The 224,784-nt window shown below is 44.9% G+C and overlaps 8 protein-coding genes and 1 long non-coding RNA gene across 19 annotated transcripts; 2 read left to right on the top strand and 7 right to left on the bottom strand.

Annotated features, from left to right (window-relative positions):
• The first annotated feature begins 4,385 nt into the window (after positions 1-4,385).
• Positions 4,386-22,540, top strand: SLC7A9 (solute carrier family 7 member 9). Of its 5 annotated transcripts, none has more exons than XM_081119716.1 (14): positions 4,386-4,917; positions 5,468-5,648; positions 8,147-8,294; positions 8,586-8,828; positions 9,091-9,216; positions 9,450-9,549; positions 10,516-10,560; positions 11,046-11,169; positions 11,965-12,068; positions 16,102-16,198; positions 17,248-17,397; positions 18,313-18,487; positions 20,575-20,687; positions 22,379-22,540. In XM_081119716.1, exons 2-13 carry the CDS (start codon positions 5,562-5,564, stop codon positions 20,637-20,639), a joined length of 1,464 nt encoding a protein of 487 aa, XP_080975842.1. In that variant the 5' UTR covers positions 4,386-4,917; positions 5,468-5,561; the 3' UTR covers positions 20,640-20,687; positions 22,379-22,540. The 5 variants fall into 5 exon arrangements, with proteins under 5 accessions (XP_080975842.1, XP_080975843.1, XP_080975840.1 ...); XM_081119717.1 differs by having other exon boundaries at positions 21,989-22,540; XM_081119718.1 differs by having other exon boundaries at positions 4,826-4,917; positions 5,536-5,648.
• Positions 22,541-23,747: 1,207 nt separating this feature from the next.
• TDRD12 (tudor domain containing 12) lies at positions 23,748-86,817 on the bottom strand (the record flags this gene model as incomplete). Its single annotated transcript, XM_081119695.1, has 31 exons — positions 86,764-86,817; positions 83,494-83,652; positions 80,091-80,227; positions 79,153-79,272; positions 73,164-73,219; positions 71,647-71,732; positions 66,762-66,951; positions 58,630-58,727; positions 57,921-57,997; positions 54,720-54,800; positions 53,020-53,080; positions 52,583-52,690; positions 50,040-50,225; positions 47,866-48,022; positions 47,000-47,127; positions 45,237-45,428; positions 44,870-44,998; positions 40,393-40,510; positions 38,923-39,062; positions 38,584-38,804; positions 35,720-35,819; positions 34,480-34,667; positions 33,537-33,747; positions 31,818-31,910; positions 29,585-29,757; positions 25,659-25,768; positions 24,844-24,904; positions 24,649-24,762; positions 24,409-24,562; positions 24,264-24,330; positions 23,748-23,839 (listed from the first exon to the last, which is right to left on the bottom strand). The coding sequence occupies exons 1-31, from the start codon at positions 86,785-86,787 to the stop codon at positions 23,748-23,750; spliced, it is 3,831 nt and encodes a 1,276-aa protein (XP_080975821.1). The 5' UTR covers positions 86,788-86,817.
• A 7,202-nt stretch (positions 86,818-94,019) lies between these two features.
• On the bottom strand, positions 94,020-101,193 carry NUDT19 (nudix hydrolase 19). The gene is made up of 3 exons (XM_081119388.1): positions 100,255-101,193; positions 95,952-96,159; positions 94,020-95,092 (listed from the first exon to the last, which is right to left on the bottom strand). Exons 1-3 carry the CDS (start codon positions 101,098-101,100, stop codon positions 94,884-94,886), a joined length of 1,263 nt encoding a protein of 420 aa, XP_080975514.1. The 5' UTR covers positions 101,101-101,193; the 3' UTR covers positions 94,020-94,883.
• Positions 101,194-109,227: 8,034 nt separating this feature from the next.
• On the bottom strand, positions 109,228-115,451 carry RGS9BP (regulator of G protein signaling 9 binding protein). Its single transcript, XM_081118928.1, has one exon. The coding sequence runs from the start codon at positions 114,580-114,582 to the stop codon at positions 113,875-113,877; it is 708 nt and encodes a 235-aa protein (XP_080975054.1). The 5' UTR covers positions 114,583-115,451; the 3' UTR covers positions 109,228-113,874.
• A 163-nt stretch (positions 115,452-115,614) lies between these two features.
• ANKRD27 (ankyrin repeat domain 27) lies at positions 115,615-163,580 on the top strand. Of its 7 annotated transcripts, XM_081118922.1 has the most exons (30): positions 115,650-115,779; positions 121,737-121,761; positions 125,155-125,286; positions 130,558-130,668; positions 132,617-132,773; positions 133,512-133,666; positions 134,095-134,154; positions 134,242-134,295; positions 134,394-134,459; positions 134,547-134,623; positions 135,315-135,436; positions 136,700-136,778; positions 137,493-137,625; positions 143,159-143,251; positions 144,486-144,613; positions 145,194-145,276; positions 146,142-146,257; positions 146,658-146,750; positions 147,906-148,103; positions 149,199-149,258; positions 149,357-149,476; positions 150,757-150,801; positions 153,250-153,372; positions 156,278-156,475; positions 157,333-157,452; positions 158,266-158,427; positions 159,413-159,524; positions 160,264-160,342; positions 160,531-160,603; positions 161,899-163,580. In XM_081118922.1, the coding sequence occupies exons 3-30, from the start codon at positions 125,185-125,187 to the stop codon at positions 162,130-162,132; spliced, it is 3,153 nt and encodes a 1,050-aa protein (XP_080975048.1). In that variant the 5' UTR covers positions 115,650-115,779; positions 121,737-121,761; positions 125,155-125,184; the 3' UTR covers positions 162,133-163,580. The 7 variants fall into 7 exon arrangements, with proteins under 7 accessions (XP_080975047.1, XP_080975049.1, XP_080975051.1 ...); XM_081118921.1 differs by lacking the exon at positions 121,737-121,761 and having other exon boundaries at positions 115,615-115,779; XM_081118924.1 differs by lacking the exon at positions 150,757-150,801.
• On the bottom strand, positions 163,064-165,720 carry LOC308547943. The gene is made up of 2 exons (XR_013997572.1): positions 165,519-165,720; positions 163,064-164,625 (listed from the first exon to the last, which is right to left on the bottom strand). It is a non-coding gene; the product is annotated as an uncharacterized lncRNA (long non-coding RNA).
• Positions 165,721-166,042: 322 nt separating this feature from the next.
• On the bottom strand, positions 166,043-173,095 carry PDCD5 (programmed cell death 5). Its single transcript, XM_081118920.1, has 6 exons — positions 172,933-173,095; positions 171,632-171,669; positions 169,474-169,535; positions 168,509-168,600; positions 166,561-166,632; positions 166,043-166,232 (listed from the first exon to the last, which is right to left on the bottom strand). Exons 1-6 carry the CDS (start codon positions 172,996-172,998, stop codon positions 166,182-166,184), a joined length of 381 nt encoding a protein of 126 aa, XP_080975046.1. The 5' UTR covers positions 172,999-173,095; the 3' UTR covers positions 166,043-166,181.
• A 3,844-nt stretch (positions 173,096-176,939) lies between these two features.
• Positions 176,940-180,948, bottom strand: RPL13 (ribosomal protein L13). The gene is made up of 6 exons (XM_081117651.1): positions 180,345-180,948; positions 180,054-180,174; positions 179,606-179,747; positions 179,227-179,400; positions 178,107-178,163; positions 176,940-177,303 (listed from the first exon to the last, which is right to left on the bottom strand). Exons 2-6 carry the CDS (start codon positions 180,155-180,157, stop codon positions 177,145-177,147), a joined length of 636 nt encoding a protein of 211 aa, XP_080973777.1. The 5' UTR covers positions 180,158-180,174; positions 180,345-180,948; the 3' UTR covers positions 176,940-177,144.
• A 3,634-nt stretch (positions 180,949-184,582) lies between these two features.
• On the bottom strand, positions 184,583-216,521 carry SPG7 (SPG7 matrix AAA peptidase subunit, paraplegin). Its single transcript, XM_081119694.1, has 17 exons — positions 216,279-216,521; positions 214,416-214,518; positions 212,892-212,981; positions 208,434-208,675; positions 205,929-206,068; positions 204,518-204,620; positions 202,971-203,096; positions 202,424-202,586; positions 201,873-202,046; positions 195,958-196,082; positions 194,919-195,021; positions 193,357-193,467; positions 191,451-191,566; positions 188,563-188,719; positions 187,553-187,719; positions 186,805-186,882; positions 184,583-184,961 (listed from the first exon to the last, which is right to left on the bottom strand). The coding sequence occupies exons 1-17, from the start codon at positions 216,459-216,461 to the stop codon at positions 184,761-184,763; spliced, it is 2,382 nt and encodes a 793-aa protein (XP_080975820.1). The 5' UTR covers positions 216,462-216,521; the 3' UTR covers positions 184,583-184,760.
• Positions 216,522-224,784: the final 8,263 nt, after the last annotated feature.

Here is a 224,784-nt window from a genome sequence, read left to right as displayed (position 1 = left end):
CCAATCATATAATGTTCAGAACTGCAAAACCAAGCAATGTGTTTGTCTGGTACAACCACATGGAAAAGAAGGGATCGCAAACTGGAAGTGCAGCTCCTGGTCACTCAGGAGGCCTAGGACGGGCCTGCTCCTTGAACTCAGTGGTCAGTGTGTTGAATTTTTTAAAACATATAGACCTCAGCCCGGCCAGCGTGGCTCAGCAGTTGAGCATCAACCTATGATCCCAGAGATTGATTAGATTCTCCGTCAAGGCGCATGCCCAGGTAATGGGCTTGATCACCACAGGGGGCGTGCAGGAGGCAGCCAATCAACGACTCTCTCATCACTGATGTTTCTCTTTCCCTCTCCTGTGCTTGCTCTGAAATCAATAAAGATATATTTTAAAAAACATACAGACATCAGATGATCTCTTATTTTTAAAATTTATTTATTTTTTTAAATTTATCTTTATTGTTGAGAGTATTACAGGTATCCCATTTTTCCCCCCAACTGATCCCCTCCACTTCGCTCCCACCCCCTTCCCAGGCCTTCACCCCGTTATTGACTGTGTCCATGGGTTATGCATATATGCATATAACTTCTTTGGTTAATCTCTTCCCACCCTCCACCCCCTTCCCTCTTTCCTCTGAAATATGATTGTCTGTTGCATGCGTCAATGTCTCTGGATCTCTTTAGTTCGTCAGATTCTTTTGTTCATTAGCTTCTTCTTAAAGAAGACCCTTCAACTTTTCCTGTAGTGCTGGTCTGGTGGTGATGATCTCCTTTAGCTTTTTCTTATCTGTGAAGCTCTTTATCTGACCTTCAATTCTAAATGATAGCTTTGCTGGGTAGAGCAGTCTTGGTTGTAGTTCCATGTTTTTCATCACTTTGAATATTTCTTGCCACTCCCTTCTGGCCTGCAAAGTTTCTGTTGAGAAATCAGCTGACAGTCGTATGGGTGCTCCCTTGTAGATAACCACTTTTCTCTTGCTGCTTTTAAGATTCTCTCTTCGTCTTTAACCTTTGGCACTTTAATTATGATGTGTCTTGCTGTGGGCCTCTTTGGGTTCCTCTTGTTTGGGACCCTCTGTGCTTCCTGGACTTGTAAGTCGATTTCTTTCCCCAGGTAGGGGAAGTTTTCTGTAATTATTTTTTCAAATAGGTTTTCAATTCCTTGGTCTCTTTCTGCCTTTTATGGCACCCCAATAATACGAATGTGGGGCCTCTTGAAGTTGTCCCAGAGTCTCCTTATACTGTTTTCATATTTCTGGATTCTTTTTTTTTTTTTTCTCTCTTCTGGTTGGGTGTTTTTTGTTTCCTCATGTTCCAAATTGTTGATTTGATTCTCAGAGTCCTCTACTCTACTGTTGATTCCCTGTAAATTATTCTTCATTGCAGTTCCTGTAGCCTTCATTTCAAATTGGTACTTTATTATGTTACTGATTTCCTCAGTTATTTCCCTAATAGTTTGCTTAAACATCCTTATAGATAAAATTCTGAACTCTGTATCTGTTAGCTTGCTTGGATCTATTTCATTTAGTTCCTCTTCTAGAGATTTCTTCTGTCCTTTCCTTTGTGACATGTTTCTTTGCCTCCACATTTTGGCTGCTTCCAGGTGTTTGTTTCTATGTATTAGGTAGAGCTGCTATGTCTCCTGGAATTTGTAGAGTGGCTTTGTGTAGTCGGTGTCCTGTAGGGTCCAGTGGCTCAGCCTCCCCAATCACCTTAGCGGGGCCTTCTAGGTGCTCCCCTGTGTGGGCAGTGTACACTGTCCTGTTGTAGTTGAGCCCTGGTTGCTGTTGGCGTCCCTGGGAGGAACTGACCCCCAGGCCAATCAGCTGTGAGGACCAGCTGCAACTACAGCCAGAGAGCTGCTGTGCTGGAGACACCCCTATGGAGCAGGATTTACTTCAGTGGAGCTTTGGTGTTCACCAAGTGTGCCTCCTGAGTGTCACTCGTGGATGTGGCAGGGTTGTAATCCAGCGTGGTCGAGTCTGACCACCAGGTGCACTGTCTCTGGGGCCTCCTGGGAGGTGCAAAGTCAGCCTGTGCCTGTGCCAGTGCCTTGCTCAGGGCCACCCAGCATGAGCTACACAGCAAACCGTAGTTGGCTGCTCCTTGTGCTGGGCTTGGCGGTGTCCAGGAGAAGCCAAGCTATGAGCCAGTGCAGGCTGCCACTAGTGCCAGGCCTGGGGCCGCTTATCAAGCCGTATGGGGCAGCTGCTGCTTGTTGGAAAGATTTTAGGAAAGTCCTAAGCATGAGGCTCGAGAGGCCACTTGCACAGAAAAGCCCCTGGAAATGGCCTGGATGAGCTGCAGGTGGGGAGGGGCGGGGCCTCCAGGAATCACGGGAAGGGGCCAGAAGCGTGAGTGAGGCGCTGGTGACTCAAATATGGCGCCTGCCTGCTGGCTGTGTGTGGGGAGGGCTCCCCAAAGGAGCCATGGCCTCTGCCAGCTCCTCTGCGTCGAAGGAAGCCGCCCTCCACCTCTCGCCCCGACTTCAGGCAGGTTAGTTCCTCCCCGAGTGTCCCGGGTCCTTTCAGGCTGCTCCCCGGCGCTGGGCTCAGAGGGAGCCTCCGAGTGAGTCCATGCCGGGCCCTTAAGAGGAGCTGCTGGGGCTCCCGCAGCCTCCGAGACCCTCAGGGACAGTCCCGCTGGTTTCACAGCCTGGAGTTGTGAGGACGTCTCTTCCCGGCCTGGAGCCCTGGGCTGGGGGCCTGCTGTGGGGCTGGGACCGCTCCCTCCTCCGGGGAAACCTCTGCCCCAAGATTCCCTCCCGGGTTTAACCCGCGGCACCGGGTGTGGGCCCGGCGGCCGAGTCTCTGTAATTCAGCCCCGACCGGCCCGCGTCTCCACCCCTCCTCCCGGTCTCGGTGCTTCTTCAGCTCCCTGGTTGTAGGGCTTCTGTTCAGCCAGGTTTCAGGAGGCTCAGAGTGCTGCTGGTTCTGTATTTTCGTTGTAATTTTGATGTGGTTGCGGGAGGCGGCGGGTGCAGCTGTGACCTACCCGCCATCTTGTTTCTCTGGGAAATGTGTTTTTAAAACAAATCCAGATTATTTTGCATGGAGGGAGGAGCTTATGATAATTGGTTGAGCACTCACTCTGCTAGGGTAAAACAAAAAGAAGGAACAACGGCTTTAAGGGAAGAAATGCCCACGAGGGATCAAAAATTATCTGAAATATATTTCTGACCCTCAACAAAGAATCCCATCCCCAGATGTCCCAAACGCAGGCCTTGGCAGAGGCCCGAGGAGACAGGGGAGCCTCCGAGCTAACAGGGCTGGAATTGAGCGAATCACCTGGAGTCTTCACGGGTCCACGTGGGTGGTGTCCCAGCATCATAGGGATTCAGAGCTTGGCTTGGAGACAGGCTAAGTGGCACTGAAGTCACATGTCTGGTTGGGTAGGAGGGCATTCTCCCCACCACCACACCCTGCCCTCCTCTCTGGGCTTCTGTTAGAATATCAGCGCTCTGGAGGCAACTTTCACCCAGGGATATTCTGCAGGGTTTTGTAAATTTAGAGGGCAGCGTTGGAGTGTTGCTGCGGGGACTCCACCAAGCCTGTGGGCAGCGCCCACCCTGGCTTCTGGCCTCCGTGCTCCTGCTGGAGGACCCCCCGAATGAGCACTCTGCTGGGGGCTCTGGCCCTGGCGAGCAGAGTGGCGGGCACCCTGATGAGCAAGTGTGGCCTCACTAAGGGGGCAGGCGACAAACTTCTAAACCAGGACCCTGACTCTGGGACAGCAAGGGTCCCCACATTCTCCAGATGGCTTTAAGGGAAACCCTGAGAAATCTGTCCTCTCTCAGGTCAGCCTGTCTCAATATGCTCCCTAAGCGATCTCCACTGACTCATTTAGCTCTGTCCTGTAACCTGTGGTCTCATTGGGTATCTGGAATGCTGTTAAGTTTACTCCAATGCCGATGGCTGTGATAACAGCAACAATGCTTCAGGCTGGGCTCTACCCACCCCAGAGAAAGCCCTTATCTGAGATAAGGGATTAGAGCCGCCACTTGAACCACCTCTGGTGGGAAGAGGTGGATCTGCCCCCAGCTGGAGGGACAGCTGGAGCACCTCTGCCCGCTGAGAGAGCCAGACATCCCGGTGAGGGGCCAGAGCTCTGTGGCCTAGATGTGCTTCTTTCCCTCTCAGGGCTTCAGTTTCCCCATTAGGTAAGTGAGAGTATGGAACTGATGATGTTCTGTGCCCCTTTTCCACTCTACAGTGGTGAACATGAGATTGGGCTACTTTAACAGCAGCATCATCAAATTGAACCAGCCAGCTGGTACAGGTGCAGGTGCAGGTGCAGGTGGGGCAGGGACCCGCAAGAGGCTGCACTGCTGAGTCTGCATGTGCCAAACTCTCTTGCAGTTCCAGGTGGTGCCAAAACCCAACCCTGGCAAACATGAGTGGGAAGGACTCACCACCTTCCCATCAGCTTGGTCAGTCCAAGGCTTCTGGGAGGAAATTCCTAGGGCAGGGAAAACACCTGCCCTGAAGGATGAGTTGCAAGCTCAGTGGTTCCTGTTTGTGCTGCCTAATTGCAGTTGTAAATATAGCCTATTAAGTAATAAAAGAGTTGGTTCCAAAGTTTAATTCCTCTGGTTCCAGTCTTTAGAGAGATGTCTTCTTACAGGATGTGGTTGGTTTGGGGGGATCTAGTTAAGGAAAAAAAATTGATCTAGACACCAATGAACAAAACAAAAATGTTTCTGGAGAGAAACTGGCTTGCCTGACGCTCCCCTTTTGGTGTGGTGTATCCAAACTTCATTTCTTTAAAAAAAAAAAAAAAGTGTTTAATTATTACCTTTGCTGACCTCTGTACCTTCTGGCTTCCTCCACTCCTGGGCACAAGACATGGCCATTCCTAGGGCATGACAGTGGAGACACAGGCACTCATTCGCACGGGAAGCTCCCTGGGCTCCGCAGAGTCAAGAAGGTAAGACCACTGGGTGATGGGCAGGCTTGCTGCTGTCGGCCAGGGACTGGGAGGAACTTTATTTAGAGAAAGGGAACAGGATAGGACCATCAGCTAGTGAAGCCTTGAACCGATTTTCCTCAGCAATTTTTTTTCATTCCTCGCATCCTTCAATGCGAAACATCTACATGGTGAATCTTTTATGTGAGAGGTGCCTTCATGGTGGGAAGTAATTATGAGAAAAGCATTCCTTCTTGAACATGGTTCTACTACGTATACCCCATGCTTGCTACTAAATACAATATTTCTTTCTACTTTGGAAAAAAATGAGGTTGGACCATGGAGGTAGAATGACTTTCCAAGTGTGTCATTGCTGAGACCAGGAGCCCAGAAGCGCAGGCGTCTGACAGGGAAGGTTAGAAAACAGCCCAGGAGCTCTGTTCCCAAGGCCTGAATGACAGTCATGAAAAGTTGTTATTTAGGGGACTGAGCAAGTTATCCCTAAGGGGTAGACACCTGTACTTTCCAGAAACAGCAGCCAATAATCTGCTTCTGGCGTCGGTTCCCACAGAGCCCCGGTGAGCTCCCGATTGTGCCCTGTCTGTGCATTTGCTGAGTCAGGCCCACGTCCTCCTGCAGCCTCCTAGAACCGGCAGGAGGGAAAGATGGAGGAGACAAACCTGAGAAAAAGGAGAGAGGATCAGGAGTCCATTCAGAGCAATGAACCCAAGACCACAAGTCTCCAGAAGGAGGTAAGGCGGCCCTTCTGGGTAGGCCCTTCCCAAGCAGGGCAGGGCGTGTAACTGGGGAGCAGGCAGGGAAGTCCCACTGACCTCTGGTTTGTAAAGTACAGATGTACTTTATGCACTATCTCTAAAGGAACATTTTTTTGCACTTAACTTCCCTCTTGCCGGTGAGCTCAGCATATTCTTTGAAGTTAACACGTGTGTGCTTCTGTGCCCTGGGCCAACTTGGAGAAGCTGGTATTTGCTCAGCCCGATGGCCTCTTCAGGGAGGGTCAGAGAGGACCTTGTGATGTTTGAGTCCCCTCTGTAGGGTCTTCACCAAATATCTGTCCTGCTACATCCAGTGGTGAGAAACTCCCGCTTCTGCTAGTGAGTCTGGCCGGGGTGGTGAGTGGCATGGGTCAGCCTTAGGTGAGCCCTCTGAACTAGAATCTAGTAAGGGCTGGACTTGGAGGTGCCTGCAGCCTTGGGGGGCCCAGAGCTCGTGTAAGATGGGCTGGCATAGGAGGGCGGAGGTGTAGAGCCCCAAAGGACCTAGTCCCAGGTGGATGGTAGCTGCAGGGTGAACGGGAAAGAACAAGCTTCAGGCTCATAGGATGAAGACTGAGGGTCCTGAGTAAAATCAGGATGGATTCCAGTGGGCTGAGCACTGGACCGAGGCTCCGGGGGCTCCCACTCCTGGCAGCACAGGGAACAGAGGGAGGAGGGATCTGGGGATTGACAAGAAGGGTGGCTTGGACTGACTGAGGGTTGGCCTGAGATCTTGGGTCCCCAGGAGTTGGCTGATAGGCAGCAGCAGCCTCCGTTTCAGCCATGAAAAGAGCACAACTGAGCTAACCCCAGGCAAGTCCTAAACTCAGGACTTGGGGGGAATGCAGACCTCAGCGGGAGGAGGATTCTGGAGGACCCCAAGGTGTGGGTGAGCTGACCCCACCATTAGAGGAGGAAAGCGGAGACAGAGACTACCCTGGGAGCTCACCCTGGCCCTGAGGCCCAAATGGAAGCTGACACTGCTCCCTGGGACCCCTCCTTCAATTGTGTGTGTCCCTTGGTGGCCAGCTTTGTTCTCTGGGCTCTAATCCTGAGTGTAGCCTCTGCCCAGACAGGCAAATACAAGCACATTCACCTTGGGCTCCAAAAATCCAGCTGGGGGCTTCTGAGGGCTGACATTAAAGGAGGGGCCTGAATCAGACATTTTCTCTCTTTAAAAAAGTGTTTTTCTTACTGGATTCATGTGTAATTAACACACAGTGAAATGTATAGATCTTCAGCGTTCAGTTCAATGAGTTTTGACAAACTGGTCTCTCCCAGAAAGTTCCCTCTTACCCCTTTCCCAAGGGACCCCCAATCCTGAGCTCAATCCTTATGGATTAGTTTAGCCTATTCTGGGACTTCACAGGAATGGAACTGAACGGTGTGTGGCTGAGCTGGGCCTTGTTGGTGGGAAGCACATACCCTACAAAATATCCTCAGAAATTTCATAGCCCCCTAGTGTGTCCCTGGAGGCTCCATTGCTCAACTCTTACCCCTGGCTGGGACCCAGTCCTGATTTACCCATTATCCTGGGAGAGAAGCTTCATTTTGCTCTGCCCAGCTAACAGGCATGTCCCTAGAGCCTTCCTTTTTAAAAAAAATTTGTTAATTACAGTTGACATTCAACATTCTTTTATATCAGTTTCTGGTGTCTAGCATGGTGGTTAGACATTTATGTAATTTATGAAGTGATCCCCACGATAATACAAAGGACATAGTTATTACAATATTATTATTATTATTATTTTTTAATGTTTTCATTGATTTTTTTTACAGAGAGAGGAAGAAAGGGAGAGAGAGAGAAACATCAATGATGAGAGTCCTTGATCAGCTGCCTCCTGCATGCCCTCTACTGGGGATCGAGCCCGCAACCTGGGCATGTGCCCTGATCAGGAATCGAACCAATGGCCTGTTGGTTCATGGGTCATTGCTTAGCCACTGAACCACACCAGCTGGGCTATTACAGTATTATTGACTATATTTCCTATGCAGTACTTTACATCTCTGTGACTATTTTATAACTAACTGTCAATTTGTACTTCTTAGTACCTATAGCCTTTCTTGTTGTGGATTGTTTGCTAAATCAGCCTTTACCATCAGAGCCCCTCTATCCAGGGCAGCGAGGGCAGTGCTGGTGTATGGGACCTGCGCCAGGTCTACCCACACTGGCATGTAACCCTGGGCAAGAATGTAACCTTTCTGTGCCTCCATTTTCTCTCCCGTAAAATGAGTGTGATATGGTATCCTTGACTCATGAGGCTGTTGTGAGGATTAATGGACTTAGTGTGAGCCAAGCCCCAGGAGCAGCACCCTGGTGTTCTCCTGCAACAGCACCTGGTGAAAGTGCCTGGGAAAGGGCTTCACTTGGGGTTGTGCTGGGTGTACCCAAGGAGGGAGAGAAGGGCTGCAGTTGGCCATCTGAGCTGGATCCGGTGCAGCACTAACTCTCCTCTCCTTCCTCCGCACCCAAGGTGGGCCTGCTCAGCGGCATCTGCATTATCGTGGGCACCATCATCGGCTCTGGGATCTTCATTTCTCCCAAGTCTGTGCTCAGCAACACGGAAGCTGTGGGGCCCTGTCTCATCATATGGGCAGCATGTGGGATTCTTGCAACACTGGGTAACAAAGATGCCACCCCCTGGCCGTGTCTCCTATTGAATGTGGGTCCAGGCTCTCTGAGCGTGATCCTATGTCCAGGCCTTGCTGCTGCTGGGCCTCTTTCAGTGCTGGTGCACAATAGGTGTAAATCAGGCTGCGCCGAAATGTCTGCTGGCCAGAACTCAGCATAGTCCGATGAGAGAGCACCGGGGTGGGCCCCTGTGAGCCCCGGGCCCCCAGACAGGAGGGGGGCTCTCTCAACCAGGCCACGCCTCACTGGGGGCCTGGGGTCCCCTCCTCACTGTGTTCTAGGCGCTCTGTGCTTTGCGGAACTTGGTACGATGATCACCAAGTCGGGAGGCGAATACCCTTACCTGATGGAGGCCTTTGGCCCCATCCCTGCCTATCTCTTTTCCTGGACCAGCCTGTTCATCATCAAGCCCTCGTCCTTTGCCATCATCTGCCTCAGCTTTTCTGAGTATGCCTCTGCACCCTTCTACTCTGGCTGCAAGCCTCCTGAAATTGTGGTTAAATGCCTGGCCGCCGCTGCCATCTGTGAGTACCCAAGTCTGAAACCTTGGGCAGGGGTCAGAAAAGACCTGGCACAGATGAGGTGGGGACACTGGTCTCGGCTCCTGAACGTCCAGAAATTGGCCAAGTGGGCCTGGAGGGAGGTGAGAAGTGGGGCAAAAGGCCTGTCACTCTTCATGGGTGGAAGCTGTTGGGAGGAGGTTGGGAGGGTAGAAAGGAGCCCCCTTCCAGGGCCTTAAGAATGGAGATGTTGAGCCCCCGACACAGAATGTTGCCCCCTTCCCAGTGCTCATCACCACGGTGAACGCGCTGAGCGTGCGGCTGGGCAGCTACGTCCAGAACGTGTTCACAGCGGCCAAGCTGGTGATCGTGGCCATCATCATCATCAGCGGACTTGTCCTCCTGGCCCAAGGTGACCTTCAGCAGGAGTGGGGGGAGAGGCCAGAAGCATGGGCCTCCTTTTTGCCTGGAGGTCTTACTGCTGAGCATATCTCTAAGCCAAAAACTCAACAGAATCTTTAGTGTCCCCGCTTTTCAGAGTTTGTGTAATAACCTGAGGCCATAAATCTTCTTTCACGTGGTGAAGATGCAAAGCCCCACGCTGGTCAGCTGACACCCACTGTTTAATGTCTGGTTTAATTACAGGAAATACAAAGAACTTTGAAAATTCTTTTGAGGGCACAAAACTGTCCGTGGGAGCCATCAGTCTGGCATTTTACAATGGACTCTGGGCGTACGACGGATGGTAAGGCACGCAAAGACGGCGCATCCGGATGTGGGTTCCTCAGGCTGCGTTAACCCAAACCGCGTGGAAAGCAATGACTTCCCCTTTCTGGGGTTTCGTGGGACCCTAAAATTCACCTTCACATCTCCCTTTTGTGAAGCATCCCACCCCTCACCCTTCTGTTCTCCTTGGACCCCAGAGACACTGGGACACCTGCCCCCTTCCCAGTCGCTCTTGTGGCCCCAGCCCTTGGCAGAGTGGCCTGTGGGCAGGCAGTGGTGGTGCCTGTGGGCCAGAAGCTTCCACAGAAACACAGGGGCTTAGCCCATTGGGAGGCAGGGCAGCCCAGGCACGTGACGAGGCAAAAGTACTCAGCAGCACTTCTGTTTCTCCCTGGAAAATGCCAGGTTTAGTCAGCGAGATTCTGCTAGGAATCAACTAGAGAAGTGTGGCCATTCGTGTAGCTGGCCTTTCCCTCATGCACAGCACCTGCAGATTTCGTTCTCTTTTCAAAGAATTTTCCATTTTTTCAAAGCACCAATAATTCTTGAAAATTCATGCGATTCCCATGGAGAGGAAAGACTTACCAACTGATGGATGTTCAGACTTTGTAGCCCAGCATCGCCAGGGCTTCCTCTGAAAGATGTTAGCCCAGAATCCCTGCAGGAGAGGTTCCTATGGTGGAGATTCTTATATGTTTTTATTGATTTCAGAGAGAGGAAGGGAGAGGGAGAGAGAGAAAATCAACGACGAGAGTCATTGATCAGCTGCCTCCCGCACACCCGCTGCTGGGGATCGAGCCTAAAACCAGGGCATGTGCCCTGACCAGGAATTGAACCGTGACCTCCAGGTTCATGGGTCAATGCTCAGTCGCTGAGCCACACCAGCCGGGCAATGGTGGAGACTCTTAAACGAGGCCAACATTTATTATTTTGTGTTTCACAATCTTAGCAAATTATGTTACTCATGTTACTTTTCTTTCTCTAGGAATCAACTCAATTATATCACAGAAGAACTTAGAAACCCTTTCAGGTGAGAAATCTGAGTCAGGGCAGGAGACAGTAGGCAGGCAACCATATTTCTCTTCTCCCAAGAAAAGGGGGAGCCCCTTCCTCCAATTATCCCAGACCCCCTTCCAGACACTGAGTGGTCCTACAAGCTCGTTCCCACTCCTTAGAGTTTGGTTTGGTTTGGGTAGTGGAATAGTTGCTGAGAGAAAGGGAGAACTCCATCTTTATCTCTGGCTTATTTTGCTTATAAACAATTCCATTTTGCTGCCTGGGAGTCTTCTTTCTCATTTGAAGATGTCACATGTGTCCTCTGTGCTGTGCTGTTTCACAAGCCCCCTGCTGGGTGGGCCTCTGGAGGGGCAGCTGTGTCCCCAGCCCACCACAGGGAGCAGATGGAGGGCTGGCCAGCAAAGGTGGGAGCAAAGACCAGGTGAAAACAGCAATCTTGTGAGTCTCTCAAGGATGCTCTGGTCTGACCCTGGGTTCCTGGGTCCCTGCCCCTCCTAGGAACCTGCCCCTGGCTATTATCATCGGGATCCCGCTGGTGACAGGGTGCTACATCCTCATGAACGTGTCCTACTTCACTGTGATGACCGCGACGGAGCTCCTGCAGTCACAGGCGGTGGCCGTGGTAAGTGCCCCATCCCTGCAGGAGGGGCGGGCAAGGCAGAAATGCCCAAGCTGAAGACCCCACAGGGGAGAAGGGAAATGACCGGCTAGGAGGCGGGGAGAGTGAACAGGTTAAGACAGCACCGAAGATCCACCTGAGGCTGAAGGCCGCCAGCCAAGCCTGCAGGGTCCCTTTCCCAGCCCACCAGTGGCCTGGGGGCAGGGCTGGAGTTTGGACAGGCAAGTATGAGGAGAGAAAGGGAACAGGAGTCACTGAGGGAGGGAGTTGTAATATGCATTGTGGGCTTTACGCTGGGTAAGGAGGGAAGGGAGGACCAGAGTGAGGGGTGTGGGGCAGTGGAAAAGGCGGGTGGGGTTCATGTGCTGGAGGCCTCTTGGAGTTGGGGTAGGACAGGACGCTAACTAGAAACAGACTGAGATGACAAGGGTGGGTAGCATGGGGAGACGCGGCCTCAGTTATGATGAGTTCACCCAGCTGAGGTCCTTCTGAATGAGGGGGCCAAGGAGGCGAGAGGGCAGGGTGTCCAAATGATACGGAGATGGCTAAGAATTATGACAGGAGAGGTGGAGGAGAGACTTCTGCAACCGCCAACCAATGCTGAGACACACTGAGGAGAGGGGAGACCCAGTTGATTCCCTCCAGCGTGGTTCCCTACTTTTCCTCTCCAGGAGTCAGCAGCTGCACTCACCTTGGGGTTGGGGGCCGAGCCTCTGGGACAGTGCAGCAGCTTTCTGGGACCCATAGCTCTCGGGGGCCATGCAAGACCCTCAGGAGTCATCTCGCTTCTCTCACCAGACGTTCGGTGACCGTGTTCTCTATCCAGCCTCTTGGGTCGTGCCACTCTTTGTGGCATTTTCAACCATCGGTGCTGCTAATGGGACCTGCTTCACAGCGGGCAGGTAGGGGACCCCGATGCGCAACCCCGGGGACAGGGGCATCAGAGCAGATTGCACACTTGAGAAAGACAGCCTCATGGCTAACAGGGCCCTGCAGGCTAAACCCTTGCAGGCTAAACCCCTCATGGCACCAGCAGGAAGGGAGCGAAAGCATGGACAAGCTTGCACACTGGCCCTGGATATGGCTGGCCCATCCAAGAGAGGCAAGGTTCCTCTCTCGGGGTGACAGTGCTGCCGATTCCAGCACCAGGTGGACTCTGGGGCACAGGGTGAGAGGGGCATTGGTTCACACGTATTACCTTTCACCTTGTACCTTTTTTCACCTAATGATATTTCTTGAACATAGTCTTCTGTTATTATATACATAGTCTAGACCAGGGATTGGCAAACTTTCCCTTAAAGGGCCAGACAGTGAATACTTTAGGCTTGCAGGTCATGTAAGTCTGTCACAACTACTCAACTCAGTTTCTGTAGCATGAAAGCAAACAGTGGTTTATTATTTGCATAAACAGCCATCATTTGCTAGCCCAGCCAACCCTCTCGACCCTCCTGGTCAAGAGACAGTTAACAGCTGTGCTGTATTCTACTTTATGATGTAGCATAATTTACCACGGCCTCCATTCATGGGCTAGGTGGTGTTTCAGAAATACCATTAAAAAAATGAGCCCTGGCCAGCGTGGCTCAGTTGGTTGAGCTCTTGCCCTGTACACTGAAAGGTTGCTGGTTGAATTTCTGGTCAAGACACATGCCTGGGTGGTGGGCTCGATCCCCGGTAGGGGGCGTGCAAGAGGCAGCTGATCAATGACTCTCTTATTGATGTTTCTCTCTCTCTCTCTCCCCCTCTCCCTCTCCGTCTCTCTGAAATCAGTAAAAATATATTTTAAAAAAAACACCCACCTAAGTTTTCTTCTAGCATTTTACTGTAGCACTTTGATCAATCTGGAGTATATTTTGATGTGAGGCATAAATCTTACTTCCCCCCAAAACCCCTAAACCTTTACCAGTTGTCCCAGGATTTCTTACTAAATAGTCCACGCTTTCCCCCTGGTTTGAAATGCCACCACTATTATTCCCAGTGTCCTTGGTTCACTTCGCTTCATGGATAGGTCTTTTCCTGTGCTGTTATCACACTTATACATCCCACAGCTTCAGTAATGTGAAATCTGGTAGGACAGCTGCTCCCATGTCAGCCTTCTCCTTGCCTGTTTAGCATTCCAGTCGCACTGACGATTGTTTTGTCCAGTTCCAAAAGTCTTACTTGCATTTTAAGTGTGAGGAATTTATATATTGATTGGTGAGGAACTGATGGAGTTTAAAGAGTGAATCCACAGCAGGTTTGTTGTGTGTTTAATTCTCAACCAAGGATATTTTTCCATTGCTTTTCAGAGAGAGTGGAAGGGAGAGAGGGAGAGAGAGAAACATTGATGTGAGACAGACACATTGATTGGTTGCCTCCAGCACATGCCCGGACCCTGACCAGGCCAGGGATCGAGCCTGAAACTCAGGTACGTGCCCTTGGCCAGAATCAAACCCGGGACTCTTCAGTCTGAGGGCCAATGCTCTAACCACTGAGCAGGCTAGGGCTCAGAGCAGCATCTTGAGTCCGAGTCTTCCCCCTCTACCTAGCAACGCCTTTCCTCCCGCTCTCAATGACTTGTTCTGGGAATCGGCTTAATACCATGTGTATATCTTTTCAAAGTTCAAATATGGGGTTTTAAATAGATGGTCTTGTTTAGCCTTTGTATCCTGGCTTCTAATTTTATTGTATTGTAGTCAGAGGATGTGATTTTTATGCTATCACTTCTCCATAAATTCTAAGACTTCCCTTGTGGCTTACTGAAATTTTTGTAAATGTTTCCTATGGTCTTGAAAATAACATATATTCTATTATCTTCTAGATTTTTAAAAAATCAAGTTTGTACCTTACTGTTGAAATATCCTGCTCTCATGGTGGATTTGTCAAGTTTTGCTTTGAAAAAAAATTGTATATATCTTCTTGGTAGTCTCTTCCCTTTTTCAGAATGAACGCTCCCTCTTTTTGCCTTAAATGCTCTTTTATCTGATACTGATATTGCTCAACGAGCCGCCTTAGGCTGTTATTTCTGGTAACATATCCCATCCCTTTAATTTTCAGCCCCTTAGTGACATAGGGCTGTGGTTTGTGTCTCTTTCAACAAATCCCACCCCGAAGAGTCTCTAGCCGGGCCCCACCGGCGTGGCTCAGAGGTTGAGCATCGACCAAGGACCCAGGAGATCGCGGGTCAATTCCCAATCAGGGCATAAGCTCGATCCCCACCAGGGGGTGTGCAGGAGGCGGCCAATCAATGACTCTCATCATTGATGTTTCTCTCTCTCTCTCCCTCTCCCTTCCTCTCTCTGAAATCAATAAAGACATATTTAAAAAAAAAAAAAAGTCTAGCCAGGCAAAGTGAATCTGATCACATTTAGTGTGATTACGGTACAGCTGGATTAATTCCTAACACATTCCTTTCGGTTTTCTTGGTTTAAAAAAAAATCTCATCCTGATTTATTACCCAACCAAATTACCTTTATTCCTTTTTTCTTCTGCTGGTATATTTCTATCAGCAGTCACCCTTAAAATGTCACAGGAACACCTAATAGAGCCTCAGGATCTCAACCCTCTTTCCTCTTACGAGGGCTCTCCCTTGCGTATCGTCTAGGCATCGGCTACTCCTTGTTTACAAACCTGTCCCTCCAAAAAAGTGCATGACAAAAATTAAAAATCCAATACTTGCATACATATGACATGTTTTACTGGTGTTTCCTTGACATTGCTTCTTCAACCAGTAACCTCTGAGTTCAGTTTCTTTTTAACACTTTCCCATGAGGGTTGAAGAACAGTAAATGTCTCCCAGCTATTGTTTATCTAACAATGCATTTATTTTGTCCAAAGTCTTGAGTGATAGCTTAGCTTTAGAGAATCTTAATCTGAAAATCCATTTCCCTCACCGCGGAAAAAGTGATTTCTCATGAGATGCCTGCTGTTGTTCTGACTGTCCCAATTTTGCAGTTAATCTTTTAAATTCAGTAGCTTAGACTTTTTTCCCCCTTTTTCCTCCCGCTATGTTTATACCTGGGCATGTTTTTCTTCTTCTAAAAGCTCTCTGTTCTTTGAACTCACCTTACCCCAATCCATTATTCGAGCTTCTCCCGCTGTTTCTTCTCTTAACTTCCTGTCCACATTTTCCATTCTCTGTGTTTCATACTTAGATCTGGCTTCTCATTCACTTTTTCACTTGCATCTATCTGCTATTGATTAAATTTTTAAAAAATTTTTTATGGATTTTTAGAGAGTGGGAGAGGGAGAAACAGCAATGTGAGAGCGAAACATCCATTGGCCGCCTCCTGCACGCCCCTTACTGGGGATTGAGCCCACAACCTGGGCATGTGCCCTGACCTGGAATCAAACCAGCGCCCTTTCAGCACACAGGGGGATGCCCAACCAAGCCACAACAGCCAGGGCTGTTGTTAAAATTTTAATTACAGTAAATTTTTTTTTGTTTAGCTCTTCTTTTTTCTAACATGTAACACGGTTTCCGATTACTGGACCATCAGGAGTTCTTGGGTGGAACCAGGACACTTGTTTGCATCTACTGACTTACCCTTAGTTTGCCTGATTTTTTTAAACATGGAAGTTCTGGACTTAAGAAGTGCAAGGCACTTCTGTGTTTGCTCTGTTAGGTGCTCCAAGTACTGGGGTCACCTGGCCCTGGACTTCATTTTACATGTATTTCTTGTGCCACTTTCAGGACTTAGCTCAGTTATCTTCTCTTTGAAAGGGCCTCCCAAGTCACCCCCACCCTTTCCCTGGCTTAGGTGACTCCCCTGCACCAGAATGCAGTTCTTTCACTCACTTCTCCAAAGTCACCCACCTCCAGAGGCCAGACCCTGCATGGACACACTGAGGTCACAACTCAGTCCTTCTCTGTGGCCTCGGTGGTGAAGCTGAGGATACACTTGCCCAGTGATGGTACAGCAGCCTGCACTCTAACCAGCTGACTTCTGTATTTTCCAGACTCGTTTATGTTGCAGGCCGGGAAGGCCACATGCTGAAAGTGCTCTCTTACATCAGCGTCAAGCGCCTGACTCCAGCCCCTGCCATCATATTTTATGTAAGTACAAATTCCGCCACGCAAATATCCCCTTAAAGACAGAGGGTCGGTCCCTCAGTTTGGTTGCTAAGCCCAGTGGTTTTCAAATGACCCAGGCTCCCTTAGTCCTGAACCTGAAACTAGTATATAAAAAAAGCCCAAGGCCCTGGCCAGGTAGTTCAGTGGGTGAGAGCATCATCTCGATAGACCAAGGTTGTGGGCTCAATACCTGGGCAGGGCACGTGCAAGAGTCAGCCAATGAATGCATAAATAAGTGGACCACCACATTGATGTTTCTCTCTCTCCTTTCCTCTCTCAAATTAAAAAATAAACCCAAAAGTCCAAGACAATTATAAGTTTACTCAACCTCCAGCTCCTTGTTCTGAATTTATATACTGTTTGAATGTTCCAAGCTTGTACCCTTTACACGTCTTATATGTACATTTGGGTGCCCTAGGTTCCTGGTAACAAACTACAAACTTCTGGGGATGGAGAGTAGGCATTTTACAAGTTGGCTACTGGCAACAGCTGCTCATTACAGTCCAATAATTTAGAAGTCACGGGATCCTTGTGCAGTAATGGCCCTCTGACATCTTGGTGGAGGACAGTCCCGGGTTGTGTGCATCTGTCTTGGGCACCCCCGGATCGTCACCCAGCCCCAGAGAACCACTGTTCTGTCAACCTACTCCCTTTGAGGAGGAAGGAGACCCAGAATTACAGGGCCCTTGGAATTACAAGGTGCAGATAGTGCAGGTCACAACCAGACCCTGACAGCCAGAGTTTCAGAGCCCAGGGCTTTTCCCACGATGAAAACTCTCTGGAAGGAAAATTCGTAATTAGGAAGCTGGTGCAATATGCACACTTATAGTTTTCCCCTGCTTAAAATCACAGCTTCAGAGAGTCACAAATTTTCCGTCCTTTCTGCCAGGCCTCAGAACACCTATCACAGCCAGTCTGGTTTAACCCAAAGATAATGGGTAATTTCTCCTTCCTGCCAGTGCTTGTTCACAGGGAGGGGAGCAGGATGGTGCTTTATGTGCTGACGACCTAAGAATTCTTCTTTCTACTAGGGCATCATAGCCACTATTTATATCATTCCTGGTGATATAAACTCACTGGTCAACTACTTCAGTTTTGCTGCGTGGATGTTTTATGGCCTGACAGTTCTGGGGCTGATTGTGATGAGGTTCACAAGGAAAGAACTGGAGAGACCTATCAAGGTAGGTTTAGTGCCATGAGTGTCACGAGTGCCCTCGGCTTCTTGAAATGAGTTAGAGAGGTAACTATTTTAGATCCCAGGGCCGCGCTATTTCCAACCAGACCCTGCTCTTCTCTGAATACCATGTTTTAAAGTGGAGTTTGCCCTTCAACTTATTTCACATAGTTTATGATCCAGTTAGCCACCTGATTAATTTGCTATTATCAAGAATGCCTGTGACCTACCTGAGCAAGATGTCCAGTTCTGACCGTTGTATCTCTCAAGCATAGACTTTTCACAGGCTGATGGGGACTTCAGAATTCCAGCCCCAGGCCTAATCCGCACCTCCGCAATCTGTCTGGGCTCCCTCCCACCTCCCTGCATGGCCCAAGGAATCCAGATCTGGTGGATTGAGCTCCTTTCCTGCCCCTGAACCCACTGACGGACCTCAGATTCAGGAGTGGGACAATCAGACATCGGGTGCCTCCTGATGTGATAAAAAAAAAAAAGGAAGTGGCAGCTCCTACTATCAGGTGTTCCTGCCTCCAGATCTAACCACCAGTTTACAGGAAATGAGGGATGAGAGAAGCATGTCACCAGGCAAAGCGAGAATTATAACATTGTGTAGGTAGGATAAATTCCTCCAAGTCCATGACAAGATAAAAAAAAAAAGGGACAAACATGTTCAAAACAAAGTCCTCATCAGAGAATGTACAGCGAATATGTTACAGGTAGAATGATACAAAGTCTGCCATTTATTTATATTCTAGGGGAGAAAAAAGGTAGGTTAAGTAAGACTGGCAAAATTACTTAAATCTTATTGAAATTGGAGTACACAGATCATGAATTTTTGTGTGTCAATGTGGTTTTGAATAAAAAGTTTCCAGAACGAAATGGATGCACCTGGCCAAACCATGACTTGCTGCTCTGCCTGCAGGTGCCCCTTTTCATCCCCATCTTGGTGACTCTCGTATCCGTGTTTCTGGTCTTGGCCCCCATCATCAGCGAACCCGCGTGGGAGTACCTCTACTGTATGCTGTTCATCCTGAGCGGCAGCGTGTTTTACTTCCTTTTTGTCCACTACAAGTTTGGATGGGCTCAGAAAATCTCAAGTGAGTATCACCAGAGGGGCTGGTCTGCTCAGGGAAGCAGATGGGTGCTGCCTTGGCAGCCACCCCCTGCCCTGACTCTCCCGGGACTGTCCCAGGACCCCAGGCAGCCAGCACCTTTCACTCGGCTTTGTGAGGACAAGTGACCCCTAACCCTTAGGGTGATGCCTCTGGCGTCCCCCTGTGGCTTCCTCCTTTGTTTCCATAAATTACGGCAACAAATAGGAAGGGAAAGCACCATTTTTTCAAATTGTAAAATACACATAAACTTTACCATCTTAACCATTTTTTAAAGTTTATTTTTTGAGAGAGGGAGGAGAAACATTCATGAGAAAGAAACAGCAACATGGGTCTGCTGCCTCCTGCTGAGAATCGAGCCAGAAACCTGGGCATGTGCCCTGCCTGGGAATGGAACCAGTGACCTCTTGGTACATGGGTCAACACTCAACCACTGAACCACACTGGCTGGGCCCATCTTAACGATTTTTAAGTACACAGTTCAGTAGTATCAGTCTGTCCCCACTACTGGGCACCCAAAGAACCACTCTCTTTTGCCTGATAACACAGACAGCATCTGAGAGGCTCAGGAGCAACCCAGAAGGTGATAGAGTTGACACAAGGGCTGAGCCTTCAATTTCAGGGCCACAACTCTTGATTTCCACTCAGCAATCCTGGTTCCTCATCTGTTATGACATTTGTTTAAAAGTTTAGCTAAATAGGCACTTTCACGTTGAAAAAGTAGTGGTACCGAAGTACATTAGAGACTGCAGTACACCTGTGTGTATGACATTCACAAGGTGTCATCCTGTCTGGCAGATCCCACTGCAGGAAACTCCATCTATAAAAGCCTTCCTGGTCTCCCTCTCCCTGTACTACGAGTTCCCAGAAGGCAGGAAATCGGCTGGAGCTCTACAACAGCCACTTAATATGTATTGAGTAGATGTGATTAAAAACCTGCCTCTTCCGTTCTCCTTCAGCTTGTCTGAGCAGGGAAGTACAACCCTCTCTTGGACACTCCCATGTGATTACTTACATACGTGCAACTTAGGCTGACACACAAGGTAGGAAAGGGCAAAACCCAACGGGCAGGCAGTGAGGTTGCCCTGAGACTTTATTTAGACTGAGCCAGCAGGGACCAGGGTGCCCTTCTCCAGCTTGGGCAAGTGTCAGGTCCCTTCTCAGCTTCCCTGTCCGCATCTGTGGAATCAGGTACCACCACTTACCTGACAGTGGTGTCATAAGCAAGAGGGGATCTGTTTCATGTTAACAAAGTGAAACCAAAAACAAAATATAGCTTTATTATTGCCACCAAGGACTTTTTTCCTTTCCTGAAACAGCTCACCCCACCCTCTTGACTTTAACCCTAAGCTGAGAGAGGGATTGCACACACACTACTACAGAAAGGAAAACCAATTTATTACTCTGAGAAAAGCAGCTCTTTTCCTCCATGCCTCTGAAAATAAGCTTGGATTTGACCACGCTGACAGAGAACCTAGCCAGGATGACTTAGAACATATAGGTACAAAGTATGTCTTTCCCCCGCCACTGTGCCTTATTTTTTTATTGACTTTATTGGGGTGACCTTGGTTAAGTTATATGTATTGTGTGTTCACCACCCCAAGTCAAGTCCCCTTCCATCACCATTTAGCCCCCCATACCCTCTTCTACCTTGTCCCACAAATGTGTCTTATTTCGAAGCTTTAGAATATTTAGCCAAGCTGCTCCCTACAAAAACTGGTAAGAACTTAGAATTAAGCAAATGAACAATCTAAGTCTTTAGTGACTTCAGACTAATATTCAACTCCTGGTCAGTGGCAAACATACATATATAATTGAGGCATTTGGATTTTCCCTGTAAATTGGTTGGTGGCAATAAACTATTTAGCAGGTTCCTAAAGCTTTATGGGAAATAACTTGTGCCCAAAGTGCCACTGTAGCTGCCAGGATGGTTCTGACTACCTCCTGCCACCGTGTCCCAAGCGTGGGTCTAAGGGACACACTGTGGGGTAAAAGCCATATTGCTGCTCACCAATAAGCATGGCAAAATTAATGTAATTAGTTCCCTAACAGTACTTTTTGCCTCACTCCAGAGCCCATCACCATGCACCTTCAGATGCTGATGGAAGTTGTCCCAGCGGAGGAAGCTCCAGAGTAACGAACTCAGTCTCCTGCGGCAGGTCCAAGCAGTGATGGATTTATTTTTGTAAGCAGTATCTGTAGTTATTTCTTCCTGATGTATTTCTTAAGAAAAAATATGTACTGAGATGTCTATAATACTGGTATTTTTAGATATTCTTAATTCTTGGGGGGGGGGGGCATTCTAGATAGAAGTGATAGGGTATTTGCAAGATGATGTCACCTAACAGAAGGCTGACAGCGAGGGGAGGGCTGAATAAAAAGTACCATTACGGCGCGACTCTTTAACGGGGGGGGGGCACATTACACCCACTTAAATAAAGGGTATTCTTTAAACTCAGTGATCAAAAAAGTATACACATTTTTTATATAAAATTGGAGAAACTTTTGCTTTGATTAAAACAAATTTTTTAAATACCTAGGTACAAATGTTTACTACTTACCCTTCTACCTCCCAAGATCAGTGCCACCCCCATATTTAACCTGGGTGCACATGGCAGGCCTGTCCCAGGCGGAATATCCAGGCCCCACTGCAGTGTGACCACCGGGGCCGGGAGGGTGCTGCAGTCGGTGCTTGGCGTCCCAGCTCCCCCACAGCCTTCACTGGCATTTTAGTCAAACCAGAAAGCAAGGGGAACAAAATTCTATTTTGCATTTGGCACTCTGGGAAAATGCTGTCTAAAAAAAATGTAAAAAGTAACATTCCTGTTGAAAACATTGTGACTTTATTGCTATAACTTCAAAAGACATCACTCAACTCAGTAAGTTTAGAAGCATAAAGACAAAGTACTTTTACCTCGAATTTCAGAAATCTTCCCAAAACTTGGAATCAGTACATAATAACCAATTAGTAACTGTTTACATTTCACTAATCAGTGTCCTATGTCCTACAAAATGTTACTCAGAACGTCAAACAGTAAATATAAATGTCTGAAAAAAGAAATGAAGATTAGTTTAAGGTGTAGCCCCTCTCCTGTATTTTTTTTTTAATCCTCACCTGAGGACATGTTTTGTTTTTTCATTGATTTTAGAGAGAGGAAGGGAGAGAAAGAGAGAGAAACATGGATGTGAGAGAGAACCATCAATCAGATGCCTCCCGTAAGCGCCTTGACGGGAAATCACACCTGCAACCTAGGCACGTGCCCTGACCGGGTATCAAACCCGAAACCTTTTGGTGCATGGGACGAAGCTCCAACCAACTGAGCCACCTGGACAGGGCCTTCCCTGCATTTTCATTTAGCTGTTTGTGAACCACACATCAGAGTGAGTATTCCATCCTCCAGAGCAGGCCCCCCAGCATTTGTACATGGGAAACACGCCTTTGTGCAGCTCCATTACTTGCTATTATTATCTGCTATGTTTCACAAGACAACGGAGCAAAAACCACAGGTGGCCAACAAGCCCAAGGAAAGCCAGTGCAGCTCAGGAAGCCTGGCCGCCAACCCCAAGGCCTCCCCAAGGCCTCCCCCAGCAGGAGCAGAGGCTGTATCTACAGAAACCGACATCTCAAGGACATTGGAAGAGCTCAGCAGTCAAAACCTTTGCCAGCCAAGACACAGAACTTCCTATTTCCTGAAAAGCCTGCCCGATTTAGCTCCAGGAATTGGGGCTGCAGCAGGGATGTGCTCCTGTCCTCCTGCAAAGGGCAGTGGTCTGACCTCCAGCTCGGAGCCACCTCCAACGACAGAGGCCCCCACCAGCAGTGCTCTGGGGCACCTCTGAGAAGGGGCTGTGTGGTGAGCAGGTCTTGTTTTACAGATGAGGAAACTGAGCCAGAGTGTGATCCAAACCTGCTCACGGACAGCCTGGTGACAAGAGTTTACTTCTCTTTCAAACGGTGGCTTCCACCTGGGATATCCATGAACCTGAGCATCTGTGCTTTCTGATGTATAAAAGAATAAAGACCCTGGGGCAAGTCACACAGTCCTGTTCTAGCAACCTGCTTTTCCGCCTCCCGGCAAGGCTAAGACTCACACTGAATGAAGACAGGCACCGTGCTGACATTTCCCAGCTCTCCTTTCCACCTTTTCCAATTAACACACAAAGTCAGGCTCTGGGCATTCCCATTTAAGGGGTAGTGACTACACATTCCTCCTGATTATCTTGTGAACCTGGGTGCCACAGTCCCAGAATGGGGTCATGAATGTTTTCAGGGGTCACCACGTCCAGGTGTCCTGGGGGTTACCTGCAGGCACCCCACAGGTCCTCTTTAGTTTCCACTGAAGGGAAGCCTCTGTCCCTCTGACCCAGGGCTCTGCAGGTCCAGAGGATCCTCAGAAACCTTGGGTCTGGCTGGTATTGCCAAGGCCACCCCATTTTCATCTTGGACTATCTTCATACAAAGGCAACTTGTCGGAGTAGCTATCAGTATCTTAAGAAAACGAGAAGTATTTCTACAGACGGTTATGCTGAATTGCAACTAACTCAGGGCCGAAAGGCTCTGTTAAGTACTCCCGAGTATGGATTTATAGGATGGAATCTTCCATGTATACACACAAGATGTTTTTAGCAATGTACCAAAGGTAGGTTTAAATGAAAAAAACAAAACAGACTAGCTCCAGATAGTCCAGTTCATTATGCGAATTTACCAGGTGCTCTTTGTCACTCAACGGGGGGTTGTCGGGATGGGCTTCCCATGAGGTAATGAGCAGGACAGCCCAGGGAAGTTGGGCCTGTGTTAGACCAGCACTTACTTTCTGTCTCTGCTTCCACCCTCCTTTCACAGTCTCATCTTCAGCCCATTTTTCTTTTTTCTTTTTTATTAATTTTAGAAAGAAATGGGGAAGAAGTGAGAGGGAGGGAGGGAGAGAGGGGGAGAGAGAGAAAGAAACATCGATGTGTTGCTCCACTTATTTATGCATTCATTGGTTGACCCTTGTATGTGCCCTGACCGGGGATTGAACCCACAACCTTGGTGTATCGGGACGATGCTCTAACCAACAGAGCTACCAGGCCAGGGCCTATAGCCCAGTTTTAAATCGATTCAGAATTTCTCACCCTTACTACTCTCAGTGCCACAAGATGACACTTAGTGATAAAAGGTTGAATTATGCTCGTTTTCTTAGCTCTCAGTCACACAGCAGTGTCGTTTCTGTGCACTCTCTGGTCACGCCTCCGATGTACATCCTTACTCACTCTCACTGTCATCACCCTCCGAAGTTTGGTCACTGTTCTCAGTCACCTCTGCCACTTTGCAGCACAGATTTTTAGGATGTATAACTGAAAGAGATATTATTTTAAAATATATGGTAGCTATTGACTAATTAGCAAATCTTTCCCCCTCCCATTATTTTGGTCAGTGCGGAAAAGTCTCTTGGGTTCTACCTCTATCTATTTCATGACGTATTTTATACTTTCATTACTTTGGGGTAAGAAATGAGCAGGTAAAATTTGCCTGCTTATAAATAAAATTTTCTCCTAGGAAAATTACCTGTAGAAGTGTTATGAGAAGGTACGTTTATCACCAAGAGTTGATACCTCCTCAAGCCACAACATTTAGCACCAAGGAAGAAAAGTAATTCTAAGGGCTTTACATTCATGATCTATTTCCACAGAGGCTACATCCCCAAATCGGCTGAGTGGTACGTCCACCCCATGGCGCTTGGGACCTACCCCCTCTCGGGACTGGGGACACCCCTCTTACCCTTGGAGAAGTGGCTCTCCTCTTCACATTCTTCCCAGTGATCAAAATCAAAAGCCACATTAGGATTCTGTCCAACGTAACAGTTCACATTAAGTCAGAGAATAAAATATTCGGGCCAAGACCAGCCACGCTCGTTCCGACTCACCCTCTGTTTGAGCAAGGTGCGCCACGGCTCCCTCCTCTCTTTCCTGAGAGTGATTACGGGCTCGTCACCTTTAATTACGCATCTGCAGTCATCTTTTACGATGCTGGCATGCAGCTCCAAATCAGCCACATAAAATTTTCCTCCTACCCAGGCACTAGGTGTACAAAAAGAAAGAAAGTCAGCTTTTCTAAATGTTAGAAGTTATTTCTAGTTTAATTTGTGAGATTTCCATAAACCTACCTGAAAATGACTCTATCGCTAAAATATTTACATTTGTAATCCTTTACATTCCTGATTCTTATCTTCAGTACGACCACGTCGTCTTTTTGGAACCATTTTATTTGTGGGTGGAAGCTGGGGGGAAAGGAAAAGGCTTAAGTCCTCACCACTCACCAGCTAAGGAAGGAGAGCAGGCCGCGGGGACGGCGGACATACCTTTGCAGGGGCTCTGTAGTTCTGTTCATGGGAGCATCTCCCATGCTTCCAGGTGAAGTTTCTGTACAAAAAGTCAAATTTTCCTGTAGGTTATTTACATGTAACTCCATAATGTACACACATATATGTACCTGTTTGCACTTTATCCAACTTTTAGCTGAGGAAGTTCTAAGCATATAAATTTCATAGAAACCCAAGTACACAGTTGCAAAAAAAATTAGAAAAAATTGTTGATGAAACAATGCAACTAAACTTTTCAATCTAAAATATCTGAAGCTTCCATCCAAAGAATGTCCAAAGCAGCTTGAATAATAAAAAACTGAAAGCAATCTCAACATCTAACAGAACGTGAACTGATAAACTGTGGTATATCCATAGCATAGCATAAACTCAGCAATAAAAACCACTACCACTCCACAATAATCTAGATGAATTTCGCAGACATAGGACTGAATAAAGAAGCCACAGAGTGATGGTGACAGAAGTCAGAACAGTGGTTACTGGAGAAGGTTGCAGACCGGGAAGGTTGCTGGGCTCTGGAAATATTCAGTAACTTGACCTGGTTAATGGACATACACACATGTAAAAGATCTGATGAGCTGTGCCCTTAAGATATATGCATTTTACTGAATGAACATTATACCTCAAATAATAAAAAGGAAAAAGTTACAAAAAAACAAACGCCACTGGAAGCTGAATTGTCAAAAATAGGAAGCTGGGTAATATCAGTTTAAGTCACCTTCTCTATAATTCATCTAAAGGCAAAAAATTTATAAGAATTAATGATTTTGTTAACCATCTTTTAAATAACCAACCATGCTTCTGGTTTTCTGAGTTCATCCCGAAGTCAGCACCTCTTTCTGAAGTCCTGTCCTCCTGCTGTGTGCTCTGCAGACAGGAGGCATCTTCTGATGACGAAGGTACCCTGGACAGAAAAGGTGAGGTTGAGTCTGAGGAGACAGGTAAAACTGGGCTCACTGCAGGGACTTCCCAGCCAGAAGAGAAAGGCAGGCAACAAACAGCCTTGCAGGGCTTACTGCTGCGGGGAAGGGGTGTGCGTGTCTCCAGGGGACCTGACTGGCACTCACGAAGCCTGCAGCGTGGCACTGCCCAGACGGTGGAGGGCAGTGCCCCATGTCTAACCACCAGGACACGGAAGGGACCCTCCTCAGGCCTCGTCCTCTCCCAGGGGTGCAGCAATGGCCCTCCTTCGCTCTCCCTCTTCCTCCACCATGGCTCTGACCGCCTTCATCAGACCCTCACCTATTGGGGTGCCCCTTCCTCCTCACACACTCACCAAGATTTGACTCTCTTCCAACAGCTGAAGAGCAGAGCCTTCTCCCAGTGCTTTCTGGAATTTTAGGCTCATACTTTCAATCACCTTAAACGGAACAGGTCCAAAACCAACTCAGTGTCTCCTCTCCCGCAGGCCAGCTGCTCTGGAAAACATCCTGCAACCGCCAACCATGCCAATATCCTCAGTCATCAGGGCTCAGAGTCATGGAGTCACACTCCTCTATCTGTCCATCACTAAGCCCTGTGGCTTCCAGATCTTCCTGGTCCCAAGTCTGTTCTCTCTCCCCATCTGCTGTAAGAACGGTGCCATTCTCCTCACTCTGACCAGGTTACCAACACAGCGTCCCAGTGCAGCTCCTGAAATGGAGCCCCTTTTCCCAGGGGGCTGCCTCTGCAGACTCCTGCACAACCACAAGTCAGTGTGCACAGGGACCCAGCAGAGTGCTCTGCACGAAGCTGGGCTCATAATGGTTGTGTTTCAGATAAGTGATCCATCCCGGTTTTGATTAAATCTACTAAGCTGTAATGATGTCTTCATTTTTGAAAGAATCTCTTATAAGTATGGAGCAATTTTTGTTTCCTGAAAATGTGTAGAAAGCAACACATATCCTAGTCCCACAGGTACCCAATTTTACCAAGATAGTAAACCCTAAAAACTTAAAGTACAAAGTATTTAAAGTATTTAAAGACTATATTTTCATCTTTGCCATGTTTTATGAAATTGCCCTATTTCTAGGAGCTATTTAGGAATCTTCTAAGGTCACCAATAATCACAAAACTGAATCCACTGGTCAGCTCCCAAGTCCTTATTCACTTGGTTTCTCAGTGGCTCTGGCACAGCCCGTGGCAGTCCCTTTGTCTCCCTCACTGGCCATTCTGGACACTGTTCTCCCAGGCTTCCTTCTCCCCTGTGGGCTGCTCCCTTCCCAGGCTCCTCTCCTCACTAGAGGCCAAGGGCTCAGTCCCTGGACTGTTACTCCTTCAGGGCTGTTGTACGCATCCCAGCTTTCGACGCCCAGGAACTGCTGACAAAGCTCCACGAGACCACACGCTCACTACAAATACATTCAGAAACCAGCTCCTTCTCACCACCTCCACAAAACCACCCCAGTCCAGGCCACTGTCATCCTGCCCACAACTTGGCACAGCCACTGTCCCCCACTCCAGGCTATTCTCAACACGGAAGCCAAGAATCTTTTAAGTTACTTCTCTGCTCCAAACCCTCGCATGGTTCCACCTCCGCACAGTGGAGCCCAATCCCTGCAGCGGCCACAGGACCAACAGGTCTGACCCCAGGGCCACTCCCACCTCCGCTCCTGTACTCTCCCTCGTTTGCTGCTCTAGTCACTGTACAGCCCTCCCTGTTCCTGGAACCGGCCATCCCTCAGTCCTCTCTCCAGTGCCTGCCTGCGTCATGCCTCCCCCGTGTCTCTGCTCACCTTCTTGGCCTCAAGGCTGCCCTACCTTCCTTTCTATGCAAATTTGCTTCCCTTCCCTTATCACCATCTGACCCCCCTGTGTTGGTCACTACTGTACCTCCAGCAGACACTCAATATTTACACTTTAAAATGGCAACTTTAATTAAAAGTATTTGTCTGTTCATTAGGTCAACTGAAACAAAGTTGGACTGAAGAAATATCCCAGCATCTTGCTACCAAAACACACGCAGAGCAAAATGACAAACCAGCAAGCTCCACGTTCCCATCATTTCCCCACAGGAACACGGCAAGAACCTTGGGGAGCCGCCTGACCCCACTGTGAAGGAGCTCCCAAAACAGCCAGAGGCTTACAGCTGCCCATACACGCCCACCAAGAAAGATCCAGCTTCAAAACCGGAGGCAGGGCCAGTGGTGTTTCACTCCCTCTGCCCGGCCCCCTGGCATGGGGTCTGGAGCAGGCAGCACTTGATTCTTGTTGCTCTCAAACTAGAGAGCAGAGCAGGCTCTTCGAGAACCACTGTGCAGGCCACTCTCACCTGTCTGAGGAAGTACCCGAGGGGCTGATGCCACATGCTTGTCTGTTTCACAGACCTTGGCACACAGGCAGGAAAGCAGTGGGCACTGCTTGAAAAAGCTGAAACCACAGATGCCTAGAGGTGGGGGGAGGTTCAGGCATGGAGACACACAACCATTTAACCCAGAGGAGAAGCTGGGGTGAGATTCACTGGGAAATTAGAACATTCAAAAGCAGTACATTGTGGGGGGGGGGGGGGGGGTGCTCAGAAAGCCACGCATGTGCCAAGGCAAGATGCTCAGAAAAGTCCTGAGAAGACCTTAAACTTTACCTCGGGCTGATTTCTAGGTGAGGCTGTGGAGAAAATGGGAATTTTCGTGCACTGCTGGTAGGAATGTAAAATGATGCAGCTGCTGTGGAAAACAGTTTGGCAGTTCAAAAAATCAAACACAGAATTACCACATGACCCAGTAATTCCACTTTTGGGTATACACGAGAACTAAAAGCAGGGACATGAACAAATATTTGTACAGCAACGTTCACAGCAGCATGATTCACAGCAGCATGATTCATACAGCCAAATGTACACTGACACTAACAGATAAACAAAACGTGGTTCATCCAAACAAAGGAATATTTTTCAGCCACAAAAAAGACTGAAATTCTGATACATGCAACAATACGGTGAACCTTGAAAACATTATGCTGAATGGAATAAGCCAGTCACAAGAAAACAAATGTTGTATATAGTCCCAGAATAGGCAAACTAATAGAGACAGAAAGTAGAATGGAGGTTACCGGTGACTGGGGGACAGGAGAACAGGAGTTACTGTTTAATGGGCACAGAGTTTCTGTTTGGGGTGATGGAAAGGTCTAGAGATGGGACACTGTGAATGTGACTAACGCCACTGAATTTTACACTTAAAAAGTTACAATGACAAATTTTTATGTGTATTTTACCACAATTACAAAAAGGAGAAATTGTTATGTATGCATTAACACAATAAAAACACACACATGTAATTTATAAAATTACTGATAATTTTGTTAGATGTAATAATAGCACACTAGTCAAGTTTTTAAAAGCCTTTTGTTCCACATCCTTGCCAACACTTGGTATTTTCCTTTTCTCATTTCTGGTGGGTATGTAGTGACTATTATTATTATTATTATTATTATTATTATTATTATTATTATACGTCTCTTTTGATTTCAGAGACAGGGAGAGGCGAAGAGAGAGAGAAATATCTATGTGAGAGAGAGACATCAATAGGCTGCCTTCTGCATGCATCCCTGGGATTGAGCCCACAACCTGGGCATGTGCCCTGACCAGGAATCAAACTGGCGACTTTTTGGTGCATGGGATGACACCCAACCAATTAAGCCACACCGGCCAGGGCTAAACTATTCTATTTCAAAAAAATGCCTATAACACTTGTGAGTTATATTCCCTCAAAGCAGCTCTTCCAAAAGGGAGACAAAATCCACTTACAGGGTTTGGCTCAGGCTTTCTTCAACAGTTTGTATTTTAGCTCCTTCATACAATTTTTTCAGTTGTTCTGTATGTTCTGAATTATCAATGCCCATTCCCATTGACAAAATTTCAGCTCGAACATTGTAATCAATGACAGAAGTTTTCAAATTTGAAAGTTTTGTAACGTGCACCTTGAATCAAAGAAAAAAATGCAACATTTTCAGGAATCAAACCTTGAACTTTAAATGAATCACAAGCATGCTCACAGGCCTCTGGATCTAGCTCTGTAATGTTGAAGGCACTTGGGCACATGCCACAATATGCTAGGGCCTCCCATTCACATCCGGATCATTTTAAAACCAAGGTCACATCAAAACCTCCCAGAGGCCAGTCCCACATTGCAGAATACAATCAGGTCTGGGCTGGAGTCAAGTTAGAACCCTAGACTAGAACCCCAGACGAGACCAACCTATAATGCTGTAACCACACACACGAGTCCTAGATTTTTCTGATTTTTGCTCCAGTACTTTTACCTCTCTTAACAAGGAAGAGCCTAAAGCTTGGAGTCTCCAGGTGCCCATAAAGGCACCAAAGCCCTGAATCCTGTGTTCTGGACAGTTCCCTCCACTTGTATTCTCTGCAACCCAAACACTCTCACCCATTTCAATTTACACAAAATTAAGTAAAACATCAAAATCTGCAACAGTCCGATTCCTATTGACGGGAGATGTGCGCCCAGGACTAGGCATCCCTTTCTTGGGAGGGGGAAGGTGGGCTAGGCTGGCACTGCGTGAGGCACCATCCTAAGTGAACCCTGGGGATGTGTTCCCATCTGGGACTGGCGAAGAGCCTTTCTCGTCACACCGGGAGCCAGCTGGTCTGGGTGGAGAAGGCAGCAGGCGTGGCCCTGTCTCCCTCCAGCGTGCCATGGACACTGCTACACGCTAGAGCTGCAGAAGCATATTTGCCAGGAGGTGGGTTTTCTTCTTTTTTTTTCCTTCATTCTCTTAGCTATAGTTTTAAAAATTACTTCTTAATAAAGTTTACATTTTTTCTCCAATAAAGAACCACAATATTGACTATTATAGTATCAACCAGTAATCTCCACCTTCTCTTCTAGAAATCATTTCTCCTCTGCCCTGGCTGGTGTGGCTCAGTGATTAGAGTGTCAGCCTGCACACTGAAGGGTCAAGGGTTCGATTCCCCATCAAGGGCACATACCTGGACTGCAAGTTTGATCCCCAGCCCTGATCAGGGCGCGTACAGGAGGCAACCAGTCGATATGTGTCTCTCTCTCCCCACTCTACTCTCTCTAAAACTCAATGGAAGAAATATCCTTGGGTGAGGGTCAACGAAAAAAATAAACAAATAAAGTAACTTCTCCTCTTAATTATTCTTAAATCTCATACCCAGCCCAAATTCTTTTAAAGCATTTCTGATTTTATAAAACTAACTTCCAGCAGAAGTCTTTCCAAACTGAAGTCCTTTAAATCTTATCAATGATCATCACAACTAAGACTTAAGTCTAACAGAGACAAACTTTGAATTGAAAAGTAGAGGTCTTGGGGCACGGACAGGAGACGGTGCCGGCGTCAGAGGGGATGCTCTGAGACCTGTTCATGGTCAGCCGCCCTCCCCCAACCAGCTCCACAAGATAGGAGTCTCTGTTCACAAAAGGAACTCAAGTGCCCCATACAGGTCCTGCCTAGCACACATTAGGTAATCAATATTCGGTGAATGAACAAGACAGAAACTGAGAACCTATTTTTGAAGGCCCAAGGAGTGGAACCCTCAACACTACCAATCACATGCCGGGACTTTAAGCTCATTTACAACTAGACAGATGGCTGCCACTGACCCCAGGGCCCCCACCTGCATGGACAGAGGACTGGGAAACCGATTTAATGGTGCACAACCAACACTTGAAAAATTGGAATAGACAGAACTGTAAACATTAGAGGCTGTCACACACAGTAAGGACAGCTTCATGGAGCTTCTGTCTTGGTTGTGTGTGTGAAAATACACACACACCTGTTAGCACTGGGTTACAAGGTAAAAGATTCCCTTAAACAAAAACCTACAATCAAATTATTGCTCAAATAACATGTAAAAAGCTCCCCCTAACTCAGAGCTCCAGATAAGCCTCCATTTATGTGAGGCAATGCTTATTCAAGCTACAGGTGAGAATAATTTGTACTATTTTAGAGGCTCCTCCAGACACAAATTCTTTGTAAGAAAACGGCATGCTTACCATCGGATCAACCCAAACTGTATTTCCTAAAGCCAATACAACTTTCGCATCGTGCAATTTCCCAATAATTTTATGATGAATGTACCTGGTCACCTGAAAAACACATCAAAGTAATTTATGTGACGCTTGAAGAAAATACCTCATTCTGTTTATGTAGTGTGCAAAAAACTCTTCCATGCATTTCATCAGAGCCTCACAACCAACCACAAGGTGGGTTATGGAGGCCAGCATGACTCTTTCGTCAACAAGAGTGACTAACAGTGGAGCTTAATAAGGACAGATGGGAAAGCTGGGCTCTGTGCCTCTGGATTCCCAACACTGCGTGCTTCCTACCATGGCTACGTGCCCCCACCGCCTCTGTTAACTGTCCACCTGTCTCCAAGGTGTGGATGTTTATTTCCTTGGAAGCTCCAAGGGAGTGAAGTACATGAGCTCCTGCTGCCCCAGGGGAGGGAGGCACAGCACAGAGCTGCCCTGCATCAGGGGCCCTGAACTGAGGGGCCCTGGTCTTGTTCCCTATACTCCTCCCAGTAGGGCCCAGCAGCTGAGGCCTATCTGCACACTGTCAGACACATTTTAACTCCAGTAAAGCAGAACTGGAGGAAGCTGGCCCATTGTGATAGGATTATTTCCACCTCCCTTGAACTCTGTAAGTTAATCTGAAAGCACACACACAGGAGAAGGTCCCTGTTTCTACAGAAGCCTCCTCTTCAAGAAACACTTGTGGTCAATCATGACAGATCAAATGTTTCTTGAGGGCAAGGACCATGACTCTCATGCTAATGGCTACATCCCCAGAACACACACGGCACCAACACACAGTGGACACTCAGAAAATACTTGCCATGAAGAAAAAAGACTGCTATTTAATAAAGGCTACTTGTACTAAACTCACTACAGTAAGGCTGCGCGTTCCCCTGTACTGTGGAAACGTTCACCTATGTATTTCCTGAATAATGTTCAACCTTGTGTATAACCAAACAGTTTTTACTTTGCCAACTCCAGTGGCTTATTTCGTATCCTGTAAATGTAACCTTCCCTGAAAGATCAAAGCATCACTATGAAGGACTCCGTGCTCTGGTGATGAGGACTTTGTGCCGGCCTCTTCCGGGTGGTGAGAGCCACTGAAGCCCACATTGGGCTACCATGTGAGCCCACCCCGGACCACTTTTCTGTGCTCCATGTCTTGGCCCATGTTGTTTACTTGGCCTGCATCAGGGCTACTTGGTGACATCCTAAACACCCATCCAAAAGGGCCCAGAGGAAATGTCCCTTTCTTTAGGAGTCTTTCTAGACTCTTTCCTTCCTTGCCCATCCTCCCAACCCCAAGGGAATTACCTGGCCTCTCCAGAAAGTGGTCATCACCCATGTCCCCCTTTGACAGGGGTCTCCATTGTGTAGGTTCTTACACTGTTTCTTCTCCTTAAGCTGACAACCAGTTTATCTTATCATGATACAAACTTTACACCAATTCTAAGTCTGTGAGTGCTGATGATAAAGATGGCAATCCCCCCGACAAACCAGGGTGCCTGGTCCAGAGCTTGGTCTATGCAGGGTGGCTTTGAGAGCCTCCAGATCCACGTAGACCGTGCTTTCTCTGCTCAGGAACAGGAAGTATTTTACCCAATACTCCAAATTCAAATAAACCTCAATTGAGTGTACATTCTGGGTTAAATATATTCTAAAGTCAACAAACTGTAAATAGCCAAACTAACTCACCTTTGGATTCCACTCAATTTCATTGTCAGCAGGTTTCACTCTACAAACAATAAACTCCACTGCTTGCGGAGGCAGTGTGTAGAAGGTTTCTGGGAGATGCAGAAGCTGATCTCTCGTGACGAGTCCAGTCCTGCCTTCATCTATAAACTTTACAAGGACATTATCTAGGGCCCAAGTGTCTTTTTTTTGGCTCACCTCCAACACCTGAACTCTGGAAAAATAAAGTGGCATCAGTTTAACACAGGGATTCTAAAATAGAAATAATCTTTGCTTTGACTTACCCATTAAATGCTAAATATATATAATAAGATCCTGAACTTCATGGTTTTACTCCATACTAGGAATAAAGTAACTAGAACTGCCAAGAGCACTTAGCAATGATTTAAAGCTCACCTAAGTATAAATAGAGTAAATCCCTTTATTTGACAACACACTAAAAACTGACGTAGTAAATTAAAATTTTATCATCAAGTGCAGCTGGGTGTGGCATTTGAGGATGTAGATGCAAACAAGCATGTGAGTCAGACTGCCTGGGGGCTGGAATACAGTGACATTTATTGAGCTGACCTTAGATGAATTACACAGCCTTGCCAAGGCTTAGTTTGCTTATCTGTAAAATGGGAATAATGCACATCATTTGTGAACATTAAGTGAGTTAAGGATATATGTGTATGTATAGTACATAGTGATGGCTCTGTAACTGTAGGTATATAAATGCTACACTGTCATGCGTGCTCTGTGCTCAGGAGCCTGGGGTCAGACGTGCCCCAGGTATACAACTATACCCAGGGTCTGGGGCCATGACCCTGCCACCACCATCCTGGAAGGAAGCAGGTCTAGCACGCAGTGGGCCCAATGGGCAGAGGTGAAAATGGGGATTCAGCAGCAGCTAAAGTTACCTTGTGCGTCACAACCTTTCAAGATGAAATAACAGACATTCTACCTGTGAAAAAGTGTTTTTTCTGCTAATCCATATAATCCAAATTTCTCCACCTTTTCAATGGTTGTTTTATTACTGGATTCCTCAAAATACTCCTTCATTTCAGCGTTAAGAGTAGAATAAAGATCCACATGTTTATCCACTATACGACCAAAGTAATTTGTTGCATTTAAAATGTAAAACGGTATTATCTGAAACATATAAACATATCCAGAAAATAAAATCAAGCCAAACCCAAGACTTGTCTGCAAAAATCAGCACCTGACCTAAAAGCCCAAAGCACATGAATAGGGATTTAAAAATAAACTAGGAAACTCGCCAAAAAAACCAAAGGAAACAAAATAAAAACATTACCATACCCATAAATACTTAGAGTTTAAATCTAACAGGTTTTTTTGGTAAATCTTATTATTTTCAAACTGCATTATTAGTTATAAGTGTTCCTTTCTTTACTTTTTAACTGCACTTTATAAAAATTTTAAAATAGCATCCCTTTCTCAAGCCCTTTCTGATCTTTGTTCATGGAACAAGCAGTATTTTAGTAAGAGCCTACTGTGCATGAGGCACCCGGGCAACAGGGGCCCTCAGCAACCCACGGGTGGACAGGTACGCCCCAGCTAGAGTGTGCTCAGGAAGACAACTCTTCCTAAGCAAGTGCACGCAGGGCCACTGGTGTGTGAGGGGGATGCTGGCGTGCGTATGTGTTAGCAAGAGTATGCAGAAGGCATTATGGACAGAGGAAGCAAACAGCGGGTATTAGGGCAGGAGCCCTGGCTGCCCAGAGCAGACGTCAGGAGTAAGAACTGGTTACTTGGTGAAAAGGACAACAAACTCAAAAAGTAATAAAAAGGATTCAAAAGAAAATGACAAACTCTTAACTCAGCAATTCTATCGGCATCTCAAGAATTTTCCTCAAAGGAATAATCATGGATGTTCTGGAAAGATTCATGTAGTCACTGCATTATTTTTAATCTCTCCCCCTAAAGCAACTTTCTTTCTAAAAATATAACAAAACAATCCCCAAATTGTTGAAGGGATTTATCCACTTTCCCAATTGATTTTGGCTTTCAACATCAACTGGGGACTTTATAAGGACCAGTGTCTACTGTCAGATTAATGGTGGTAAATTAATACTGACCAATGGAAGTCATAATTATATTCTACTAAGATTCTGCTGCTTTAAAAATATGTTCATTAAAATGACCATTAATCATTCAACAAAACGATCTTCAAGGGAACTCACTTTAATGTATCCAAACATTGGTAAAGCCTGGTTGGGTAATTTTCTTGGCATGTCTATTTCTAGATTAATATGGTGTCGATCAGGACAGATCCTTTTGTCTCTAAAAAAAAGTAAGTGGATTTTAAAACCAGAAATAAATCTATAACTGAAATCAGAGAACTTTTACTTGAAACACTTTAAAAGATAATTATATTAAATACTTCAGATGGTACTAGCGATACATATGTGAAAAAGGATCCTAAAATTTAATGAACACTGAATTAAGGAGTTACTTCATTATTTCTTTAGACATTCTTTTATTTATTTATTTTTAATATATCTTTATTGATTTCAGAGAGAGGAAAGGAGAGGGAGAGAGAGAGAGAGAAACATCAATGATGAGAGAGTCACTGATTGGCTGCCTCCTGCAAGCCACCGACTGGGGATCGAGCCCGCAACCTGGGCATGTGTCCTGACCGGGAATCGAAGCCTGACTGCCAGGATCCTAGGTCGACTCTCAACCACTGAGCCACGCCCAGCTGGGCTCTTTGGACATTCTTAAATGTAATACACAAATGAACAAAATGGACTTCCAAAATATAGCCTGAGCCAGAAACACATTTCCATAACCCACAACAAAGGCTAATTAACCTTTAACCAGAAGTCATTACTTAATCCACTTAGAAATAGAAGCTTCAGTTCCAAAAATCAACATTCTATTTAAAGTCATAGTGTAAACTTCTGACAATAACCTGTTTCATGTAACATAAATTTAAAAAGTAAATGTCAACAGTTACCTTAAAATTACATTCAATCCAATAGATACATTATCAGAAACCTACTACCCAGTCCCAGCCATCCATTTAATGTATCAAGTAATGGCATTATGTCTGGATCGGGGAGAGGGTCCCTATGACTGTTAAGATATCCAGGTTCTCCAAATTGATTTACAGAATCAATGTAGTTGCTATCAAAATTCCAGCAGGGTTTTTGAACTGAAAAACCTGTTCTAAAATGTACGTGGAAATGCAACAGGCTTATAGTAGCCAAAGGAACCTTGAAGAAGAGCAGAAGTGGAAGACACAGACCAGATTCCAAGGCTCTCTATAATATATGCTACAATCCCTAAGAAAATAGACTGGTATAAAGACAGACAAATAGACCAATGGAACAAAAAGAGTCCACAAATGGAACACATATACTATCATCTGGTTTATACTCAAGGAACCAACTCAGTGAGAACACAACGATGTTTTAAATAAACGATGATGATTTAAATGAATGATGCTAGAGTAAGTGATTATCCATTTGGTCAAAAGTAAACTGCAGGGATGGAGGAGGGCGGGTAGGTGGAGGGGGAGAGAGTAACCAAAGAATTTATATGCATATATGCACAACCCAAGGACACGGACAATGGTGGGGAGAGAGACTGGGGAGGGGGAAGGGACGGGGTGGAATGGGTCATTGGGGAGAAAAAGGGACATCTGTAATATTTTAAGCAAAAATAAAATTAAAAAATAATGATAAATTTTTTTAAAAAAATCTGTGCTCAAAAAAAAAAAAAAAGTAAACTGTGCCCTGTATCTCACACTACACACAAAAATTAATTCAATATGAATTATACACCTAAAAATATAAAGCTTTGCCCAGCTGGTGTGGCTCAGTGGCTGAACATTGACCTAGGAACCAAGAGGTCAGGGTTCAATTCCTGGTCAGGGCACATGCCTGGGTTGCGGGCTCAATTCCCAGTAGGGGGAGTGCAGGAGGCAGCCGACTGATGATGTTTCTCGTCAATGTTTCTCTCTCTAAAAGTCAGTAAAAAAATATTTTTATATATATCTGTGTGTATATATATATGTGTATATATATATATACACACACATATATATATAAAGCTTCTAGAGAAAAATATTGAAGACTGTCTTCAGGACCTAGAGACAAATATTTCTTAAATAAGGATACGAAAAGCAATAGCCATAAAATACTTCATCAATATTTAAAATGTTCATCAAAAGAGTATTAAAAGAGTGAAAATGCACACCGCTGACTGGGAGAAGATATTTTCAATGCATATTTCTGACAAAGCACTTATATCAAGAATAAATAAATTAACCCTACAAACTAATAAGAAAAAGATAAACACCCCATTTAAAAAACGGGCAAAAGACTTGAACAGGCACATCACAAAAAGAAGATGGCCTAATGTCCCACAAGCATATGAAAAGACATTCAACATCATTCATTATTAGGGAAACAAAAGAAAATCACAATGTTTTACCACTATATGCCAGAACACTAAAGTGTTGGTGAGGAGAGAAAGCAACTCAAACTTTCTCACACATTACCGATAAAACCGTAAAATGGTCAAGTGCTTTGGAAAAGTTAAACATATGCTTATCCCATGATCCAATAATTCTTCTCCAAAGTATACACCCAAGAGAAATGGATTCATATTTCTACAAAAATGTAGGTACAAGAATGGTCATAGCAGCTTCCCACATAATAGTCCAAACTGGAAACAACCCACAGGTCCATCAAGAAAAGGACGGACATATACACTGTGATATAGTCAAACAACGGAATACTGAGCTAAGTAAACAAATAAAATCCTGCACACACAACATAGGTAAATGCCAGAGATATTAGGTAGAATATGAAGTCAGAAACAAGCAAAATTAATCAATGTTGATAGACATCAGGAGACTGGTGTCTTCTGGAGGAAGAACAAACTGGGAAGGAGCATGAGGGGATCTCCAGGGCACTCCTTCAGAGCTGGCTGGTGGTTTACATGGCTGCATACCCACATAACAAGGCATCAAGCTGTAAACTGACCATCTGTACACTTTACTGATTATCTCCGTTATAAAGAAAGATGGCTGGCTTACTTGCAAAATCCAAAAGCCTTAAGATACGGACAAAGAGGCCTTCTGGCTTTTTTGTCTTCCTTGGCTTCTAGAACGCCTGCGGTGAACTGATACAACTCCGATGGAATCTTGGCATCTGCTCTTTCTAAGTAGCGCAAAACACCAACTGCATGGCACGCACTTCTCTCCGTCAGCAGCAAGACAGATTTGGTTTTTTTATCTCCCTGTTTTGCAGGAGAACCCTTAAAATTGGGGTGAATAAAGGAAGTGGATCATCCATACCAGAATGAACAACAAAACTTTGTGGATTCTGAATTATTACACAGTGGAATATTTAAAGATAATAAAACTTAATCAAACCTGTTCAGTTAAACTCTGAAAATGATCGGACATGCAATATAGGCGTCCACCAAAAATTTTTGGCGAGGAAGGAAAGCTGAAGTGAATCACACACGTGGCATCAGTGATGGCCAAGAGTGGTATGCAGTCATCAGTTAAGGCTAGAGAAAAGGAGATCGACAATTTCTAATGAGGCGAGGGCTTTACTGCACTTTTTCTACCAAGCAATGCCAGCAACCATACTTCAGTACATTTCTTTATTGCATTTTACTTTTTAGATGCAAATAAGCTTCTTTCCCTTTTTCAATTTTTATTTCTTGATTTGAGAGAGAGGGAAGGGGGGGAGAGAAACATCAATTTATTGTTCCACTTCTTTATACATTCATTGATTACTTCTTGTATATGCCCTAACCGGGGATTGAACCTGCAACCTTGGCATATCAGGATGACGTTCTAACCAACTGAACTACACAGCCAGGGCTTTCCCATTTTTTTCAAAATATTTCACAGTCCAGTGATTAAATTCCAGAGAAAAGTGGTCTTTTAGCTTAAAAAAAAAAAAAAAATCATCTTTATTGAAAATCTAAGGCTGCCCACATCTATTTTACAATCATTTTATACATTTTGACTTAAATTTCTAATGTTAAATTTAACAATCATTTATGACATGTTTCATCACAGGCACATGTGTGTGTGTGTGTGTGTGTGTGTGTGTAAATGAGACAGTGAACCTCAAGCTGAAACACTAGGGAGAATGTCTAGACAAAGGAAAGGTTGCTGCCTAATGACCCAAGAGCCCTTAGGGGGCACCTAGATCAACTTCAACATTTAAATCTTTTATTAAAAAATATTTACTATTGATTTTGAGAGAGAGAGGAAGGGAGAGGGGAAGAAAAGAGAAACATCATTGTGAAAGTGAAATATTGACTAGCTACCTCCTTCACACCATGGGCAATACGTCCTAACCAGAAATTGAACCAGCAACCTTTTGGTGCATGGGATGACACCCAACCAACTGACCCACACCAGCCAGGGCAATGTTAAAATTGTAACAGAGAGAGCCCTGGCTGGTGTGCTCAGTGGTTACAGCACTGGACCATGCACTGAAGGGTTGAGAGTTTGATTCCTGGTCAAGGGCATGTACCTGGGTTGCAGGTTCAAACCCTGGCCCCAGTCAGGGCATGTATGGGAGACAACAAATCCATGTGTGTCTTTCACATAGATGTCCCTCCCTCCCCGCCTTCCACTCTCTAAAAAAAAAAAAAAAAATCAATGGAAAAAATATCCTAGGGTGAGGATTAACAACAACAACAAAAAAGGATTAACAAAAAAAACTTTAACAGAGGTTAATTTTCATCTTGAAATTAAGATTATTAATAAATTCTCAATAAATGTGGGAACTGAGAAATCTGGAGATGAGATACATAAATGAAGATACGATTCCTAATAGCTCAGCCTTCTCTAAATATAAGCAGAAATTAAAACACTTACCTAATACAATATGAGAGCCAGAACTTAGCTTCTTCATCCACTGTTCTAATACACTTTTTAAATTAAAAACCATTTCCTTATGCATTTTCAAGCAAAATATTGAATTGCTTTCTACTACCTAAAGATGAAACCAAGAGGCCAGTTCATAATCAAGAACATAAACTTGAATTTAATTATTCTGTCAATAAATCATCAATACAAACCATTTAAAGTGATCTGTAAGGGTATTATCTCACTGATGAAGTAATTCTTATAATGAGATGATAAACTTAAATAAATATATTTCCAAAATTCCTAAAAACTTGCTCAAGTAAAACAAACATTATTTTGCTGAAATTATTTTCCTTCTTTTTCAAATAATGAACACAGGTATATATATCTGTACATGTTTATACACATACATATACAGATATCTGTATATAGAGTAGACCCCTGAACAACATATGGGTTAAGAAGTGCTGACCCCATACACAGTTGAAAATCTACCTATAACTTTGACTCCCCCAAAATGTAACTACTTATAGCCTACTGTTGAACAAAAGCCTTACTGATAACATAGTTAATTAACACACATTTTGTATGTTATATGTATTATATGCTGCATTCTTACAATAAAGCTAGAGAAAAAAATGTTTAAAAAGTCATAAGGAAGAGAAAATACATTTACAGAACTAAATGTAGTCATTGGAGAAAACAATGTATAAGTGCAACCATACAGTTCAAACCTGTGTTGTTCGAGGGTTAACTCTATATGCATAATGTATACACCAAATTTATGACACTATTTTGCCAGGTTTTTTAACTTCACCTGCTAGATCATTATTGCTGAAATGTGATGTACTATTGATTCTTTTATTTTGTACTTGGCCTCATTTCTACATTTTAGCATTAATTTATACACAATTAAGATTAAATAAATCTTTAAGCCAACTTATCTGGCTTTTCTGGCTACATGATGATATACCGGGTATACCCCCAAAAAATGTATACACACTTTAACAGCTGATAGTTCAATTTTGAAAATGTATTTTAATAATCATTGCCTTTATAATTATTCAAACCGTGTGTATACATTTTTTGGGACACCCTATATTTAGTATTAATCTTCTCTATTTTCTTAAATAGGAGGTAGAGAAGATGTTGGCTTTTCTTTGTGAATCACATCCTTTTAATTCTCTGCACCAAGACAAAATACAAAGCCCTGCTCCCCTTGGGGAATGTTCACTTCAGAGGAAAAGGCCAGCCCCACCTACTCAGCTCCTCCTCTTATTGTCAGGCCTCCTGGTATCCTTTTTCACAGCTACCAGGACACTTTGCAGCAAAACCAATTCTGACTGATGTTGAACTTCTAAAATATTATCCCCCTGTCAAATATTTAACTACCTCAGGCTTCTGGTCAAAATGGCAGCATAGGTAAACACAGTATTCACATCCTCCCAAAACCACATCAAAAATACAACTAATCTTCAGAACAACCATCATTCAGAACCACCTGAAATCTAACTGAATAGAAGTCCTACAACTAGGGAATTAAAGAAGCCACATCTAGACTGGAAGGAGAGGCAGAGGCTCAGAATGGACTGGTCCCACACTCATGTGTGGTGTTTTTTAATCAGGAGGTATATCTTGGCTACAGAGGTCCCTCCTGAGGAGGAAGGGATCCCAGCCCCACATGAGACCCTTCAGCCCAGGGTTACACTGCCGGAAAGAGAAGTCTCCATAACTTTGGGCTGTAGAAACAAGTGGGGATTGAGGATGAGAAAGACAGAGGCTGCTCAAATCCCAGGCAGTTCCTCTTAAAGGGCCTATGCATGAACTTACTCAGACTCACTGCCTCTGAACTCCAGTGCTGGGCAGCAGCTTGAAAGGAACCAGAGACACATGGGGAGGAATTAATTTGTCCGACATTAGGGCAACAGGTGAGGGGGGGCAGTTTTCTCCCAGACAGAAGTGCTGGCAGAGGCCACTGTTCCTTTGCTGAGCCCTCCCCACCACAGAGCCAACAGGCAGGCACCCTATCTGAGCCTCTATCATCTTGTTTCACCCTGTTCACTCTGCCCCAGTGACTCCCTGAGACACCACACACCCCAACCTACAGGCTCATCCAAGTCATTTCTAGTGGCTTTTCCACACAACTGACTTCTCTTGCCTCATGCTTTGAACGTTCCTAAAATCTCTCAAACAAGCAGCAGCTGGCCTCAGTATGCTCCATAACTCTTCATAAGTGGCCCCAGGCCAGGCACTAGTGGCACTCCACCTTAGTTCACAGCTTGGTTTATCTTAGGTACCTCCAAACCCAGCACAAGTAGTAGCCATCTGCAGATCACTCAGTTCATGCCAGGTGGCGCACAGGCAGTGGCTGACTTTTCACCTCCTGGGAGGCCCCAGAGCCAGTAAATCTGGTGAACAGCTTCAAACCACACCAAATTACAACCCTACCACATCCATGAGCTACACACTCAAGGGGCAGACTCGGTGAGCAACAAAGCCCCACTGAAGCAAGTCCTGCTTCATAGGGTGATTCCTGCACAGCAGTTCTTCCATTGTAGTCTTAGCTAGTCCTCATAGCCAATTGGCCCAGGGATGAATCCTTACCAGTGACACCAACAGCAATTAAGGCTCAACTACAACAGGACAGTGCACACAGCCCACAAGGGTATGTGCACTAATGTGCCCAGTTCAGGTGACTGGGGAAGCTGAGCCACCGGGATGGGCCTCATAGGACACCTACTACACAAGGCCACTCTACCAAGTCCACGAGACAGAGCAGCTCTACCTAATACATAGAAATAAATACAGGGAAGCAGTCAAAATGTGGAGACAAAGAAACATGTCCCAAGTGAAAGAACAGGAGAAATCTCCAGAAAAAGAACTAAATGAAATGGAAGCAAGCACACTACCAGATACAGAGTTCAAAACACTGGTTATAGGATGCTCAAGGAACTTACTGAGAACTTCAGTAGCATAAAAAAGGGCTTAGGAACCATAAAACAGAACCAATCAGAAATGAAGGATATACTAACTGAAACAAATAATTTACAAGAAATCAACAATAAAGCAGAGGACGCCAAGAATTAAATCAGCAATTCAGTATATGAGGAAGCACAAACACCAATCAAAGGAGCAAAAAGAGAAAAGAATCCAAAAATATGAAGATAGTGTAAGAAGCCTGTAGGACAACTTCAAGTATACCAACATTTGCATCATAGGCAAACTGGACGGAGAACAAAGGGAGCAAGAAATTGAAAACCTATTTGAAATAATGACAGAAAGTTTCCCTTACCTGATTTACCTGATGAAAGGGATAGACATACAAGTCCAGGAAGCACAGGGAGTTCCAAACACGATAAATCCAAAGAGGCCCACAGCAAGACATATCATAATTAGCCCTGGCCAGTGTGGCTCAGTGATTAGAGCACTAGCCAGTGCAGTGAAGGGTAGAGGGTTTGATTCCCAGTTAAGAGGATGTACCTGGGTTGTAGGTTCAATCCCTAGCCCTGGCCGGGGCACATGGGGTAGGCAACCCATCAGTGTGTGTCTCTCACATCAATGTTTCTCTCTCTCTTTCTTTTTCCTTCCCTCCCTTCTCTTCCACTCTATCTAAAATCAATGGAAAAACATCCTCAGGTGAGGATTAACAAAACAAAAAAATGACACATCATCATTAAAATGCCAAAGGTTAAAGACAAAGAGAGAATATTAAAAGTAGCAAGAGAAAAGCAGTTAGCTACCTACAGGGGCGCTCCCGTAAGACTGTCAGCTGATTTCTCAACAGAAACTTTGCAGGCCAGAAGAGAGTGGGAAGAAATATTTAGTGATAAAAAGCAGGGACCTACTCTACTCAGCAAAGCTATCATTTAGAACTGAAGGTCAGATAAAGTGCTTCCCAGACAAGAAAAAGCTAAAGAAGTTCATCACTACCAAATCAGCATTACAAGAAATGTTAAAGGGTTTTAAGAATGAAAAAAAGAGATTAAAAACATGAACAATAAAATGGCAATAAATGCGTATCTATCAACAACTGAATCTAAAAATAAAAATACCCAAACAAGCAGAACAGACACAGACTCATAGCTACAGAGAACATTTTGATGGTTGCCAGATGGGACGGGTATTGGGGGAATGAGTGAAAAAAGTGGAAGAGTGAAAAAAGTGAAAGGATTTAGAAGTACAAATTAGTAGTTATAGTCATGGGAGTGTAAAGTACAGCATAGGGAACACAGTCAATAATATTCTAATAACTAGGTATGGTGTCAGATAGATATGAGATTTTGGGGACGATCACTTAGTATGTTTTATAATGTCTAATCCCTGGGGTGTACACCTAAAATAATATAATACTGTATGGTAACTCTAACTGAAAAATAATAAATGATTTAAAAACATATTTAAACTACCTCAATAATTCTCTGATGACTCCAGATGCAATCACAGTTTAAACAAACAGCAAGAATATTTTATGTATGGAAAGGCTCACCTTACACACTATTTCAGTTTCAGCTACAGAACAGGTGAAGATCAAGGTCTTTTGTGCCTGACTTGGAATGAAGTCAAGAGTCTGGAGTAAAGTAGAGGTTTTTTCACTTTCTAAGCAAAGGTGTACTACCTAGTAATGAAATACAGAAACAATGTGATTTTTTAAATGTTTAAGGCACTCCAGTTCTACTTTTCATAGGTAAGCTATGATTTTAACAGAAAAGAATGTACAGGAAACCAATATAAACTTTTCACAATTATGGATTTGTATATGAAATTAAAGCTATAATATTGTAACATTAATCCATGACACAAAAGTTACTTGCTTATGTTCATTAGCACCCCACCACATCGCCACGACTCATTACCTGTTGGACATTGCCATAGAGAGCAGCCTCTTCCATGGTGGTGATTACAATGTAGGGGTCATTCATGAACTCTTTGATTAAATGTTCTATATGTCTGTTCCAACGAACTCCAACTGCTATAATTTGATGTGGTGCAGACTCCCTTTCTTCAACTTCAATATTTTTTTTAAAGTTATCTAATATAGCAAACACCTAAAAAGTTAGTATAATTTCATTATTTCGAAAGAGAATAATAATTAGTTTGACAGAACATAAAAGGTAAAGGATTGTATATTTTCTGTTTTCAGGTGGGGAAGGCCTTTACAAACATTAAAGAGAGAAAAAAAAGAAAAAATGTTAGGTGTAAACAAAATTAAAACATTAACATCTGGGCAAATATGTGTCGCATATGTAACAAAGGATTAACATCCTTATACAAAAACTTCTACAAACTGATTAGAAAAAAACAATCCCAACCAACAGAAAATAAGTAATAAACAAGCAACTCACAGAAGAATGGGTACAAATGACCAGTATGAATTCATGCTCAACAAGTAATTAAGGAAACACAGATTAAACTAATTAGATGCCATGTGTAATAATAATTAGACGAGAAAAGAAAGCTGGACTGAGGCCTCCTACTGCCGGGGTGCAGGGGGTGTAGCCTGGCGGTGCATTGCCTAAAGGAGTGTAAATTGGGCTATGCTTTCAGAAAGACAACTGTACAATGTAGTATTCCAGATATTAGCTTTGCAAATAGGAACTGAGACTGTAGAAGAGTTCAGAAACCCTGCACAGACCCACAGAGTCAGCAAGTAACAGAGTTTGGTCTTGAACCTGGGGCCATTCACTGCTCCTAAATGAATGCTCTTGGTTATCGTGTTACATTGCTTCCAACAAATACCTTATAAGAATTCAGCCTTTGATTCATTATTACCCTAAGGGAAATGTGCTAAAAAGATGTACTGTGTTCTTTAGCCATACACACACAAAAAAATGATGCTAAAGGTCTAAAAATAAAACAATTATAAAATAAATTATGTTATGTCCATAGGATTCAATACCATATGGCCAACAACAATCACGCTGTAGAATAGTAACACTACAATGCCATTTACTAAAAAATGCAAGTTAAAAATTAGCACAGAAAGGTACTGCTACTGTTAATTACAAGACATAGGGATTACCAAAAAGAACAAACTACTCCAAGATAGTAATAGTGATTACCTCCGAGTGTAAGATTATAGACGTTGTAGTTTTTCAAATGCTCTTCTCTACTTCTTGAATTTTCTAATACAAAAATTGCTTTCAGCCTGGCTAGGTGTGGCTCAGTGGTTGAGCACTGACCTAGGATCCAGGAGATAGCGGTTCAATTCCTGGTCAGGGCACATGCTCGGGTTGTGGGCTTGATCCCAGTCAAGGGCATGCAGAAGGCAGCTGATCAATGACTCTCATCATTGATGTTTCTCTCTCTCTCCCTTCCTCTCTCTGAAATCAATAAAGATATATATTTTTTTAAAATGCTTTCCTAATCAGAAAAAATTTAATTAATTTAGAAAACCTCCACAGGAAAGAAATTTGCTTTTCAAAGAGAACTTTTAACACTGGGAAGAAAATTTCAGATAAACTTTCTCTCTTCTTGATGATAGAAGTTAAAGGGAAAATTTTTTAGATTAACCAACTTCTACCACAAATAGACACTTTTCTGGAATCCTAAAAACAGTGAACACTTTAATTACATATATTTTGAGTAGCAATGTCATCTAAAGGGATGCCATACTTACTTGTTCATTAGCTTCAAAGAATAATACTTCCACCTCATCCAAAATGAGGTGACAGAGCCTAAGAAATAGCAAGCTTTGATATTTGAGAAGTCGCAGGAGGCTGTGTGGTGTTGTAACAATTACATCACCTGTATTTTAAAAGAAAAATCAACATTTTAGATTTTCCACAGGTCTAACATTTCCTTTCCTAAGATTCCACATTCTTTCTAGAAATGCCTTCTAATAAAACAAAAAGTTATTTTTCTTATTCAGGTGAGTGAAGCAAGTTTATCTGCCCAGCCCTAGCCAGTTTGGTTCTGTGGTTAGAGCGTCGGCCTGCAGACCAAAGGGTCGAGGGTTCAAATCCCAGTCAAGAGCACATACCTTGGTTGCAGGTTTGATTCCTGGCCCTGGTCAGGGCTTGTGCAGGAGGCAACCAATCGATGTGTGTGTCTCTCTCTGCCTCCCCCTCCCTTTCACTCTAAAAATCAATGGAAAAATATCCTCCAGTGAGGATTTAAAAAAAAAAAAGTTTACCTGCCCAGCTAACAATCCCTCTCATTACCTGAATGAATACCTGGACTCTCACCAAGTTTTGCACAACTGAAAGACAGGGAGGGTTTTAGTCAACACCAAACAAACAGTAGGTGTTCAGTAGATAGTTGATAAATGAATAAAAATCACGTAGTTTTCTCTTTTTCTTATAGAGATAAGCCAAGATCAAACCTCCATCATCTATACCCATTGGTAACTGGCAGGGTCAGTCTGAACTAGTGACCATCAGTGGCATCTACACAGTCCCGTGACGTATGTAGCTCCCAGGCCTGCCTGGGCAGGGTTCCACTGTGTTCTGCAGGGAGAACCAAATAGCTTGGAAGGATGCTTACACCCCCGTGGAAGCTTCATATTTTTGGCTTCATCTTTGTGGAGTCCAATTGTTAATAACATAGGATGAAGAGGCCTGGAGGACACACTATAGTCTCCCAATAATTCAAAAATAAATTGGGCCTTTTTCCACCCAGGACACACGATAACTGCCAGTGGCTGCAAAGACAAACAAATTCAATTTTAGACAAGTTAGGAATCAAACACAGTATCTGTGAAGCATGCAGAACATCTCTTTGCTCAGAGTAAGTACTAGATAAATTTTTATCATCACATAGGTCAGTAAAGTTAAAATATAACTTCATCAAAAAGGATTTAGACACATTGGCTCAGATTTTCCTAGGGCTTAAACCAAGCACTTCACAACTATTAATTCATTTAGTCCTTAATATACTCATACAGGATAGGACCTATCATTTCTGAGGCACAGAAAGGTGAAGTCAGTTGCCCAGGGTCACACAGCTAATATATGGCAGCAATAGGATTTGAAGCCAAAGTCTGGCTTTAGAGCTCCTGCTCCTAACCTCAAGGGTGAACTGCTTCCTGAAAGGCGCCTTAAAAATGGTTAACTTCTGCCTGGCCGGCATGGCTCAGCAGTTAAGCATCAACCTATGAACCAGGGATCACGGTTCGATTCCCGGTGAGGGCATAAGCCCCGGTTGCGGGCTCCATCCCCAGCAGGGGGCATGCAGGAGGCAACCAATCAATGAGTCTCTCATCATTGATGTTTCTCTCTCTCCCCCTCTCCCTTCCTTTCTGAAATCAATAAAGACATATTGGAAAGGAAAAAAAAGGTTAACTTAGGAGACTGAGTTTCTTATAGCACCACCTGAACCCTGAGCTCCACTATCCCACAGATAACTCCTGAAGGTGCACAGCCTGCCAAACAACTTCCTGCACACCTGCCCTCAATTAACTGAGGACAAGAATGAGTCTCCGATTTCGTGTACACCATGGGTGGGGAATGTTGAACCCACTGGCCAAAATCATTTGGTCTGGCCCTGTCAAGGCAACCGCAGGCAGGATTCGAAATTCAATAAGTCTAGGAGCTTTTTTCATAGCTAATTTTTAAGTTGATAATTTTGTATGGCCCTCGAATGATGTTATAAATATCCAAATGGCCCTTGGCAGAGAAATGGTTCCCCACCTCTGCTTTACACAGACCCAGGTGAGTGCCACCTTCCGGGTCTGAAGCCTAAAAGCAGGCTGACCACAGAGATGTAGAGAAAGCAGAGTGGACACAAGAGACAAGACCTGGACCTCCCTTCCTGGCCCAGCCAGGGTTCTATCTCCACACAAGCTGCATCTCATCAACAGGGTCAGGTACTAACTAACTGAGGGATAGAAATGCATGCATTTATTTTTATTAAATCAATACATAATAACTAGGCCAGTGCAGACTGCCAAAGGAAAATCATTGAACCTAGCATAATTAGAAAAATAAACTAGTATCTTTTCTGAAATGCAATTCTAAGTGTCTTTTTGCACTGCTTTTTTTCACCTTATAATGAGAGGAACTATCTGTAGTGTGTCCTCTGGGATAGGATCTGACACAAGGCCTTATTTGTGTCAGTTCACCTAGCAGCCACACCCAGCAAAGCCAATGTCACCACCCCACCATCATTTGATCCTCATACCCCACTTCTCTCCTTTCCATCATCTTTCTCAGCTATTTTCAAGTTCTGGCACATGGGGAAAATTAAGTAGGTTTATAAAACTGTGTAGGTGGTGCTGTGAAAATATTTGAAAGAACATGAGACAAGATGACAGACAACTTACACTCTAATGTCACTTCTTGTCACACTTGTCAGTGTTAAGGATTTATACCTGCAACTTTCCATGCATTTAATTTTCTCATCTATAATATGGTGAAAAGAATACATGGCCTGACCATCTCACAGGGTTCCCATGACAACTAGATAAATCAGTAAAATACTTTTTATAAACTACATATCTGTCTCTAAAAGCCAGACTCTCTTGACTCAGCAGATGGCCCACAACTGGGGGTCAATGGGGAGAACAGTGTGAGAGAAGCAATGACTGTGGTCAGAAAAGTTCCTCACAGGACAGTTTCTGTCCTGCCAGTTTGTTGAACACCAAATGAGTAAGGTAACCTAAATTTTACCAAAGTCAGGTGTAAATTTTAAAATAAGTATTTCATCCATCTTCAACTTACTCCGTTTCTACTTGGCAATGACTTGTAGCAGCCCCCCGTCTGCAAAATTGTAAGCACTGGTGGAAGGTACAACAAAGGGTCATTTCCACACTGGGAAATGACAACCACGTCACAGCCACGGGCTATGGGAGGCCAAGAGTAAGACTCAGTGTGGCTAGGTCCCAGAAACTGGTTTCTTTGAAGAGCCTACAAAACAACAACCAAAAACCACAATAAAGAAAACTAATAGACCCCATCTCACTGCTCATTTACCCCAACATGTATACATTGTTCAGTCTGGCACTTGCCAAGACCTACTTTGCAAGCCCCACTGAATCTTTTCTAGTGCCAAGTCCTGCTAGAAGATTCTTGCTTTTCTAAGCTCCAAATTAGATCTAACAGGTAGTCCACTGACCAACCAGGTGCTTAAAACTCACCAGACGAAGGACGTGGCTCCTCCTCCTCCTCCTCCACCTGCTGGTGCATCAACTCCACTTGTAAATCTTTTTAAAAACACGCCTTTATTTGCTTCTTTTCTATGTTACTGTCACTAACACCTCCCAAATGTTCCGAATTCTCTCAATTGTATCACAGTGACAATATTTTCCAAAAGGCTGACCCATCAGTCCCACGATCTCCATGAAGTCCTCCTCCCACGCCCTGGACCCCACTGCAATCAGGACCAACTGCGCTCTGCACCTGGAAGATAGCTGTCACCCCAGGACCTCCCAGCACCGCCACCCTTTTGTCTACAACACATGCTGTCTTCTTCCTCGTGTTGGTGGAGAACATATTTCAGCTTTCTGACAAAGGGTGCAGAGGAAGATTTGCGATTTTGTGTGTCTGAAAGTATCTTCTCTCCTCACAGTCTGCTGATAGTTTAAGTACAGACCTCTAGGTTAGAAAGAGTTTATTAGGATTTTGGAGTCAGTGCTCCTCTGGTGTTACTGTGAGTCTGAAGCCATTTTGATTCCTGATCCTGTATGTGGGACCAGTTTCTTCTCTCTGGAACCTTCCGTGGTCTCCAAATCCCTCGTTTAAATGCTTCACCACGTCTACTATCTTGTTTTTCAGTTGTGCTGGGTCTTGGGTAGGTCAACTCCCTCAACTGGGAGTCATAGCCACTGAGTCTAGAAATCGTTCATGTGTTTCTCTTAGAATTTTCTATCCTTTTCCTTCCTCTTTCTAGAAATTCCATTTCAGATATTGGATCTCAAATTGATATCTCGTCCTTCCTATTTTCATCTCTTTTGTTCTACTTTCTGATAGTTAGCTTCTATTTTGTCTTTCAAATCAACTATTGATTTTTATTTCTGTAACATTATGAATTCCCAAGAACCTATTTTTCATTCTGTTCCTTTTCTACAGTGCCATTATTGTCAAATACATACAATATATATTATCTCTGAGGGTGTATGTTTTCTAATGCTTCCTTCTCCCTACACTGTTTTACTTGTTTTGGTCTTTTTTCCCTTGGGTTAGGTGTTTGAGGGCTTTTCTCAAACACCTAACCACCCCTCATGTTCTGTTCACACTGAGGATACTAAAAACTGAAGAGGAGACCTGCAGGCAGGGCAAAGCTCAGCACCACGTGAGAGTCACATCACTGCAGGAGGACGGGGCAGCAAGCAGACATTTTCACTGGGAGAATCCCAAATAGCATCATCTAAAGGTCATTCTCTAGGACCATGCGCTTTCTCCAAAAAGAGCCTCCAATCTCCTTCCTGCGAAGCTGGCTGTGGATGTTCAGGAATAGGGCGGGGAAGTACCTGACCCCCCCACCCACTTCACTCCATCCTCACGCATGTCAGTCACACACTCTGCTGCCCATCTTCCAGAGCCCAAAGCCTGTGGAAAGCTCCTGTCCACTAAAGACTTCGCTCTCATTGTATTCACCCTGGGGGTTTTATCTTTTTAAAAAATATATCTTCAAGCATTTTTTTTTACCAAGAAGGAAATGGAAATAGATAAACATGCATGATCAATTTACTAAGTGCAACTGTGGTCTATGAAGCAATTTTGACGAGAATGCTAAGAAGTCTATCATAACCAGCCTGGTGACTTGCTTCTTCCAAGCCCCTTTCCACAGGCACATTTGAAACTCATTTCAGAAAAGCACTTACAGTTCCACAGTGAAAGAATAAGGCACGTGTAGGAAGTTAACCTGGACTTAAGAATAAATCAGCCTGGCGGGTGTGGCTCAGTGGTCAAGCATCAACCTAAGGATCCAGGAGATCGCAATTTCGATTGCTGGTCAGGGCACATGCTCCGGTTGTGGGCTCAATCACCGGTAGGGGGCGTGCAGGAGGCAGCCGATCAATGACTCTCATCATTGATGTTTCTCTCTCTCTCTCTCTCTCTCTCCCTCTCCCCCCCTTCCTCTCTGAAATCACTAGATATATATTTTTTAAAAAGAGTAAGAAATTAGTAACAAAAGCTTCAGAGAATTTCAAAAGCAAAGAAGGTGTACAAATGCAACTTCAGTAGAAGCGTTTATTAGAAATCCTTCTACATACAGGCCGGTCAGTACTCCTCCTCGAGTCTGGTTTTGGGAGCACTTTTACCTTTTTCAGCTCTGCCGAAAGCGGCGCCATGTCAATGGACAAGCAAGGTTCGATCTTGCTCCCAAGCACTGCCGAGGGCTGCTGCATGCCCGACTGCAACTTCTGCAACTAGAGAAAACACACGTTAGACAACTCTGTCCTGCAGTGTTAGCACAGAGTATCGAGAACTCTCTGGAAACAAAAAGACGAGAGTTTGGTTTCAGTGTAAAAACAAAGGTATATGTCTATTAAAAACCACCAAAACTACCAAAATGAAACAAGATCTTCTATTACCCCTGCTCCCGAAAAGAGCAATTTCTCTAAAGCACTAATTCGCTAGACAATTTCCAAAAGGATGTCTTCAGATAAAGTCTCCAACTGAAGTTTAGAGGAAGGAGAGGGATTTAAAAAGTAAACAGTTGTCTTTCTTTTTTTACTTTTTTTTAGAGTTGTAATACCTGCTGCAGATCAGAGATTCCATCAGCTCTCAAAGGATCTGGGTTTAAGAACTGCAATAATCTGTAAAATAGTTAAAAGGACAATTTGAAGGGGAAAAAAGTGTCTATTTCTTTAAGTTATTATTTTAATTCTTCCTTGACAGAGGTGAAGCGAACTATATATCCCAAGGTGCAGCTATGAAATTCCTGCTTGTTCTGTTTTGCCTGTTCACTGTGATGTAAAGGCCACTGTGGTCATGCCAGTCCCATGCTTCCCCCACCCACCCCTTGGCCTCAGGCTGTGGACACAGAACTGCCTATCCCAGGACCATGTGCTCTGGACAAGGAGAAAGACTGCATGGTCAGCAGGTGATCACAGTTTCTAAAACACCCACTGTCTCCTTCCTTCTTTGCTGTTTAATCTTCAACATTTCCAACCTCCCTGGGACCCACAGTGGACTGAGGTAGTATAATCAGTGGGTTCAAAGTAAAGGGCATTCAGCTAAATAGGAGATAAGACATAACCGTCTAATACAAAATGTAAGGCAATAGGTCATCTCAGGGTTAACTTACTATGTAATACTTTAATGGAATAAAAGAAAGGAGTTACATAGATAATGCAAAGTCTTTTGTTCAAAGGAAAAGAATCACAGTAGCACCACAGCTTTCAGGTGTTAGGGTGGAGGGATGCCCTGGGAGGAGGATGTCAATTTAGGTGCCACCCCAGATCTGTGGGTTCCATGGCAGCCTTCAAAGCTCCTGGCCTTGCAACACTATGAGGAGCTCCTGCTGGATGAGATGACATTACAGGGCCACAGTGTGGCCTCTGGGAAGCTGGAGAGCCTGAAAAACTGCACGGTCAACACCCTCTCCCCAGTAAGCTAATTAGTGAACAGCATGACCATTTCTGAACTATCTTAAACTCTGTCACTCTGGTAGCTTCAGAGCAGCCACGGTACTTGAAATGCAAAAGTTGTTTTTATTTTATTTTCCCCCATTGATTTTAAAGAGAGAGAAGGGAGAGGGGAGAGAGAGAGAGAAACATCAATCAGTCACCTCCTGCACACACCCCAACCAAGGATCAAACCTGCAACCTGGGAATATGCACTGACCGGGAATTGAAACCACGACTTTTTGGTGTACAGGACAATGCTCCAAGCAACTGACCCATACTGGCCAGGGCTGTAAGTGTTTTTATGCTGCTATAGTAAGAAATCTTAAAAGTAGGTATGAAAATATTTATGGGTTAAACAAGAATAAAATGAAGTTATTCCTCTATGTTAGCAACTTATGACTTGTTAGTGAATACTTTGTGAATCTGGCAGAACCAAAAAAAAATATCCCCAAGTTCCACACTGCAAATAATTATTTGAGCAGGTGATAAACCTATTTAATTAACATCACAAAACTAGAAAGAAAGCAAACACCAACTCATATAAAATCAGGAGCCCCCAAAGATCAATTATATCTTATTTCTTCTGTGAAACTGTTCACTTCACTGAGAGAATCAGGAAGGGGAGGCAGAAAATGTCTGTTTACAGTGGAAGAGAACTTTAAACAGAGAAATCTACCCTATGTAAATGGAAAAGAGAAAACTAACTTCAAAGCTTACAGAAGCCAGCGTATGTATATCTTTCAATGGGAATGTGGGTCTGAAATTTACAATAAAATCATATGTAAATCTTTCCCGCTTACAATTAGGCCAAGAAAATAATTCATACTTTACACAGCCATTCTTCTCATTGCATTCTTTCTTCTCAGCCAGCCTAAGTGGTTTCTCATTAGACTTGTGACATAAAGCACTAGAAATAAGTAAATAAATAAATAAATAAATAAATAGATAGATAGATAGATAGATAGATAGACAGACAGACAGACAGACAGACAGACAGAATTTCTAGGCCCATTTACCCCAATCCTGAAAATATCTTTATTTCTTGGGAGCAATTTTTTATTTATTTATTTTTAGTATATCTTTGATTTCAGAGAGAGGAAGGGAGAGCAAGAGATAGAAACATCAATGATGAGAGAGTCATTGATCAGCTGCCTAGTCCGCAACCCAGGCATGTGCCCTGACCAGGAATCAAACCCCGATCGCCTGGATCCTAGGTCGACGCTCAACCGCTGAGCCACACCTGGCCAGGCTCCTGGGAGAAATTTTTAAAAGTACCACTGAGGAACAAGTTGATCTACGTAGGAAAGTTTATATGGGAACTGAAGCTGATCTACTTTGGTGTATAAAGACCATTTTGACAGTGCTGGGCTTGCCAAAAGGGAGTAGGCCCACCACAGCCCCTCTCTCCTACTCACTGCCACTAGGAACTCTGGATAAAGTACAAAACTACAGGGACAAGAAGTCAAAATGTGACAAACAACCAGAATTGTGAAGAGTGTCCTAGGTTTTTACCTTCCAATATAGCTTGGCGCTGAACTGAAGATGGGCAAGACTTGGGATGGTGTAGAGGATACAGACATAAAGATCCCAGAGAAACCCTCTATTTCAAGCCAGAGAGCCAGGAAGAGGAGCCTTCAAGCAGAGTGTGGGGAATCACGACTACTTTTCCTCTTTTTCTCTCCTGGTCCTGCCCCAAACTAGCTCTGATCATAAAGCTGCATGATGCAATGACGACAGCAGTGCAGTCACCTAAAACCCTGAAAGATCTCTCTGCCTCCCTCTAGAGGAACTGGGATACAGGGACCCCCATGGTCTGAAGACTGTGTGAGTATAGGCTCCATCTTTTTTTCTCTCATTTCTATTGCAGTTTTGCTCAATAAGCAGCCCCAATCACACAGAACCACGTAGTAGTTTCTCCAAGAGATATCATCTCCCTGGCCAGAGGAACAGGGAGAAGGGACAGTAAGAAAATGGTGAATGTGAGAAAAATCCTGGAAAAAGACAGAGAGCCAGAGAGGAGGGGGGATCCCCTATTATTGTTTATGATCCAAAACACATCCCAAGCTCACCCCAAGTTGAACATATTCAGAACAGACCAAAGACTTGGGAGAGACTGAGCTAACATTGCAATCACCACCCACAGAAAGCAAGACAGAACTGAGGTCTGAACCTACGGGAGCTGGTGACCTCCTGCTAAAACAAATGAACAAGAAAAACAACAAAATTAATATTCTACAGAGTATTTTAACAGAAACCAGAGCCTCACATGACAAGATTCAAAATTCCAGAATATAATAAAAAATTACTCAGGAAAATCAGGTCGGTTGTCAAGGGAAAAGATAATGAACAGGTGCCAACCTCAAGATGACTCGTAAGTGGGAACTGTCAAGTGGGGATTATAACCATGTTCCGTCAGAAAAGCAAAGGTTAGCACTCTTGAATGGAACAATAAAGTTCTCAGCAAACAAATACAAACTATTAAAAAAATGAAAATTTTAGGACTAAAAAAAATACATAGAATAAAAATTTCACTGGATAGGCCCAACAGAATGAAGATGACCAAGAAAGTCAATTAAGTTAGAAACAGGTAAGTAGAACTATTAACCTGAAGAACAGCAACAATAACAAAAAAGGTTGAACAAATGAACAGAGCGTCGGGGACCTTTTGGACAATATCAAAAGCTCTGACATTTGTCTCATCAGTCAAAAAAGAGAAAGGGATGTGTGCAGAAAAAATATTTGTAGAATAGCTGCTGAATACTCCCCAAATTTGATGTAAGACAGAAACCTACAAATAAAGGAACTCAAGCACAAAAAACATGAGAGAAATGACACCAAGGTATGTAATAATTAAATTGCTCAAACCAGTGATAATGAGAAAATCTTAAAAGCAGTCAGAGGAAAAAGATGACAATATATTTTGCATTGGGAACAATGCAAGGAAGCAGAATGTGGGCAACAGCTTTAAAATATAGGGGATAAAGGACTGTCAACCTAGAATTGTATATCTAGCAAAAATATTTTTTCAAAAAAGAAGCTAAAGTAATCTTTCAGACATACAAAAGTTTAAAAATTTCATCACCAGCAGACCTACAATACAAGAAATAGTAAAGAAAGTCCTTCAGGTAGACAGAAACCTGGATCTACACAAACAGTGAAAAGCATTAATGGTAACTACTTAGGTAAATATTTAAGATTACTTTATTATTTACTTAAATCTCTCTAAAAGATAACCTTTAAATACTTTAAGTAACTTTAAATGACTATAGAGTCTAGTGTTTATAACAAATGTATAAAGTACGTAACAACACTAGCATAAAGTCCAGGCGGAGAGAAATGGAAGTAACTATTTTAAGATCTTCCACTATCCGTGAGGTGGTATAATAGTACATCCTTTCTATGACTTCATTATCATAACTGACAAATATGTTAATGAGGACAGGGTTACAGTCAAAAGTCTTTGATACTCATCTTCATGAAGATAACAAACCATCCTTTGCTTTCCATTTACCAATATTACCACCTGGCCCACTTTTGTCCATCCTTTTTACATCAGGGATGGGGAACCTTTCTTCTGCCAAGGGCCATTTGGATATTTATAACATCATTCGAGGGCCATACAAAATTATCAACTTAAACATTAGCCTGCTATATTTGGTCAAACATTAACTCACCCCTAATGTGATGGCTGAAACTGCTTCTCTTTGTTGAGGCCTTGGCAGGGCCAACAAAATGACAATCCCACCCCCACTTTATATCAAGGCAGCTTCGTTGGACCTGCCTTATCGAAACAAACTTTATCTGAAAAGGTAACAGGAGACTCTAGAGACACTACCAGTTTTTAGTCAGCTGTGCTGCTAACCAGTTATCACATTTTTCTTTTAAATTAATATATGTTTAACCAAAATTTCTGGGGCCAGTCTTTTTTCGAAATTGAATACTTTCCTATCACCAATCTTATACACTATATATAAGACAATATTATACTTAAGTCTCTAGTCAATTACACTGAGTTTTCAAATCCTACCTGGCTGCTGGTGTATCTGGATCAGCATATATCGTTATACCTCTTTTCGTTGGCCAGTACACTGAAGATTCAACACACTGTTGAAAAACATTTTTTTTTTTCAGAAAGAATATGTATGCTAGCAAAATATATATTCTTGATTAATCAAAATTCCATGGGGCTCTGGCCAGTGTGGCTCAGTTGGTTGAGCATTACACCATGCACTGAAAATTCTATAGGAATTGGGCTCATAAACAACCATCCCAGATAATTTTCAGGCAACACAGATATGGAAAGACAAAGAACTGATTATGTCATTGCTATAACCACTAGACTGAAGTGTCCACATAGAAGGGAGCTAGCATTTCAGTATTTAAAATGTCCTGCAATAACTTTCACCTGTCTTGTCAAAGGGACTGGAAGGACAGGTTAATTTTGAACTTCCAACTATGATAGTACCCCATAATCCCAGATTTTCACACCCTTGTTAAAATGAGGAAAAATACGCGATTTTGTAGAGAGGCCACTAATCCAAGAACAAGGGGAGAGCTAGAGTTCTCGTTCTTTTGAAATACAGCAAACATGAAAACTATTATTTTTTCATGAATGGAACTATCATAGTCAAAGGTTTTTTTCTTAACAGAAAACATGTTTTTGGCTCCTAGATTTTAAAGGAGAATATTCAAAAAGTAACATTATATAAAATTTAATAAACATTTATAAATACCACCTTATTTACATCTTTTAAAGAGATGCACTGTTGTTTCTTTTCAGATATTTTTTTAGGTGAACCACTCAAGGAATCCACTTTACATTTCATAGTTTTATCTGAAAAATAAAAAGTGATAAAAGGTGTTATTAATAAATAGGAAATACAACAAAAAGGATAAATAAAAAATATAATCATAAAATCTTAATACATAAAAGTATTATGGAATAGGGTTTTATATTAAATCTTACTTGAGGGAATTAAATTTTAAAATCTTGTTTCAATCCTTATTATTATAAAGTGCTTTAAAAAAATCCTTTACTGGCTTACTAAGAATTAAGCATAATTTATTGTCGTAACTTGGAATACTCTACTTTCCAAAGAGGGCCAAGACATGTCTCCCAACACACATGCTCTTCTTGCAATGTGACTTTGACACTTCTCCCATTGAGAGAAGGGCTCTATATCCCTTTCCCATGAGCCTGGGTGGGCTTGTAAACAACATGGAAGTGGCGTTATGTGACTTCTAAAGGTAGATCACAAAAATGTGATGTACTGTGACTTGCTCTTCTGGGTGCTTACTTCTGAAACCCAGCCACCATGTTATGAGGAAGTCCAAGCAATCACATGAAAAGGCCACTATAGGTATTTCATATGAGAGTCCAAGTTGAAGTCCCAGCCAAAAGCCAGCATCAACTGCCAGACATAGGACTGAATCCAACCATTTAGTAACCACCAGCCTTTAAGTCTTCCCAGCTGAGGCCCCACACACTGTGGAACAGAGATAAAGCCTTCCTGCTGTGCCCACACTGAACTCCCAACCTCAAAATCCAGGAGCATTACCAAATGGTTGTTTTACACCACTAAACACTATAAAGTATTTGTTATATAGCAATCACTGGAATACCAGTTATAACTCAGTTTCAGCAATGGTCTGGGCTCATAACTGTGCATCTCACTTCTTAATGGCATAATGAATATAAAAGGTATTAGAAAACAGGCTGAATCTGAACAGCCAGGAGGTGGCAAATTTCTGAAGAAGACTCTTTCAAATACTTTATCCTCCAGGACTAAATCTGACTTTTGAAAAGTGACAAAATTTGTTAATGAACAGCCAGCAAGCAGGAAATTAGTAAGGATATAGCTGAATTCACCAGCACCATCAATCAACTGGATATAACTGATATCTATAGACTGCTTCATCGAAGAGCAGAATACCCCTTTCTCAAGCTGAAATGGAACTTACACCAAGATAGACCACATTCTGTGCCACAAACTACAACAAATTTAAAATAACAGCCCTGGCTGGATGGCTCAGTTGTTTGGAGCATCATCGCATACACCAAAAGGTTGTGGGCTCAATTCCCAGTAAGAGCACGTACCTAAGTTTCGGGTTCAATTTCCAGTCAGGGTGAGTATGGGAGACAACCAATCAACGTTTCTCTCTCACATCGATTTCTCTGTCTCTCTCTCTCAACATATCCTCAGGTGAGGATTAAAAAAACAAAAACAAATTACTCAACGTATACACTCTCAGACCACAATGGAATTAAACTAACTCAGTAAAAAAATGATAGCTGGAAAAATCTCAAATTACTTGAAGGTTAAATGACACACTTATTATAAATAATACTTGGATCAAGAATCTCAAGAGAAATTTTAAATTATTTTTTTACTTATTTAATTAAGTGAAAATAAAAATACAACTTATCAAAATGTGTGGAATGGAGAGAAAGCAGTGCTTTAGAGGACAATTTGTACCATTAAATGTGCTTATCAGAAAAGATCAAAAATCACTAATACAAGCTTCTGCCCTGGCTGGGTGGCTCAGTTGGCTGGAGCATCGTCTATGTACCAAAGAGGCTGCAGGTTCAATTCCTGGTTAAGGCACATATCTAGGTTGCAGGTTCGATCCCTGGTTGGGGTGCATATAGGAGGCAACCAATTGATGTTTCTCTCTCCCTTTCTGTTTCTCCCTTCCCCTCTCTCTAAAATATGAAGATTCCACCTTAGGAAACTACAAAAAAAAAGAAAAAGTGAATTAAACCTAAAGTTAGTAGAAGAAAATAAATTACAGCAAAGTAAATGAAATTGAAAACAGGAATTTAATTTCAAAAAATCAATAAAACCAAAAGCTGGTTTGTATTAGTCTGCTCAGGTTGCTATAGCAAAATAGAATAAACTAGTGGCTTAAACAACAGAAATTAATTTTCTCACAGTTTGGGAGGGTGGAAAATCCAAGACCAAAGTGCCAGCTTAATTGGTTCCTGGTGAGAGCTATCTTCCTGGCTTGCAGATGGTCACCTTCTCACGTATCCTCATATGGCAAAGAGACAGCTCTGGTATCTCTTCCTTTTCTTGCAAGGGGAACATCTTATTAGATTAGAGCCCAATCCTTATGACCTCATTTAACCTCATTACACCTAAAAGACTCTATCTCCAAATACAATCACACAGGAGGTTAGGGTTTCAACATATGAAATTTAGGGGCATGCAATTCAGTCAATAGCATGGTTCTTTGAAAAGATCAATAAAATCAATAAACCTTTAGCTAGGCTATCTAAGAAAAAGAGATGACACAAATTATTAGTATCAAAAATGGAAGACGAGTCATCACTACAGACCCCATGAACATTAAAAGGATAATAACGGAATACTATGGAAAACTCTATGCCCACAAATCTGCTAACCTACATGAAGTGAACGAATTCCTTGAAAGAAATAATCTGCCAAAACTCACACAAAAGGAAACAAGCTGAATAGGCAGGCCTGTATCTATTAAAGAAACTGAATCAATAATTAACAACCTTACAAAACTGAAAGCACCAAGCCTGCTGGTGAATTCTACCAAACGTTTAAGGAAGAAAGTACACAAATTCTCTACATTATCTTCCAGAAGACAGAAGAAATACTTCCTAACTCATTTTATGAGGCCAGCATAATTCTAATACCAAAAACAAGAGAAAAACATTACAAGAAAAGGAATCTAGAAGCCAATATCCCTCATGAACACAGATGTAAAAATACTCAACAAAATATTAGCAAATTGAATCCAACAATGTATAAAAAGAAATTTATACACCCTTAGCAAGTGCGAGTTATCCCAGATATTAGAAGCTCTTCCCCCTTATCCACAATTCAGTGCTAAAACTGTAAGGAGGGGCAGAGAAAAAGAGTATCTGATTTTCACTGGTGAAGGAGACCCATGGCGACTGACAGCAGGATATCAGACCCAAGCAAAGTAAGGTGAGCACCCACTGGGATGAAGGAGGGAGCAGCTTAGAGCAGTGTTAGAGCCAAGTAGAGTGAGGAGGGAGCATTTGTGAGGGTGAGAGTGGAGGACAACCCAATATAGAAATACAGAATCCAAGTGGGGGTAAATCTAAGCCTAAGTGAAATGAAGAAAGCAGCAACAAGGTCCTGTGTAGGTGAGTGGGGGTGGGAGGATGGTATCAGCCTGAATTGGGTGAGTGATGGGAGTAGAGTGGGGGAAGGTCATGATGATAGAAGACTGGTTACTTACAAAATCAGAGATTGGTTACCTGGCCCTGGCCAGGTAGCTCAGTTGGTTAGAGCATCATCCCAAGGCTGTGGGTTCAATCTCTGCAGAGGGCACATACAAGCAGCAGCAACCAATGACTGCATAAATAAGTGGAACAAGAAGTCGATGCCCCTCCCTCCCTTCCTCTCTCTCCCCCTGCCCCCCTCTCTCTCTCTAAAATCAATTTTTTTAAAAAGGGGTTACTTATATAGGAAGACTGACCCAATAAGTAACTACAGTAAGGATAACAGGAGGTAGGATTCTCACAGTCACAGGAGAGTGTTACAAATTTGGAAAGGTAGAAAATTAGGATAAATCCAGCAGCAAGATCACAATGGGAAGGATTGGTGTGAACTCCTGGTTTTCAAGACAAAGATTACAGGTAGATGTAAAACAGATACAGATCTAAATGTATGCATACACGTGTACACACGTCAATAGCTCTGTTCGCTAGAAGAGCGTGAGAACAGCAATACCCCAAAAGCAAAGAACACACCTTGCTTCTAGATCTTGGCTTCAAAATCCTGTTATCCATTAAAAGGAGCCAGGGCAACTTAGAGAAATGGTTGACTTCAGGGTTGCAAACAGGAATTCACACTATTATGGATTAATGAGTGAATAATAAGGAATGAGATGTTTAAGTTTCACAATAGCAGCCTACAACATATTTACAAGGGTGAAAGTAATTTCCAGTGGAGAAGCCTGGCAGACATGACCTTAACAAAGTAATCAAAGTCCATCAGTAACAGGACAAATCGAAATTTTGTGTCACCTGATGAAATGGAATGAGAACACAGCACCCCTTTTGAGGCATTCCTGCCAAAGATGCATAAAATGGGTCTTATGACAAAAACATCTGTTAAAATTGAAAGACATTCTATCAAATCACTGGTCTACAATTTTCAAAAGAGTCAAAGTGAACTATTCCAGGCTGACGAGACTAGAGAGATGTGACCACTAAACGCAACAAGTGATGCTGAGCTGCATGTTTGCCATAAAGGAATTGTTGGGACAATTGGCAACACCTGAATGGTGTATGAGGGTTAGGTGATCAGAATGTATTAACGTTAATTTTCTGATTTTGGTGAAGGTACTGTGAATATTTTTTAAAGTATTCTATTTCTAGGAAAAATATTCTCAAGTATTGGGGAGAGCTGGGGCATCCAGTTCAGTAACTTATTCTCAAATGGTTTAGGAAGAAAGTTCTTTGTAATGCTCTCCAACTCTTCTGTAAGTTTGTAATTATTCTAAAATTTACAATTTTATTAAAAAAATGGATGTAAACTCCGTAAAAGCGGAGACTTTGTTTCTTTCCCTGATGATCCGTGAAATAGCGCCTGCTACCCAGTAGGCACTTCATGACATTCTGATGACTAAATATTTGTGGATTAGGGGAATGAAAGCTCATCTGTCACAGAAGCAAGACCATGTCTAGAATTGACAAGTCCAGAAAGAGTAGACTAATCAAAATTATTTTAAGATTTGGGGGACAACTGCCAAAATAAATGGCTAAGAAAACAGCCTGGGGTGAGAAGAGACTGGACAAGAGAAAATTACTTTTTATTATAGCCGTTCTGTATTATTTGATTGTTTAACCAAGTATTAAAAAGCATTAAACTTTGCCCAGCCGGACGTGGCTCAGCAGTTGAGCGTTGACCTAGGATCCAGGCAATCGGGGTTCCATTCCCGGTCAGGGCACATGCCCGGGTTGCTGGCTGCAGCCGATCAATGACTCTCACCATTGATGTTTCTATATCTCTCTCTCCCTCTCCTTTCCTCTCTCTGAAATCAATAAAGATATATTAAAAAATAAATAAAATTATTACAAAGTATTAAATTTTGCCCAGCCAGTCAGGGCTAAGCAGTTGAGCATCGACCTAGGATCCAGGAGATTGCGGTTCGATTCCTGGTCAGGGCACATACCTGGGTTGCAAGCTCAATCCCCAGTCAGGAGCGTGCAGGAGGCAGCCAATCAATGACAACTCTCTCATCATTGATGTTTCTATCTCTCTCTTCCTCTCCCTTCCTCTCTCTGAAATCAATAAAGATGTATTTTTAAAAAAGTATTCAACTTCAATTAAAAATATAAGGCACACCCGGCCGGGCGTGGCTCAGTGGTTAAGCGTTGACCTAGGATCCAGGCGATCAGGGTTCGATTCCTGGTCAGGGCACATGCCCAGGTTGTGGGCTGCAGCCGATCAATGACTCTCTCATCACTGATGTTTCTATCTCTCTCTCCCTCTCCTTTCCTCTCCCTGAAGTCAATAAAGATATATTTAAAAAAATAAAAATAAAATAAGGCAACTTCAAAGAGAAGTACCAAAAATTAATTAAAATATAGTTGAAATTGCTTCTCACAATGATTACAAGGAAAAAGAAATTTTTGCTTGGATAAGTAACATTCAATAATTTTGTTTTTTACGACAGTCCAGTAAATTTCACATTAACTTTGTTTTGTTTACCAGCAACTTTCCCTTTTCAAAGATCCGCACAGTTGACTCCAACACTGACTAATAGAGGACAGTAGGAAACAGTGACTGTCCAGCAATCTGGGGCTACGTAAAATAACAATGACACATTCACACAATGGAAAGTTGTGCAATGATTAAACAGAATGTAAATGCCTGGTATTTGTCTTGCTCCAATGAAAATAAAAGAAACACAAATGGAAATAATACATTCCCACCAAAGGCTCCTTTTAGCAGGAATTCTCATCTAGGACCCCTACAGGAGGCAGATGAGAATATGGGGCAGGGCAACAGGCTCTGTGCCACGAGAACTCTGTACATGGATGGCCCACCTAACCAATTCAATGCAACAGGAATAATGCCTCCCATGCCTCCCCATGTCACAGAGGACGCAGTGGGACTGACATCTTGACAGTCTCACATCAGAGACCATACCTTTAAACTCATGTTATACTGGACACATTTGACCTAGAAAGAAGTTCAGCCATCGATTAAGTAAAAAACACTACACAGAGGTATGTATAGCAGGATCCCATTTCTGTAAAATGAAAATTGTATACACACTCTCACATCTGGAAAACTTTGGGGGGGGGGGGGAGACTCTAAAACTTTAATAAGCAGGTATTTAAAATGACAGGTGTTTGAAAATTTGATTATTTGTATTTTTCTATGATGAACTACATACCCAAACTAACTAAAAATAATTTTAAGTATAGGTACTATTTTAGCTGACTAAAGCTTTGATTTAGTTGAGGTTTACTATGGATATATACGAAATATTACACCCATAGGTATACATACACCCAATGCAGTAGCAAAATCATGCAGGAATTACCACAGAGGGTGAGCCAAGCATTGAAGATGCCAGCAGATTTCACCCTTGTCCAACAATTTCAATTCATTTAATATCCTGGAGATATGAAATTAAAGACTGAGTATTTCTGTGCTCATAAAGGTCTCTTTCCTATTTATATGTATCCTATTGTTTAAAATAAAAATCAATCATAGCCCAACTGGTGTGCCTCAGTTGGTTGAGCATTGTCCCATGCACCAGGAGGTTGCCAGTTCAATTCCTGGTCAGGACACATGCCCGGGTTGCTGGCTTGATCCCCAGTACGGGGTGTGCAGGAGACAGCTGACTGATGTTCCACTGTCACATCCATGTTTCTCTCTCTCTCTTTCCCTCTCTGAAATCAAGAAACACATTTTTAAAAAATCAATCATCAATATGTATGTATACGCTGAGGATAAATAATCATCACTGGTCTTTATCTGGGCTGGAATAAATGAGTCCTACATGAACAAGTGCCTGCTATGTTCCTTGCATTACAGTCAAATACTGTATGTGTGGACTGAAAGACAAATTATCTTTGTCAACAAGACATCATAAATTAGTTCCATTAAAATAAGAAAAAAGAGATTCACCATAGCTCTTCTAAACAACCCTTATAATCTTTAGATCATTAAGAATGTTCTTTTATGAAATGAAGCAAATAAAACTTACCCAGGATCGTGGCCGCTGGCCCTGGGTCAGTCACAACACGCTTGGGCCGTGAATGCTGGAGAGACTGTGCCAGAAAAGTTAAACCATGTGACTCTAACAGAAAAAATATATTTCTGGATTAAAGCATGAAATAAAACCCAAAATACAAATGCGAATTCTCCAATAAACTTCTGATCTCGCTTTTACTGTAAGGTTATAGGTGACATTGCTCCTCAGCAGGGAGCAATGTGAAGAACTAAAGAAAACTCAATGTAGAGAGGAATGTGAAGTTGTTTCCACTGCCCATGACTGACTCTCCTCATATTTTCATGCTAATAACTAGCTCTTTGTTTAAGTATCTAAAACTGTCAACAAACAAAACCTTGTTTTCTGAATTATGAACACATGGGCTTCTGAAAACATAACTCCATGTTAATAAGAAAATGAGAATAGTTTTTGCTGTTCTCATAAAAACATACTGTAGCAGCTTTAGGATCACAAACGTCTAACAAACTCACTAGGATTAAAATTAAAATATTAAATTCAGAGTTCAAGTCACTGTATATGAGGAAATGTCTATACAACAACTTATATCTAAACACCACAATTCCTATAAATAAGACAGTTTAAAGGAAACATATATTGGAGAAAAGCTACTCACCTTCCATTCCTTGAGACTCTTTTCCTTGCAAAAACATTGGCCAAAGAGTAAGTGCTGGATTGAGTTTATTGGAAAAGGATGCTGACTTTATACTCAATCTTGATTTCTCTAAAGAATCAAGGTTTTTATTCTCCGTGGGTGATACATAACAAGCGAAGTTCTTTGCAACCAGATCATCATTAACACAAACCTGTATAATTTTAAACATTTCATGAATAATAGGACAAATACTGCCAAATGACTATTCAGAAAATATTCCAAATTTAATGGCAAATTTCAATCTTCAGAAAACTTATTTTATAGAACATAATTTGATAGAAATTGATCTCTTGATTGCTGCACTGGTAATGATGAACTAGATACACTTTCTGATAAGAAAAACAATAAAAATGAGTATGAAATATAAAAAAAATCTTCTTAAAAGCACTGGAGAGCTAACATGACTCTGCAACATAAAGATGGGGAGGGGAGAGACAAAACATAAATCATAAAAGGAAAAACTGATAAATCAGACCTTATCAAAATTTTAAATTTCTGCTCTTCAAAAGATACTGTTTACAACAATCCAAAGATAGGAAGAAAATATTTCTAACCCTGGCTGGTGTGGCTCAGTTAGCTGGGTATTGTTCCATGCACCCAAAGGTTACCAGTTTGATTCCCAGTCAGGGCACATGCCTGAGTTACTGGCTTGATCCCTGGGGGCGGGGGGGTATGCAAGAGGCAGCCGTTTGATGTTTTGCTCTCACACGATGTTTCTCTCTCCAGTTTCCCTTTCTTTCTCCCCAAAATCAATAAAATAAAATTTTAAAATATATATTTCTAAGTAATGTATCCAGATGGATGTGCATCCAGAATATATAAAGAACTCTCAAAACTCAATAAAAAGAAAACAAAACTCATAAAAAAAATGGGTGAATGATAGTAATCAAAGCAGCTTGGAGAAGCACTTTGTGAAGTGTATAACTGTCTGACCGCTGTGCTGTACGTACACCTGTAAGTAACATAAAATAATACTCAATGTAAACTGTAAAACAATTTTTTTTTAAACAACATGGTACTGGCATAAAAACAGACACATAGATCAGTGAAACAAAATAGAGAGCCCAGAAGTAAACCCACACATATAGTCAGTTAATTTATGACAAAGGAGCCAAGAATATACAATAGAGAAAGGCAAGTCTTTCCAGGAAATGGTGTTGGGAAAACTGAAGAGCCATATGCAAAAGAATGAAACTGGACCACTATCTTACGCCATACACAAAAATTAACTCAAAATGGTTTAAGGATGTCAATATAAAACCTGAAACCAGGTGGTAAGCTCTTTGACCTAAACCTTGGTAACTTTTTTGACACCAAAAACAAAAAAAGCAAAAGCAAAAATAAACAAGTGGGACTAAGAAGCTTCTGCACAACAAAGGAAACCATCAACAAAATGAAAAGGCAACCTACTGAATGGGAGAACATATCTGCAAATCATCTCTCTCATAAGGGGCTAATATCCAAAACATATAAAGAACTCATATAACTAAATAGCAAAAAAAAAAAAAAATCAAATAAGTAATGGGCAGAAGATCTGAAGACGTTTTTCCACAGGAGACATACAGATGGCCAACAGGTACATAAAAAAATGCTTAGCATCACTTATCACCAGGGAAATGCAAATTTAAACCACCAAGAGATACCACTAACTCATCTATAAGAATGACCACACAAATATTAAAAATGTGGAGAAAGTGGAACTCACATAAACTGCTGATGAGGTTTAAAATGGTCAGCCACTTAGGAAAACAATTTAGTAGTCTCTTAATACCTACAATACTATCCAGAAATTGGACTCCTAGGTATTTACCCCAGAGAAATGAAAGCATAGGCCCACAGGTCTCATCCATGAATGCTCATAGCAGTTTCAGTTATAATTAACCAACCTGGCCACAACTCAAATGTCCATCAACAAGTGAACAGATAAACACACTGTAGTAGATCCAGACAGTAGAAAGACAAATAAGACGAATGGCATGAATGTATCTTAAAATAACTCTGTCGAGTGGAAGAAGCCAGGCAAAACAAGAGAACACTGTAAGACACATCCCTGTACCTCAGTTGGAGATGGAAGAGGCTTGTTGGCCCCCTTTTTCTTTTTCTGGCAACCATGACTTCATGCACCCACAGTAAGTTCTCTGCTGAGCATGCCTTCAGTACTTCATCACCTTGAAGTTAGAGCAAGTTATCCACATACAACCACATATGGAGAAAAAAAGAAACCTGCTCCTGAAAGCAGGTTAGTAGAGAACTTGTTTAAAAGATGTATTTACAGCCCTGACCACTTTGGCTCAGTGGTTAGAGTGTTGGCCCATGGACAGAAGGGTAGCAGGTTCAATTCCGGTCAAGAGCATGTACTTTGGTTGCAGGTTCGATCCCCAGCCCTGGTCAGGGCATGTGAGAAAGGCAACCAATTGATGTCTCTCTCTCACATCTGTTTTTCTCTCTGTCTCTTCCCCTCCCTTCCACTTTCTCTGAAAAATTATTGGTAAAAATATCCTCAGGTGAGGATTAACAACAAAACAAAAAAGACGTGTTTACAAGACTGGTCCCTTAGCCAACATGTTGGCAATTTTACCAGATAGTAAAGTAAGTAATGAAAAGACATAGGTAAAATCAAAAAGGATGCTGGGGAACCCAAAACGATTGGATTTTTTTTGTACAAATTAATTTTATTAATAACATAATTGCACTGAAGAGGTTAGGGTGAAAAAGAACGAAGTTACTTTGAAAAACAGTGTTTTGGCTGCATTCTGTAAGGCTAAAGACAAATTTATTTTTCATAGGCACGTGGGTCAGCAATTCTGAAATTACCTTATGTGAATACTAAGCGACAGATGTTAAGAATGAGGAAAGAGGCCCTGGTCAGTTTGGCTCAGTTGGTTGGAGCATCGTCCCATGAACCAAAGGGCGGCAGGTTCAATTCCTGGCCAGGGCACATGCCCAGGTTGCAGGTTCCATCCCCAGTTGGGGTACATGCAGGAGGCAAATGATGGATGTTTCTCTCTCTCTCCCTTCTTCTCTCTAAAAATCAATTTTAAAATATTTTTTTAAAAGAATGAGTACAGGGGATTGAAATTAGAGGTACCAGAGCTCTTAACATACATACCGGTAGAGAGATCTAGAAACAAATGTAGATGTATATATATATATACATGTGCACTGGTTAGCATACAGACATGTATTTCCTAACTGCCTGCTAAGTGGCCCTATAATCAATGACACTGCAGTAGCAATAAGCACACCTAGTGCCCTGATCCTGATATCTAAATACCATTTGTCAATAAAAGGAACTTCTTGGAGCAGTGGTTGATTCTAGGCCTGGAACTGGAAAATGACCAAATTAGCTAGGAGGATCTTGTAGTACAGAAAGTAGGGAGTTTTCAACAACGAGGGGGAACATACACCACTTTGAAAAAGTTCCTAATGGACAAATCTGTGATAATTTGAGCAAGCAAATGATAGTAATGGATTATATTGCCCAGAGTAAAATAAATATCCAGGAGTCTATACTAAGATCAACTACTGAATCAATCAATAAACAAGAGGATGAGTAGTTCTTCCTTATAGAACTCCAATCAAAAACGCAGACGGCATGACAGAAACGGGCAAATACCAAGAAGTCAGCTTTGCAGGCAAGAATCATTGTTGGACATTTGCACAGTCTCAAAGTATCCCCCACAAGATGCTCAATCGTTTCAAGAAGAAAAAAATAGTAACTAACTTTAGAAGAAAAACTGAGCAGATACCACCTAATCCAGCTGATCAAGGTTAGCATGACTAGTGATAAGACAGCAACATCATGAACCTTCTCCTATCATGCACTCAGAAGGATACAGTATCACTTCTGCAGCAGTCTTGCTAAAAATTTAGGAACTCAATCTAATGAGAAAACACCAAACAAACCCAAATTGAGTGACATTCTACAAAATAACTAGCCAGTACTCCTCCTAAGTGTCATGGTCCTAAAAGATGAGGAACGGCTGAAAACTGTTTCAACATACTGAGGAGACTAGAAAGACACAACAATCAGGTGCAACGTGGGATCCTTAATCAGATCCTAGTGACAGAGAAAGGAAATTAGTGGAAAAACTGGCAAAATTCAAGTAAGGCCTGTAGGTTTTCTAAAAATAGTATTTTATCAGTGTTAATTTTCTGGTTTTAATCACTGCACCACTGGTTTGTATGCTTAACATCAGGGGAACCCACGTAAAGCATATACAAAGCTCTGCACAATTTTTACATCTTGTCTGTAATTGTAAAATTATTTCAAAATAAAATTTTTAAATAAATCCGTGGTTTAGATGACCTCTGTGGGCCCCAAGCAGCCTATATCAGCACCTCCATCTACCTCCACACAAGGTGCACAGCTACACCCTTTACCGCTCTTCATAAAGGTGACCATACAAATGTTAAGAGCTTATAACTACAGGGGAGGCTCACATGTGATGCCTACTTTCTTTCTACTTATGTTATCTGAATTCTTTACAATGATCACGTATTATACACGATGAGAAAATTATGGTGTGTGGGGGGGAAGGAGTGAACCATACCAAATGTATGTATTTATAAAACTTATGTCCTCTTATAAGAAAATAACATTCCATACTCATCACTGTAGAAATAATTTCTTACCCATTACAAAATAAAATGCTGTCTAAATAAAATACTAAAGTAATTAAAAGAGGAAAACACCATCCTGCTAACTTCTGATCTAAGCCTGACTAGAAAGATTAAGAAAAGTTCTATGTTGTGTGAATAACATTGTTTCGCTTGTTTATTGTTTTATTAAAATAAAAATTTTAAATAATGGTAAAATATTTCAAAATCCAATTATTTCACTTACTTTTTCATTTTTTATAGTTACATAAAGGTAAACCTCAAAAGTATCTTCTTCCACAGCACATAATTTGGCTTCCACCTGAGTAGTTGCTAAAGGGCATAAATGAAAGCATAAATTAGCTGATTTTAAAAGTATACTTGAGCCCGGCCAGACGTGGCTCAGCGGTTGAGTGTCGACCTAGGATCCAGGTAATCGGGGTTCGATTCCCGGTCAGGGCACACGCCCGGGTTGGGGGCTCGATCAATGACTCTCTCATCTTTGATGTTTCCATCTCTCTCTCTCCCTCTCCTTTCCTCTCTCTGAAATCAATAAAGATATATTTTAAAAAAATAAAAAATAAAAAAATTAAAAGTATACTTGAAATAACTTGACTATTTCCCACCTACTAATCTCTGCTAACCACCTCCCATTACCCAGCACCACCATGTCCAATGGCTTCCTCCTGCAGGCGGGCCTTAATGCAGGAGGGCTCTGGGGGTGGGCAAGTCAAGGTGAAGGCTGTCCCGGCATGGAGTCCGCCTTGTATCCCTGTCCCCAACCACAGCATCCTCCTCCTGCCACCCTATGAACACCTCCTTGAGCACAGTGACTCGCAAATCATTTCCAGTCAGTCTTTCATCTGAGTCCACGTTCTAAGTGCCCACGGAGCAGAGCTCTTAACTACTCTCAGAGACTTACTAGTCCAAACAGCAGCTCCATGCATGCATGACTATCAGACACTATGTCAAGTTTTCATTTCACACTTACCATGACCTTTGAGGGTCACTGTACAGGTGAAGAGACCAGGCTGAGAGAAGGCTCCACAGAGGTACCAGGGCAGTATTCAAATCTAAGCACTCTGCCTCTTCCAAACTTCTGTCTCCCAGCATTCCCCAATGGACCAAAACTCCAAGCCCAGCAACACCCACCTCAACCTCCCATTTCCCAAAGCATCTGACTGTTCCTTTACCGGACAGTAGGGGAGCAGGAGAGAGGAACTAGGACCCCAGCAGGTACAGGCAGCACTGCAGGCATTTCACACCCACTCCCCCTCAAAATGGCCCCAGGGTAAAGACAGATACCACAAATGAGACTCTATGCTACAGTCAACAATATAAAGAGAACATACTACCTAGGTGCTCTGAGACATTCTCTACATCTTAGATTAGCAATGATGATTACACAGTAACTTAGGCTTTTCATCAGTTGTTGGCTTGGTGAAATGCATTTAAATTTACCTTGCAGGGCTTCAGCTTCTACACAAACTAAGAAGCAGGCACTGTATTGTGCAAGGGTCCCTTACCCAAACAACCCCTTCCTAACCTCACCTGTCATTACCAATGCCCACATCCACCCCCAAAATTCCAGGGCTGCAGAGTCACTTAACATTGGGGTGGAAGAAGCTCCAGGTAACTTATGAACCCATATGAGGAGGGTCAAATAACTAAGCATGCACATCTCAAACCCTCTCCCCAAGCAAAGGTTAAGCCACACTGGGTGTCAGTTCAAAGCCAGCTGCAGTGATCACATATCTGCCTTACCTTTTAGGATGTTCTGAAAGTACTGAACAGCTGCCGTGTCCCACTTCTTAGCAGGTCTGTAACAGTGAACAGACACAACTTCATTAAGCAAAAACCTGAGGTTAGTGCACTAACATTATTTTGTAAACCATGCACTCGATATTTCTGACAGAGAGCTGGCATATGATACAGGTAATGGGGAGCGTGGCTCTGGCTCTGCTCTGGGTGATGATCCCAGGCGCACCCTCCAACAGGCTCCTCTCACCACTGATGCCTGCACCTGTGCAGAGACTTGCTGAGAATGGGCCTGGCATCGTCTGTCCCAATACCACGTCCCCAGTTACCTTAGACATATCTGCCTCCCCACCCAGAACACAAGCTCCCTGGAGCAGGGATCCTGAGTGTGCAGTGTTCATTTCAGCACAGGCTGGCACTGAGCAAGGGCTCCAAACATGTTGGTCAAACCAACATTCTAAGAGTGGCCACTGCTCCTCACTCAGCAGACACCCCATCAGTGGCCCTTTTTCTATCACCTTGCCCTTTCCTATACTCTGCAAAAATCACAAAAGATTTCCAGTCAAGATGGTGGCCTAGGTAAACACAGTACTCACCTCCTCCCACATCAAAATTACAACTAAACTATGGAACCACCATCATTCAGACAGCCTGAAATCTCACTGAAACAGAAGTCCTACAACTAAGGATATGAAGCAACAGCCACATCGAGACTGGTAGGAGGGGTGGGGACAGGGAACTGAACAGTCCCACCCCACGTGTGGCAGATAAAAATTGATAGGGAGGAATATCTCAGCTGCAGAGGTCCCCCCTGAGGAGTGAGGTATCCCAGGCCCACACCAGGCTCCCAGCCCAGGGTTCCAGTGCTGAAAAGAGAATTCCCCATAACTTCTGGCTGCAAAAACCAGCAGAGACTGAGGCTGAGGGAGACTGAGGGTTTCTGGAGTCCCAGGCAGTTCCTCTTAAAGGGCCCACACATGGACTTACTCGGACTCACTCCCTCTGAGCTCCAGTGCTGGGGGGCAGCAGCTTGAAAAGCACCAGAGATATATGGGGAGGAACTGAATTGTCCAGCATCAGAGTGAGAGCTGGGGGGCAGCTTTCTCCCAGACAGAAGTGCTAGCAGAGGACACTGTTCCTTTTATGAGCCTTCCTCTCACAGAGCCAGAGGAGAGGAGCATATCTGAGACTCCATCAACCAGGCTCATACTTGTTGCCGCACCCTGGTGATTCTCTGAGGCTCTATCCCACCCAACTTTTGGGCTCACTCAAGCTATTTCCAACGGCTTTTCCATAGGAATGGTCTGTTTTGGCTCATGCTTCAGATTTTCCTAAAATCTCTCAAACGAGCAGCATCTGGCCTCAGCGAACCCCTAACTTCTTGCTAAGCCGCCCCAGGCCCCACACTAGCAGCAGCCAGCCTCAGTTCACAGGTTGGCCCCACCAGGGCACTTCCAAGCCCAGCACAAGTAGCAGCCATCTGCAGATTGCTCTGCAGCATGTGCCAGGTGGCCCAGGCAGTGGCTGACCTTGGGCTGCACTTCCCGGGAAGCCCCAGAGCCTGTGCACTCAATGGACAGCTTCAAACCATGTCAAGGCACCATCACCCAACCACCTCCACAAGTGACACACTCAAGGGGCACAATCAGTGGGCACCGGAGCCCTGCTGAAGTAAGTCCTGTTCTGTGGGGTGGGCCCCTAACACAGCTGGTCCTCCACGGTGGTTGGAGGTCGGTGGTCAGTGGTCACGGCCAGTCCTTGCAGTGGATGACCCTAAGGGTAAATCCCTCCCATTGACATGCCAACAGTAATCAAGGCTCAACTACTAGAGGAAAGGTGTACATAGCCCACATGGGGGGCATACCTCAAGTACTCAGCTTGAGTGATTGGGGAGGTTGTGCCACTGGACCCTACAGGACATCAACTACATTAGGACACTTTACCAAGCCTGGGAGACATAGCAGCTCTACCTAATACAAAGAAACAAACACAGAGAGGAAGCCAAAGTGAGGAGACAAAAAAACATGTTCCAAATGAAAGAACAAAACAAAGCTCCAGAAAAAGAACTAAGCAAACTGGAGACAAGGAATCTACCAGATGCAGAGTTCAAAACATTGGTTATGAACTTAGTGAGAACCTGAACAGCATCAAAAAGGACCAGTAAGAAATGAAGGATACACTAACTGAAATGAATAATAATTTACAGGGAATCAACAGTAAAGTAGATAAAGCCGAGAATCAAATCAGTGATTTGAAAGATAAGGATGCAAAAAACACCTAAACAGAAGAGCAAAAAGAAAAAATAATCCAAAAAAATGAGAATAGTGTAAGGAGCCTCAGGGACAACTTCAAGCATCCCAACATTTGCATCATGGGGATGCCAGAAGAAGAGATAAAGAAATTGAAAACCTATTTGAAAAAACAATGACAGAGCCCGGCCGGGCGTGGCTCAGCGGTTGAGCATTGACCTAGGATCCAGGAGATTGAGGTTCGAGTCCCGGTCAGGGCACATGCCCAAGTTGCGGGCTCCATCCCCAATGACTCTCTCATCATTGGTGTTTCTATCTCTCTCTTCCTCTGCTGCCCTCTCTCTGAAATCAATAAAGATATATTTAAAAAAAAGAAATGACAGAAAACATCTCTAACCTGGTGAAGGAAATAGACATACAAGTCTAAGAAGCACAGAGAGTCCCAAACAAGATGAACCCAAAGAGGCCCACACCAAGACACATTGTAATTAAAATGCAAAAGGTTAAAGACAAAGAAAGAATCTTAAAAGCAGCAAGAGAAAAGCAATTAGTTACCTACAAGGGAGCTCCCATAAGACTGTCAGCTGACTTCTCAACAGAAACTTTGCAGCCCAGATGGACTGGCAAGAAATAACCAAACTGATCAAAAGCACGGACCTACAACCAAGATTACTCTACCCAGCAAAGCTATCATTTAGAATCGAATGAAACACAGAACTTAATAGACAATAAAAAGCTCAGTAAGATCATCACCATCACACCAGTATTGTATGAAATGTTAAAGGGTTTTAAGAAAAAGATTAAAAATTTGAAAAATAAAATACCAATAAATACATGTCTATCAACAATTGAATCTAAAAAACAAAAATGAACAAACAGAACAGAAACAAATTCATAGATATAGAGACCATTTTTGATGTTTGCCAGATGGGAGGGGACTTGGGGGGATGGGTGAAAAAGGTGAAGTGATTAAGAAGTACGAATTGGTTGTTACAGAATAGTAAGTTATATAATGTCTAATCACTGGAGTGTGTACCTGAAACTAATATAATAATGCATGTCAACTGTAACTGAAAATAAAAAATGACTTTTAAAAAAGAAAATTGCAGGAAAAGCTATAGGCAGAGGAAGATCAAGAGAAGCCAATATTTGGAAGCAAGGGACAAATATAAAATAAGGTTAGAGTGAAATGTTTTGTTTCTCCACTGGTTTTATTTACCAGAGATGCCACGACCATCCTCCAAGGGTTGTTTTAAAGATCAAATGAGGTCATGTACATAAGCACAGAGTCCAGTGCCTGGACTAAAATACTAGTTATTCTTAATTTTACTAGAAAGATATTAAGCATATTACTTCAAAATAATTACAAAGGGTTTCTAAAAGAAGGCAAAAAAATAAAGGACAGTGGTTCTAGGTGTGCTCTCCCTCCCAGGAGCATGCCCATGCCATTCCCTTCCTACTCTTCTTCCCACACAGGGATGCATCTCCTAAACTCTAAGGGACCCCACAAGGCTTGCAACCAGGGAGCAATGGGCAGCAGCATCTTGTCCCAGGCTAACCCCCTGACCCTATCCCCAAGGCTCCCTTTCTAAAATAAAAATTAAAACAAAAAATAAAATAATTTTTTTAAATAGACAGTAGTTCTACAACCTTGTAAAATTACCTAATAAGCTTTAAAAAAATTTAAAAATTAAAAAAAAAACATACACAAAAAAAACCTGGCTAGTAGAATCCTAATAAGAAAAAGGCCCAAGAGAAAAATCAATCTAGACAATGAACTGGCAAATCAGTCTCTCTCACATATGAATCAATCAATGAATGCGTGTGTCTGCATGTCTGTCTCTCTCACACACACTACACACAGAATAACTATATCATAGATACCCAACTTTACAAGTCAGGAAAATACAAATGAAAACAAAATGCCATTTTCACCCAGCAATCAAGCAAAACTGAAAAAACCTAATGATATTCAATGCTATGTGGGGAAAGCAGTACTTTCTATACCTCGATTATAGAACTATAAATTGCTAGTCCTTTTGAAGGGAAGTTTGATAAAAGCTATAAAAACTATAATATGCATATTGAGATACATTCTAGATAAAGGGCACATGTCAAAGAAGGTGATCAAAACCCAGTAAGATCACTTACTTAAAGCCCTTCACCTACACTGAGGGTATCCTAGGCTGGGTGTGTCCAAGGTTGGGAACGTCCCCAAGGAGCCCTGCTCGGAAAGGGACAATGCAGAGGGGGAGCCCGGTCGGGCGTGGCTCAGCGATTGAGCGTTGACCTAGGATCCAGGTGATCAGGGTTCGATTCACAGTCAGGGCACATGCCCGGGTTGTGGGCTCGATCAATGACTCTCTCATCGATGTTTCTATCTCTCCCTCTCCCTCTCCTTTCCTCTCTCTGAAATCAATAAAGATATATATATTTTTTTAAATGCAGACGGGGAAGCAGCCTGCCTCTGAGGGAGTCCCTGGCGTGGACAGGCGGGCACCCAAGTCACCCCAAGAGGGTAAGCAGCTGGCTGATCTGAAAGAGGGACAGGGGAGGAGGCAGGAGATGCTGAGCAGCCTGGAAGAGTGCAATGGCCTCAGCAGAGACAAGCTGGCTTGGTATCTTCTTAGGGCATGTTTGAGGTCAGCCATAAGAGTGATGCATTCACCATCTCAAAAGAACTGTAGTTGATGGGATTTGGAGGAATGGGGATGGGAGGGTCTCCTGAGATTCCACAAAAGCATACACAAGAGGGGCAGCTTCCAAGTTCAGATAACACAATGCAGCATCACCAGGATGGGCAAGTAAAGCAAGTTGAATCAGAATTGTGCTATTTCTGTAGCTTTTCTTCCCACAATGCCCCAGTCCTAGAAGGAGAGGGGAAGAGTCCCAGGTGGGAGGATGGAGCTGCCCCTAGGACTTCAGGTAGTGCTCATTCAAGACAGCAAAGACCACAGCCACACCTCCAACACAGTACTGCCCAATGCAGGCACTTGTCCTACACAAGCCCTGGCTAAATGGGGCCAAATACTAGGGGGGAAAAACAAAGATGGGGCACGCGCACGCGCGTGTACACACACGCATACCTCTCTAAATCTATGTGTTTTATATGGACGTATCTATATTCTGATGGAAATGTACAGTGCAAAATGGTTTTGGAAACAATCCAGTTGGCTATCAAAAGAGGAATGTATGGCTATCAAAACAGCAAGTATGCCATTACGTTCACCCATGAAAAAGACTGAAAGCAGGAGTATAAAGAGCTTCAACATACATTAAAGTTAAATTTGCAAATAAGACAGTATGTTTGAATTTTCATTAAAAGTTCCATGTATATGAATGTGTAAAAAGCACTGAAAAAGGTCTGGAATTTCAGAGCCTAAACAGGTCACAGAGGCCTCCAAGGAAGGGGAAGTGGGGCTGGAAAAGAATGCAATGGATTTTTTTTTTTTAATGCTCCATGATCCTACATATTGTTACTCTTTATAGTTTAAAAAAAAGCCAAAAAGCACAGAGTTCAGGCCCTACTCTAAACCCTCCCAACTGCAGCCTCTGTAGATGGGGCTGCCCAGGAAATTCTGCTCATGATCAGGTTTGACACACACCGACTCAGAAAACATCTCCTGAAGGAAAAAGAGACCTGTGAGATCACTCAGCATATCTCAAGAGGAATTAATTTCATATATACATCATATATGCAATTAAGACCTGTACTAATGAGTCAGCATGTCAGAAGCTGTACTTACACAATTTTAGCACTGTCTTCACAGAAGTCAATGTGCAATGTAACAGGTTTTGTGCAGTATAGTCTGAATTTTTTCGCTCTGTAGGGAAGCTGCATAAAAGTTTCTACTGCAACTCGGATGCTTTAACAGTGAAACAGAAACAGTTCCATTATAAAGAAAATTATATATGTAGCATCTCTTTAAAGTATACCAATATAATTAATACACAACATAAAAACAAAACACAAAAACCAATTCTTTCTGTTTCTAATATAGCCACCAACAGCAAGAAATACTTGGAGACATTTGCCCAAGGTGGCAAAAATTGGTTCTTGGATGGGGGGAATCTCACTCATTTTATGTATAAAGCACAGATATACATATAGTATATACACAGATACTCAGTATAACTTTTATGTTAAAATTTCATGGCACGGGCCCAGCTGGTGTTGCTCAGTGGTTGAGCACTGATGAACCAACAGGTCACCAGATCAATTCCTGGTCAGGGCACAGGCCCGGGTTGCAGGCTCGATTCCCAGTAGGGGGCCTGTGGTGGGGGAAGCAACTGATTGATGTTTCTAGCTCTCTATCCCTTTCCCTCCCCCTTTCTAAAATCAATAAAAACATATATTTTAAAAAAGCCACGTGGTCCTGGAATCAGTGAGGGTTAATTCTGGCCAGAAGCACCTAGGAGATGCAGAGCACCTGTCCTTTCCAGGAAGGAAGGTGGGAGGAGGGCTAGAGCTGCCTGCTGAGTCTTCATTCTAACTACTTGCTCCTACACTTACTGTCATGGAGAACTGGAACCTGAAGTCTTCAAGAAGGCTTCCCTTCTTGAAGCTAAAAAAAACCCTCCAGCTTACAACCTCTTCCCCCTTACTTTGAAAACTGACACTCTCCTTTAAAACTGACATTTGTCTCCTTAAAGATCATAAGGCAAAAAAAATATTCATACGTACTTTTTCGATTTCACTGGAATGTACCTGGCAAAATCCACAAGGAAACATTCTGCCAGGTAATGGTCTGCTGAACACACAATTGACTTAATAACAGCCCTGCACCAGCACCTGAGTTCCTGACAAAAAACCACACAAACCTACAAAATGAAAAGAAAACTTCAGAGTTAACATCTCTAGCCATATAATGGGAGAACTGAAAGGTACTCTCAAAATCATCTCAGCCTCCATCTCACCTTTCAAAGGAGGCAAGAGGTTCAAGGAGGCTGGACCTGCCCAAGCTAAACACTGCTTGTCGGTGAAAGAACTTCAGTAAATAAGAACACAGGACACCTGAATTCTATTTCATTCTTTTTCTTACTGCAATCCTTTTGACTACTTAACTAAAGACAACTTAAAGAAAAGCTTCTTAAATCCAAGTTTACAAATGATTGCCAATTATGCACCAAACCAATATGAAACCTCAACCCAGGTCATCTTCCCTACTCTCCTCCCGTGGCTTTTACTACCTTGACACTTGTTTACTGACACAACTGTACGTCAGGCTCCATGATGTGGATTTTTGTGTTTTGTTTACTGCCATATTCTCAGCACCTAGAACAGTGTTTGGCCTGTACTAAGTCTTTAGAAACTACCTGCTGAGTGACTGAATAAGTAACTGCCTGCAGCCCTGGCCAGGTGGCAGTTGGTTGGAGGGCTGTCCCATACACCAAAAGATGCAGGTTCTATCCCCATTCATGGTGTATAAGGGAGGAAATGGACTGATGTTTCCCTCACATCATTGTTTGTTTCTCTCTCTCTCTCTCTCCCCCCACCCCCATGACTAAAAATCAATTTTAAAAATAATGTAAGGTAAGGATTAAAAAAATAGTAATATAGCCCTAGCTGGTTTGGCTCAGTGGTTAGAGCATCGGGCCGTGGACTGAAGGGTCCCAGGTTTGATTCTGGCCCAGGGCATGTACCTCGGTTCCAGGATCCAGGCACTGGCCCCAGTGGGGTTGCATGCGGGAAGCAATCAGTGAATGTGTCCCTCTTACATCGAAGTCTCTTCTCTCTCTCTCTACCTTCCACTCTCTCTGAAAAGCAACGGAAAAAATATCCTCACTCCTTGGGTGAAAATTATAAAAAAATAATAATTAAAAAAATTTTTTTAAATGCCTGCAGCCTCATTTTAGGAAAACTACCCTGCTGAATTGAGAGGCCTCAGCATCCTGACTGTCCCACAGGACTGCTAAGCCACAGGCGACTCAACGGCAATCCACAGACAGGCAAATCAAATGTATGTTGACCACAGGCTTATAAAGCGGTCCAGTAGGGAAAGCTATGCCCAACAAGGAAGAAGTGGGCCAACGGAGAATCCTGCCCTTGGGAACTGAAGTCAGAAAATATAGTGCAGCAACTCTGCAAGGAATAGGTTCTTGATTCCTCACATAATTCAAAACTCAAATAATTCAAGACATATTCTGCCAAAGGATGGAGATTATTTCTTTTTCATTCTTAAGTCAAAGTAACTTGTAGGAATGGTACGAATAGTTAATTATTCACACAGCCAGTTAACTTTGAAACGTTGGTACACTAGCATTTCCAATAGCCAAAAATGGGATTAGTTAAGCATCAAGAACCATGATTATAACTGATGAATGTATTAAAAGCCATGAGTTCAATAAAGTACTTAAAAAATAAAAAGGAGCCGTGGCAGGTGTGCTCACTGGTTAGAGCATCTGCCCAAGCACCAAAGGGTCTCAGGTTCATTTCCCGGTCAAGGGCACGTACTTGGGATTTGGGTTCGATTCCCAGTCAGGAATCCTTCAGGAGGAAACCAATCGATGTGTCTCTCTCATATTAATATTTGTTTCTTCCTCCCTCCTCCACCCCCCCTCTATTCCACTCTCTCTAAAAAGCAATGGAGCCCAGCCAGCATGGCTCAGCCGTTGAGCACTGGCCTATAATCCAGGAGATTGGGGTTCAATTCCCAGTCAGGGCACATGCCCAGGTTGCAGGCTCGATTCCCAGCGGGGGGGCGTGCAGGAGGCAGCCGATCAATGATCTCTCATCATGATGTTTCTCTCTCTCTCTCTTCCTCTCTCTGAAGTCAATAAAGATTTAAAAAAAAAAAAGCAATGGAAAAAATATCCTTGGATGAGGATTAAAAAAAAATTTTTTTAAATAAACAGAAGGAAAAAAAACACCCTGTGGACACCAATGTAGACAACTATGCTGAAAATTGGTAAGAGAAAGAATCAAGCAATTTTTCTAGCTTTCCAGGATAAACTGTATTATGTCAGAGTAGCCAAACAATCCTAATAGATGAGGGAAATTCTTTGCAGAAGAACTCCAGCTCATGAACACAGAAGGAATGTGAAAACAATCAGTTTGTAACCAGAAAGCACTGATTTGGGCAGTGGTGGTCACTGGATGATACAACCATGCCAGGAAAAGCTGATCGCACCACCCACAGGGAAGGCTTGGCTGTCACCACTTAAATCCACTGGTCAATCTTAGCATCACCAAAAGTGGTATTATCACCCAATTCAATTCAAAATGAAGCTCACAATACCAATCATTCTTGGGGGCTGAGGGGGGAAGGACCCTAAATCTAATCAAAGCTTTACATTTAATTATCAGACCACAGAAAATACAGGGGACAGAGGGAAAGTTCACCACCACCACCACCACCACCACCACCACCACCAGAAAGCAATCAGGCTATCTATAATGTGGAGTGTTATTTTTTTTTAATGTAGAGTATTTTAAAAGGACAATTGATCTGGTTTCATTTCTTAAACAAGACCATGGTATGGGGAAAAATTAATGTTATTAAGGATAATTTCTGAGAGGGAAAGGAATTAAAATTACTTCTAATTTTTCTCATAGTTTATCAATCTTTTCCTATCTTGCTATTAGAAAAATTCAAACTTTCCTGAGAAATAACTGATCTGTAGACAGAATCAGACAATAGAACTGGGAGTTGAGGCTGAAAGAAAGGAAAGAGGTGCAATAATTTCGGGTAAGGAAAATAAAGGGGCACCAACTGGCCAAAGTCATGAGCAAATCACAAGGGAGCCATCAGGCCTATACTGACAACCCCATGCCCTCTTTGCTGAGGTGTGGACACTTGTGATGGATCTAGAATAACAACCCCTCTGGTCCCCAGCCCCAGAAGGAAGACACCAATGTCTGAATTTACATGACAATCCATCTCCTGTTGCCCCACGTGAACCTTATACAACAACTGCCACGTTCCATGGTTAGTCTAAATCTTGTGCAACCAGAAGAACTTAACACAAGGCAATGATTACAAGCAACTAGAATACTCCAAAAGCTTTTATCATCTTAGCTGCAAAAATATTCTACATTTTGAGTAGTATTTCAAGACATGGTGCTGAAAGCACATTTAGATACATACCTGCCCTTCTTCCAACATTAAAGGTTTTATTTCTATGTCCTGACGCATGCTATTATAGAAGTCATTCATGGCTCTGTTTAGTTTTTGATAGTCAACTTCATGATCTAAAAAGGGACTACATCCTTTTATAATAACCCAGAAACAACTTGGATCTTCAACCTATAAAAATTTTTAAAGACAAACAGAACAATGCATGATTTTAAAGTAGAACCTTAAAATAATAAACCTTAGAATCACAACGACTGTTTCTAATTTAAGTGATCTAACAAATTCTTAATAAGCACCCGTCTTAAATGGTCAGACCAAAGATAAAAGAACTTCAGTATGTATGTATATCAAATCATCATGTTGTACACCTTAAAATTACACAATGCTATATGTTAGTTTCCTTTCAATAAAGCTGGAAAAAAAGATAAAAGACACGAAGATAAAATCCTAAAACATGTCACTAATAATATGCAATTCTTAATTATGTGTTGTAATTCAAAAAGCAGAAATCAATGTTCTTGAGTTCCAGTATTTTTTAAATATCCATAATAAAATACAAAAGCAAGGTTCTAAACAATGTTTTTAGTATCCTGTATCTTTCATAAGAGAGAAAATATATATTCTGCTCATATTAAAAGAAATGATGGCAGATAAACCAATCATATACAAATTATCTCCTACAGGGGAAGCCAGGAATGGGATAAAAAGTGCAGGGATGAAAGTCAACTTCTCTGAATGTATCTTGTTGTCTTAGAAACTAAGATTTTCATTTTAAAAGTACAAATATAAAATGAAAAGCAGGACCTCAACCCAGGGTAACCTTTCCTCCCTGTAGCATATTGCTGGTAATACGATTTAGAACCAGTAACCTTTAATATCGCTGGTCCTGTGATTCGGACCCTCCTCCAACCTTTCCTCCCCTGGCATGCTGCTAGTCTTGCAGGTTAGATCCCCTTAAAGGGGGCAGGAACAAGGGGGCTGGAGAAATAGCCCTTAAGCATTAAGCCCCCAGGACAATGAGGTTCTCACCCATATCAAACACATCTAGGCCTCAGTTGTTTCAGATCCAGGCCCAGAACAGCAGCAAAACCAGGCAAGCGATGTCATGTCTGGCCTCAGGAGCAGCTGCACTGACTAATGAACTCCTGCCCTGGCGGCAACCAATCAGGAGAGAACATGACCCTGAAAGGACACACCTGGAAAGCTGATGAACATTCTATTGGTATCCTCCTGAGATCTCCAGATAAATACCCTCAAGATGGAGGAATGAGCACTGCTCTCTATGGAGCACACCATGCCTTTCCCCAACCCCTTCTCCCAGGCACGTTTTCCTTGCCTCTCTTTCTCCTAAGCTCCAAGGGCCCTTCTTTTGTCTCTGTAACTTGTTCCCTGTGCCCACTTCTTGTACAGCTCACTTCTTCTACCTCTGTGACTTTCTAAATAAATTTCCTTATAGTTTGAGTCTTGGCTCTGAATTCTTTCTTAACCAGAATTCAAGTACTGAGGTTGCTGAACCAAGGTCTGGTCTGACTTCACTGGTCTAACACCTGGCGTCTCTGTTCCTACATTCAGTAATATGTGTGTAAAGTGTAATTTATTACATTAACTGAATTCATGTAACCTTCAATTCATGTTCAATTAGCTTTAGTACGTGATCGTTCCATAATTAACTTCAGATATTTTCGTCAAACTTATACTTTCCAACATCAACTGTAAAAATTAAAATGTTAATCTTAAAACATTATGAAAATTCCAAACTAAAAAACAGTGGGCCCACTTATAGTCACGCTCTTATGAGAGGTCCTTGGGACAGCTACCGCTTCAATCTCAACATGGCCGCCTGGGCGAAACAGCAAACTGGCAAGCAGCTCTAGCAGGAAAACTGCTCTCGAAATGTTATTTATTTCATTGACAGTACTGAAGACAGCAAAAGTTTTTTGCCACATTAGTGAGGTCACAGCCTGAAGCTTTAAGAATTTCACCCATCGCCTGACCAGCATGGCTCAGCGGTTGATCATCAAACCTATGATCCATGAGATCAAGGCTCAATTCCCAGTCAGGGCACATGCCCGGGTTGCAGGCTCGATTCCCAGCTGGGAAAGTTTGCTTAGTGTGAGCAAGGTAAGAGCAGGAAGTGGGGGCAGACCAAAGCTGAGGGGGTTAGATAAAAGGGTTCCTGAATCCAATTAAAAGAGAGGGGTTCCCAAGCTCAAGGCAGTGAAAGTCTAGCTCCTCCTGCCAGAGTTCTGCCCTGATGGACTGGCACATACCAGGATCTGTACCCCTGGAAGAGCCCTATCTTTCTGAGGAAAAATTGGCCAGTCTACTTGGGACTGATGGTAGATAGGAGTTTGCAAGATGGATCTGAAATCGCTAGAAGTCTCAGACAATTCCTCTGTAAGAGTCAGCTACTTCAAACGTTTGTGAATCTCAATTCATAAAAATAACGCGACATAAAATCGGAACGGAAAGTTTGGTTTTTCAACAATCACATCATTTGCTATGGCCCTCTCATCTGCCCACTGAAATATTTTTTAAACAATTTATTTATATTTCCTTTGTCCCAGTAACCAAAACCCAACCCTTCGCTATGGTTTGTAAACGCCTTCCTCCAAGTAACGTGGTGAACACAGCACGCCTTCTCAAATCTCATGCCTAACCAAGGAACACTCACCTGAATCAAAAAATGAGAAACTGCAGCTGTCCGCCCCACCCAGCGGGCCTCACACGGGGAGAGGCCCCCGCCACGACCCGCGAGGGCAGGGAGTGGCCGCCAGAGTCTCAAGGCTGGAGGAGGCAGGAGTCCCCACGAATGGAGACCAAACGCTGGTGAGAGGTTGGGGGTAAGGGAGGTACAGGTCACCTCGCCCATGTCCAACTGGGGTAATGACCGCCTGGAGAGGTCCCATGTCGAGGAGAACAGGTCAGGGTCCCCGTATCCACCGACCTGGGGCGCGCAGGAGCCCTCGACGAGCGCGGACCCGGGCGGGGTGCGTGGGAGAACAGTCCGTTCCCCCGCCTAAGGTTCTGGGGTTAGTAAATACAGGCCACCCAGTTAAATCTGAATTTCGGCGAAACAAAAAACTTTTTATGTTATGTCCCAAGTAGTGCATAGGACACCGCTGTGCTAAAATGTCGGCTGTTCTGCTTAAATTAGAGAGTCCGGGATCTTATCCGGCCCCCATACCCGCGGCCAAAGACCGGCGTCCCCAGCCAGGCGGGCCTGCACCAGGAGGGCTGGGGTGCGTCGACGGGCCGGCCCCGGCCTTCGCGCTCGCTCACCTTCAGCACCAGAACCTCGAGCATCTTCCCTGCTCCTTGCTGTCCGCCCGCGGGCTCGCCCCGGGACATAGGCACCGTCACAGCCGCGCCCCTTTCCAGGTCTCGCGTCGCTGGTCACTCGGAGTAAACTTTGGGGACGAAAGAGGAGTCTCGTGTAGCCCTGGCCTCCGCCCCCCGCCGTGGAGGCTGCGCCTCTTCCCCAGTTCGCCCCCCCCCCAGTCTTCGGCCCCCGCAGCCCCCGCCCACCACCCACCACAGGCGACACGCTCCTTCCTCCAACTCGGACGCCGCCGCCGGCGCGCTTGGGGCTCCCGCACCAAGCCCCTGGCGCCGGACTCCCGCCGGCTCCCGCCTCGAGGCTTCCAGAAACCACGTGGTGCGTCAACGGCACGCACAACGGTCGGTGCCCAGCGCATGCGCCGGGGGCGGGACGGAGCGCGGCGTGGCGGGACGCAGGGGGAGGAGCTTCGACGCAGAAGCGCCAAGCGGGCGGGGTCAGGCGTCACGTGGTTCAAGGAGTCTTGGGAGCCCCAGGGGTCACGGTCTCATCCGGAGGGGCAGCCAGGCCGCCTGCGGACCGACTTAGTTCCTGGTGGACATCCAGGGGGCCCTACCCGCCGACTCCCAGTTCGCTATCCTTCACCGCCCTTCCTGGGGATGAAGGAGCCTCCCGACTAGTCACTGATGCCTGGTCCTCCAGGTCCTCCAGTCAACGTCCCCCCACCCCACCCTCCCTCCTTCTGGAAAGGCACTCCGTCCAGATTTTGGATTTTCGTCCCACTTGGTCCTCAGCCGGTAGGGTACCCCAAGTCTTGGTCAGGGGCATTCTTGTCACCACCACGGATCACAAACTACAGCCTCGTGAGCCGGGTTCTTCCCCGGACGTATATTCTTTGCTATTATTAAGGCAGCACAGAGTTCTCCAGACTTTGAACACGGAAGCCTGTTTTCTCACCTAAAAACTGGGACTCAGAGAGTCGGTCTCAAATTAGATGAGGTCACACTATATGAAACAGGACACCCAAGAAGCACTCAGGGAGGGTTAGCTGTTAGTACGACCTCAGTAACAAGCCAACAAACAAGAAAAAAAGTGCAAGAATGTTTCTTAAATGTCAAAGGAACCACGGCTAAAAAGGATGGTGGGCCTAAGTCATTTTGCAGATGAATTATTTAATATTTCAATTGTGGAAAAAAACAATTTCTTAAGCCCTCGTGCTGGAACCAGCAAGAAGGCAACAGATTGCACGCCAGTTGTGGAGTTATATGTTTGGGAAACAGAATGCTCACATAAGCATGCAATTTGAAAAGTAAGCCTGAGTTCACAAGGTCAAGCAAGCATCACCTTTGTGCAGTTTGGGGCAGGAGAGTTGGAAAGGAGAGGGAGATGCTGACTTCTACTCAGGAAGAGAGCAGCTGCAAAGTGAAGTTCACCTGAGGCTGAATTAGGCTAACCAGGCCTGGCTCCAGTCACCTGGCAGGGCAACTCACCTGAAAGCCGCAGACCTTGTCAGCAAAAAATGGTTAACCACCAGATCTGATTTAAATGGGCGGCTCCAGAGACAGTTCCCAAGCGCCAAAGACATGCAGAAAACATCTTCTCCCAGCTCTTAGTGTGGGGTCAACGTGTTTTTTCTTTCGACTAGAACGCATGCTACAATATGATACTCCCCAAACTTTTCCACAACATGGATCACAGAAACTGGAGATATATATACATCACGCTGGGATGAAGAGTAAAGACTGTTGAAATGGGGGCTCACTACCCTGGAGCTCCAGCCACCTAGTCATCCCGTAAGTCTGAAGGGGGTCAGTATCTGTTCCTGTAACCAGTCCCCCAGCCCCAACAAGTAGTGGGAAGCATTTTAAAGAAGTCACTCTGAAATAAGTCATGGGGAGGTAATGTACAGCATTGTGACTATAGTTAATACTGTATTCCATATTTGAAAGTTGCTAAGAAAGTAGATCTTCAAAGTTCTCATGACAAAAAAAAATTGTAACCATGTATGGCGATGGATGTTAATTGGATTTTTGTGGTGACTGTTTTGAAATATATACAAATATTGCCCTGGCTGTTTTTGCTCAGTGGTTAGAGTGTCAGCCCACATACCAGTGGGTAGCGGGTTTGATTCCCAATCAAGGGCATGTACCTGGGTTGCAGGTTCGATCCCCAGCCCAAGTTGGGGTGGGTTCAGGAGGCTAACAATTGCTGTGTTTCTTTCACATAGACGTTTCTCTCTCTCTCTCCCCCTCCCCTTCCACTCTCTCTAAAAATCAGTGGAAAAAATATCCTCGGATGATTAACAACTATATATATGTATATATATACACACAAATATTGAGTCATTATGTTGTACACCTGAAATTAATGTTATATGTCAATTATACCTCAATAAAAAAAACTCCACAGCATAAAAAAATTAAAAGATTATCAATGCAGCCCAGCTGGAGTAGCTCAGTGGTTGTTCATCAACCAACCCATGAACCAGGAGATCACGTCTTGATTCCAAACCCATCAGGGCACATGCCCAGGTTTCTGGCTCAATCCCAGGCATGCAAGAGTCAGCTGATTGATGATTCTCTTCATCAGTGATGTTTCTGTCTCTATCTCCCTCTCCCTTCCTCCCTCAGAAATCAATTTAAAAAAAAAAAAATTATCAATGCATTTTTATAAGGCAGTTAAATCCTAGTAGTAAAACCTGACAAAGATAACACAAAGAGCTACAGGTTAATTTCATTTATCAATATAGGTGCTGAAATCCCAAATAAAATGCTACTAAGTAAAACCCAGGACAGATAAAAGTCAACCATTAAGCCATGGCCAAGTGGGTTGTAACACTTATTCCAGTAATGCAAGAAGGTTTAAACTGGTCAGTCGCAAATATGGCTAGATCATGGCACAGCAGGCAACCAAAAGCTATCATGAGTGGGCTGTCTCTTGCCGGCAGCATGGGGTGATGTTAGGTGTTAAGAAGTTAAAGTATTTCTCATCACAGGAATAATATTCTGGTTCTGCAAAGGGCCTGGGTAAAGAGTAATCTGTTCTTTTTTGGGTACCCCTAAGTACCCCAAAGTACCTTTCAAGCCCCCAAGAAAAAGGAGAAAGGGAGTCTGGGGAGTCTGGAAACCAGAACCTCCAGTCTGCTCAGATTCACCTCTCCTGTCACTGTGGTCATGGGTGGGGTGGGGAGTGGGGGGTGGAGGAGTAGAGAAAGCTGGTAAATTTTCCAGAACCGGAATAATTCTCTAAAATGGGCCCAGGAGGATGTTTTTCCTCTTTCCCTTCCCAGATTCTCTCCTTGCCCAAATGTAGTTCAAATCATCTTCCCTTGGAGTCATCAATTCTAATGTTTTTATTAATTTCACGGAGAGGAAGGGAAAGTGGAGAGAGAAACATCAATGAGAGAAAATCATCAATCGGCTGCCTCCTCCACGCCCCCTACCGGGGATCAAGCTTGAAACCCGGGCGTGTGCCCCGACCAGGAATAGAACAGTGACCTCCTGGTTCATGGGTCAAAGCTCAACCACTGAGCCACACCATCCAGGCTATAGTCATCAATTCTAAAAGGCAGTCTATACTTCCCCAGTTTTAAAGTATTCTCATCATTTTTACAAAAAGAAAGAATTTAAAACAAGTTTGACCCCAAAGCTAGCTTAATCGTTTGTCAGCTGATTTTTAAGAACTTTTTTATTTCTTAGACATTTTGCATTACTTAAGAAGGAGTGGGTATTGCGATTATACATTCAACCCAAAGGTAGAAGCCTGGTGCCTGCCCAGTGCTTTTTCCAGACACCTCACTTATGTTTTATGGACTTGGTCTGTCCATCAGAGAAAGCCTTGTTCATGTTTCCCCCTAATACTGTACATCTGTTAGATTATCCTGTTTCTAATGTACTTTTCATAGTTCAATGTTGTGTTATTCAATGAAAGAAGACTCTATTTTTAATATACCTTTATTGATTTCAGAGAGAGAGAGAGGGATAGAAACATCAGTGATGAGAGAGTAATTGATCGGCGGCCTAGCCTGCAACCCAGGCATGTGCCCTGACCGGGAATCAAACCTTGATCTCCTGGATCCTAGGTGGATCCTCAACCGCTGAGCCACGCCCAGCCAGGCGAAACCATTGAAATTTTTTTTTTTTTAAATATATCTTTATTGATTTCAGAGAGAAGAAAGGAGAGGAAGAGAGAGAGAGAAACATCAATGATGAGTCATTGATCGGCTGCCTCCTGCACACCCCCGACTGGGGATCAAGCCCTCAACCCAGGCATGTGCCCTGACCGGGAATCAAACCCCGATCTCCTGGATCCTAGGTCGATGCTCAACTGCTGAGCCACGCCCACCCGGGCACCATTGAAATCTTGATAGGGATTAAACGAACAGATGGTTTTGGGTAGTGTGGACATTTTAACAATATTAATGCTTCCAATCCATGAACATGAGATATCTTTTCATTTGTTTGTGTCTTCTTCAATTTCCTCTGTCAGTGTCTAAAAGTTTTCAGCATAGAGATCTTTCACTTCCTTGGTTAAATTTATTCCTAAGAATTTCATTGTTTTTGATGCTATTTTATTTTTTTCCTTTTTTTAAAAAATGCTTTTGTTTTTTAGAGAGGAAGGGAGAGGAAGAGAGAAACATCAATGTAAGAGAGGTGTTTCAATTGGTTGCCTCCCACACACACCCCAATCAGGGACCAAACCTGCAACCTGTGCTTGTGACCTGACCAGGAATTGAACCGGGGACCCTTCGGTGCAAGGGATGACGCTCAACCGAGCCACACCAGCCAAGGCTGTTTTACTGCTATTTGGAAGGGAATTGTCTTATTTCTTTTTCAGATAAACCACTGTTAGTGTATAGTAACATTACTGATTTAATTTTTATCTATTGATTTTAGAGGGGGGGGGAGAGAGAAACATGGATTTGTGGATTTGTTGTTCCACTTATTTATGCATTCATTGGTTGATTCTTGTATGGGCCCTGACTGGGGATCAAACTTGCAACTTTGGTGTATGGAGATGACACTAATCAACTGAGTTACCCAGCCAGGGCACATTAATGATTTTTATTATGTTGATCTTGTATCCTGCAATTTTACTGAATTCATGGTTCAGATATAACAGTTTTGGGGTGAAGTCTTTAGGGTTTTCTATATAAAATCACATCATCTGCAAATAGAGACCATTTTACCTCTTCCTTTCCAATTCTGATTCCTTTTACTTTTTTTCCTTGACAGATTGCTCTGAGTAGGATTTCTAGTACAGCAGGTTCTCAAATGTCATTGCATTCAACGTGATCTCGCTATAACATCGATAAAAAAAATAAACTGAAGCCCAGCCAGGGCGACTGTCTGTGGAGTTTGCATGTGTTCCCATGTCTGGGTGGGTTTTCTCTAGGCACTCCAGTTTCCTCCCACATCCCAGAGATGTGCACGTTAGGTTAAATGGCATTCTAAATTGTCCGAGAAAATGAAAGCAATGAAAACGTATACCAACTTAGTATTTATTCCTGAGTTTGTAACTGCAGTTTCAAAACATTGTCCAGTATCATAGAAAACAGGTTTTCCTGGCTCTGCCCTGGACAAGATGGTATGGAGTAGGGACACCAGCTTGGGCAGGAAGGTGACTAGGAGGAAGAGGGACAAGAATCGCTTTCTGCTTCTGTTTCTGAGGTTGACGTAGCTTAAATGTATGAGGTCCGGGAGACCACATGATAAATGCTACAAACACTGGCAATCTGGGTTCTAAAGAACAATTTTTTCAGCTCATGTGGGCAGCCCTATTTTGGGGTGAGGGGGTCAGGATAGCACCACAGGTAGGAAGTCATGTGGCAGTCTCCCTAAAGGAATTCTTGGAAGGAGACAGGTTCATTCAGATTCAAAACAAACAAACAAAATAGATCTTTATGAAGAAAAACCAGTCATACTACAGTGGTACCTCGGTTTTCCAAAATCTCCATTGACAAACATTTCGGTTTATGAACACCATAAACCTGGATGTAAATGCTTTGGTTTTCGAACACGCCTCGGAGGTCGAACATGCCACACAGCTTCTGCTGGATGCAAGATCCTGAGTCCTAGCTGTTGGCTGGTGATACCTTGGTTTTCGAACATTTTAGAACTCGGTCTTCTAGAACAGATTACATTAAAAAACCGAGGTACCACTGTACTTTCTCACTACATCTCCTAAAATCACCACTGAGCCATCGAGCTCCAGGGAAGGGCACAGGGCTAGGAGTGTTGGGAAAGCCAGTGCCTTGCATGCTGTCTTTTGACCTTCCCTCAGCCTCATAAGAATGAGCCTTGGGCCTGAAACACTTTTCCTTACCAAAAGATAAGAGTCGTCATAGCCTGTGGTAGACTAGATGCCTTGTGTGTAAATCTTTTCCTGTTTCAGACTCCAGTTTCCTTTGCTCTTCTGCTTAAGTGTGTGCATCATATGGCACCTGGTCAATGCCACTATTATGCCTGTCCCATGGGGAAGAGATGAGGTCCTTCTACTGCAGCACAAGAGAGCTACCTGTATGCCAATTGTCTTGTGTTGGCTGTAGGGAGGGGACCTGCCGGCCATAGGGGAACCAATGTGCACTACTAGAGCTGATCTCACTCTGCCTCTTCTCCATGAGTATACAGCGTTGTTCCATTTGAGGCTTGGCTGTTTTGCAGTTTCCTTGGCGACTATACTACCAAGATGCAGTGGGAGAAAATGTTCAGCTATCTGCTTTTGGTGACAGGCAACAGATGTCACTTGCTTGACAATGAATCAGGTTCTACTCTTGGCTGTGGCACTAGCTATGTGAGCCTGTTTCTCAGTTTTGTCATCAGCAAAACTTGTGTTCACTGAGGTCTCTTCCAGCTATATAACATTCCATTTTGTGTAAGAATAAAAGAATATCATACCCAAGGCCAAAAGTCAGTAAGAACTTTTATAGATTCAGAAGCAGATGGAATGCTAACAGTGTCCATGGTCATCAAAATTTACACCTTGGATCATTTACTGAAGAAAATAGGTTTTATTCTAGATCAGTTTCTCAACCTTGGCCAGATAATTCTTTGCAGTGGGCAACTGTCCTGTTGTGGGATATTTAACTGCATCCCTGTCCTCTTTCCACTAGATGGGAGTAGCATCTCACTCTCAGTTGTGACAACCAAAAATGTTTTCAGACATTGCCAAACGTCTCCTGAAAGGCAAAAGTGTCCTTGGTTGAGAACCACTGATCTAAATATATTCCTCTAATCAGGATTAAATAATACGCATCAACTTAATTCATCAATACCTCTATTTTGTAAGTAGAAAAAATAAGATATTTCATGAAAAAAGAAATCCATTTTATGATGCATAATACAGTCAAAGATCTTAAATACAATTGGTGTCTTAACCATTTCTCATCTTTAATCAATATTATTCCCCTTAAGAGGTGAAAAACTTACCCATGTTAAAAATAATGAAAATAAACATCACTACTAAATACCATTAAATGATGAATAATTCTACATCCCTCTAACCTCTTTGTTTCATTAACTAGCACTCCAGAGTTAAAATTTACAGCTTTTGATATGGCTTCATATTTCTTTAAAATATTAACTAAGATAGATTTCCAATTTGGTAAACCTAATAAATAACTAATACCATTTGGTTTTCAAAAGAATTGTACATTAATCATCAAGCTAAAGACTTAAAAAAATAATGACATTGTCACTCAAAGGTTGTAAGTGTCTTGTTATCATGTAATCAGACACCCTTAAATTAAGTTCAGCAGAAAGTCTAAGGAATCCAGGGATCAATCTCCTAAGCACATCAAGGAAAATGCTAATACACTGGACATTTAAAAGAAAATGACAGTACAACAGTTTATTTAAACTTTTGATAATAAAACTATAATACAGAAATGGAAATCATTGTGAATTTTTTTTTTTTCATTTCAGTAAAAAGATCATGAATACTTCATACTTATGTGACACTGTAAGGTTTAAAATAAGCAAGAGAACTCCACAATACACTTCAAATAAGAAAGACTGTACTATAACTCTTACAGGCACAAAGTTCAAGTTCCAAGCAAGTCTTATTATCCCTCATTATTTATTAGGACAAGTTCAAGTAGACCAGCTTACAAATAAGCAATACACTACAAATGGCTCTTACTTACTACATAGGTCTTAGGATAAACATGTTTATACTTGGGCTGAACAGTCACGTGGATACCATAAATACGGCCACTATTATACATCACCACTCGGTGAAATTTCTTGCCTTCCTTCATGATTTCTTCAGTCTTTTTTTCAGTGGACAAAATATTTTCTAAGAACTTTGAATCTTCTAAGTACAGCTCATCTCCTGAAAAATAACATTTTAATTCCACAAAGTGTTATTTGATAGAACATTCCAATATATTAGTGACATATAAATCAGCTTTTAAAAATCTATTTTATGTGCTTAGAACTGAGATAGTTGTTAAATAACCCTAATTTTATGAGCTTACCTCAGTTTCTTTCTTGTGTTTTTAATACCCATATTCCCTAGCTTCCCATTCCCCAGCCAAGAATTTTCTTTGGGCACATGAATACTTATGACTGGTATTTTTTTCATCATAAATTATAACTTTTACATAGTTCATGGCTCTTTTTATCCTAGTGAAAACATTGGCCTTGTCCATATATTTTTGGTGTTTCAATGTGGACTGCTCTAATAATTTTAAGATTAAATTACATAAATTATCATTTATACATCAAAATTGCTAAATTCTCCCACTATAGAGTGAGTAACAAATATTATCACTATTGTGAGAACTGAGACATGTAGCCATAAGTGAGACTGGTCATAAAGCCCCACGCTAAACTGCCACAAAACCTCCATCTTATACGTGCCCAACAACAACTGACCACCAGCAAACTCCCTAATTCAAATAAGCTGACAATTTACAAGTTCTCATAATTCAAAATTAAAATGTAAAAAAGTAAAATAATATGAAAGCACCCTGTCAATGTCTTGGGAATATATTTACATAAATGTGTACGTGTATATATAAAGTAACTTAGAACTTCTGGTTATAATAAACATTATGAATATGACTTTGATCTTATTACAATAATGCCACTGTAGTAAAACAGACTGTAAACCGTGCCTCTGTGTTGGGCAATACTGCCATATAGCCCAGTGAATGAAATGGGAATACATTGATGCTTCACTGATTTACCTGGTAAAAGCGAGATGAGCCCATCAGCAGTTAATAACGTGATCGGCATCCATCTTTCCACCCCTTCTAATACATGATCCAAACAAAATTTGTGCAAGTCAGAGAGAGAGGCAAAGTTTTCGAGTCTTCTTATTTCATAGAACTGTGGGGGTGCCAACCAAATTTCTTTTGATATGAAACTTTCAGTTGCCTCTAACGGAGATGACCACTGTGGAAGACAAAGGTAGGGTTTCCTAAGGTTTATTCCATAGATAATACAAGATTTGAGATGGTTAGATCAGTACCTAAGATCTAATTGAAGATATAAAGTTAAGTCATTAGTGTGCCTTGCTAGATTCCTGGGACAACATGAAAAGGTTTGATGAAGAAAGCTAGGTTGATCTCCTTCAGACGTTGATTATTGGGATACTGACCCTGAGAACTAGTAAATAAACCAGGATAGATCACCAAGAGTTGAGAGTCATTCAGCATAAAGGACAGGAGATACTGAGAAGGCGAAGTAGTTCTGGTCATTCCCCAAAGCGCAAAGACTCTGAAGTGTAAACTCATGGCAGCCGACTTGAGAACTTAGTGCCCATTTGTTCCTCCCATAAATAGGTGCCTTGGCTAGGCCCTGAGGATGTGGTGGTAGTGGACAAGAAAAGCTCTCTCAGGCCCTATGGAGCCTTCCATAACCAAACTGTAGCATGCTGTGTACATGTTATAATGGGGTAAAGAGGAGCAGTAGGAGCTTTGAGGAAGGTCAAGAGCATAACTCAGTCTACAACCCCAGAATGTAATAATATCATGGCATCAACCAGCCAGTGTTTGCCCATTTAACTTAAGTGGCCTCCGTGCTGTGACTTACCCTCCCTTCTCAAGCTTTCTTCCATATACATTTGGATTTTTAAAAAAGCTGATTCAGTGAATATAGAATAACCCCAAAAGGTCTTTTTTAACTGGTTTACAAAATACCCACTTACACTGGGGAAAACTGATTCCCATGCCCAAACCCAGGGAGCTAAAATTGATTTCTGCCTTGGATAACTATGGGCCAAAGGTTTACAAGCTTGTATGTGCTTAAACATCCCCTAAGAAACTTGTTAAATCTTCAGTCTATAGGGCCCAGAAATCTATGTTTAACAAGTAGCCCAGATTATTCTTAAATTGGCTGCATTTTGTAAACAAAGCTTGGGCCTCAAAGGACCACCCAATCTTTAAGTTATTTACAAAGTATTCTACTTTATCAGTTCTATGTGAGTTCAGTGACAATTACCAAGATGAAGGGTTAAACAATAGGCATCAACCCACTTAATTCAACCTGTTCAGGTTAGTCCAGACCATAGGTTAAAAGAACTTACCTTATATTAGTTACTGTTTCTAGTAAAGCACTGCTCAAATACTTTATGTAAACCATTTCCAGTCCTTAGATCAACTCTGCATACTGTCATTTTACAGATAAAGAGGCCTGGGCAGCTATTCTATCTAGAAAATCTGGGCTTCAAACTTGGGGTGGAGAGTAGGGACCGGCTCTAAATTCAATTCTGTTTCCACTGGTCTATTGATACTTTAGACCAGATAATTCTTTGTTGTGGGAGGCTGTCCTGTGCACTGAAGGTTGTTTAACAGCATACCTAGGCTCTACCCAGTAGAAGCCAGCAGAAGTCCCTGAGTTGTGACAACCAAAAATGACTCCAGACATTGCCAAATGTACCTGGGTGTGGGATAGGCAAATCCCCTATTGAGAACTACTAGACTAGAGCACATTAAGAATTATTTATTGGAACCTCCCCTTGCAGGCATAAGTGCTATATTACCTTCCCCCAACATAATGTAAAAAATAGGTAAGTGGACAAAATCTATAAAACCACCATTTTGAACACTGGAAAATACAGAATTGTAGTATGTGAGAAAAGAAAAATAAATGAGGTGAACTCAGTAGAGTTCCAAGAGTTGCCAAGGTTTCCTTCCTAAAGGTAATCCCCAGACTACAGCACAAGAAGGGAACACCTAATCAGAGTGTATGATTCTCACTGACTTGAGGAGACAAAGACCAGGGTTTGAGAAGACCCATAATAGGCGAGAATCTGGAAGGCAATGCACCTGAGAAGAGGGATCCACACAAGGTAGACCTCCAGAAATATGTACTGTACAGAGTGCCCTCGAGTCTTCACTAAATACTTATCTACAAATGCATAAAGTGAAACCACATGACACTGGAAGACAATTCCTAAGAAAAAACAATACCTAAGAGCTTTAAGACTGACAACAACTGGGCTCACCTAGGGCCAAAAATATTTCAAATTCCCTCCAACCCCAGTGGAAAGGCCTCACTGAATAGAAGGGATGTTTAGCAGACCCCAAAAGGGTCACATATTAGAAGTGCAGCTATTAGCCCTAGAATAAGACTACTATAGACCTACCCTAAAACCGCTTTAAAAACAAACCTCAAAAGGATCAAGTTCATTTTCCATAGCTTAACTTCCTGCCATGAAAACTCTAACAATCCTTAAAGGAATATAACAAAATCCAACTGAAAATCACAATGTCCAACATCCAATCAAAAATTCCAAGACCCACCACAAAACAGGAAAATATGACCCATAACTAGAGGGAAAATCTGTCATCAGAAACGGAGATGATGAAATTAACAAAAAAGGACCTTAAGCCATTGTACAAGTATGAGATGTAAAGGAAAATATGAACATGATGAGAGAAATCGAATATATTTTAAAGGAACTAAATGAAATTTCTAGAGTTGAAAAGTATCTGAAATAAAAAACACACTGGATGGTATTTACAGATTAGGTACTACATAAAAAAACAGAGAATTTGAAAACAGCAATAGAATCTATTCAAAATAAAGCATGAAGAGAAAAAAAGATTGAAAAAAATGAACAAGTTATGAGTGACCAATGAGACATTTTCAAGTAGTCCAACATACATGTAACTAGAGTCCCAGAAAATAGCAGACTTGAATCTAACCTTAATGATAACTATATTAAATAGAAATGATCTAAGTACGCCAATTAAAAGACTGGAATTGTCATATTGGACCTGGCCAGTGTGGCTCAGTCGGTTGAGCATACTCCCATGCACCAAAAAAGGTCATGGATTTGATTCCTGGTCAGAGCACACACCCAGGGTGCGGGTTCAATCCCCCGTCAGGGTACGAACAGGAGGCAACGGATCCATGCTTCTCCCTCACAGTGGTTTTCCCTCTCTCCCTCTCCCTTCCTCTCTCTCAAAAATCAATAAAAACATATTAAATAAAAAAAAGAGCCCTGGCCGGTGGCTCAGTTGTCATCCCCTACTACACCAAAGGATCATGGGTTCGATTCTCACATACCTAGGTTGGAGGTTCAATTCCTGGCCCTAGTTGGGGCACATGCAGGAGGCAACCAATTGATGTTTTTCTCTCACATCTCTCACATGAATGTTTCTCTCTTTCTCTCTCTTTGCCTTCCTCTCTCTCTAAAAAGCAATGAAAATGTTCTTGGGTGAGAAATAAAAAAAGAGAGAGAAACACACTTTAAAGACACAGATAGGTTACAAGTAAAGGATGTAAAGAGATATACTATGCTACTATGCAATTGCTAATCAAATGAAAGGCAGAGTGGCTATATTTTACCAGATAAACTTCAGATGTCAGAATGTGGAATATTACCAGGGGTAAAGAAGGAGAATTCATAATAATCAAAGGGTCCATCCACCAAGAGCTAACAGTCCTAAACGTCTACGTAGCACCCTACAAGGGCTCTAAAATACATACAGCAAATCCTGATCGAACTGAAAAAAGACGAATCCACAACTATTCGCTGAAGTTTTAAGCATTCAGCACAGTACTCGGTGGAGCAAATATGGAAGACCCGAAAGACACTATCAAGGAATCTGACCTAATTGCCATTTTTACAAACACTCCCTCAAACACAGAATATTCTTTTTAGGTGCAAAAGGTACAATCCACCAGAACAGACCATACATGTGGCCAAGTCTCAATGAATTTAAAAAGATTTAAATCACACAGATTATGCTCTCGGAGAAAAGAGAATTAGACTGCTGTGGAGGTGAAAGGACTTACTGTGCGTCAAGTGCTTAGGAGGGAGCCTGGAGCCTAACAGGTGGTCTGCTCGCCCCTGGGATCCCCGCAGCGGCGCCCGCGGGGGCGACAGAGTCGAGGCCCTGGGGCCGTGAAGCCGCGGAAAACCCTGGTTTTGGTCCGCGGGGCTGGGGGGCCGCTCAGTCACTTACGGGCTGCGGGCCCTGACCCGGAGGTTGTGGACGGGTACTGGCCGCAGGCCGGGGTCCCGAGAGGACGCCCTACCTGGTAGCCCACCACCTCGCTCAAGTCCGGGCAGACGGGCGGCGGGTCGCGCAGGCAGCACAGGAAGAAGGCCGTGTCGAAGCGGCGGCCTCCGCGCCGCGTGAACGGCGTGAGCCAGACGCTCCAGTCGTGCAGCGCCCAGATGTCGGGGGTGCAATCGAGGTGCGCGCACAGGCGCAGGAAGAGCTGCGGCTCGCGGCGGACGCGGGCGCGCCAGGCGGCCAGGTCGGGCGGCGGCGGAAGGGCGCGGCCCGGCGCGGGCGCGGGCGCGGGCGCGGGCGCAGGCGCGGGCGCGGCCCGGGGCCGCAGCAGCAGCACGCCCGCCTCCTCGAAGGTCTCGCGGATGGCGCAGATGCGGAAGGCCACGTCGTCCGGCAGCGCCGCGCCGGCGGCGGGCCCCGCGGCGGGCAGCACCGGGAAGGTGGTTCTCGAGCGGCGCGCGGGGCCCAGGCCGAAGCGCGGCGGCCCGTGGTGCGGCGCGAAGAGGCGCAGCCAGTCGGCCGAGCGGTCTGCCGCGTCCACCACGCCGCCCGGGAAGACGTGCGCCCCCGGCAAGAAGCCCTGCTGCGAGGAGCGCTGCAGCAGCAGCAGCCGGAAGCCCTGGGCGGGCAGCGGGGGCAGCGACGGGGCGGCGGAGCCGGGGTGCGTCCAGCCCGCCGCCAGCACCAAACTGGCCGCCTGCCGCCAGGGGCTTGAGCCCGCGCGCAGGAAGCCGGTCATGGTTTCTGGCCTCCGGTTCTGGCGCGGCAGGCGCTCCAACGCACGGGCCCTGTGAACCCCCAGGTCTTCCGGGCCTGAGGACGGAGGCCCGCGTTTCTTAGGTGGAACTCCGGGCGCTCTGGGCATCCCGGCCGTTGGGCCTTTGTAGGCTCCTTCCTGTGGGAGGGGCGCGGTACCGGCGCGAGCAAGCACCGCCCCCGGTGCCCATGTCCCCTGCCAGGCCACTCTCACGCGACAAGGGCTGTCACAGCCACCTTAAACGAGAGCCTCCCAATCCACACTCGGGACACTGGGCCAAGAGCAGGACGCTTATGGGCGCACGTCACCTGCTGGAGGAAAACTGCGATGCAAACCCAGCCCTGGTGATGTTGCTGGAAAAGGGACCTACCTGGCCCTGAGCGGGTCTGCCTAGGGCCAGCTGGTAGTGTCTGGGCTCTTCGTGCAGGGCAGTTTTCAGTTTCACAACAGGAGAGTCCAGGTGAATTTTAGAGGATGTTTATTAAAGCTGGGGACAATGAAAAAAGGAGGGGCTGAGGAAATGAGCCTAGGCTGGGCTGCTTTGGCTCACTAAGAAGTCAGAGAAAAGGGGACCTTAGGGAGAGGTTCAGGGGGGTTTGTCCTGGCAGAAGTGCCACTGCCTATTGCTGCCTTGGTTGCAAGCCTCCTGGGTCCCTTAGAATTTAAGAGATGCTGCCTGTGGGGAAAGAAGGGGGACCTGGCTGTGCTCCTGGGAGGCAGAGCAGGCGCTGGACCTTCATTTTGAGGGCTTTTAAAGGCTGGGCAGTTAGGGGAGAATCTCAATAGAATATTCATCAGTTTTATGCTGAGGATCCAAAATGAGATTTATTCTCTTTTTTTTTCTGTAGCGGAAAAAGAAGGTAGGGTGGGTGACATCTCTAATGGGCATTTAATTGTCCCTCATCCCCAATGAGCAAACAAGACAATCTCAGTTTCATTCAATGAAATTTCAGTAAGTTCTAAATGTCATTGCCAGCTGTAACAGAAGAGACAAAAGTCCACATGGGTGTGTGTTAATAAGGTCCCTGGCAACCCGAGTCCAAAACTCCCATCTTGGTATGAGCAATCACAGAAGCAGGAACTTGGCATCCTACAAAGCATAAAGTGACCACAAGCCCCTGCCAAACCACTAATTGGATTTCTGTATCTGCCTCTCTGAGTAGGGTGACTTAAGCTACTTACCCTCTGGTTGGGGGAGGAGAAGTACAAACCATTTACTCTTAAGTGTCCCTGGTTTAGGGAAGATAGGATTTACTAGATCGCTACAAACTGTTTGGCATCTAGATTTTCTAGATGTCTGCAAACTGCTGTTTATCTGTCTCAGTTTCCTGATTCCGCTTGTCCTGGCTTACTAGCCTGTCTCAGTGACATCTACCTGACCAAAACCTGAGAACTAGGACTTTCTCCCTTAAACCCTGGGATGACACTAGTACGTGTTTCCTTTTTTGGGGAGGACCCAAGGGGCAGGTGCCTCAGCTTTGCAGGCTCACATGATCCCCACCAATGAGCAAGTGATAGATGAACCAGAATCCACATCATAGATTTCCCACTGCACAGCCAGAGTGTGAAAGGTCCTCTTTGTGTTGTAGGCTGCGGAATGGCACCACGAGTCAGACTGGTGGGGTCAGATGGGACCTGAGTTCAGCAACCTCAGTACTTGAGTTCTGGTTAGGAAAGAATTCAGAGCCAAGACTCCAACTCTAAGAGAACATTTATTTAGAAAGTTGCAGAGGTAGAAGTAATTCCTAGAAGAAATGGGCTGAGGAAATGAGTTATGGAGGTAAAGGAAGGGCCCTTGGAGCTTGGGAAAGAGAAAGGTAATAGTAATGGGCCTTGGGGAGGGAAAGAGAGCGCACTGGGTCCTCCATCCTAAGGGTTTTAAGGCTGGAGATTTTAGTGGAGATCCCAGGGAAAGATCTCAGTAGAATATTCAGCAGCTTTCCAGATGTGTCCTTTCAGAGTCTGGGTCTCCACTGATTGGTCGACACCAGGGATGGGGTCATTATTCAATGCAGTTGATCCTGAGGTCAGCAATGGCTGGGTTTGTTGCCTTCTGGGCCTGGAGCTGAAATACAACTGAGGCCTAGATATTATCTCTAGGGAGGAAAGGTGAAGGGTTCCAAACCCCTCGACCAATGATAAGCTAGGGGAGGAAAGGGCACCCTGGGATCAAGGTCCCACCCTACAATTGTCTATTTCTAGGCACCCAGGGCTTTCTGCCCTGGTGACCTTGTGTACCTGGCCCATCATCCTTGCTCTGCTCATGCCTGTCTAACCACCTACCACACCTGAGTCCCTGATCCCCAGGGTAATCTGCCTTGTGGACACCCTGTCAGTGCTCCTGGGGTCACTTTAAGCATCTTAGGTCATTTGAAGATTTCCACTTTCATGGGAGATTTTAATCTGGGCCTGGAGAAGGGAATGTCTCTCTGCTCCACATTTTAGTGGCTTAAACACTCTCACCTCCAAGAGAAACATTACTAGCTCTTAGAAAGAATGTTTAAATCTGTCTTCCCTTCTACAACTCCTTATCAGTCGCCAACAGCTTCTCCCACAATTGCTATTATAATTGATCCTACATCCATTTTGTCTTCTGGATGAGATGTAGACTCTACTCTTGCTGAACCTTATTTACAAGCTATCATTTTAATACGGGTTAGTGCCTGGAGGGGAATTCACAGATGGCACCACCAATGTTTAGGTGGCTTTTTGTTAGCATTATTTTCTAAAGGTGCAAATTCCTGTATACTGACTGCATCCCAGCAACAGAAAATGGGGCCACAGGTCGAGAAAAGCACACATGGAGGCCAAGGGAGGACACATGTCCTGGGAGGGTCTGCCAACTTTCATCCACCTTGAGTAAAGAATCCACTGTTGGGGACTCCTTCCTGATCTGCTATACTTCGGCTCTCTGCTCTGGGAATCATTTCAGAATCATAGAGTCTGAAGGAGCACTCTGGAACCTGTAATTTTACCAATCCCCTGCTCCCCAAGGGTTCCAGTGCTATGGATGATAGGAGGCTATAAAATGTCACAGTGACATGATCAAATTCATATCTTCGAAGTTCGCCCTGATAGCAGTGTGGTGACTCAATTGAATGGGGCTGAATTGGAGGCCCATGGAATGTGCTAGGCAAGAAATAATGAGGGCCTGCCCAGCCAGTGTGGCTCAGTGGTTGAGGGTTGACCCAGGAACCTGGAGGTCAGCGTTCGATTCCCGGACAGGGCACATGCCCAAGTTGAGCATCGATGTAGGATCCAGGAGATCGCTGTTTGATTCCCGGGATCAGGGCACATGCCTGGGTTGTGGGCTCAATCCCCAGTAGGGGGAGTGCAGGAGGCAGCCAATCAATGACTCTCTCATCACTGAAGTTTCTATCTCTCCCTCTCCCTCTCTCTGAAATTAATAAAAACATTTAAAAGGAAAAAAAATAATGAGGGCCTGAATTAGGAGAGTGGCTGTGGAGAGGGGGTGAGGTGGGGAGAAGGGAATGATTTAGAGAGTGTTTAGGAGGTAACTTGATGTAATGTAGTAATGGGTGAATATGCAGAGCAAGGGAGAGGAAGGTTCTAGCTTGGGAGACCAAAGTAACAGTCCTTCAATCCTAGGAGTAATATTTTCTAAGCACTCACCATGTGTGAGGCACTAGCAACTTTGTAAGGATTAGTTGTATAATCCTCACAAAACTCTATAAGGTGAAAATAGTTAGTCCCATTTCACAGATGAGAAATCATTCACAGAGGGGTTAAGAAAGGACACACTCTTCACTGTAAAATAACACCATGGTTTTGTAGGTATAAGTGTTTATTTCTACATCAGCTGGTTTTCCCAAAGGTGGCCAAGTCCAGGAGTACGTAGCAAAGTGATACACTTTGGTTGGATCTTAAGCAATGCAGAACGGCCTCCAGAACTGCACACTGCCTGTGGCTCTTAGGTGGCTCTATGATGATGCAGTACCACTTTATGTATGTATCCAGAGATCACATCCTGTAACCTCAGTTATCTGAACCGTAGCCAAGAACCAGAACAGAAGCAAAGGACAGACCCTGAGCAGCAAAAGAGATACAAATATATTCAAATCTAACATGCTCTGCTCACAGGAAAAACTAATTTACAGATATATTACTTGTCTATTGCAGTTAAATTCTTCTAAACTTGGTGACTTAAAACAAAAAACATTTACTATCACAGTTTCTCTGGATCAGGAATTCAAGAGCATCTTAGCTAGGTGGTACTGACTTGGTATCTCCCATGAGATTATGGTCAGCAAGTCAGCTGGGACTTGACTAGAGACGGGGGAAGGGTGTCCATTTCTACAATGGCCCTATCACATGGCTATCAATTTGACACACTTTTTGTCCATATTTATAACTTTATTATGACCGAAACACCAGAAGAAAGTCTAAGATATAAAAAACTGGGAAAGCTACCTGTAACCCCTGTCATGAAGGATTAAGAATTAGAAAAAATGGAAAAGAAAAAACCTCCAATTGTGTAGAAAAATGGGCACGAGATCATGAAAAGACAGTTCACTGTGATTTCTTTAAGGTCCTACACCAGCAAGTACCAAAACCTGTCTCCAGATTTTGTTCTGAATGCCCTGCCCAGCCCTGTTCTGCTTGGGCACAGTGCAAGCTACCCGAGGCCTGACAGTAAGTGCACACAGCCATCCGCTACTTGTGCTAGCAATGACCATGTGCCATTTGTCACTTTGTTTATGACAGCCATTGCTTACTTCATAGCTAAGGAAAGTTGGCTCTGCATTTTTATGTTCTACTAGTCCTCTCTAGCTATCTTCCCAGTAAGAAATTTCCTTCTTTGATTAGAATATGCATATTCCTGAAAGAAAAACACATTACAATCATGTCACATTGCTTCTTATCTACAGCTCCAGGTGGGCTTTTATTTTAATCTCTCATTCAGTGAGCCCCAATTCATTTCTGTTATCCATTATTTATCAGGTTTTTCACTTGAAAAAGGGAGAGAACGTGATCTGCAGGGCTAGCCATGCCATGGAGAGATTACTTTAGCCTGGAGATTCAACAGTAACAGGCGTTTGCTCCACCTGCCTATAAACCAAGGCACGCCACCGCCGTGAAACAAAACTCACCTAGGAATGACCAGCGGCATCCTGTGCACCAAGAATCACCACATAAAACTTATTTCTCAAAAAGTTTTTTGAGAGGAGTTTTTCAAAGGCTCACAACATTTTTTTCTCAAAAATGTATGGGTTCCACCCTGGCTGGTGTGGCTCACTTGGTTAAGCATCCTCCCGGCAGGTTTTATGCCAGGTCAGGGCACATGCCCGGGTTTCGGGCTGGATCCCCAATAGAGTGGGTGCAGGAGGCAGCCAATCAATGTTTCTCTCTCTCTCCCTCTCCCTCCCCCTCCCCCCCTCTCTGAAATCAATAAAAACATATTTTTTTTAAATATATGGATTCCACTTATGTGACATTTTGGAAAAGGCAAAACTATAGGGACAAAAATCAATTAAGTGGTACCCAGAGCCTGGGGTGGGAGGAAAGGATTGACTACAAAAGGACATGGGAAGTTCAGCCGGTGTGGTTCAGTGATTGAGCGCAGACCCATGAATCAAGGGGTCCCTGGTTCGATTCCCAGTCAGGGCACATGCCCGGGTTGCGGGCTCGATCTCCAGTGGGGGTTGTGCAGGAGGCAGCTGATCAATGACTCTCTCATTAATGTTTCTATATCTCTATCCCTCTCTCTCTCTCTAAAATCATTAAAAACATTTTTTTTTTAATTATTAAAACATTTTTAAAAAGGACATGGAAACTTTTTTGGGGTGATGGAAACGTTCTACATCTTGACTAGGGTGGTGGTTATATGATTGTATACATTTGTCAAAACTCAAAACTGCATACCTAACAAGGGTGAATGTTGCTGTATTTAAATTATACCTCAATAAGTTTGACTTTATAAATGTATGGATTCCAATCTCTACATCAACCTGAATTTCCCTCTGTAGCCTTAACCTTTTTGTTACATACCTTCTCTCATTTGACAAGTTTATCTAGTTTTAATCTTCAAAATGATTTTTAGCAGATTTCACCTATGCTATAGAAAGTAAAATGTTTTCTTATATATTCTTTTGGAAACCATCCCATTTTTCGGACTCCTAAAGTAGTATAACCCGCCGGTGTGGTTCAGCGGTTGAGCCTCAACCCATGAACCTGGAAATCACAGTTCGATTCCTGGTCAGGGCACATGCCAGAGTTTGGGGTTCGATCCCCAGTAGGGGGCGCGCAGGAGGCAGCCAATAGATGATTCTCTCTCATCACTGGTGTTTCTCTCTCTCTCTCCCTCTCCCTTCCTCTCTCTGAAATCAATCAATAAAAACATTTTTTTAAAAAATAAAGTAGTATGGTAAATAATAACAGCAGTGGCAGCCAACATGTACTGAGCCCTGTGCCTGGAAAAAGTCATCTCCACATTCCTATGAAGTTTACCCTATTATTACTCCCATTGTAAAGATAAAGCAATCAAGCTCAGAGAGATTAAGGAGCCTCTTTAAAAAGGTTGGATCAGAACTCATATGTACCTTACACTATGGGCAGTGCTCTTAACCTCTATGCTATTCTATTTTGATACCGTATTTCAAAGAATGCTTCTGATTCTCTGGGATAAGATTCCAGAAGTGTTTGGGGGGAAGGTTCTGAAATTGTTTCTCATTATAATCGAGACCCTGTCAAAAACATATTTTAATAACATTTTCTAGATGATAAGAGCATTCAAATGTTTTTTGTAAAACAATATAACAACACTAAATAAAAATATTGAAAAAACACCATTCATAATCCCACAACCTTAACAAATATTTTCATTTCTGTATATTTCCTTGTAGATCTTCCCTATATGCCTAACACATATGTACAAGCAGGGGACACTCAACTTCGCCTTCTGGCAGCAGCATTTTTTAATTTTTTTTTTTTTTTGGTTAATCCTCACCCGAAGATATTTTTTCTGTTGCTTTTCAGAGAGAGAGAGGGAGGGAGGGAGGCAGGGAAGGAGAAAAGGAGGGAGGGAGGGAGAGAAGGAGACTGATAGACTGGTTGCCTCCAGCACGAGCCCCAACCAGGGTCGGGGAGTGGACCCCCAACCCAGGTATGTGCCCTTAACTGGGAATCGAACCCGAGACCCTTCAGTGCATGGACTGACGCTCTAACCACTGAACAACACCAGCCAGGGCCTGGCAAGAACATATTAAAAAGATTCCTCAAAATCATTTTGCCAGTAGGAGCCCTCATTTGGCTTATAAGCCTCAAGTTTATATGATTCTAAGCTTACACACCAAAGAACCAGGATGCCCAAGATCTCATATTACAATGAAAACACTACGAATCCTCTGTGGAATGATATGAAAATAGGTAAATGAAAGAGAATACTTTTCCAGAAACCCACTTACTCCTCATTGACACAGGACTGCAAGATGTGGTCAGTCCCTGCTCTTTTGGTCTGTTCCTAAGAGCCAAAGAAACAATATTTAAATATGACTTTGATCTGTGTTGACCACAGCTGAAGATCCTTCATGTGAAGACCTACATTTCTTTCTGGATTCCATACTGCATTAAGAGGTGAGTACAATAAATAAATTTAAAAAAAAGAGTATAATCATATTGTAGAACAGTACTTGGAGATATATAATCCTGCAGTATTTCTGAACACCTCTTTATGTAATGAAATCTGTAAAGGGTGAATATGTTGATCAGGACATTCACTTCAATTCAAACATGCATGAGGATTAGGAATATATATATATTTAAATATATCTTTATTGATTTCAGAGGGGGAAGGGAAAGGGAGAGAGAAACATCAATGATGAGAGTCGTCTTTGATCGGCTGCCTCCTGCATGCCCCCAACTGGGAATCGAGCCCACAACGCGGGCATGTGCCCTGACCCCGGGAATCAAACCACGATCTCCTGGATCCTACATCGATGCTCAACTGCTGAGCCACGCCCAGCCAGGCTGAATATATATTTGTAAATCACAATAGCTGATAGCTGAATCATTTCAGGGTACCTTTTCCAACTAAGTTATAAATGCTGTATCTTATCTTTAATTTTTACTTATTATTAATAAACATTTTAGTTAAAAGCATCATTCAAACATTAGACACAAAGCTTTTAATTCCAACTTGGATCTGATGCTGATACTGGACATAATGGGTCCGTTACTGCCTGTCACCACTAAGTCAATAAGTAGAGACAGGGTTGAATCTTTTGTGAGTGTTTATTTGAATTGTCAGCAACAGGAGAGAGCAACAGGTATGGCATCTTAAAAGAACTTCTCTAACATCTTCCACCAGCTGGCTGATTATACAGGGATAGGGAAGAGAAGCTGCACGCAGTGTGGAGGGTATAGCAGGATGAGGGTCTGTGGGGTATGTGGTCAGTGTGTCTGCTTCCAGGATCTTGAAGTCCAATAACAAGGTAGTCAATCCTTTTATGATGTCAAACAGCTTAGCCCGTTCCTGTTATCAGAGAATGGACAGCATTCCTGGGGCAAACTCCCAGAGGGGGTTGAGCACCCAGACACAGTAACCAGGTCAGGGTGTGCCTTCTTTGGTTCAGACAGACAGACATGATTTATAATATCTATGAACATTGTTAGTGCCCCAGCATTCCCTCCCTGCCCCTATCAATGCCACATACAAAACAATCCATGCTGTGCTCATGTTCCCTGACCTCAGGCAGCCAATGTAGTTATAATTCTGAGGGCACCAGGTTACTTACAGAATAGAATTCTCCCGGCCTCCGTGACAAATGACAGGTTTTCGCATCTGTAATTTGCCATAATCAGTTTAGGTGGTCCCACTGCTGGGTACAACAAACTGTTTAACACATACTAGGCTTTCTTGGACTTAGATGTAAGGTCTAAATTTAAATTCCTGATCTAATATGAGTACTATAAACAAGTAGCATTTACACAAATTTGCTTTTAAGTCCGTCCACTAGTTCTGATATGGACTAAAATCACAGTAAGCTTAGTTCGTTCTGATTTTTAAAATTCACATGGAATTTTACCAACAGACTAATTTTAGACAAAACCCACCAAACTGTAAGATTCCATTTCAATATGCACCAAAACCAACAACATAAAACAACAGCAAAAAAACAAACAAAATAACCTTTTGTTGTTTGACTGCATTCTGTTCAATGTTTTAAGCTCTGAAAGGGACATCTGAGTTAGTGAGGGCCCGCCCCCATTTCACAAATGAGGGAAGTGAGGCACAGGGAGGTCAGTGACTTGTTGGAGGTACTTGGAGAGAGAGGCAGACCCCTGCCAATTGCAGCGGGTCAGGCCTTGCCGGAGGAGGTACAGCCCCAAAGAACACAGGGGCCAGTCCCACAGCACTTTACTTCTCAGACTGACACGCAGACTCACACTCGGGGTCTCGCACCCTTAACAAGCATCCAATACAGAACAGAGAACTACATTCTGCAACGCAACCAAGTAGCTAAAAACATACCAGTGTGCACATTGAAAAGGAAAATGCAGCATTATCAGGGTCCTCATGCAAACCAGGACTCTCTTCAACCAGAACTACTTTTTAGTCATTCGACATCACACATCTCATATGTAGCTTACTGTAAACTTTAGGTAAATCACGAAGTTTATGCTCTACTTTTACTCACCAAAAATGTTTTCCCTTGTAGCATTTAAAAAGTATAAGTTCTTAGAGCATGTAAAAAAAGAATTTGCCAGCAGGCATTTTTTTGCTTCGTACAAACATTATTAGTTGGTGTTTTTAAAGAAACTAATAGCAATAATTCAAAGTTCCCATGATAAGTGCCTTGGCATTCCAAGTTCTTGTTGTCTCACTATCACATAAAGCAGAGCTGTTTTCCCAAAAGAGAAACCAGGGATGTTTCCTCTTTACAGGGATTTAACTTCACAAGAGAATTTACTTCACAATAGCGTTTTACTTTGGAAGTAAAGATCTATCTTCTAACTTGTACCTTTAATTTGGGAAAGCAGATGTTCTCTGCCATAGATTTTAACATTGACCTCTTCATATATATCCTACATAAAACATGTTAAATTATTGTTTTTTTCCGATCATTTGTATCATGGTATAAGATCATACCAAATGGTTTTTAGAGAATTAGTAACTTATATCAAATATCTAAATTAAATCAGGCTTCTACGAGAAAGCAATTTCTTGAATTATATATAGAAATGAAAGCAAACAGAGTAAGGAGACTATTGCTCAAGCGGGAAGTAATTTTGCATGTATCGTAGAGCAAAAGTCCTATTAGGCAATGTGATAGCTACAAATAATGCCAACTATTCCTAATATTTAAAGTTTTCAAACTCAGAGTTGTTTAGGCTAACAGACCTACAACATAAATATGTTTATTGTAACTCAGCCTTTTTTTGCAACACTTCATCACTAATTTTAGAGAGCAGAGGACTCTCAGAATCAGGTACAGATCTGATTGCCCATATAAGAGAATACCCAAGGATCTGCCAAATGAATGTAAAGAGTAACAACAAAGAAATTTGTTTATCCCAGTTGCTCTCTATGGGTTACAGTGGGTTGGGTATCCTCCTGTGTACCAGGAGGTCGATGGTTCAATTCCCGATCAAGGGCACATGCCGGGGTTGCCAGCTTGATCCCAGGCAGGGGTTGTGCAGGAGGCAATTGATAGATGTTTTGATGCTTCTCTCTCTCTCCCTCTGCCTTCTTCTGTCTCGAAAAATCAATGAACTAGTCTTTAAAAAAAAGAGAGTCACAGTCTTAGAAAGAAAATAATCTATTTAGGGCTTGGTTTTTAGGGATATCTTCCAACACTGGGTCACAAAATGCCCCAGCCTCCTCTTGCCTGCGATGAGACTCTGGGGAAGGTGACAGAGGTTCCATGTTGTGTTGTGTATGGGAAAAGGAAGAGAGGAGTCAGAAAACTGCCTGTGTCATCTCTGAATACACCCTCGCCATCAGGTGCAAAAGGGTTTCATTTGGCCACTATTCAGATTCACCCAGACTGGATGAGGAAGAAGATCCTTTTAATGAGTTATTGTCATAAAACTTTTAGTCGGCTTAAGACTTTATGAGTCTTTAAAAACCGTTATCATAGACACTGCAAACATCTCATATTCTAAGTTACTGGAACCTGTGTGCTGAGGAGGAGTGAGAGTGGGCTGGGCTGGGAGGTCATCCCTAGTTAGGACTGGGTGCCCAAACAGCACGCCTGCTGCTATTTGCCTCTGCCCCTTGGCCTTCCAAGTTGCCCTTGTGAAAAACCACCAATTCTCTCCTCTTGGTCCTTTTTCTCACTTTGGGGGTAAAAAAGAAAAAGAAAAAAATCTTTGTCAGTTTTGAGCCTAACCAAAGCCTCTGAATTTTATTCCAAATTATTACCTTTAGGGAGTTAAATGTATCTCTTTTTTTCTCAACAGATGCTCTCTCTGCAACACAGATAGGAGGTGGCAGCTCTGCTCAGGCAAATCCCAGCCTGAGACCCGGGGTGTTTTCTGTATTTCCGTATTTATTGACCAACAGAAGTAAGGGCCACTTAACTTCTGTCATCTACACCTGTTGTTCCAGTACTTTTTCCTATGACCTCCTGCCTTCAAGATCAATTTTAAAAATAGATGCAAATATATATTTAGTAACCAAAGCATATAAGTAAAGACTGCTGTTTGACTCATTGGCATGTACAAATTCATGGCCAAATGTCCTTTAAGAAAAAAACCCCAGCTTTGATAGTACACAATGTGGGTATGTGATTTCTCTTTAAAATGGTTATTTTTAAAACACTTCTTAAATTCCAAGTTAAAACTGTTACATTCTCTGTGTGCCAGTGATGCCACTATATACCCCCCCCCCCAGGGGTCAGTGTTGGGGTCAGAGAGCTGTGCAGCTCCTTCCAACGCCAGCTCTCCAACTGGCTGGCAAGCAAATTCCAAGGGATAGACAGGATTAAGGGCTCCAAAGAGGATTCCCCAGCCCTCCCCCAATGGATCAAAAACTCTGGTCTAGTTCTGGAGCAAAAATAAGCCAAAGAGAAGGAGAAAGTCCCTGTTTATATAGCCTGCAGCCCTTCCCAAAGCTTGCACACCTCCCAGACTGGCAGAAGAGAGCTCTTTTAAATAGGCAGTGTTCGCAGTGGGTCCAGTGCCCTAAGGGAAGGTTCTATGACCCTTTTCTGGTTTCCTAAGTAGAGTCAGACCCTGCTCGAGAGAGCACGACCCCAAACCTCTTCTAACTGTTTTTGGTGACTAATGGCTACACTCTGCCAAGAAGCGCCATGGTGCGCCATCGAGAAAGCACTTTGCATGAACTTCTGCACTCTCCTAAATTCAGGTCCCCAAAGGATTAAGGTAATAAAAAAAAAAAAAACACCCTTACATCCTGTTGCAATTTGTCTCTTGTCCAGGAACAAACAACACCCCCTCCCGCAGTAAAACAGGCCCCCTCTCCACACTTCATCACCCCCTTTTTCAAACTGCCCCATGTAGAGATGGGAGTCGCCAGCAGGGGTGGTGACACCAAGCCAGTAGGGGTAGTGACACCAAGCTCAGTGTGCCCCAGCTGCACACGCGGTAACCCATTAACTCAGAGGTATCTGGGGTCACTGTGGGCGGTTTTGTATTAATAGAAGATAAAGCTCCTGCATACATTAGCGGTAATACCCTGGCGGCTTAACTCCTCCCTGGCCAGCGTGAGGAAATCACGTACTGCTGGTACCTGTGCGCTTGAAACACGCTTGTACACCTACACACACGGCGTTTCAGAACCGCTCCCCTTAGCCACGCCAGGTTCCACTCCCATCCCGAGTCCTGGCGGTAGAGGTCATCCTGGGAGAGGGGTGTCTCTGGGGAAGGAGCTGCAGTGGCGGCGGGCCCGTCGGGCGTCGGTCAGCTCAGCTTTGCCACGCACACCGCCAGGGCCACAGCCGCCAGCAGCACGGCGCTGAAAACCGTGGCAGCCAGGGCCTTGCTCGGGTCGCAGGGCCCCGTGCGCTGTTCTACGGACACAAAGCCCACCGAGGAGGCGCCGGCACAGGACAGGAGCTCGGCGCCCGCCGCCTGCCGGGCTTGCACCGTCCAGCGGGGCACATTGACCTTCATCTCCATGTCGTGGATCATCCTGCCCACCTGAAGGATCTCCCGCTCCAGCTCGCGCAGATCGCTCACGTCGAAGTCGCGCTCCGCCTCGTGCCGCAGGGTGCGGACGCTCAGGGCGCGCGCCGCCACGCCAGCCGCACCGCCGGCCACACCCGTGCGCACCAGCGGCCGTCGCGGCGCGTGCAGCGGGAACGCGGTGCCGAGCGCCAGCGCGCGCCGCATGTCGGCTTCCAGCAGGTCCAGGCAGCCGGAGAAGGCTACCCAGAGGCGCTCAAACTCGGCGCGCTCCTCGCCGCCCAGGCCCTTGTCCCGCAGCGCGGTCGTCAGCGGAGCACCAGTAGCCACCGCCAGCTCCTGAGCCTTCTGGCGCGTCTTCTGCAGCTCCTCACGAAGGTTCTGCGAGTCCGCCGAGCCGCCGACGGTCAGCACCAGGTGGTGGTAGCATGCGGTTGCCCTGTTGAGCGCGTCCAGCAGCGCCTTGCACTCCTCCCGCGCCATGGCGGTGCGCTCCGGCACAACCTGGCCGCCTGCACCCCTCTCGGCCTCAGGCCTTCAGTGCGGCCGAACACGGCCAACCCCGACTGCAGCCCCGGGTCGGGCCGCTGGCATCCTCCTCATGGCCCAAGGCTAGCTCCACGCTGCAGTGCTGTCGACGGAGCCTGCTCGGGATTCTCGACGTGCACCTCTGAGGACCGGGCGCGGAGAGGGAGCTCCTTTAGCTGCCTCCCGTCCCCTCGTCCATCCTCCCAGATACGCTCCAAGTCACACGCTGAGCCTCTGCGCCGCCCTGGCCTCCACGGTGGCCCCCTGGCTTGTGGTCTCCATCTTCCTCTAGTGCAGTCGCCAGGGCTAGCCCCGGAGCGGCACGCCCCGCCTTAGCAGCTGCCAAGGGCGGCCGGGTCGCGTTTCTTAGGATCCACCCACCCCGCCTGTCCGAGCCGGGCGCTTCCATCCCCAGGACGAGGGATAGGCGGGGCCCGGGGCACGGAGGTCACGTGTTGGCCCCCCATCTCCCCCTCCTCCTCACCCCATTGCAGTTCTGGAATATTCGCGCTTGGCAGATCTAACTCTCTATTTTACGGAAGGGGAAACTGAGGCCTATGTTAAAAAAAAGGGGGGGGATGGGTCACTCGACATCTATGCAAGTGAGGGGACTAGAACCTAGGGACCATGACTTCCAGCCCCACCCCCCACCCCCCCAGCGACGGGAGTGGTGTGCTTCGTAGGACTGGGCACCTCCGTCCTCCAAAGCAAGCAGTGAAGGGCCATCCCTGGGGCGGCACGGCTCCCGGGTCTCCCCATCTAGATCCAGCCCGCTTTCCAGAGACGAAGCTTAAACACCTTCCCTTAGTGTCAGAGCTGCCCTCGGCCCCACCCTCTTCCGTTCCGGGCACGCGCAGTCGGGGCTCTGGGCCGGTCCCGCCTCAGTAGGACGCGCAGTGCGCCGCCTGAGCCCCTCCCCCTGCTGGGCGGGCTTAATGATTGCTCTGCGCGCACGTCACTCTGGGTAAAGGCGGCCGCTCATTGGGCTGACTCGGGGTTGAGGTGCGGCTCCGCCCAACCGTGGAGTAAAAGGGTGGGCGGTGAAGTGGGGCCACGCACTGGGGTGGTGGTCCCGGAGGCCCGAGCCCATGGTCCGGGAGGTGTCGCCGCCGCTCCGGGAAGGGCAGGGAGTGAAACTATGTAGCCTTTTAAGTAAGTCTCTCTCCTATCTGCTCCCTTGCCGCTCTTCCCTCGGGACGGCTCGGGGCCCAGAGGCCGGAGGAGGCCCGGAGCGGGAAGGGGGAGGTACTTTTTTTCCTCTCTGCAGCTGGCGCATCAGGGCGTCCCTGGCTGGGGCGGTGACCCCCTGGCGACCCCCAGGACCCCGACCCCTCGCCCGATGGACCGCCCCGCCCGCGCTCTTCCGGTCCTGTCTGCAGCGGGACTTGTGCAGCCTCTCCTTTCCGGGGTGGGGTGAGGTGGGGAAGAATGCGCCCTCTGACCCCACGGCTCTGCGACGGTTCAGCGGGTCCCTGGTCTCCGGAGTTTAGAGTTGGGGGCAGTGGGCGGGACCTTCGCTCCTGAGTTGAGTGGCCTCCTGGATTTGCTGGCGGCCTGGCCGTTAGGGCGGAGGGGAGGCTGTTGGTGGGTGTCCAGGTCTCGGGCCGGGCGCATGTGGGCCCTGGGTAGGGGGCTGATGAAGGCGCAGGGGAAGGAAAAAGGAACGCCTGCCTGCTCGCCTCTCGCGGGGTGGGGTCTCCTCGTCCGCCTAGGTAGAGAGTACTCCAGGAAAACTCTTAAGCACCAAGAGATAATTCGGACTCTGGGTCTGTTCAGTTCCATTTTGTTGGAAGTGGACTGCCCAGAGGTGCTAGAGCTAGGCCGTGCCCCTCAAGGTGCTGGGGACCTGGGCACTTGGGGCCCTTGCTGGGCCACGAGAGCAAGTGTCTGGTCTTCAGTGAGGATTTAGGACGTTCAAGAAACGAGGGGTAGGCTAGACTGGAGGGACTACTAGTTTAGAGCCAGCTGGGGTTTTCTAAGTTTATGGGTTTCCTGGACATAGGCCCCTATTTTAAGTAATGCACCATTGCAGTAGCGTTAGAGAAGAGCAGTGGACATTAGTGTTTCTAGGTCACCTCTCTGGTCTAGGTGTTGGGACATTCTGGAGCGTCCAGAGGGCTGGGCCTCAGGGCTTGCTCTTACTCAGCAGTCTGTACTTTAATCCATTGATTCAGTGGCCATTTGTGGCGAGGGCTCAGGTTCTCTCAACCCTGGCCATTCTTTGTGGTGGAGGACCTCAGCCACCCACCTGCCAAATGGGCGCCTTGGTAGAGGTAGAGTAGTTTTCAGGACAAAATAGTGGAAGGAGGGAGAACGCATCTCTCTGGGAAGCTGTGGGGACAGCAGAAGGAAATGAGGCTGCAGAGGTGAGTGGGAGATCAGATAGGAGAGGCCCTTAATGCCAGGCAGATGTGTTGAGAGTTCATGTAGTAGGGAGTGGAGTAGAAGTCATTTTGGAATCCTGCACAGACCTCAGTGTTGGAAAGATCACTTTGTGGTCTTTCCAGTGAATAAGTTTGAGTGACATCGGGAGGCAGAGCCTGTGGGGAAAGTGCAGTATGGGAGCTTGAACAGATACTTCTCACCAGCCCTAGTGACAAGAAAGCAGCTGAGGCTGTGAAGTTGGGTAGACCCTTTGGGCAAGCTCTTCTGAAATAATCCTGGGGGAGTGAGCTGTAGTATCTGCATAGGGCCTGTGGTCAGGTTTTGATTATGCTTCCCTGTGGCTCTTGGGTTGTGCTGCCCTCATGAGGGCAGACGCTGGGTCTTTGTTACTCACATGTCTGTGCGCTGTTAGTGTGTCTGCGCAGGTGCGTGCGCTGTTTATGAACTGCCAAGATTAGGTCGGTGTTGGGTAACTTCATCTTTTAGAGGAGCAGAGGAACGTGACCATGTGGTGGTAGATACTGCACCTAGGGAGGATTTACACCTGAAGAATCCAGACCTGGTTTGTCCTCAGGTTGCTTCCACATCTGAGAGACACTGAAAAGTGGCCCTTGGAGCTCCTGCCTTTCTGTCCAAGATACTGGCAGGGAGGTGGGTGCTGGTGACTTCACCTACAACTCCAGGAGCAGGGTGATGGAGTGGCATTCTGTGGAGCAGTTGTGTTCCTCCAAACTTTACTGCTCCCTTGGTGGTCATACCCCTTTCCAGCCATGAGGCCTTCTCTCCCTCTGTGACCCTCCACTGTCCAGCTGTCACTGTGTTTCGCAAGCCCTGAGGACACTGTTTCTATCTTTTAGCCAATGCCTGCATGGCTGCCTAGGGCCATCCCCTCACCCTCCCCTGGTTATGGACAGTGGATTTCCAGCTCCGGGGAGAGATGGTACCTCCCTGGGAACTTGAGCTTCCTCTAACACCCCACTATTATTTTATTCAAGTGGGAGAACCATTAACATGTCTACAGTGAACCAGGCAGCCAGGTACAGCTTGGTGTTTCAAAGAGGAGCTTTGAGAAAAATATGTATGAGATCCATAGATGTTATAGACCAGAAGGACACAAGTGACCATAACACCGTACATTATATCATCAAATTGCTTCCATTTGACATTAAACATAGATGAATAGAAAGTTTTTCCTTTCAGCCTTTTCCTTCTGAATCACATTAAACCAGCTGGAAAATATTGCTCATCAGTTAGAAAATATGCCTGGTCAGGGTCTTTGGTCAGGTCCCTGGAAGGATGGGAATAGCCACAGCAGTGAGATTTCAGCAGGGAGTGCATCTCTGGGAGGTGCAGACTTTCCTATGCTGGATTCTGCTGAGCCAGGCTGCACACTGTCACCAGCTGTCCCTGGCCAGCCAGAGTCATCCAGGCTAGCAAGACAGTTGAAGACCACAAAACCACAAGTGTGCACACTGCCTCCTGAAATACCTGGTACTGGCTTGAGGCCTTGCCTGGCTGTGCTGATCACAGTGTAACTTCAGATAATTCATGTTCAGGGATATTTGATCTCTGACTAACTTTACTAGATTTTCTGTAAATGATCCCATTATTTGAACTTAGGCAGGGGCGCAATTTTTAAAAAATATTTTTATTGATCTTTAGAGAGAAAAGGAGAGGGGGAGAGAGAGAGAAACATCCATGTGAGAGTGGAACAGTGATTGGCTGCCTCCTGCACACCCCCTACTGGGGATCGAGCCCACAACCTGGGCATGTTCCCTGACAGGATATTGAACCAGTGACCTTTTAGTTCATGGGACTGCACTCAACCAACTTAGCCACATCTGCCAGGGCAGGGGTACAATTTTTTTTTAAAGTTTTATGAGAGGATTCACTCATCTTTTTAGTTTTATAAGAAAAAAGTCAGTTTACTTTGTATGGTATTTTAAAATACAAAACTAATTCTTACAAGTAAACTTGTCAGGGTATTAAATATTATTTTTAATCACTTACTCCTATGTAAGAATTCAACTCTGGCAATAAGCTCCAGATTATATGTGATTTATTACATATTTTTAACCCTGGGACAGAAAGGTCGAGTACAGTACTGGACAGAGCTCTTTGAATATCTATCCTGGACAGAGGGTTCAGTCACTGGCAACCAGGAGGACTGATGTCCAAAAGAAAGCAGATGACTTGGTGCTGAAAACAGTAAGCTCCATGCCATTCACCAGCAATACCTGCTGAGTCTTGTGTGTTTCCATAGTTTATGCGTTTGAGCTGAATGTTTTGATGTGGCATTTAGGGGCCTTCTCTTACCTTGCTGCCCCTCTCTGGCCCACTCTGTTTGGATTCTTATTATTTCCCTGAACTTATCAAGTCAAAAAAAGGTTACTCAGGTTTTCTGTGCCCACAAGAACCTTTACCTGCCTCCTGAACCTTTGGTCTTGTTCTGGTCCCTGCCAGGATGCCTCCCCCAGTTCTTGCCCCCAACCTCCTCTCTGCTGTTCCTGTCTCTCTCTCGTCCTCACTTTTCCCAGCACTTTTCTGGGTTGGTTTTACTCTTCTGGTGCACATTCCTTCCCTCCCAGCCAGGTTATCAGTTTCTCCATCAAAGCCATCCCTTGTCACCTTCATTTTGGGGAGGGAAATGTTAGTTTTCTGCCAGGATCTTTCAGGAAGAGCAGGAGTAGCCCTTCGCAGCTTTAGTCCGACCATATCATACCCTGTTTCTCAGGTGGTTTTTGTCCAAGGCATCTTTACTTTTGCACTCTGCCATGTAGAACCACCTGTGTCAGGAACCTGGAAGAATTTTGTTTTCTTGTGTCTCTGGCCCACCAAAATTACATTATTCATTTATTCTGGTAAGGACTCACAAAAGGATTATCTGGGCTTGTAATAATTGAATTCAACAATTCAAATACCTAAATTGTTGCAGAGCTGTCTCTGGTGTCTAGGAAGGGATTATATGTAGCTGTTCTCATGCTAGGCTCTTCTCCCTAAGCAGATTTGCAGGGAGCTCAGTCCCCGGGAGCTGCAGCCAGAACAGCTCTGCTGGACCAGACCAAGGGGGTTCCATGTGGGGCCTATGGGGCTGTCTGCCAGGGGGACCTTTCCTTTAGGGGAAATGAAGTGTGGAATCCTTGCATCCATGGCTCATGAAATAACCCCTAATCCAAGCATATTTATTTTACATGATGGGTGTAGTGGTTAAAGGGATAGGCGTTAGAATAAATTTTGACATCTGTGTGTAACCTCGAGTTGGCCAACTGAGCCTCAGTTTCTAACTGTGGCTTGGAGCTAATGATACCTGTAGTTATTGTGAGCATTAGTTATTATCAGTTACCCATAGTTATCAGGAGCATTAAAATGAGATGAGGATACCACAGTGCCTGGACAAATACTGTTCTCAAATGGTGGCTGTTTTTATCAATAATAACTGTAAGAGAGAGAATTAATAATATACTTATGCATACTGTTCTGGTGTTTTCCCAAGGAAGCATATTGGAATATTGTTACATAGCGAGAAAGTAATTCAGTTTTCATTCATATTTCATTCATCTGATTATATCATGGGTAAGTTTGCTTGATGCTCCTTAATAGTTGCTAATTTTCTCTTTTGAATGAAGAGGCCACAGGCTCAAGTGCAGAACCTTTGGCAGACAGTAGTATCTAGCAAGGTTTTAAATAATGTGAATTGTTCTTATAATTTTTATTTTTAAGATTATCTTCTTTTTATGGAAAGTGATACTGGGTGTTTTGTGGTTGTTGTTTTTTCATTTAAGTAGTAAGAATTCTTTTAAAAAGAGATTTTAAAAGGGAGTAGGTTTGGTTTTTTTTTAATATATCTTTATTGATTTCAGGGAGAGGGAGAGAGAGATAGAAACATCAACAATGAGAGAGTCGTCACTGATCGGCTGCCTCCTGCACACTCCTGACTGGGTATCCAGCCCACAACCTGGGCTTGTGCCCTGACCAGGAATCGAATCTCGAGTAGATTTTTAAAGGAAAATGTCAAACGTTAACAATAGAGCTATTGCGTACACCATGCAGGTTATTTGTTGCACAGGTGCCCTGCCTGGGAGAGGGTAACTGTTGGAAAACGGGCTGATAGGTAGCCTATCAACTGTTTACCAAGCCATGTGCCCTGGGATAGGATTGTACTGGTTTCTAATTCTCACGAAGGGACCATGTGGGCTAGCAGTAAGTGATGTTACATTGGTATGCAGCATGGCAGAAGTGATGAGGGTGGAATATAAATGGGAATCCTGCAAGACATATTTGTATTCTCCATTGCACAGAGTGAGATGGAGACTCGGAGAGGTGCAATGACGTGGCTAGAACTCTGCTCCTTTTCTGTGCCCATTTTCCATATTCCTCTCTGAGAGCTCAGTGAAACCACACTTATGTGTGATAAGAGGAACAGATCAGGGGCAATGGAGGCCCACTCACAAAAGGAACAAATCTGTACAGGATATATAAATAACATCTAATAAAAGTTGTATGTGGCCCTGGCCAGTTTGGCTGTCATTACAGTGTTGGCCCGAGGACCAAAGGGTGGCGAGTTTGCTTCCCAGTCAAGGGCATGTACCTCAGTTGCAGGTTCCCTGCTCAGGTCCAGGTGTGTGGGGGAGGCGACCAAGCAATGTGTCTCTCTCACACCAATGTTTTTCTCTCTCTTTCTCTCTCTCTCCTCCTCCCTCCTTCTTCCCTTTCACTCTCTCTAGAAATCAGTGGAGAAAATGTCCTCAGGTGAGAATAAAAAAAAAAGTTGTATATGGTCTTTATAGAGAAAATTTAATTGGAGGACATAGAAGAAGATGTACGTGGAAAGACATACTATGTTCGTGGGTGACAAGATTATTATAGACCGGCCAGCATGGCTCAGTGGTTGAGCATCAACCTGTGATCCAGGAGATTGAGGTTCGATTCCCCGTCAGGGCACTTTATTGATTTCAGAGAGAGGAAAGGAGGGAAAGAGAGAGAGAGAGAAACATCAATGATGAGAGAGTCATTGATTGTCTGCCTAGCCCGCAACCCGGGCATGTGCCCTGACAGGGAATCGAACCCCGATCTTCTGGATCCTAGGTCCATGCTCAACCGCTGAGCCATGCCCGGCTGGACCACACCAAATTTTGAAGACTTAATAGGAGTAAAAAAAGAATGTAAAATATGTCTTTAATAACTTTAAAATATTGATCACATGTTGAAAATGTAATATTTTGAACATATTAGGATAAATAAAATATATTATTTAAATTTCACCTTTTTTTATGTGGCTACTAGAAAATTTAAAATTACATATGTAACTATGCATAATATGTATGTTATTATATTTCCTACGTATATCTGTTGGATGGCACTGGTCTAGACCATTGAAACAGTAGAGTCCAGAAACAGACTAAACATATATGGGAACTTGGAGTATGACAAAGGTAACATTATCAGCCAGTGTGAAAGGGATAGATTATTCAAAAAACAATGATGGGGCCCTGGCCAGTGTGGTTCAGTTGGTTGGGCATCATCCCATGCACTGAAAGGTAGCTAGTTCAATTCTTGGTCAGGGCACATGCCCAGGTTACAGGCTCGATCCCTGGTACGGAGCGTGCAGGAAGCAGCTGTTCGATGTTATGCTCTCACATCTATGTTTTTCTCTCCCTCCCTCTCCCTTCCTCTCTAAAAATAGTAAGAAATCTTTTTTTTTTTAATCCTCACCAGAGGATATTTTTTCCATTAGCTTTTCAGAGAGAGTGGAAGAGCGAGAGAGAGAAACATCGTGAGAGAAACACATTGATCGGTTGCCTCCTGCAACAGAGGTACCTGCCCTTGGTCAGAATCAAACCCGGGACCCTTCAGTCCGCAGCCGATGCTCAACCACTGAGGCAAACCGGCTAGGGCAGAAATCTTAAAAAAAGAGATGGGACAATCGACTTATTGTTAATGTTCCCCCAACCCCAAATTTATATGTTGAAGCCCTGTCCTTAATGTGATGGTATTTGGAGGTGGGGCATTGGGATCTAATTAGTGTTACATTAGTCTCACATTAAGAGTAAGGCTCTCATGATGGAATTAATGCCCTTATAAAAAGAGGAAGAGACAGGAGTACTCTTTCTCCATCACGTGAGGATACAGTGAGAAGGTCTACAGTCCAGGAAGCGGGCCCTCACCAAGAACCAGATCTGTTGGCACCTTCATCTTGGACTTCCTAGCCTCCAAAACTGTGAGAAATAAATGTTTGTTGTTTAAGCAACTTCGTCTAGGCTATTCTGTCATAGCATTCCAAACAGACCAAGACAATTTGCCATATAAAAAAAAATTAAATTAGATGTTTGATTTATATATAACATATAAAAAGAAAGATGAATTGACCGCCTAAAATGAAAATGTTTAAGATTCTTAGAAATTATAGAGACTGTTTTTATGGCCTTGGTATTGGAAAGGATGTGATTTCATTTTAGCCCTAACAAACCAGCCCAAAACTTAGTGGTTTAAGACTGCCAAAATTTATTAACTTTCTACTGTTCTGTGGGGTGGCAGGTGGTTCTTCTTCAGCTGGTGGGATGGCCGTACTCTCTGGACCGCCTGGGCTGCTGTCCTCTTTGATGGTCTTTCATCCCATGGGCTTCTTCGTAGCATGGTGGACTCAGGGCATTAAGAGAATGAGAATGGAATCTGCAAGGCCTGTTGAGGCTAACACTCAGAAGTCACAGAGCATCGGTTCTTTCTGTTGGCTGGTTACAGCAAATCACAGGCTGGCTCAGATTCAAAGGGTGGGGAAGTAGACACCACTTTCTGATTAGGGGAATGGGTAAGTTACTTTGCAAAGGGACATGCCAGATGATAGCATTCCCTAAAATCCAAAAAGCTCTGACCATTAAGGGAAGGATTGACAAATTCAACTACATTAAAGTCAAACACTTCAATTTCTGAAAACACCTATTTGAAAGAAATGAAAAGACAAGTTGCAGATTGGGAGAAGATATCTGCAACATCTTTTAGTATCCAGATATATAAAGTACTAAAAATCATGAGAAAAAGGCCAACAACCCATTAGAAAAATGGGCAAAAGACATGATAAGGTAATTTATAGAACATAAGGAAATGATGTTCAACATCATTAGAGAAATGAAAATATAAAAACAGTGAAATACTGTTTTATACTCACAGACTGGCAGAAACAAACTAATCTGATGATACCAGTAAGTGTTGGTTAGGATACGATGTGAGGAAGAGTTATGCCCGTGCACTTTTCAGGGAAGTGGAAAGCAGTCCAGCATTGCTGCATCTGAAGAGTGTGCAGTGCCTCCTGGGGACATTCCTAGATAGGTGCTCAGGGGTATAGAGTGTTCATTCCAGCATTGTTTGTAATATTGGAAATGTGGAAGCCACTTAAATATAGGATATTAGATAAACAAGTTGTATCATGTTTACTAAAGACGCTATGCAGAAGTCAGTGAATGAATGAGAGCTGTATGGATCAGCATGGACAGAACTTGCAAACGTAATGTTGGTTGAAAAGGGTGTGTTCCAGAATACTTATAGTGTGATGCCATATATGTAAATTTTGAGCCATGTAAAATAATATTCTAGCTTATTTATAAATACATAAGTATTAATGGAATAATTTTGTGAGCAAGAAGGGTATACAACTCCAGGATCTTGGTTGCCTCTGGAAGGGGAGAGAGTGAGATCAGGCAGGCACAGTGGGGGTGCCAGTCTACTCTGATATACTCTTTCTTAAAAGAAAGTCTGAAGCAAATATGGTAAAGTGTTAAGAGTTGGTAATTCTGGGTGGTGGTTTATATTATTACTTTTTACTTTTCTGTGTGCTTAAAATATTTCATTAAAAATACGCGCATATCTTCAAAGTCATAATTTTGGTTAGGTAGGATGTTCTAAAAGGAGCCATTTTTACATTTGCAATGACCTGGAGTTTAATTTTCTGAACATAATTTATATGTTCAACCAGTAAAAAAAAAGTCATCCTAGAATTGATGGGTTATCTTTGATATTTCCTGCTGGAGTGTTAGGTGTGTAGAGTACTGCATTATCAGGGATCATTTTTAGAAATTGCCAGATCAAGACTTTCATGTGTTATATAAATCTGACAGTGGTCATTTACTGCCTTTTTCTCCCTTGTCCCAGGAGTCTCACTTTGCCCCATCTGAAGTCCATATGGCTCTTTATGATGAAGATCTCCTGAAAAATCCTTTCTACCTGGCCCTTCAAAAGTGGCGTCCCGACTTGTGCAACAAGGTGGCCCAAACCCATGGCATTGTAAGTGCATCAACCCTGAGGGCTGTCCTTTTCCATTAGGTGTGGACCAAGCAGTGCTGGTGAGGTGAGAAATATAGCAGGCTTCGGTTAAGTTTAGAGGGAGTCAGCTACAAACCCACTCAGTGGAACAAGCCCCAGACCCTGCTCGGTATCTGAATGAGTACCAGCCCAGGGCATAATCTCTGCATGCTCAGCGCATGTTGACACAGGTCTCATGATATCTACCTCTGCTTGTTTCCATGTTGACCTTGAGGTCTTCTTGGGGACGGAAATCACATTCCCCCTCAGGGCCTCACAAGTCCTGGTGTGTGAGAGGGGTGCTCCCTCTCTTAGAATAAGAGACCGTGGGAACACATTCCCATATCACTTTCAAAGGCATTTCCAACAGGGAAGGAACTGTGGTGAAAGAACGTTTATAATGAGGCCGGAGCCTCAGCCCCCTTCAGGGGCAGCCAGGTCACAGGAATGGGGAAGTGTGTAGGAGAGACTGTAGCCCTTGGTGTGGCCTTGCTGCTGGCGAGGAGGCCCCGCGCTGCAGGTCTGTCCAGTTCTGAGGTTCTCACTCAAGTCAGCACACAGTGTGTGGGTGCCTCTAGGCTGTCCTCTGCTTGAGGAGTCTCCTGTCTTTTTTTTTTTTTTAATATATCTTTATTGATTTCGGAGAGAGGAAAGGAGAGGGAGAGAGAGAGAAACATCAATGATGAGAGTCATTGATTGAGCCCGCAACCGGGGCATGTGCCCTGACCTGGAATCAAACCCCGATCGCCTGGATCCTAGGTTGATGCTCAACCCCTGAACCACGCCCAACCGGGCTCCTGTCTTCTTTCTGTGTGCTGTCCTCTTCTCGTACTGTGTCCCCTCTTTTCTTGCCATGGGGTGTGACTTCACTCAGGTATGGCGGGAAGCTGTGGATTTGAACCGAAGGAGAAGTCAGTTTATCCCAATGATGTCAGGTTCTCAGCTGCCTCTTTGGAAAATTGGGACTTTCGCTCCACCCAATCCATCCCTACGCCACCAGAAGCCTGATTTCTTGAAGTCCCTTCTGATTTTTATGCTTGGTTTTGTGATTCATACATTTTTCCCAGAATTTATTTTTGTTTGTTTGTTAATCGTCACATGAGGATTTTTTTTTCCATTGCTTTTTCAGAGAGAGTGAGGGGGAGGGGGGGAGGGATAGAGAGAAACACCAATGTGAGAGAGACACTAACCAGTTGCCTCCTGCACTCGACCCAACAAGGGGCACGGAGCAAACCCACAACCCAGGTACACGCCCTTGACCAGGAATAGAACCTGTGACCCCTCCTTACGCAGGCCGATGCTCCAACCACTGGGACACAACACCCAGAGCTTTCCCAGAATTTTTTTACTCTGGATTTCAGAAGTCATAAAGTCACTATAAAAACAATTAGAGAATACTGCTGTTGCCGGAGAAGAAAATAAAAATCTCATAAAAGCTCACCAAAGACATTCATTGTTATCTGTTCATTTCATACTAGTTATAAATGCTGCTCTAAGCAAGGCTCTGTTTGGTGCTGGAGGTTCAGCAAAAATTAATATAAATCACCATCTTTACCCTTATGGAGCTTAAATTCTAGTGGGAGAGATGGTCAGACTCTGGGCAAATATATGTGAAGTATAGTTGTGTCACAGAGAAAAAGTACAGGATGCAGAGCAATCATGTTAACCGGGAGAGCTTGACCTAATTTGGGAAATATTTTCTTCCCATCTTTGTTCTAAGATATTTTATAAATACTGTCTAGATAACATATGTAACTTTCTTGTACTTTTTAAAAATGCCACACTGTGGCCCTGGCCGGGTGGCTCAGTTGGTTGGAGCGTCGTCCCGCACACCAAAAGGTTGCAGGTTAGATTGCCAGTTCAGGGTACATGCCTTGGTTGCAGGTTTGATCCCCGTTGGAGGCGAGTGCAGGAGGCAACCAGTCGATGTTTCTCTCTCACATCGAAGTGTTTCTTTCTCTTTCTCTCTCTCCCTCCCTCCCTTCCTCCCTCCCTCCCCCCTTACTCTCTCTGTAAAATCAATAAAAACATATCCCCAGGTGAAGATTAAAAAATAAAATAAAAATGTCACACTGTGGAATGCTGTTACTTCTCAGTAAGCTCTGTGTGTGCTGTCTGTCTCGCTCACCACTGTGTTGCCAGCACTTAACACAGTTGCCTGGTACCCAGTAGGTGGTTTTCCAGCTGCAGGTAATGGAATCACGCTTGAGCTCACTTTAACAAAAGGGGAATTTTGAATAAGAACTTTGGTATCTTGGTCACTTTTCTTTTAGATACACTGAAGAATGGGAGATTCTTCTTAAACTGTACCATCCCAAGTTCCCAGTGGTAGCCTAGGCCGCTTACTCCAGCCCCTCCTGAAAGCCATGAGATTGACAAGGAGCTGCTTAGGGCCCACATTGGGCAGCCCTGAATTCCTCAGCCTTGCTTAGTTCCAGAATCAGTGAGGCCAGCTTCTCAGCAGGAATCAGCAGTGGTGGGAAGGAGCTCTCCTCCTCAGCCAAGTCAGATATTATTGGTTAGCTTCTGCCCCCTGATGGCCAGGTGATGGGAACACTGGCTCATCCCTGTCTAATTCATAACAGAGCTCCCTCCACCTCTGGTAGGTAAAGGAAAAGTAGAATATTCCAGTCTCTTCTAGAAGAGCACTCATCCTTTCTGCCACCTCTAAAGGATCCATGTGGCCTTAGCAGGTGAATGCTAAATTTCTTCCCATGGGGCTTGTCCACTGGGCCAAATTCAGTTGCCCTTGAATCTGCCCTGGGGATAAGAGTCCTTTATTAGGCTCTAAAAAATGTGAAATCACCACTTTTAAACATGCGTGTCCCCGAAGCTTAACTGCCCCTCATACCTGTCCCTGTAAGCCAAGCTTGGAGCCACCTCATCCTCACGTGAAGTGTGTGTGGCAGCTAAGGCTGCAGCTTGGCTGCTTCCCCCACCTGCCTTAGCCTCTCCTCGAGTCTTCCTTCCTTCCATCCATGCCTGCCTTTGATGGGGATGCCTCCGTGTCCAGGCACGCACCTCCTGCCATCATCTTGCTCTCTGGAAAGCAGAAGCTCTTTACCCCATATTTCCTGTTTCCAATCATAGAGGCCTGTGACACCACACACTGTTTCTAATAGCCACCCCTTTTCTTACAACCATCTAGCTAATTATACACTGTGACTTCTTCAAAGCAGGCTGCACCCCTGGGGCTCTTGTCTGTGGGGTGTTGGGGGGAAAGTCCTCCAGGTTTCCTAGGTAGATTGGGGTGGGTCTATTTACCTGTAGGAAAAACAAAAATTATAAAAGGAGATTAAATGTGTTCCTTTCATAGTGGTCCTTTAATTATAGACTAGGTAGGATTTTGAGAGCTAGCCTGGGAGCCTAGCAGCATGTCTTGTAAGTTCCAGAGAACTGACTTTCAAGTAAAATACCTAGACAGCCCAGCTAGGGGCACTGATGGCCACATTCCAGTTCTCAGGATTTGTTGAGTATAGATCCAGCCAACAAACATTTATTGAGTATCTACTATGTGCCAGGCACTGTGCTGGGTTTCCAGGGTTACGTGGATGAGTGGGGAACACAGCACACCATCAGGAAATTCCAGAAACAGGCTGTTTCTAGGACTGAGGAATGAGTATCAGCACAGAAGTTGTGACGGGCTCCTGTCGAGTGCCTAACCCCACCTGAGGTGGAGTCAGGAGGGTAACCTGGAGTAGCTATCACTAATGCTGATTCTTGCCTTTATCCTATTGTTAAACTTTGAAATGAGTAGGTCCCCAGTTTACAGCCTACTCCATGATGTCTGTTCTAGAAGTAGTCTGAGGCTCTGTCTTGTGAGAGCCCCCAAGGCACTTGATCCCCCTCCCTTGGGCAGCCTCATAGCTCCTCCCACCTCCAACCCCCACCCCACCCCTCAGCAGGACTCAGGACTCTGATGGAGATGGATAGAGCCACCAAGAGCCAGCCACTGGCTTCTGCTTGCAACGAAATGCTCTGGGCAGCATTATCTGCCTGAAAACTAGAGAGTCCCAAAGGCTTCAGAGCTCCATGGTGTCTTTGCAGAGGAAACTGCAGCAGGTGCTGAGCAGTGCTTCCAGGAGGCAGCAAGATAGGGCAGTGGTTAGGAAGGCACAGGAGTCGGAATCATGGCTCTGTCACCCACTGCTGTGTCACCCTGGGCAAGTTACTTAACTCCTTGGAGCCTCAGTTTCCTCTTCTGTACAGTGGGGATAATGCAGAAGCTGTTTGCTTTGCACTGGGCTGCTTTAGGAGATGGGGCACTGAAGGTCATTGTCCTTCCGGGTACTCTTGAGTCTGAGAGTCCTCTGAAATGTGAGTCCCTGAGCCAAGCACAGATCCACATACCAGGGCAGTAGGTAGTGTTGAGTCAAGCTCCTTCCCATTGCTGCATTGAGCTGAGAAGCTGGTGTCCTGTCATTGAGGTGGCCACTGTTGGACTGAAAATTCAGGTTTCAGATTGAACCTGCTCCAAAGAGAAGGTCTGGCATCCTAAGACATCTCTGGTGGAAGTGACAGCCTACGATAGGAAACTGAGTTTCCTAGACTTGTGTTACAAACTGTGATCACAACTAGCCTGGCCCAGCCAGCGGTCTCAGTGGTTGAGCATCAGCCCATGCACCAGGAGGTCTCTGGTTTGATTCCCGGTCAGGACATTTGATTTACGGTCAGTACATATGCCCGGGTTGTGGGCTTGATCCCAACAAGGAGCATGCAGGAGGCAGCCAGTCAATGTTGATGTTTCTCTCTCATCATTGATGTTTCTATCTCTCTCTCCCTCTCCCTTCCTCTCTCTAGAATCAATAAAAACATATTTTGAAAAATAAAAGCTGAAAAATCTTAAAACAAACAAACAAGCATGGAAGGACACTGTCCTCATGTGCAGTGTTTATCATTTAGGTGGTGGGATTACATGTGACTTTCTAGTTTCACTTTTCTGTACTTTCCAAACTATTCTTTCTCTGTTTGGAATTGTGTCTGAGCCTGTCGAGGACTGAGTGGGGCACCTGGTCTAGCTGTGGGGCGGGACCCCTTGGGGGGGTGGGAGCAAGCCACCTCCCTCTGCCTGGGTTCCATCACAATGACAAGTTAAGTCAGCTGGCATCAGCTGCTGCTGTGTTGGCACATGACCCCAGGCACGCTCTCTGCAGTAGGTCCCCACAACAGTTCCCCTGGAATGTTTTTTGGTACATCTTGGTCTGCAGAAATAAATGACACATCTCTAATATTCACCCTAATTACTTTTTCCAGGTCTTAGTGCCCTGCAAAGGAAGCCTGACCAGCAATATTCAGTCTACTTGTCAGTTTGAGTCCTACATTTTGATACCAGTGGAAGAACACTTTCAGACCCTAAATGGAAAGGTATTCATTTATTTGTGGGTCAACCACCGTTGCTCACTGAGTGTTTGGGTGGGGTGCAGGAGAGAGAATCCTGCTTGTCACCCTTCCGCATCTATGTTAAATGGTGGCTTTGACACACACAGCAGCCTGTGGGATGGGGTTGGAGGGCCTGCTGCCTTTGAGGAAAGGAGATGGTAGAGCTGAGCAGAGCCCTGACAGCAGCCTTGGGGAGAGAGGAGGGGCTGGGCATTTCTCCCTCGGCCCCCTGGGGTTCCAGCCAGTGAGTCAGGGTGTTCTTGGAATGCCTCCTCTTTGAGGTCCTGTCAGAGTAAGCTGTTTTATCCCTGTGACATTGAAAGCTCATTGGTTTCTTGGCCACAAGTTGGAGAACAGGGATGAATTTTTAATTTTTTTAAAACTTGGTTTCGAAATAATATCAACCCTACAGAAAGCTTCAGTAAAGTACAAAGAACTCTCATATGCCCTTTCCCTAGATTGGTGAACTGTTAACATTTTGGCCACATTTATTTATCACTATATATAATACATATTATTATTACTTTTCCTGAACCTTTTTCAGAAAAAGCTTCAGACACCATGTCCTTTTACTCCAAAACAATTCAGTCTGTATTTCCTACATACCTAGAGTGCAGTGATCACACTCAGGAAACTTAACATTGGCAGAATACTATCCTCCAACATCCTGTTCTCTTACAGAGTGTCCCAGTTCCCCTAATACTGTCCTTCTAGATCCAGGGTCACAGAATGCATCTTCAGTTTTCTTCATTTGGAAGAGGCCCTCAGTCTGTCTCTCTCTCATGACATTGACATTTTTGTTTTGCTTTGTGGGCTCTCCCTCGGTGTGGGCCTTTGATGTTTCCTCATGATTAGACTAGCAGTTGTGTGGTTTTGGTAGGGATGCCTGCAAAGAGTATTTTATCTTTCTCAGTGTATCATGTCAGGGGCACATGATGTCAGCCTATCTCATTGTCAGTGTTAACCTTGGGGTGTGCATTTTCTTATTTTTTAAGTGTAAACTAGTAGGTTCTGACAGAGGGAGGCTCCGTTCCTAGTTAGGACTGTCCACGGTCTCCTATGGTCAGGAGAGGGGGCCACATTACCCTTATCACCAGTGTGGGCACAGCTTGGCCTCTCCAACCCGGCAGCCGGGGTTCATGGGTACTGTGTGGGGGCAGCGAGGGATGGGTCATGGGGAGACCTGGACCCTGGCTCGGGGGTCAGCAGCCCTGTGGCTCACGAGGCATGCCACTGTTTCCTGCCAGGGATCTGCTCACCACAGCTGCCAGTCCCTTGTTAGTTTTTTTGTTCTCCTGAGGGTACTCAAACCTACAAGGAGAGCAGAGCAGTCAGGCTGATAACGGCGGGTCTGCCCTGGGCACCCCGGCCCTGGCCAGAGCGGTGAGCAGCAAAGTGGACTGAAGCGTGATGTCCAGCCCCATCCGTGTTGAGCACCGGACACATAGGTCTTTTGTTCAGATAGGAGAACCTTCCTACTATTCCATCCCAGAGGGTGCAGGTTTCTCCTAGTCTAGGGAACAGCTTAGTGCTTCTTCTGTTGCAGCTTTTAAAAAGGATCAGGATACTATTGTAGCTACAACTACAGGGTGAACAAAGAGGAAAGAAAAACATTTTCATATCAAAAAGCAAAATAAAAGAGTAGTGCTCCCCTGGCCAGGTACCTCAGTTGGGTAGAGTGTTGTTGGTATACAGCAAGGTTGCAGGTTTGATCCCCGGTCAGGACACGTACAAGAATCAATCAGTGATGCAAGAATAAGTGGAACAACAAATCTCTCCCCCCCGTATATATCAGTAAATAAAAGTGGTGCTGCCCCTACAAACCCACATTGGAGCGAAGAAGGGCAGGTAGGGTAAAGTGCTGTATTGGGTCCAGACTGAGAGGGGTCGATGGTCACCACCTAGTGGTACAGTGACCGTTCTCTTCTTCCAGGATGTCTTTATACAAGGAAACAGGATTAAATTAGGAGCTGGTTTCGCCTGTCTTCTCTCAGTGCCCATTCTCTTCGAAGAAACTTTCTACAATGAGAAAGAAGAAAGTTTCAGCCTGCTGTGTATAGCCCACCCTTTGGAAAAGAGAGAGAGTTCAGGTATTTGGGGAGGAAACCCCTTTCTCATGATTTGGAGAAATGTGTTTGTTGAACCACCTCCTGACATAACTGTTGCAAACATCCCATAAAATAGTCAAGAGCCCACTAGGAAGTTGCATAATTGTTTATAGAATTCCCCACAGAACTTAATGAAAAAGTCGTCTTGAGCTAAGGCGTGGACTGGGCTGCTGTGTATGGTTGCAGTTTGGAATTGACACAATTCCAGGAGGCAGTATTCACATAGGCCTCGGTGTAGATGTCGCCCCCTGGAGTTGTGCAAAGTGGTAGCCCTGGCTTTGTCTGTGGGCCTCAGCTTTAGGGCTAGCTCTTAGAGCATTATCACCAATGCAGCCCCACTCTGGTGCCTCTTGGAGATGTCACTACTTTTAATAAATAATCTTCCGTTGCTCCAGGAAATTGAGACAGCAGTGTGCCAAGTGCACTCTGAGGTTCTTATTATCAGGAATCAAGGCTTCAACAGAGCCTCACAGGTCATGCCCACTGTCCCAAATAGTCCAGGTTTTCTCCCAGAAAAGGGTTTCGGGAGGACCAGGCTCTCTGGACCCTGGGTTGTCCCATAACTGGGCTCCCCTTGGGCAATATCTTGAAATAAGGTCATCGTCCCCTTCCCCCTGGAAGACGGGGCCCCAGACCCTGAGGACGCAGGGCAAAGGATGTGGCGCTTCCTCTGTCAGGAAACAATGAAATCTTCAGTCAGCCTGACCCTCTGTCTTTCAGAAGAGCCTTCAGCACCTTCAGAATCCTTTTCCCTGAAAACCATCGAAGATGTGAGAGAGTTCTTGGGAAGACACTCGGAGAGATTTGACAAGAACATTGCCTCTTTCCAGCGGACATTCAGGGAATGTGAAAGAAAGAGCCTCCGTCATCACATAGTCAGTAGCTATGTCTTGCTTTGCCAGACATGCCCGATCCTTGGGCCAGTTTAGAGCCCTGGGGTTCCTCTCAGTTTACTCTGCAGCTTTGCTGCCTCCACTGTTGGGAGTTTTGTTGAAATGTTTCTTTCTAACTATAAAAGTAGTATAAGCCCCTGTAGAAAAGTTGAAAATCACAGAGAGGTATAAAAAATGAATATTATCATCTCTGTTAACTCCAAGAGGAATTTCTTTCTACTCTTAACTCATATACAACTAAAAAGAAAAAGTTGAAAAAAGTCACATAACTGATTTGATAAGCTTGCATTAGCACTTAAAGTTTGTCACCCAGGAAATAGTTTGTGAAATGTTCTGTTCACTCCAGGCATGTCCTGGGTTTTGTGTTATGGCCTAGGATTATGAGGGTGACCTGTTTCTCTGTTGCACAGGACTCAGTGAACGCTCTCTACACCAAATGCCTCCAGCACCTTCTGAGGGACTCACACCTGGTAAGCAGCAGGACTCTCAAAAGAGAGAGTTGCAGTCTGCCCACATGCAAAGCCAAGCTCGTTAACCGTGCTTTTCTTGTCTCCTAGAAAATGCTTGCCAGGCATGAGGCCCAGATGAGCCTGATGAAGCAGGCGGTAGAGGTAAGGGGCCAGGGCAGCGAGGGGATGGAAGGTGGCAGTGCTGCCAGCTTTCCTTGGTGCCCCCCCATGCCCTGAACTGGGGTTTATTGATTTCACAGATGTACGTCCAGCATGATATTTATGATCTGATCTTTAAATATGTGGGGACCATGGAGGCAAGCGAGGTAGGTTCTAAATCTTCATCACCCAGGATGGAAGCCTTATTCTGTGCTTTCCAGGAAATTTGAAGCTTCGTTAAAATCTGTTATTAGGATGCCGCCTTTAACAAAATCACAAGAAGCCTTCAAGATCTCCAGCAGAAAGATATTGGTGTGAAACCCGAGTTCAGGTAAGGTGTGCCCTGCAGCAGCGTGGCATCCTCGGAGACGGGGGTGCGTTTCTCCGGAGGCACGCCCTCGGCAGCAGTGGCGCTGGCTGATTTGACTTAGTTCATACTGAGGAGCAGTGCAGTTATGTGTGACCAAAGATAAAGGGCTGGTGTTGGTAGATGATTGTTTGTAGCTGTCACCCTCCTGCACCTGTTTGCCACGTGCCAGCTGGGTGGGAGCTACAGGGGCTGTGGTCTCGCATGATTGGTCTCTAGGTGGGCACGTAACTCACCCAAGTGGGTTCTGCATGGAGACGCTCTCCTCATCTGCCCAGCTGAGGGAACCCTGCCAAAGAGACAGCTCCTTCTGAATTGACTTAGGTTTCATTAGGATAAAAAAGAAGGCTAAAGTATTTATGTTTAAACTACTCTTTTTCCCCCCCATTGGGCTGTTTCATTTTGGGGCTAAGGACATTTGATTTTCCCCCCTAATATTCTGGTGCAGCTATATCCCTGGGCAGCCTGAATGAGACATTTGAAGCTGTTGCGTTTCACCAGTGACTTGAGTCAGATGATTCCCGAGTTTCTGTTTTTATTTTTTGTTACTTATGGTTTGTTACAAGAAATGTAAATCAGAGGTACGTTATTAGACCAAAGAAGATGGGCCCTTACCCTGTGCTCTTAAGTTGTCACTTGCCAAATTCTTTTACAGCTTCAACATACCTCGTGCAAAGAGAGAACTGGCTCAGCTGAACAGATGTACCTCCCCACAGCAGAAGCTGGTTTGCTTGCGAAAGGTGGTGCAGCTAATTACACAGTCTCCGAGCCAGAGAGGTTTGTGCTGGGGAAGGGGCCAGCAAGGGGTAGATGCCTCCATCCGTATGCACAGGTCTGTTAAGGAGCAGTGCTGTCTTAAAGGGCTGGGGTGTGCTGCCAGCCTTCCAGCATGAGCGCCCTGCAGTCTGTTCTGATGAGTGGGTGCCTGCTAATTGGGTGGGGTGGGTGTGTCATGACTGGTGTAAGAAAATGGTGACAGTGGAACAGCAGCCTCAGAAATGAGCCAAGCTGGTGATAGATAGATACTAGGGGTTCAACCATTCTTTCGACTATTCGCCCTCATTTTGTATATGTTTCAAAATTTCCATTATAAAAAGTAAAACAAAATAAGCCAAGAAAAAAGTAATGAGGAGGCATATTTGTGTTTCAGGTAGGGGATGACCTGGGAAGTATATTCAGTGGAATTAGCAGGAGTGCATGTGGTGTACTTCCAGCAGCACTGCAGACAGGGGGGTGGCTGTGTGTCCACATGTGTGGTGGTGAGTTCATAGACTGTCTGGAAAGATGCACAGGAAGCAACAGCAGTACATCTGGGAAAGAAGACGGGGGCAGGGAGGGTAGGGACAGTCGCGCTTTGCTCTTTTGCACTGTTTGAATTTTTAAATGTGTGAATGGATTACTTAAAATTTTAAAGTAAAAAAAAAAAGTCAGGCCCAGCTGGAGTGGCTCAGTTGATTGAGCGTCATCCTGTGCACCAAAAGGTTGCCAGTTTGATTCCCAGTCAGGGGACAGACCTGAGTTGCGGGTTCGATCCCTGGTCTGGGCACATACTGAAGGCAACTGATGTTTCTTTCTCTCTCTCTCTCTATCCCTCTCTCTCTCTCTCTCTCTCTCTCTCTCTCTCTCCCCCTCTCTCCCCCCCTTTCCCTAAGCATGTCCTTGGGAGAGAATTACAAAACAAATCAAAACAGGCTACTGTCAGCATTAGATTCCACAGTATGTAAAACAGAAATTATCTCAGGAGGAAAGAGGCTGTCAGCAGTGTTAGCCTATTTCACTACATACCAACCTTGCTGGGCTTTGCCCATCAGGAGGGTGGCGAGGCATGGTCTGCTTGGAGTTCCCTTCTTTTGTACATGCTCTGAGATGCGAGGCATCCGACATCTGCTCAGGACACTGTAAAGGAAATTGTGCAATTGAATTTCTCCCTGATGTGTAATCTAACTGGATTGTGGGTTTGTGGGTTGAATGGTGGGGAGTTAATACAATTGTTGGTTCATTTGAGTCTCATGATGACTTTGAACATGTTTCTCCTTGCAGTTAACTTGGAGACTATGTGTGCTGATGATCTGCTATCAGTCCTGTTATATTTGCTTGTGAAAACAGAAATACCTAATTGGTAATTTTTTTTGGTTAAAATACTTTTTCAAAATGGCAGCACTGTACTGTGGTAGTTTTAGTATAACTCTAGGAAATCGAGCACCTTTCATGAGTCAGGTCTGTGCCTGCCCCGCCTTCATTCGGGAGTGGGTAGCTCTCATTCCATTTGTAGATGAGGAAACTGAGGCCCAGAGAGCCTATGCTCCTCGTTCTGGAGCACGCAGCTAGTCAGTGGCTAAGCAGGAAGCTGTGTGGCCCCGAAGCTCATCTTCCCATGGGAATCCACAGCTCCCTTTACGATAATCAGCTTTCTAAAAAATAGCCTATTTCAGCCCTGGCCGGTGTGGCTCAGTTGGCTGGGTGTCGTCCCGTGCACTGAAAGGTTGCCAGTTCGATTCCCAGTCAGGGCACATGCCCAGGCTTTGGGCTCGATCCTGGTAGGAGGTGTGCAGGAAGCAGCCAATCAATGTCTCCCTCTCCCTTCTCCTCTCTCTAAAAATCAATAAAAAATCTTTTAATAAATAAATAAAAATTTTAAAGTAAAAAATAGCCTATTCTAGGAAGATAACAAATAGTTTTACTTTTTTCCTAATTGCACACACTCTGAATAGAGGGCAAAGGGGTGGCAGTCATTGTCCTCTGGAGCTAACGAGCTTCAGTCACCTAAGCCAGTAGCATTGTTTCTTCAAGTGTTAATTGTGTACAGCAATAAAACCTTTTTTCCTTTTGTTAGGATGGCAAATTTGAGTTATATCAAAAACTTCAGATTTAGCAACTCAACAAAAGATGAATTGGGATACTGCCTGACCTCAGTTGAAGCGGCAATCGAATATATTCGGCAAGGAAGCCTCTCTGTTAAACCGCCGGTAAGATCCCCTCCTGCCCTGGCATTTCTTTGGAGGATGTCACGGCATTTCTGATGGGTTCTGAAGTTGGTGTGGAGGGAGGGGATTCTTAAATGGTCTCCCGAGAATGGGGCCTCAGCTGTTTATGGACCCCGAGGCCAGACAGCAACCCAGCACACTGAGCATGAGCACCCGATTGGCTGTGAAAGTTTGTGGGTTTTCATTGGGACTTACATTGTTGATATCCTGCTTCACTCATCCTCTGCATCCTCAAAAGCACATGGGCAGAGGGGAAGCTAGAAACAAGGCTTTGGAGATCTTCATCATGATAGGCAAGAAATGACATTAATGTATGCAATTTTAGGACTCAGTGGCTTTATTATTATTTTCTTGGTTGGTTGGTGAGCTTTGGCTAGCGGAGGTGGTTATATTTCTGTGTGAACTGTGAGGATCTTAAGCCAAGATTGCATTGCTAGCCTATTTTACTACATACCAACCTGCAAAACATGACAATATTCACAGAAATCACAAAGTTGAAATTAATAAAGTGAAGAGATTTCTGTATTGCAACCAAGAGTCCCGAGGATTGAACATTTATTTGATCTTAATTTTCTACTAATGTTAGAATCTCCCAAAATAACAAGTTAAAACATCTGGAAAAGAACATAAGCCTGTCCAGATAGGTGCAGGCAGTTACTTGGGTAAAAGCAGTTTCTCTGAATTCATTCATCACTAACAGGTATATGTATTTTCTCTTCTTTCCTGTTCATGTGTACTTTATTTTTGTGTATTTACTTATTTATTCTTATCCTCACCCGAGGATATTTTTTCCACTGCTTTTTCAGGGAGAGGGGAAAGGGGAGAGAGAGAGAGAGACAGACACACACATCGACTGGTTGCCTCCCGCACACACCCTGACCTGGGCAGGGGATTGAGTCTGCATTTGCGGTCCATGTTCTTGGCCAGAACTGAACCCAAGACCCTTCAGTCTGAGGGCCGATGCTCTAACCACTGAGCAAACCCGGCCAGGGCTCACGTATACTTTATATAGGTGAAATTACATTGTGTGCAGCATTGTATATTATTTTTTCCCCAAAAGAACAGTTTTACTTTTTCTTATTAGAAGACTGATACTTGCTTATAAACAATATTTGAAGAAAACAAAAGCCTCTTGTAAACTCACTAGCTGGGGGTAACTTTTATTAACATTTGAGTATTTTTTTTCTTTTTTAACCAAAATTTGAGATTCCACTGGACTGTGGCATGTAGCCCACCGGCCTCATGGTGCATGCTGAAGAACTGAGTCCTGCTCTTGTCTGGGTTTTGATTTTATATTCCACAGGTGTGCAGGTGATATTGTAGGCTCTCCAGCTTATCTCAGATGTGGCTGGTTGTGACTCTTGTGGAAAGGTGTTCCTGATTTAGGGGGAAATCACTCACATTGTAGAAGGAAGGTGTCTGTGCACACCACCTGCACAGGTGTCTGCAGAATCAGTAGCCACTCACTCCATAGTAAGGGAGCAAGGTTTCTTAGTTTGAAAATTATATTTCATGAGGTGCTAGGAATGTGAGTTGTTGTTTTTCTATGTGATCATAGTTTAACATTTTATTTCATGTTTCTTTCAATTTTGTTTCATGTTTCAGGTGTACAATTTAGAGCTTAGACAATCATATACTTTCTTAGTGTTCCGCATGATATTTCCAGTACCCAGCTGGCAGCATACATAGTTATTACCCAACCCTCCTCCCCTCTGGCAACCACCGGTCCACTCTCTATGTCTATGAGTCTATTTCAGTTTTGTTTGTTTATTTTTTCTTTAGATTTCACATTTAAGTGAAATCATATGGTGGTATGTCCACTGGTAGATGAGTGGATAAAAAAACTATGGTACATATATACAATGGACTATTACTCAGCCATAAAAGAATGAAATCTTACCACTTGCAACAGCATGGATGGACCTAGAAGGTATTGTGTTCAGTGAAATAAGTCAGTCTAGGAATGTGTTTTTCCCATGGTGCCTGTGCAGTGGTTTTCTGGGATGTTCCTGCCTTTCTGGTTTTTTCCCTTTCACTGGTCTAAAAGGTCACTCCCTTCCTGGCTCTACCACGATGCAGAGGAATTCCCTGATGTTCCTTGATGGGGTCAGGAGCGCCCTTGTCACCTGGAGGGAATTGCCCACGTCTTGAAGGTTCTCCTGTCCCCTTGCTCCCCATACTGTACCGTGGCCATCCTGCTGTCTCATTCTCCGTGTCGGCAGGAAGGCAGCATATGAAGGCCTTTGCCCAGAGTGTAGGGAAGTGGCTGACCAAACAGTGCCGGTTGAATTTCCACACCTACTTTTTTTTCAATCCTCACCCAAGGATATGTTCCTTTCATTGATTCTAGAGAGAGAGGAAGGGAGAGGGGGAGAGAGAGAGAAACACCAATGTGAGAGAGAAACATCAACCGGTTGCCTCCTCTACATGCTGCAGTGGGGAGTGAACCCACAACCTGAGTATGTGCCCTGACTGGGAATTGAACCCTTAACCCTTCGGTGTCAGGGATGATGCTTCACCAGCCAGGGCTCCACACGTACTTTTATTTCAGAAAATGTGGCGGGAGAGGGGGAACCGGTGAAGGTGGAAAGGATATAAGGGGCATAAGTGGTGATGGGGAAAAGGAAAATTTAAAAATGGGGGGAAGAAAATATTCCAGGTGGGATTGGGGAGTGTGAGGAGTGGCCCTCTCGTGCCGGGGTTGGTGTGAGTCCAGCACTTGTTTGCGGTTGCGCAAATCCGTTTGACTCTCTGAGCCTCTGTCTGTCCTCCTGCCTCCACTGGGGACTTCACCCCTTACTGGGTGGTTATGAAAATCACATGGAATATTTGAAAGTGCCTTTTTGAATTGTGAGGTGATGCTGGTGCCCTTAGTTGCTCTTCAGTACCCCGCATGTGGGTGTCTGACTCCTGGTTCTCTGGTGTATTCTGCGTGGATGGGCAAGGGGCCGTGGCACAGAGCCCCGGCTGCTCTAGTCAGGGCTGTCTGACCCTGGCCTGCCTTTCCGAATGGTAGGTGGTTGGGCCCATCAGATGATGGGCCAAGGTGTGCACCATCCTTACGGCTTGCTGAGGGCCTATCCCGTGGGTCTTGAGTGGGTCAGGCCTGGGAGATGCTCTTTGCTTTATTGACAGAGCAGGTGCCCTGGCTTCCTGTCTTCTGTGATGCCAGTGTTGGGATTCCCGGCTGTAGTAGCGCCTCTGCCTTAGCTGCCGACTGGGTTCTTTTCAGTAGTGCAGTTCCCTTTAAGGGTACTTTTTTGGTTTGGTTTTGTTTTAAATTTGTTTTTATTGATTTCAGAGAGAGAGGAAAGGAGAGGGGGAGAGAGAGAGAGACATCAATGATGAGAGTGTCATTGATCGGCTGCCTCCCCTACTGGGGATTGAGCCTGAAACCCAGCCATGTGCCCTGAATTGGAATCGAACCATGATCTCCTGGATTATAGGTTGATGCTCAACTACTGAGCCATGCTGACCGGGCCCCTCTAGGAATGTTCGAGGCCACTGTTAATATGTTGTTGTTGTTTGTTTTCTGGCAAAAGAGCCCAAGAGTATCTCCACACAGTAGGCAAGGTTTCTGAACAGCATTAAAAACTAAATATTAGTAAATTGAATCCTGTTTTACTCTTGACTCTTTCTATAATGTAGTTTCACAGAAATTTTCTCTCCAGGATAAAATCATACTTGAGATGACCATAAACATTCTTTAAGCATAAAGGCTGTTGTTAGCTTTTTGAAAATAAACAGTAGTGGGTTGACTCTAATTTCACTTTTGTGGACAAAAAAGCCAGGGAGGAGACCCCTGGAAGCATTACCCTTCCTTCTCTTTGCAGGCTGTGGTCTTTCTCACTTTACCAGGTTTCTAATGAGTAGTGTTCACCCTTTCCCCAAATATGTCTTATCTGACACGCTGTTTCTTCTGTAGCTCACTCGTCCCTGAAGGTCAGTCCTACAACACTTGCCTCTCTTCATCACTGCCTTTCACATAGTTACCCAGAGTGGAGGAAGGAACCCTGAGTTTACCTGAGCAGTAATGTCTTTGATGTTTTCTGACCCTAAGCTGCTAGCTATAAATCACCAAGTGAAAAGGGTAGAGCTTTACATAGCTTACAGCAGCTGGGAGCAAAAGTTACTCTAATGCTGAGGTATTGGTGTTTGTTTGCCAGGTTAACCCTCTGAGGGCAGTCAGGGTGTGGGAACCTGCTTGGCAGCAGACCCCAGAAATGGTCTGTTCCCCGAGGTGCTGTTGGCTGTCTTTAGCCGTATCTGTAAGTCAGAACTTAGAGAGCCTTATCCTACAGTTCTGTCTGGGTTGGTGAGTTCTTCTGGCAGCAGCTGGCTGGAAAAAAATTCCCTTTACCACCCAAAGACTCTTTTTAAGGAACTTAATTTGTCACTAGACAGTTTAGTTGCAGGTGCTCAACTGAGCATTAAAGTGCCTTGCTAGAAATTATTTCATAAAGTAAAGATAGGTAGAAGAGGTATAGGGAGGATAAAAGGGGATGGAAGGAGCCTTGACTTGCGGTGGTGAACACACAATACAGTATACAGATGTATTATAGAATTGTATACCTGAAACCTATATAATTTTGTTGACCAATGTCACCCCAATAAATTCAATAAAAAATATAAATAAAGTAAGGATTCACTTTTAGATTTTTGTATCTAGGTAATTATTACCTGTAATATGAAGACCTGACTTTATTAATTGGGGTAGACCCCAGTATCTTATTGGACTTCAGGCCAGTGGCCATATTGTTTGCTATTTTAATAAGTATGTTAAAAAAGTAAGACCCCTGCCCTGGCCGGTGTGGCTTAGTGGTTAGAACATCAGCCCATGCACTGAAGGGTTGCGGGTTTGATTCCCGGACAAGGGCACATAGCTGGGTTGCAGTTTCAATCCCCAGCCCTGGTTGCTGCACAAGGCAACCAGTCGATGTGTCTCATATTGATGTTTCTCTCTCTTTCTCCCCCTCCCTCCCTCCCATTCTCTCTCTAAAAATCACTGGAAAAAATATCCTCGAGTGAGGATTAACCAAAACAAAAAAAGTAAGACCCCTCTCTCCCCTGCTGGTTGACACTGGGAAATATAGACCATCCTGTCAAACGGTTGTCCTGCCCGTAGGCTGCAGATGAAATGGCAGAGGATAGGGCTGTGCAGGCCAGGACAGGGGTTTGAGAGGAGGAGTCCATCTGGAGGAGAGTGGTATGTGCATGCAGCATTCCCCACTTGGAGATGACACATTTCACACGATGCATGGCCAGCGTGCCTCCACTCTCCCAGGTTCCCACTGGGAAACAGTTGTCAGAGCCACCGCTTTTTGGAGAAAGACAGGAAGCCCTTCTCCCAGCCTGATGAGGGTCGGCTCTCTGGCTCAGTGAGAGGGAGAGCGTGGCACCGCTCACCCTGATCTAGGGAGATGGCAAGGATTGTTCCTGGAGTCTCCTCTTCTGAAGGACCTACACTGACATTTTCTCACGTGTGATAAAACGGCCTGTTGGGTTTTTCCTGCAGGAGTCTGAGGGATTTGGTGACAAGCTGTTCCTCAAACAGAGAATGAGCTTACTGTCTCAGATGACTGCGACTCCCATTGACTGCCTGTTTAAGGTAAGACACCCAGAAGTCTCCCTGTGAGGAGCACTCCATCTTTCAGCATCTCTGGCATGTCTCCAGAATCCATGGGGTGGTCTGCGTAGTTAAACACTGAAGTGCACCTTGTGCTCAGAGTGGGTGGGAGGAATGCTGAGGTTTTACAGTGTGTGCTATGCTGTAGCTGCGCTGGATGGTTCACCGAGGGCCCTGGGCCTCCACATGTGGAACCCTCTGCCCCCGCTGTCCTCTGTTCTCCATTTGGCAAAATAGTTTGTCCTTAGGCCAGCTTGTGGCACCTCACTGGAGCCCAGCATCCTAGGTGTCTGTGTGCGAATGCACTGGGCTGGGAGCTCACTGCCCAGCGGTGGTCTGATCATGTGGCAGCACGTGCACGCAGCTCCCCACTCAGGTCTTATCGACCCCTGGGAGGCTGCTGAGGTACCCTGCAGTCACCGAGGACTGGGGAGAGCAGATCTCCCTGAGAGGCCACCCAGAGACAGAGTGGGTTCCATGGAGGCCCAGAGTGCCTCCTGGGACAGTGTGCTCCCCAGAACATCTCACTCCCTGGGTGAACACATCTAGGAATCATGGGTGAGCCCTGCAGGGTTGGTTGTTGGTGGGGTCTCCTGCTAATTGCAGCTGTTTCCTGCCCCCCAAGCGGACACTGTCAGTATGAGGACAGGACCAAGGCTTGTTCTAGTGAGGTGTCAGAATCCTCACTGAGGTTCTGAATTTGTTGCTTCCCTGCTCCTGTTGCCTTGGGGACTTTATCATGTTGTTTTCTTAATTATGGAAAATTTCTTACAATTACAAAAATAAAAGAGTAGTGTCATGAACAAACCCCATATAGCTGTCTCCCAATCTTAGTTCATCTGTACCCCCACCCACTTTCCCCATCCGCCTAGGTTATTTTGAAGTAAACCCCAGAGAGCAAATCAGTTCATCCATCCCTACCTAAATATTTCTGCAAGGATCACTCAAGCATGTAACACCTTAGCCTTAGGATTAGAGTGTCAGCCCTAGGACCAGAGGCTCGATCCCCAGCCCCGTGCTGGAGGCAACCAATCGATGTGTCTCTCTCACAGTGATGTTTCTTTCTCTCTCTCTCCCTCTCTTCCACTCTCTCTGCAAAGCAATGGAAAAAATATCCTCAGGTGAGGATTTAAAAAAAAAAAACACAAAAAAACTTCATGCTTTAAAAAGCAAATAATTTCTTAATATTGATAGTATCTTTGATGTCACTTTTCAGCACATTGCTTCAGGTAACCAAAAAGAAGTAGAAAGACTTCTGAGCCAAGAAGACGCAGATAAAGATGCCATGCAAAAGATGTGCCACCCTCTGTGTTTCTGCGATGACTGTGAGAAACTTGTCTCTGGGTAAGAGGGTCCTCGTGGAGGGAGGCTCAGTACCCAGGAAGCAGGACACTTGGGGCCTCGGGGGAACTTTCCTACTTCTCTGCCCTGCAATTTTAAATGAGGCTCTTATCCTGGCTGCACTCAGCTTCCTCTGCTGTAAAGTGGGGACACTAATCTCTGCCTCTTTGGAGCATCACATGGAATAAAGGTCGTAAAAGTACTTGGCATGCTGCTGGGCTGGATACCAGGGTAGGCAGATACAGGGCCTGCCCCAGCCTCAGCAAGTGGGTTTAGGATGGGAGGAATGTCAACTTCCCCAGTAACCGTTTTGGTGTCCCCTTAACCTCGTCAGGCTGTTTTGCTGGGTGTCAGGACCTAGAGGGTTGGGGCAGTGGGGAGGGACACTGGAACTAGGTACCTCAGTTCCTCACCCTGTGAGCACGGGCTGTATTCTCTCTAGGACACTATAGGAGAGGCCCAGTTTGGATCACACCCCGAGATCTATCTTCCAGTTCCAAGACCCCGGCACGGCTAACCTTGTCAGGAGGCTTTGCCCTGCCCTTCTTAGAGTGTCTTTTTCTCTATCTTTTCTCTGTTCTAGGAGGTTGAATGACCCCTCAGTCGTCACTCCATTCTCCAGAGATGACAGGGGTCATACACCACTCCATGTGGCTGCCCTCTGTGGTATGTGGTCTTGGGTAGGCCTCTGGGGTTTGTCAAGGCAAAGGGATGGAGCCAAGGATGGCCCAGCAGAGGTCTGAGGTCTGGCCAGTGGGGTGTGGTGGAGCTGGGGTGGTGAAAGGGGCTGAATATGGCCCCACCCCCGGGAGCTCCCTAGAAGAGAGGAGCAGGCGTTCCACAGGCCTCCTGTGCTGCTCCCGGATGACAGTACCCACCCCTGCTCTCGCTGCCCCGGGCCGTATCCATGCTCTTGCTGCCCTGGGCCGGTGGTCTGAGCTATGAGTATGTTTTTAGAGTTGGGGTTCTTACGTCCGGCTTTTAAAAAATAACTTTACTGTCTTTTAAAGAGCACATTCAAAGTAGAAAATGCAAACTTGTCCAGTATCACCTGCCATCCTTCTGTCTCCCAGAGGTCATTTTGATTTCTGAGTATCTGGAATTTCCCCGCGGTTGTGTGCGTATGAATATAAAACACATGCTATTGTGGGGGTCGTGCTGCTCTGTGCTGCATTTTTTTCACTTGGCACTCTGTAAGACCATTCCTCCTTGTCAGTGTATTTTTAATACACAGTATTCCTCCTTATGAATTGAACTGTGGAGCCTGCTATGGGTGTCTAAGGCTCGCTTCCACTACCTTCTGTTGCTGAGAAGTGGTTGGAGCCGAGTCCCCTGTAAGGGCCACCCCAGAGCGCCAGGCGTGTGCGGAGTCTGACCTGACGTTAGCTCCGGTTCCTCTCAGGCAGGAAAGCACCTCCTGGCGTGTCTGGGGCCAGGCAGTAGGAGGGTAAAATAGCGTTGTGGCTTCACGCCGAGGCGTTGAGAGCCACTCCTCTTTCCTTCTCCGTTGTGAAGTCCTTCTGTTCTGTAGGCCAGGCATCCCTCATTGACCTCCTGGTTTCCAAAGGCGCTGTGGTGACCGCCACGGACTACCATGGGTCAACGCCGCTTCACCTCGCGTGTCAGAAGGGCTATCAGGGCGTGACGGTGAGCGGGGGTGACGGTGCCACCCGGTGCGTGATCGGAGGAGCTGGGCTCTGCATTTTGACTCCAGCCGTGCTGGCTGCGCTCCTCTGCCCCACACTGGCTGTGCTGCGGCTGCACAGCAGGGGTGCGAGTCTGAGGCCCCTCCACCCCTGGACAAAACTGTGCCGTCTAGTTTCGAAATGTCCGGATAATCTGGGGCTAGAGGGGTGGGGCTGTATAGGCTTTTTTTCCTTAATCTCAACTTTTTGTAAGGAAGGACGAGAGTGATGATAGTGTTTATTTGTAGACTAGGTAAATGAGATTGAAAATCTTGTAAGACTGCAGGCCACACTTGCTGAGGAAGCATGTGCCTGCCCTGCGGCCTTGCTGCTGCTCATCCGCTCTCTCCTCCCCCCGGAAGCTGCTGCTGTTGCACTACAAGGCGGGCGCGGACGTGCAGGACAGCAACGGCAACACCCCGCTGCACCTGGCCTGCGCGCACGGCCACGAAGACGTAAGTGGTCTCACTGTCCCTGGCCGTGCACCCTTTCTCTCACGTGAAGAAATGTGAATTTCTCATTAGTTTAGTGTAGTACTGTGTGTGGATAATTACTGGAAAATTTGGCATGTAATTTTTTAAATTAAAATGTTTAAGTTTATTGTAGCTACTACATTGAAATAACAAACCTGAAACGTAATTGCCCATTGTCTGTTGTAAAAATAAGTTCTTATCATTCATCCCTGCTACCATCTGATCCTTTGTTCACATTCAATTTCTACCTTTTACCTTTTTATTGTAATATCAAGGCATTTTATAACTTCCATTTTCACTTAATATTGAACAGTGTGTGTTATTTTTTCCTCACTGTTCTCTCTTCCCCCTCTTCATAGGAACGTGCAGGTAGATTTATACGTATGTAGGGTTGAGGCTGGGTTAGGCGGAATGTGCCAGAACAAGATCATACCCTCTGCATTTTCGTGTAACTTGCTTTCCTAACTTAGTGGTACATTATGGAAATCCTCTAGGTCAGTACATGTAGATCTAGCCCATGTCTCCTCGCTATGGTAACCAGTTACGTGTGCTGTCAGTGTTAAGACTGCCCCCTGGTTCAGTGAGTTGTGTCAACACCTATGAAGCATTGTTTACCAGGGCAGCTCATTGGGGCACTCGGGCCACATTTTATTGGAGACTGGTCATGTAAACACCCTGTGCCTGGCATGTACCAAAATTCCAGACTCGTAGAAGGAAAGCAGGTGTTTAGCGTCAACCACATTGTTGTACAAACAAGTTAGGCACAGTGAGCCCCTCTTATCAGGCAGGGGGCTGAAAACACACTCCCCAAATCCAGGCTCCCAAGGAATCTGCAGGACAAGGGCCAGCCTTGGAGTCAGGCCTTTCAGGGACTGTGGTCTCGAGCCTGCTGTGGCAGTGCCTTTCTGCACATGGATATGTCACAGTTTATTCAGCCATTCCTTATTGATGGACACTTGAGTTCTTTGAGAAAGTGAGGTATCCTGACCAGGTAACCTGGAACCCTGGAGTTCTAACTCTGTTACTGCACAGTCGCTTGGTTAGTGGAGCTCGATTGAGCTGGGACCTGGACCGAGGCTGTGCAATGCACAGGGCTTGGCATGTGAGTTAATGGTGGCATTTCCAATTTCCTTGCAGTGTGTAAAGGCTTTGGTCTACTATGACGTGCAGTCGTGCAGACTAGATATTGGTAATGAGAAAGGAGACACTCCCCTACACATAGCTGCACGCTGGGGTTACCAAGGCATCATAGAGACGTTGCTACAGAATGGAGCCTCCACAGAGATCCAGAACAGACGGAAAGAAACACCCCTCCAGTGTGCATTAAACTCAAAGGTAGATTTTTTTTTTTTTTTTTATCTTGGAGAATGAATATGACTTTAAAACAAAACCAGTGTCCACAGATTAGGTCTTGGCCATGCTGGACAAATCGCATTGGTGCCCTGGGGGCAGGACTCGGCCTGTGCCCTCCCTGTGCACTTAGAAGGTCTCTGCTTTGTAGCAGCCACAGCTGACAGGACTGGGCGGTGCCACCCATGGGCTGAGATGCCCTGGAGGAGCCAAGGGCTCCTCTGCCCCTGTACCTCCTACCAAAGGTCCCTTCCCAAGGGAGGTCTGCAGAGGGAAGGAGACAGCTGCCTGTGTGAGTCTGCTCTGGGCTGCTCGTGGGTGCCAGTGGAAAGGCCACACTTTATTCCTTTTTTTTTTTAATCCTCACCTGAGGATATTTTTTCCATTGCTTTTCAGAGAAAGCGGAAGGGGGAGGGAGGGAGAGAGAAACATTGATGTGAGAGAGACATATCAATTGGTTGCCTCCAGCATACATACCCCAACCTGGGCCAGGGACCGAGCCTGCAACCAAGGTACATCCCTTGGCCAGAATCAAACCCAGGACCTTTCAGTCTGTAGGCTGACTCTCTAACCACTGAGCCAAACCAGCTAGGGCCACACTTTATTCCTGTGGACAAATAGCCCAGGGCGCTGGACAAGGCGGCCTTTTTTTTTTTTTAATTAATTTTTAAAATTTTATTTTTGTTTAAAATATTACATATGTCCCTTTTTCTCCCCAGTGACCTGTTCCACCCCGTCCCATCCTCCTCCCCAGTCCCTCTCCCCAAAGGCAGCCTTTGAGGCCCCTTCTGTGGCTGGGTGTGGCTGGGTTTCTCTTGTCCTCTGAGCTGTTCCTGGGAAGCACCAGCTCCTCCTGTCAGGCAGCAGGAGCGATGATGTGGCAGAAGGAAGCCCTGAGTTAATCAGCGTGGTCCTGAGTGAGTTCCCACCCAGGCCAGGCTTTGCTTTCTCTGTCTCTCCAAGGGTGTGGCTGAGCTGCCTGCCCTCCGAGGAGATGGGCCGTCAGTGGGTTGCTGTGGGTGGTGATGCTTTGGTGACCCAGCTTATTTAGTTCTTTGCTTGTCCCATTTGTCTGCCTAGATTCTGTCCATAATGGAAGCCCGCCATCTGTCTTGTGAAAGGAGGCAACGGTCTGCAGAGGTAAGTGAACGGGGCTGTAGTCCTTGGCCCTACTGGTGACCAGGGCATCCTCTCTGGCCCTTACCTGTCTCTTCTCTCATCTGGCTTCCTTGCTGCAGGTCCCTGTGCCACCCCCTCCACACTCCATGGATTCCATCAGCCAGGGGTCCTCGCGCTCCAGCTTCTCCTCTGTGTCCATCAGCTCCAGACGGGGGGAGCCCAAGAAGGATTACAGAGAGGTGAGGCCCCCAGATGTGAGGGCAGGAGGAGGGCTGCACGGCCCTGTGTTATGGCCCTGGTTAAGAGTCAGGGCCTGAGGGCCACCCAGGCAGCCTGCTCACCATCACTGGGGCAGCCTCATCTGCTGTGGTGGAGGTCAGGGCCCTGGATAGGAGCCCAGACTGTTCTCGCCCTGCTTGCCCTTCGTGGTCTGCTTCCTAAGCAGCTCTTTGCTTTGTGGATAGTGTGTGTGTATATGTGAGAGAGAGAGACTATTCTAAGAAAAGTACAAGTCAAGTCACCTATAGGTCCACTGATATAAGATCATTTTACAAAGTAAGTTTTCTCTGCCCTTACCTCCCACTCCATAAGCGCCCCTGTTAACCTGATGCAGGTCCTTCCTGACTTCTTGCAGAGTTTATGTAGATATTTACATAATATTTACATAAACTCACACACTGCGTTTTGTAAAAGCTGATATATTGCCTGGTGTGGGTTTTTTCCCATTTAATCGGTCTTAGAGCTTGTTCACTGTCAGCCCACAGAGCAGAGCATTGCATGGAGGTGCCATAGCTCCTCTGCTCGTTCCCCTGTGGGTTGGGGACCCTATTGACTCTACCTCAGACCCCTCCTCCTGTTACCCCCAGGCCCCAACCAGCTCGTGGAGGGCCCAGCAAGCTTAGCTCAGTGCAAAAGCACATCAAAGAAAACCAAGAGACACACTCTAGAGTCTAACAGACACCTGGGATCGTTCTTGGAAGGGGTGTCCCCCTTATGCGCCCTCAGCTAGCAGAATATGAGAGCTGAGTATATGTAGTTCTGAAGGGTGGCTGGCCTCCTAGGGAGTGCTTGTGATTCGGGGTGGCCATCTTCTCATTTTGCCACATAAATAGCAGTGTCATTTTACAGACCTTGCATGGTAATGGGTTCCGTGCACATTAGCACCCTCTTAGGATGTCCTGTCTCAGCAGTTTTAGGGATATGTTTGAAAAATACTGAGTCAAAACTACAAATTAAGAGACAAATGAAAGCTAAGCTTTCAGAATGATTTTTTAATTTTAATTTTTAATTTTTCTTTATTGATTTTAGAGAGAGGGAGGGAGAGAGAGAAACATCGATTTGTGTTCGACTTATTCATGCATCATTGGTTGATTCTTGTATGTGTCCTGACCAGGGATCGAACCTGCAACCTTGGTGTATACGGACGACGCTCTAACCAACTGAGCTACCTAGCCAGGGCTTATTATTTTTATTACTTTATTAAAATTATTTTTCTGACATTCTTTTTCCTTTCATTAAGGTAGAAAAACTTTTAAGAGCAGTTGCCGATGGAGATCTAGAAATGGTGAGTTTGTAGAAGTGCATTTTAAAAAGCTTGCTCTCGGTTTAAAACAGCCGTACTTACGTTTCTTGTCTCTGGTTCAGTTAGGATCTGTGAGGCTTCTTTGTTCACTTTCACCCGAAGGAGGTGCATTTAATAAATATTTGGTAATGGCGGTGGACCTTTCCGCCACAAGTAATGAGGCAAGTGGACATAAAGCCACATAGTGAGCATGTCCCTGCCTCTTAAATATTCATATTCTGAGAGGGTGGTGAGATGTTGGCAAGAGACCAGCCCATGTGCAGGTCTCAGAGCATGGGCTCAAGGCCTGGGTGCACTGTCCAGGAGCAAGGTGAGCAGACAGGGTTGTGGGTGAGGAGGAGGAGGTGGTAGGGGCAAGGACAGAGCCCAGAAGGTATGGCCCTGCAGAAGCTGTGGACACCTGGGACACCTGCGCCAGGAGGCTGAGGTCTGAGGCTTGGAGCCTCAGGGAGTCACAGGCAGGTGCCTGGACGAGCTAGTGCTGACTGACCTGGGTTGGAACCTATTGAGGACGTCCTGGCTGGAGGGAAGGTGTCTGCTTACCCTCACTGGCAGGTGACAGGGAACATCTATGATGAGATCACTGGAGAATGGAGACAGGCTTCATGAGATTCCCACAGGCCGTTTCCCTCGCTTGCCTTTGGCTTCCTGAAAGGCATTTATTTTTGTCTTCCACTTTAAAAGGAGGAGTGAAGCCCTGGCTGGTATGGCTCAATGGTTAGAGCATCTGCCTCCAGACTGAAGGGCCCAGGGTTCGATTCTGGCCAAGAGCATGTACCTCGGTTGCAAGATTGGTCCCCAGCCCTGGTTGGGGCATGTGTGGGAGGCAGCCAATCAATGTGTTTCTCTCCCCTCCCTTCTACTTTCTCTGAAAAGCAATGGAAAAAATATCCTCAACTGAGGATTAAAAAGGGGGGTGGAGTTAAGTAGGTGCTTAGCAAATTAGGAGCTCTGAGAAAGTCATTGTGAGAGAGCTCTACCATGACTTCAGGAGCGCTTCTCGCTAGTGATTGCGTTGAGGTGGGGGACAGAAATACTGGGATCTGATTAGAGCAGCCTCTGAGGTATGAAGAACCTGAATGTAGTTGTTGGTGTGTTAGACTTTGCCCGGAGGCTACTGTTAATCCATTGAACTGACACAGTGTCTGTATCTGGCTGATGTTGTATTGCTTCTGTCATGAGAAAAGCCCCAGAAGAACCTGCCCCCAGCTTGTCTCAGCTGCCTGGTGGGTGAGGCCCCTGAGTCAAGGTTTTGGTGTTTCCACCGTGTTGTCCGGAATGTGAAGGGACCTGGTGGAGAGAAGCTTGGGGTCAGAGAGGGGTTCCTGGAACCTTCTGTCAGTCCTCTGAGGCATATGGTGACTTCCTCAGTGCTTAAACCAGGCCTAGATATGTATTTAGATTGTTTTCTTTTCTCAGACTTAATATCCTAGAAACTAGTCTTTACTGGAAACTAGTCTTTACTGGGGTCGTTTCCATGCTCTCACCTGTGGGCTAGTGCATTATAGTGGAAAAGACACTGGTGTGAGTTCCAACCACCACTCACTGGCTGCGTGGCCCTGAACTAGTTGATGTCCTGGAGTGACTTTTCTCCCAGGTGAAATGGGAGGGGCTGGTTTTGAAAGTGTACAATTAAGTCAAAGAGGACAGCTCACGAAATGGTCCAGGACTGGGGTTTTCAAGCAGCACCACTCTGCCCCCTTTTGTTTTTGTTTTTTGTTCTGCCTTACCTGAGGATATTTTTTCTATTGATTTTTAGAGAGAGTGGAAGGGAGGGAGTGGGGGGGGAGGGAGAGAGAGGAAGGAAGGAAGGAAGGAAGGAAGGAAGGAAGGAAGGAAGGAAGGAAGGAAGGAGGGAGGGAGGGAGGGAGGGAGGGAGGGAGGGAGGGAGGGAGGGAGGGAGGGAGGGGAGGGGAGGGAAGGGAGGGAGGGAGGGAGGGAGGGAGGGAGGGAGGGAGGAAGGAAGGAAGGAAGGAAGACATCGATGTGAGAGAGATACATCGATTGGTTGCCTCCCACACATGCCCTGACCGGGGCCAGGAATAGAACCTGCAACCCAGGTCCGTGCCCTTGACTGGGAATTGAACCCACAACCCTGTGATCTGCGGACCAATGCTCTAACCACTGAGCTACACTAGCCAAGGGCCACTCTGCCCCTTTCTAAGATGGAAGAAAAGACTCTCTAACACAAGCTACAGAAATGGTAGCTTAATGTCTCTATCGCCATGAAAAGGGTTTAGAAAGGCTTGAGCACACGTGAACCCTGGAATCTTCGTGAGCAGCAGCTGTCATTTTGTAATTACTATGGTGGTTGACAAAGTACAGGCCCGGATTTGGGAACAGCTGAGAGAGAGAGTTTAAGACACACTAGTTTGTACTGGAGCTAAGGAGAGCTTTAAGTTCCTGTTTCTCTTTACTGTGCGACCCCAGGTGCGTTACCTTCTGGAGTGGACAGAGGAGGACCTGGAGGATGTGGAGGATGCTGTTGGCACTGCGGAGCTTGAGTTTTGTCACCCCTTGTGCCAGTGCCCAAAATGTGCTCCAGCTCAAAAGGTTTGGCTCTGCTTCTGTTGATGAGGGTGGCGATGGGAGGGAAAATCCTTCCTTCTCCCCTTGAGAAAGCTGTGCTTCTAGCCAGCTGATTGCTGAGGGGCTGGCAGTGGGCAGCCCTGAGCCGTGGTGGGGTTGGCTAGCTCCGGGCCGGGAGAAGCTGACGCTAGTACAGGATCTGGCTTGGGCCGCCTGCTCCCTGAACAGGCAGGTCAGTGAGCAGGGACATCCACATGTGCCCAGTGTTTCAGCTGCTCTCTGGGCCTGAGTCACAGGCAGGAGTTTACAAGTAGACACGCCAAGGGTCGCTGTCCATGTGGCCGCACCCCCCTGGGGAGGCTGCACTCGAGGTCAGTGCCACTGCCTTTGCTCACGTTGGTACTTCCTCTGTGGCAGACAGATCTCCTGTACGACCCAGTTTGCCCTAATGGCAGCAGCTTGCAAAACCATAGAGCAATGTCACAACCAGGGTATTGACACATGTACAGTCCACCCACCTTATTTAGACATCCTGTGTTACGTGTGCTGGGGGGTGTGCGTGTGTGTTTAGATCTGTCCAGTTTGATCCTGTGTGTAGCTTCGTGTATCTGTCACCACATTCAGGGTACAGAACAGTTCACTGACCACGAGAAGAATCACCATGTTGCCCTTTTATGACCTCATCGACCTCTCTGTCACCCCTGCTCCACCACCCACTAATCTGTTTTCTGCTTCAAAAATGTAATCACACAGCACATAACCTTCTGGGATGGGCTTTGTTCACTAGCAAGATTCCTAGTTGTTGCATGTGGTTAAGAGGTTATTCCTTTATTGTTGAGCAATATTTGTGGAAGGTGTTTGCCAGTTGGTTTAACCATTCACAGAGTTATCCAGCCAGGGCTGTTGTTATTTTCTTTACTGTCGAGTTTTCAGAGTTCTTTGTATGTTCTAGGTTCTAGCTCTTTGTTAGATACGTGGTTTGCAAATACTTTCTTTTGGTCTGTAGTTTGCCTGTAGCTTCTTCACATGGGTTTTCGCACAGCAAGTTTCTAATTTAGAAGCCCAGTTTGTCAGTTTTTCCTTTTATGGATTGTGCTTTTGGGGTTAAATGTAAGAATTCTTTGCTTAGCCCTAGATTTCAAACATTTTCTCTTGTTTTTCCCCCTAAAAGTTTTATAATTTTACATTTAACAGGTTAAGTCCCTGATCCAGTTTGAGTTAGATTTTGTACAGAGTATGAGATTTAGGCTGCATTTATTTTTGTCTGCGGATGTCCACTTGCTCCAGCACTGTTTGTTGAAAGGCTATCCTTCCTCCACTGACTTGCTTTTGGACCTCAGCTGACTGTATGTGGTGTGGGTCTGTTTCTGAACTCTCTCTTCTGGTCCACAGATCTGCATGTCTCCTCCACCAGTGCCACACCATCTTGATTACTGCAGCCATAGAATAAGCCTTAATAAGCCGTAGAGTGATTCGCCCTCATTTATTCTTCTTGCTAGGATCGTTTTAGCTATTCGAGGGCCTGTGCCTTTTCCTATAAATTTTTGTTGCTGTTTCTTGTTGTTAATCCTCACCTGAGGTTATTTTTTTCCATTTCTTTTCAGAGAGAGTGGAAAAGAGGGAAGGGGGAGAGAGAGCGAGAGAAATGTAGATGTGAGAGAGACACACGGACTGGTTGCCTCCCACATGCACCCCGAGTCGGGGCAGTGAGCAAACACACAACCCAGGTACGTGCCCTCGACTGGGAATCGAACCTGCTACCAGCTGGGGCATGGGCCAACACTAACCACTGAGCAACACTGGCCAAGGCTTGCCTGTAACTTTTTAGTCTGATGAAGTCAACCTTCACAGGGACAAGTCTATCTGAATTTCTACTGATGTTCTTAAGGTGTTCTTCTACAGGATCAGCACAGAACTTGTAAGCTTCCTTAAGCACACACAGCATCATAATGTCACAGGGATGTGTCTTTTATATAATATCCTTAGTCAGCCGTTCAATTCTGTCCACAATGATGCCATGAAGTCTGAGAACATATTCCACGTCTCCATAATAGTGCTATGAGTACTTGAATAAGTTCAAGGCATACCCTGGCCAGTCGTCCACAATCACTATGCCTCGCCCATAGTCTGGCGCCTCCTCACTGCTCCCAGCCATGTTTCTCCCAGGGAAAGTGGGAAGGTTCATTTTCTTTTCTTTTTTTTATATCTTTATTGATTTCAGAGAGAGGAAGGGAGATGGAGAAAGAAATAGAAACATCAATGATGAGAGAGTCATTGATCGGCTGCCTCCTGCATGCCTCTGACTAGGGATCGAGCTCGCAACCCGAGCATGTACCCTGACCAGGAATCGAACCAAGATCTCCTGGATCCTAGATCGATGCTCAGCCGCTGAGCCACGCCCGTCCGGGAGTCATTTTCTTAATTGTCTGCTTTAGAGAGCAAAGATTTACAATTTCTAAACCTAGTTTATCAAAGATTTCTTTTATATTTTTACTTTGTGTCTTATCTAAGAAATCTTTGCCTATCCCAGTATTGCAAAGATTTTCTTCTCTGTTCTCTTCAAGTTTTATAGTTGTAGCTTTTACATTTAGGTCAATGATGCATTTTAATTTTTGTGTTTGGTGTGAGATAAGGTTGATAGGCAGTTTTTCCATATTGGATACCCAGTCATCCCAGCAAACACTTTTTGTTCCCTGTTTAATTGCCTTGGCATAAGGTGTTATTTCAGGGATTGTTTTCTTGAAAAATGGAAGTTAATCCTTTGACTTCCATACCTTTCTAAAGTAGTTGGGATTCCTGTGGGCAGCCTGATTCTGGATGCCGCTGTGATCTTGAATTTGCTGAGGGGCTGGGGGGGCAGATGACTTCAGTTCCTTCAGCCTGGTTTCTTAAATATTAACGTTTCCGTTTCCATCTTCTGCACTTATAGAAGCTGGCAAAGATTCCTGCCAGTGGGCTCGGTGTGAATGTGACCCACCAGGATGGCTCCTCCCCACTGCACATCGCTGCCCTGCACGGCCGGGCAGACCTCATCCCCCTCCTTTTGAAGCACGGTGCCAGCGTGGGTGCCAGAAACGCCAACCAAGCTGTCCCGCTCCACCTGGCCTGCCAGCAAGGCCACTTTGAGGTACGGGCTGTCTCAGCAGAGTGTTGAGGTGCTTGCTTTTGCTTAGAACCTCACTTGGGAATGCTGCTGAGGGGCAGGGGCTTGACAGCTGGCCCAGAGGACCAGCACCCTTCCTTCCTCCCAGCCCCGAGATTCTGAGATGCACATGGACGGACCACTCAGCAACAGAACAGAATCCTGATGCTCCTGGGGGTGGAGCCAACCCCCCCCCCCACTGCCATTCCTATCTGGGTGGCACTGAGGCTGTCATTCTGATTCTGACCCCAGCCCGAGCTCTCTGGTGCTTGGGTGCTGGTCCTCTGGGGCTCTAGCTGAGTGTTAGCGCCTTGACATTCGTCCCCACATCCTTTGGTCAGTGCAGACAGTTCAGCGCTTTAGAGTACAGCCTCTAGCGGAGGGCCAAGAGCTAACTGTGGGATGACTGCCTTTTTTAAAGTCCCATTTTTAGTTTTGAAAGTTATCCATATTTTTTTCATTTTCCCTTATTCTGATGTAAGCTTTTTAAAGTCAGGAACCATATTTCAGGTCTCCCATCTCTCTCCTAACACCTCGCATAGTTTCCTCACCTGTAAAACTGGAATAATCCAGCTCTTGGTGGGAGAGATGGAATGATTACATGAGTAACAACCAGTGCCAGGCACACAGTCAACCCTTAGCAGATGTTAACCCCCCTTTCAGCTGATCTGCTTCCTCCTGAGGTCAGGCCTGTGTCTAAAGAGCCTTCTAGATAAACTTAGAGAAAAGTAGATAAACTTAGAGAGAAGTAGATAAACTTAGAGAAAAGTCAAAAGGATATCAAGTTAGAGGATTTCTCCTGGCCAGTTTTAATTAAGGTTGAAAATTGTTCTCTGGGCCAGGTGGTGAAGTACCTGTTAGATTCCAACGCAAAACCCGATAAAAAGGATGTGAGTGGAAACACACCCCTCATTTACGCCTGTTCCAGTGGCCACCATGAGGTCGCAGCACTGTTGCTACAGGTAAGGGCCCCACACACAACGCAGGAGCTGCTGACACTGGTCAGTGGTGGCATCTTGTCACTCAGTGAGCCCCTGGCCACACACTGAAGATGGATGCGGCTCCCCCTTGCTTTAAGCTGCCCCTGGGGAGAGCAGCTTTGCACGAAATTTCCATGCAGTGGTTCTCCAGTGGGAAATGGGTCTCAGTGTCTGCGCGGGCTGCAGTTAAGGACACAGACACTAATTTTGCTGCAGGTTTGGCTCTTGCCTCATTTACCTGTAGGGTAGTTTGAATTGTATTGGGTCAAGTTGAACTGTTACCTTTAGTGTGAGCTGCATGTCCTTTGTCACTTTTTTCGTCTCTTGATAAAGGTTATATGTGCCCACTGTAGAACAAAGAATTTAAAGAAACAGGGAAAACCAACTTGCCTGTCATGAATAACCCTGTTACTCAGAGGCCACGCATGGTGGCGGGTGTGGAAAGTGCGCGTAATTTAGATCAGTATTGTTTCCATCTTATTTTCACTTCCAGTAGAAAATTGTTTATTAAAACCGCCATTTTAAATGGTTGCCTAACTCTAGGTGCACCGTATAGTGTTTCTTTGCTTAACTGTTTCTGCTTTATATATTTAGGTGACCTTTTTCTGCCAAAATGATAAATGCTCCAGTGAATATCTGTGTACATAAATCTTTCTTCTCAGTATTAAACCCCAGCATTTTAAGTGAAATTTCAGACATACAGGAAAGTTGAAAGAATTTTACAGTGTCCACCCATCTAGATTCTGCATCAGTAGCCGTTAGCGTTCCTTTTGATTGCACTGTTTCTCTTTCTAGCATGGGGCTTCCATCAATGTCTCTAACAACAAAGGCAACACCGCGCTGCATGAGGCTGTGATAGCGAAGCACGTCTTCGTCGTGGAGCTGCTGCTTCTGCACGGAGCGTCGGTCCAGCTCTTGAATAAAAGGCAGTGCACAGCTATAGACTGTGCTGAGCAGGTAAATGGGAGGGCACCCCAGGCTCCCTCACAGCTCACTCTGGATAATCCTTGTGTGTAAACCAGATCTGAAGTAGCAGGAGCCAGACTTTGAATTGCTATGCCCGAAGTCTGCCAGTGTGGTTGAATACCCGGTCCTTGGTCACCTGGTCAGAAGTGGGCCCCTCAGGAGCCAGGAGTCGATCCTTCAGGGGTAGTTTTCAAAGGCCTGAGTAGAGGTGCTCCTCCCACCAACTGCAGGTCTGGGGCCCTAGTCTGGCCCCCTGATGAGCAGTCAGGTCCTTGCAGGGAAGCAGCAAGTTTAAACAGCATTCTGGTTTCACCCTCCCTGTCCTGGAAATATACCTGTGGTTGTAGCACCACAATGGAGAAATGTGTTCAGTTGGTGGCTTTAAAACTCCTGGAGTTCTGCACGGAGAACTGTGCTGACCAATGTACCACTCTCCCAGTGCACACGTCTGCCGTGGAGAAATGGGAGCAGGCAGCTCTACTGTTCCTGTTTTTATATTGATAACTTTATCCAGTTTTCTACTGGGGGGTAGACACTAATAGGCTGTTAGAAGACACTACTGACATGTTAGAGGCACATAAAGCCAACCTACTCGTAGGCTTATATTAAGTTTCAGACATTTCTTAACAGAAACATTTCTTTCTCAAACGATACTGATGGATGTTGTTACTGAGTACTTACTATGTGCTGGGCCCTCAATAGCCTCTTGATAATTCTAAAATTATAGATCCTATTATTGTGAACCTAATTACACAGAGCAGTGAAGTACCTGGCCCTGAGTACCTAGCAGAGGGTGGAGCTAGGCTCCAAATGCAGGGCTGCTCTCGCCAATGGGCTTTAAGGCCTCAAGGTTTCATCTGTAGTTGCTTCTTAGATTTTCTGTCCAGCTACACTGACATTTAGATAAAAAATAGGCAATTAACTACTGAGAAAGAATAAAAAATATTACTGTTAACTTTTCCCTTTCAAATTGTAGAATTCAAAAATAATGGAATTACTTCAGGTAGTACCAAGCTGTGTGGCCACGTTAGACGATGTTGGCGAAACAGACCACAAGGAGTACGTTACTGTTAAGATCAGGAAAAAATGTAAGAAGTTATATTCCTTCTGTAATTCTCAACTTGGGTTTATTTGGAAGTTCATGAGTAGTTGCTGGTTTTCATCTAATTGTAAATGTGAAATGTAATTATAATCCTGACTAGGGTGGGATTAAGCACCAAGGAAATGTATATGTTACATCCTAATTTATCAGATATTTTGATACTAGTTTTCTGGTTGGTTGCCATGATATCTCTTAGCATTACCTTGAAGGCCAGGCCTCCACTCACTCACTGGGGAGGAGCAGCCGCCTCTGGTAGTTTCTTTCACGCCTTGTGTTCCAAAGCCAGTCCTTTTTCTAAGCATTTCCTGAACATCAGGGTAAATGCTACCTCTAAATAGTTTTTTTTTGGTTGATGGTAATTAGAACAGCATTTGCCAAACAGACAGGGCTGAAGTATTTCCTTCCTTTTTTTAGGAAGCTGTTATAGTTTGGATGCTTTAGTTACAGTGAGCTTGCAGTGCAGCAACATGAATAAAGCCCCCACCTGGACGGTCCCGAGGCGCTCACTGTAATCTGCTGTGGCTGGGGAGCATCAGTGTATTAAGGGTTTATCTTGGTTTCGTGGGGGTTTACACAGTAATAGATAAATGTTTCTTTAAGCACATACGGTGCTTAATTTTCAAAACTTTGTTAAAGAAAATTGGCAGGTTGTATCTGTGCTGTAATTTTAAAACAATTCTTAAACCATTTTGGAAGTTTTCAGATGTTTATCCTTTTATCTACAGGGAACTCAAATATGTATAATCTACAAGATGAACCTTTTAAAAGACAGTTTTACTTTGTCCACTCAGTTGGTCAGTTTAAGTGAGTATAAAATTTGAGTTGATTTCTGTGCTTTTGACCCTATCTTTACTGAAAACCGGGAACAAAGTATGTGCAGCTTGAATGGGTTATAGACAAATATGCTCTCATCAAATGCTGCCACCTTGTGGCCAGGCAGAGTATTTTGCACCACTATCCCAAATATTAAGTGAGTTTGTTTTGGGTTTCAGGGAAAGGACTTCAGGGGAGATTATGGCAAGAGATAAAAGTGTCCCTAATTTTACTGAAGACTCTTTACATGAGGTGAGTTATTAAACACTGGATCATAATCATATTTTTTAAAGTTTGGCATTTTCAAAATTCATCTGTGGTAAACACATTTCTCATTTCATTATTGCCCTCACTGTAAGTTAATAACAATTAAAACTAGCTCTTTAGTGGGATGGTCAAGAGTATAGATGTAATTTTGGTTGTTGTTAATCTTCACCTGAGGATATTTTTTCCACTGGAAGGGAGAGGGAGAGGGGGAGAGAAACACTGGTGTGTGAGAGACACATCGACCGGCTCCCCCCAGGACACTCCCCGACCAGGGCCAGGGATCGAGCCCACAGCCAAGGAACATGCCCCTGTCTGAAATCAAACCTGCAGCCCTTCAGTCCAAGGGCCGACGCTCTAACCACTGAGCAACCGGCCAGGGCTAGACGTCAGTTATATTTCCATTTCTGAGCGGAGAAAGGAAAGGGAGGAAAAAGTGGAAAATAGTTATATGCATGGAAAGACACGGTGTGCATGCTTGGTGAAACATCTCAACTTTCATTATCTAAGCAAATTCACTAATTTGTTAACCACTAATATAAAAAAGAAAACAAATTTGTATATAAGTGGGTAAAAAACTTCTCTCAATATGGTATAAAGTTGCTCATATAGACAATTCTGTATGTGGCCATCTTCCTACAGCACTTAGTCATTCAGTTATAAAGAGAAGCCTGCTTTATATTCTATGGTGCTAGTAGGTGACTCTTCTCAGAAACATGACTTTTCTCATTGTTTCTTGCCAACATAATACATGACTATTGATGAAAATTTGAATTTATAGCATATAAATAGGCTTGTTGGGACAAATATGCAAAAATTCTAAATCTTTGTTTTAGAGAATTAAAGTGATTTCTGTTAATATGACTAATTTTTCATATTTAATCTTTCATGGCTTTGCTAATAGACCTGCTGGGTAGGAAACCGGCAAACTGAAATCTGCGTGGGTTCAGACAAGTGCTAGCTTTTCCCTTGCTAGCTGTGGGTGTTAAGCCAATGGCTTGACTTTACTGATCCTGTTTCCTCAGCTGTAGAATGGGGATAACAGTGGCACACACTTGTTAGAATTGTAAAGATTAAATGTGAGAACACGTAAAGCATTTATGCTGAGTCTGCCACCTGGAGCATGCACATCAGACACTCACCACAGGGATGTTAGAATTGAAATTGTCTGAAAAGTACTGAGCACATTGGATGGCCTGTATAAGCACTCAAGGGTAGCTGTCATTGTCGTGGTTCAGAGTACAGTACATATGCTAACTATTTGAATTGTACCTTCTCTTTAGCCAGGGAGGCAAAAAGTCACACAGAAGCAGAAGAAGCTGTCAGACCAGAGCAGATCTCAGACTGCTGACAAAGGAGACGGTGATCAACCCGAGAGGCCTGGGCAGAAACAACCTGCTCCTGGAAACAGGCGAATGCTCCGTAGAAACACTGTCAACGATGCAGCTGTACTGAAGGACCCAGAGACTGCTGGCAACCTAACCACTCCCCAAGAGGCTAGTATTTCCCAGTCTTAACAGTAATAAGGAATTAATTTGCTGCCATGAAGTGAGTCCTTAGCAAGATGTCGAGCACGAATACAGCTTAGAACTAAATGTAATTTCTGTTTGGCTTGAGAGAAAGCAGAAAGTTCCTGAAAGTTTTTCTGTGGCTCGAAGAATACAACAAAGAAAAGGATCACCATCTCTTTCCTCTTCAGAGCTAATGAATATCCTTGAAAAGGAACAGACAAAAATTCCAGTGGTGTCAGATCCTTAAGACCCGGGTATATGTTTCTTCTTAATTTTTTTTAATTGATTTAGAGAGACAGGAAGGGAGAGAAACATCGACTTGTTGTTCCCCTATTTATGCACTCATTGGTTGCTGCTTGTATGTGCCCTGACCAGAGATCGAACCTGCAGTCTTGCATTGGGACAATGCTCTAACCAACTGAGCTACCCAGCTAGGACTGTTTTCTTCGTAGGTATTAGGGTTCCTTGGTTACAAGGAGAGGTTTCATCGCCAGATTCTGACCTCCTCCTCCTGAAAGGTGCTAAACCTCTGTGACGTATATAAATGAACAAACCACAAGCTAAAAGAATTCTTCCATCTGGGATGAACTAAAGAGAAGAAATTTAGGTTTTATGGTACTGTGGAGGCCTGACAGAAAGGTCCCATATGAATGAAGAAATAGGACCTGGAAAATGTTCCTTTGAAAAGCAACACTTGAACCCAAAGATGCCTAAATGCCATTTTGATGTTCATTTTAGTGAAAAGGACATATATGACCTGTTCTACACTATGTGTGTGGGGAAAAGTGGATATGATGTTTCTTCAGCTAGGTATAGATATTTGATCACTGCACACGTGCACCGGTAGCAGTGTCTTTGGAAACATCCCTTTCCGTTAACCTTCCCTTAAATGTCACACCTGAAGGATGATGGTAATAGAAAGTAGATTTGGCACATCTTTTCTTTTTTTTTTTTTTTTTTTAGAGAGAAACATCAGTGTGTTGTTTCACTTACTTATGCACTCATTGGTTGAGTCTTGTATGTGCCCTGACCGGGGATCGAACCTGCAGCCTTCGCATGTGGGGATGATGCTCTGACCATCTGAGCCACCCGGCCAGGGATTGTTTTAGTCTCTTGATTCAGATTCAAAACTTACAGCACAAACCAGGTCAAAGTAACTTTGAGTTAAAATCTATTGCCATTTATTCCTTTTTTATGAATTTCTATAAATTATCTTATTTTTTTATGTTATTAATTGGTATAGATCCACAGACATGGGTTTGTCCTGAGTACATTTTCAAATAACTTTGTAACAGGGAAATGGTTTTGTGCATGTTCTTAGAAATACTTGTGTATGTACAGAAGGGAGGGGCTGATTATTTTTCTACAAAGTAATTTATGACTTCTAATTTTCTAATGTGCCTTGGGTATGTGCCAAATGATGGAAAAGAAACAGTAAACTTTATGATTCTTGAGCGTGTCACGGTGTACTTTTTTTACTTGATGTTTTGCTATGGAGATAACGTGTTTCTAAGCCTCTCTGCTATAAACATGTGCTGTGTGTGTGGAAAAACCTCCCCGCATTGGATGGATATACATTTATTTTTCCGTTATAGGTGTGACTGCGACTGAAACATAAACTGGATCATTCAGAGCAGATCATCACCCACCTACCCTGACTAGGGCTGATGGTACATTAGACAGTGCCTAGGGCCCGCAAAAAGTCTCCTTTCAAAATCGGAAGAACAAAAACGAATATATTACAACTTCTTAGCCTACACGGGAAATGAGCACTGTTGCTTTGCCAATCTGATTCATTTTTCATTTTCCCCACTTTTGAACAAAACAATTCATTGACTTAAGTTGCTATGGTCCTCAACCATCCTAATTAAGAAGCCATGTCCTATGTAGTTTATCAGCACAGCCATTTCCAACATGCAGTGGTACCACCCAATTGATTTTTTCTTAATTAAAAAAAATTGTTTTTAATCCTCACCTGAGGATACCTTTATCGTTGGTTTTGAGAGAGAGTGAAAGGGAGAGACAGAGAGAGAGGAAATCGATGTGAGAGAGACACATTGATTGGTTGCCTCCCGCTTGTGCCCTAACCAAGGCAACCCAAGGTAGGTGCCCTGAATGGGACTGTCTTAGGGAAGGAGTTTCCTCTTGAGCTGCTCTGGCAGTCAGCAGGGTGAGCCATCTGAAGTGATTTATCTCGATTATATTTAAAACACTTGTTTTTTTCTTCCAGTTGCTTTCCCACTTAAAACTAAACTTGATTTGACAACTCAGAAGTTGCTAATCCCAAATTTCAATTTTGAATGTTTTGAATTCAAAGTATTGTCAGTTTAGAACAACCACTCTCCACTCCCTAGACCAAAATGTGTCCCACCTTTGTCTTCAAGAACTTCTATCCTGTACACAGAACCACTTTCCATTCTCAGGTGTCTTTGAAGCACAAGAATTTGACAGTCTTTAAACACATTCACATCAGTAGCTGCCATTAGGACAGTGCTTATTCTGCAAGAGAAAGCATGTAACAAGACTCGCTGAGAACTGTCTAGTCTCCCACCAGCATTTTTATGTAAATGAAACTAAAGCAAAATTTACCTAATTGGAGTTTTTGGTTTTTTGGTTTTTTTGTTTCAAAATCCTTGAAAATTTACTTTTGATTATTTAACTCTGTTCCTTTAGAAAACCTTGTTGTTCTTAATGGTTCTACTCATTCAGGAATGCTAGACACTTAATTTCAATACTGACTTTTTCCTTTACTATAATCAGTTACAAATTTCTAGTCTCTAATAGAGTAAACTCTCAAATGTAGCTTAAACATCCATCAGCAGTATGCTAGTAAAGCAGGCTGGACTGTAAACCGTACTTCCCATCACTTTTCTGCTACTAATTCTTCTCATCTCATTAAACCCTCTAACTTCCTTTTGGGCTACGTCTCACAGAACCAAGGCATCCAAAAGGTTACACCAAGGAGCTCACTTTGAATTTATGACTTATTTTATGAGCAACGGTTTCATAACCTAGTGGGGGTGAAGCACGATATGAGATGACATTTGCTTTAAGTTACTGCAACTCTATCAGTGAAGAACCCAGAACATTTCTACCAAAATGTTTAACTGTTGTTAAACCATCTCAACTAGATTTTAATCATTAGAAGTCATTTACTTACAAACATGTCTATTATTGTTGAATTATTATTACCAGTATTTCCTAGTTGTTTGAGGAATTCTTTTCAATGGAAGTATCACTCTGGCTAGAGAGGTTTTTTTAATAGGGGTAATATTTGTTAGATAATTTAATATACCTCAATGCCTTTGAAAAACATACTATAAATGAAACCAAAGCTAGGGATGTTCTTACATTAAATGTAAGTACTATTTGCAGGAAGAAAAATAGCTCACCTGCTTTCAGAACGTGTGTATGAAATACTAGATATTAAAGTTGATTCAGCTTAATCCACGGGGTTTCACTTCCATGATGTGACTTGATGCTATTTTCTTCTGTTTTTAATCCTTACCCAGGGAGTGAGGATATTTTTTTCCATTGACTTTTAGAGAGAGAGAGAAACATCAATATGAGATCGGTCGGCTGCCTCCCACACGTGCCCCGACGGGGGACAGGGCTCGAGCCTGCAACCCAGATATGTGCCCTTGACCAGAAATCGAACCCGCGACCCTCCGGGTTGCAGGCTGGCGTTCTAACCACTGAGCCGCACCGGCCAGGGCGATGCTGTTTTTTCTTACTGAAGATGACTCAGGCAGCTTCTATTTCTGCTACGGCATTTTCCTCCCCAACACTAATGTCACAATTACAAAGGATATGTTCATGCTACTACAAATTTAAAAGTTTTTGGTGCAAAAGGAAAAAATGCAAAATGGAGATCTTCTGTTGATTCAGCTATGGTACTAAAATAACTTTGCCCAGATTGTTTTATTTTACATAACAAGTTTATTTTTCTAAAGGTATATAAACAATAAACAAAGTAAACATTCAATCAGATCTTAACTGCCAAGTATTATTGTCTGGAATTGTCCATTAAGTTCCAGTGTCTAAGCATCTTAAGTTCAATAATCGTCATCATCTTCATCAGAGTCCATTACTTTTCTCCTGTTGAACTGGGGGAGGGAGGATTTAAAGTGTTATTACGTGTTTAATAAAGCATAACTCAGATTTTCTGAGAAGAAATATTTCTACCTACTACAGTAAGACAATTCTGTCTTTAAAACAACTTAGTGTTTTAGATCTAAGGGGAGGGGGAATGACAACACAAGAGCCTTAAAATTAGACCTCTCGATATATGCAGCCTTGCCCCCCAACTTCCATGTGTTACAAAGTGGGAATGTCTATGGGCTGAAACATGTTTTGATACAGTAGATGTATATTCAACAAAACATTTAAAATATCAATCTTTCTCTTTTGCCATGTGCACTTGGGAAAACTTACTTTAACTGTAGTTTTCTTTTCTGTTTGTTGGCTTACTTTTTCAAGGATCTCTATTAAACCTTGTTCTGTTACCTAGGATAACCAGAAAGAAAAACATTACTTTTTTAAAACAAAGAACTGATCTCAGCAGATGGAATCATTTTAGTCTTTCTGGGGTGTGGAGGTGGAGGTCAAGAGGAAAGGAGAGGTGGGACAGGAGGTTGAAACTACCGGTTATAACTACAGGCATAGCTCATTTTATTGTGCTTCCCGTTACTGCGCTTCACAGGTGTTGCATATTTTACAAAGTGAAGACAAAACCCTCCAGCAAAAAGATTAGGACTAGCTTTACTGCAGTCGTCTGGAACCGACCTTGCAATATCTCTAATATATACCTATATTAGTTTCAGTTCCAAATAGAATTTGCTCTGCCAGTCATTTGAGGAGGGGGGAAAGTATCCATCAATTAGCTTCCTCAGAAAAACCCAGATATTTAAAAACACCTTTATCACCACTCGCAAACAAAGATAACCACCTACAGCCCTCTGCTGTGTCAGGGATAGAGACCACCTCTGCCCTCGAGACCCTGAGAAGCTTAAATGCGGGAGATAAGTCACTCAAAAATGATGAACCAGTCATTGTCTCTTCCACACACCATTCTTAGTGTAAGACTGAACCCTGCAGGCTGTGGTGGCAGCAAAGGGCTTCCCAGTGCAGATGGGGCGCATCTGTATCTTGAAGGACAGTCTTGCAAAAATATACCTATGAGGGCGTTACAGCAACACACACAATAACCAAAAATGTTAGCTCCTTATTTGCAAAACAAGCTTAATGTCTACCTACACTGGTAGTGTATTAATTTGTGGGGGTTTTTACTGATTTGAGAGAGACAGACAGACATCAATTCGTTGTTCCACTTATTTATGCACTCACTGGTTAATTCTTGTATGTGCCCTGTACTGGGATCGAACCCATGGGGATCAAACTGGCAACCTTGGCATATACAGAAGATGTGCCAACTGACCTTTCCAGCCAGGGCTTAATTTGTATTGTTGAGAAATCTGGTTCCCAGAAACAATTTAAGCCAGCTGACCCTAATAGTCATTGGGTCACACAGATACCAACAAGGTTCCACAATGTCAGGAAAGAAAAGCAACAGAGGATCTTAGGAAAGGCAATGAAGATATCTTTTAGGATTTATGGTAGATTACAACTATTCTTGCCTTTAAAAACTACTTCTTTGCCCGGATGCTGTGGCTCAGCAGTTGAGCATCGACCTATGACCCAGGAGATCGCAGCTCAATTCCCGGTCAGGGCACAGGCCTGGGTTGCAGGCTCGATTCCCAGCACGGGGCGTGCAGGAGGCAGCCGATCAATGACTCTCTCATAATTGACGTTTCTATCTCTCCCTCTCCCTTCCTCTCTCTAAAGTCAATAAAAATATACTTTTTAAAAAAATTGTTTTAAAAAAAGAGCCCGGGCCGATGTGGCTCAGTTGGGTTGAGCATGGTCCCATGCACCAAAAGACTGCTGGTTCAATTCCCAGTCAGGGCGCATGCCTGGGTTCTGGGCTCTGGTTCTCTCTCAAATTAATGTTTCTCAAATTGATATTTCTCTCTCTCTCCCTCCTCTCTCTTCCTCGCTCTAAAAATCAATAAAAACATATTTAAAAATAAATAAATAACAGTCAAGATTTCTGTAACCAGAGGATGGTGAAATTGACCTTTTTTGATTTTTTAGAGAGGAGGGGAGGGAGGGAGGGAAGGAAACATCAACTTGTCCTACTTATGTATTCACTGGTTGATTCTTGTATGTGCCCTGACTAGGGATCAAACCCACAACTTTATCGTATAGGGACGACACTAACCAACTGAGCTACCTGGCCAGGGTGAAATTGACCTATTGGAAAACATGTTTTGATAAAGTAGGTAATGACAGGTATAACTGCCTCAAGGCTGTCTTAGCTTACCTTTCCATTTAGTTGTCCGTATCTTGCCATCTGTATAAGGTAATTCTCTACTCCTTTAGTTTTTTCCGGCTTTACAAGTGCTAAATTACTTACTTAAAAAAGAAAGAAGAAAAAAGGACGTCAAAACTAAATGCACTTATTTATAACTTAAAACTAAGCACCAACATTTCCAAAGCACTTCACAGAATTATTTATGTCTTGAGACTATCAAAGTATGGATGGCAGAAAGTACTGTTACCCTCTTAAAATGAGGAAACTAAAGTTCAGCCATGTCAATCTCAGTCAAGGCCACACAGAAGTAGTGGCAGAGCCAAGACTAAACTTAGGTCCTCAGAGTCTAAGCGCCATGCTTTTTAAAAAATATGTACGATTGCCTCTGGAAAATAAATTATACACTACTACATATATAATCATAGTATCCATCTATGGCTGCCTCTTCTAAATTGGACTTCAAATTACAATACAGAAGATACTAGTTCATTCCAATTGGCTCATTTAATTTTTTTCTACATTTTTTTTTTGGTTTTCGTCACAAAAAGTTATGAACTAAAAATGGAGAATACAATAAATCCCTCAAGCCATAGAAGGATAAATGGTGATGGAAAAAATTAAATTAAAAAAAATAAAAAATAAAAATAAATAAACAAACCCCTCAAGCTCTTATCACATATGTCAACTACCAGCAACACTCTGTAATTGACTTAAGACTTGTTGCCTATAAATTTTACCTAATAAGCATTCGGGAGACTATCTCCCTGATAGGAAAGAACCAAGCTGGTATATTTAATAATTTAAGTCCATTTCTTTAGGCTTACAAACCACATTTCTTACAAAGAGCTGTATTTTAAGTGTTTAAAGGTTAAATAAATATTTAACCTAGAGATAGCAATAATTTCATATCTCCCCATTCAACTAAACCATGCCAATTTTATGGAAATAGCTTAAAAGAAACTGAAGATGCTTACACCGGGCCCGGGCTGACTGATCCAGAACTTGGGCTAAGATGCTGTTTCTCATTTCTGCTTCTCTACAACAAAAACAGGTCAAGCAAAATTAGAACTAAGCTGTCAGCATTCCTATTGAACACACGAAAATGTAACTCACTTAATACGTTTCCTAAAATAGGTTCCTACACACACAACCTGCCCTATAGTAGGTGCTGTGTGGATGGCAGCACCTATTATTACAGAAGAGTTCACTCTTGCCCTCAAAAGCCAGCTTTATATTGATGTGGGTGTAAACCTACCAAATTGAAAGGGAAAACTACACTTTCATAATTCATGGCGGAGTTTCAGTTCAACCACCATTACCATTTATTAAGTATTTAGTGTGTGAGAGGTGCTAGAAATTTGTAGTGAGATTTCTGGCAATTAAAGGACCAAGTGATTAATCCACGTAATTATCTTAAGACATGAAGAAGCTGAGACCTAAGGAAGCTATAAGGGGATGTAGGTAATTGCAGCCAAGCTAGAACCAAATCCCATGTTTCAATATTCTGTTCTACTTTCTGGGTGGGGAGAGGGAATGAAATTATAACTGCAACTATCCTTACACTCTCCTACTTATCCAAGTAGGAACTAGTTCATGTTCATAGGACAGTGGTTGCAAACTTTAAGTAGCAGCAAATTTTTTTAAGTGAGTCCTTCAAGGAACTTAATACTCAACACAGACAAAAGCAGAAATTCTTTGGCTGAACTGAGCGGGAGCTGGGGCTGGCTGTGCCCACTGTCTGCCCCCATCAGAGGAGCCCTAGGGTTCATGGGACACAACTGGAAGCCCACTTTCATGGGCCATTTCCTTATTGCACCCGAGTACTTCAATTCAACCCTGCTGTAAACTACTGTTACTCTATTTCAATGAATCTAAGATACCACTGATTGTAAGATGGGCCATAGTGTACTTATAAGAACAAAACACACCCTAGATGAGGAGTCTAACAGGAGACCCCACACTCAAAGCCAGGCATCAAAGAGCAACGACAACATGCAAGGTAAAGAAGAAATAACCTTGCCATGCAGAAAGGGACAGCAAGTAAGGATGCATGCAGCAAACTTGGCCCTGAGTGGAGGAAGAAAAAAGTTCCTTTGAGAATTTGAACTTCAAGCTTTAGTCATGCCGGTTTGCTGTCTGAATTCACACTGCCAGGATGGAGAGAGGGGGTGGGAACCTCAAGCATAGAATTTAATTTTAAGATGTCTCAGATTAGAAAAGTACCAAAGTGACGGCAGAAGCAAAAGTAAATCCTCTTTGGAAGAATCCAGGACAACAGTGATTGATTATGACACCCACCCCAATTTCAGATATGTTAAAATGTGAAAAAAGGTACATCTTAGAATCAATGAAATTCACATAGTTTCATTTTCTTTTTAGCACTATCCCAGGTGTTTACCAACTTTCTTCCCTCACTAAAACAAGCCATGTATGGGCAGGAACCTTCTCTGCCTTTTCTATTTCTATAGAGTCAACATGGTGCCTGACCTAGAGCAGGTGATCAATAAATATTTGCTGAATAAGTGAAAAAGTAGCATGATGGAAGGAGGAGAAAATGGGGAGCTGTTCAGTGAATATAGAGTTTCAATTTTGTAAGATGAAAAAGTTCAAGATCTGGTGCACACTAATGAGAATAGTTAACATGACTGAACTGTACTTACAAATGGTTATTACGGTAAATTTTATGTTACGTGTTCTTTTATCACAGAAAAAAAGGTAGCATGACGGGATAACTAACCATTCATTCAACACACCTGCCATGTGCTGGGATAAAATAACAATAAGAACAGTATAACAGTTAATATTTATCTAGCATTTATTAAATGTAAGGTATTGAGTGTTGTGAGGTTGCTTATGTAGCCCTCACAACATCCCTATGAGGTAGTGCCAGTATTATGCTCATTTTAAGGCAACTGAAGTTTAGCAGAGAAACAAACATCAAACAGTAGTTGTATTAACAAGGTAGTAAGTGCTGTGAGATCCTACACATTTATTTAACTAACAAATTAACAGATACCTGATGATTTATGAAAAATCACTATTCCAGGAAAAACTTGGACTTAACACACTATTAAAATAACTAAAGCAAAAAAACCATTTGGTGAAACCACCCTTCAGATCTCTAGCCCATACCTGTGTTTTGCTTCCTGTTGTGCCGCATCACCTGGATCCTGAAAAAATAATTTTACCTTTTAGTAAAGTAACTGCATAGAGGAAAAATAGGAACTACTTTGTTTCTGATGCCTAAGAGGCACCTGCAGTGGTAGATATCAACTTATTGCCAAATAGTTAAAAGCTAGGCCTTCAAGAAGTCAACAGGATAGTTTCCACTTATTAAAATGTTTTGACCCTGCGCATTTCCCAGTTGATTAGAAAGCCATCCTGATACGGCAGGGTTGCAGGTTGGATCCCTAGTCAGGGCACATACAAGAATCAACCAATGGCCCTGGCCAGGTGGCTCAGTTGGTCGGAGCATCATCTGATACACCAAAAGGTTTTGGGTTTGGTTTCCGGTCAGAGCACATAACCTAGGTTGAGGGTTTGATCCCCGGTCAGGCCAAACATCAAGGTTCCTCTCTCTAAAATCAATAAAAGCATATCCTCGAGCGGGGATTAAAACAAAAAGAATCAACCAAAGAATGCATAAATAAGTGGAACGAAATCGATGTTTCTCCCTCTCTAACATCAATAAAAATTACATCAATTAATTTTTAAAAATAAATGTTTTGATAAGCTTCTAAAGTCACAATCTAATAGAATGTTTTAGAATACTAACAACCATTAGGGAGGGGAGTCCCTGTACAACGAAACCGCATTTTTCGAGGTAAGAATAATTTCTGGGAGGGAAATGTGCTGGGTACTGGGACGCTGACTATCCTGTTCCATCCCTTACACGGTGCTCTCCCTCTCTACAGTACAGTCATTACTTGAGTACTTTATCTATGGGATTAGGGGTTAGGGTCTGGCTCCTCCCCCGGACTGTCACTCGCTCACAGGAAATGGGATGCCCCCCACACAGCACCTGGCACACAGCAGGCCCTCAACAAATGTTGGTGGGTTACTTGGGTCACAATTCTAAAAACAATTCCGCTGGAACCAGCAGTCGGAACAGGTTAGATCCCAAAGCTAAGGGTACAGAGACCAGAGGGGCTCAACGTTCTGCTTCGGTCCGACGCCGGCCCGGGGAGACCTTCGGGGCGAGCCGAACCCTGCCCGAGGCCCCGTGCCCGACACCCCCCCCGGGGGGACAGCACGTGGTCCCCTTGCCCCGTGAAACCCTACGCGACCAAGAGTAAGGCCCCGGCGGCCTCGGGGACAGCCGCGGGGTTCACCGCGGGCGGGCCGAGCGCCTCCGCCTGGGGCCGCGCCCTCCACCGCGGGCGAGGGCGACGCCCCGCAGGAAAATGGGCCGGGCCCGCGGCGGGCGCGCTCACCCCGTGCTTGGCCTGCAGCTCCGCCAGCCTCTGCTTCCGCAGGGCCTCCAGCTCCTCGTCCGCCATGGCGCGACCGTCCGGGAAGAACAGCCACCAGCCCACTGCGGCCCACTCCGCGCGCTCTCTCACGGCCCAGCGGAGCGAGGGCGGCCCTGCCCACTGCGCAGGCGCCCAGGCATCACCAATCCAGCCCGGAGCCGTGGGGCCCGACGCAGCCAGGGCGCCTGCGGAGGCCCGATTCCGCGATCGTAGGGGGTCGGCGCGGGGCGGGGCCGCCGGCAGAACCCGGGCTGCGAGGCTCCTTCAGCCGGGCCCCACTCCCCTCCCGGGATGGCGCTCGGAACCTGCGGCGTCCCCCGGGCCAAGGCCCGGCTGCGGGTGAGATAAGAGAGAGATCTAAAAACAGGCCATGGTCAGCGAGTAAAATAGTAATAGGCAAAATTTGTTGGTGGCCTGTTCTGTGCTAGGCTTATGTTATCTCCATATACAGATGAAGATCCCGGGCCTTAGAAAGGCTAAGTGGGGTGATGGAAATGTTCTAAAACCGGACTGTGGTGAGGGTTGCACAACTCTTAAATTTACTAAAAAGACATTAAATTGTACACTTTAAATGGGTTAAAGGGGCGCCAGAGGCGGAGATAGAAGAGACTCGCTGGTCACCCTGCGAATAAGAAGCCAAGTTAGAGCAAAGTTGGAGGGTGAGACATGGGCACAGACGGGCCTTTCCCTCCCAGGTTGGAGCTGGGGGACTGTGGGATGGGATGTAAACCTCTGACACCCACTTCCCCACGAGGGCCCGTCGAGGCTGTTGGGATGGGCAGGTGAGGCTCCGTGAACTCCCTGGCGGGGGTTGAGGGGGAGGGTGCGGCTGTGGAGTGGGGGCATTGGTGTGTGTGGAGTGACCTGTTACTCATGCAGGTTAAACACCTGCTGTTTTTTCAATTGTGGCAAAAAATGTACAAAATATACCATTTTATCTATTTTTATTACACAGTTCAGTAGTGTTAAGTACATTCACATAAACTTTTCATCTAATAAAACTGAAACTCTATACCCATTAAATAGCAACTCCCCAGTCCCCTCTCCCCAACCCTTAGAAACCACCATTCTATTCTGTCCCTTATGATTTTGACTACCTATCTCACACCAATGGAATCAGAATCATTTGTCCTTTTGTGACTGGCTAATTTCACTTAGCATACTGTCCTCAAGGTTCATTCATGTTGTAGCAGGTGTTAGAATGTCCTTCCTTTTTAAGGCTAAGTAGTCTATTATATGTACATAGCACATTTTATCTATTCATCCACCAATGGAAACTTGGCTTGCTCCCACCTTTTTATTTAATCCTCACCTGAGGATATTTTTTCCATTGCTTTTCAGAGAGGAGGGTATGGGGGGAGAAAAAGCGCGAAAGGGAAACATCGTGAGACACATCAATTGGCTGCCTCCCTCACTTGCCCAACTGGGGCCGGGGGTCAAGCCTGCAACTGAGGCATGTCCTTAGCTGGAATCGAACCTGGGACCTTTCTTCCTTTCAAAGTTGGATGCTTTTCTTTTTCTTGCATACTAGCCCTGGCTAGGACTTCCAGTACTATGTTGAACAGATAAGGTGAAAATAAGCATTCTTTTTGTTTCTAGTTTTAGAGGAGTTTTCAGTCTTTCATGATTATGATGTGAGCTGTGGGGTTTTCATACATGGACTTTATTATTTGGCGGTAGTTACTTCTATTCCTAGTTGAGTTTTTTATCATGAAAAAGTGTTAAATTTTGTCAAATGTTTTTTCTGTATCAATTGAGATGATGTGGTTCTTTCCCCTTCATTCTGTCACTGTGTACTAATTTTCATGTGTTGAAACTTCTTGGTATTCTAGGAATCAATCCCACTTGCTCATGGCGTATAATCCTTTTAATATGCATCAGACCCCAGTGAAGTGTGCCTAGAGGAGATGGCTAGGTAAAGAGAGCACATGGAATACTACCCAGCTGTAGAAAGGGGTAAGGAATCAGTACATATACTCAGGTTAGTTTTCTATGCTACGTAACCACCACAAATGTAGTGCCTAAAACAGCAGGCAGGTTCCTAGTACAGCACACTGGGTTCTCTGCTCAGGGGCCATCACATTAGAGGTCCTGGTTGGCGGCAGAATTCAGATAAAGACTTGAGATAAAGACTGAGGTTGTGTTCTTGCTGTTTTGTGGCTCCCAAAAGGACCTGCAAGGCCTCTGCCTTCCACTAGGTATGTCAGAATCAGGACTGGTATTTCCTCTTCACATTTCTGCCAATGCTCAAGGAGAAATCCCAGGTGTCCTCTGGGGCAGAATCCCAGGACCATCCTAGAATCCTGCTACCCCAGTGCCAGGGGATAGCTGGTGGACGAAGGACCCCATCACCGTGGCAGTGCTGTCTTGGAGCTGACAGTCACACAGACACACAGGCAGTCCTGGGCAAGGCCCCTGCTCTCTTGCAGGAACCACATCCTCTACCAAGAATGAGTTTGTTCCCTTGTTGTTCCCCAGTTGCAAGGTCTTGGTGACAACCGCAGGCTTCACCAGGGACCCAGCATGAATTTGGAGATCCCAAGGCTGGTCAGCACCACCCACCTTCCAGGCCTCCAGCACCGCCTTTAGGGAGCCTTCTTCAGCCTCACCTCCTTCGCTGTGAGACAATACAGCTTCCAGTATAAAGCTCACATAAAGGAAACTGGGCCAGTGCTGGTTGACAGAAAAGTGTACCTATGAACCCACCACCAAGAGCATTCCTAGACTGCAGGGGAATCTCGGATCAGGTCAGGGATTTTAGTTGACCAAGCAGATTCCGGAGAACTGGGGTCCTAGCACCTTCCCAAGCCCATCTGATCACAGGATTTAGGCCTATTTCCTACCTGGCTTCACCAGGTGGCACATCCAGCTTACCTGCTGGGGGGTAAGGGCCCGTCCCTGCTTACTGAACAGTACAAAGGGAGGAAAAGGGCCCAGAAAAGCAGCTTATTCAACATGACACTGTAATGCTGCCACCACTACTGGGCATGGCCAGATTACACAGACCCATGTGACAGGGTCTTAAAGCATGGGTTCCCCACCCAACCACATGCTAGGCTTGCTCCTGGCACTCAGAAGACACTACATTCTGGTGGGGTCTAGCTGGTGGCACAAGGTGGACAGGCGTGCACAGGTGACTGAATGTGGAAGCCATGTCTGAGGGGAAGCAGGGGTTTCTTCCTCTCACCCACCAAGGCAGAACTCAGTGTAGGGGTGAGAGGCAGCTCTGCCTTGCACGCCCACCTGGAGGCCCCTGTGCTTCAAGCCTGTGAAGACCACAGCCAGGGCTCTGGCACAACAGAGCTACCTATGTTATTCTAACTCCTAACCAGGCCCCCAAGCACAAAGTAACATAGAACAGGTGCCACCAGGCCATTCAGAGGCAGGGACATTCCACATTTCCTTTCACAGATGGAGTGTTAGGGACACAGCTTAGGCTCAAATCCCAACACCTTCACCTCAACTGACTTCTATATAGGACACAATTTCCATGGAAGTTGGCACCTTATGAACTGTTAGTTTTAGGTATTTAAAGGGCTGCTTCTCTCACACAGCAGACCCTGCTGTGACCAGGGACAAGAATGGGGCCTTATCTGAACATCTCACTTGTAGAGAAACCAATCTCTGGTTTCAAAGAAACCTGGGCACCATGCTGCCATCAAGCATACAGGTAAAGCAGTGCTTGCCCACAAGAGGACCACCTGGCTGGGTACTAGCCTCCCTCTGGGGTGGGCAGTGGAATACTTAGGCTGCCACTTCACGGCCAAGCAGGCAGTCGCTTGAAGGGACAATCAGAGGATGACCTTCTGCACCAGAGCACGCAAGCCCCTACAAGTCTGCTGTGGCTCCTCAGCACAGCAGAGGTACAGACAAGCCCAGGAAGAATCTGGGTGTGAATCAAAGCAAGGCTGAGGCCCTAAAATAACTAGGAACTACTCTAGTTTAAACAACAAAAAAGGCAACGTGACTTAAAAACTAGGATTTTTAATTTTGCCACAGATTAAATTATTCATCAACCAATCAAACAGTAGTCCTAAAATACAGGAAGTAGGATGCAATCTGTCCTCTGGGTTGCCTTGAAGAACGCCCTCATTCCCTGCCCCACCCCCAATTCCTTATACAGACGTCACATGGAGATTGCAGGCAGATTTATCACAAGTTGCCAACAGCACTTTATTTTTTCTTTTCGACATCCTGTTCTGCAGCTTCCTTGGCTCTCTTCGCCCTGATGCCAAAGAGCCGGGCATTGGCGCGGGCCATGCGAAGACTGGCAAAGGCCTTGAAGTTCTTCTCCTCCTCCGTAATGACCCTGGCTTTCTCCTTCTTGTAGACCTGGAAGGAGCACAGGAGGTCAAACCCTCGCCTGCAGTGAGGCCTGGGACAAGGCTTAGAACCCAAATGTCAGCAGAACCTGGAGAGATCTTAGAGGGCGATTCAAGTAATGCTGAAAGGCTACAAAGAGGCCACCAAAGAAGAGATAACCTCTGGATTTAGAAAAAGACCCAAACTCAGAGTAGAGGCAGAAGCAACCTCCTTAAAAATGAAGGATGGGTGGAGTGCTGTGCTTGAACACAAAGGAAGGCTTGAGCCCACTGCCTCTCTCCTAGAGGAACCTCAAGGGCCCAGTCACTTGATGGGCAATTTACAAAATCAACAAATACACCGAGCTTTCAAAACAGCAAGGAGGGAAAAAGAACCCAACAAAGGATGCAAAGTGTGGGTCCCCAGTTTCCTCAAAAGATAAGACAAGCCTGGCCAGTGTGGCTCAGTGGATTGAGCATTGTCCCATGTGCCAGGAGGTTGCTGGTTTGATTCCCAGTCAGGGTACATGCCTGGGTTGCGGGCTCGATCCCCAGTGGGGGGCGTGCAGGAGGCTGCCAATCGATGTTTCTCTCATCGATGTTTTTCTCTCTCTCCTTCACCCCCCCAATCAGTAAAAATATATATATTTTAAAAAGAGATACAGAGAAGACAAGGTCCTCCCTCAAGGAGTCTGTTAAGAATGCATGATGTTCAAGAGGGAGCAAAAATTGGGAATCTATAAACTGCCCGCCCAAATGCAGGATGCTCTTGCCTCAAACCAATCCCCACCCCAAGAAACATTCATGTGGCATAACCCCAACACCTCCACTTACATTCCGTATAGGCATGACTGGTCCTGTCAGCTGGGTGGCCAACTTGAGTTCCTCAGCCTGTATGTTATGAGAAGGGAGAGTCAGCTCATTTCCCTAAAGGCCCCAAACTTATAACCCTCTAAGCCAGCCCCACATCTCTCCCTGGGTGACTGTCTGCCAAATAATGTCACCAAATTCCTGTTTCTATCTAACTGACAGAGACACCGGCACATGCGAAAGAGCACAAAGCCACTCCCCAAACCAACTCCCAGGAAGCCCATGTGAATGGACACTGTCAACTTCGTTCTAGAAGGTTGTTCTAGAGCCCTGGCGAGATAGATAGTTCAGTTGGTTACAACATCCTCCTGATATACCAAGGTTGTGGGTTTGATCTTTGGCCAAGGCACATACAAGAATCAACCAATGGCCTTCACAGTGATTAAGAGCAGGGCCTATGCACTAAAGGGTCTTGGGTTCAAATGTTGATCAAGGGCATGTATCTGGGTTAGAGGTTCCATCCCAGCCTGGTTGGTTGGGAGCATGGGGGAGGCAACCAATCATTGTGTCTTTTCTCACATCTATGCTTCTCTCTCCCTCTCTTCCCTTTTCACTCTAAGAAAAAAAAAAAAAAGGAAAAAATATCCTTAGGTGAGGATTAACAAAAATCAACCAATGAATGCATCAACAAGTGGAACAACAAACTGATGTTTCTCTTTATAAGAATCAATAAATAAAAGATGCGGGGGAAAAAATAAGAAAATGTTTTTCTTTAGAAACATTTGTGTTGTATATGAAGTGTTTGAGAGAGCAAAACACTTCCAATTTTAAAAAACCGCCTCCCACGTCAAACAGCTTTTGCAATTGCCACAAAAAAAAAAAAAGTATCTGAGCACAAGAGTGAACCTTGGCAGTTTTGATGGATTAATTTTGGAATTCTTAGGATCTTTCTTCTGGATAACAATTCTCTACTACCAAGACACGAGGGCCAAGTTTTGGGGGATAAAAGGGCTACAGGCGAACGTTTTCCTTTTCACCCTAGCTGGACCCCGAGACGAACGCCACTTCCAAGTCTCCCCACTCTGGCAGTCTCTGAGACCTCCCTAACCCCCATCCCACCAGAATCCCAGAGCGCTGTACTCACCGAGCTGTCTCCCTTCTTGGGAGCTGAGGGCTTCCTGGGGAACAGGATGAGCTTGGAGCGGTACTCCTTCAGCCGCTGCACGTTGGCCTGCAGGGACTCGGTGGACTTGTTCCGCCTCCTCGGATCTACCGAGATCCCAATGGTCCGGGCCACTTTTTTGTGGATGCCGGCCACCTGCCCGCGGAGACAGACACAAATGAAATCCCAAGGAGCCTCTAATCTCCACACCCTAATGAAAGGGCTCAGTCGTCAGATGGAAAAGGGTTCAAATGTACTTTCATCAAGGCAGTACAGCGATTCCGGAGAATGTCATCATTTGACTGTGAGCCCAGAAGGCAAAACTTAGCGTCTCTGATAATGCGGTTTTATGGATACTCACCCTTAACTCCTCCAGGCTGAAGCCCCTGCCGGCTCGCACTTTGGTGTGGTACCTCACCGTGGGGCATCTCACTATAGGTCGGATGGGTCCGGAAGCGGGACGAGGGGCGATGCGGCGCGCTTTGGCTTGCCGGGCCTTGCGTCTGAGCAGACAGAAACCAGGTAGCAGTTACCGCGCCGGAAAGCAGATCTCACTCGGGCGTGTCGTCTACTATCCCGCACCAAGGCGGGGACGCGGAGCGCGCAGACAACGCCGCCCGCCTGCGACCCCAAGCCTAAAGTCGCCACCCGTTCGCTCCCAACCACACCATTACAACGTCGGCTCTAACGTGGAGCTGCAAGAGCCGCAAGGTTATCACATGGTTAAAGGGCTCAAGTGCACTTGCATCCCAGGGTACAGCGATACCGGCCCCTGTCATCTGGCTGTGCGCTCCACGCGCCCCGCTCACCTGCGGATTTTCCGCGCCGGCTGGTTAAACCACGTGGCAACGCGCCGCTGCCAGTCCTTGTGGAAGTGGGGCTTTAGGATCATGCCATTTCGGCTGGGCGCCATGGCTGCTGCCTACGGGCCTAGGGAGAAAAGCCAGTCAGGATCCGAGTTCTCCGTCCGGACGGCGCACCCACAGAGCCGGGCTACGGCCCGACGCCGTCTGAGGCGCGGCCCGACACCGATGGCAGCGGATGGAGCCCGATGGCGCCCGATAGCCTCCACCGCCAGCTGCCTTACGCCGCATACCCACCTTCTCCTAAGGAGAACGGCCACCGGAAAGAGAGTGGCGCCGCAAAGTACTGTGGGATGGCAGTGGGCCCGGCCAATCAGAAGCGGTGGGGCATCCTGACCAATCAGAGCCGGGAATTACGGAAGTGATGAAAGCGCACTCCCAGCCGCCCTCGCTGCCTCTGGTCCCGCCAAGCTCGTGACGCGGGCTGGGCGAACTCCCCGCCGCGCGGGGCCATTGCAGCTTCCACACCTACAGGTCTCCGTTTTCCCGACACCTAAAGCCGCGTCCTTCGTGTCCCAGTTTTTGTTCCTTCTCGTCCACTTGGTACATTTGTGCTGCTTGCTTTAGGCACGGAACGGTTGCTGTAGGCGGGCAGCCAGTACTTCACGTGCATTTCCACATGGAATCGTACGTACAGCCGTCTCAGCTCGGCGGAGGGATCGGGTAACTCCTCTGAGGGAGGGCAGCCTGTGGTATGTAGTGGCCCTAAGATCCACTTGGCCGACTGCAGGCGTCACACTTGGCGCCGTGTATAGAGACGAACATCTTCGAAAACATTAGGTAGCCAGGCATCCATCTGTAACCCGTGCCCTTCGCGTCTCGTGTTCTCCAGGACGAGTCTGAGGACTCACCAGTACCCCACCGCTCTCTGTACGCCTTTACATCCCAGTAACCCTCTTTCATTCCCACCCTCACTCCAATCACGTCTTCCTCCTAGCAAAACCTAACATTTTAAGAATTTCATGACAGAAAATGAGAAATTTGGAGGCCTGTGCCCTGCACTGAGTAAACAGGTTGCTGATGTCCTATTGGGACAGCCTTGGGTGTCAGAAAAATCAGGTTGGGATTCACTGAGGAATTACAAAGTTTAATCAGGGGGACAGAACACGTGTAACAGATGAGGCACACACAGTCTATCCAGACAAATACACTGAGCCTACATGGGAAGTTCAAACCTTGACTGTGCCACTTAATAGACAAGTTTAATTATGAAACAGGCAATAGCAGCCATACTTTTTTTAAAATTTCTCAGACCCCTTTCAATGATCTCACCATGGACCAAGATACCTCAAATACTCTTGTCTCCATTCCCAATTTTTCAGATCCAGAGATTCATGCAACTCCTGCCCTAACCCTCACCTCCACCTGAGCTCCAGCTGCTCCCGGTTAAGAAGCTCTCCTGGGTCACTGGGTGGGGGGTTAGAGGCCTGAAATTGGAAACACTGTTCAGAATATAGTTAGTGGTATAATAAGGTGAAGTTATCATTTGAGGACCTTACTCTGCTTCACATAACCAAGTTAGACACAGAATCCAATTTTTCGTGCTTGAATACTCCATACTTATTTCCTTTGAAAAGTTTGCAAAATAGCAAGCCAAAAAAAGTTCTGATAGGAAAATTCTGCTGAAAACATGCTCAGCTTTCCCACTGGGAAAGGTTAAAGTGAACTGTCATGAAGGAGTCCTTCTGATACAAAGACTTGGCTGGCCCAAATGTTTTAAAAATCTTTAGGTATAGTGACAGCCTTTGTCCCTTGGCACAGCCACAGCCTGTGAACAAAAAAGGGCTTTTGTCCCAGAGTTAGGCCTGAAAGGGCTAATGCCCCTGGAAGTAGTGCTCAACTAAGGGGGCGAAGGATTCCTGGATATGTACCCTTGGAGGTGTGGGAGTATATTCTGCACACCCAGAATTTCCTTGCAAGACTGAGCCCCAATTACTCATGGCAGTGCCTGCTAATTGTACACCTGCACCTGACTGACCTCCTCTATCCAGTGCTTTGAGGGTCAGCATCAAAGAAATCTAAGACAGTCAACAATAGCTTCTGGAACCCTTTCAGACACACAGTCTTGATTTGTTTTTAAAATTATAACAGCAAAGTGATCTGACAGTGTTTTTTTGGAGAAAAAAGTCATCCCTATAGCACTTTGCAAAACTTAGCATGTTAATTTTGTCATATAAATTTGGGCTGATGGTTAACTGAGGCAAAGAGTAGCTTAATAACAAGAACAGGATGATGTTACCCTGCTTCATCACAGAACTCACAGACCATCCAGTCTATCAACTTTCCAAAATCATAGCCTACACATAAATCAGATGGAGGCTAACTCAAAGGTTCCTGTAATATGAGAAACTAATGTCAGTGAAAGACAAATAGAAGTACATTATCATAATCATGTTGTTGAGAGTGAATCTTAAAAGTTCTCATCACAAGGAGAAAAGACCCTGTAACTATGTGTGATGTCGAATGTTAGCCAGACTTACTGTGCCTATCATTTTGCAATATACACAAATATCGAATCATTATGTCATATACATTAATGTATGTCAATTATACTGCAATAAATTTTTTATAAAGCAAAACACATTTATGAGTATAGATCAGAGTGAAGAACAATTTGTATTAACTTAAGAACAAGTTAACTTTTTATTTAATGATCTCTTGAGACTCTGATTGTGTTCAATATACATGTTTGTTTAAGGAACATGTGTTTATCTCAGTGAGGAAGTCTCAGGTACCTTAGACAAAGACAGTTCCAGAAGTTATAATCACCATGATATACTAGCTCTGACGGGCAGAGGGTCAGGGTTTCCTTCCCAGCATCAAGCACACAGGTTGCCCAATTTGGTTTGGCTGCTCTAGGGACCATGTACTGTTGTTGAAGCCTCTTCACCTCTAGGATCCTCTTTAAAGGTGGTGTGAGCCCTGGCCAGTGTACTCAGTGGTTAGAGCGTCGGCCTGCACACCAAAGGGTCATGGGTTTGATTCCTGGTCAAGGGCATGAACCTGGGTTGCAGGTTCAAACCCTGGCCCCGGTCGGGGCATGTGCGGGAGACAACCAATTGATGTGTCTTTCTCACATTGATGTTCCCTCCCTCCCTCCCTCCCTCCCTCCCTCCCTCCCTCCCTCCCCTTCCCTCTCTCTCCACCCCTCCTTCCCTTCTACTTTCTCTATAAAAATCAATGGAAAAAATATCCTCAGGTGAGAATTAACAAAAATTTTTTTAATATAGGAGGTGTGAACATCATCTGCACATGAGAGAGCAGAGGAGGTGTAATTCCTGGCACTCTGAAATGTCATGTGTCTCATGACAGGGAGGTGACATAATTTGACCAGAGCGCCAAAGTCTGCAAACAGCTCATATCAATCAGAGCACAAGCACCACCCTCCATGAGCCTACTCATACCAGCAAATGCTGGGAAGCAAGCTGTACCTTCCCCCGCTATAGCAAGGCAGCCCTTTCATGCCATGTACATCCTATTCCTGGCTAAGCATCTTCTGGCTCTCAGCAAATGATTTCCCAAAAGATATACAGACATGGGTCATTTTAATGAATAAAATACAAGGGATGAGCTTGCCATATCTACCTTTACAGGTTACAAAGGATACTGCCCTCAGGCAAAGATGCCACAGACTTTGGAAATGAATTTGGAGAACTGGGGAAAAGGTGTCCTCAAAAAGCCAGTGCCCTCAGAGCTGCCCCCCTCAGGTGTGTAACCACACTAGCATCTGCCCACCTACAGCTTAGCAGGCATTTCCTTGGCACAATGTGGGATTGCAACAGAACAATCATTCTGTCAGAAAATACCCATAATTGCAGTGATGAGAGCAGCAGCAGGTAGGAGCACCTGAGTGCATGCTGCACACCCCCAGGGAGATGGGAGCTTAGTGCACTTGTCTGACTTGCAGTGATGGGGTAACCTTGGTCCTTTATCCCAGATTCCTACAAAAGGGGCTCTTCAGTTGCTGAAATTATAACCTGCAAACACATAATCCAGTCACCCAGGACAAACCCAACAGCCTCTCTGGGTTAGAGCTGATAACATGGTACAAAGTTGGATTTTCCATCATAAAGTATCAACACTCCTCAAGTATCCCCCACATGGTGCCACCAGACCAGTGAGGAGAGGTTCTTGCATGCACCAGTCTGCATGGCAGTAGATGGCAGTGTTTTAATCCTTTAGAGCCCAGTGCCTGTCCCCTCTTCTGTAACCCCATTGATGAGTGAGGACGGGGACATTCACTCAGTGTCTTTTCATCGTGGATCCTGTTTAGCATGCTGACAAAGTTACAGGAGCTGGGAAGAGCCCCTGCACAAGCCCCAGCATGAGCCTGACTTCTGGGCTGCCCCTACATCCACCCCACACCCACAAGACAACAGTGTCATAAACCTAGGAACTCCTACATGTGCACCTGTAACAACCACTGACAACCCTCCCCGTGGGGGAAAATGATCTACAAAAGCAAAACGAAATCATTCACCTCTGCAAAGTCTTTACTAATCACAGGCAGAGAGACCAATAGATCTCAAAAGCCCTTCACCAGGAACCAGTGAGGGCTATGAGGTACAAATCTCAGGTGAAAAGGAACTTGGGGGCCAGCTAAGTAAAGAGTTCACTCCCTGGGTCCCCACAGGCACCATTAATGAGCTCCAGCTATTTGGGCCAAGACGGTTCCTCCCCTCGAAGCTGGGGTTGCTGAGGTGCCTCCTCCTCCCCAGCATCCTGCTTCTCCCTCTCGGTGTCACTCCATTTCAGAGGTGCGATCATCTTCTTGGGCCCATGAGGTGGGGGCCCGATGAGGGCCTCGATGTCCTCGTAGTTGATCACTTCCTTTTCCAGCAGGGCATTCGCCAGCTAGGAGGGACAGAGGGCAGTGTGTGAACCTTGGAGAACAAGGACACAGATGAACCTTTTGAAAGCAGAGCACAGAGAGAGGGGGCCCCTCAGCCTCCCAGGAAGGGGTGTCTGTGAGCAGGATGCCCCCAGACAGGCCACTTTCCCAGGGAAGTGGCACACACAGGCAGCTTAAGCAAAGAATCGCTCCCTGTCTCAACCTTGGCGATGATTTCCCAGCTGCAGCCTCATTAATTTTCTGCTTCCCTTCCAAATCCCTGCTTATTTTGTGCAACTTCGATTTCCTTTACCAAACAAAATGTAGGTGTCTGTATGGGGGCAGGGGGCTAAAATGCAGAACACCCTGGCTGGAACTTGAGGAGTGCTGGCGCTACAGTGTGAGCTGGGGGGACATCACAGTTCGGGAAGGGGGCCTCTGCCTCTCTAAATACAGTCATGGAAAACATGCTGAGTGAATCCTTTGAGTGTCCTGTGCCAGCAGTCAAATGCTGGTGCTTAGTCCCCACTACAAGGAATGTTGCCACAGCCACCAGGACTGGTTTCTGTCACCCCCAAACTGGGGTCACCACTTGCTCTGTGTGGCTGCTCTAAGATATTGCTAAGCACTGTATCCCACCAATGATGTGAGTGGATCATGATCACAGGGCAAATGAGGCAGGACATCCTCAGCCCAGCACAGGGAGCCCAAGTCCTGCCCAGCAGCAGCGACAATATACACATGTGACACCAAAGGACCTTGTTAATGGCAGTTTATGCCTCAGCAGGTTGGGAAGGCCTGACATTCTACACTGCCCACAATTCTGGGGAAGGCTAGTGCTGCTAGTAAGTGGCAACACTTGGAGGACCCAACACACGCAACTCCCAGCTGGCAGAGCCTCACATTAATGAAACAGCCTGTCCACCAAGAGCTGCCCACCTGTACTAGGGCACTGTAACTTCACCTCTGGGGTCAAGAGGTGACCCCAAACCCAACACATAGTCTTACTGTGAGAACACCAGACCCATCCTCCTCGCACTGCCATGGCAGGCCATCAACAACAGCAAAGTGAGGAACTGTCCTAGCCAAGAGGAGCCTAAGGAGGCATGATTAAATTTCAACGTGGAGGGAAGGGGGGAAGCAGCAGGAAAAGGACATTATGGAAAAGCTAAGGAAATCTGGTTAATGTATCAATATTGGTTCACTAGGTTGTGAAAAATACAACATATTAGTGGAAGATGTTGAGAGAGAGAACTGGGAGTGGGTATAAGGGAACTCACTCTACTATATTTGTCACTTTTCTGTAAATCTACAACTATTCTAAACTTTAAAACTGATTTTTAAATTTTCAGGAAAAATTTGAGTAGAAAAAAAATAAACAAAATTGACCAAACAATAATTGCTTCTACTTTGAAGGAACTGGCTTAACATTGACATGTTCATAATAAAATGCTAAAAAGAATGGACAATATTAGGTTTCAGCTGAGCTGGGTGCAACATGTATTTGGTATGTTGTTTTCTAAGTTTCTGTGTTCATTTGAGCCCTGGCCAGGGTAGCTCAGTTGGTTAGAGCATCATCCAGATATACCAAGGTTGAAGATTCAATCCCCAGTCAGGGCACGTATAAGAATCAACCAATGATGCATAAATAAGTGGAACAACAAATGGATGTTTCTCTCCCCCCACCTTCCAGCCCCCTCTCGCTAAAAATCAATTTCAAAAAGTTAAAAAAGAAAGTTTTGTGCTCATTTGAAGTATTCCATAAAAGGGTGAGCAGCCGCGTCAGCACAGCGTAGTGTCCGCACCCACACACACAACTTCTGGAGAGACAGGCAGATGCCTGCAGGTCAGAGAGCACCGTCTCACCGCCTGCAGCTTGTCCAGATTGTCCTGCAGCACCTTCTCAGTGTGCCTATAGGCCTTAGCCACCAGCATTCGAGCTTCCTGCAAATGAGAGGAGATCTGTAATGAGGATAGCTGACCACGATTCACAGTGTCATCTATAGGGTGGTTCTGACACCAAGGTACACCAAAGAAACACAGCCTTTTGTGTCTCACAATGACCAGGACAACTCAGCTGCCAACAGTTTCAGGCCCCCATCCCACCCCTGGGAATGCCCTAGGTCAGGATGCTTGCCCACAGAAGTGACTCACACCTGGAGATGCCCCACCGTCTCCTGGAGACCAAGGACCCTGCATCTGTCCTCCATGCCCACAGCTGCCTCATGCTCATGTACCAGGCCAACTAGAGCTGCCCCAGGATGGGCTGGACACTGTCCTGGCCCAGTCCCCTGTGGACAATGCAGCATGTCCCTGCTGGCCACAGGGACCACTGACACTGGCTCTGTCATTTGATGCATTTATTTGATATTCTTCCCAGTTTCCCATCATCTACAGTTTCATCAGGAGCCACACAGGTCCTTATCTAAGAACACACACTCAGCAGGTCAGAGTGACAACAGAAGCCAGGAGGAACAGCCACAATGTGGGGGTTCCTGGACAGGGCACGGTGAGAGGCCTCCTCTGAATACAGAGACCTGCCCCCTACTACCACTGTGGGGTGGGATGGAGCAGGGGCTGGCGCAAGGTGTAGCAGTGAGGGCTATGCACTCACGTGGTCCATCATCTGTTGGAGGCCCTGGCTGAAGGGTCGCCGTCCAATGCCTGCAAGGCCCTCCTGAGCCTCAGGGAAGGAGACAGGCCCAATGCTGGGTGCCATCCCAAACTGCTTCACCATGGAGTAGGCAATACGAGTGACCTTCCTCAGGTCATCCTGCGCCCCTGGAGTGTGGGGTCAAGAAAAGGGTTCTTTGCTGGGGGTGCAAAGTCAGAGCACCCTGGGGACCCCACTGGCAAACACCTGGGCCTGACAGCAGATATAGAGTCCCCAGGGGACAACTGTATCCTGTTACTGTTCCTTAAAAAAGAGACTCGAAACTTTTAAAAATGCTCTTTTATCTAAAAAATTACTCTGGCCCTGGTGAGGTAGCTCAGTTGTTTAGAGCGTCATCCTGACATGCCAAGGTTATGGGTTCAATCCCCAGTTGGGGCTCATATAAGAATCAACCAATGACTGCAATGCATAAATAAGTGGAACAACAAATCGATGTCTGTCTCTGTCTCCCTCTCCAGCCCCCCTTGTTCTCTCTCAAAGCAATAAATAAAAATTTTAAAAATAAGAAACTACTCGGGGTGCCTATTTGCATTCACTTCACCAGCAGTTCTCCAGCACGAGTCCAGGTGTGCACAAGGAACACTTGTCAACACTGAACCCAAAGTCTGGGATCAAGCAGGACAAGTCTCCTGCCTGCTCTCTGGCCATCCCAGTGAAATGACAGCTTGAGAACAGTGAAGTTGCTTGAATTACCAATAATTAACCAGTTAAATGCATTTATAGTCTACATGTTTTTGCAACAAATTATTTTAAAAGTCTTGCTTAGTTTCAAATCTCCTTTGACCACAGCTCATCTTTTAAAAAACACTTAATGAAATTCAAAGTATGTTTGCATCCTACTACTCAAATCCTTTTATCAGATTTACTCCCCCCAGCCTGCCCCCATGCAGAGGGATAATGGATGTAAAAGCACTGTGAGAAGTGCAGACCCTGCAGGGCCAGCTCCTCACCAGAAGTGACTTTGTTGAAGGAGATGGCCTCTGACACACGGCCACCCAGGGCCATGCACATCCGCTCAAACAGCTGCTCCTTGGTGAAGAGGTGCTGATCTCTTGGGAGCATCTGAGCAAAGCCTAGTGCAGCATTTGTCCGAGGCGTGATGGAGACCTGCAGAACGTCAGGTGGCCCAAGTTAGGGCAGATGTGGGCTTTAAAGATGAAGGTGGGAAATGTGAGATCTTTAATCAGAGGGCTTTACAGCCATCAAGCAAATCTGCACTATCCCTATTTAATAATAATAAGATACTATTATTAACGAGAAGGTTCACACACTGTGGGTGGTCTTCCTTGCACATTACTAGGTATATGTGAAGTGAAGAAGCACCAAGACAGGAGCTCTTAGGTGAACCAACCAGGAAGTGCAGGACCAATGCCACCAAGGACCGCCCCCACCATGGCCCCCTGACCAAGAGGTTATGTGGGGACATGGAAACTATCCTTGCCTTAGCCTCACCCCAGAGCCCAACACCAGGTGTTTGTACAGCTCCAGCAGGACAAGGCCTGCTCCTGAGCAACAAGGAGAGACTTGGGCTGCAGGTGCCATTTCTGAGGGTTATGGCAGCAAGAGAACCACCTCACAGTGCCCTGAGAATCAGAAGGGGAAACTTAAAATCTAACACTAAAGTAAACTACAATTTAAAAGGCTGGAAATAACAACCAAACAGCAATGGGAACTTCATCTTTCCCTAGCAAAGTACGAGCCTCATGACGGAGGTTTTCTCATTATAACTGATTTATGACTTTCAGCCATCAAATAAAGCAAAAATTCTGAGAAGAGGAACTTTTAAATTGTGATGTTGCCCAGCCGGGCATGGCTCAGCAGTTGAGCGTCGACCTAGGATCCAGGAGATCAGGGTTTGATTCTTGGTCAGGGCACATGCCCGGGTTGCGGGCTGCAGCCGATCAATGACACTCTCATCATTGATGTTTCTACCTCTCTCTCCCTCTCCCTTCCTCTCTCTGAAATCAATAAAGATAGCCCAGCCAGGTGTGGCTCAGGGGTTGAGCGTCCACCTAGGATCCAGGCAATCAGGGTTTGATTCCCGGTCAGGGCACATTCCCAGGTTATGGGCTCGATCAATGATTCTTTCATCATTGATGTTTCTATCTCTCTTTCTCCCTCTCCTTTCCTCTCTCTGAAAGATAGAGTAAAGAAAAAGATATATTTTAAAAAAATAAATAGTGATATTTACTTCACTGTGGATTTTTCTGCATTAATATTTATTTTGTTGATATTGCATTAAAATATTTATCTTGACTACTGAATGTTTTAGTGTTCCATAAATATCACACCCTAAATGACTGTTCCACCTGCCTTACCCTGTGCCCAGTCCCAATCACCTACCTCAGTGACTGCTGCATCCCCTTATGTCTGTCACAAAACACTAGATTCAAGCCTCTTATGAGCATATGAAAGGAACTGGCCTATTCAACAGGACATAATTAATCAAACAACCCAGACTAGCAATCTACTTTGTGGCCCCAGCCGGGTAGCTCAGTTGCTTAGAGCATCGACCCGACATGTTCTAGTCCTGGTCAGGGCACATTCAAGAAGCAACCAATAATGCATAAGTAAGTGGAGCAATAAATCGATGTTTCTCTTTCTCTCAAATCAGTAAATAACAACAGAAAAACAAAAAGCAATCTACTTTGCTACACTACCACTGATTGTCAGACATTAAACACTAACATACCACGCCCCAGCCAGTTTGGCTCAGTGGTTAGAGCGTCGGTCCTGGGACTGAAGGGTCCCAGGTTCGATTCCGGCCAAGAGCACATACTTCAGTTGCAGGTTCAATCCCCGGCCCTGGTTTAGGTACCTGTGGGAGGCAACCAGTCCATGTATCTTTCTCACACTGATGTTTCTCTTTCTTTCTCTCCCCCACACCCACCTTCCACTCTCTCTGAAAAGCAATGGAAAAAATATCCTTGGGTGAGGATTGAAAACAAAACAAATCACTAACAAATCACCAGGCTGCCAACTGCAACACTGTTCCCATGTTTAGGCCTTAGGGAAGGCGATGCAGCTCCTTCCCAGCTGGTGAAATCAAACCATCTGCATGGGCTCCCAGTGGCCCCACTGGCTCTGGTGGGGGGTACAATTACAACCCATGCCCTCACCTTTACGGACTGGACACCTGCATCCCAAACATTTAGATTTTCCTTAATGGTCATTTAAGGATCTCATGGTCACGAATCCCCGTATTTTGGGGCAACTATGATATTACCATTTGATACAAATAAATTTTCATCAAACTCACAAATGTCTACAAGAGTAGTGTTTTTTAAAAAGTGTGGCCTGGCCGGGCGTGGCTCAGCGGTTCAGCGTTGACCTAGGATCCAGGCAATCGGGGTTCGATTCCTGGTCAGGGCACATGAAAGAGTTGTGGGCTAGACAGCTGATCAATGACTCTCTCATCATTGATGTTTCTATCTCACTTGCTCCCTCTCCTTTCCTGTCTCTGAAATCAATAAAGATATATTTAAAAAAAAAAAAAAAGTGTTACTAAACTCATTTCTTTTTAAAGATTAGGAATCATTAGGTCAACATATTTTAGAACTGGCAGTTCTTAATTCCAAGACTGACTACAGCTGGGAAGCAAGACCCCAAATAATCATGTGGCTTTCAAATGGTCATGCCCATAACTGGACCCAACTGGTTTAGATGTAAGACCTCATCCGGCCCTAGCTTCCCAGATGAGGGATCCTGCATAGTCACCTTCCACCTGTTCCCAGGCTGACCACAGGCTGTGCTTTCTCTTCACCAAACACAAACACGTGGTGCTCCCACAGTCAGCTTTGTTCAAGGGCCCCATCCTCTAAGACCCCAGACACCTTACCTTCATCACAGCCTCCGTGTGCTCCAGCAGCCAGCCAACCAAAGCGTGGCCTGACTCATGAAACGCAACCACCTTCTGCTCTTCCTTGGAGAGGATCTTGCTCTTTTTGGCCGTCCCTGAAAGAATGCCCAGGCCTCTGACTTCAGGCCCACCAATAATCCTATGTAAGCATACAGGAACCTTCCTTGCTCGGCCTTGCAAGTTTTTTACCACACTGTTAAGGCGAGATCCTCAAGGGATGGTCACCGCCTGTGTTTCTGCCCCAAGCTGACCCCATGCACGACTATTCCTCACTATTACTCCAATTCGAAGGGAAATTCATTAGGTATGAGAGGTGCTGGAGGGGCCATGTTTGTCCCCCTTCCACAAATGGTGGAAAAATTCAAACAGCTCCTGCAGGCTTTGTGGGTGGAGCTGCAGGGCTTACAGGAACTTAGTGTGGGGTCCACTCCAAGTTCCAGGTTTCTTGTTGGCTCTTCTTCCAAAACTAGAAGGGGTAACTGCAGCCCCAGTGACTCTACGGCTCTTTCACCCTTAGAGATGACTACCTCCTGCCTTGGTGACTTTACCTTACATTTCACCTGTTCAAATTACTGATAAGGTTTCACTCACTGTCCCAAATTTTCCAAACACCAACTTTCCATTTTATGCAACTTGAACAAGCTCTAGGTTCAGGGTATTTACTATACCATGCTACTAGGATCATCCACCACATTTGCCATAAGGTTATAAATTCTTCTAAGATGCGTTGGCTGTGGCAGATGAATCATTTCAACCAGAGCTGATTTTATGAGCCTCTAAACATGAGATCACAGCCTCACAAATGGGCTTTACCTAGACACACACGTGTTCCAGCTCAGGCAGTCCCCACCAAAGTAAGGACAAAGGAGCTTGTCTTGTTCTAAGCACCGCATACATGGAGAGGGGCATGTACCAGGAATAGTATTGTTAGTATTTTCCTTGGTCTTTCCTGCTTTGATATTACTGTAAGTTTATCAATTTCCATGTAAAAACAAATGACTTATGCAAAACCAAAATTTATAGTAAGAAACAACAATTACAGTTCCTTCTATCCACACAAGTTCACCCCTCTCCCAAGCTGCAGCCTACGCACCTAGTGGAATTTGTCCTAGATTTTAACTCAGACTGAGGGTGATGGGAACGTACTTCTCATAGGGACATTTATGACCGAGAGCTCAATACCTACACACAGGGCCCATGCTTCTCAAACATCTGTAGGAAGGACCAGTTTCCCTGTTTTAAATTTTTAGGGTCTGGGACAGCACTTTTGTTCTGAACCCTGTTCAAGAACAAGATGCACTACTCATGTCTGGATATTGCCCATGGAGTTACGAAAGCTTCTAGGTGCTTTCTCTCAGCTTCAGTCCTGCTCTCCTCTTAGAAGTCCACTGATCCCACTTTGAGCGGTAATGGCTAAGCACTGACAGAAGCACCCAGCCCCTCACTACGCAAACACCTCTCCCATTCTTGTCCCAAGTATAGCACAGGAGCTTCAGCAGAGATGGAGCTGACCGGGAGAGCACAGCCCTCAGCCGACATTCCCCTTGGGCATCAGCAGTGCAGACCCCGGATGACATGCACAGTGGACTGTCCATTTGCAGCTGGCTCTCAGGCACCACAAGAGGGCTAATGGGCTGAGCCCCACTCACATGAGGGTCTTCAAGATCCTTTTATATTTCTATTTGAAAAGTGTCTGCTCTTAAGCAAATTTGCAGTGTTTTAAGTCATACTGTCGAGACCTGACTTATAAAAAATAGAAATACTTCACGTATTTTCCTCTCGTCCAATGATTCCTTGCTGATAAGGTTCACCATGTGACATCTAAACCTGACTTGCCCCCTCCAACCCACCCTCCGAGTTCACTTTTGGAATTCATGCCTCATACCTGCAATGACGCGCTCCACGGCGTACTCAAAGTTAAACGTGTGAACAGACGTGTGCCCTTCCCGTGCAGCGTGCAGAGCAGCCTCATTACAGATGTTGGCGATGTCAGCACCTGTGAGCAAAACAGGGGATGGCAGGGGTGTTGGCTCTGTTCCCTCCGGGATTGAGAGGAGGAAAGGGAAGGATGATCGCACAAACAGATGAAGGGGGTCAAGGGGCGAAGGCGTGGTGGGGGCGAGCACCAGTGCTCCCGCTCTATTGGACCCAAGGAACCCCCTCTTCACATCCACTCCAACACCTTTCAGTCTTTCTGCCTTCACCACTGCTTTACTACATAGCTGTTATCAGCACACTTCCATGTACCATGTGGTGCTTTATTCCACCTAATATAATAACTCATGTGTACACTGATGGATAAGAAATTTGCCCTGGCCAGGGGGCTCAGTTACTTGGAGCATCGTCTTATACACCAAAAGGATGAAGGTTCGATTCCCAGTCAGGGCACATACCAAGGTTGTGGGTTTGACCCCTGGTCCAGGGAGCAAATGGGAGGCAACAGATAGATATTTCTCTCTCACATCGATGTTTCTCTGCCTCTGCCCCTTCCTCTCGCTCTAAAAATCAAAAAAAGTATCTTTAAGTGAGAATTAAAAACAACAGATAGCCTGACTGATGTGGCTCAGTTGGATGAACGCTGTATCACACACCAAGAGGTGACCAGTTCGATTCCCAGTCAGGGCACATGCCCAGGTTGCGGGCTCCATCCCCAGTAGGGGGTGTGCAGGAGGCAGCAGGTTGATGTTTCTCTCTCTCCTGCTCTCTTCCTCTCTATCTAAAATCAATAAAAAAAGAAAACGTATTAAAAAACAAAATAAAAATAAAAATTAATGGGGTTTCCTGCCAAAAAAATAAAAAATTAAAGGTTGTCTAGTATCCAAAAGATTCTAGTTAAGGACATTAAAAAAAAAATCAAAAGAAAAAATGTACATTGCCCTTTATACATGGGAAAAATAATTTTGTTTCATTAAAATTTTATGAGTTTATTTAGGCCAAACTGATGACAACTACCAGGAAGCAAAAGCTCAATGGACTGAAAAAATGCTTCCCCCAAAATCTTGATTTGTAATGCCTGTGTTTATGAATTAAAACAGACCGTGAGGGAGGGCAGTGGTACACCTGGGCAGTGACAAGGCTTAGCCATGGCAGCACCTGGTGGGAGGAGCAGAATCTCATGATCCGAGATGGACAGGAACAATAGAGCCTGTGTGGAGAGCCCTAAAGGCAGAAGTTCTAGGACTGCCCATAGTGGGGACACAGACATGGGGCAGTCTAAATGCAGGCGACAGAACCAGTGTTGGGTTTTCCACCAGTGGGGGAGGAAAAGTAAAGGGCTGTGCAGTTCTTCTATCTCCTGCCTGCTCTGTGTGCACAACCTCCCTCCCAACCAGGCTGTGCTGCCCAGAGGAGGGGAAGGAGGGCAACTGGGGGAGGCCTGCACTAGTGTGTGCATGCAGGAAAGACCACCTGCCCTCTGCCCTCAGGACCAAGAACCAGCTCCCATACCGCTGAACCCCGGTGTGAGCTCCGCCAGACGCTGTGAGTAAAAGCTGCTGGCCTGGGTCAGCTTCAGGCTCTTCAGGTGCTGCTCGAATATCTCCCGCCTTTCCTACCAAAGACAGGGGAGGAGACACAAGTGTGGGCCAGCACGTCTGCCTACGTGGTAGACAGGAGCCACTTGAGAGGCACGCTCCAGAGTTTCTTCAACATTAGTCATGACCATAGTTTGTGAAAACAATTTAGAGTTGCAAGCAGCATTGCAAAATGAAAAGGCAAAAAAGGAAACAGAATAGAAAATAAAGGGCATCAAAATAACAGTTATTTTTTGGAACCTTGGATTCACATCCCGATGTGTAAACGTTTCCTACAGTCAGGAAGAGGGACAGCCACGCCTCCAGAAGCCATGTCAGAGGGCAGCCTCACTCCATTTCTTATATGAAGCAGCAGTTTGAGAGGAGAACCCAGAATGAGCACTAGTTGTGCACAAACCACAGCCCTGTGCCCCCATGTGTTACCTACAGGAACAGTAACCAACTAGCCAACCGTTAGGTTCACCCTCCAAACCCTGTCCCTACCCATGGTGGTTTCCATCACACACATGATCCTTTTATCACTACACACTGGGTTCCTGCTCCCTCAGGGGCCACCACAAAGGCCTGGCCACCCAGAGGTGGACATCCAACCAGAGGACCAAGATGAAGGAGGCTGGTGGGGCCGAGAGGTCACTAGGTCTTCCACCCCCTTCCAACCTGCTTTCAGGGCAGCTGCACAGCTCATGCTCCACGACTATGTGACAGCAAGGACTTGAGCTGGTCAGGATGAGAATTCTGAGGCTCTCCAAAAAACATGCTACAAAACTCAACTGAGCCCAGTCCATTCAACCCTAGATACTTAAGGATAAAGGGAAAAACAATGCGGGTAAACAAAAAACAAGCTGCAAAACGATGAGAAGAGCGGTGAGCCACAGAAAGTCTGGACAGACAAGCACCAGAGGTAAGCAGCAGCTGCATCTGGGCCAAGGAGGGCATCCAGAGGCCACACTGACCTGCAGTGTGGGGAGGTCGATGAAGACATGTCGGTCCAGTCGGCCTGGCCTCAGCAGAGCATTGTCCAAAATGTCAGCTCGATTGGTGGATGCCAGGACGATGACATGGTCGGTGGTGCCCATTCCTGAGGGACAGACAGCAGCCTTTATGGTGGAGACCCCCATTACTGTGGGCTTCCCCATAGGGTTCAAGACACAGGGCAGGAGAGATCTCTTTCCAGAGTCCCTGAGAGAGGACTACAAACACTGACCCAGGATTGATCCTTCCGAGAGCTTTCTACCAAGATCACTGTGAGAGCAAGAACCCGCCAGTTTTACTTCCCCCTGATGGGAACCTGGCTCTGCTGTCCACGGCGATCCTCTAAGTCTACACAGCACCCCTGGAGGGGCCTGGGAGCAAGGGCCCTCCTCTTATGCTTCATCACTGCATTTCCTTGAGCCACAGTGACCACCACAGGGACATCTGAGACTTTCTACCTCTAACACCTGGTCTGAAGGCCTGGGTTTTCTGCCCCAGGTTTCTCACAGGAGAATCTAAAAGTCCAGAAATCATCCCAATGACCAGAAACCATCCCAATGAATGGCCCAGATCTGCAACTGCAAAAACATCCTTATGAAGCAATCGGGGATATTAGATGGTATGAATTTATTTTTAATTTAAGTTATATGATGTTTCTCTGAATGTAGAGAAATACATTTGGAGTATGTAAGGTTCAGAACTTTGTATGGACCCCTTGCTCCAGGGCCTGATCATATGGACCACAGGGTGTAGACCACCTAGGGTTTTGTTTTTGAAATTTTATGTTTTGATGGCCCTGGCTGGGTAGCTCAGTTGGTTAGAGTGTAATCCTGATTTGCCTAGGTTGCAGGTTCAATCTCGGGTCAGGGCACATACAAGAATCAACCAGTGAATGCATAAATGAGTAAAACAACAAACTGATGTCTCTCACTCCCTTCCTCTCTGAAATAAATTTTTTAAAAAAAGGAACTTCACGGCTTAAACAAGTATTAATGTAAAATGGGTCCTAGATTAAAATGGAAAAGGCCAGCCTGGCTGGAGTGGCTCAGTTAGTTAAGCATTATTCCATGAACCACGAGGTCACTGGTTCAATTCCTGGTCAGGGCACATGCCTGGATTTCAGGCTTAATCCTCGGTACGGGGTGTGTGGGAAGCAGCCAATCAATGTTCCTCTCTCACGTCAAAGTTTCTCTCTCTCTAAAATAAGATAAAAAATGGAAAAGGCCACATGCACAGTAGGGGTTTTCTAAGGACTCCATGCAGGATCAGAGCTTACGTCCTCCCACACTTTGTAACACAGAGGTTCGGACAAACACATCCCTCACACAGGGCACTTAGTGCAAAGCCTTCTTTCTGGCAATCAAACTGTAAAAAGGGGGACTGCCTACCCGGCTGGCATGGCTCAGCAGTTGAGCATTGACCTGTGATCCAGGAAATCACAGTTTGATTCCTGGTCAGGGCATCAAGCTGCAAGTGACTGTCTGCAGTTTGCTCAGCTGGGCCCAGCGCTCTTAGATGCAGGTGCCATTCCCACATGGTCTGGCGGTCCTGCAGGGCCTACTCTGCCTGACCCATGAGCTAGGGACTTCTCTTCCTCTGAGCTTTTCCCACGACCAGCACAGCATCTGCTCTGCGCTCTGTACTTCAATGAATAGACACTGCTCTTCCCCAAGGAGTAACAAAGACTCTTCAGACACAGCTGAAGGGCTGAGAATGATCAGTTGTGTCTGTGCACACAGAGGCTTGTTTGCTACTCGCCTAGCCCAACAAGAGGCCTTCAGTCAGGGATTCTGGGCATGAGTAAATCCTAGGGCGGAAGCAGCTCTTTTCATGGCAGCACAGAGAGGTTCAGCTCAGAGGAAGATGCCATCTGGTAAATGCTTCCTGGTGGGCTAAATGCTTCCTGGTGGGCTCAAGCCTTCCCAAAAAGGTGGTCTCTGTCTTCAGTGCAAAAAGCAATAAGGGACAGATGTGCAGTGCCTCCATGGCTCAGTCACAGTGAGAGCCAGTGGGAGTCCCTTCATAATCATCAGGAATGATGCTGTCACACTCAGAAGGGTGCAGAACCACAGGTGAGGTCATGAACTTTAACCTCATTGTAACATCAGAAAACCATGGTTTAGAGAAGGACTGGTGTGAATCCTGCAGCATCCTTCCACAGTCCAAGAGCACGCGGGGGTCCAAGCCTTGGACAGTGATCTGACAAACGTGGACATCACTGCATCCAGCAGGGTGGTGGGACTTGATGACAAAGTTTGGACAGTAATAATTATCTGACGACTTTCAAAAGACTTCTCCCCTTTGTCCATTCAATATCACAAAGGTTAGTCATTATTTTAAAGAGACAACCAGAAGCTACAGTTAAAATCTGGCACTTCTGGCCCTGGCCGGTGTGCCTCAATTGAGACTGAGAGGCACCATCCCATGCACCAAAAGGTTGCTGGGCCCATTCCCAGTGAGGGCACATCCCCGGATCGATCCCAGTAAAGGGTGTACAGGAGGCAGCCGATTAATCTTGCACTCTCACATCAATGTTGCTCTCTCTCTCTCCCTCTCCCTTCCTCTCGCTCTAAAAATGAATACAAATATTTTTAAAAAAACAAAATCTGGCACTGCTGACAGCAGAGTCATCACATACACAGTGCTGGGTCTCAGGATGGTCTGTCACAGCTGTCAGCAGACCTCAGGCTCCCACACCCTCAGGCCTGGCCCATCTCCACCAACTGCCCACCTGACCCATCAATAGCCAGGACCTGAGAGGTCTTTCAGATTCCTTCAGGACTAGAAAACCACCTCTGGAATAATCAAAGCCACACTGAAGATGAAACACCACTAAGAGATCATGGAAAGCTGTTCAAAAGAGAAGCAATTCCATATGTTTCTTAAAAGTTGGAGACCCAGAGAGTAACTTAATTTTTTATTTTATTTTTATTGATCTGAGAGAGGGATAGGAGAGGGAAGAAAGGGAGGAGAGAGAGAGAGGCCTCAATTTGTGGTTCCACTTATTTATGCATTCATTTGTTGATTTTTTAAATGTTTTTATTAATTTTAGAGAGAGCAGAAGGGAGAGGGAAAAAGAGAGAAACACCAATATGTGAGAAAAACACTGACCGGTTGCCTCCCATACCGCAATCAGGGACTGAACCAGCAACCTGGGCATGTGGCCTGACCAGGAATCAAACCGGTGACCTTTGGTGCACAGGAAGATGCTCAACGAATTGAGCCACACTGTCCAGGGATATTGATTGATTCTTGTACATGCCCTGACTGGGGGATCAAACCAGCAACCTTGGAGTTTCAGGATGGAGCTCTAACCAACCGAGCTACCTGGCCAGGGCAGAGGGTAACTTTTTAAACTATAAAATAGTGCCTCACTTGAAAAGGTCTCAATCGCCACAGCTGGGCACTGGGTGGAGGAACAGAGTGGTTCTTGCACATATGACCCCAGGGTAAGGGTCACTGGAACCTGGCCTAGAAAGTACATCTCTGAGTGTGTGTCTCTCAACAGCTCGCTCTACTTACATCTCTAAAGACACTGAGGTTTTGGAAAATTCCTTCTCAGGAAAGCTTGCTGTTCATGTGGAAGGTAGCTCTTTAGCTCTTGTTTGTGCCATAAATAGTCCCTGAGTAAATACTGATGGACAACTGGATGGAAGACAAAGAGGGGATGCAGGAGGTCTGCAAGGCAGCTCCAAGGGGAACCATGCTTACAGTGTAACAATGCACCCCTTTCCTCAGCTTTGTTAGAAATTATACCTTGATTTTAAAACCAGAGAGCTTATAGAGCTTACAAAATGTTTCCATATGCATCAGTCCATCTGACCTGCTCAATAATGTGTGAGAACAGGCCTCACCATGCCCACTGGAGGCCATCTCAGTCAGAATCTCAGCACCAGAGACGAGGCACTAGTGATGCCATGTGCAGTGAGGAACACCAAGACTGCTATGTTGTTCCTGCCAAAAATGCTCAATTCAACCTGAGAACACAGCACAGCATCACAGTGGGGACATCCTTTAATGGGACTGGTCTATTAAAGTATCATTGTTGCCCTAGCCAGTGTGGTTCAGTTGGTTGAGTGTCGTTCCATGCACCAAAAAGTCACCGGTTCGATTCTTGGTCAGGGCACATGCCCAGGTGGTGGGTCTCGTATTGATGTTTCTCTCTCCCTCTCCCTTCTTCTGTCTCTAAAATCAGTAAAAAACATTAAGAAACAATAATAATAATATATAAATAGAGTGTCATGATCACACACAAAAAAAGAGACAGAACCAGTCCCAGGCTAGAAGAGACCAAAGAGACAGGACAACTAAATATGACGTGTTGGCGCACTGGCTCCTGGACCAAAAAAGGCACATCCATGGACTGAGAGGCGACCTTTGTGGACACCTAGATTCCAGTCACAGACATGTCAGCCTTTGAAAGCTTGAGGGAAGGTATAAAGGAACTCTTCTGACTGCTTCTACAATGCTTTTATAAGTCTGGAATTACTTCAAAATGAGAGGTTAAAAAAAAGTTTCGCCCTTAAGTCACGTACAATCAAATTCAACTGTCCATATGCTAAATAACAGATATACAATCCAAATAGTAAGATCACTTTAAAAGGGAAAATACACAAACAAACAATTCTCTTAGAACCAAAAATACATTGAGAAAAAAGTGTCTCCCTCATCTACAATAGCTAAAATAAACTAGGATTCTGATGAAAATAAAGCTGAAAATGGATCTTACACAGCTGGGACATGAAGAGATATCTGTGTGCCCGTGTTCACAGCAGCATTACACACAATAGTCAAAGTGTCCACCAAAAGATGAATGGATAAACAAAACACAGTCTATCTATACAAGGGGTATTATTCAGTCTTTAAAAGGAAGGAAATTCTAACACATGCAACAACATGGATGAACCTTGAGGACATTATGCTCAGCGAAATAAGCCAGTCACAACAGGATAAATACTGTATGACTCCATTTATACAAAGTCCCTAGAATAGTCCAATTCACAGACAGAAAGTAGAAGGGTGGATGCCAGGGACTGGAGAGTTAGTGTTTAATGGGGACATAGTTTCAGTTTGGGATGAGAAAGTTCTGGAGATGGGTGGTGGTGATGGCTGCCCAACAATAAGAATGTACTTAATGCTACTGAACTATACATTGAAAAAATGGTTAAAATGGTAAATTTTATGTTATATGAATACTTCACCACAATAAAAATAAATATACCATATCTATACACACAAACACAAAAAGAGGATCTTAACAAAGTAACTCAAAAGAAAATAATTCCATGTCACCTTTACTGGGTCATTCCCATTAAAAAAAAGAAAAGGAAAAGAGTTGTGCGGAAGCCAGTCCAGAGGTCATTTTCAAGGGTGGCAAACACAGAACCTCCCTCTACGCAACAGACACATCAGCTTCCATGAACGTCCTGTTCCACCCTCCAGCGGTCGCCCTTCAACTGGGACAGCATATAGACACACACTACAACACAATCAACTAGGTGCATTCAAGACTGAAAAGCATTGCTGCGGCCTCACCCGCCGATTGTATTCCCAGTTGTTTTTCTTTCTTTCTTTACTATCCCCTTGACTTTTTAAAACTAAAAGCTGTGTTTCTTGAGTGCAGCAAGATGATGAACAGCTCTTAAACTGACCTTGTTCCTAGTTATGATCTGCTAAACAATGATTCTCTACATGCTGATCTTGCCTCGCCTACAGCAGGTGGGACAGTAGAGACACAGTACAGACCAATGGTTGGAGAAAAATGAAATGCCTGCTAGCATAGGAGTAAGGTTCTGGAACAATGAACCTAAGCAGCACGATCTACATAGAAAACGACTGTTCTGGAAGAGCTGAAAACCCTCCTCCTCGTGCAGAGGCAACCGGGGAGGGTGCTCACCGTCCATTTCCACCAGTAGCTGGTTGAGAGTCTGCTCCTCCTCTGTGTTGGAGAAGCCAGACATGGTGGTGGAGCGCTTCTTGCCCACGGCGTCGATCTCATCAATGTAGACGATGCAGGGGGCCCGGGCGCGGGCCTCCTTGAAGAGGCTCCGCACGCGGGCAGCGCCGAGGCCTGAGGGGACACAGAGGACCAGGAAGCAGACAAGTAATGGGAGATGAACCCTACCCTTGGGCCAGGGGCTAGAGCTGCTCAGTAAGGATGAAATCTGAGCAAGCGTCCACTCATGCAAGCAAAACCAGGCCCCATCCGAGCAGAGGTCAACCTAGAGGATGTTCACCCTCCTGGGACCACAAGTGGAAGCAGCTTCAAAGATATCACCCAATTCTCTACATAAACACAATGCTTCCCGAAAGTCAGGTTTTGTTTTTCCTTCTCTATTCCCCCCATTTCCTCATTAATTCAGCCACCTGAGGGAGAACGCGTGAAAGAAGGGCCATCCTGAACAATGGTCAGGCGAGTTTGTCTGCAGCCCCCCAAGCAATGCCTACCTCCAATGACCTCCACAAACTCTGAGCCGGCCATTGCCAAGAAGGGCACCTGGGCCTCCGTCGCCACAGCCTTGGCCAGCAGTGTCTTCCCACAGCCGGGGGGCCCAAGCAAAAGTGCACCCTTTGGGACTTTGGCACCAAGCTGAAGGAAGCGCTCTGGGCTCTAGAAAGCAGCAGACAATGTGACACTAACTACATGCTTTTCAAACATAATTTTCAAGAAATGAATCCCCTGAAGGTCAATTCATGTACTGACATGAAGCAGCTATGGTGCCCATGGTTCTGGGAAAAGCCAGTGTCCCAGAGGCTTTGAGTCCAATCAGTGGTTGACTATCAGCCCTTCTGCTGGTCAACAACTGTGCATTTAGCCTGTGCTGCCAGTTTAACAGGCACCAGCATGTGTGGCACATGTATTCCCTACCTTAGCACAGAGAGCTCACCACGCAGCACACACATCTGATTAATGTAGTTCTCCCCTCTGGGAGAGTGTTCATGCCCATCTCCTCTCAGCAGAGGGGCCAGGAAGGTGGGGCCAAGGTGTGCTTACCTTCAGATAATCCACAAACTCTTTGACCTCCAGTTTGGCTTCATGCATTCCTGCCACATCTTTGAAGCTGACTCCCTTCCCCATCTTGCCATCCACAATTGTGAAACGAGCCATTTTGAGCTGGTTCTGGACAGAAAAAACAAAGGGCAGGGCGCTGTGTACTCTCAGAGCTAGAAGATGAGAGCCTTGGTGCTGGCTCTGTTTGTCCTGCCCCTGCATCCCCACCTCCTCACTTCTGGAGGATGTCATGGATGCTCCTCCCACCACCCAGAAGGACCAACCCACACCCTTTCCACTTGTGCAGGCAGATGGCAGTTAAGGTCGCATTTCAGACACACAAGGAGAAATGTTTATTTTGCATCATAAACAGTAAGAAAGCTGTCTAGCATCTATCAATTTGCCTTAAAAAATAAAACCAAAACTCCCCCACACAAACTAGGTAATTTAACAATGTCTTTTGCATAAACTATCTTATATTCTATGTGAATTTTACCACTGCTGCGCATTTCTGATTGTAAAAGTAATGTAAATACAGATGATGTATTATAGAATTGTACACCTGAAACCTATATAATTTTATTAACCAATGTCACCCCAATAAATTCAATAAAAAATTTTAAAAAGTAATGTAATAACACTCATCTAGGAAGTTTTGGTAAAAATGTTAATTGGTAAATTTCTGAAGAGCAATCTGGCAGGATAGCTAAAGGTCTTAGAGAGGTGCATAAATGTCGGCCAATCTACTTTTAGGAAGGCACACAAGACAAATACTTAGAAAGGCACTCAAATGATGCATGTGCATAGAAGTCATCACAGTATCCTTTGAATACAACAATAAAAATAAACGGCCAAAAATACACAAGAATTATCAAATTGGTTGAGTAAAATATGGTACAACCCCACAAGACACCATGCTGCCATTAAAAACAAGGGTGTTAAGTCTTAAGCTACAGACATAGGAATAGGGTCCTAGTCTAAGAGGAAACTAGGAGGTAATAACACTGCATCTGTTACAGGGCACCTTCTGCTCCCCCTGTCAAAGTTCCCAGCATGGAAGCAGGAGATGCCCTCTGCAGACTTGGTCACACCTCCCTCTGCTAATGTGGCTAATTGGCCACATACAACCTGATAGGATGGGGAAGTGCATGTTATGCCAAATGCCACAACAACAGAATATTTTTAAAGTGTATTGTAGATGTTCTTTTAAACACAACCTTTAAAATCTCCCAGCGTAGCTAGTAGAGAAACCAAAAACAGTCATGCCCAGTTAATGTTGAAGACTGCAGAATAAGCTGCCTTATAAACTCCCTTGGCTCAGCCACCCCACTAGTCAAGGAAAGGGGACCTCAGTGAAAGCTGATTACTGTACACCTTCATCAACCAAGCAGAAGATGAACTGCCAAATTATGGCTCCTGGCTGGCCTCTGCAACAGGTTCATTTTCACTGTATATTTATATTCTGTTATTTATGGGAAAAGCATTCAGCCAGAACACCCACCCAAATCCTAAGACTGTAAGTTCAGTGAGATGTGATTTGTACAACTTACAAAAGCACTGAATCCTCCTTCCCTTCCCGTCATTCCAGCCAAACGAAAAATATACCACAGGATGGCCAAGCCCACCGCTGTCATCCCCAAGGCGTAGAGGGCACTAGTGCAAGAAAGAGAGGCAGTTATAAGCTCAGGAGTGGCAGCTGGGCAGGCAGCTTACAATCTTGCTTTACAAAGTCAGGGACCAGGGGCAACGGACATTTCAAAGATGAGAAGAGCTACCCCTCTGAGAGCAACATGTAGAACAAACGGTTGTGAAAATGGGTTTCCTTGTCCAGTTTTCACCAAATACCCTTTTTCACAAAGTTTTCCAAAACTGTCAGATGGAGTGTGGAAACACTGGAGATACAGTATATATAACCTTGGTGTGAAGCCAGAATAGCTGATGCCACACACTCACTCTGTTATCTAGAGCCTTGTGATAACTAACAAACCAACAAGAGCAGGTTTCAATGTTCAATAAATTTTGTTTTCAAAAGGAGGCCATTAATTTTGTTTACTAAGTTAGAATAAGCCTAAAATAATGAGTACACCCTGGTTTAGGCCCTAGCCAGGTAGTTCAGTTGGTTAGAGTGTCATCCTGATACACCAAGGTTGTGGGTTCAATCCCCAGCAAGGGCAAATACAAGAATCGGCCAACGAATGCATAAATAAGTGGAACAACAATTCTGTTTCTCTCTCTCTCTAAAAATAAATCAATAAAAAAAATAAAAAGAGTACACCCTGGAATGTCAGCCCTTCACTTGAAAAGGGGAAGCCCCCAGTCTGCTTTGTACCTATTATTCCTACGACAAACCAGAGGTGAAGCCTCAGAGCCCTGTGCCTTCAGGAGCCAGTGGGTTGTAGAAATTAGAGACACATCATTTCACAGATGTGCTTGCCAGTCACTGAGTCTTATCAGAATTACAAAGCATGTCCATGAGTCAACAGTAAACCTCTCTGCACATGGCTTTCAGCCACTGTTGGTCCCAGCATGCAGTTAGAGCCCCCCGACTATACTGATTAATCTGCTTCCAGTAAGGAGTCTGCAGGTCTGTAGCCTATGGTCTCTATTTCTTTCTGCAACACGAAACCAAGAATTTCTGCTGGATATCCATGCTTCTCCCCTTTCTATTCCATTTTCCTATTTGTAGAAAGCAGCAACCCACAATGTGCTAAATTCATAAATGCAACCAGACAACTAAAGCAAGTGACTAAGACAAATTCCAACAGGCTCACACATTTCCAAATTTCCCAGTACTATGTTGTTCACCCATACATTATTTAACCTCCCACAAGAAGGTCTAGTTAACTGGGGGCTCTAGTTAACTGTAGGAAGGAAGTTTGAAATTTTTGTTTGTGGTTTGTTTCTTGCATTACAAAGCGAAGCCTGGGTCAGTTCAAGGGCCAACAAAATTGACCAACATACTTTCCAAAGAATCCCGTACGCTTATAGGAAACCGGGATCCTGTCCTTGCCTTCGATATTCAGCTCATCTTCAGCCGCTCGAAGCTTCTCTTCAAATTTGTCGATGTTTGCCACCTGCATTCGGTACATCAAAGCCAGCCTCTGGGGGCAGAAGACAGAGGAACTATGAAAGTGATGAACAGGACAGACTGCCGATACCCAAACATACAGATGTCATTCAGAAACTACTTTCACATCTAAAAAACTTCAGATGTCTCAAATACAACTACAACAAAATTTTAATACATATGCTTTCTTTTATTTTCACAAATAGGAACATTCTAAGAAAATGGACAGATGCATTTGCATGTTAAACTCAGCACCCTGCCCCACTTAACCATGGGTACACTGTGACAAGTCTGCACTACTGGATTGGGGACACAGTCCACTTCCTAAAGTAATGATATGAAGGTGTGTGTTTAACCATTGACTGAATCCGAAATTCAACTGAGTGGGTATCTCTTTTCTCAGTAAACCTTTCCCAGACAGAGAAGAGACTAAGGAAGAGTGAGCCCACAGAAAGTTTCCTAAAGTGAAATCACTGCCTCCCCCAGGTATACAGGCTTCACTGAGAAGGAAGCTCAAAACCAGTCTAGGAATCAACGCTGAGTCCCCAAGTCCCTTCTTAGTGAGTTGACCTGGTCACAGGGATTGATTGCTCCTGGGCTAGTCTGAAGCCTCCACAGAAGAAACATCTGTACAACCCTCAAGTGGCAGGAGCACGGGTGGGACAGAAAATTTCTTGCAGGTAACTGTCACCATGAGAGCAACCAGCCAGGCTCCACTTCGCGGGGTAATAGGCCAGATGGAGAGGCAGACAAGAGGACCCACCAGTCACAACACAGTGACCATGACCTGTGCTGGAACACTTGCTGGCCTCGGTTGCTGAACAAGTCAGAGAAAGACAAATACAATATCATTTTACTTATATGTGGAATCTAAAAAACTAAACAATGAACAAACAAAACAAACAGACTCATAGATATAGAAAAACTGATAGTTGCCAGAAGGGTGGGAGTGATGGGCAAAAGGTGAAGGGTATTAAAAGGTACAAACTTGGCCCGGCTGGGCGTAGCTCAGTGGTTGAGCGTTGACCTAGGATCCAGGCGATCGGGGTTCGATTCCCGGTCAGGGCACATGCCTGGGTTGTGGGCTCGATCAATGACTCTCTCATCATTGATGTTTCTGTCTCTCTCTCTCCCTGTCCTTTCCTCTCTCTGAAATCAATAAAGATATATTTTTAAAAAAAGGTACAAACTTGTAACTACTTAACAAGTAAGTCACAGGAGTGTAAAGTATAGCATGGGGCATACAGTCAATAATAACTTTGTATGGTGACATATGGATACTGGATTTTTTGTGGTGATCACTTCATAAGGTATATAAATGTCAAATCACTATGTTGAACACCTGAAACTAATAGAATATTAAAGGTCAACCATACTTTAATTTAAAAGACAGCTTTCTAGTCCTGAATGAAAAAAAAAGAGAAAGAAAATATTCTGGTATCAATGTTACCTTTCTTGGACCTAACTATGGTGCTGTGGTTACTGGAGAATGGAAGGGAATCAGACACTGGAAAGAGTGATTCATTTGTGCCCAGGGTTTTCACATAGTCAAGCTTATGGGGCCCAGTTTCCATATGCCTCATCTCATTTCCCAGCAGTGCCAGACAACTAGGCCACTGTCACTAGGGTGCATCTTTCCCCATCTTTGATGCCTAACCGCCTACATGGTATGAAGTCCCACACTCCTGACCCCTCTGCAGTATCTGCCACCTCTCTGGCTAAAGCACTACTCTCCAGTTCTGACCATGTTGGGGTTCTCTCTCTCCTGGGGGCAGGGGGGAGTGCCTGAGCTGGGAGATGAAAAAGGTCCCTCATTCCCTTTCTTTCTTGTTCCTGTCTGAGCGCCAGCCTTTGCTGACTTCAGTCTTTTAGCTACCCACTCACAGTGCTCTTTCCTGCCCCCACTCTGACCCCCCAAGAGATTTCTGCTTAGCCAACCCCTAGTCACCTTACTTCTCCTGCATCTGCCAAAGCTACCCTGTCTGCTGACCTCTGGCCAGCACTGCACCACTCGCCCAAACCAACTGAGCAAAACCTCAAGACTGAAACTGGCTCCTACTCCTTAGTCCCTAGTATCTGGCAGTCACCACTGTGGCCACTATGTTACTACTTCCACTACTTCCAACTCTTCCTCTTGGTGTGTAGGCATCATGGTAGCTGCAGATCCCACTAGCTTCTCTCTGGAGACAACACTGCCTCTCCCCATTCCAAGCTCCGTCTTAGTGGGCCATCACTCAAAAACCTTCAACAAATCCTCCTTTAAATCAAGATATTCACACCTTCTTTTAAGAAAACCTCAAATAAGACAACTAAGACAATGCGGTGGGCAGGGACTGAGTGAAAAGGGGGATGCACACATGCCCAGGTCTTCCCACGCTCATGCCCTCGCCATCACTCACAGGCCGCCCGAATACCACAGCTCCAGGGTACAGGTACACTTCCACCACGTCACTCTCAGGCACCACCTGGACCCGCTGCACCTCGCCCTTAGCCAGCATCTCGTTGACAAAGTCATTCCAGGAAATGTTGCCCCCGCTGGTGCTGAGTGCATTGAGCAGGCTCATGACAACGGCGATGACGAACAACGTGCGCAGCCTCTCACGGTACATCTGGTCCTCCCTCTCCTTGCGCTTCCTTTCCTCTGTAAGCAGGGATCATAGGAGTGTTAGATACAGGCTACAGGCCAAGCTTCCCTCTGTGTCTTACAACCTTTCATCAGGCAAGCTCAACACTGAGACAGTGGTGTCTCATCTCCCATAAGATCGTACATCTTGGCATATTTTTCAACAAAGTGATTCGAGACAAACACTAGTCACAAGCAATTCAAAGTCACCAACGTTCCATTCAGGGTTCCCACCAGCTTAGATAATATGAAACCATTTTTAAAGTCAAAAAGCTTCCCAGGCCCTGGCCAGTGTGGCTTAGTTGGTTGGGCATCGTCCCTGTCCATTGAAAAGATTGCTGGTTTGAATCCTGGTCAGGGCACATGCCTGGGTTGGGGGCTTGCAGGAGGTAGCTGATCGATTCCCAGTGGGGGCGTGCAGGAGGTAGCTGATCAATGTTCTGCTCTCACATTGATGTTTCTCTCCCCCCCAAAAAATCAAATAAAAATCTTTTAAAAAAAAGGGCTCTGGCCAGTGTGGCTCAGTTGGTTGAGTATTGTCCCATGCACCGAAAGGAAGCCAGTTCAATTCCCAGTAAGGGCACATACCCAGATTGTGGATTCGATCCCGGGTCAGGGTGGGTGTGTGCAGGAAGCAACCGATCGATTTTTTCTCTCTTACTCTTTTTCCCTCTCCCTTCCTCTCTCTCTGAAATCAACAAAAACATTTAAAAAACACACACACAAAAACTTCCCAGGACCACCACAAAGTGCAGCTACACAGTAAACCCCTTCACTGAAAACACATTGACACAAGCTATAATGAATTCAGGTATTCCAGGTTCCAGGTTTGATTAGATACTAGACATCGACAGAGTACTTATGACATGTGTAAATTATTAATAACAATAAAACAAATACGTTTTACCACCACCTGCCTTAAGGGATAATACCTTTCCAATCCCTCTGAAGACTCCATGTGCCCTCCACAACTATGTTGTTATTTATCATAATGAGTAACATTCAAATAAGTTTTGTCATTCATCACAATAACATTTGAAAATACTGCATTTAAAAAGTATAGGATAGCCCTGCCTGGTGTGGCTCAGTTGACTGGAGTGTCGTCCCATACACCAAAGGATCGCCAGTTCGATTCCCAGTCAAGGCACATGCCTAGGCTGCGGGTTCAGTCCCTGGTCAGGGCATGTACTGGAGGCAGCCGATCAATGTCTCTCACATCAATGTCTCCCTCTCTCTTTCTCCCTCTCTCTCTCTCCTTTCCTCTCTCTAAAAATCAATCAACATATATTTTTAAAAGTACAAGATATATTGTTTAGTCATGAGACATATATTGCGGACCACTGAATTCTAAACTATTCTCAAAGAACAATTCCTTCTCAGATTCATCAGATAAATTCCCCCCAAATCACATTTCTCAGTTATTAATAGCCCAATTAGGATACAGATAGCTTCAAGCTCACTTCCTAGGGATGGAAAAAAACCGAAGACTCAGATGTGATGGAAACCTCAGGGGAGGTGAGTCAACCTCAGCAGACAGTGGACAGTATAACACTCCAGGAAGGAGGGAATGAGGGAGAAACTTTTTGGGAGGGACAGAAAGCATGTGCAGGGGTCACTTCCTTCTGGCCCAGAGCACAGCTGGGAAACAGAATCCTACAGGTGGGCTGGGTTTTAGTGACCCACCAAAGGCCAGAACACAGTCTTCTTCCCAAGTCTCCCAATCAGGTAAGTCCCTTCCTTTGATAAAGTGGAGGGGAGATGCTGTACTTTAATTATGTGGTGCTTTCCATGGTCATGGCCCACTTACCCCAGTCCTTACAACCATCAGGCACATCTGTTTATGCAAGGAGGCCCTAGAACTACTCTTGTGGAGCTCACCCGTGCAGTGTGGGCCATCCTCCCCAACACTTCAACTAGATTTTACCAGACTTGTTGTTAATGAAGCCCATCAAGAAATGCAAGCACAATTTTTCACCAGTTCTGCCCAAGGTGGTCCAGACATATCTCAGCAACCAAAGCTTCAGCCATTTAATTGTCCTTCCTACAATCCATGTGTTTCTTCACACACAAACATGCTTGGCCGCTCAAGGGAAGAGCAGAGAGGACTCAGGAGAGACGCAGGGCTCAGCCCAAAGCCTGGGGTGGGAGGTCCACACCAAGCTACACATGTGGTGACTTCTCCAAGGACAAGAGCACAGCTGGAACTCAGTGTACACCTGCTTCTCTCTACACTGCCTAGAGGTATCACCCACAAACACACCACCTTCCTCTCCAACAATCAGTTTAGAGGAATTCAAAAGCTTTTTTTAAAAAAAATATATCTTTATTGATTTCATAGAGAGGAAAGGAGAGGGAGAGAGAGACAGAAACATCAATGATGAGAGAGTCATGGATCGGCTGCCTCCTGCACGCCCCCAACTGGAGATCAAGCCCACAACCCAGGTATGTGCCCTGACCAGGAATCGAACCCTGATTGCCTGGATCCTGGGTCGACGCTCAACCGCTGAGCCACGCCTGGCCAGGCTCAAAAGCATTTTAAATCAGCTTAAAACACAAATGACAAAACAGAGAACAGCAGAATAAAGAAATTCAAAAGGTGAAAAAAACACATACTACAAATGAAGCCTACTGAGAAGGCTGTCCTAGTAATCGTTTTGAAAACACGAAGGTAAATCTGATATGTATCTTCTTGTAATAGATTATAGTAATGAATCTAATATTTAAAGTTCATATTCACAAAAGGCAGCTAAATAAAGGCTACCACTTACTTTGGAGAGCAAATTTATGCTCTCAGGTGAGTACTAATTACTTAGAAACCATCTATTTCAAATATTTAATTTTCAATCTTGTTTTCTAATTAACAATGTTGACAGTCATCAAACTAACTACAACACACTGACCTGAATGCAGCTCATGCCAACATCTCCTTCAGAGGCTTTAAATGATCATAATGTCTACTTTTGATACATTTAAGACACTGAACTTGTAAGTCCCTGTTCCTGGCTGGGTGGCTGCAGTGCACAAATCAACTGTTGTTCCTCAATGCTTTGCACATAATACCCTACCACACTCCACGTGAAAGAAGCTTAAAGCAATTCTGTGACTCACAACCATCTGTCCATAGACACATGTCTACAATTGTCAAAAGATACAGCTTGGTGTTAAATAAGACAGCTCTGCAAGAATGTCTAAAAACAGCCCAGCAGTTTAGCTCAGCAGTTAAGCATCAACCTATGATCAAGGAAATCAAGGTTTGATTCCGGGTGAGGGCACATGCCCCAGTTGCAGGCTCAATCCCCAGTGGGGGGCGTATAGGAAGCAGCCAATCAATGACTCTCTTTCATCATTGATGTTTCTGCCCCTCTCCCTTCCTCTCTGAAATCAATAGATTAAAAAAAAAAAAAAGAATGTCTAAACACAATAAAAGGACAGCTTAGATTTGTACTCCAATAAATATCTGTTCTGTTTTCTTCACAAAAGTTCAGTTCTTTTCAAACAAAAACCAGGTGTGTGTATACACACACACACACACACACACACACACACAGCTGCACCCTTAGCGCACAGGCTGCCCCCAGTTCATTCATTCTCATTATTATCAGCTCCGAGCAGCCACCTTTCACCTTAAAGGTCAACTCAGTTCAAACTTACCTTTTATTTCCCTTCACATAATCATCCAGTCCTAACTTCAGAGTAGAGAAGAGATTTAAGATTTGCAATTGAGTTCACTGTGAACTAGGGCTGGAGGCTGACACAGGTTCACAGTGGTCCTCTTACAGGACAGTGATCTCCTACTTTCTTCAAGACCACACACTGCACTGTCCTCTCCTCTGGGGTCTGCTTCTCAAGTCGGGAAGCAGTTACAACACTAACTAGGTGTGTATGGAGGTGAGTTCAGCCAAGGAGTTCTAGCACCTTCCTCCTGCCCCAGAACTCTGAGTTCAGGTTAGATCCAAGATTCACTTTTTCCATGCAGAGAACAGAAATGCCACCTGCCTTTAGGCATTCTGAAGAGGACAAGAGACACAGGTGCTGATGGAAGCGTCTCTAAAAGGACAGACAGGAAGGATCTAGCAACAGAATTAGAGACTGAGGGCAGGTGTACTCAGAGCAAGGGGAGCACACGTGTCTGGGCTTGCCCTACTTTTAAGATAGGTTTCCTGTTGCTTAGACTAGAATGTGCATGTGAAGACAACCAAGCTCGCCATCATTCCAGAACATCCAATAGAGCTACCTTCATCATCTTCAGGAGTCCTCCCCTTGGATTTATCATGGTCCTTAGTCTTCTGTTTCCTCTTCGAGGTATTAAAATAGTAAGTGCCACCTACAAGGAATAAGGAAAGTGTTTAACAATCAAGACTGGCAGCAACAGTGAAACACTCAGAAGAGTGTGTTCTGGAACAACCAAATCAAAACAGAGACTACCTAAAACCTATATCCCTAAGATTTAGAAGTCTGAAATAGAGCATTTCCTTCTATCACTCTTAGTATATAGTATTTAAAATTATAGAATAACAAACTACTTCAACTTATGAAGTACCTTTGTCATTTAAATTAGTCAATACAAGGAAATGAAAATTAGTTATGAACATAAATTTGAAAGTGTCATGAGTCTGTTGGAGGACAATCCCTCTAACATATACAGTCACTTTTAATGAACTTAAATGAATGACACAAGTGGCTTTAGCACATGCAGTAAGGCAGTGAGCCAGCTGTCACCATCACCAAAACAGGACCACATAACACTCCTCACACAAAAGGCTCTGTCTTATCCAAGGCCTGAACAAATCAGTGTTAAAAATGGGGGGAAAGGATTCTTAAAGCTATAACTGAGCTGTACTTTTCTTCACAGGCATTAACAGAAACACAAGTGAAACTACCTTGATGGCCACTTGACACAGATCAGGCTGTTTGAAGGGTGAAGTGTGCGCCACTGAGTGCATGTGTAGATTTAAATGAGAAAACACAGACAGCAGATGTGCAAACTGCTTTCCCCAAGTCACAGCTTTCCCTGACCATGTGTGGACACCAGGCTGTTTAATGTACACTAGGAGTTGGAAGATTTAACTTTTTCCCTATTCCAAATGGATAAAAGGGGAGTAAAATTACAGATTTCAATCCTTAAGATCCTTTGACCTAAGGTCAAGAGAGACACAGCAGAATGTCAGTTTCACTAAACAGTGCAACTCTATTGTGAGAGCAAATTATTTCCAGTTACCTTCTGGATATAAAACATAGGAGCCACTTTGTAAATCTTTACAAATGTTCTTGGAGCTGGCTAGAGAACATGACAAAACTTTTCAAGCAGCCCAATTACTGCTATACACCAGAATTTAAAAAAAAGAACTCAAGCCCGGCCGGGCATGGCTCAGCGGTTGAGCATTGACCTAGGTAGGATCCAGGTGATTGGGGTTCGATTCCCGGTCAGGGCACATGCCCGGATTGTGGGCTTGATCAATGACTCTCTCATCATTGATGTTTCTGTCTCTCTCTCCCCCTCTCCTTTCCTCTCTCTGAAATCAATAAAGATATATTTAAAAAAAAAAAAAAAAGACTCAAAATAAGCAAAAATGGCATGTTCCGATAGACAATCTTCCCTTTTGCAAATCTCATTTCAAAGCATCTAAGAGCTCAAGATAAATAGAAGCCAAAGGTCCTATTAGTGATTTCATTTTTGTGTCAATGTCAAACCAGCAACATTATCCTAATTTATTCACAAATGGTACAGGCTGTCACTTGTCTTTCAATAGATACATACCTAAAATCTTCCAGAGTCTAACTGGATTCTGGAATAGATGCTGTTTCAGTAACAGTCCATGGATCCCTTCAAAGGTAGGAGTTAGCAGTCGCAATTGCAAACTCTGAAAAAAGAATGATACCCAGAAACAGTCATACCAACATCACAGCACACCAAAGCAATGTGGACTAATTCCCTAATGAAAAACCTTTTCTAAAAGCCCAAATACTTATTTTTAATGTTTATACTGGCCTAAAATGTTAACAGCCTGAGCATTATTTCAAAGTTGTAACATAACATCAAAAGAAAAAAAAAATCAAAATATTAAAAGCAAGTGATCAAGTCGAAGAAACGCTGAACTAAAGGCACGGAGCACTGGCTACCATTCTGTGCCAGATTCACAACTCTCCCACAAGACAAAAAGAGCAGAGGCTCCTAAAGGCTGCGGTCACTGCCCAGACCCTTTGCTCCTGACACCTCCACACAACCAATCATTGAAGATCACTTCCAGGTACTATAGTAGTTTACCAGTCTATACTTCCAAAGTTCTGTTATCAAGATGAGCGTTCTCCCACTTGAATGCATTTAGTATATATATATATTTTTTAATTCTCATCTGAGCATATTTTTTCTATTGAGAGAGAGTAGAAGGGAGCAAGAGAAACAGACAGACATCAGCTGGTTGCCAAACTCACCTGACCAGGCCCAAGGATGGAATCTGCAACCCAGGTATGTGCCCTTGACGGGGAATAGAACCCTCAACCCTTCAGGGTACAAGCTGATACTCTAACCACTGAACCGCACCAGTCAGGGGGTGTTTCATATTATTAAGGCCAATTTAACTTTTTCTGTGTCTGTGCTGGCAATTTCATTTATTATTTATTTTATTGATTGACTGATTTTGAGAGAGAGGGAGGAAGGGACAGAACATCTATTTGTTGTTCCACTTATTGATGCGTACATTGGTTACTTTAAAAATTTTTTATTTATCGATTGATTTTTAGAGAGAGAGGAGAGAGGAACAGAGAGAAAGAGAGAGACATTGATTTTGTTGTTCCACTTATTTACCTGTTCATTGACTGATTCTTGTATGTGCCCTGACCAGGATCTAACCCACTGAACTACTTGGCCAGGGCCTCCCTGGTTACTTCTTGTCTGTGCACTGACTAGAGATCAAACCCACAACCTTGGCATATGGAGAGGACACTCCGACCGACTAAGCTACCCGGCCAGGGCCACTTATTTTTTAATTGCACATTACATGCAATTTCCTTTAGCAATAGAATGAAAATCCTAGTCTATACAATTATTGTTCCATTTAATTTACTACTATTCTTGGCTCACTGAGGACCAGAGGTCATATAAAGGAGGTCATAGAGTGTGGACTGGGCTTAATAAATAACATCAGTGTGTTAGAGCACACACACAAAATTGTCATTCTTCAACGTCAGCGCCAAAGACTGTTTAAACCAGCTTGCTTAGTTTATTACTATTATAGCCATTGGTGAGAGGATTTGCTTAGATTTCACAAGTATGTGTGAGTTGTCTATTTCAGCCCTTATTTTATAGAATAAGCAAAGGGTCAGACTTAAGATAATAAATTATGTTTTCAATTGAACGAAAAAGCAAAAAAATAAAAGCGTAACATATCCATAGTTGCCCTCAGGTTCAGGAAAGTGACCAATAATCTAGAACAGGATTACTGTATAATTTCCTGCTAGAAAACGGTGAAAATCTTATTGTTTTAAATTTTAAAACGCAAGGAAGACAGGCAGAAAACATCAATACACAAGTACGGGCTGGAAACACCCACGCCGGGGCCTGTACGGATGCGCTGCCTCCTCCCCGCCCCGGCCGGAGCAGCATCTACGCGACCGGGGTTACCTGCAGGGCCCGGCCTCCAGCCCCGGCGACACCCATCGGAGTCCTGTGGACAAAGTACGGCCACCTCCTCCCGGCCCCGACGTAGAGGCCGGAGCCCCAGCCCAAGCAGGGGCCCCGCAGCCGCTCGGGACCCGGCCCCGGGCCCTGGCGGAGGGCACGCAGTAGCAGCCACGCGGCCGCCATCTTGGCCCGGAAGCCGCGCCAGAGCGGTGCGAGCCTCCTCCGGGCGCCTGCGCGGCGGGCGCATCCAAGGCCGTGTCCCCTGCGCCCGGCTTCCGGGGTCGTGCGGCCTGTTGGCGCCGGTCCGACCGGGATTTCCTAGCGGGTTATTTTTGAGGTGCCGCGGTGCGGAGTGTTGCAAGAATTGCTGCGGCCTGGCGGGCCCTGGAGGGACGTATCGGGACTCGGCGGCGGGCCGCTGGTGGGGAGGGACTGGCTGCCGCAGGTTCCGGTCACCGAGTGGAGCGAGAGAGCCGAAGGGAATGGGAGCAGAGGCGGCCGATCTCGGCCCGGCCGCGTCTCGGCGCGAGGAGCGAGCAGAGGGCCCTGGACGCGGATGCGCCGGGGTTAAGAGGAACAACACTGAAAAGGAGCGTCGAGGAGTAAGCCCGGCGTGCACACAAGTCTGGAATCTCATCCTACAGATGTTTGATTTTGAGTAGACAACGACTTCTCGACTAGTTACCTTTTGGAGGCACGCTGACTCGTTTCTGAAAGTCATTCCCAGCTCTGGTGGGCAGGATCACCGCCTGGACACGAGTCCACTTGCTGCTTTTTGGGGAATGAGCAGTCAGGAGTCTTGTTTAATCCCGGGCTCAGGCTGTTCACCTGGTGGGGAGGGGTCCTGCCTTTGGCAGGCTCCTTCCTCACCTCACCCAACCCACCACTTTTCTGACCCACCTTAGCTCTGTGCTTGAATGTTAGTTCTGAGACTGCTGAATGCTGAGAAGCTTGTGGAGTAGGAAAAGCAAAGACTAAGGTGGATGTATTACAGAGGTAGGGTTAGGATGTGCTTTTCTGTATTCCCTGGATTCCTAAGGACGAATCATATACCATCGTCCTGAGTGCCAACTAGTGCCTGGCTCTATATCAAACATTCTCATTTAATAAACCTCGAGAAGCGAATACCTTTAATATCTATTTTGCAGATGAGGAACACACTCAAAAAAATCTTAAATTGTCCAAAGTCACATCTAAGAAGCGATGGCACAGAGTTTCAGAGCTAGTCTCTCTGGTTTCTAGACCACTCACCATTATGCCTTACGTATTGAAAAGTAACATGCATGACTAGTCTATCCTTCCTCCCCTCCCCACTGAAACTAGAAAGGTTTGGGGATATTTTTATTTTATTTTTTTTAATCCTAATCGAACCCAGGATACACTCTAACCACTGAACCAAACCGGCTAGGGCGGTTTGGGGACATTTTTTAAAAGTTAGTGCCCTGATTATTGGTCCTTGGCTCTCCGGCAGCCACTGGTTTTGCAGAGGTTACTTGTGGTTGGTTGGTGGAGAAAGCAGCTGCTAAGCCCAAGGCTGCGGCTAATTTACTCAACTGAACTTCCTTTCCTTTTGTTTCTCCTGTCCTCTCAGAATTTTCCTACACAGTCAATCCATTCTCCCCAGTTTTCCTCCTCCGACACTTTTTCTTTTCCTGGGTAAACTGTCACGCCCACTTTCTGCGATCCAGCCCCCTGCGTCCTGCCTCTACTCTCCCCAGACCAGTCCAGTGACTAACCAAACTTACAAGAGTGGTTTCTTGCGGCCTATTAAAGCTTGTGCAAAGCTTCCCGGACAGGAAGAGACCAAGCCCCCCACCCTCACGCCTGTTCCCTCATTACCCAGTTCAGAGGATTTGTGACGCAAAGCCTCTAACAAACTTGAACGTGTTTGGTAAGAGTATAAGATGCAATCCCATCAATGTTGTTTGAAATAAAATTGTTATTGTGCTCTAACCTCTTTGCCTGGTGATTCAGTTGTAAGCCCTGCAGGGTGACGGCAGGGGGCCAGCCTCTGGGGAAAGAACGCTGGCTTCTGTCCTCAGCCTATGACTGTGAACATGTTATTAACTTCTCCAAGCCTCAATTTTCTCATCAGTAAAATGGGGATGATAATTATCTGCCAAGTGAGGCTAATGTCAGCTTTGGGTTTCCCACAGGGTTGTTGTAAAGATAAAATGCAATTAAAGTATGTGAAAGCGACTTGTGAACCAGGAAGGCGTTCATATCCAGGAGTTACTCCTAGGATGTGGTGGGAAATTAGGTCCTGGGAAAACAGATTATTGATTCGCTTATGCAAACACATTTATTTAACAAATGTGATTTGGAGGCCGGCTGTGTCCCAGACCTCAGGTGAAAGGTGAATTATGATCTTGAACCCCACCCTGCTTCAGTCTCACTTCTGCAGTAGCCCAGAACAGCTCCTGTGCCCTTGCAGCAGGGATTTAGTTTAAGGATTCAGGCGTCCCATGCCCTGGAGAAGGCTCTGTGGGAGAGCTGGCTCACTAGGTCTACCTTGGCTCTCAGGCCCTACTTCATCTCCCACCAAGACTCAGCTTCACTTTCCTCTCAGTCATTTCCGTTACCAATACCACTATCTTTATTCTTTTGGTACTTCACTACTTCTGTTTACTAATTTGTACTTCCTCAGCTCTCTGAGCTCTGTGTTCATCAGGACGTTTCAGTGTGACTTCCCTTAACTGAGAGGCATTCTCATGGTGAACTCCCGGTTTGAGTCAGGGCGTGCCCTACGTCTCTGCACAGTCACCCTGGTACTGGGTGCCATTTGTTCTATATCCAGTTCAAGATCTATGAGCAAAGTGAGCCTCAGGAGGTGTGGAAGGGCCGCCCTTTCAGCCTGGGCTGCCATAAGGGGAGAGGAGCAAAGAGTGCATCTGTTCCACTCCCATCCTAAGAACTCCACCCTGTGTTTCTCGGCATGGAGGAGTCCTTGCTCACTATTAGCTGAAGGGCTTCTGGCAAGCTACTTTTGGCACATCTGTTGGTTGCCTTGCCTGCAAAATAGAAATAATACCTTAGCACTCTGGAGATAGAAGTCGATCTTTTTGGTTTTAAGATCTAGGCTTCCTTATTAATATCAGAACAAATAATTACTTGCTTCTTTCCAAATTAGGCAGCTTGGCAGCAGCTAAGCTTCTAAAGTTTTTTTTAAAAGCCCGGTAGCTTCCACACTTACCCTGGCCTTTGAAGCCCTTGGACTGTTGCACAATATAATTGCTGCACTGTAATCATGAAGGTGAGCTCATCCTACTGAAGCCAAGTCACTCACGCAGCTTTGAGTGACCTGGTCTACAACTAAGTATTTGGCTAATATTAGAATGTCTTCTATAAAATATACCCCTTGTGGAATGTTTGAATAACCTTACTTATCTCTTTGAATTTTGGTAGACTTTGTTTCTGAACTAAAGAGCTGTCTTAGGAAACTATTTCTTCTCATATCACTTGTTAACTGGGTTTTACTCATCACACGTGCAACAAGATTTCATAATCACAGAGTTCGTTCTTCTCGAAATGATGAAAAGTTTATTTCTACTAACAAAAAACCTGTACAGGAACTTGTGTTTGACATAATAACTATGTGTTCCTCAATATATATATATTTTTAATATATATCTTTATTGATTTCAGGGAGGGGAAGAGAGAGGGAGAGAGTCATTGATCGGCTGCCTCCTGCACCTCCCCGACTGGGGATCGAGCCTGCAACCCGGGCATGTGCCTTGATCAGGAATTGAACCCCGATCACCTGGATCCTAGGTCGATGCTCAACCACTGAGCCACACCCAGCTGGGCATTATTTCTTAAGACTGTTGGGTGTGGGACTTAGGACCGATATTTAGGAGGGAGCTTAAAAGGGCAGTGTCTGTACCCTTTCCAGCTATCCATTACTTTAGAACAAATTACCCTAAAACTTAAGTTAAAACAACTTGTGTTGCCCTGGCTGGTACGGCTCAGTGGGTAGAGCATTGGCCTGTGCACCGAAGGATCACAGGTTCAATTCCCAATCAAGGGCACATATCTGGGTTGCAGGTTTGATCTCTGGCCCTGTTGGGGCACATGTAGGAGAAAACCAATTGATATCTTTCTCTCATGTTAATGTTTCTCCCTCTATCTATCCCATCCTCCTTCCCTTCCACTCTCTCTTAAAAAAAAAAAAAAAAATTTCAATGGAAAAAACATAGTGGGGTGAGAATTAACAAAAAAAAACAACAACTAATGTTTTATCTCATGAAGTTTTTGAGGGCCAGAAATCCAGGAGTGGTTGACTGGCTAGTTCTGGCTGCTCAGGGTCTCTCACAAGGGTGCAGTTAAATTGACAGGGCTGCAGTCATTTGAAGTTAACACTAGAGAATAGGTTTTCAAGGTGACATCCTGCCCTGGTTGTTGGTGGGAGGCCTCAGCTCCTCATTTAATGGACTCTCCATGGGGCTGCTCACATGACATGGTTCCATGTGGCAGGGATGACACATGGGGGCAGGAATCATTGAGGACCAGTTTACAGGCTACTGACCATAGTGATGATTACAGAAGATATCTGTTGTTCAGACTTGGTCAGCAAAACTCAGTCCCTCAGTTCCTGACTCTCCAGTCATGTGATCCCAGCCCTTCATAATGTCACATTAATGGCACGTTGGAAGAGGGACCTTGCCTTTGGGGTCAAGGAGTAGAAGGATAAATTGAGAGTGCTGCTGGCACCTTTCCCACCTCGAGGAGAAAGCCAGCTATGATTGGAGAGAATGAGGCCCATTCACAGAGTGAAGTAGCCTCAAGGCTACAGGTAAGACTTGCGACAGCCCATTTGAGTCCCTAAAGACAGTCACTGCAAATGAGATCTCTCTTAATTTTCTTGTTCTGAGTCCACCCTTTCCTTATGATGCAGGGGTCTTTTTAGAGTTTATAATAAATTCTTTAATTTGTCCTTTTTTAAAAATATTTTTTTATTGATTTCAGAGAGAGGAAAGGAGAGGGAGAGAGAGATAAAAACATCAGTGATGAGAGAGAGTCATTGATCAACTGCCTCCTGCATGCCCCCCTGCTGGGGATCGAGCCTGCAACCCAGGCATGTGCCCTGACCGGGAATTGAACTGTGATCTCCTGGATCCTAGGTCGATGCTCAACTACTGAGCCACGTTGGCTGGGCTAATTTGTTTTTTATAATGAATATTTGTTCTTATTTTTCTTCTTTTATTGATTTTACAGAGAGGGAGGAAGTGTGTATGGGGGAGAGAGAGAGAAAGAGAGAGACATTGATTTGTTGTTCCACTTATTTATGTATTCATTAGTTGCTTCTTGTATGTGCCCTGAACAGAGATTGAACCCGCATCCTTGGTATATCGGGGGAATGCTCTAACTAACTAAGCTACCTGGCCAGGGCTGATGATGCAGGTTTACATTGGGTTTTCATCTGTTCAAGTTAGGGTTTGCCTGTTCAGGTACATTAGCCACTGGGGAGTCATCGCTGGCCAGAGGTCTAGGGTTTCTTCTCAACTCCCCAGTGTGGGCTCAGAAACCTCATCTGGGTTCAAGAAAGAGGAACCATGTCTGGTTATCCAGTTTATAGCCTATGTCTAAAAGATATCTCTCTGGTCCCAGGAGTAACTTGGTAGAGGAGTGATAAGATATTTGTAGTGAGAAAGAGTTTACTTGTCTGTATATGGATGGTCTCCCAAGTTTTCAGTTGAATGTGTCATGTAGCTGACAGGATTTTCTATTTGCTTGTCTCTGGGATGTGGCCAGTGATCAGACTGGCTCTATCCCCACTCTATAATCCACAGCTGGCAATTGTCAGCAGAGCTGTTCCATTTCAACAGGTTGAACAGAGTGTGCTGTCTCCGTGAAGGAGGACAGTCCTAGGCCTTTGTGTCTTTCCATTAAGGCACAGAGTATTCACCAGCTGGCTGGTCCTGAATCCTAGAGGCCTATTTCAGCGAATCAGTGGTAGACCTGCCTCTGTAGGAACTCCCATGAACCATATAGAATTTGTATAATTTTTAAAATATTCTTTTTATTGATTTTAGAAAGAAGAAGGGAGAGGGAGAAATAGAAACATCAATGATGAGAGAGAGTCATTGATCAGCTGCCTCCTGCATGCCCCCTACTAGGGATCGAGCCCGCAACCCAGGCATAGGCCCTGACTGGGAATCAAACTGTGACCTCCAGGTTCATGGGTCAACACTCAATCACTGAGCCACACCAGCCAGGCCACACTGAATTTGGATAGCCACAGCATGGCATGGAAAAAGACTCAATGACAAGTGAGTAGTCACAGACAACTCTGCCTTTCTGCCAGCCTGCTAAAGAAAACCTTGCTTTTGTCTACTCAGGACTTCCAACTCCCTGTCCTCAGAGATTGCTAGACCATTCCTGGATGTATTGTAATGCAGAACAAAAAGAGAAAGGAAAGCCCTGGCTGGTGTGGCTCAGTTGGTTGGAATGTTGCCTAGTGCACCAAAAGGTTGTGGGTTCGATTCCCAGTCAGGGCATGTACTCAGGTTGCAGGTTTGATCACCAGTCAGGGTGCATACTAATCAGTGTTTCTCTCTCACATAGATGTTTCTCTCTATGTGGGTGGAGTTTTTTGGGGAGATTGGTGAGAGGCCTCCAAAGCAGTTCCAGAGAATGAAGAACTAGAAAGAAAAGGAGATTTTTGTGGGAAAAAATGGAATTGTCTTTAACACATATTTACTGTATAGCCATATTCTAGGTACCTCAGACATAGCAGTGAGCAAAATGATGCTTGTCCTCAAGAAGCTTCCCTTCTAGCAACAGGAGAGAAACAAAAGTAAAATGAGTCAACAGAGCACATGGTATGTGGAAAGATTGTACCTGGCCACAGAGACAAAGAAAGCCTGAGAAGGGGTGGGAGCAGGGCAGGCTTCCTGGGGAAGGGGACTTTTTGAAAATTGTGGTAAAATATACATAACATACAATTTGCTAGTTTGAAAGGGGACTTCAGAGCAGGAGTGAAGGAAAAAGTGTCACCCCAGGACAACTGGGAGTGTGTTGAGTGAAGATCAGGTGTGGTAGAGGAAGATTGGAGGTAGTAGGCAGGGCTGGCCTCAGGCTAAAGCTGGAGCACCTGATGGTGCTGGGCTCTGCTGCTGCGCTTGAGATGGAGGGTGTGGAGGATTTTGAGCAAAGACTGATTGGTCTGTTTTAAAAGCATCATTTTGGCTGCTTTGTGGCTAAGAGTCTAGAGAGGCCAGAGGTGGGGAGGCGGAGAGCAGGGGGAGGCTGCCATAAGGCCAGAGAGGAAGATGCTGCCTGGAGAGAGGAGAGGCTAGGTGAGAGGAGCTGATCCTTGGGAGACACAGGAAAGCCTGGGTGGCTTCGTTTTTACCATGGTAGCTGGCTGCTTTGCTGGACCTGCAGCCCCATGGAAGCAAGGCTGGCTGGGCACAGTGCCAGCAGGACTTGCTACCCAGCCCGAGCACCCAGATAAGCCTCCCTTTCACAGGGTGGTCAGGAGCAGCAGCCGCCAGGCTTGGGCCTCAGAAGAACAGTTTGGGGCACTGCCTCTGTTTCACTGTAATTTATAGGGCTGATTTGACAGAGGAAGAGGTAGCCACTTCCATATAGAATTTGAAGCATGGCTCATTTAAGCCCCCTGCCCAAACACATACACACCAGCAGATTGTGGCTAGGTACCAGGATCTCTCCGTGTACTCAACAATTTTCCCCAGAAGATCCTGTGATTCTAGAATTCATGGCCAGCCCCGGTTGGATGAAGCTCGAGAGCTGATTGAGTTCAACTGGAGATGGTTTGAAGACAGGAGCAAACTTTGGCACTGTATATGCCTCAAATCAAATCATGCAATTTGGGTTTTGCCATCCCCATTCCTGCCGTTTCATGTTTAATTTCACTTGACAGTTTATTTGTTACTTGGGCTCTAAGGCAATCCTGTCTGAGGTTAGTTTCATAAACAGAGTAAACAAAACAAATCCTGTAGAATATGTTTACAGTCCTCTCTACTGCAGAAGGGAAGAACTGAAGCACATGTCTGGGAGGTCTGGGGAAAGAGGACGAGGCAGCAGTTCCACTGGGGCCGGGCAAAGCCAGCTTCACTGGACAGCATGGTGCTGTGCTGAGGCTCACTGAAAGATCATTTACAGTATTCAACACTAAAATGAGGGGGCAGCCCTGTAGCGTTTCTATATCAAACTCATATGAAATCCGTTTGTTTTCTGGATACTTTAAAGTTGCAAATTAAAGTTGGGCTTAGTGACAAAATATATTAATTCCTGTAATACTGAGCATCTGTGCTGTCCCCAGGATTGTATTATAGTGTAAAAGGTATGTGCACTCATAAAACACTGCTTCCAGACCCGGGACTAGGTGAGGCAGGAAGGGGTGAACAGTTCTCAGGCTGTCTGCTCTGGGAAAGTGCCAAGTGACTGATGTTTAGGTTCCTGTAGCCTGGGCCTGGGCCAAGGTGCATCATCCTCCACAGCAAACCCATCACCAAAGTGTCTGCTTCTCACCAGCAGGTGA

This window comes from Miniopterus schreibersii (assembly GCF_964146895.1).
Source record: "Miniopterus schreibersii genome assembly, chromosome: 18".
NCBI classification, from domain to species: domain Eukaryota; kingdom Metazoa; phylum Chordata; class Mammalia; order Chiroptera; family Miniopteridae; genus Miniopterus; species Miniopterus schreibersii.
This window is presented reverse-complemented; position numbering and strand designations above follow the sequence as displayed.

What these genes read in the sequence shown, in the direction of transcription:
- NUDT19 (XM_081119388.1), bottom strand. Translation starts at nt 101,100, where the DNA reads ATGCCCAGAGCGCCCGGAGTTCCACCTAAGAAACGCGGGCCTCCGTCC. An exon ending in GCGAGGTGGTGGGCTACCAG is followed by an intron (nt 96,160 to 100,254) that starts GTAGGGCGTCCT and finishes TGTCTTCCACAG; the next exon opens with TGGTCATCTCCGTTAGAGGC. An exon ending in GCTCATCTCGCTTTTACCAG is followed by an intron (nt 95,093 to 95,951) that starts GTAAATCAGTGA and finishes GTTATTTTTCAG; the next exon opens with GAGATGAGCTGTACTTAGAA.
- RPL13 (XM_081117651.1), bottom strand. Translation starts at nt 180,157, where the DNA reads ATGGCGCCCAGCCGAAATGGCATGATCCTAAAGCCCCACTTCCACAAG. An exon ending in CCGGCGCGGAAAATCCGCAG is followed by an intron (nt 179,748 to 180,053) that starts GTGAGCGGGGCG and finishes CTGTCTGCTCAG; the next exon opens with ACGCAAGGCCCGGCAAGCCA. An exon ending in TCAGCCTGGAGGAGTTAAGG is followed by an intron (nt 179,401 to 179,605) that starts GTGAGTATCCAT and finishes CTCCGCGGGCAG; the next exon opens with GTGGCCGGCATCCACAAAAA.
- RGS9BP (XM_081118928.1), bottom strand. Translation starts at nt 114,582, where the DNA reads ATGGCGCGGGAGGAGTGCAAGGCGCTGCTGGACGCGCTCAACAGGGCA.
- SPG7 (XM_081119694.1), bottom strand. Translation starts at nt 216,461, where the DNA reads ATGGCGGCCGCGTGGCTGCTACTGCGTGCCCTCCGCCAGGGCCCGGGG. An exon ending in CTGGAGGCCGGGCCCTGCAG is followed by an intron (nt 214,519 to 216,278) that starts GTAACCCCGGTC and finishes TTCTTTTTTCAG; the next exon opens with AGTTTGCAATTGCGACTGCT. An exon ending in AAGGAGGATTCAGTGCTTTT is followed by an intron (nt 203,097 to 204,517) that starts GTAAGTTGTACA and finishes TTTTCTGTCCAG; the next exon opens with AACCAGCTCAAAATGGCTCG.
- ANKRD27 (XM_081118921.1), top strand. Translation starts at nt 125,185, where the DNA reads ATGGCTCTTTATGATGAAGATCTCCTGAAAAATCCTTTCTACCTGGCC. An exon ending in GCGCGCACGGCCACGAAGAC is followed by an intron (nt 146,751 to 147,905) that starts GTAAGTGGTCTC and finishes ATTTCCTTGCAG; the next exon opens with TGTGTAAAGGCTTTGGTCTA. An exon ending in AGTGTGCATTAAACTCAAAG is followed by an intron (nt 148,104 to 149,198) that starts GTAGATTTTTTT and finishes TTGTCTGCCTAG; the next exon opens with ATTCTGTCCATAATGGAAGC.
- SLC7A9 (XM_081119716.1), top strand. Translation starts at nt 5,562, where the DNA reads ATGGAGGAGACAAACCTGAGAAAAAGGAGAGAGGATCAGGAGTCCATT. An exon ending in TGGGATTCTTGCAACACTGG is followed by an intron (nt 8,295 to 8,585) that starts GTAACAAAGATG and finishes ACTGTGTTCTAG; the next exon opens with GCGCTCTGTGCTTTGCGGAA. An exon ending in AGTCACAGGCGGTGGCCGTG is followed by an intron (nt 11,170 to 11,964) that starts GTAAGTGCCCCA and finishes TTCTCTCACCAG; the next exon opens with ACGTTCGGTGACCGTGTTCT.
- PDCD5 (XM_081118920.1), bottom strand. Translation starts at nt 172,998, where the DNA reads ATGGCGGACGAGGAGCTGGAGGCCCTGCGGAAGCAGAGGCTGGCGGAG. An exon ending in AGCTGCAGGCCAAGCACGGG is followed by an intron (nt 171,670 to 172,932) that starts GTGAGCGCGCCC and finishes TTATTTTTTCAG; the next exon opens with GATCCAGGTGATGCGGCACA. An exon ending in ACGGACAACTAAATGGAAAG is followed by an intron (nt 166,633 to 168,508) that starts GTAAGCTAAGAC and finishes TGGTTATCCTAG; the next exon opens with GTAACAGAACAAGGTTTAAT.